This window comes from Peromyscus leucopus, chromosome 7 (assembly GCF_004664715.2).
Source record: "Peromyscus leucopus breed LL Stock chromosome 7, UCI_PerLeu_2.1, whole genome shotgun sequence".
NCBI lineage: Eukaryota > Metazoa > Chordata > Mammalia > Rodentia > Cricetidae > Peromyscus > Peromyscus leucopus.
This window is the reverse complement of record NC_051069.1, coordinates 86,733,627-87,021,984: the sequence shown is the minus strand read 5'-3', so window position 1 is coordinate 87,021,984 and position 288,358 is coordinate 86,733,627. Positions and strand designations below refer to the sequence as shown.

Genomic DNA, 288,358 nt, shown 5'->3' with positions numbered 1-288,358 from the left:
TTATTAACATAAAATTAAAATCACATTTCAGTACAAATAAAATATCACCATAGGAAAGGGTTTGTGTGGCTTGCACATCTGGATCAGGGGAGGAAGGGGTTTGTGTGGCTTGTGCATCTGGATCACACAGTCCATCTTTGAGGAAAGTCAGATCAGGAACCTAAACAGGAACTGAAACAGAGACCTTTGAGGAATGCTGCTTACTAGCTTGCTCTTCGTAACTTGCTCAGCCTGTCTTCTTTCTTTTCTCTTGCTTTGAGATAGAGTCTTACTGGGTAGCCCTGTCTGGCCTGGAACTTGCTATGTAAACCAGGCTGGCCTACTTGGTTTACCTGCCTCTGCCTTCTGAGTAATGGGATTAAAGGCATGTGTCCAGCTTCAGCCTACTTTTTTTTTTTCCTTTTTCTTTGTTTTTTTTGAGACAGGGTTTCTCTGTGTAGCCCTGGTTGTCCTGGAACTCACTCTGTAGCCCAGGCTGGCCTTGAACTCACAGAGATCCGCCTGCCTCTGCCTCCCAAGATTAAAGGCCTGCACCACCACTGCCCAGCTAGCCTACTTTCTTATGCAACCCAGGAGCACTTGCCCAGGGGTGGCACTGGTCACCATGAACTGGCCCTGCCCCCATATCATCAAAGAAGTGTTCCACAGAGTTGCCTACAGGCCGGTCTGATGGACACATCTTCTCAACTGAGGTTTTGTCTTCCCAGATGACCCCAGCTTGTGCCAGGTTGGAAAAACAAAAAACAAAAAACAAAAAACAAACAACAAAAAAACAAAAAAAACAAAAAAACAACAAAAAACTAAGTAGCACACTTAAGTTCTACAGCTCAAACTCAGGTCTCTAGGTTACAGGGCAAATGCTTCTACCTGCTGAGCCAATTCACTGCGCACCCCATCCCCATCTTAAGAAATCTGATAATCACAAAGGCACATAGTTTGCCCTAAGCAGCAATATGTGGTAGTGTTGAGTCACAAACCCAGGTGGGTGCTGTAAGATCACAGTCTTCCTGTTACGAGGACAATGCTGAGCTAAGTCAGCTCCTAAAGTGAGCTCACAGTAAATATCAGCCCCCTCTCTTCTTCCTGTACTGTCTTATAGCCCTGAGCTCAGCCCCAATGTCTAAAAGGGGCCAAGAAGCCAGCAACAACAGGATGCACGTGTGTGTGTGTGTGTGTGTGTGTGTGTGTGTGTGTGTGTGACAGGGTCTCTCACTGAATCTGGAGCTCACTGGTTGAGTAGACTTGCTGGCCAGTGAGCTCCAGGGATCCTTCTGTCTCCACCTCCCAAGCACCAGGATTACAGGTGCAGGCCATCATGTTTGGTTTTTCACCTGGGGGTTGGGGACCCAAAGTGAGGTCACCACACTTGCACAGCAGGTGCTTTACTGAGGAAGCCACCCCCCACCCAGAGCAGGCTTCTCAAGCTGTTAGGTTTGCAGTTCTTTTTTACCTGAGAGATGCTGATGGTATACAGCTATGTAAAATAGTATGCAAATCAAACATTTGTTGAATAATCAATCAGGAACACATTTATTTTAGATGGTTTTCTTTAAGTTTATTTTTTGTGTGCGTATGCTCTTTTAAAACAATCTTGCAATACATACCATTTATTAAAGACCGAAACAAATTTGCATACTAATGAGATGGGTATGCTTATTTTTTAATTAAGAATTAAATCTTGGCTGAATATTTGATACTGTGGGATGTAAAGAACCCTCGATGTTTTTCGGAGTTGATAGATGTTTTAGTTTTATAAATGTCAGTGCTGAGAATGCTCTTTGCATAAATGCACAGCACAAAGTGGCAAACGTATGTTCAGGCCATTTCAGAAACTGCTGGAAATCCTGTCCTAAGTCCAAGCCAAACTCCACTAAATGACTTTTTAAGAAACTCAAGTCATCAATGCAAACATCAGTTTTTAAAATCATCCTAATACAAAGATAGAGGGATTTGATACTTACTGGCCGAGGAATGATGGTGAGAAAAAACATATGGAAAGTCTTTGTTTTCTGTGATGAAGCCATTGTCATTCTGTAAGAGCGGAAGAGCTCAGAGAAATTCACAGCAGAATCTCGACCTGCACTGAGATGTCTCGGCTTACCCTGGGATTGCATGGCGTGATGGCATATACAAAGTGCGCATGCGGGGTACTCAGAACCAAGACTGCAGGGGCACTGTGAGAGGCAACATGACAGAGTGCTCCCAGGTTCATTCTGCATTTGACTAGGAAATAATCTGGGTGGTCGTGTGTTCAGAAACCTTTTACTGATATCAAATTTTTTTGTGATAGTTATATAAGCCCATGTGGTGTCACCACCTGCAGTGTAAGAAGTCAGGGAGGGGGTAAAGGGTGGCATTGTGGTGCTGGGGGCAGGAGGAGACTGATACCAACCACTGGGGCCTGGTGGTTGGCAAGGAGCCCCCATTGCAAAGACCATGCCCACATGTCTAGCTTATATTGTTGAGAAGTTGAAAATAAGTTCTTTACTGGGGACCCAGACTTCTTCATCATAAACATGACTACAAATGTTCATTGATCAACTTCCAGAAAGCACCAGTTTTTCTTAGACTGTATGTGTGCTTGTAATATATACAAATCAATAATTCTATCTGTAACATTAGATACTTAGCAATTTGCATATCACAGCGGGGCAGTGTTTCTGACTCGCTTCTAGCACGTACCATTAGTTCAGTTTCTCAGCATGCCATTCCTAGTTTGGAGACCTTGTCATCCCCTCATGGCCTGAGCTTGAGCATCCCTTGGTGGCCTCTGTGGGGGTGATTGACAGCCTGTCCAGAGATGTTCATAGAGATGTGGGAGTTGGCCCTCTTTGCTGAGTCTTGAGAGGCTGGTGCTAACTTTGTGGGGTCACAGCACAGGGGAACACACAGCAGTATCTTTGGAAAGGGGCTCCGCTCCCCATCTCCGCTGTACCAGGTGGAGCAACAGACCCCACCACAGGATTCTGGCATTTCTTGTTCCCCAGGCAGTACACTGTGAATTCATAGTGTTTAGGCTTAAGCTTTCCAGGGTCTGTGTCTGTTTTCAATCAGAAGTCTTCCAATAACATGACCCCACAGAAAGAGATGAGATGGCACTCTGGGCAGTGGTTTTGAAACTTGAAGGAAAGCCCAAAGGTTGTACTGACTGTAATAACAGTCACAGCAGGTGAGAATCGCAAGGAGCCATACCAAATTCACCTGGGTTTGGATGTCATATGGAAACAATGCTCGTTTCTCTCCTGATAAAGAAACAGCAAGAACACAGAATCAATCATCAAGCCAGGTCTGGCCCCTCGGCTCCTGGGGCTCAGTTGCTTTCTTGGCTCATTTCTTATTTTATCTAAAGCCGGGTCAGACTATCCAGGTGGAATGTTCATAAAAACCAAAGCCTTGGTGTGAACATTTTCTTTAAGGTCAGGGTAATTTACAGTCTGTCCAGAGAAGCTCTTAGAGACGCAGAATGTGACTATAATCCACAATGCACCCTGGTTGCCCTTCCCTTCTCTGAGAAATTGATCTTGGCATGCTTCCTTCAGGTGAAAAGTGACTCCGTCAGCAATTGCTGTTTCTTTTTTCAAGTGTTGGGGTCCCCCTCCCCAAAGCATTAAAGCCTCTTTAATGTTCCTTTAGGAGAGGTTAAATACACTTATCACCAGCATTTGGAGTGTCGAATCTGTCTGCTGCGTCCACTGTGCTCCTGGGCAGCAGGCATCACGTTGTGTCAGGTGACCCTGAAGGGAACAGCTGATTCGCAAGGCTGAGTGCCGCTGTGGATGACATTGTGTATTCTTTTTGTCTCTACCTGTGGCGGTCTCCTTGTACCTTCTGAACAAGAACACCAATGCTGTCACCAAACTGTTTGATGCCTTGCAACTCTAGACAGGCCCAGAGGACAACTACCTTCAGTAGAACAAATGAAGTTGGGAAAAGCAGGGTCAGCTCATTTTTGTACTGTTTTGTATTGTTTTGTGAGAGCCTTTCTCCCCCACGCCCCCTTCACTCCCTCTTATTTTCTTCCCTTCCTCTGATCCCTCCCCTCCATCCCTGCCCTGGCTCCCCAGAGTCTCACTGTGTAAGCCCAGGTTGGCCTTGAACACCTGATCCTCTTGCTGGAGCCTCTCAAGTGCTGGGATTGCAGGTGCATGCCGTCACAGCCAGCTCATCTAGCTCTCTCAGTGTTCATGGTGCTCTCTTCCCAATCAATGCCTTTCCACCTATTTAAATCCTGCCCCATACACCGAATAGCACAGCTCGCACAGATTCGGGTGTCAAGTGATTTTCCTTCCTCCCTTCCTTCCTTCCTTCCTTCCTTCCTTCCTTCCTTCCTTCCTTCCTTCCTTCCTTCCTTCTTCTTTCTTTCTTTCTTTCTTTTTGGCTTTTCAAGACAGACTTTCTCTATGTAGCTTTGGAGTCTGTCCTGGAACTCACTCTGTAGCCTAGGCTGGCCTCAAACTCACAGAGATCTGCCTGCCTCTGCCTCCCGAGTGCTGGGATTAAAGGCGTGCGCGACCACTGCCAGGCTCAAGTGATTTTCTTTAAACTTACTCATCTTTAAGGTTTTCATATGGAGGTATGTTGAGTATACCTTTAAAAAATGAAGCAGGCTCCCTGATGATTTGGTTGGCTGTATAGGAGAAGGCTCTCCTTAGTAGTAATGGGTTATAAATGTGCATGGTGGTTACTCACTGTGTTACTGGGTAGGCATGGATAGAAAAGGAAAGGACTCCATTTCGAGGCTAAGGAATTACCATTAATACAGGGTATTCTAGAATTTATAAAGCCAGTACCTGACTCACTTATAGGAATATGGAGTACTATAGAGTAGATATGCTTTCTCTAGTCTTCTCTATTCTTAAATATGGCCGACCAGCTAGGGACCCCAGGACACAAATAATGACATGGTGATGAGTTCCCTGTTCTTTCTCTTCACCGTATATCTCAGAGTTGGAAATACAAATGGTCACAAACAAAAAACAACCCTGTTTTCACCAACCAGTGGACCACATATAAAAGGGGCAGCCAATTAAGGCAGGAACTTTTATGATGGCCGATTGACTCCAGAAAATCGGCACACAAACAAAGCCATTCTACCCCACCCATACAAAGACCAGGCAGTGAGCTAGACTTCCACTTTCCCCAAACTATCATAAGATGTTCTAGTCTTCCTGCCAGGGTGGCATCAGAAACCAAGTAGAAATCTATGACCTAATACCCACTGGCTAGGAAGGAGGCCACTCTCCACAGCATCAGTGGAGACCAGTGAGAAGCCTGGGATCTCAACCCAGACATGAAGTCCTCTCCAATCTCATTGAGGTAAACTCTAAAAAGGTCTAAAAGCAAAAGGCCCCTCTTTTCCCTCCATGGTACCAGTGAAGTCGACACTGGGAACAGCAATGGTACACGCTTTGCCACCCCAGGCACTGTAAAAAGGCCTCAGTGAACAATGATGAATATACTAGAAATCCAAGCAAAAGAAAAGAAAAACTTAAAAAGTGAAAAGTATATGAGAGAAGAAATAAAAGCTGAAGAATCTAATGAAAAATTATAACAAAAATTCTATAACTGAAATTACAAGGTTCAGTAAGTAGAATATACAGCAATTTAATGGAGCAGAGAAATGACCAGATCTCAACAATACAGAGAAAATGGACTGAAAACAATGAACAGAGCTGCAGGGACCCCTGGGATTTGTGCTAACTCTAAAAGCAGTGTTTGTTTTCCCACCAAGGTCAAGGCTAGCTAGAAATAATTAACAGAAAAGCAACAGGAAAACCCACACATGCTTGAAGACTCAGTGCACACAGAACTAGTAAGCGACAGAGAAAGTCTGGGGAAAAAGTACATTGACTAACAAAGGCAAAAGAGCACACCAAAATCCCCGGCATGCGGCTAGCACAGCGTTGACAGGTGAACCGGCAGCCCTGAAGGAGCAAGTTAGCAAAGAAGAAACGCCTCAAGTGATAATCTAAACTCCGACCTCAGAAACCTGGAAGAGTGAACAAAATCCAAAATAAGCAGAAGAAAGAAATCCTAAGGGCAGACATAAGGGAATTAAGATCAGGAAATAGAAAAGATCAGGGAAACAAAGAGCCAGTGCTTGGGAAATCTCTAGCAAGAGCGACAAAACCCACAAACGATAGGATTGAGCAGCGGCTGTCACTGTAGACCACAGAGTTACCACATAAAATAACCAATTAGGTGTAATGGTGCAGTTCTTCAAACATTCTATCATTCTAACTCACCAAATATGAATTTGAAGCATTTTTATTATGAACTCATTTACCTTAATGTGAACCTTTTCAAATTCCAATATCAATATATTCAATACCAAGTGCTCAGCCCTGAAGCCATACACATACAAGTAACATATGAGCTGAGCAGGTTGTGTTTATATACCTGGTGATACACACACACACACACACACACACACACACACACACACACACACACGTAACAACAAAGAAATAGAGGCCGTAAATTTGAGAGAGAGCAAGGGGGTGCATGGGGAAGATTGGAGGGGAAGAAAGGGAAAGAGGAAAGTGACATAATTATATTTTAATTTCAAAATAAAAAATATTTTTAAAGCATAAACAGTAAGTTATATTTGCATACCACAATCCCCCAAAGGACTAGTAACTAGAATGTATGCAGGATGCTCCAAATTTAGTAATCATGCAAACAATCTGGTTATAAAAATGGGCAAAAGACATAAAGAGAATACGTACAAATGCAAATAAGCACAGGAAAAGATGTTCAACATTATTAGCCATTGGGGGACACGCCGCATACTGATCAGCACAGCTAATGCACTGCCAGGATCTGGAGCCACAGTTATTCATTTGTTGCTGGTAATGATGCAAATTGTGGAAATCAGTTTAACATTTCCTTTAAAAAAAAAAAAACAAAACTGAATATGAAGCTATTCTAAAACTCAGCAATCCTGCTTCTGGGTCTCCCTCCTAGATAAATGGAGCTGTGTGTAAAAACTCATAGTTCATGATTATAACATCTTTGTTCCTAACGGTGAAAAAGCCTGGAGACAGCCCCGCTGTCCTTCCACAGGTGAGCAGTTACACAGTCGGAAGACATCCATGCCACAGAACATGACTCAGCAATGAGAAACAATGACCAATGAGAAGCCGGTGACAGTCTGGAACCGCCAGACAACCATGCCCAGCAAAAAGGGTTCTGGGGTGTCACACACTGCAGGGCCTCCTATGCTTGATACGGCTGAAGTGACAAGATCGTAGAAACTGGCCTGGCTAGCTGCTGGGCGCTAAAGAGATGACAGTTAGATGGAGATGCTGCTGTAGGGGTCCCGAGGAACTACTTTCACACTTCGCAGAAAAAGCAAAATGATAGTCTCTGTGTAGCCTTCAGCTTTAACCTCTTGAATCAACAGCAATGTTAAGAACCAGGAAATAAACACTGGCATGATATTAGCAAGTTGGAAGCTCCATTCAAGCCAGTGTGTCCACTAAGGTTACATGTTCATGTTTTGTTTGTTTGTTTACTGTACTGGGGATTGAACCGAGAACCTCCCACATGCCAGGCAAGCACTCTACCATTGAGCTACGTCTCTAGTCCTAACCTTATTTCCTATTTTGAAATAGGATCCCACTAAGGCCTTGAACTCGTAACCTTTCTGCCTCAGCTTCCAGATTAATTGTGATTCGAGGCATACATAAAGGGGGATATCCTTTCTTTTTAAGTTGGGGGATCCCTCAATGTATTTAGCTGTCACCCTCCCTGTCTTCTGACAGACTCCAGTTGTTTCGCAGTGTTGTGTTTCATGCATGGCCTTGCCACAGCCACAGAGTGGATGTGTTCCTGACTGTCCCCTATCACAGCCCTGTCCAGGCAGTCTTAGGACTAGTCTGAGCATTTGCATAATCTGATGGATTCTGGCTCCCGAAGCTCTCCCTGCCCCGCTAGGAACGGGAAGGCAGGAAAGCCAGAGCTGTTGGTACAGCGAGGCTCTTACCCATGGAGCCAGCCCAAGCCCTGGGCCATTCTCGTCAGTATGCTTGGACAGTGAGAGAATGTCATCCATGCTTTATATTCAAAAGCTGCTCTGCCGGCTTAACTATGATTTCCAGTTATCTGCATTTTTAAAGACCTAGAAAGCGAAGTCTTTATGTATAATACTAGTAAGGCACCAATCAGGATTTTTTTTGTTTGTTTAATTTTTGCTTTGTTTTTTGAGACACAGTCTTATGATGTAGTCTCAACTGGCTTGGGACTCACTATGTAAACCAGGCTTGCCTTGAATTTGCAACAATCCTCCTGCCTCTGCTTTCTGAGCACTGGCATTGCCAACATGTACCACCACACCTAGCTTTAAAGAAAAACCTTCACAATCTTAGACTAGGCATCATGGTTTGTGTGTCTGTCTCCTGACAGTGCCAAGCATAATACCACAATCTAGCAGGTGGGTGATGGCCACCGGCTGATTTGACACGGCTAGGCAAGTTCACTCTGCGAATGTGACACAAGGCAGTGTAATAGGAAGACTAGCAAGATGGGTTCAGGGAGTCAGCACAGCTGGTGTTGACAAGCTATGTGAGCTCAGGCAAGACTCAGTTATCTTTATCCACAATATGGAATAAATAAACACTAATCTCTCACAGGACTGACAAGGTTAGATGGGACTTCCATTAGTCAGGGTCCTCTAGAGGAACAGAACCAGTGGGATGAATATGTATAAATGTACACACACACACACACACACACACACACACACACACACACACACACACATACACACACACATACACACACACATACACACACACAATACACACACACACACACACACACACACACACACACACACACACACACACAACAACTGCAGAATTACACCTGGGAGGCTGAGAACCTGGTAGTTGCTTGGTCCTGTAGGCTGGACACCTCAGCAGTCAAGATGTCCCACAGCAGCTATTTTTCACTGGAGAGGGTGCCAATCTGGTCATGCTCAGTCCACAAGACCGTGTGACTCAGAAGTTCCATAGAAAACCTAGGAAGTTCTTTGAGAGCCACTGATCCTTAGTCCGTGACGGAAGCATGGAAATGCTGGTTCTGATACCAGTGACAGAACCATCCTTGTCAGCAACGGGGCAAAATCAGCTCAAAAGAGGGAAGGCCGTGAGAGCGAAGGGTGAGAGAGCGTTCCTCTGCCTCGTCCTTTTTATCTGTGTTGCTACTGGATGGGTTCACAACCTGGGTTGGTCTTCCCACATCAATTGAGGCAGCTCAGCCAGCTCTTCAAATAAGACTTCTTAGGCAGCCGATTCTCATTTGTGGCAAGTTGCCATTGAAACCAACCATAATAGGATATGTATGTGCATATATCATGATATGTGCGCGTGTTCAGTTAATGGCAGCTATCACTACTACAACAAATACTATTTGTTGAAAATATCCCCCTCCAAAAAAATTCAGATTTAGTCATGATAACATCTCACAGAAGGGTTACTGGATCCAGGCAGCATCCTTCCAACATACCCGTGGTAATTCTCACCCACTTTTGTCCTCACCCACTCCCGAAGCAACCACACATACAAGGATGAGCATATTTAACAGACAAAATTTCATATTAAGCATGACTGTGTCTGTAGATATGTGAGTGTAGGTGTACGTGTGCATGTACACATTTGTAGGGCATACTTCTCCAAAATTAAAACAGTACCCGCTCAAGACTCCAACAAGTTGCATGCCGGTCCCTTAGTTGTTAGCATGTTCTCTCCTTGCACAGACACTATCAACCACTAGGCGGCGCCTTAACCCTTCTTTTCAGCAGCATATTTGCTAGTTAACACTGGGGAGTCATCGCTGAAGGTTTTTAAGTGAATCTTTCTGAACCCACTGTGGAGCCTGCAGATCATTCCCTCAGCTGATTCCAATGTATTATGATGTGCTGGGAAACCTGAGCATTCTTTCACCCTGTGGAGATTAATTACCTTGAAATATTCATTGGATTAAATGTATTTAAACACGCACTGTTTAAAGCTCAGTGCTGCAAAATGCCATCCTCAAGATATATATTACGGGCATTAAATAATTAACTTAGTGTGTGAGAGGGAGGCAGAGAAGGGGAAAAGGAGAAGGAGGGTGAGGGAAGGAGAGGGTAAGCGGGAGAAAGAGCCAGCGCATGCTCAGCTAGGGATGAGAACCAGAGCAGACGGCATCCACGCTGAAGGCTCTCCATAAACCAGAAAAATCCAGCCTCACCTGCTAATAGAACTGCACACTGTCTGACCTCTCTACGCATCCTCATCTCTAACATGAGAAGGAAGGCATATCAGAAGTGTGAATCCTAAGAGACAAGTCTGAGGAAAACAGAGTCGACAAGCCTAGAATGCCTGTTCATCTCTGTGTCACTTTTTAGATGGGGCTGTACCCTGGCTCTCTGTCTCCCTTCTTGCCCAGTGCCCACATGCCATCATTCAGCTCTGGAAGAGACATCAGAGAGCATAATGGGATGGGCACAGACTTTGGCACCAAACCGCCCAGACCTCAACTGTATCACGTGTCCCCAGCTCAACCCTAGGTGTGCTGCTTAAACTTGGTGCCTCAGTTTCCCCTGTTATAAAAGTACCTTCTCCGGATTGGGGGTTCCTGGTGAGTTATCACACATACAGAGCCACAGGGAGAACACCTGCCGCACAGCCAGGGCCTTCCAGATGCTGTCTCTTTTACTTCTAGCTCAGTTCACCTGCATACATAGTATCCTCTTAGTTAGTATACTGCCTTGCCTCCTCCTGTTGACCTCGGGGCCATGCTTCACGGAACTTCCAGAAGCTTCTATATAGACTGCCTGCCCCCAAACAGGCACTTTGAATTTTCTTCTCCTTTGCACCTTGATTTGTGGCTGCTGTAGGGAGTAGAGCTAAGAAACTGGTCTTATCATTATATTAAGACATGGATGGCTGATTCTGATCTCCAGGGAGACAGAAGTCTTGTCATCCTTATCCACTACCTAACCTGGGTACCCGGTGGGAGCCTGAAAAGTATCTGTGGCATGACCCATTGGACCTTTGGGTACAGAAAAGCTTAGGTAAAAGTCCGCGTGAGAAGGAGTATGGTTAACATACAATGTATATTCCTATGAAAATTTAAAGGCTGAAAATTCTAAAAAGTGAGGCATCTTGAGGATGAGTTTTCAGGCATCTTGGTAGACTGGAGAGGAGACGGTGAAGGCAGGCGACGCCTACCTTTCTCCCCCAGGTCTTCAGCTTCACTTACACCTAGAGCTGTATTTTTTTAAAACTTTTTATTTTGAGATGGTTTTTGACTCACAGAAAAGTTAGTGAATATTAATAAATCGTTAATTAATATTAACATCAATTAATATTCATAAACTCACAGCTGCCCTGAATGTTAATGTACTACCTACCACAGTCACAGCCCAGTGATCAGCATATCAATGTTACTGTTAATGCTATTAATCCGTTTAACTACACTACCGCCCTCATCTGAATTCTAGCAGGTCTCCTTGGCATGCTCTTGAGCTCTGTCAGCTGCCATGGCTCTCGAGGCTGCTCCCTCTGCGAACCAATTCTTCAATCTTCTCTTGGCTTTGGCACTTTTAAAGACCATCAGTCAATTTCATGGTGGAATAACTATAACTTGGGGTTTATTGGGTGTTTGTTTACTGTTTGATTGAGGTGCTGGGTTGGGTGGGAATGTCACAATGATGTCACCGGAATGGCTCTTGTTACTTGTACTAGTTAAATCTGATCACTTGATTAAGGAGATTTGTGAAGCTACAACTTTCCCTTCTTTCTTTCTCTCTTCTGGTCTTTTTTTTTTTTTAAATTATTTATTTTTATTTTATTTGCATTGGTGTTTGGCCCTCATGTATGACTGCATGAGGGGGTGTCAGATCTTGGAGTTACAGACAGCTGTAACTGTTAGCTGCCATCCAGGTGCTAGGGATTGAACCCAGGTCCTCTGGAAGAACAATCAGTGCTCTTAACCACTGAGCCATCTCTCCAGCCTACCCATTCTTTCTTTCCTTTTGATTAAGTTTTTAGATTTTTGAGAGAAGTTCTCACTATGTATCCTAGGCTGGTTTTGAACTCTAAATCCTCCTGCCTCATCCTCCTGAGAGCTGGAATGATAGGCATGCTCCATCATGCCTAGGTCACTATTTTGCCTTTTACAAATGATAACTATCTGGAAGGATATGCCTGAGAATACCCAGATATTCTGTTTCTCCCCAAACCTTTCCCACAGTCACTTAAACATCCCTTGGTGTATTTTATGTGTGGCCATTCCATGGTGTCTGGTGATGATTGAAACAATATTTCTCATTTCATATGTTTACTAACTGAAATTATTCTGTAAGAAAGTGCTATTCTTTCTTTCCATTTGTTTATATAATTTTAAAATGTTTATCAGTAAGGAATTGTGGATGCATATTTTGTTGTATGGGTTATAATGCAAGATGTAGTTAATATGCTTATTTCTCAGTTTCTTCCAGTTAAGGTCAATGGGATTGCCTTCCAGTGGATGCTTTTTCTGCCTGTGTCCTCATCCTGTTTGAGGGGCTCCCATAAAGCTATGTGTGCTAACCACATGGGATACCTGGTCATGTCCCTTTTACACTTGTAGGGAGAAGGTCCCAGAAGGTGGACAGCTGTTAGATACTGGCCAGGCTTAGAATCTAGGTCCCAAGATCTTCCCTGTTATAGCCACACATTCCAATCTTTGTTTACCACAGAATTCATGTATCCCCACACATCCTTCCATCTACTTCCCAGAATTTGGGAGGCTGGGAGATTAGGAAACAATGAGACATATTGATAAATAGAGTATCGACAAAATTGGCCTGTACTGTTTATAAAACCAATACCATAAAAACCTAAGACAAAAGTGGCCTAGGGAGAGCGGGAGAGATGGCTCAGAAGTTAAGAATGTGTGTTGTTCTTGTAGAGAGGACCCAAGTTCTCAGCACCCACATCAGGCAGCCTGTAATTCTAGCTCCAGGAGATATGATGCCCTCTTCTGGCCTCCGTGGGCATTGCACTCCTGCACACAAACCCTCATGTAGTTATAAACATGTAAATATTCCCCCCCCCCCCCGAGACAGGGTTTCTCTGTGTAGTTTTGGTATCTGTCCTGGATCTCTCTCTGTAGACCAGGCTGGCCTTGAATTCACATAGATCCGCCTGGCTCTGCCTCCCGAGTGCTGGGATGAAAAGTGTGTACCATCACTGCCTGGCTATAAATGTAATTTTTTAAAAAAGTGGTGGGGGTGTTATAAATTAAATGATGGTATAGATATGGATCAGACACTAGTTTCAAACTCTCGCACCATAAGAAAATCTTAAAGAACAGATATAAAGAAGCCAAACAGGATTTGACAAAATCTTTGACAAAGTCCTGATTTTTTTCCTAAGAGCTATAAAATCATTTTGAGGTTTGAATTTGGACTGAATATTATTTACAAGGGAGTTATTGACTTTGTAATCTGTTATTTTACAAATAATACATTATAAACTAAATTAGCAATCGTCAAATTGTTACTTTATAACTTCTTAAATTTCTCAGTTGTGATCATACTGTTACCGTCTTGTAGAAGAAACATGCTTGTTTTTGAAAGATCTGTGCTGAACTATTCAGGAGCAAAATGCTTTGATGTCTGAAATTTATTCTCAAATAATTTGGAAAGGATTGTAGTCTACACAGTTGAGCAACTATAGCAGAGCATTAGCTGTTAGCAGCTGCTCAATCTAGGAGTGTGATGTTTTCCTCTTTTGGCATTTTCCACACTCAAAATCTTAAAAGCCTGAGGGAAAACGACACCTATGATCCTGTTTTCTATTCTATACATATCTAGGAAACACGGTCTCAAAAGGTAAGGGATGCCACATTGTATCATAATATCCAGTTTGGGCTGCGGACGCATAGGCTGGCGTGGAAGGCAAAGCCCCGGTCTCTGCAAAGCTGAGCCCAAATCCCAGCTCCTTTGTTCTTTGATTTGTCAGCGCCTTCTGGGCCTCAGATAACCCAGCTATAACAGGAGGCTAGAGAGATGTTATTAATTGTGAGAATCACAGGATTAATTTATCCATATTGTATAAAATGCATATGTGGAACGCATACACATAAGACCACAGATCTGCCTGCGAGCAGTATGTCAAAGGCCAGACTGTGAGCCTGAGAAACCTTCAGTTCTCCTGGGAGTTGCAGAATCCACTTGGGGAAGAAGACCTGGGGATGGTGCAGGACAGGCTGGAGTAAGGTCTATCCCCAGGGGCCTTGAGACAATTTTAGCAAATTAGAGTATATTTCATCTTCTTGGCTAAAAGAATTAACGTGTTAAATGTGAACATTCAAAAATACTTTGCAGTGTTTCAATGTTCTGTTTTTTCATAACTGCATGTAAAAAAAAAAGGCACAAACTAAGAATTCTCCTAAAAGAGAAAGGTTGACGTTTGGATATCATTATTCAAAAGGATGACTCTTGGATCTTATATCATACCATATAAAATTTAAATAGTTAATAGACATAAATGTAAGGTTCAACCACAAAACTACAAAGAAAACACAAGAAAAAGGTTAGTGTTCTTCTACTTGGCACATAATTCTGTAGGACACAAAAGGCATGAATTTGAAAAATTGGTGAAGCTGGACTTCATTAGAAGACAGTGTCTTCTAGAGCATCATTAGGAAAAACACAAAGCACTTCTTAGACTGGTCAAAAAAAAATGTTTGCAAAAAAACTTGCCCGAGAAGAAATGCATATCTATATATAATCCGTGAAAGAGTTCTTACAACTTAAGAATAAGGAGGCCAGCAATGCAATTAAAACTGTGGGTGAACTGTTTGAATATGCACCTCTCTAAAGAAAAGAGACAGCTGTCAGACAAATGCACAGAAGGATGTTCTGCAGCATTAGTTGAAAACAACACATACCCATAGATGACTAAAACAATCTCATGTGTTGGCAAGAACACAGTGCAACCGGAACTTCGTCCACCGTGGGCAGGCTTGCAAAATAAGAAGGCCACTTCAGAAAGGAGTTGGGCAGTTTTCTATGAAATCAAGAACACCCTTCTCAAAGCACCCAGAGGTTCCATTTCTAAGTATTTACTCAAGAAAACCGAAAACATAGCTCCACGCAGAGACGGTATGTGTGAATGTTCATAGCCGCTTCATTCATAATAACCCGAAATCTTGAAGTGGCCTAAGTGTCCATCAGCTGGCGAGTGGATGAGCACACTCCGGTATGCTGGATAGATACAGAGCTCCATAGTAACAGAACAAAGGGTGAGCATGCGAACACATGAATGTGCTCAGAAGCATTGCCGCAAATGAAAGAAAGCCGACGCCAAGGTCCACACCTCACATCATCCCACCCATGTCAAAATGGAGCACCTTCAATAGTTTTCCCCGAGAAGTAATCTAGTGGTGGTGGGTGGTGGCCTGGCTTGTGGGGATTTCATGGGACAACTCCCACTAGGAGGGACAGCTCCACAGGGAGCTGGAGCTGGGAGGCATCAGAGGAGGAGCTATGGACTTTGAGGGGCGATACTTGTTTCTCATCCTGGCTCTGCTAGGGAAGAGCTGTCTGCTGTGGGCAGATCCTCTGTGGCTTGTAGAAGAGTGAGGGGTAAGCTGATGTTCCACATCAGGTGGTTTCTCACAGCCAGGACAGAAGTGGCCCTCAGAAAGGGGTAATTCCCTTCCCAGTGGCTTCTTCTGCTTCACTCCTGTTGATATATCTCGCTCCAGCTCCCTGCCTCAGCTTAGTCAATGAAAGCACAGACAGGCCAGCAGACTTCTTGCCAGCACTAACGTTCGACGGGATTTCATTCTGACTACTTAGCCACTCACATCCTGTTGGACCTTGTGCCTGTCAGCTGTTGTCTATAAAATGAAGACTGTGATGGGCCATTGAGATGACTTAGCAGGTAAAAGTGCTGGCTGCTAATGAAAGTATGATGGTCTTCATTCGTCTGCAAGACTCACATCCTGGACGGAGAGAACCAGCTCCTCAAAGTTGTTCTCTCATCTCCACATGCGTGTCGTGTCATATTCGCACCTACTTACTTCACACACTGCGCACACACACACACACACACACACACACACACACACACACACACACACTGAAGGGAGGGTATTTTATGTGAATGGGTGTTTTGCACATGCATGCAGGGCCCACAAAAGCCAGAAGAAGATGTTGGATCCCCTGGAACTGGAGTTACAGACAGTTGTTAGCCGCCATGGTGCTAACAACTGAACCTGGGTCCTCTGAAAGAGCGGACAGGGCACTTAACTGCTGAGCCATCTCTTCAGACTCCGTATGCATTATTATTATTATTATTATTATTATTTTAAAGAGTGTCGGCCAATCTGTGCCGTGGGAAGCAGTTTCAGCAGGTTCATTCTGGGTTTCCACCAAGGCATGAAGAGACAGCAGAGCTCAGCAAACAGCCACACATGGCTGTCTGGGGGGGGGGGGGGAGTCAGGCCAAGGCCAGGAGCCTGGGCTGTGGTCAGCCTTGAATGGAACGGTGGACTTGGTGTGAGTGTGGCAGGGGAACAATGAAGTCAGGATGTCCCCAGAAAAACCCTGTGGGGGTGTGTCTGAGCACTGTGCCTTTTCAAAGGAACATCATTTCCCAGGACACTGCCAGGGGTGCCAGGGGTGCCAGGGGTGCCAGCCCCACTCTCCTGCACACAAATCAGTCCTCAGTAGAGAACACCGACTTGGCTCTACCCAATCTTTCTGGATTCCTGGTTTTCAAAGAAAAGTGGTCCGTGACATTTATAAGCTTAGACAACAGAAACAAAAATCTAACTTCAGCTGCCTCTTTGGAGTGTCCAGTATTTTAGAAAGGTGTGCAACTGTGCCTCTCAGGATGAGTGGGTGACATTCATCCTGGAGTCAACTGCTGGCCCTAGAGCTTAGGCAACCTGAGCAGACAGGGCCTGCCTTCTGGATGCTCTCCTGTCTTCTCTGTCCACCCAGGGAAATACTGTCTGCTCTCTGCAATATGGAAGCAGACACCAGTGCATACAGTGTGCCAGGACCTGGCTAGGACGCAGGGGCATGGATGGCTGCCCAGGTCTCCTTGCTGTCTCTTGGCCTCCACTGGCCAGCAGCATCTACCATGGGTGAGGAAATGGCAGAGCACCACGGTCAACCCTGTGGCCTTGGCCTCCAAGACCAATCCCTCAGAACAGGGGCCTGAACAGCTTCCACTGGGCTCAGCCATTCACCTCTTCAGGCAGAGGGTGGCTAATTTCAGCCAGTCACCCTTTCACTTAAAACTGCGAGGCCTGTGCTTTTCAGATTGTCGTGCTGGGTACCCCTCAAGCTTGCAGCAGTGTTTTGTCTCTGGTAAACAGACTTTGGGAGCTTCTGTGTGCCTTAGTTTCCCTGCATATTGTGATTGATGAACTCACTTCAAAGGTTCCTTGTGAGAAGTGAATGCCAGGAAAACAGCTGTGGCTGTTCCATCAACGACAGGCTGGCTGCCCCCCACACAGAAAAGGATCGCATAGGGCAGGATGCTTCAGACATAGGTTTGTTTTGTGAGCCCAGCCGTTCTCGGTGTGGCATCCTTCAGATCCAAGTCAGGTGAGCTCAGCTAGCTGTTTTAATAAACCCTCTAGGTGATTCTGAGGCAAATTGGAGAACAAAAGAACTTTTGCTTTCAACTAAGAGAATGTGTACATTAATTGGTCTTCTGTGCCAAACTTGAAGAAGTGTAATTTTCCTTAAATATACCTATCATCACGATTGTATTATTTTCAAAAGCTGATGGGCTGAAGAAATACTGAACAATATTTCTAATCCTTCTGTTTTTTTTTTTTTTTTTTTTTTTTTTTGTTAGTATCAGTTAGAATGCTTTGAGAAGTAGCTGACAAAAAAATGCCTCCCTGAAACTGGCTGAAGAGACAGGAAAAGGTTATCAGTGCCTCTACTGAGAACACAAGGGATACAACAGTGAGCATCCATCAGGGTGTGGCTGCTCTGTGAGTTTCTCTCTTCTGTGTGCACCTGGTTGCAGGCTAGCCGCAGGGTGGCATGATGCCTACAGCAGTTCCAGATGTCATACCCACGCTTGACAGAGCTGTCAGGAAGAAGCCGGATCCTGTCTTTCTCTTTAGGAACCTGAGAGGCTCCCTGAAGTTTGTCTGGGTTAAATCACCATTCTGCCGATATAAAATGCTCCTGTCAGCTCATCTGGACACAGAACCATTGCGTGTGAGTATTTCCTAGGACATTCTGGAAGGATTTCTCTGATCTCATTGGCTAATTGTGACTTGCCCACCTCCAAACCAGGGACCCGAAAAACAGTAAGGGCACGATTGGATTATACCAATCTTTCTGGTGCTTTCAGCGGTTTTCACTGCCCCCAACCCACACAAAGCACACATGTTGAAGTTTGACTCCTCAGTATCTCAGAATATGACCTCTATTTGGAACTGGGAATTGTGTAGGATGAGGAGATATGAAAGCAGAGTGGACCCCCTAACCCACTATGAGTGGCAACCTCTTGAAAGAAGGCCTACACACATGCAGGAAGAACGGCCTGTGGGTATGAGGCAGATTTGGCCAAGGCAGCAGAAGCCAGGGAGCATCAAAGATGGGAAGAGTGACAGGGGGCAGGTTTTTCCTCAGAGCCTTTGAGGGAACTGTCCTGTAAGCAGCTTCCGCTTGGCCTTCTGGCTTCTAGGTCTGGAGACAGGAAGTGTCTGCTATTTAAAGTGCTCACTGGGTGTTACCTTGTCATCACAGCTCTAGGAAATCAAAAATGCAGACGTCAGCTAAGTACAGGACAGCCCACGGTTGTTAGCACCGTATCTCCCAGGTAATGAATGCTGTTCTCAGATGGGAGAGACAGACACCTGAGCTGGAGGGAGCCTCAGCCTAGGGATCCTGGGTGGTGATGGATTTCTGCATTGAGGGTGGAGAATGAGGGTTGGACCAAAACTCCTGGGATACCTAATGAAAGAATAAAATAAATTAAAAAAAATTAAAACCAATATCCTCCCCCAACCCCTAAGCCCAGCAAGAGTGTAGATTTGCAGACCCACGGCCATGTGCTGATGTTTGAAGAAATTATATTTGCTTATACATACATGTTCCACATTATATTTCGAATTGTTTTGCATTTCTTTGCACTGGACTTTTTAATCTGACATCAACTGTGTATTTTTAAAAATTTCTTGTGTACATATACGCATGTGTGCTTACAGGTATATTTGCCTGTACATGCGTATGTGAAGGCCAGAAATGGATTTTGAGTAGTCTTCCATCTTACCACTCTCCATATTATTTTTTAGACAAAGTCTCTCATTGGATGCAGCTGAAGCTCCCCATGTCAGCTACATGGACTGCCTATCAGGCTTCCAGGGCCTGCCTGTTCCCCTCCCCCATCCACTTTCTCTTCTTTCCCCATCCCAGCACTGGGATGACAGACACACAGGCCGCTGTGCTCACTTTTCTCTGAGTACTGGAGACCTGGACTCAGGTCCTCATGTTCGCACAGAGGCACACTACCCACTGCGCCATCTCCCCAGCCTCTAATGTTTAAAAACAGTTGTAGAAGTTCTTTGAGAATTTCATACAATGTATTTTGATCAAACTCATTCCCCACATCCTAGCCCTAGCCTCTTACTTTTGAAAACAAGAAACTCTGCCTTCTTGTAAACAAAACCAAAAGCTTCTGTCTGTGTCTGTCCCACTCGAGCCAGAGGCTTTGGAGGTGCCCAGAGCACTCAAGGATGAAAAAGGCCGGAGATGTGAGACTGAGCCGTTCTCGCTGTATAATGAGTATCAAGCGGCTTGCCTGGCCTCCGGACAGTCCCACAGCCTCGAGTGCTGGAGATGTTTCCACACAGTTGCTTTAGCCTGCTGTGACCGTGATCAGCTGTGTAGGTAGCCAAGGGGACGGCAGTGTTGTGGCAGTTGGATTGTTTTGAAAAGCAGGAAACAGCTGTGCAAGAGAAAGGACCCAGCACCTTACTGACTGGACATGCTGTGGTAATTGTCTCTCCTCTCTACCTCAGTGCCCCGTCCACAACATGGAATTAATGGAACATCATATATTATAGGCCACAGTAAGGGTCTGATAAAATAATTCGTGTGAAAGATACTTGATAAATGTCAGAGTCCTCCTCATTGTCTTTCCATTAAGCTCTTAAAACTAGCCTTGCATTTTATTGATGGCCAGGCTGTGGGCTGAGGACAAATTTATTTGGAGATGTGGCAGGTTGAAGGCCCCCTCTGCCCACACACCTAGGCTCCAACAGGCCTCATGACCTCACCGCCTGTGGGAGTCTAACAATTCAATTATTTGTTCCCAGAACCTGACTTCTCTGTGTATTATCTTATTTGATATGTGAGAAACAAGAAGATTCTGCTGTCATTTCTATGAATAGAACATGATTAAACAGTTGTCAGCAAAGCAGTACAAAGGAAGGGTTTTAGATTCAAAAAGGCTCACAATTGAGCTCTGAGAGGTCACAATGGCGTCTATCATCTGAGATGGAAATATGGCTTCCCTTCCCTCTCAGAGTGACAGGACCTCTTCCAGCCTTTCATCTCTGGGTTTCGGCTCAGTTCAGCAGCAGAATTAGCCATCTGCCCTGGGCTGAAACACAAGTTGAGCGCATCCATTGATGTCCAGTTTAAATTGGAGCAGCAATTTAGATTTTAAACAGTAATTAAGATGAGTGAACCAGTTTTCTCTGTTTTGTTTTTTTTTTAGGAGGAACAACCTGTCCCAGGGTTTGATAGAAACATTTTCTCTGGAGCACATTTAACACAGAAAGCCAGCAATGCACGGACTTTCCCAAGATTGGTGTTTTGGAAACAAAAATTAGGGCTGGAGAGGCAGGCTCTGCCAAACCTGAGGACCCATGTTCAATCTCAGGAACCCAGGGATTGGTAGGAGGAGAGGATTAACTTCTGAAAGTTGTCTTCTGCCTTCTACATGTGCTCTGAGGTACCTCCACATGAATGTACTGGCACATCTGCACCCACAAATACATTTAATAAATAGAGTTTTGTGCAACTAGTACAGCGACACAGGGAACTCGTCTCTCTGAGTTCCAGTTCAGGAGCCATGCATGTGGCCACAGGGTCCAGGATTAAATCCGAGCATCTCTTCACAGTCCAGGCCATTCTCCCTCAGACGATAACATTTGTGTTTTCTGTGAGGGGTAATGTTGAAAAAAAGATGGATACATATTCTGGCCACATGCTTCAGAGTTTAAAAATATAAGAAGAGCCATGTCAAACTTTCTCAGGTAAATAAGGGAGTCATACACTGATTCCCCTGCTGTTAGTGTGTGTGTGTGTGTGTGTGTGCGCGCGCGCGCGCGCGCGTATGCACAGGCTTTCTAATATCTTGACCCTCATGAGCATCCTTGGAATGAGAGGAGGGGATGTGGGAGCATCAAGGGCTGCCCATCACAGATGAGGATGCTGATGAATCAATAGCCACCAAATGGTCCAGCACTGAGGCCAAGCTCCTCTTGTGGCTAGTCATTGGTGTCCATAGAACTGTCAACTTGGCCCATCTTGTGGATGACTCTGTGTGGGTGCCTGTGCATGCATGTGGGACTGTCTGAGTGCTAGTGTGTACACTTTTGCATAGAAACATTAAGTGGAAAGAACAGAAATAAAAAATGGAGAACAATTGCCCAATTAGCTGTCTGTGCAATTACGGGAATGTGACATCCAGTTAAAAATGCAATGATCATTTAAAGCTAAATTGCCCGTTTTGAAAGTGTCCTTGTGGCTTAGTCGTCATGCCAACTGTTTCTGAGAGTGGCGGCTGCCTGTTGCTTTTGAGAGGCAGGGCACAATAGCTCCTTCACAGGGCCCAAATGGCTTCCTTAATTAACAAAGTAGAAGTGTGTGTATGGGGGGTGGATATGGAAGGGGAGGGAGGGCCCAATGAATTCCCTCTTCACTGATTTCATGGTCTACCAGGGTGGCCTCAGGGTGAGGCTGGGAATCCAGCCTGATCACGGGCACTGTGCATCAGGTGATGGTCTCTTTTCAAAGCAGGATGATGCAATGTAGGGAAAAAAATGAATGAAATCAGAATAGAGCCCAATTGGTAGGTCACAGAGATTCAACACCATTAGCTGAGGCCCAGCTGGTTTCTTATTAATATCCACTGGCATCAGAAAACCAGCGGAAAACCTGGCAGCAGAAAACCTGCAAGACTCTCCTCCTCTGTCTTTAGGAGCCTGGTCTCATGTACTGCCCTACTCGACCACCCAGGGCCCCTCCCCAGGACACACAGGAACCTTTGGCATTGTTCTCTCCTGGCATCATGCCCAACTCCTGTCCACCATAGAGAGCACAGGCTGGAATTTGAAGTGATCCACTGTTCCCATGTGTGTCAGTTTGGCTCCTCAGAACTCAGTCAGAGGGGGGCCAAGTGAAATCGGGATGTAGGTCCAGCTTCTGACAACCCTCTCTGCCTGGGGAGCAGCTCAGATCCAAGCTCTGTCTGTAGGGACTGCTTAACAGGCATACACACATGAGAGGATGTTTCAGAGAAACTTCCATCAGCCCGTGCTCCTGCCTCCCACGTTGCAAAGCACAGTGTTCATGGTGGTCACAGTGAAGAGCACGGATAAGCACCTCCTTAAGAGAGGCAGGTCTTTTGGGTCTGGACTTCCTGCAGTTTCTGCTGCTTTACAGCTGGGGGATTTGGCCATTTTCTTTGAGTTTTCTGAGCATTGGGGAGCCTTGCCTGTAAAATGGGAATTAGAATGGTGCCTACCCCATTAATTATTGGGAAGAGTAACTAAGCAAATGCATGAGATGGGCCTACTATGCCAGTGCAATTGAAGTACTAAAACAAAGGAGTGCATTTGCTACACTATAGATACATTATTCCTTTCAGAAGGTTGGCTCAGTGGGAAGGCTGGGCTTCCCAGACAGGATCCAGCAACCAATCAGCTTTGTATACAGACCCTGAGGCCTGGGTGCTGAGGGAAGCTGGCTGGCCTACTTTGTGACTCATCTTCACATGGTCTTTGTAGAATCTTCCTAAAAAGTATCTCTCTGTGTGGCAGGATCCTGTGTTGTTTTTCCCTTTGGGGGAGGGAGGCCAAGTAGGCACAGAGTCAATGACACAGACTCTAGGAGAATGTTGAAACAACAAGCTCAGTTTATTCAGGAAGAGGCAAGCCTTATATACCCTCCACCCTGCCCCAGGGGAAGGTCTGATGAATATGGATCTGCTGGTGTGGCATGGCTGCCTCTCATTGGTCCAGGTCATCTGCTAATCATGTCTTGGCTGCTGTTGCTAAGGCCCTTAGGCCAGGTTGGCTCTCAGAAAGTATCTTATTCCTGGTTTGGGCTGGCTGGCCCTCAAGCCTGTTAGGGATGAACCATCCCACATCTGTGGCTGATCTCTTCTACCTGGAGCCCTTCAGTGCAGCTGACGACCACAGGACACAGCTAATGGTTTTTGTACTATTAGAGAGTGCCTCACTGTCAACTCTGTGAGATGTAACCCATTCCAGCCTCTTCCCTTTCTGTGAGCGACATTTCAGCTTTACTAACTGCCCCACTTCCCATGATGACATTCCAGCAGAGCAGCCCCCATTTAGACCCAAATAGCTGCCTCTTCCTTGCAGTGAGTTGTTTCAATTCTCCAAAGCCCATTTCCTGAAGTCAACACTCCAGTACCATTCTCCCAGTAGTCTAACCATTAACATCGCATAGCTGAACTGTGACTCAGTCCCATTCCCAGCATGACAAGACCCCGACCTATACAAGAAGTTTCCCCTCTCTGTCCCTGACGAGAGCCCTTCTCAGGTTCATTCCAAAGTAAGCTGTCCCTGCTCTTCAGCCCCCTCCTGTCTTCCTTTGTTTCTGACAACCTGGGGCCTGGGTCAAGGCCTGGGTATAGCAAAGAGGAAATAAATGCCCATCTTAGGATACTAGCCATGAGGGAAAGGATGTAAGGACTGCTTGGGTCGGGGGCCATGATTTATCCCAGGTCTAGGGATGACTCAAGAACATACTACATACAGATATGGGACACACATTTTATGTCCTAATGGAGGAGGGGACAGTCTCTAAGATGGCTGGACCTCAGGTGACTGTGGATCTTGGGACCTCTCTTTATTCCCTTCCTGCCTCCTCCATCTTGTGGAGCCACCTTACCTGTCATGGTAATGTTAACCCCAAAGATGGGAGGAAAAAGACCACTGTCCCAAATCATCATGGCCAAATTAATTAAAGCAAGCTTTTTAAAATTGGTGTACACAGGCTGCCTCCTGCTAAAGTAGGGTTCAAGGGTCAACACTGGATGTGAGGAAGACAAAGCTTTTATAGCTCAGCTGTAGGGGCTTTCCAAATGGGAGATTTAGTGGGCAAAATAGGTGGTGTTATAGGAGCAGAACATAAACATAACACATTAGTCATAATGACCTCCTGAAACAAAGACTTGATTGTAAGGTGGCCATAAGGCAGTCCTAACAAGGTAGCCATAACAACCCTTTTGAAACAAAGGTGTGGTGGTATTCTAATTGTACTGAAATGTGAATTTGATTGTATGTTAATAAATAAAGTTGCTCAGGGGTCAGAGCTATTAGAGCCATAGACAGAGTGTGGCGGTGGTGGCGCACGCCTTTAATCCCATAGATCTCTGTGTGTTCAGGGATACAGCCAGCATTGGAGACATATGCCTTTAAGACCTGGGGGGCTGTACATACAGACAGTGACGAGGCAGTCATGTGTTTGGGTTTACAACCAATGAGAAGGCAGAATGACTATGAAACGACTTACACACAGGGAAATATCTCTCTTTCGGAGAGCTAGGACCACTGCAGAAGGAAGGGTGAGATTTTAGCTCTGAGCTCTGACCTCTTGACTTTCTCTTTTACATTGGTTCTGTGTTTCTTATTTAATAAGACAGTTGGTTACATCTACACAAAGGTAGGTTTGCAAGGTGGTTACTAACTTTTTGAAACAAAGACATGATTGCCATTGCTGGAACAGGCAATAGAGAACCATTTGTAGTTAAGGTTATAGGTGGGTCATAGCCCAATCCTTGGGAAGTTTAATCATAAACTAATTTGTCTTTACTATAAGATGGCTTTTAAGCATAAGATGGAGACAGGCTGGTTATTCAGTAAACATGGAGGAAGCACACAGGTTCTCTAGCACCTGTAACTGTCAGATCCAAAGGAAACGCCATTTCCCCAAATTCCAAAAGGAAGAAGGGACATATTTATCTGTGGTACCTATTATCATACCAAAGCACAAGCTGACCTCTGGGATTCCCCAGTATCACAAGTACCCGTTACACATCTCAAAGTCCATGCTAGCATTCTAGCTCTTCTCATCTCCTCCCCTGCCATGAATTCCCTCCAGTTCACTGGGTTGTTTCCCCCTAGCTACTCATTCTCATTATAACCTTATTATTTCATATATATATATATATATATATATATATATACATATATATATATACATACATATATATATATATTATTTTACAATACCATTCAGTTCTACATATCAGCCATGGGTTCCCCTATTCTCCCCCCTCCCACCCCCTCCCCTTACCCTCAGCCTACCCCCCATTCCCACCTCCTCCAGGACAAGTCCTCGCCCGAGGACTGCGATCAACCTGGTAGACTCAGTCCAGGCAGGTCCAGTCCCTTCCTCCCAGACTGAGCCAAGTGTCCCTGCATAAGCTCCAGGTTTCAAACAGCCAACTCATGCAATGAGCACAGGACTTGGTCCCACTGCCTAGTTGCCTCCCAAACTGATCAAGCCAATCAACTGTCTCACCTATTCAGAGGGCTTGATCCAGCTGGGAGCCCCTCAGCCTTTGGTTCATAGTTCATGTGTTTCCATTCATTTGGCTATTTTTTTTCAATAATTGAGTAAAACTGAAATTTATTATAAGTCACAGTCGTCCTAGGGACCTCCATGCTATATATATAGCCTCTATGGTTCTATGGGTTGTGGTCTGATTGTTCTTTATTTTATATCTAGAATCCACCTATGAGTGAGTACATACCATGACTGTCTTTCTGGGTTTGGGTTACCTCACTCAGGATGATTTTTTCTAGTTCCATCCATTTGCCTGCAAATTTCATGCTTTCATTGTTTTTCTCTGCTGAGTAGTACTCCATTGTGTATATGTACCACATTTTTTTTCATCTATTCTTCCGTTGATGGGCATCTAGGTTGTTTCCAGGTTCTGGCTATTACAAATAGTGATGTTATGAACATAGCTGAGCATGTATCTTTATGGTATGAATCAGCATTCCTTGGGTATATGCCCAAGAGTGGGATGGTTGGGTCTTGAGGTAGTTCGATTCCTAATTTTCTGAGAAACTGCCATACTGATTTCCACAGTGGTTGTACAAGTTTACATTCCCACCAACAGTGGAGGAGTGTTCCCTTTGCTCCACATCCTCTCCAACATTGGTTGTCATTGGTGTTTTTGATCTTAGCCATTCTAACAGGTGTAAGGTGGTATCTCAGAGTCGTTTTGATTTGCATTTCTCTGATGATTAAGGATGTTGAGCATTTCTTTAAATGTCTTTCAGCCATTTGTAGTTCTTGTTTTGTGAATTCTCTGTTTAGCTCTTTAGCCCATTTTTTAATTGGACTGTTCAGTACTTTGATGTCTAGTTTCTTGAGTTCTTTATATATTGTGGAGATCAATCCTCTGTCAGATGTGGGTTGGTGAAGATCTTTTCCCATTCTGTTGGCTGTCTTTTTGTCTTATTGACTGTGTCTTTTGCCCTGCAAAAGCTTCTCAGTTTCGAGAGGTCCCATTTATTAATTGTTGTGCTCAGGGTCTGTGCTGTTGGTGTTTTATTTAGGAAATGGTCTCCGGTGCCAATGTGTTCAAGAGTGCTTCCTATTTTCTTTTCTATTAAGTTTAGTGTAACTGGATTTATGTTTAGGTCTTTGATCCACTTGGACTTGAGTTTTGTGCATGGTGACAGATATGGATCTATTTGTAATCTTTTACATATTGACATCCAGTTATGCCAGCACCATTTGTTGAAGATAACCCTATTATTTCTTAATATGCTCTCTCTCTCTCTCTCTCTCTCTCTCTCTCTCTCTCTCTCTCTCTCCCTCCCTCCCTCCCTCCCTCCTTCCCTCCCTCCCTCTTTCCCTTTCTCTGCTCTTATTCTGCTTTCTCCTATTCTTGTCCAGTCTTCTGGCCATGTTCAATCTACTTTCTTCTCTGTTATGGACTCTTCCAGATGCCTCTGGTTATTCTCTCTCTCATTTCTACAATAAAAACCTTTCCCTTAGCCATACCATGAAGCATTCATATCAGGTATACAGAACAGTTCTCCATACCTTCTAATCCTTCTCAAACAGTACCACCAATTGGGGACCAAGTATTCAAACCTATGAGCCTATGGGGGCCATTCTCATCCAGACCGCCACAGCTGGGAAATCAGCTGAATGCTGATAGCAGAACTTCATGGGCCATCCTAGTAGGAGCTTGTAAGACAGTAGTGCTGACAGCCATGTGGATGGTAAAGGCATTGCTCAAGAGGTTTCTGGGAGAGAACAATATTAGCAACGGGGCTAGAGATCATTCTTGTGATAATTTGGCAAAGAGTGTGGCTGCTTTCTGCCCTTGTCCTAAGAATTTGCCTGGGGCTAAATTAAACATTAATGAGCTAATTTCTTTGGTAGAGGGGATCTCAAGATAGCTGAATCGACTCTCTTATGTGGTTATTTGTTATCATTCTTATGCTGGTCTACAATGAAAAAGAACAAATGGGACAAAAAAAGAAGAATCTCCTAAAACATGTAGTTTGAAGAGAAAAAGAACATCAAAAAATTTAAAGTTGGAGCCAAGGCTTGCACTTGTGTAAGAAGAGGCCTGATTCACATTGGAATAAAGAGAAGGGTATCTTCAGGTCAATATCCCACCCAGCTAAGCTCCCAACTTGGGAAAGGCAAAGGCCTAAGGAATTTTCTACTCCTAAAAACCAACAGCAAAGCAAATCTGCTGTAAATGTGACTCATGGTGGGCAGGGTCCATCCCAAGTTGGCAGCCAAGCTTGGCAGCATCATCCACATGGTTCTGACTTTAGAGTCATGAAGGACACAGGAGTAAAGAGGCTTTGCAATCTCCTTCCAAGGTTAAGGAGAGCCAATGAAGCCAGGCAATGTGGGTCAGGGCAGGCCTTGCATGGAAGCCCTGAGAGGACAGGAGGCCCTGAGGGGTCATTGTATGAAGCTGTGAAAGTGAAGCCTGGGTTGTGTTGGAGACACAAGATGTTGGATGCTGGAGCCATGAGGTATCTGCAAAGGGGATCTATAGATAGGGACTGGAATCAGCCCGAGAGAGAAGAGTGCTTTCTTCAGCAAAGCTTGGAGGGAAGAGCCATTTTAATTTTGTTATCAAACATGGAGTTACAAGATGCATGGTTTGCCCTGTGGGGTTTTGGTCTTGCTTTGGTTCAGTATTTCTTCACTTTGCCCCATCCCTCCTTTCTGGAAAGGCAGTGTATAATCTGTACCATTATATTTTGAAGTATGTAATTTTTATTTTGATTTTACAGGATGTTACAGTTATAAGATTACCCTGAGTTCCAGAAAAAAAACTTTGAACTTTTAAACATTGTTGAGATGGAAAGACAATGGAGACTTCTGAAGTTGAACTAAAACCATATTGCATTATGATATGGGCATGAGTCTATGGGGACCAGGAAGTGGAATGTGGTGATGTGAAAGAGAATGACCCTCATAGGTTCATATGCTTGACTACTTGGTCCCTAGTTGGTGGAAGGAACCATTTGGGAAGTATTAGGAAGTGTGCCCTTGTTGGAGTAAGTGTGTAACTGGGGGTAGGCTTTGTGGTTTCAAAAGACTCATGCTATTTCTAGTGTTTTCTCTGCTCCCACTTATAGATCAAGGTGTAAAGTCTCAGCTGTCTCGAAGTAACCATCTTATTAAATAAGAAACACAGAGCCAATGAATGCAAAGATGAAAGCTAAGAGGTCAGGGCTAAGAGTCTTACCCTTCACTGCTGCAGCTATCCTCTTTAGCCAAGAGACCTACTTCCTGTGTGTTTGTCTTTATATAGACTTTCTGTTCTGCCTTCTCATTGGTTGTAAACACAACCACATGACCGCCTCATCACTGCCTGTCTGTACAGACCTCCAGGTCTTCTATGGTTGGTATTGAGATTAAAGGCGTGTGTCTCCATGCTGGCTGTATCCTTGAACACACAGAGATCCTCCCAAGAGCTGGGATTAAAGGCATGCACCACAAAAGCTCTGCTATGGCTTGCTATTAGCTCTGACCCCCAGGCAACTTTATTTATTAACATACAAGTAAAATCACATTTCAGTACAAATAAAATATCACCATACAGCTATTCTTGCCACCGTGTCTTAGCTTTAACTCTTTGAAACCATAAGCCCAATTAAATGTTTTCTTAAATAAGGTGACTCTGATTAAAAAGTAATGCTGTTTTTAGAAAAGGAACTAGTACAAGAGGGAAGGTAGGCACTAGGAAACTGACAGTCAGTGCCCAACAGTGTCATCAAGAATGCAAGCCGCCCTATTTCTCAACTCAATGGATGCCCCTTACAGGCCCTTCTTCAGTCTCAGGATGACTGCTGTGTCTACACCCGTCTGAACTAGCACCCATCTCCTCATGAGGTGAGGCCAGAGAGTAAGAGCTCTCCCATGAAAGGTCACTATTTCTCTTCTGTTTGTTGGGCCATTTCTGGGTACCTTAGACCTTCAATGGTAATCTTGTTTGAATATATATCAGAAGAAGTCTGGGACTCTATTGGAAAGGAATCAGGGAGGAAGATTGTTTTGGAGGGCAAGCAGGTCCTAACATCTTCACACTGGCCCCAGGACTTAGGGCTGGGATTTCCTCTTGCTTCCTGAGGGTTCATGGCAACCTCGTCAGGGAAGCAAGGACTGGCTTAATCATTTGGCAAGAAGGGACACAGAGAGATTTAGAAACTGGTTCAAGCAGACACAGGTAGAAGAGCGTCAGGCCTTTCTTTTGCTTTCCTGCCTTCTTGGAGTTTGTTTATGGCTTAGTGTCCTTTGGAGACCCAGAGAGCAAGACAGGAACAGGGCTGATGAGATTGTTCACTCTGTATGCAGTCCATAAGTAACTGTTCACTCTAGAATAACCCTTAACATGAATATTCCAAAACTTTGGTGCCTGGCTGTCTTCTTCCCCTATGCAAGCTACTCTAGGACTCATTTTTCTCTGGGGTCACCTCTGCCACCCACCCACCCACCCACAGACTGCTCTTTGTCATGTTTTCCCTCCGCACCTTGGTGATACCTATGTCTCAAGATCTCCCGTGAATGTGGATTGGTGACAAAGCCTTTCTAGTGTGGGTTTGACAGGCAAGGTCCTCTTGGTGTAAGGGGAAGAAGAGAAGGACTTCCTGTGGAGAGAGGCCAGGGCAGCTCTTGGGAACAGCACATCCATGGAAACTCTCTGAGTACAGCTGAGAGGATGGGCCTGAGGGTGGGGGTGGGGTGTCTGCTTGGGTAACAACTCCATGAAGCAGGTGTGCTGGCTTGTTCATTAGGAGATGTGGACCTTTCTAGCCATTTTCCTTTTGGGGTTCAGTGTGAAGTTAGGGGTCGGAAACAGCCGTCAAGGAGCTGGCTTTAGAGCTGTAAGAGGCAGGAGTCTCCTTGGCTGGTGGGGTTTAACTTTTGCTCCTGGAGCCAGGCAAGGACACTCTCCTTTCTTCTATGCTCTTCACACTCTAGTGGAAGAGCCATATCAAAGAATATTCATTTTCCTTCTTTGCCCTTTGAGGGGGCTCCCTGCCCGGGTGCCATCAAGGCCAGTGAGAGTTGGAAGTGGCATCTGGGTCAGCCTGAGTCCTGCCTCTTTCCTAAGGCTCCTTCTTTCCCTTTCCAAAATGTCCCCTAATCATGAGTAGGGGACTTCCTCCCCGGACCCCAGCCCATGGTCACTTTACCCCTTAGCGGAAGCTTGCCTTTCTCTCCTGAGTCTCTTGTAATACAAGGTACCAAGCATAAAAGTGCAGTGAAGAGTGAAAATTTCCTAAGTGGAAGAGGGTCCCTCCAGAATCCCTGACACAGTGTCATGGAAGATGGCCCCTCTAGTATCCCTGATACAGTGTCATGGAGGATGGCCCCTCTATTACCCCTGATACAGTGTCATGGAAGATGGCCCCTCTAGTGTACCCAACACAATGCTGTGGAAGTCGGCCCCTCCCAAATCCCCAGCACAATGCTGTGCTCTGTAATTTCTTCCTGTCTGAAATTAAGACCATAGAAAGGTATTAGTAAAAGTATTAAGGCAACTCCACCTTAAAAGGGAGGTTTAGTGTGTGGGGGGGTAACTTACAAATAAAGAGATAGGTTACAGAGTCTGGGAAAGGTGAGGTGCAGTCCAGCGGTCTTCTCTGGAGAACTCTGCTCAGTCTACCATCCAGCATCCAGGATCCAGGAACCAAGAGAGCTGGCACATCTGGATCTCAGGTCTTAAGGGCTCTTGTCTTGGCCCTGCCTCATAGGCATGACAGTTACTGGAAGCCTCAATGGGGGTAGTACTTCCAGGTCAAAGCTGGAACAGCTACTCACTACAGAAAGGCATCATGGCCTTCAGTGAGGTGGCTCTCTTCTTCAGAAAGGAAGTCAGGAGAATCTGAATTTGAGTTCCAACTTTCTCAAATCCAAGACATCACTACAGGATCTCAGCAAGTCTCTTCTTTGTCTTCCCACAGGGAAGGCATGTCAGGTCCCCCATGGTTCCAGGTCTGAAAGTCTTATTGACCACCTTACCCCCATAACCAGAGGTAACCCCATTCTCAACATAGAGCCTCCACTTAACAAAACAGCTGTGAAAATGTTAGTGAGGTACAGACGTCACTCAAGAGACCAGTCACCCCCACTGCCACACAAGAGGAAGAGCCAGGGACTGAGCCTCAGTAACCTCATGTTTCAGAGCAAGCACAGCTGCGTACCAGTCTTTTTGGTCTCCCAGAGCCTCGCCCTGGTTAGGAAAACCACAGTTAGTCTCTAAGTCTCCTGATGTTTCTGACAAGGTCATTGTTCCTTAATCCTGAAGGATTTGAAAAAGCTCTTATCTGTTGGATTTGTATCACATGCCGCTGGCTTCCGGAGTTCTCATTAGCTAGAAGGACATTAGCATCCACCCGGAGATCACAAGAGAGCTAAGAGGGAGACTCCAGGCCCAGGACAAAGGAGAGAAAGGACTCACAGAGGACAATTATTGGAAATAGTGACTACATCATTGCAATCCTCACACTCGCTGAAGAACCAGTGAAACCCCGGGGGTCATGGAGTGACCCAGACAGTGGTATTATCCTAAAGGAAGCCTCCTAGGCCACCGACACTGTCCTAAATCTCTCAAGGTGAAGCAAAGATGAGGACTCCTAAACACAGGTAAGAAGAAAAATCTTCTAGCTTACTCCAGGAGGTCATCAGCAACACGACCCGCCACTATGCACCCACTAAAAATAACATAACAGGATGGTAAACACCCCAGGAAAAGTCCCCATTAGCTCAACTGCTTATCTTCTGTGCTTGAAATTTGGGGCCCTGTAATTCTTACTGGGGGGCAGTCCTGTGTAATGTAGGGTGTTTAGTGCCACCCCAGCCTCTGCCTCAATACCACTTCACCCCCAGTGATGACAAGAAGAAAATGACACTGCTAACTGTCTTCTGGGGACAAATTTGTCCCTGCCCGAGAAGTACTGCAATAGAGTAATATAGCCCATTTTAAAATAATTAATGTGATACCATACTATTTTTGTTTGAGCCACTCTTTATTATGTCAATGTTATATGTCAGGCATTATGTGAAAACATTACAGGTGGGATCTCATTTATCTGTGACTAGTGGATGACCAGATGCATTTATTTTCTTTTATTGGAAGACACAAAGCAGCAGAGTCTCCCAGTTTCTCTAGTTAATTTCCTGGTTCTTCAGCTGGCTCCTGCCTCACCCAGGAAGTGGAGAGACAGTGCTGGGCAATGTATTTGTCAGGTTCGTGCGGCTATAATAAAACACCGAAGGCAGACTAATTTTATAGAGGTTTGTTTAGATCCCAATCTGAAGGGCTGGAGTTCTAATAGCACAGTGCAGATTTTGCCATGTCACCTCAAGATGAATGGTAATTGTGGGGGCATTTATGGAAGGAAGAAGTCCCCTTGCTAATCAAGAAGACAGACAGACAGAGAGGGGTTGAGGGGAGAAGATTGGGGTCCTATAGTGCTTCCTGAGACCAACTCCCAATTGGCCTAAGGTTCTACCACTAGACCTCACACCTTAAAGATCTCACCTTCCAATATAATCACATTAAGGATCATGCTCCAAACATACAAACCTTTGGTGAACACATTTAAACTATACGGAAACCATCGCAAGCAAGGAGTCTGGACCTCGGCACCTCTCAGGGCATCTGCTCACCCTGTTTGAACCTGGGTCTTTCCATTTACAAGATGTGCACAATAGTTCCTGCCAGGCAAGGTTGTGAGTCTGAAAAGCCAGAACCTGGAATGAGAGGTGTGCTAGCTGGTTTTTGTCAACTCAACACCAACAGACATATCTGGCAAGAGGGAGTCTCTATCAGGAATTGCCTCTATCAGGTTGCCCTGTAAGTAAGTCTGTGGGGGAATTTTCCTGATTGATGACTGAGGTGAAGAATCCAGCCTACTGTGGGGGGGGTGCCATCCCTAGGTAAGTGGTCCTGGGGTGTATGAGAAAGCAAACTGGGCAAGCCAAGAGAAGCAAACCAGTAAGCAGCTTTGGTTCCTGCCTCCAGGTTCCTGCCTTGAGTTCCTGCCTTGCTCCCCATCCCCCCATGATGTATTACTATAATCTGTAACAAAATAAATCCTTTCCTCCCCAGGCTGTGCTTGGTCATGGTGTTTTATCATAGCAGCAGAAAGCCAACAAGGACCAGAGAGAATCCACCACCTTTGTTTACGGCCATCTACTCAATTCCTGCCGCTGGACCTGGTTCTTCATAGATGATAAATAAATATTCCTTGAGTGAATAGTTGATGAAGAAAGTGCTTGTTATCTGTCACGGCCACTGGTGTGAATACTGCACAGCAAAAGCCAGCAGCCAGCAGACCTCAGGGACAGCATCACCTGGAACACTGAAGGCAGATACCTCTGACCTGGGAGGATGAGAATGTCGCATGTCCTCTGAGTGACTGAAAGTGTGAAGAGCCCTGAGAGGTGAGGATGCAGAGACAGCCCTCTAGCAATGGTCAGGTGAGGCCTTCTGCCTGGAGCCATCTAGCCTGGATCTTGGGCTCTAGGGAAATTTTAAGATAGAACTTTTAGGCAAAATATTCATACACATAAAATATTTTTTTTTAAAATTGAAGTTTTAAATAATGAACTCTAGTAAAAGAAAACATTTCCATGCAGCTTTTAAGTACTTAATAGGAGTTAAAAGTAATTAGGTCGAACAAAAGTCTGTTTTGTTCCAATTCAATAAGTGCTTTTTTATTCACTTCATTGTCCTTTGTGATTTAGATTAAGGTTTGTATGCATTTGGAAAAGGTCACATTTACCATTTGCTCAAAGACTGATGGGTGACTTCAGAAGCGAGACAGCTATGGGATGCTAGCCAGACACTAGGCTCTGTGAAGTCACATTCCATCTCTGGCCCTGCCACATCTTGGCAGTCACTCTGGGTATGTGTGCCATAGCCAGCTTGGCCTCAGTTTCCTCATTTAATTGTTTTTAAATTGTATGTGTGGGTATTTTGCCTACATGTATGTCTTTCTGTCAAATATATACATGGTGCCCGTGAAGGCCAGAAGAGGGAATCAGATCCCCTGAAAGCAGAGTTACAGCAGTTGTGAGCCATTATATGGGTTCTGGGAACATGACTCGGGTCCTTTGGAAGAGCCTCAGCTTTCAAAACAGGGTCTAGCTGTGTATCTCAGGCTGGCCTGGAACTTGCTATGTAGCTCTGGATGGCTTCAAAGTCACAGTCCCATCGCCTCTTCCTTCCAAGTTTTGGAACTACACATGTGTGTGACCACACCCCATTCTGCATTTGTAAAGTGGGATTAACACCACTGTGTGGGGTGTGTTAAGGATCCCGGAAGCTAAAGGCTGTATATAAAGTACCTGGGGAGCCACGTGGGACAAGGAGGGCCGTGTCAGCTGATGAGGACCACCTGTCTTCTTCCTTTTACTTCAGAGACCCTCCCATCAAGTCACTCAGTGGCTTTGTTTTCAGTGCTGGAGATCAAACCCAGAGCCTGACACAAGCCGGGCACTGCCAGCCTCGTGTTCACTATAGCTCAACTCAAACAGTAATCACAGGAAGCAGGAGCCTCTACCTACCAGAGCCCTGCCCTTTCCTGGTCTGCTCTGCTCCGAAGGGAGCCCCATTGCCAGGACCCCTGGCAGCTGTAGGCTTCTGGTGTGTGCAGAGGGTCGGTCAAGGGGCTAATGACAGGAGGTTAGAACTCGGGAAGAGAGGAGAGGCTGGGTGGGTGTTCCTCTGGGTCCTCCTTTTGGCAGTGGCCGGGTGACAGTTCGTCTTAATTGTGGACTAGATGGAAAGATGTTTCGGGTGGTAGTAAGACACACTTCTGGATGTGTCTGTGAGGAGTTTCCAGAAACAAAGAACTAAGAGGAGATCTGCTCTGAATCTGGATATCGCCATCAGATGGGCTGGGGGAGAAAAGCAGAAAAGGCAGGAAGCCAGCCAGCATTCTCTCTCCTCTCCTCTCTCTCTCTCCTCTCTCTCCTCTCTCTCTCTCTCTCTCTCTCTCTCTCTCTCTTTCTCTCTCTCTCTCTCTCCCTCCACCCCCTTCCTGACCTCCTTGTTCTAGGTTTTGTCTCCTTGGTATCTGCCACAGCGCCAAACAGTGGCCAACACGCTATGCTTGCCAGACAGCCCCTCTTCACGGCCGGATCTGCTTGGCAGCCCTGGTGTCCCCGTTCTGGTAACACCGCTTTCTCCCTGTGTGCTTGGATTCCTAGTGGTGTTGGCATTGTCCTGGCTGCGGCTCTGACCCTTGTCACCACCTCTTGTTGGGCATCTCAGCATTTCCACTTTCCATATTAAACTCTCTCCATGTTAAATTCTTTCCCTGTATGAAACCCCTTCCAGGTGGAATACTTACAAAGTTTCCTTCCTCTCTTCAAAGACCTGAGCTGATGCGTCCCGCGGCCCCAGGCTCTGTTACAGCAGTTGACTGTGGTAGGATCTCAGGAAAATCTTTCTGACTTTTTCATTGTTGTAACATCACCCGCCCCTTGCAAATGGCGAGTTTTTGTTTATTTTTCCAGGCTTGCCCCTTGTGACCCCCACCCATTTTTTTTTTTATAACCATATCATTCCAAAACCATAAGGAGCAACTAATGTGAGGGCTAGCCTCAGAAAAATCCACGACTAAATATTTGAAGTTCTTAAAATTTTGGACTAGTTAATTTCTATTTTTTTCTCAAGCCCAAGGTTCTAAGAGTGTCGATCTACATAACAAATATAATCAAGGAGCCAAAATTAATGACCTCTGACCTCTATCCTTCTAGTCAAGCACAAATCATGAAGGAAAGGGCTAGTCTGGTGGAGAGTCCAGTGCAGAGTCAGCTCTGCAAGGCCAGCTTTGGCCATGTAATCTATTAGGCTCTGGGCAGAATCAGGACACAACACTCCACCTCTCCACCCTTACTCCCACTACCCCCCACCCCCAGCCAGAAAGGATGCAAAGGAATCACTTCTGGTGGTACTCCACGTGCTCCTGAGTTAGTCTCAAAAACTTTATTTATGAAAGATAAGTCTAATTTCAAACAACTGTGAAGAAGTGGCATCAGAGGTCTCTGAAGATGCCAAGGGTCTGTTCTTGTCAAAGCAGTTTTGGTGGTTTGAATGAGAATGGCTCCTATGGATTCATTTATTTGAATGCTTAGTCATCAGGGAATGGAGCTGTTTGGGAAGGATTAGAAGGTATGACCTTGTTGGGGGAGGTGTATCACTGGGAGTGGGCTTTGAGATTTAAAAACTCACACTGGGTCCAATCTCTCTCTCTCTCTCTCTCTCTCTCTCTCTCTCTCTCTCTCTCTCTCTCTCTCTTCTTGCTGCCAGTGAATCAGGATATAAAGTTCTCAGCTACTTCTCTAGTACCATGCCTGTCTGCTTTCTTCCATGACAATCACGTACTAACCCTCTAAAACTGTAAGCAAGACCCCAATTAAATGCTTTCTTTTAAAAGAGTTGCCTTTATCATGGTGTCTCTTTACAGCAATAGACCAGTAACTAATAGAACAGCCTTCTATGTATATTGACACTGGTTAACTAGTTTTACCCAACAATGAAGATGGTTTTTGGCTTGAGGAAGCTGTGTGAACTATTTCTTGGGAGATATGAACAAAAGTCTACTCACCAGAGATAGGGAACTGATGATAGACCAAAGAAACAATACCACCTAAGTTCAACTTGGTAAATTGGTGAGTTATTTGAGGATTATGGGTGAGGGGTTACTTACAGGAGACTGGATGACTCAAAGGCAACTGTATAATCAACTTCCCAGCTTATCATGGGTAACAACTAACAGATGCAGGAACTTGGAGTTCTGTGCCCTATTTTCAGGCAGGTTGACAGGTCAGAGAATCTCTTATCAGCAGACCTTACTGCTTACATAAATTTGAGGAGAGAGGGGCCTCATACATCTAGTAGGTTTCAGGGATTTCCTGAGACTTGTGAGTTGTTTACTTCCTGGGTTTTCATGATACCTCTCTCCCCACTACCTGCTTTAGAACTTCTGAATCCTACCAAGCTTCCCTCCTGGATGGAATGTTCCCATTCAGGAAATTGCTCTACAGCAGAGGATACGGTGAATCCCTCAGCACACCATGTTCTAAGTGAACAAAGCCAGAGCTGTCCGTGTGCCTGCCAAACTTCTACAGGGAGATGAAGTGGTACAGTCTAGATAAAGGTCCATTCCCCAAACCTGGAAAGGATGCACAGCAGGAATCCATGTTTTGAGTAAGACTTCCAGGTGAATGTCAAGTCTTAAAATGCCTGTTGTAGGGGGTCTTGGTGCTTAAGCTTTAGAAGAGAGTGTTTTTAACAAAGGGAATCATACCATCATATACACAGTACAAACACATGGGTTTGGGGAGGAGCATGTGTTCATGCGCAAGTGCGTGTGCATTGGTAATTGACTTGGGTAACTGACTGTGTCCCAGATACCACGCTAGTATCTTATTCATACCTCCTTTGGGTCATGTTCAATAGTCCTCACTTTACTGAGGAAGAAGTGGAGACTCAAGAGAGGAAGGAACAAGAGCAGCTGGAGAGGGGTGTGATCTGGGTTTGGACCAAGGGTGAGCCCAGAGTCCATGCTCTCCTCACTTGACTGAGCTCAGTTGTCAGGCTTGCACAGCAAGTGGTTTCACCCACGAAGCCATCTTGCTGGCCTCTCTTACTTTTGTATTAGTCACTTTCCTTGCATCTCTGATCAAACCTCTGACAAGCAGCAGCAACTTAAGGGTGGACATGTTTGCCATGGCTCCCAGTTTAGGTAGGGATGTGGCCTGTCACGGCAGGGAAGGCATGCTGGCAGGAGTGTGAGGCAGCTGGTCTCCTTACACTGGCAGCCAGGAAGAAGAGAGCGGACAGGAAGTAGAGAGTGGACAGGAAGTAGGGATGGGCCGTAAGACCTCAAGGTCCCATTGTCCCCTGGCCCAGTGACCCACTTTCTCTAGAGCCCTCAGTTCAGCCCCCATTGGCTGTCCAAATGTAACTCTTCACTCCATTCCAGTCAACATGGCTTGCGGGGCAGGGGTGAGGTCTTCATGTCGACGTTTGTTTTCAGACAGGGTTATAAGCAGGAAGCCAGTGGCTTGACGTATCCTATCTGCAGTGGGTACAGGAACACATGGGCAGCCCTGGTGCAGAGCACACGCCCTGGCTTTGAAATCGGCCTGCCAACATTACTCATTCAACTTCAGTCACATCTTCTTTGAAGAGAATTATCGGCCACTTTCACTCCTTCGCACCCTACTCGAACTGATTGTTCTGCTTCTTATCGCTTGTGAGGAACATGCTATCTGAGCTCGTTCCATTAGGAGACCAGAGTTTCAAGTTACGCTGCTTGCTATCTGTCATGGAAAATGGTTTGCCCATTAGAGGAGAGTGCACAGCGATTCCGCTCCTCTCAGGGGGGCAAAGCTGCTGTGTGGAAGGGGTCCTGTCATTCAAGGGCGAGCTCCACTGCTAGGAGACTTTTCAGAACTTTAAAATGCTCTAAACAACTTCTGAGGTCCATCCTTCCCATGGTTCACAGAGTCTTGGGGATATTCTCTTAAATACTTCTTGTGGAACCCAGGATAAAAAAACTACGAGATATTAAAGTTGTTTTGTACTCAGGATACTTCTACAGCTGGTCCTCAAACAGCTATGATTACCTCATTCAGTTGGGTTTTCTTGAGACAAACAGGGTCATCTGAGGCTACACTGAGCAAGGACAAGACTGAGGGCAGCTGTGGTTGGGGGAATGAGGCCCCGGGGAAAGTTCTGGGAAAAGCAGGGCAAGGGTACACCCCAGACCTTTCCCTCAGTCCTGGTCTGCACGGGAGATGGGGCCCAGTTCTCCTTAGGAGGCTCCGCTGCCTCCAAGGCACATCCCACTTTCTCACTAAATCAGTTCCCTTGGAAGTCCCTCTCTCCCCCCCCTCAGCCCCCCCCCCCAGCATGATGCTCCAGCCAGGCACTTCATTGGCTTTCTTGTCCCAAGGCACATGACATGGTTGCTGGGAAGCATAGAGTGCCAGGAGCCCCATTTCACAGGTTGCCGGGCCAGAGTGTGTGAGTTAGGCTGGCCCTGGGCCACATGGGTGGATGTCAGCCTTTCTACCTATCTCCCAGTTCCAGGATGCCAGCATTGTGAGATCCGATCACTGTGCTATAGGAAGGTGCCACCATGTTCTGCTCCTCTCAGGAGAAAGTATCTACCTGTTGGTGGGATGCCAGGCTTTTTGTAGAGGGATAAAGAAGATGGTTTGAGAGACTGGAGAGATGGTTCTGTAGTTAAGAGCACTGGCTGCTCTTCCAGAGGACTCAGATTCCCAGCACCCACATGGCTGCTCACAACTGTCTGTACTTCCAGTTCCAGGGGATCTGACACTCTCTCACAGACATACATGCAGGCAAATACCAGTGAACATGAAATAAAATTAAAAAAAAAAAAAGAAGATGGTTTTGACCTGCAGGACTGACTCAGTGAACCCCATAAATAAACCCCATAGATATATTACCATTAAGCACCCTGTCTTTCCAGGTGCACCCTTCTGTGTGTCCAGCAGGAAAGCACAGTCTGGCTTGGAGTATCAAGCTTAACATTCTGATAACACCGTGATGTGTTAGAGGTATTGACCTATCACTGTGGTGTCTCTGCTCATCTGTTGCTCCGAAGGGAGTAACTTAGAACAAACCCCCAATCCAGAATGGACCAAGTCTTCACTGGGACCAGGCCCCATGCCAAGCACTGAGGGTGCATTGACTTGCTTAGTTGTCCGAGTGACCTTGTAGCTTCTCCTCTTACAGAAGAGAGAACAATGTGTCTCTGGTCATTTAGCCACGCAGTAGAGCAGCAGAACTTGAACTCAGACTTCCTAGCACACAGCCTTTAGTATCCCGAGTGGGGGGGGGCAGCGGGAGAAGGTGTGAATGGGCAGGTGCTTCGTAACCCACTTCAAGGCGCAGGACTGAAGGGCTGAGAGCTAAGAGCGGCTGAAGTCGCAGACTTGCCGAAGCTCTAGGGCAGCTCTCTTGGGTCTGCTCAGGACAGGGTGCAGACCAGATGGCAGATGAATCTTTATATAGACTGTTAATAGAAGGGATGCGCATCTCTCCAAAGAACTGTCTTCCAGAGGTGTTCGTGAATTGGCAGTGTCTAGAAGAAGACATTTCTAACACCTCCAACAAACCCAACAGAGGAAAAGAAACAAAGAAAATGAAAGCCAAGAGCATGGCAAGCCTGGCAGACAGTGGTGCCCCCTCTGCCTGTAGGTGAAACGGACAACTAGGAATAAAGAATGGGAAGGGTTTCGCAGGCTGAGAGGCATTTTGTTTCTTCATTTAATAACAGGTTCCAAGGCGGGAGGTGGGGTGGGTTCCTTTACACACTCCAGTTTAAACATAGGCAGGTGACGTAAGTGGTCTCTGTCATAACAGGAGGGTCCCCACGCCGCTTTCCAAAACTGGCAGAGAACTCTGCATGTGTGCCAGGCTTCCCCCGCGGCCATCACTTCTTTTTGAACACTTGTCGGCACACCTGGTCACCACAGGTCAGCTCCTGAAAACCAGAAAGTGGGCGAGTGACTGACTAGTCCAGATTTCCTCCTGCCCACCTGGCCCTCTTAGTGTCTGGGGCAGGTGGGCGAGGCTGGAATAAAGAAGGCATTTAGTTGTTCTGGGCAAAGTGTCCCTCACAGACCCAATCGGCTGCCATGCCCTGCAGGTAGCAGTAATTTGATTTTGACACTCAAATTGAGCTTGAACAACTATAAAAATGAAAAATGCAAAGAAATGACCCTCTTGGGCAGGATTTCTCCTACTCCCATGATTAAAGCAACATTGCCTACTTTATTAAAAGGTGGCAGAGCCGAGAGGAAGGGAAGGGTAGCATGGAGAAGCACTAGGCAGGTGGTTGGTGGGGGCCCAACAACAGGGTAGGAGCTTCAGAAGGGCTCCCCCTGGCCTGCCAGCACAGCTGACAGGGTCCCACTTTTCATAGAGGTAGAGAGAACCTCAGGCCTGCATCTCGATGAACCCTGAGGCAGGAGGGTGAGTGAGCATGAGCAAGGCCACCATGCTCACTGCAGCCAGCCACGAATCTGTTGTCTTAGCCACAGGTACTGTTGGGGATGGCCCTACAATTAAAAAAATTCTATCACCCAAGCCGCAGCAAGCAGGGAGAGCTGCCAATGGGAAACACTGGGATGCCTCTCATGTCATCCGCTGACAATGCCCCCGAAATAAAGGTCTCAGGTGAGGTTAGCTCAGCTCTGAAGAGCGTCTTAGTGACATTCAGGTTGACCTTAGAGCTGGGTACCTGCCTGACTCCATAGGTGAATGAATGAATGAATGAATGAATGACTGATGAGGATGCATTTGCTGAAGGAGCTATTCATTCAGCAAATGAGTGGCTGGATGTTTGAAAGAATGAAACTGTTCTCACTACTCTGATGTGGGACCCATAAATTGCTGTGAAGATGAAAGAACAAAAACCAAAGCTGTCTAGGCAGTGACAGTTTATTGAAAGATGTCAGCCATTGTTCCTACTGTTCCGTTCTAGTAACCTCACAGGAGTTGGGATCAGGTCCACCATGCCTTAGGCTCCAAGGCTTAGGGTGAGAAGCCAATGCCCCCACCACACTCTCCACACCCCTCATGCTGTCAGCCTCCCCCACCCACCCATCACCTCCCAGTAACCAACAGGATGCCTGGTCTTCTTGTCTTCCTCCAGGCGGGTTAATTCCGTCCTCACCTTTCTCCCCAGCTGTTCTTTAGCTGGCTCTCTGCATTTCTCCTTGGATCCCAGTTTCCTAACTCAGCATTTTAAACTTTCTTTTTAATTGCAGCCGCTCACAGAAACAGCCATATAGATTTCTTCCTAAAGTCCCCGAGCCAGAGGGGAATGGCTTTCTGACTATATGACCAAATGCATTTGGCTGGAGCTCAGGGCCATTTTTCTTGTCAAAGCTCCCGGCCAGGTGAGTGTTGCAGAAGGTGCCGTACAGACCCCAGGACTTACCAGGTACAGCTTGTCTCCCTCCACCCACTGCTTCCAGCCACGGTTCTCCTTCTCCCCTTTCTGCACACACACGAGAGTGTTACCTTCCCAGGTGACCAGCGTCTGCAATGACAGATTGTCAGGTGAATTACACAGAGAACCTTGGGAAACTGAGCAAGCTTACATCTGCAGCTGTAATTCCTGCAATCTCTGCCAGGCTCCTGCATGCCCATGGGACAGAGTCCTGTCTCAGTGACCCCGGGGACCTTCCGGTCTCCATTCCACACACACATCCTCCATTCCAGCCAAGCTGGTTTCTCCCTGGGCTGTCTGCATTCTCTTTTAAGGAATTCTACTCAACCATTTTATTATCTGGTAAAAATAGCATTTCGAGCTAGTGAAGGAAAGATGATAAATTCAACTATTAACAATGTGAAATTTCTGGAAGGGAAAATACCTCAAAGTCAACAGACAAATAACCAACAGGGAAAAGGAGCTGTAGCATATCAGTAAAGACTTGATGTCCTTATATATAAAGGGCCTCTGTAAATCAATAAGAAGATCATTAACCTAACAGTCCACGCCAACCAAACATATGAACCGAGGGCTTACAGGGGAAGCTCATGCAGTCGATGGCTTTAAACATAACAAGAGATAGCCTACTTCACAAATAACAGGAGAAATGCTGATAAGACTCCTCCTCAGATCCAATTAATCATGTGGTCAAAGATCAAAGATATAGTAGCACTGAGGGGAGGGCTGCCCACCCTCGCTCAGGGCTGGTGGGAAGAGAAATGCTTTGCAAGGCCTGTTTTATATTAGCTTCCAAATGGTTTTATATTAGCTTTCAAATGGTTTTATATTAGCTTTCCAAAATATGGAACTGCACATAGTTTTGCTTATGGTTTTGCTTTTATTTACTTATTTACATGATTTCAACAATATCTAATTTATTATTTGAAATTTCCCTATTTCATATGCTTTTAATAGTTAAAAATAATAGCAAGACAGGGTCTCACCAAGTCCTGGCTGGCCATGAACTCACTGTGTAGCTGAGGATGACCTTGAACTCCTGACCTTCCTGCTTCCACCTCCCAAGTTCTGGGATTATCATCTCTGATGAAACTGTGTATATTCTTCGACCTAAAATTTCTACCCTGGGAATTTTCCTGCAAGAATCACATTTTGAGCCTTGTCCACCATAGGTGGAAATAAACGCAGGGAGGCTCCCTAACTGGGCAGCTGCTGCTCACGTGGTTCCATCACCTAGAACGAGGAGGGTGGACCTGCTTTTCTTCAGCTTTCCTCTGGGTAGCGATGCCAGCGGTATAATAGCAGCAGAACTCATGAAGGGCATCCTCCGTTGCAGCCAAGCTGAGCTGGCCAGTTGTCGGAGAAGCCGGAGGCCTGCCAGGACCCAGGAGGCTGCAAGCCCCGATGCACACACTTGCAAGGTGTGTGTTCTCTAGACACTCCTGCTTCTCTCTTAATACCGCTCTTGGTGCCCAGATCAGGCCCACTCACTGCGCCTGCTGAGCTGTTTATGCCATCCCCACTGTGTCTGTATCCTGGGGGGATGAGCTTGGTACAGCTGGGTTGTTTTTTTCCCCGATGTATGCATAAACCACCTGGTGCTTTTCTAAACAAAATTAGGCTAAGGACCTGTTTCTTCTACATCTTGTAAACCCTACTGATGATAAATGGACCTGTAGGTTTTTTATCTCTTTTCCTTGTGTATTATACAGACCTGGTTTCTACAGGCTGTTAAACCTATTTTTAAAACAATATTTGACCTTGACCATACTATATACTTTATGTACAGTGTCCCTCCTTTCCATTTTTACTCCTCAATGCATCACAGGATTGCACGTTACTACAACATAACTTCATAAATACTGTCAGTGGGGGGCTGGTTAAATGTGGTGTGATTCTTCCCTGCTTCACAGCCAATGGAAGAATACAGCCAGAGCCGGCTGTTTCAATGTTTAAAAATGCAACATGATAAGCAGTGTGCATGCGACAAGGGAGCCAGGTGAGGGGTCCAAATGTTTCCCTGTGCTTAGTCCCTGAGTAGTAATTATCCCTGTGAATGGACCGAGCTAGGGAGCCACGGTGGGAAGGAAATTTCACTGTTTAATCTGGGTGAGCCCACTCACCTCCTGCCTGAGAGGAGGTCCCAGCAGAGAGCGCACATGCCCATGCAAGGGGGATGTACAATAGACATTGTCCATTTAATTGTCTGTCTTCTGTATGAGGCCTGAGATCCCCGAGAGCAGGAAGTGGGGGGTGGGGGTGGCTAATTCATCATGTCACCTACCTCACTGACATAGACTTGGCAGGCTTATCAAAATTTTCAGAATGAAGAAAGGAGAAAAATGTTAGTGCAAAGAGGCCTGTCCTAATATTTCACTTTAATAACTCACATTGGGCAGCAAGATTCAAAATTATTCTGACCCAAAAGTAAATTGGTTACCAATGAATTGTGGTAACGCTTACAAGATTGTGGGCTCACTCCTACATGAGACAGCGAGAGGCAGAAAGAAGAGAACAGTTAGATGAACCAACTCCAAAGTTTAAACATCTTATTAATTAAATTATCTTCCTCCTCTTCCTTCTTCTTAAGTCTCACTATATGGTCCAGGCTGACCTCGAACTAGCCCCATTTCCTTGTCTCAACTTTTCAGAGTGCTGGAGTTATAGTTTTTGCTACCATGCCCAGCTTTTAGTTGATGACTTCATCCCTGTGTCTGAAGAGGTCTGAAACACAGACTTGGTTGTTTTGAAAGATCCTGCAGCTGAGGAAGCCATAACCTCTGAGTGAGGAGATGGACATGGAGAGGGCTCCAAAAAGGGCAAGGTTTGTGAGGAACAGAGGCAGGGGGTGGAGCCCCTCTGTGACTTTTCCTCTCACACTTCCAAAGTCAGCATCTCTCAAAAAGGTTCTTTAAGTCAAATTAGATACAGGTGGCCGCCCAGTGTTTAATCTGGGTGAGTCAATAGCTGAACCATGGACCTATGGAAGACTATCCTATTTCTTTAAAAAAATAATTTTTAAGATTTGGCCTGGTGGTGGTGGTGGTGGTGGCGGCGGCGGCGGCGGCGGCGGCGGCGGCGGCGGCGCACGCCTTTAATCCCAGCACTTGGGAGGTAGAGGCAGGTGGATCTCTGTGAGTTCAAGGCCAGCCTGGGCTACAGAGTGAGTTCCAGGACAGGCACCAAAACTACACAGAGAAACCCTGTCTTGGGAAAAATAATAATAATAATTTTAAGATTCTAATGATATCATTTCCCCTTCTCTTTCCTTCTTCCAAACCTTCCCATGTAAACTCCACGCCCACCCCACTTCAGATGCATGGTCTCTTTAACTGTTGTTACATATGCATGTGCATGTGTTCTTAAATCCATGAGTATAGCCTGTGCAGTCCATATAATGTTACTTGTATGTTTTCGGGGTTGACTATTGGATAGCCAGTTGGGGAATTTCTCCCAATTTCAGCGTTCCTTAGTTGCCTGGGCTGTCTTCCACGGTACTAGAAGGTGCAATGCAAGCTTTCAAAGGAGGGAAGCCACCAACAGCCTTACCCGGTTATGACACCTACAAACTACCACAACAACCATCATGGGATGACAACCCCAAGAGTGCAGTAGTGGTACACACACCTTGGAGGTCACCAACAGCCCTCTAGTTGGCTGTAAGGCCCACTCACCAAGGGGAGAATCATGCCTGGTACTGGAAAACAAGCCAGCTACACAGGGCTAGTGAAGTTGTGGGATCTGGGAAGAGAACCAACAGCTTAATTCTTCAGAGGTACAGTCATTTGAAGGTTGTGTCAGATTGTTCAGTACAAATGTGCGTGTATGAGAGAAAGAAAGAGGCACAGAGGAGAGAGAGACAGAGAGAATGTGAGACCATGATAAAAACACAAGGGACAAACATTAATAACATGCAACTCTTTTAAAGAAATATTATCATGTGTATATGCCTACACAAATTTACATGTGTTACATTACCAAATACATGCAGGTGCCTGTGGAGGTGGAGGGCACCCGATTCCTTGGAGGTGGAGCTACAGGTGGTTGTAGTCTACCTGATAGAGGTGCTGGGAACTTACAGAGGAGTTAGGGCTCTTCACTGCTGAGCCATCTCTCCTGCACCAACAACTGGTAACAGTGAAGGATGCAAAGTTGGTCTTTGGACTTGTGTGACTTTGCTATGAATCTGAATCACTTTCCCCAAGAATGGAAAGTAACAGCTATAAGTTCCAGGCATTGACCTGTGGAGATGCTCCTCCTTGAAACTTTCCTTGGAGAGTTTTTTTCCAACCACCTGCAGACAAGGACCCCCCCCCCCAATCATAGGGTGCAATTTGCCTTGTCACTCTCTGCTTTCTCTACCCCCTCACTGGCCCACTCCAATTTCAAATACTTTTTTAAAAAATGGATATATAATTATCGCAAACCATAAAATTCATTCTGCTAATGTCTCCAATTCTATAGAGCTCTATAGAGTGGTGGCAACTTTTTTTCTCATATATTCCCAAGATTGTGTGGTCGTCATCACTACTGTATCCAGAACAGCTTCATCGCCTTGCATCAGTATTCCATCTACTCGCATTCAGTATTGCTTCTTTTGCCCTCTATCCCTAGCCTTGTGCATTTACCTGTCATAGTTCTTCATATAACACATAGTCTTTGGTGTGTAGCTTCTGTGGCTTAGCATGTTTTCCAGGTTCATTCACACTATACCAGGAATCAGTATGTCATTCTTTCTTATGGCTGTGTATACTTGATTCCATTATATGGATATCAATTACTTCTCGTTTATTGGTGTATGTACAAACAATGTTAGTTTGTTTGTATGTGTCTGCTAGTGTGTGTGTGTGTGTGTGTGTGTGTGTGTGTGTGTGTGTGTGTGTAGGCTAGAGACAAATATTGACTGTCTTTCACAATTGCTCCCCACCTTACTTTTTGAGACAGGGTCCCGCAATAAATATGGGGCTCACTGATTTGGCTGGACTGCCTGGCCGGCAAGCCTCAGAGATCCTTTGGTCTCTACCTCCCAGCACTGGGGTAACAGATGTATGCTGCTGTGCCTGGCTTTTTTAAACATGGTTCTGGGGTTGCAAACTCAATTCTAGAACTCATGCTTATACAGCAAGAACTTTGTTGGCTGGGTACCTCCCAAACCCTCCAATTTTCTCTATATTTTACATGCAAATATATGTGTATCTTTTAAGCTTTGAAGATTTAACCTAAGACATTGTGCATGCTAAGCGAGTGTTGTACCAGCTAGCCACACCTCCATCCCTGCTGTTTATTTGAGAAGGGACTTTTAGCCTTCTTATAAACAAGTCGGGGTAAGAAGTGGGGAACAGATACAGTGCTCAGAAGAGAAAGGGAGGGTCAGTGAGTCCCTTGGAATCAGCCTTATCTTTGCTGTGTTTTTACACTTCTGCTTCTGATCCAGGCTGGCACAGAACTGGCTCCTTCAGGGCTCCTTCTCTAACCACTCCTTTCTCTAATGAACGTCAAGTTTTCTTGAAGGTTCTGAGTATGATCAGAGAGTTGAGAAGTGGAGCCCTAGGGAATGAGAGTGTGCCAAATGAGAGTTACAGCACACAAAACACACGCACCTGCACATCTGTGCAACACATGTGCACACACAGTGAGTGTACTGAGAGAGAGACAGAGACAGAGACAGAGAGACAGAGACAGAGAGACAGAGACAGAGAGACAGAGACAGAGACAGAGAGCACTATCCCTGGCTTTTTGCTGCAGGCAAAGAAGAGAGAAGCCATAGAAAAGAGACTAGTTTCTCCCTTCAGGGCAATGTGATGATCTGGATGAGAGGAAGGAGAATGGGAAATGGTGATGCCAGAGGCCAGGGGTGGTGACAGGTGGAATTCTTTCAGAATCAGGACAGGCCAGAAGGGCGTGACTTATTTCAGAAAGAAGAAATTTCCTGTCATCACCGGTGATAAAAACAAGTCAGAGAGGAGCAGCTTGCCTCTCAAGAACCCACACCTCACATTGAAGGAGCAGGGGAAGGAATCATTGTGAGCTGATTAGGCTGGAACAATGGAGAGAGGCAGAGCTTCGGCGACACATTTTCCCTTAAGTTCTGATGTCTGACGAATTTGGCCAAGGTTTGGAAAAGGCTTGTGGCTCTATCATCGCACAGACCCACAGGGAAGGGTCCTAAACTGGGACTTTCTTTTGTCAGGACAGCTCTGATGGAAGAGCTCCACAATGCTTTTTCACCCCTGTCATTTTTCAGCAAGAATCACTGAATCTAATTTTCCTTGATAGATGAGATTATGAGTGCCAGGTCACCTTGACTGGGAGCTGTGACCTGCTTCCCATGAGTCACCACTGTAGAATAACAGCGTTTCCTCCTGAGGCAGGAAAAAGCACCCACTACTCCTTGGGACACTGGGAAGGTGTCAAGCATTGTGAAAGTAGGTTTAAATCACTACTAGTTACAGACAGGTTCTTATGGTAAGCGCCCCTCCTGGTGTTTTCTTGAGAGTAAGATGTTGGGGCTAAGTGGATTCCCTAATTAGCAGATGTTGGACTCTCCCTCGCTGCCCTCACTCCTTTGGGCACATGCTCTGTCAGTCCAGCTGGACCACCCTTAGGATGGCATGAGCCATCTTGAAGACACCATGGATGCCTTGAGAAGGCTCCTTGATGATCACAGCTAATTGCTCTGGCTTCTGAAGGCTTGGCTTTAGCCAGGATTGCTGGAAACAGTTTGTACCAGACTTCGTACTACCCTAGGCCTTGGTGACCGCTAACCGGATCTGCCGCTTCTTCTACCTTCCCTGGTGGCCTTGCAGAGGAAGCTCTGTGACTGGCTTAAGAGGCAAGACTGTGACTGGTCCTGGCACCGCTTTCTCTGACTCTCTAAGCAGGCTCCTCAGAGAGCTGATACTTAAGAAAGATAAAAAGCTGGACAGAGCCACAGAAGAGATTTCTAGGTTACTAGGTTTCCAGAGAGCTGTCACGTGTTTAGAACCAAGGATCTCAGACACTCAGCCTAAGAGCTCTAGCAGTGGTCAGTGGGAAGGGTTAGGTCATCTGGACTTGTAATCTACAGAAGAGCTTTAACACCTGTTGGCTAAGGGTCCCCATTCCTGAGACTGGCGTAGGGTCAGACGTTAAAGGGTACCACCTCCTGCTACCCCCACCTGCCTATTGCTGCCATATGCTACAGCCAAACAGTAGGGGAAATAAAAGTGCCTAGGGAACAGCATTTGAAGAGCTTTTCTCCTTTGTGCTCCATGGTCTCTCTCTTAGTAGAGCTAAAAGATCCCAGCTAGCTGTGGTGATGTATTGTGTCCCCCAATATTGTGAACCCTAATAAAGTTTAACCGAGGATTAGAGGAAAAAGCCAGTCACTATATTAAACATAGAAGTCAGGCAATGGTAACACATGCCTTTAACCTTAGCATTCAGGAGGCAGAGATCCATCTGGATCTCTGTGAGTTCAGGGCCACACTGGGGAAGAGAGCCAGGCATTGTAACACAGGCCTTTAATCCCAGCATTAACCATAGAGGTCTGGAGGTCTGTGTGGACAGACCAGAAGTGATGTAACTGGGTGGAGAGAGGAAATGAGTTGGCAGAACAGAAAGGCATATAGGCATGGGTATATAGGAAGTAGGTCTCTTTGGAAGCTGCAGAGTTGGTGTGGTGAGGTGAGGTTAGCTGTGGCTTTTCCTATTCTTCTGATCTCTCAGGTTTTAACCCTGATATCTAGCTCTGGGTTTTTATTTAATAAGACCTTTTAAAATTCGTGTTACAGCTAGCCAATTACTAATATTCCCAGCCCAGAGAGGAACCAGAACTTGTGCCACTTGCTTTGGGAGAGATCTGAGACTTCAGAAGAGCTCCTGGAAGAACAAGGCATTCAGCGGCTTGCCTGGGAAAAGGGGGCTGTGGTGAATGGGCAGAGAAGGGTGGAGGATCCTGCATCACTGTGTCATCCCAAGGAGCTGGACCTTTGCTGGGGATGAGGGCTCATTTACTGGAGACGGCATATTCAGCTCAGTCTTTCTTTGGTTAGGAGCCTGGCAAAACCAAGTTGGCAGAGAGTGCTGTGAATATCTAAACTGGCAGCCTTGTATAAACTACATGGGCATGGACAGTACAGTCAATGGCCACTGGGACAAGTGGCAACCCAGTAGTAGCCCTTCCAGGTCTTGGGTACAATCTTCAGGGCTATGATGCTAAGGCTCAAGCAGGACAGTCTTTAAGTAGGACTGAGATCGAATCTCTCTTCTTCCTGTTTGGAGGGCACTGGCCAGGTGTAATGGTTTGGACAATGAAAGACTGGAACACAGTGTGAGGAGCAGACCCCTGGGCAGGGACCCCACACAGCAATGTAGGGGAGCTACTGTTGCCTCTACTTCTCTCTCCCCACATTTCCTTGCTGCTTAGCAGCCTCTGCTATATTTATGAGCAGCTGTTCTGGGTAAGGGCCAACCCTTTCTTAGAGCTGAGGTCTCGGGCTTGGAGATGATAACACTCCACCTTCTTGAGAGCTGTTTCCTGGGTGCTTTCAGGGTTGCTCAGGGCAAGTACAGTAGCTCTCTCTCATCAGTGAGGTCTAGGTCCCAAGAGCCTAGTGTGACCTCAGGTAGAATTGAACCCTATATATTCTATGGAACTAACATGGCTACCGAGTGACTGGTGGGTGGGTAATGTACACAGGGTAGATAGACTGGACAAAGAAATGACTAACATCCTGGGCAGGATGGAGTTGGCGAGGGAGACTGCACGGTGCTGCTCATAGGACGTAGTTTAAAACTTGGCATTGTTTATTCCTGGAATTTCCCATTCACTATTTTTGGATTGCAGTTGGCCATGGGTAATGGAAACTATGGGAGTGAGAACTTGGCTAATGGAGGATTGCTGCAGTTCAAATCCTGGAAGTACAGTCTTTGACTCAGGCGGGGCTTCCTAGAGTGTGTCCTAGGAGTTAAGTCTCTGCTAGGACAGAAGCCACAGCAAGTCACTGAAACTGGGTAACCCACTTGACTGAGTCTGAGTTCGTCATGGTTCATTTGCATCATGATTTTCTAAAAAGGAATTTGGCCAATTGGATCATTTTAAAGTGAGATGTTACATGCAAAAACACCTGAATTCTTGGTAATTCCTTACAAAAACAAAACAACATGAAGGCAGGTACCGTGAAACCTCATCCTTTCTTGGGCTGGGCAGGCTAGAGCTGAGCGTGGATGCTCTTTCCACCTAGGTAAACTGCTTGGTTGAACTCCACGGTTATCCATCTTAGGACGTTCCTTGTTGCCCTCTTTTCCCTGCCTGCTCAGCCATGTAGTCTAGAGGACAGGGCTCTGCCTTAATTTCTCACATGATCTAAAGCCTTTCCTCTCTCCTTTCCCTGCCTCTCTTTACTCAGCCTTCACTGATTACTCATTGCCAACAACAGGAAGTCCATTCTGGTCCTGCTTCCTGGAGCCTTCCTGGGGCTGTTTCTGTCACCTCATCACTGTGAAGCCAGAGCGCCATCCCCTGCATGAACAACCCCCATGGAAACCCTCCCACTCAGGAGTACCTTGACATGTCGGCTATCTAGGCCCTTTGTGTGTTCGTCAAACTCCACCCCGACAGTAAAATCCAGGTCGTAGTTCCTGAACGTGCTGTTGGTTTTCGTCTTGAAGTTATCACCATCTTGAGTGATGATCTTCGTCTGATTCAGACGTACTGCGATCTTGCGGGTGGCAAAATCAATATCTGTTGGCAGAGAGAGTAGCGGAGGTTATGATGTGTGCAGCCAGGCTCATTCATTTCTTTAACAAGGCAAAGTGCTCAGGACCAGAGACTCAGGCTGGGGACACGCCACATTTCTTTGCTGAAGTGAGAAGCAAGGGTTTATCATGGGCTTGATTATTCTGGCCTCCCTAGTTTGGCCCCATGTGCCCCCCACCAGAACTAGCCCTAAGGCTAGGCTCATAGTAGATGCTCAGATAACATGGGTTTGTTAATGGAGGAGCATGGTCCAGGGCAGTGGTATTAAAGCTGGGACCCCGGACTACCGTTGGCAGCAGCATCGGAACCTAGAAATCCTGTAGAAATCTGTTTCCACTCACTTGGTGCACACCACAGTTTAGAACCAACGGGACCGAAGAGTGAGAGGGAGGGGCAGGTTGGTCCCTATTTCTCAGCTATGTGACCTTACAGAAGTCACTTTTCCTTCCAGAGCCTCAGTTTTCTCCTGACAAAAATGAGGAGAGAAGGCTCATGTCATGTGGTTATTGTGGTGAGGACTCAGTGAACTCTATGGTGAAAGGCTGTTCATGGTCCCCAAGAGCTTACGTGTATTTATTCCCAGCACACAGGCCTCCATCGTTGTCCTTGTCTGTTTGGGTCACATAGGGACTGGATCAGCTTAGCACCAGAGCAAAAGTTTCAGACCATATTTCTGTATCCCTGTAGCTACTGGATCTACACCTCACTCTGTAGCTGCAGCTATCATGGGGCCCTTTGTCCAGCCGAATGGGAGACCTCCCAGGCTGCATCAGCTTCTCCTCTCTAGTTTGCCTGGTCCGTGGCTTTTGCTCAAACCCTCCATGCTGAAGTCTCTGTTATGTTAACCAGAGCTCCTGTAGCTATCATCAGGACGCAGGCAAAGGACGCTGTTAACCGAATGAAACGAAGGGGAACACTTCAGGCGAACTACTATGGAAGAATGGGAAATTGTGGGGGAATTTCGAACAGATTGTTCTTTAGCAAGCAAATCTATATTCGCTCTGTGGAAGTAGAAATCACTGCCCAGAGGATTGAAGTGGTGGGCTCAGCACCATCCAGCTCCGCGGTGCCCCTACAAAAGCAACCCGTCGTGCTAGGCTCCCTAAGCAAAAATTGTGGCTTGTCCCGGGCTGCCTAGAAAAGTGGATCCCAGTGAAATGACCAGTTGCCGAGAGAGCCGGCGTGTCCTGGAAACAGCACCCTAGTCAATCTTTCTGACTAGGGCCGGGAGAACGTTATTAGGGGCTCTATGCAAATGGAAGCAAACACTGCTTCGCCTCCAGATTGAAAAATGGCTTGGCCTCTTGGCCACCCTTTAGCATTTGCACAAGCCAGTTAATCATGTCATCTCGGCTCCACCCCGGGGACGGGAGCCAAATCCTCTGCTGGTGGATTTCCTGTTAGAGATTTCTAATCAAAAGGGTTTAACTGTAGCCATAGAGCACACACTTGTGTGCAGGTGCGCACACACGTGTACACATACACACATACACACACAAAGTACACAAGCACTTCCTCTTTGAACTTTGCAGAGGAAACTGTTTTCGTGATATGATATTTTAACACTAGTGTTATCAGGTTTGTTTTATCTGCTTTTCGGTATTAAAGGTACCTCTGAGCCTGATTTATAACCAGGCGAAGTACCTTGCTATCTCAGAAGGAAAGGTCCAAAGACATGCTATTTCTGAATAATATACGTGGCTTATGGCTGCTGCTGCTGCTGCTGCTGCTGCTGCTGCTGCTGCTGCGGAAAAACAAATCGACAACAGCAAAGTGACTTTATTAAGCATACTTTTCATAACTGCATTTTGAACAACGCGAGCCATAAAGCTGAAATATGAGCATGCTCCTCAACATTAAAATGCTTTGTAATGTGCTTGCGGAGAAAGCTAAAGTTGCAAGCTAAAAGGGCAGGTGCTCTTTGTAAATTAAAGAGCGGAGATGTGCAGGGATCCATCACCGGAAATCTGAGAACAGTTCAAAGTGCAGCTTCAGTGGGCTTGAACCTGGCCTCCTTAGCTCTCAAATCATCGACACTTCCAGGCAATAGGGAGAAGCCGAGTGGAAGAGCAATTTTCTCTTTTTTTTCCATACCATTTCCTCCTCCAGAGGACACATTTAGAAGGGAATTAGACTGGCCCCTGCCTCTCTTCCTCCACTCCTTCCTGGCTCTCTAGGCAGGTTGGTGACCCTGGGCTGCTTGGCACGTACTCTGCACTCTGCGCCCTCAGTCTAATGTTCTCCGCTGTGGTGGGGTCAGGGTAGAAGTGCTACCAGCACATGGACGTGGGACCAGAGGAGGGGCAAGCACCTATCATTGCCGTCTGGCCTTTTCTGCCTCTTGGCACAGTTTCCTTTGAAAGTCCAACTAGGGACCATGTGGTACAATTAAGACTCTGATGAACTGAATAGCTTGGTTGGCTTGTCAGTGCCAGCAGAGATCCAGAGTTTTGTACACTAACTTCATTCCCAGGCCATCAGACACGGGTTGATGGTCAGTTCGGAGATCCTGAGTGACCCTCTTAGTGCTTCTGAAGGTGCTGTCGCTCTACTTTGGATGTCTCCACCATCTAGCAAGCTCTGCTCAGAATGAAGTCCGTCCCACCACTTGGCACCCTCCTGTCCAGAGCAGGTCTTCGGAAGGACTGACTAGCATGTTGATAGAAGAGCTAGATTGGGTTCCTGTCTGGCCCTGCCATCTCCTAGTCACATGTGTCCCTAGGCAAGTCTCCTTCTCAGATTATTTATCTTATCACATGGAAAATATCCTTCTTGTCCTCAGACCTGACTACACTCCAAGCTCTAGCTCTTACTGCAGCATGTCCACGGCCATGCCCCACTTGGCTGTGTAGTGAGTGTCTGAGGCCAAAACAGGAAAAACAGAATTCTTGGTCTAACCTCTGCCTGTCTTTCCCCCTCAGCCTCCTTGCTTATCTTCCATCTGTTTGTACTCTCCCACACCCCAGCCTTCCTGTGGTGTACCTTCCTGGACACACTCACATCTTTTTTTTTTTTTTTTTGTTTTTTGAGACAGGGTTTCTCTGTGTAGCTTTGCGCCTTTCCTGGGACTCACTTGGTAGCTCAGGCTGGCCTCAAACTCACAGAGATCCGCCTGGCTCTGCCTCCGGAGTGCTGGGATTAAAGGCGTGTGCCACCACCGCCCGGCACACACTCACATCTTTTGCACTCACTGTTCCTTGCTTTGGGACACATCTCCTCTTCAGCTCCCAGCTTTGAGCACTGTCTCTCTTGACCTTCTGTCACTCTTCATACATTGTTCTCTTCTGTTGTCTTTAAAATGCTTTCATTACCTAAAGTCATCTTGCACGGTGTTCTGGTGTTTTCTCTCAGCACCCCTCCCCTCCTCCCAGCAGCCAGGAAGTCATCTCAGAGTGTGGGGACAGTCTTCTTATTCACCACTCCATCACCAGTGACCACAATACTCCCTCAAGAGCAGAGCCGCTTGGGTTCTGCTGCACGCGACTCACCCTCTGCTTCCATAAGCAGCTGCTGATGCTTCCTTGTGGCAGCTAGGTGAGTCTCTACCTTGGGCAGAGTTAATGGACTCTGCTCCTGTCTCCTTCACATGATCAGAACCTTCTTTCTACGGCTTGGCCTGCCCCTCCTTTAGAAATGGAGACATTTCTCCAACTCCTCATTTTCTGGTTGAAAGGATGGACATGGTAGGACATGACAGATTCCTTGGTCGATAGGACCTTCCTTCAAGCTGTTTTCTTTCTTTCTTTTTTTTTGTTTTTTTGTTTTTTTGAGACAGGGTTTCTCTGTGTAGCTTTGCACCTTTCTTGGAACTCACTTGGTAGCCCAGGCTGGCCTCGAACTCACAGAGATTCTCCTGCCTCTGCCTCCCGAGTGCTGGGATTAAAGGCGTGCGCCACCACCACCCGGCCCAAGCTGTTTTCTTTACGGTCAGAAAGAGTCTGCCAAAGCCTTGAAGTGCCCAAGGCAGGAGAGGAGGCACCACTGAATCATCGTGGACACTCACCCTTGTGCTCTTAATGACTTTGATCATCTCAGGCAAACTCCAAGGTTGCTGTGACACGTCACTCCGCTGAGGAGGGTGTGTGAGTAACATGTGGAGACGAGCATATCGAGTGAGTCACTGGGCTCTCGACAAAGCCCTGTGCTGCTCCCTTCCTTCTGCACAAAGAACAGCGAAAGCCAGTCCCCTCACTGATGGACAGAGTTCAAGTCCAGGAAAGTGATGGTTCTTAGGCAAAGAACCGTGTCACACCTGATGGCATTTACACATCTGGGGATTTGCAAAGATCTCTGCAATGCTCATCCCAAATGCCAAGTGCACGAAAGGGCACAGAAGGCAAGCTTCATTGATTTCCCAGGCTTGGGAAAACAACATTGCCTTTCAGTTGGGTGTGGCAGAAATCAAACACATCTGTGGCGAGGCTTTTGACAAGTGAGAATGACGGGGCAGCCGCTCCTCGTCTGCTTTCGGCTCAGTCCCCTGACATCAATCACTGTCAGCCTGCCCGGCCCATGGGCAAGGGAAGGAAATCAGGTGCCCTGTCTCAGAGGTGGGAAAGTGACTCTGGCTGAGGTGTTTCTGTGCAGGGCATCTGTGGTGACGAGGTGGGGGCCGGTCTTTAGGACCCTGAGACAGAATGCCATCAGCAGCTGGACAAAGCAAGCACAAGGACACCCACATTCTGTGCTTAGCTAGGGCTATCACCTGTGACTGCCATTTCAATCCTCAGTGTGCCAGCTGCCCTTCTACAAAGAGTTGACTCAGTCTGCTCATCAGAGTGAGATCAGTCTAACAAGTTAAATTGCACCCCCCCTTTTTTTTTTACTGAAACCCAAAGAGACAAGCAACTGACACTAAGGATTAGAAAAGTCAGCCCAGAAGTATCTCAACAGCACACTCATAACCTGTAAGCCTCTCATTCCCATTGAGCTAGAAGCTTGTACAAGAGTCAAAAGAGAGCCAGATGTAGATAGGAGAGTTCTTTCAATGAGCTAAGGGTATACCCTGAACATCCCTCTCAAGGGAAAAGAATCAAGGATGGTAATGTTTGCCTTCTATCTTCAAATTGAGGAGTGGGACTTTAGTGGTCTACCCAAGGGGTCATATACTAAACTGGAACTGGATTTTATCCCTAAAATCAACTAGGAATTGGTTTTGTGCAGTGTTATCACTATGTGTATGTACATACATGGTGTGTGCATAGGTCGGGGACATGCATGTGCCATGGCATGTGTGTGGAGGCCAGAAGACCACTTTTGAGAGTTGGTTCTTTCCTTCCATTATGGGTTCCAGGGATTAAACTCAGATCCTCAGGCTTGTGCACCAAGGGTTTTTACTCACTGGGCCATCTTGCTGGCCCTGGGACTCCCACCATTTAAGCAAATGCCGCAAAAGGCACATTGCTTTCTGATAACCATCTACGTGCCTGGCTTGTCTAGCACACTTATGAAACCAAGGTGCTTCCAAACAGTCCGTGTGATAAGACTTTCAGTTGTCCAAACCATGGCTGCACCTAGCAACATCCAGGGAAGCCACAATATGAGTGTCATCATTCCTATTTGGCAGATGGGGAAACCGATGTCACAAAAGGTCAAAAACCTGATTCCACATCACAGAGTAAGTCCTGGGGGAGCTTAGGCTGTACACACTCTGGGCTTGCCTACCTTATCTATATAATAACGTTCAAAATTATGATTCTGAACCTTGCTCTAAGCAGTTATATATGTGGGCTCAGAACCTCATTTCCATTGGCCACTTATGTTGCCAAACAAAAGTGTGACAGGACTATTCCCTTTTTGCCTGCACCATTCTACACTCAATTCCAAATAAATTAGGTATCCTAACTCTAGTGAGTGGAACCCCGGTAAGAGGATTTTTTGCCTTTCTTTAAATGCTGAGGAAAACCCCAAAATTTCCATTCTTAGAGATATGTCTTACCACCATATCCAAATTATTGGGGCTCTGAGGCCATGTGTAGCCATTTCTCTCATCCTTGTGTGGCTCCCTCACACACAGGGACGCAACTCCATATGTGGGGAATTTCAGGCTAGAAAAGGTTATAGCGATGCTGTTGTGAGGAAGAAGTCAGCTCGCAGCCAAGCTCCTTGCCCAGTGCCCGGTTGCTGCCATCATTTGGAGGTCCTCTGTGGAGACTCACTCCATCTCCTTCCAAGTACAGCTCAGAGGTGTCCAGGACCACATGTTTCTACCAACGCAGAGACCTACAGACCTAGCCTGTCACTAACTCGGGACGTAGACAGATTAGCAGCTGTTGGCCTGGAGCCCAGCGTAGAACTGGGACAAGCAATGGGTGGTTTGAACCATACGGCAGAAGCCTCCTTCAGTCTTCTGTGAGCCTGAATGTCTCCAGGCAGAGAAATTGGCTAGCTGGTCCTTTAGATTTTTTTCTATGACGAGGTTGAAGCAAAACTCTAACAGGAATCATTGATGATAATGTCTGATTCAAATGGTTATCTATGAGATGGTGATGGTAAAGCAGGAGAGTGATTGTGGTGTCCTCTAGGGCAGACTATACCTGGTGAGTGTGTGTGCGTGTGTGTGTACACATGTGTACGTACCCTCTATTGTGTGTTTTTTGTAAGCCAGGCACTGTGCTAAGGACACTCTAACCCCACCACATTTATTATTTCCAGGTAGGGAAACAACCTCAGAGAGTGCATGTGTCTCAGTTGACTTTGCACTGTTATGACTGAGGAGAGAGGATTTGCACAAAGCTCTGGTGAGTCCCACGCTAGCACCTCCTAGAGGACCAGTCTGCTGTGCTCATGTCTCTTCCCTCCCCATCCCCTTTCTCTCTTACCTAGGGCCTTCATATAGCCTTCGAAGTTCTCATTACTCTCCATTTCCCAGGTTCCACTCTGGTCCTTCGTCATGATGGCGGCCTCTGGTTTGGTGTAGGCGTCTGGTGACCGTGAAAGAACAGGCTGTGGGGAGACCGTGTTAAACTGAACTGCTTTTATAGCTCAGCGGGCCACGTGTATGAAGATAATGGAGTCAAAGGTCATAAGCCCGACTCAAAGGAATTGTCTTTGCCTTTGCAGAGTTCAGCAGGTCTGTGGGCAATCCAGGCACAAAGTCCTGCTGTTGCCAGGTGTGCATGCCCCAATGACCTCCACGACACACTGCCTCGGAGCAGCTCATTTTTGGCTGGAGGCCTCCCACAGAGACTCTGGCCCCACATGGAACATTCTATCCAGATCCTGAGGGAAGCAAACACCCGGTGTCTGCCCCACAGACTCCACAGCTCCGTAGTACACCAGTGCCCACCCACCCACCACATAACCAGCGCTTCTGCCCAAGTTGCTGAAGCTGAGATGGTGGATCTCACATCTGTGGAATTGTACTCCACACCAGGCAGCCCTTGAACTTCATTTTATCCTAGTTTACAAACGATCTGAGGGTTGTATTTAACAGCCCTCCCTCCACAAGTAAGCAAGGCTCCAGGAGGCTAAATGGCAAGCCTAATAGCGAGTGACTTGTAAAAGACAGAGCCTAGAGAATGAACTGGGGCATCAGAACAAGACAGAAGGGACCACTGGGGATTCATCATTTGAGGCCCAGCCAGAGCTTACAGTGCATGTGGTAGTGGTGGGGATTCCTGCCCCACATTCAGATTTAAGCACTTCAACACAGTCATTCCCTAGCCCGCCCCTCCCACCCCCTTTATCCCCCCCCCATCACCCCTCATCCCTCCCCCATCAAACTCCACAGGTCTTGTATGCAAGAATGGAAGGAGAGTTGGCCTGGTAAGGGGAAGGGCAGGAGACAAGAAGGGCTGTTAACTGGGATGAACTGGAAGTCTGGGTGTTATGGGCATAGGGAAAGGAGGCGTTGGTGCTGATGCAAGACAGGAAATCCAAACTCTTAAGGGCTGTTGCTTCAGTGAAGAGGTGCACTAGTCAAAATACACTGAGACAACAAGGAAGTCTGTGTCTTTTGCTTGGAGTCTGTAAAGGTTGAAAGGAGTTCTCGACTTTGACCTGAGTTTAGACTTTGAATTTATACTTCTAGGCTAACCAAAAGGACTCAGTAAGTGTAAAACTACCTGGAAGGATACATTTCAAAGCAGGCCAGAAAGAGTTCTCTGTGGTAAACACATGTCAAAATAGGTTCAAAACTGGAAAACATTGTGAAGTTTATTCCCAAGAGTAAGCATCCCCAGAAGTCCTCGGGTCTCCAGGAGTTTCAGATACCTATTAAAAAGTAGATTTAAAATCAATATGTAAATTTATGGAAATAGAAAATTTCCAAATTTAAATTTTGGAAAAAAATTATGGAAATCACTCCAAAACTTAAAAAGGCATAAAATGATATTTTTAAAAAATAAAATTGCTACCAGGGATAGTGGCACATGCCTTTAATCCCAGCACCCAGGAGGCAGAGGAAAGTGGATATCTGTGAGCTCTAAGCTGGTCTATGTAGCAAGTCTAGGTTAGCCAGAATTACACAGTGAGATTCTACCTCAAAAGTATGGTTAGTATTTTAGAAATTAAAAATATACTTGGTAGGGGCTGTACATACACACACTCAGACACATACATTCATATAAAATATATAAAGAGATATATAAAACATATAGTTGCTAAAATTAAAAAGACAATAGATAGTCTGAACAGATTATTAAATACAGGTAAAGAGAGTATCTATAAATGGAAGACTCAAAAACTTTACTCAGAGAGTACATATGCTGTTTAGTTTTTTATCAGCTTGATACAGCCCTGGACAGGAACCTCAACTGAGAAACTATGCTGTGGGCAAATCTCTGGGGCATTTTCCTGGTAAATTATTGACATGGGAGGGTCTAGTCTGCTGTAGGTGGTGTCACCTATGGCCAGGTGGTCCTGGGTTGAAGGCTGAGTAAGTCATGGAGAACAAGGCAGTAAACAGTGTTCCTCCATATTCTCTGTTTTGGTTTCTGCCTGGAGTTTTGCCCTGACTTCCCTCATTGATGGGCTGGGGTAGGGATGTGTAGGCCAAATCAATCTCCTCGAGTTGCTTTTGGTCAGTCTGTTTTATCACAGTAATAGAAAGCAAAGACGGTATCATCACAGAAGGTACTGTGGTGAAAACTCAGGAATAAAACAAATTCAAAATCCTCTAAGCAGATAAAAACAACGGATCATCTCTAAAGGTGCAGCAGTCAGATTGGTTTTGGGTTTTTCAATGGCTCTGATAGAATATAACGATGGACCACTCCTTCTCACAACGAGGGGAAACATTTTTAAACAAGAATTCTAGGGCTGGAGAGATGGCTCAGAGGTTAAGAGCACTGCTTGCTCTTCCAAAGATCCTGAGTTCAATTCCCAGCAACCACATGGTGGCTTACAACCATCTGTAATGAGATCTGGTTCCCTCTTCTGGCCTGCAGACATACAGGCAGACAAAACACTGTATACATTAATAAATAAATAAATAAATAAATAAATAAATAAATAAATAAACAAAAAAAAAAATAAATAAATAAATAAATAAATAAATCTTTAAAAAAAAATGCTTGAGCAGGAGGAAAACCACCCTTTGAAGCCACGCCCATTATTAATGGACTATTACCAAACTTTATCCAGTCCTAGAAAAATCAATAAAAGTTGTCATTTTTTGTTGTTGTTGAGGGAATTACCTGGTTACCTCTGGTCAGAGCTCCTTTCAGCTCAAGCTGGCCAACTTTAGTTGAGGTTTCAATAAAGGAGCCCTACCTACCTTGTTTGTAGTCTGTGGCTTTTCTTTATCTCTACTACTTCAATGACTTAAGATCCTGTTGTCTTGTATCAAATTCAGCTATGTGTGTCTAATCAGCTGTTCAGACGGTCACCTTTATAATTTTTGGCAACTAAGATCTCGTGTGACACAACATTAGCCAACACTGTCTACAAATCACTTACTTCTTACTAACGTCTATAGACAACTGATGGATGTCTAGGATGCCACAAAAGGCTTGGCATCCTTGTCTTTGTGTTGCGGTTTTCCCCTTGGTTAGCCCTGGATTCAGGGCTTAGTCAGCTGTTTCCCATTGGAACAGGTATGTGAGAAGTGAGCTGAGTGGTGTGAAGTGACCGAGTGTAGGAGGTTGCAATGAGCTGGCTAGATGCTTAAGTATTATCTTGAAAGTCACAAGACTGCTCTGGAGCCAGGGATCTTGAACTGTGGCCAGCCTCCGAGTCATCTGGAGGGCACAGCAGAACACAGGCTGCTGAGCTCCTTCGCTAATGAGTGCAGGGTGAGACCCAAGAATATGTATTTCTACAAAGTCCCCAGGTGCCAACGCCCCAGGACCACAAGTGAAAATTATTGTGTAACAGAATTGAAGAAAATGGCACTTCCTGACCTTGACCCCTGGACACTGACCTACCTTGAGTTCCACATTTATTCTCTAGTCATTTTAAGAGACAGGGACAGAAAGACAGAGACACAGATAAAAATAGAGAGACAGAGAGTGAGTACATGTTCATGAGTGTTTGCTATGTGTGTGAACATGTGTGTAGAGACCAGAAGATAATCTTGGACAGCATTCCTCCTCAGGCATCACTCTCCTTGCTTTTATTTATTTTTTAATTAGAATTTAATTTTATGTGCATGAGTATTTTGTCTGAATGTATGTCTGTGCATCATTGGCATGCTCAGTGCCTGTGGAGGCCAGAAAGGGTGTCAGACCCTCCGGAACTGGAGTTACAGGTGGTTGTGAGTCACCGAGTACTGCTTGGTATCAAAGCTGGATCCTCAGCAAGAGCAGCCAGAGCTCCTAATTGACAAGCCATCTTTCCAGCCCCACCCATCTTGGTTTCTGAGACAGGTCTCTCACTGGCCTAGGGTTTGCTGTTTGGGGCCAGGGGACTCACGTGGTCCCTGCTGATTACAAACGGTTATAACGCCTGGTTTTAAAATGTGGGTTCTGGAGATCCAACTCAGGTCCTCACACTGGTGTAGCCAACAGTTTAATCTACTGAACCATCTCCCCAGTCCCATCACTTTAAAAATTTAAATAGAGAAAAAGACCAGTAGCAGAACTCTTAGCAGGGTTCCTGGCGTCTAATTAGTGCCTGTTCAGGATGGCGGCAGTAATGTAGGGCTGCATACCAAGCCTCTGGAAAGGGCCTGATCTATAATCACCCTTCCAAAAACCATAGCTTCCACACACTACTGTCTCCGATCTGTGTATAGAGGACAGAGGTGAACTAGGAGGAAAAGTAAGGGATAGTGGGTGAGAAAAGCAGTGGTCCTTTAAGCACTCAGCCGTACAAGTTCAGGAAAGATTATGTCCCGTACAAGTGGTAGCAGAGCCCCAGTTTCCAAAGTTCTGCCCTAGCCAGTCTCCCTCCAACTCGGACCATACCCAAGTGCATCCCGTTTCGTATCTACTTACCTTTGTGGAGTCCCTGAGGTGACTCTTAAGCATGGAAAAAATGACCAGCTATAACTAACCTTCAAGGAACTTTCTGGAGAACAAGGAAGAGAGGCAGGCCAATCAGCTGAGAGTGAGCTCAACAGAGCTGCATCTGACAGCTGGCCTAGGGAGGCTCCCTTTACCAGGGCAGCCTCACCCAGACCTGCCCAGGTCCTCCCAAGTTTACTCTGCTCTCTTCTTCCTCCTTCCTTATCGTTTATTTTTATTTATTTATTTATTTATTTATTTATTTATTTATTTACTTATTTATTTATTTGTTTGTTTGTTTGTTGTTTTACTGTAGTGAGACTGAAACCCAGGGACTCAGGCATCCTAGGCACATGCTCCACCTCTGAGCTCTTCCCAGCCTCCTCCTTCCCTCAGTATGAAGATGGCTCTGTACTGGATGCTGCTCAGTGTCTCAGGGAAGACACCATCCCTGCCTGCCTCTCCTCTGGGGTGATGTCCCTGTGACTCTAGCCCAACTGAGTGTGCTCTCTGTGGAGATCAGAAAGTCCATTGCATTTGTCCGCAGGCCACAGGAGGAAGGGGAACTGGGATTCTTTGAGCCAGAGGCAGGGCTGGACCTTGTCTCAGCCTTTTATGGCCTGGTGCCTTATCCACCTGCATCCCAAAAAGCAGAGCAGGAGAGCAAGGGGAAGTCACAAACTCTCGTCCCACCCTACCTCCACCCCCCACCCCACCCCAGGACCCAGGGGTCACATTGCTCTGGCCCAGGAAGAGTCTCAGCAGTTTCTTCTCTTCCATTCCCCTGCAGTCAGAGAAGGCAGGAGCTGAAGGGTTCAGTCCAAACCATCCCTTTTCACAGGGATGCTCCTTATCTCTCCAGGGGTACTTGGCAATTCTACCCGGCAGAAACTTCTATTCCCGCCTTCAGCCCCTTCTACCAGACCCAAAGAATGTCTGACCAGGTAGAGTCGAGTTATCCATGGTCTCTGAGGGCTTAGGCACTACTTGACTTTTTCTCTTGCGTAGTGCCTGTAGTGTGGTCGCCGAGGAACCGGCAAATGCAGGCAGAACGAACACTGCTTGTTTCGGGTGTGAGCAGTGGGGGGACTTTCTGCGATGTTAAGCCCTAACTCTCGGCATCTCCTGGAGCTGGAAGGACAGAAGGACTTTGATAACAAGTGGTTCTGGGAACTATTAGCGATTCTTCTTTCCAAGCCTTCAAACTAAATAAAAGCATCGGTGAACTGATCGATAAGATATTGGTCCATGCACTCTCCCCTCCCCCATTTATCAAATGTGTTTGACGTCCTAAAATCAATAAAGATGCACCATTCAAAAACTTCTATACAGTGTTATGTTCCAGTAAGCGGTTTGACCTGTGATCAGAATGACAATTGTGGCCTTTTGTGTGCTGACTATTTGGCCTGTCTTAGTTCAATAAAGATGGGGTGTCATTGAATTCTCACTTCAAGGATGATGAATATGAGGTTCAGAGAGGTCAGGTGCTTTTGCAAAGACCACACAGGTAGTAAGTGAACATGGATTTGAACCCAGAACCTGTTCTGTCTGGTTTATCTAGCCTTGTTTCTCCAGGTCCTAGGCCCCTCTGTGTTCCATTAGCATCCATCACAATGATGCCCAGCCAAGCATGAGAACCCAGTGCATGTGTTTTATACACCAAAGCATGACAGAGCTAGGAAGAAATGAGCTAATTGCACATTCCCATAAGGACGTAGTATAAATAAGAACAGAGCATGAGTAAGATCAGGACAGGTGGAGCATCTGTCCTGGGACTCCACATTGCAGGGCCTACCCCCTGGACCTGGAAGAGCCAGGCCTCTGGAATAGTCAGAAGTGATGGCCATGACTGTGGCTGCCCTCCCACATGGCACATCATCCTCAGGACAGACACTGGGGGTGGGGTACAAGGACCTGCCGTGGAGCAGGCCTTTTCTACACTATGAATATATATCACTCTCGTTGGTTAATAAAAAGCTGACAGGCCAATAGCTAGGCAGAAAGTTAGGTGGGAAATCTAAGTGGAGCGTGATGGAAAGAAGGAGGGCGGAGTCAGAGGAGTTGCCAGTCAGACACAGAGGGAGCAGGAGATGAACGTGCCATGCTAATAAAGTCTCCGCCACATGGCAGAGCATAAATAAAGAATATGGGTTAACTTAAAATATAAGAGCTACTTGCTAATAAGCCTGAGCTATTGGCTGAGCATTTATAACTTATACTAAGCCTCTGAGTCAGCTATTCGGGAAGCTGCTGCGAGGTATTTGGGAACAGGTGGGCAGGAGAGAACGTCTGCCTGTGAGAACCTGTTTGGATCAAGGCTGGGCTGCCGTGCGGAGCCCCGGTGCTGGTCGCTCATTGTACTAGCTAATTTTCTTGTTACCTGTGGCCTAATAAATGCCTGACAGAAGCACTCAAGGGGAGAAAAGCTTATTTTGTCTCCTGCTTTGAGGGGTTCTAGTTTATTGTGGCGGGAGTCATGTGAGGAGCATGAGGCAGCCGCTCACACTGTGTCCACCGTCAGGAAGCAAGGAACTATGAGTGGTGGCCCTCAGTCAGCTGTCTCCTTTGTGTTTAGCCCATGCGGTGGTGCTACCAACACCCGGAATAGGTCTTTCCACCTCCGCTAACCCAAAGTAGAACGTTTCTCACTGACCTACCTAAAGGTTTGTCTCCTGGATGACTCTAAATCCTACCAAGTAGACAATCAATGTCCACCATCACACCAAATCTAGTCATGGACAGCCTTTTCTGAGACCACTAGAACCAAGGAAGTCCGCTCTTGCTGACAGGGTGGAACACCAGACACAGGGCTTCTGGGGGTCCCTAGGCAACCCTAGTGCCCACAGGCTGTGTCCTGGCTGGTTTTGTGTGTCAACTTGACACAAGCTAGAGTCATCAGAGGAAGAAGCCCTCAGTCAAGGAAATGCCTCCATGGGATCCAGTTGTAAGACATTTTCTCAATTAGTGATCAATGAGGGAGAGCCCAGCCCATGGTGGGTGGTTCCATCCTGGGGCTGCTGGTCCTGGGTTCTATAAGAAAGTGGGCTGAGCAAACCATGGGAAGCAAGCCAGTAAGCAGCTCCCCTCTGTGGCCTCTACATCAGGTCTTGCCTTCAGGATCCTGCCCTGTTTTGAGTTCCTGTCCTTGACTTCCTTCAGTGAAGAACAGCAATGTGGAAGTGTAAGCCTAATAAACCCTTTCCTCCCAACTTGCTTTTTGGTCATGGTGTTTTATCACAGCAATAGAAACCCTGATGAAGACAAGCTGGGTGTGAATTGGCAGACTTGAACTTCAGGCCTCAGTGGGAAGAAGGTGGAGGAGATCTACCAGGTCAGGTTTGTGCACCAGGGTCATGTCTTAGTTTTCACATGCACGTGTTCCTCTCCACTTTTACTCCAGATGTCAGGGGGAAAGAGTGGGACAGAAGCCCTCGATACTCTGTGGTCACAGTGACTGGAAGGATCCCCTTGCCTCTTTCCTCCCCTCTTAGCGAGAACAAGTGAGCATCAGAGCCAGGACCAACCCCAACTACCTCCCTCCCCTGGAGAGGGCTTGTCTTGCTGTTCCCTCCAGGACCTTTGGGATTCTGGTGGCTGTCTGTCATTACCATCTCCCTGGGATCTGCTTCTGTTATCTGTGCCTCATCAAAGGAATACCTAACATTTCACCAAAGAAACTGTGTAAATGTTTCCACATCAACCTATATGATCTGTTTCCTTCTTATTCATTCCTATTTTATTCACTTGAGCAGTAACATATTTACATAGCTCTGAATTCAAGCGCTACACAAAGAAAGAGGATGAAACGTGGCCCACCTGTGTCCATTTCCCACGGTGGCTGCCACCAGAGGAACCCAATCACACCGATTTCTTGTGCATGTTTCCAGAGTTTGCTTATGCACATACAATTAAATTCAAAGGCATGTTTTACCTCTTGCCTTTTAATCCAAAAAGTAAAGTACAACTGTCTTAGCTCATTTTCTGCTGCTAACACAGAAAATTATTAAAGGATAGAAATTCATTCCCTTGAATTTATTCCCTTGTGGTTTGGAGTCTTGGAGTCTTGTCAAGTCCAAGATCAAGGCACTGGCATATGGCGAAGTTGGTGGTCAGTAATGGGCTTTTGGTAAGTGATTGGGTCCTGACTTAATCAATCCATTGATCTCTTGATGGAGTCGTGATATGATGGCATTATTGGGAGATGGTGAAAAGTGAGAAGCGGGGTTTTGTTGGAAGAAGTAGGTCACTGGGGTCATAGCTTGCTCTGATTTCTTCTTATATCATTGCATCCACTCTGCTCCCATCTGCACAAGGTGAAACATTTCCTTCTCCCATGCTCTTGTAACCCCACTGTTGTGTCCAAGGGTCTGAGGCCAAGAGGCCACTCTTGAGATCTCTAATACTGCAAACCAAGAGACTCTCCCCTACCCGCATTGTTCTTTTAGGTGTCTTGCCACAGGGACTTGAATACTTGGGCCCAGGTTCATCATTTTACTTAACAGATCTTGACAAATTGTCCTTAGCACAGCAGAAAAAGTCCATGTTCTCTGATTATGCAGGGGAACCCACAGCTCGTAAGTACTGTAATTAAATTAGCCAGTTTGGAGCTGGAGGTCATTGGGCTGTTTTCTTTATTGCTCATAATTACAAACAGCACTGCTCTGATCTATTTTAACAAATATTTTGGGTACACCACAGCAAACGTCAAATAGTTTTCATGTAGGTTTTCCTGATATATGACTGTTATGACAGTTCTGATCACATTCTTGACAACTCTATGTCATCAATTTAAGTCATTTTGCCAATCAGATATATTTCTAAATGTTTTCTTTGCTAATTTAGTGTGACTTTCTTTGATTCTAAGTACTGAGTGTTTTCAAATAGCTGTGAATCTTTCACCTTTTTCTGTGAGTAGCTTATTTCCTTTATTTTAAAGTGGGTTGCTAGTCTTTTTATTGATTTAAAAGAATTTTTTAAATATTAAGGGAATATATATATATATTTTGAGACAGGGTTTCTCTATGTAGCTTGTATTCAGTAGATCAGGCTGGCCTCTAACTCAGAGACCTGTCTGCCTCTTCCTCGAAAGTGCTGCGATTAAAGGTGTGCACCACCACCACTGCCCAACTAAGGAAATCAATTTTAATGTATAACTTAGAAATATTTTCCTCAGTGTCTTGTTCACATGTGAGCTTTTAAAGACAATGCTGTCACCAGGCAGTGGTGGCTCACGCCTTTAATCCCAGCACTTGGGAGGCAAAGGCAAGCGTATCTCTGTGAATTTGAGGTGAGCCTGGTTTACAGAGTGAGTTCCAGAACAGCCAGGGCTACACAGTGAAATCCTGTCTCAAAAAACCAACCAACCAAAAAACAAACAACCCCCGAAAGAAAAACCAAAAACCAAAAAAAAAAAAAAAAACCAACCAACCAACCAAACAAACAAACAAAAAAAAACAATACTGTCCCCATATTTTCTTGAAACAGTGCATGTAGTTATTACATAAAAATCAAATTACTAAAGGACTTGTAATAACATGGAGGTGTTTGTCGTTGCTAGGCACTGAGTTCCTGCCTCTCTGAAGCATCTGTTTTCCATCTTTTAGTAGTTTCTCTAGAATATAAAGTCTACATTTTCAAATAATAAACTTCTATTACTTCACTATGCCAATTTTAGACATTTTTTTGTTGATACTGTCAGTGAATGTAAACAATTTAATACTTTTATTCTACCACCTCGTCTCCCATATATATGCATATATGTTATATATAATTTTAATTCAGTTTTGGCGATGCTGATAATCAGTGTTTATTATTTTGATGAATTTAAATATTTGTGATGGACCTGAATAATTCTTGTCGATTCTCTTTCCTGGTGTTAACAATTTTCATTCACAGACTTTCATACGCACAAAATTGCTGACATTTAAAATTCCATGTGTTGGGGCTGGGAGATAGTCCAGTGGTTAAAGAGTGTTGCTGCTCTTCCAGAGGACCCTGGTTCAGCTCCCAGCATTCATGTGGTGGTTCACAGCAGTCTGTAAATCCAGTTCCAGGGGGGTCTGACTCTCTCTTCCGGCTTCAGTGGGCACTGAATGCATGTGGTACACATACATACAGACAAATACTTATACACATAAGATAAAAATAAATAAGTAATAAATAAAAGGCTAAGGACCCAAGTTTTTTTTTTTTTTTTTTTTTTTTTTGGTTTTTTCGAGACAGGGTTTCTCTGTGTAGCTTTGCGCTGGGATTAAAGGCGTGCGCCACCACCACCCGGCCTAAGGACCCAAGTTTTAAAAAAAGTTCCAGGTGCTTCAGCCTAATGCACATCTTTGACTTTCTTTGCAAACTCTCTGTTGTGCCGGGATTGCCTTCCCACTGGAGCCAAGCATCTGAATCTGTTTCTTCGTCTTCCTTACACCATTTCTGCCTAGGCTGCTCCTCAAACTGAGCTGACAGTGTTATTGGTGTCCTTGAATCCAGAGTCCCTTGAAATGAGCTCCTGGAGAGTAAACTTGTGATTCTTGAAAGGAGTAGGTAGGCAGAGTTCATTTCTGCCTGAGCCAGTTTAAGAATCTGTGATCTTTGTTTTTGCTTTATAGACAATTTTTAAAATTATTATTATTATTATTTTGCTATCAGTCACCACACTTGCTGCTGGGGCGTCTGGCTGCAGCCCATCCTTCCTCTGGAGGGCTGGGGGTAAACTGGGTGGGCTCTTAGTATCAGCTTCCTTTGTCACCTCTGAGCCTTCACTATGTCAGTGGCCTCTTACTCAACCGCATTCCAATCTCCCCACCCTTCGCTTGCTGCTGCTTTTTCTTTCAGGGCTTGTGCTTCTGTGAATGAATGTCATCTTTAGTCTTTGTGAACTTTTTATTTTTGCTAGCATGTTAAAGTTAATGGGTGGTTAATCTCCTCACCGGCCATTCAGGTTATCTTTGCCCTGCCTGGTTTTGTTTGAATAGGATTATTTTCCAAGTCTGTTGCTGGGTGGCTTTGTTGTGCAGGGAAGTAAATGAATGTCTGTTTACCCCGCATGGGTACCAGTGATAGACCAAAGGAGTGGTCCTGCCGAAGTCTAGGTTGGTGACCAGTGAATTCACTGGTGTTAGTTATAGGAACCTAGGTGAGGGGCTGTTTACAGGAACATGAGTAACACAAAGATCACTGCTTTACTGGAAAGCTCCTCCCCTGTGTGGGTGACTCAAGAAAATTGCGTCATGAGACTTGTGCATCACCAGGGTTTCCTGCAGACCTGCAGGGAGCTCTATCAAGGATCTCTTCTCCACCAGCAGCTGTTTACTGGTTATGGAAAAAGAGCCTGATGAAGCAGTCGTGAAACTTTCTAATGTACCCAGCCAACTCTTGCAAACAGCTTTATGCACAGTATGAGCCTCCGTCTGCCCTCTAGGAGGGAATATTTCATTTTGGAGGAAGCAGCTTCATGACACTTTATCTTTGACTTTTTGTATTTTTGCCTCATTTTCATGATGTTTCTGAGCCTTGGATAGAGTGATGCAGATGTCTGATTTATTTTTGTTTATTTCTGTGCGCATGCGTGCATGCGTGCGTGCGTGTGTGTGTGTGTGTGTGTACAATCTCTACTTCCAGTATCCTTTCTTGCAGAGGAGAAATGCACATAGTCCTTCTGGTAGGGTGAGTGCCCACTCTATGTGAACTTAATCATTTTCGAGTCTGTTTATGTTTAACTCTTTCTTTTTACCCCTTTAGTGAACTGTTGTTTAGATTTTAAAGCCTTCTAGAAGCTGACTACCACAGCATTTGTCTTTCTGTCGAATTCCCCATAGGAACACAGGCTCCACATGAGGCTCTGTGAATGGCTTCAAGCAACCCAGACAACCTTCCTTTCTTCCTTTCTTCCTTCCCTCCCTCCCTCCTTCTCTCCCTCCCTCCCTCCTTCCTCCCTCCTTCTTCTCTTCCTTCCTTCCTTCCTCCTTCTTCCTTCCTTCCTTCCTTCCTCCTTCCTTCCTTCCTTCCTTCCTCTCTTCCCTCCCTTCCTCCTTCCCTCCTCCTTTGCTTCCTAGCTTCCTTTCATCTCCTTCACTTTATGAACCTATTTACAAATTGGTCTAAATTATTCAGATCCACCAACAAGGACCTCTCCTATCTCATAAAAATCATGTCCCACCACAGGGCTTAGCAAAACTACTGTGGTAGTTTGAAAGAAAATGGCCCCAAAAGGGAGTGGCACTATTAGGAGGTATGGTTTTGCTGGAATAGGTTTGGCCTTGTTAGAGGAAGTGTGTCACTTCGGGGTGTGTGTGTGTGTGTGTGTGTGTGTGTGTGTGTGTGTGTGTATGTGTGTGTGTGTGTGTAGGCTTTGAGGTCTCCTATGCTCAAGCTATTCCAACTGTCACAGACCGCTTCCTGTTGCCTTCAAGATATAGGACTCTCTGATACTTCTCCAGCACCATGTCTGCCTGCACGCTACCACGCCCCACCATGATAACAGACTGAACCTCTGAACAGTACACAAGCCACCCCAATGAAGTGTTTTGTAAGAATCGCTGTAGTCATGATGTCTCTTCACAGCAATAGAAACCCTAAGACAACCACTAAAGCCCCAAACCAGTCCTGAGGTTTTGTTGAACTAACTTTCTTAATTCTCCTGGGAACAAGCCCTAACCAGCTCAGTGTCTGCTTGTTTGCCTCCGTGGAGCCTACCCTTTCCTCTGTTGTCCGCTAGTCACTGCTATCTATAGTGACCCCAGCTAGCAATAACTAAGTGTCCCTGGAGCTCACGTGAGCCCATCCATCGTGGGCTGTTTCCCCTTGTGTTGCCTTAGGTGGTAGCAGCATCTGTCTCAAGGAGGGATGAGCAGTTTCATTACTCAGTTTCTCTCTTTTTCTAGCACCCAGGCTGATCCTATTGACTCACATGTCTCATAGCTTCGTGATCCTAGCCATGAGAGGCTTTGGTTTTGCTAATTCTTATTTGTTTTAAATTCTTTACCATTCAATAGTTACAGATATAAAATATTCCTTGACAATCATCATTTTCTGTACTGGGTCATTATTGAGGCCCTTGCAGGCATATTGAATCATGGATTTTCCTTTTTCCTGCATTAAGGTCAGACCTAATGGGTGTCTCTCATCACTCTTACCTTATTTTCTCCATCTTCTGTCTAGTTCTTCCCATGGGATTCAAGTCTTTGGATCATGGAAAGGCTCTTTAGTACATATCTAATTTGTTTTCTCTTTCCCATGTCTCTTGCCATCTGTGAGAAGTGTTCAGACTACATCTCATCCTCTCTCCACTTTCCACTTTCTTGCCAAGTCAGCGGATAGTGTGTGTGTGTGTGGGGGGGGATCTGAATGTCTCTTTCTCACTGCAGTTCTTCTCCTAATGACAAGGTCCTTCTGAGAAAACAGCTGAGCATCAGGTGGATGCCTTCTCTCCCACAGCCAAGGCCATGCAATTGCTATGATTGTTGTTCACAAACAAGTCCCCTGTGTGTGCTACTTTCAGTGACTGTAATATATTCTCCAGTCTGTCATCTGTTTGGGGGCATGCCCATACCCACATGCTAGACCTCATTCTTTAAGGAGGCAAGCCATATCATACTATGCAGAGGAAGATAGCCACTCTGGAATTACCTCCAAGAATGCATCACTCCCAGGCAGCTCAGTCTCAGTAGCATGTCTTATTCCTGGCAGCCAGGAGCATGCAACTGCCACTACAGCAAGGAGACATGCCATCTCATGGCACACCAGGAAAGGTAGCCATGTTGGAATTTCTCCAACAGATGCTCTACTCTCAGATGGATCAGCCCCAATTGTTTGTCTTATCACCCATTACAGGGGCCATGTAACCAGTCCTCTCCAACTCCTTTTGGTTCTGTTCATCTCTTTGGGATACAATTGCTTTGCATGACCTTTCTTGGGAATATGTTAACAAATGTCTATTTATTCCACATAGGGTCCCAACAACAGATGAAGAATGATTCCACCCAAGTCTAGCTTGGTGAACCAATGAGTTTGTTGGAGTTTACAGAAACATGGGTGACAGGTTACTTACAGAAGCATGTGTGACTCAAAGGTGGCTGTGAGAGCCCCACCCGTTGTGGGTGATGATTCAAGAAAGCTACATTACTGGACTTACCTGTACAACTTGGAGACAGCTCTGCCTGAGTTACCTCTTCCTCATCAGTTGCTCCTTGCTCATACAACCTTGGACAGTGGCCTTAGAGTCTTGCAGCTTTCTGAGGTTCTTGAATCTAGTAAGTTCTATGTAGTTCCAAAGTTTAAGATTCCTCAAGAGAATGTTCCAGTTTGGAGGAAATAGCTACCCAAAATCTGTGGAAATCTAGAACTGTTCATAATGTAGATATTTCTGGTTTATAGCTATGTAAATGGTTCCTTACCATGACAATGTCAACAGCTTTTTGGGTAAGGAATAGACATCTCTGTAAGTTAAGTCTTCCTTTAAATCACTTGGTGAGCACACTACAGGTTTCCTTATTAATGAATGAGCTAAGCTGAAATCTTCATCAAGCATTTACTTTATATTTGTATGCTTATGATTTTGCCTTGCAAACCGATAGATTCTGGGGAACTATGTACCCAGAGAGTACATCTCCTGAACAGCTTAAAAGACACCCTCCCCTATACCACCCCTCATTTGGCTTTGAGAGAATTCTGACTGGCACTAAATCTTTGCTTTTGCAGACTTAGAGTCAGTGGGACTTTCCTCCTCAGTTCATTCTTGTTTGGTTTTGGTTTTGACTCGGCTATATATTCAAGGCATTGTGTCTCCCCTAAGACAGAACTGAGTATTTAGCTTTATGATGTAGCCAGTTAGGCAGGAGCTGGCCTCTACCTGGTGAGACAGAGAATTTAGTAAAAGGTTTAAGTCTTTGTTTTGTTTTGTTTTGTTTTGTTACTTTGTGTAACTTACATGTTTGCCAGTTTTGAACACAAATCTATTAAAAATGCCATGTCCACTGTGAAAATGAGAACGACTCTTTCATAACTGCTATCCAAAGTATTTTGCTTTCATTTTTAATTCATGTCTCTTGTGTCACCCAGGTTGTGGCTGTCTTAGGGGAGATACAACGCCTTGAATATATAGCCAAGTCAAAACCAAAACCAAATAACGCCATTGGCTCTCTATCTGTAGTTAGGAAATGCTGTTTCTTCTCTACAAGTGTCTATGTATTCCTATTAAATTCTGAAGTATTTTAAAACTACAATTGCTCTTTTTGGTTGTTTATAAAACAAATAATTGCCTATATAAAATCCCTAATATTAAACATTGAATTCTTTAAGGTGTCACGACAATGTGTTATTTTTCTTTCTGGCTAACTCAGCAATTTTGTTTGCTTTTGAGACAGGGTCTCACTATGTAGCCTTGGCTGGGCTGGAACTTGCTGTGTAGACCAGGCTGATCTCAATTTTGCTGGAACCCTAGTGAGTGTAACCATTACAGGAATATGTGTCCCCAGACCTGGCTCAGACGCCGTTTATGAATCTGAATTCATGCAACTAAAGTAAATGCTTGACAACTGAGAATAGTTTACTAATACTATTTTAATGAAAACAAACTGCTTTTCTCTCATTTACCACATTACCACAATATAAGTAAGTAGCTTATTCCCCTTGGTGTGTTTTCTTATTTTTTTGCTTATCAAATAAGCTAATGTTGACATAATGTTTTAAATGAAGAAAAATATAAATTTCCGAATCAAATCATTTTTAAGATACTTTACTGCAACAGTCATTGTGTGTGTGTAGCATGTCAGCTTGAAGATGATTTCCAAGATCTTCATTTCGATCATCTTAATTGATGTTAAATTAGATCACCTATGGTGTGGTCAGTAGTCACACAGGGCCTCACTGGGCAGAGCAGAACACTGACCTAGTGCTTATCGAAAGTACTTTTACTTGTTTCTGTAGGAGAAAAAGTAAACACTACAAGAATGATCCAGGTTAGCAACCTCCTGTCTTTTTGCCACACGGCGGCCCATAGGACTGCAAGAGTCATGCCACAAGCTTTGTTAATCTGCTGAAAGAGATCTGAATTATCCCCTCTCCTTATTTTGTGAAATAAGAGTTCATTGCACCAGTTAAGAGTTGTAATTAGTTCCAGTGGTTGCAACTCCCCTGGGAGCCCCACTGGTAGGGAGACATCTGAGGGCGTGCAGCTGCTCTCCTGGGTTCTTGTCACTACTGACGTCTTCACAGACCTTTTAGACCTTTTGTTCCTGTGGTTACCCTTATTTGTGTCCCTACATTAGAACTCAAAGGATAGAATATTTTAAATCTTTTGTTTTGTTTGTTTGTTTTGGTTTTGGTTTTTCGAGACAGGGTTTCTCTGTGTAGCTTTGTGCCTTTCCTGGAACTCACTCTGTAGCCCAGGCTGGCCTCGAACTCACAAAGATCCACCTGGCTCTGCTTCCTGAGTGCTGGGATTAAAGGTGTGTGCCGCCGCCGCCGCCGCCGCCGCCGCCGCCGCCGCCGCCGCCGCCGCCGCCGCCGCCGCCACCACCACCTGGCAATATTTTATATCTTCATTGTCCAGTTCATATTTCCCTGACAGCACTCCCTAAATTTTTTTTTAGATTTTTTTTAAAAGAATTTTCTCTTTTGTCTTGGTGTTGGTGTGAAGATAATGTCTTTTACTTTTTTTTTATTCTGTTTTGTTTTTAAGACCATTTCTTTCTATATAGCCCTGGATGGCCCAGAACTCATTATGCACAGCAGGCCTGGATCTCACAAGGAGTTGCCTGCCTCTGCCTCCTAAGTGCTGGGATTTAAAGTGTGCACCACAACCTACTTCCTTAATGTCTTTTAAAGACTAAGGTTATTTTTTTTTCAATTCTATGTGTATTCTAAATAGAATTCAATTCCTGTTTTAGATGGGTCAGTTGCCTGTTATGAATCAGTCCTGTGGGTGTATCATCTCTTGAACAGAAATCATTAGTTATATGTAATAAATGCCATATTTTGTTTGATGGCTTGTGCTTCTGAAGTTTTAAGTCTTTTCCCTTCAGGCTTCAAATAGACACTGTTTTGCTTCAAACTTTTTTATTTTGCTATTTCTATTCAAGCCTTTAATTCACTCAGCATGCACCTTCTGTGTGGGGTATTATGAGGGTATCTGATTTTCTTTTCACTGGTTAGTGAACTGTTATTCTGAGCTCCAACCCTTCCCCTTTGCTTTGCGGAGTCACGTCTACTGTACGTTAACTTTCTATTTTTATTTATTTATTTATTTATTTTTTGGTTTTTCGAGACAGGGTTTCTCTGTGTAGCTTTGCGCCTTTCCTGAACTCATTGGTAGCCAGCTGGCTCGAACTCACAGATCCGCCTGCTCTGCCTCCCAGTGCTGGATTAAAGGCGTGCCCACCACCGCCCGCTGTACGTTAACTTTCTACATCCGCAAGGGTCTGTCTCTGGCTTCCCTGCCCAGCTCACTGCTCCACATGTCTGCGCCCATGTCAGTACCCGAGTATCAGAGTGTTTGTCCCTTTGCTTTAGCAGTGTATCTTAATCTCTAATAAGACAAATCTTCCTCCACACCACTCTTTACAAAGACGTATCTATTCACAGGTCATTATTATTTCATGTAAACTGTAGGCAGGCCATCGTTTGGAAGTAAATAATACAGTTTATAGATGAACAGGTAGAAATAGAAACCTTTACCATGTTACGTGATCACATCAAACATGGAATGCCTCCCCACTCCTCCCGTCCTCTTCCAACTTCTTTAATAAAGTGTTAAGATTTCTCCGTCAAATCAGATGTGGGTTTTGCTTCTGTTCCTTTCTTTGTAGATTTCTCACCCTTGTGAACAACGCCAGCTGTTCAGGTTACACTTCTGGTAGGCACAAGGCAATGATGTTGATGTAGTAGATTGTTCTTACAGCTGGAAAATGTTATAAACTCTCTCATCACTTCACACAGATAGGGGTTTGATTCTGATTTTTTTTTTTTAGGTAAATAAGTAATTATATAACCTCAACTGATAATTTAAATTCTTCAAACTTTTGCATTTCTTAGGTGAAATAATCTAGAAAACACACCAAAAGAATCAAAGTTTCCGGTCCCTGTGCAATCACTGAGGACTTGAAAGAGCTCTTGTTTATGTGGTAACAACTACTGTTTACTATATTAAAAGGAGAGATTCATCTGAAGATAGCAAGAATGACTATGTACCATGTTGCCTTAAATAATATCTTAAGTTAATTTAAAATTTAGTTTTGAACTTGTATCCTAGACCTGCATCAGAATTAAAATGTCATCAGAGGATAAAACAGAATCACAAAGGACAAAAAGTTACTTTAACTTACTATGGTTTAACAGTAAATTTGAAAATCCTAAAGCTTAGTATTATAAGCTCTTAAAGGTGCTGGAGGGTTAACAGGACATTTGCCTAGCATGAGCAAGGCTCTGGATTCTGTCCCCAACCAACATTACAAAAAAATAAAGTTAATGTTTTTGCTGAATTTACTTAGTTCTGATAGGCTACTTTCTTGCTTTACTAATTAATATCTTCACCTACTACTACCATATGAATGGTTTTGTGTTTGTTTGCTTACTTTTTAATTTAATTTTTTTTAGGCTAGCATACACGGTCATAGTGATCATTGTGGGATTTTTCTTTGTTTTTAAGATTTATTTATTTTCTTGTGCATTGGTGTTTTGTTTGCATGAATATCTATGTGAGGGCACCAGATCCCCTGGAACTGGAATTACAGACAGTTGTGAGCTGCCATGTAGGTGCTGGGAATTAAATCTAGGTCTTCTGGAAGAGCAGTCAGTGCTCTTAACCACTGAGCCATCTCTCCAGCCCTGTTTTTAACTGTTTTTAACATTTATTTATTTATATTTTATGTATGAATGCTCTGCATGCCAGAAGAGGGCATCAGATCTCATTACAGATGGTTGTGAGCCACCACGTGGTTGCTGGGAATTGAACTTAGGACCTCTGAAAGAGCAGCCAGTGCTCTTAACCACTAAGCCATCTTTCCAGCTCCCTTTTCTTTGTTCTTAATGGTGGTTATTTCTGTGGTGACCAGCTTTTCTGATTTGCCTGTGACAACAATTTTCCAGATCTAGGACATTCAGTGTGAGAACCAGCACTGTCCTGAGAAAGCCAGAGTAATTGGTCACCCTATCTACCTTGTATAATCTGCCTAGAAAACAAGGATCCTGCAGCTGACCTCAGTGATTTTACAGTCTGTGTTCTGATTTAATGCCTTTAATATAAAAAGGGAGAAGGGAGGGAGAAGAGGAAAAGAAATGATTAAGGGAGAGGGAAGTAGGAAGGAAGAGGAGGGAGGGGTTCCTCACACAAAAGAAGCAAAGCTCTTTCCAATCCCATTGCCTTGTTTATTTTTAAACATCTTCTTGTCACTTTGAGTCAATAGGCAACCAGACACTGCAGTCTCAGGCACCCATTACCTCTCTTAATCAAGGGTTCAAATCTTCTCTGACAACATCTGATTTTTGCCTTCCACAAATCAGGCGTGAGCTATAGAAAATTAAATAGAGCTTGCAGAGCATCTATTAAACCTAAAACAGGCTTTGAGATTTCCCAGAGGATTCCTGGAAAAATCATGAAGATTTATCTTTTACTTTATAAAAGGAGATGCTCAAAATAAATAGGTCTGGAAGGCTGAATGGAAGAAGCTGTCAGATCAGAAAACACTCTCTCTCTTCCCTAGAACCAAATGCGTGCCAGTGAGATGTTATTAGCATAAACACTAAAGAAACCTCACGCTTTATATGCAGTTCTTAGGTATTCATCAATGCCTCATTACTGCATGTATTTTACTTTTATGAAAAAAAAACCACTAATAGAGGTCTTACAAAATTGTTCTGTTAATCTTTCCTGCAGTTACGTGGGTCTTAACAGTGTTTTCATGATGATATTAATCAAAAGTGTTTTTAATTGTTGTTTGAAGGGTTAGTTGACAACAAACCTTTTCTTTAAAAGACAAAACTGAATCAAGTCATGTTTAGCCAGTGTTTTCCAGTGCATATCCATCTGGTCTTCTCTTGAACAGAAACATTTAGAGTTACTCCAGATTTCCTGAATCCCTTTGTGTCTGTGATACATGATATACTTGCTGTTTACAAGAACTAATAGTTTTCCTCTACAAAATATATTCATTCAGTTTTGTAAGGTGGACATTGTAGATGAATTGCTAAACGGACTTATTAATAAAACATGGACCAGAAATTGGGGTTAAAGCTGAGAGATCAGAGAAATAGGACAAGCCACAAGCCAACCTCACCTCACTGACACTGAGCTTCCAAAGAGAGAGCTAGTCAGTAATAAGCCTGAGCTAGTGGCCAAGCAGTTATAATTAATATAAGCCTCTGTGTTTACTTGGGGGATGCGAGTGGGAGAGATTTGTCCTGACCGCTGGCTGAGTGGAACACAGGAAAACTTCCCACTACAGGACATGCTATTTAGTGACTTCTTTGAAAATAGATAATTTTTTTTAACCATTTACAAAATGTTACTTTATTTTTCCAGATTACTTTATGTGTTATTAGAGTTTATTGAAGACTTAAAATCATCAGGATTCAATGTTACATGATCATTTATTTACCTAGGAAATAATCAGAATCTACCCTGAATCTGTGAAAACTGTATGGATAAGTTTGGTGGTTTGATGAGAAATGTCCCCCATAGATTCTGGTGTTAGAACACCTGGCTGCCAGTTGGTGGCACTGTTTGGGGTTTAGGAAGTGCAGCCTTGTGGGAGGAAGTAGGTCACTAGAGGTAGGGCATTGAGAATTTAAAGCCTCACGCCACTTCCAATTGTTCTCTCTGCTTCATGCTTTTTTTTTTTGGTTTGTTTGTTTTCAAGTCAGGGTTTCTCTGTGTAGCTTTGCGCCTTTCCTGGAACTCACTTGGTAGCCCAGGCTGGCCTCGAACTCACAGAGATCCACCTGCCTCTGCCTCCCAAGTGCTGGGATTAAAGGCGTGCTTCACCACCGCCCAGCTTGCTTTAAGCTTTTTGGTGGAGGATGTGAGCGTACATACAGTTTGCTGTTCTGGCCACTGTGCCTGCTGCTTGTTGCTCTCCTCCCTGCTGTGATGGACTCTCATCCCTCTGGAACTGTAAACCCAAATAAACCCTTTCCTTCTATAAGTTGCCTTGCTCATGAGGGGTTTTGTTTGTTTGTTTTGTTTTGTTTTTTAAATCATAGCAACAGGAAAGTAACAGATAAGAGAGCTGAGGGACCACCAAACCAACAGCCTTGCCCTGTGCCAGCTGTGACTTAAACTTTCCAAAGTGCAATCTAAACAGCTGGAATTGTTCACAAGGGCAAGAAACCTACAAAGGAATAAACAGAAGCGGAAACTACATGATCTTTATGGAGAAATCTTATCAGGATTACTAAAGATCACAAAAGAGGTCTAGGAATAATGTGGGAAGGAATAAACGAAATTAGAACATCGTAGGAATCACAACATTATAACGTGGTACCACTGTACAAATGAAGATGTGGCACCACCAACACGTGTTATACTGGCATTGGTGGGGTGGCTTAGCAGGTGAAAGCACTTCTTGAGAAGCTCATCAACCCAGCCCTACCTCCAGAACCCCTAAAGTCACCTTTGACCTCCACACATGCACTATGGCATGGAGAACCATCCTACCTCCCCCAACCACAGTAATTCTAAATAAAAAATAATTTTAAAATATGCTATATTAATCCTATTAAAACGGATTTTTATGGAAGGTGTTGGAAAATGAGAGTATAAAAATAAAAAGGATAAACTCATCATGTATGTGAGAGTCCTTTTTGGTCCTTGAAGATTTAATAAGAATATGCATTCAAAACCATTTGGCCTGCTGATTTTGTGAGAAACCTTTGTGCTTCCGCAGAGTTCTCTATTCCATGAAAGGGAACTGGTCTCCTTAGGTTTTATGAGTACTCTTCCCCATCCTAGTTTAAATTTTGTGTACTTCAGACGTTTTTGCTTTGCCTTGATTTGGTTAGCCAGTGGCTTGTCTTTATTTGTGAAGATCTAACTCTTGGGTTTATTATATAGTTGTATTTTCAACATTGCTCATTAGCATACCTGCTAATTACTTTTTGTATTAGCAATTTCTTTCTCCTATTATTCTTATGCTTCTTTTTCTTTTTCACTTTATAACTTTTCATTTCTTTATTGTTCATGTGGGCAAGGTGTATGTGTATGTGTACAGTTGTATGTGCATGCACATAGCGGGCAGAGGTCAACTTTGGGAGTCATTCCTCAGGAACTATCCACCTTATTTATTAAGACAAGATCTCTCACTGGGACCTGGCACTCACCTGTTAGACTAGACTGGCTGGAGAGTGGGTGGCAGGGCCCTGCCCATCTCCATCTCCCCAGCACTGGGGTTACAAGTTGCATTGCCACACCTGACTTTTTATGTTGGCACTAGGGATCAAACTCAGGACCTCATGCTTGTGTGGCAGGCACTTTGGACAGAGCCTTCTCTCCAGCTTCCCTGAGTCTTAATTTCTTAATACAATCATTCTCAAACTTTATCAAGTACTTACAATTATTTCATAAGATCCCCGTTTAACCATAGAAATTTATAGTGTTGTACATAAAACTTCTTACAATTTTGAAGTAATTATAGACATGAAAATTTACATAAAGAATTCCTAAAGTCCCCTTTTTTTCACAACTAGCTTCCCTGGAGGTGACATCTTCGATAAGTACACAGCATGATCAAAGCCAGGAAGCTGCTGGCTTCCTGCTTAGTACAGAGTACAGTGAACTGGATCACAGAGTTTAGATTTCATCGGTTTTCTGAATGCTCTCATTTTTACATCTTAGGTATAATTTTATACTATTTAATCAGATGCATAATCCCCACTATAACCGTGAGTTCTGTCCCCCTAGGGCCTTTTCTTATATCACTCCTCTGCTGCCCCTCCCCTATTTCAACTTCAGGTGTGTCCACTTTGACATTTGTTGTGGAGATGGTGCCATATAAATGTACCATATAAAACCTGACTTCTATAATTGGCTTTAAAGATACTGCATGTGTGCATGTGCATGTGCATGTATGTGCATGTGCACACACTCTTGTTCTCAGTGTGCCATGGCATAGATATGGAGGTCAAAGAATGACTTGCTGGCGTCATTTCTCTCTTGTCATGTGGGTCCAGTAGAAAGAATTCGGATTACGAGGCTTGGTGGCAAGGCCTACCAAGCTATCCCTCAGACCCCTGACACTGGCTTTTAAAAATCTGTAGAATGCCCTTAAGTCTATCCAAATTGTTTTTTTTTTTTAAATTTTATTTTACAATACTATTTAGTTCTACATAACAGCCACAGATTTCCTTGTTCTCCCCCTTCCTGCCCCCCTCCCCTTCCCCCCAGCTCACCCCTCTTTCCTACCACCTCCAGATCAAGGCCACCCCCAAGGACTGAGATCGACCTGATAGACTCAGTCCAGGCAGGTCCAGTCCCCTCCTCCCAGATTGAGCCAAGCATCCCTGCATAAGTCCCAGGTTTCAAATAGCTATCTCATGCAGCGAGCCCAGGACCTGGTACCACTGCCTAGATGCCTCCCAAACAGATCAAGCCAATCAACTGTCTCACCTATTCAGAGGGCCTGATCCAGTTGGGGGCCCCTCAGCCTTTGGTTCATAGTTCATGTGTTTCCATTCGTTTAGCTAATTAGTGAGAAAGAGAAAAAGGAGGGTTTATATGAGCGAGAATTGTTGAAACCAAGGTTGGATAAAGCACAGGGACAAATATCCAAATTGTTTTTAAGTAACAATCACATGTTGTTATTTTACTGCGGAGTGACAGGCCAGCGCACGAATGTACCACAGCTTGCTTAGCCTTTCATGTGTTAAAGGATATTTTGGTGTTAGTTTTTAGTTCATTATATATAAAGTGGTTATAAATAATTATACTTAACATATCCATCTATGTAGCTTATTCATGCATATGCCCGCTGTGTATATGTGCACCATGTGCATGTAGGTAGGTGCCCTTGCTGATTGATCAGAGGGGGTGTTGGAGCTCCTGGAGCTGGAGTGGTGGTTCTGAGTTACAGCTGCCTCATGTGGGTGCTGGGAACTGAACCCTGGTCCTCTGCAAGAGCAGCAAGTGCTCTCATCTGCTGAGCTAGCCCCATTAACTTTCCAAGAACGATTAAACTTATTTCCAGAGCACCTTACCATTTTCTACTCTATCTAGCAATTCGCAAATAACCTAAAAGTCTCTGAATCCCAGTCAGCATTTAATTTGATCAGCATTTAGAATTATAGCCCTTCTGAAAAGCACTGAATACTGCGTCACAGTGTTTTGGTTTGAATTCTCCAATGCCTGATGTTGTTGAACATCCTTTAATGTGGTTATTTGCTGCCCTGATACCCACATTGGTGGAATTTCCACTCAGGTCTTCTGGTTGTTTTCTAGCTGGATTATTTGTATTCCTACCATTGACCTTAGAGTAGTGTTCACTTATTTGGGGGATGAGTCCTTTGTTAGATATGTGATTTTCTCCCACGTTTGCCCGCTCCCATCAGTTTCTAATCACAGTGCTACTTTTAAATTATAATTTAGTTCAAAAAACTCTAAGGGACTTGATAGACCACAAAAAGAATGGGGTCTATTAATGACAGTGCCAGTTAGGGTAGGTCATCCAAGGCTAACAGAGACACGTTTTGCTTAGGTATGGCTTTTAGCAGAATCTTGAAGAAATCTGTGGTTGATTACAGGAGCCTTGAGGACTATCAATTAGGGGCTATAAAATGGTGAGAGTCCCAAAGTACAAAATAGCAAAGCGTTCTTAAGACCTCCCCAGGCATTATCTTGTTCCCCCTGTAGGTGAGGCAATGCCCACCCCACCTGAAGAGCAGCCACATTCTCAGAGGTGGCTCTTTCGGAGGCCAAAGGTCCCTGTCCATTGCTGCGTGGCAGGAAGATTTCTTAAGTTGATCTAGAGTTTCCTTTGAAGGATCATTAATGACGGGGTGGTAAAGGTTGGACTGATAGCCACAGTGCATGAAGTCCGAGGTATTAATTAACTTACTGAACAGTCTAGAGAACTGTACTCAGTGGGTGGGGGAGAGCAGGAAGGGAGTGGAGAGCAGCATTTGACCAGGTCCTTCTGGCTGGTAAAAGTCTGACGGAGGTAGTGAGGTGATAAGATGGGTCAGAAAGGGAGCTCCTGGCATGTATGGGCAGAATTGTGCCTTCCTCGCTAAGGTTTTCCCAGCACCATTGCAGTCAAAGCTGGCCAGAATTGAGAGTCATCCAAGGAGGACTTGAAGGACAGACTTTTTGAGCCGGTTCCTAAAACCAGAAGGAGCATTACTCAGGGGAATCGAGAGAAAGGAATGGAGTGTGGACCCCTTGAGTAACTTCAGGAGAGAAGCTTGAGTCCAGGAGCTTCCGGGGGACACTAGGGGACTCCAACACCTAATGAAGAGGGCATGTGAGGGCTGTGTGACCGGAGTGGAGGTGCTGCCATGGGCACAGGCAACTTCTGAAGTCTCTTCTCACTCCCTGCAGGGTCTGAGATGTCAAGGAGAGTCCCAGATCACAGTATTTTGGACTGAGGCGTTGCTTGCTTCAGGTTCTATTTTTTTAAATTTTAAATTTCTGGGACAGACTGCCTGACCTTGAACTCTTGACCCACATGTCTCCAACTCCTGAGGGCTGAGATCACAGTTGGTCTGCCGCCACACCTAGCTCTCACTTCAGGTTTTTTAAGGATCCACATTCTGAAGGTATTTCCTCCTGCTCTGATTCCCCTGGTGATGGACCCAAGTATGACTATGTGCCTGCTAGAAATGTCCCCCTTACCTTTCAAATCCCTTCCCCAGCTTGCAGGAGGTCCTCCAGAAGCCTGCATCCCATCTACTATCTGTAGCACTGGCTATCTGGCTGGAATGTCCACTTTGTATCTGGTCCTGATGCTGCATTTCCTGTGCAAAATGGCCTAACCCATCTCCTGGCACTGAGAAGGATATCACTGCACATGAGAAGACTCGGTGTGTGTGTGTGTGTGGGGGGTGCATCTCAGTTCCCTAAGGCTCTAATGAAAGGGCTTCTATCATGACATCTTTCCATGATCAATTTAGTTTCATTGGTGTGCTTTGTTGCTGCTGTTTGTTCGGCTGAACATAACAGAAAGCGGTTCTCAAGGTTTGGGAGCCAGAAATAAAAGATGATTGTTGATGTGGCTGACTCTTCTTACCTTTGAGCCTTCAGAGCCTCCTTCCTGGGTCCCAGAAGTGACAGTCTTTGATGTTCATTGATGTGTGAGTTTGTCTCTCCCATTTCTGCTTCTATCTTCACATCTCACTAGATCTAGGACTGACCCTCGTCTAGCATGACCTTATCTTGGTCCTTACCTTAATCACATTTCCATCGTTTGCTTGCTGTTTAGTTGATTATCACATTCATTCGTGGGGGTGGGGGGTGGGCACGTGTGGAAGTCAAAGGACAGCTTTGGGGTGTCAGTTCTCTCCTCGGCCATGTGGCTCCTGGGGATCAAACTCAGGTCACTGGGCTTGGTTGTGAGTACTTTACCCATTTGCGACGTCTTCCTGGCCCCATTTGTTTGTTTGAAGAAAGTGCATCACTAGCCTAGGCTGGCCTCTCACTGGCAATCCTCCTGCTTCAGCTTCCTGAGTGACGGAATTATAAGTGTGCACACCACCTGCTTTCTGAATGATAAAAATAAATAAATAAAAGGAGGACATGACTGTTCTTCAGGGGTGGAGGAGAAGATTTATTGCAGATATGGGAGAGAGCATAGCCAGAGACATCTGGAAGAGTCCAGACTGAACATGATCAGCCAACTGAGCCAGGCCAAGTGAGGAGAGGGAAGAGGGGAAATGGGAGAGGAAAAAAGAGAAGCCTGGAGGAGTAACAGTCAAGATGTCAACAGGCCAAAATGGTCAAAAAAAGGATCAGCACTGCCAAAATGGCTGGAATCGGAGCAGTTGGGGGACAGGCAGCCTAGCCCTTGGGCTGGAGAGTTCAGGGTAGGGGATGTGGTATGCCAGCCAGGAGGACATTGTAACCTGGCAGGGACTGAGGGATCTGAGAGAACCTGGTGACCATGTCAGCTTTGATATGTTAATAGGTACCTCAGTTAGCCATTTGTCCCGTGTTTGAGATCTAACACTTTCCATTGGGTTTAAAAAATTAAGTTAATAAGAAAATCACCATCTTCCCCAGTTTTGGGTCTGAGATTCAATGAAACAGGTTTGTTAGTCCTTATGTCCCCTTAGTGTCATCTTATTCTAGCATTGTTGGCGTCCAGTGATGTGGCCTCCAGCAGAGGGAAGAGTCCGTGGCATGAAAAGATTCAAGTGTGAGTCTCAGAGCTGCCTCTTGGCTCTGCCTGTGAAACCCTGTAGGGCAGAAAGGAAGTTGCCACCACCCTGCATGCCCTATACAAGGAGTCTGTGAGAGCAAGCAGTTCTTCACAGTCCCCATCAAGATACCTCAGACTGCACGGAAGCCACCATGTTTACGTATCTAGAAGTTTCTGAATTAGTGTTGGGAAAAAATTACCATAGAATTTGGTATTGTAAACAAAGCATATCATTTCACAGTTCTAAGGGTAGGAAATGAAAGCAGCTTGTGTAGATCTGGGCCTCAACTTTTAAAATGGCTCAGGGACTGTAGGAGAGACACCTCAGTTGTTTTAAATGTGGGCTTCCTCCCTACTCCCAATATGTCCTCATGACCCAGTGCCGCCTTCCTGAAGAACAGCATCTTTATAATCTAGCCTCAGGCATCGCATGGCACCCATGCTTCCAGTCCATAGTCTGTATTCAAGGGTCATCAGGCCTTTGAATTTGTCATAATATTTTAAAGATTGACTTTTACTTATGTGTTTGTATATGTCTTGTCATGTGTGTGCAGGGCACCATAGAAGCAGAAGAAGGCTTCAGACCGCTTGGAGCTGGAGTTAGAGGAGGAGGTTGTGAGCCATCCAAGGTAGGTGGCTGGGAATCCAACTCTGCTCTCTAGAAGAATGGCAAGCTCTCTGAACCAGGCAGTCATCTCTCCAGCCCAGAAGAATTTGGCGAAGTATTTTAAAGCTACTGGAGCTCCCTTCTCTATTTGTTCCTCACCCTCCTCCACATCCCTCCGCCTGGTACTAATGCTGCTTTGCTCCCCTCCCCCAACCTCGACCTCACATGTTCAGAGTCCATGTTAGAGTGTGTGGGGGGAGTGGGCGTGGTGAGTATCAAATTCAGTCCTAGAAGTCTTAGGCAGCGCGCGGTTGGGGTGGGAGTATATGATCCCTCCAGTGTTAAAGCTTGGGCATCCACTTGAGAAGTCTTTCTCTGGCTCGTGTGGAGACTGCCTGCTAAGGAAAGAGCTCAGTCCTCACAAAAGTTTTCTCACTGCTCCATATGACAAAGAATCCTTCCCCATGAAAGATGAGTGAAAAAAGAAAGAAAATGATTGGGGGCAGGGGAGACACAATTTTAACAATGTAACTGTATAATTTTAAACAGTTTAACCCTTCAGACGTTCCATTTCCTTAGCAGGAGGCCAGGAATAATAATATTCATCCTACAAAATCATTAATAATGAGGGCTGGAAGAGAAGCCCCTGTAACTGGGGTCAAAAGCAGTTGTGAGCTGCTCAGTGTAGGTGCTGGGAATCAGTCTTCTGCCAGAACAGCAAGTGCTGAGTCATCTCTCCGGCCCCCTTAACTAGGTCATCATTATCATCATCATCATCATCACCATCATCATTAGAGTGGGTCAAGTATCTGCTTCTACAAGCAGGATAGTTGGATGGATTCCATAGACCCTGCTTAAACACTCATGGCCTTGTTCATCGCAGTCTTGGCTTTTCTCTTTTCCTGTTATTCCTTTCTTGCCAAATAATCTTGTGTGTTGCTGCTGTTTTGGCTGTGCTGAGGACTGAACCCAGGGCCTTGTGCCTGAGAGGCAAGCACTCTACCACTGAGCCACATATCCCTAGCTACCCCTTCCTAGGGATCTTTAAACGAATCCTGTACAGCATGCTCTTTAATTGGTTACGTTTTGTCATTATCACACTAAAAACTTAGTAATATCTCCAGTGGTAGCAAATACCCAACTGGTTTATACCTTCCCCTAATTATATGATTTTGTTTGTTTTGATTTGATTTTGTTTCAATGGTCAGTTTGTTAGCTCTGGGACTCAATAAAGGCCGAATAGTATAGTTAGTTAATGCGTCTCCCGAGTCCCCTTTAGACTGTAGAATCCATCACAGCACCTTCTCTGTTTCCTACAACTTACCCACTGGAAGCAGCAGGTTACATGCTATAGGGAGTTTTCCATATGGTACTGATTGTGTCTCTGTATGTCCTTCAAAATGTCCCTCTGTCCTTGAATTTTCTGTTTATGTTTTGCTAGACCATTGGGTTCAGAGTTGATTTCTTGGTCGGACCCTTCCCTAGCTACACTATGTAGGACACACACACTTACTCATCTGTCCCTTTGCTTTGTGACATTAACAGCCATGGATGAGCAGTGCTTTAATCCATCAACTCATTAGGAGTCATTAGCTTTTCCTAGTCATAAAATGAGTATGTCTTCATCTTAAAATAATAAATAATATAACATGATAGAAAGTGCCAAGTAGAAATCAAATGTCATTTTCCCCCTGGCTCATTAACTTTTCTCTTTACAGGTAACCCTGTTGATGTTACCACCTTTGCCATGACTTAAAAATTTGATATAATCACTTCAGAAAGGTAAACAGGGATGTTTTATGGTGGTAAAGTCAGTGTGGCTGGTACACAGAGATTTATATGATTATGGATCAAGAAGACCTGTTACACATGTGCATATATATGAAACAAACAAAAATATAATTACATGTTTATTGTATGTTTTCTCTATATAAGTGTCATGAAAATAATAGCCATACCTGAGACAACTGTGTAAGGAAGTCTCAGGGTGCACATGATTAATTTCCAAGTGAGTAACTATTGTTCAGTAGATTCTTCTAGTTCAAAGTAACTAGCTTGGGAAGAGAAAGGTGTTGGGAGACCACAAGAATATCCTTGTGTCTTCAGCGGGAAGCATCCCTTAGCATGATCAAAGACTATCATGTGCAAAGTATGAGATGCCACCAGGTACCTAGCAGCTGCCTTCCCAGGCTCCTCTGCCCATATTTACATCATCACCCCTAACTCTACAGATCAGCTTTCTCTGCTTTTCCAAGCATGGCAGCAAAACACTTCTCTCCTCTGTCTCCTGATCTATACCCAGGCTCGGGATCTGCAGTTCAACAGCAAAAACTGGCCAGCAGCTTTGGATGCCAGTTCCCAGGATTTCACTCAGGAGGGGGTTCACCCAGCCCTTCCAGTCGGTTATGGCTGATGAACCAAGTGAGGAAGTACAGCCATGGCTACATTGTTTCTTCCTGTTCTGGAGGAACATGAAGGTATGTGTGAGGCTTGTCTCAAGAAGAAGTGGGTATGGGAACTGTGAGATGGTATTACCAAAAGATAAACATTCAATGTTTTTTGGGGGGCAGGGCGGTGGGAGTGGAGTGGAGTAGGCAGTGTCTTACTATGTAGCCCAAGCTAGCCTGGAACTTTCTATGTAGCCCAGGTTAGTCTCAAACTGCTGGCATCCTTCTAGCTTTGTCTTCAGAGTGCTTGGATGACAGGTGAGAGCCACAGAGTCCTACTCACATTCAAAGTTCTTCACTGCCAGGCTACATATGAGGAAGTAGTACAGTCTACACTGCAGTCCAACCCAGCATCCACCACCAGTGTAGACAGTATCCATGATCCCCACAAGGGTGCCATCCTAGCTACTTAGAATCTGAATTTTTGGTGATAGATACACTGATTACATTTGATCACCACATAACATCTTCCCATATTGAAATATCACACCATACTAGTAAATATGTATAATTATTAAATACAAGTAATGTTAAAAAGTGATGGAGCAGTTTTATAATCTCAGCTGCTCAGGAGACTGAGGCAGGCAGATTACAAATGCAAGACTTGCCTGGGAAACTCAATGAGACCCTGTCTCAAAATAAAAGGCTTTTAAGAGAAAGGGCTGGGGATGTAGCTTGGTAGAGTGAATGTTTGCTTAGCATAAGGCCGTAGACTCCATTCCCGGTACAGCCAAAATAAAAATGATGGAGAGTATGAGAGCGGAGCCTTGGGAGTTCACACGGGGCCTCCTGTGTGACATGTGGTATCAGAGAAGGAAGCCCTCTGGCCCAGACATTTACTCAAGACGTTTTAATTGTTGACATTGCCTCCAAATAAAGTTGAATAAGAGGGGTGCAGAAGCAGTGACAGGAGAGGGTGAGGCCATTCATCTTCTGTAATGTTGTGCACCACAGTGGAGCCAGACAGTCCCAGGACAGCATGAATCCGAATGTCTTATAACCCTATCATTATCTTGGACGAGCACTGCTTAATTCTATTACATCACCTCTCTCTGCGTTAAGCTATTTAATTTTCTACAGATAATTATTTGAATAATCCAGTGTTTTTAATTTTGGCAAAAACTAGTGGTTCTTTTTTTAGAGTTGCCCCAAACTGGGCAATGATCAGGTTTTACTGTGAGAAATTCAGAGCTTAAACAAGAGGCTGTTTGGGTGCTGATGGTGGGGGCGGGGCAGGGGGGGAGAGGACCTCTGAGCTCATCTCTGAAGGTTTGGTAGGGCCTGTTGCTGTCGCTGGAGTGGGAGGGGAATGCCATTTATCAGAGTGGAATGATCCCTTTCTTTACCATAGGATGACAAGAAAGGGATCCTTGTCTCAAGGCCTGGAGAGGGAAGGTCACTCCTGCAACCCATAGGTACACTCCGCCTCTACTCAGGCAGATCTGCAGGTCCCGAGGCCAGAAGGGATGTGAGACAGGGCTGAAGACATAGCAAAGCCCTTACAGGAGAAGGGTTGTGGAACATTGGGATGTTCCAGTGGGGTAGGATGGCTATTGTCACTGTTGGCATGGATAAGGGACATTCATATTGGGCTGTGTTTGATCACAGTTGGTGTTAGGCTGTCTATTTTTGTTAGAACAGTCTTGGTACCCTATTTGGTTCAGGCAATTTATAAATTAGGACTTCTAGAGAGATACTTGGGGTTCACCTTGTAAGACTATATTTATACGCTTGGAGGCTCCTTGGGAGTGACATTTGGGGGTTCCTGGGGTTTTAGAGTCTAAAGTTTATCTTCTAATTATCTCTGTGATTGGAGGGCACTTGTCTGCATCAGGAACTCCAGGGTTCCACCCCGCATCCCATGTGTATGCACATGTGTATGTATATAGTATGTAGCAGAGAGTCGGAGTCCCTGACCTTTTCTTCTATTGCTGTGGTGGAGTCAGGGACTTGCCTTCTGATTTCTGTGCTCACGGGGATTGCTCTGAGCTTTAGGTCCTCTTCACTCACATCTATGGGCAAACTGGTATGCTTACCTCAACCTGAGGGGCTTCTTTGGTCCTTTTTGTTTGTTTACATTCAATAAACTGGCTTTCTATGTGCCAGACACAAAGGCAAATACTAGCTTGCATATGTATGTATGTATGTATGTATGTATGTATGTATGTATGTATGTATGCATTTATGCATGTATGTATGCATGCATGTATGTGTGTATGTATGTATGTATCTATCTATCATTTCTCTATCTATTATCTATCTATCTGTCTATCTATCTATCTATCTACCTACCCACCTTTCATCTATCTGTCCTATCACCTGTCTGTCTACCTGCTTTCCTATCATCTTTCTGTCATTGTTATTAAACTCACAATTATCTCAAGCCATTGACAGGTGAGTCCAGACTGAAAGGCAAATAAACTGAGGCACAGAATATTTGCCTGAGTTCTTTCACCTCATAGAGCAAGGAAGGGACAGATCTGGGACCTAAGCCTTGGATAGAGAAATCCAGAGCTCAGCCACCACCACCTGTCTTTAGTGAGGTCTGTACAATTGAGGCCAGCCTCCTCAGCAGCACCATCTTCCTGGGATAGTGCACAAGGCAGACCTACTTCTTCTTTTTTCATTATTAATTTTTAAAATTTATTTTATATACCAACCACAGTTCCTCCTCCCTCCTCCCATTCCCTTCCCCTACCTCCTTTCTACCCTCCCCAGTCCACTCCTCAGAGAGGGTAAGGCCTCCCATGGGATTCAACAAAGCATGGCACATCAAGTTGAGGCAGGATGGAGCTCCTCCCCTTGTGTCAAGGCTGGGCAAGGTAATTCAGTATGGGGAACATGTTCCCCAAAGCCAGCTAAGTGCCAGGGACAGGTGCTGATCTCACTGCTAGGAATTTTATAAAGAGACCAAGCTACACAACTGTCACACACATGAAGAGGGCTTAGGTTGGTCCCATGCATGTTCCCTAGCTGTTAGTCCAGAGTTTCCGAGCTCCCACTAGCTCGGGTCAGCTGTCTCTGTGGGTTTCCCCATCATGATCTTGATCCCCACTTGTTTAATAATTCCTCCTCCCTCTCTTCAACTGGACTCCAGGAGCTCAGCCTAGTACTTGGCCGTGGATCTCTGCATCTGCTTCCATCAGCTACTAGATGAAGGTTCTATGATGACAATTAGGGTAGTCACCGACCTGATTACAGGAGAAGGCCAGTTCTGGCACCCTCTCCACTATTGATAGGAGTCTTATCTGGGGGTCATCCTTGTGGATTCCTGGAATTTCCCTGGCACCAGGTTTCTCCCTAACCCCATAATGGTCCCTCTATCAAGATATCTCTTTCTTATGTTTTTGGTTCTGAGCCTAGCCTTTAACAGCTGAGCCTGGGATCTGTGGTTGGTATGTAAAATGAATAGAAAACTTTTTTTTTTTCCATGGCACTGGAATTTGTTTTATTTCTTTAATTTTTTCATTTTACATACCAACCACAGCTCTCCCTCCTTCCCCTTCTCCCATTCTTTTTATCTCCCCTCACCCCACCCCCATCCACTCCTCATAGAGGGTAAGGCCTCCCTTGGGTAGTCAACACTGTCTCGCATACCAAGTTGGGGCAGAACCAAGACCCTCTGCCCTGCATCAAGACTGAGCAAGGTGCCCCACCATAGGGAATGGGCTCCAAAAATCCAATTCATGTACCCGGGATAAGTTCTTATCCCAGACCTACTTCTTAAGGTTGAATTACATGATGCCAGTATAGGATGGTCTCGCTTAGAGCATTCATGGAGAGATTGTAACCCTTGGTTCAAAAGCAGTCCCCAAATGACATACTTTCTGAGGTGTTTGTCCCAGGAACTTGTAAAATGTGGGGAACTCTCTCCACAACTCCATGGTACCAGTCCAATCAAGCCCCATCTTTTGTGAACCCTTGTGGGTGTCACAGTGCTGTGGCCATGCTTTGGAGATTTGAGGGTGACTCCACTATGGTGTCTGGTTATATTATTAGGCACCTCTGTGTGCCCCGTGACAATGGCATCCACATGTCGGCCAGGCAGCAGGGTTTGAAGTCGTGGTAACACCAGCAGCTTGGCACTGGAGGCGAGACAGGCTGATGTAACAAAGAAGGCTGAGCAGCCACCAAGATGCCAGCTGCTGCCAACTTGGGATCAGGGCTCTGCTGAGAGTCGGAGACAGAGCTGTGAACATGAAGAGCAGCATTAAAGCCAAGTCTGTTGCTGTGGTTACAGGTTTACAAACACCATGCAGTCCTCTGCTCAGCATGCACTCCTTTGGCAGCAGGTAAACTTTGAATTAATTGTGCCTGTCCTGTGCCAAACTCCTAAGTGCTGTTCTTCACTCGCTTTTATTACTACTGAGAGAATGGCCACCAGCGTAATTCCTTTCAAAGCCTGAGCAGGTCACTCTCTTGCTCTAAAGCCTCCTTGGCTCCCGACTGCCCAGTAGAATGGCCTGGTATTCAGGCCATTCAATGAGAATGACACTGAGTTTCATAGGCCCAGAGCTCCTGAAGTTAGGGCCACAATCTCTACATGTGCTTGTACCGGGGCCACGCCTTGGTCTGCCATCCAGACTTAACTGTTGAGTGTGGCATTTATGTATTCGAAGGGGAGGTCTCATGGGGGAGGCCTCAATACCTGAGGTAGTATGGGACAACTTGTGGTGTTTCCAACATTTCTGACTGCCCAATGGGTGTGACACTCGGTCATTAGCTGGTACATAACAGGCCTTCAGAAAGATCTGTGTGTGAATGGTCTTTTCAAGAACCCCCGTCTGAGTTCTCTACTGACCGGGTCAGAAACCAAGGCTGGTCAGAAAAGGGTTGTCCCACAGCATAAGCAAGTCTAGGCTTTCTGTTCCTTTGGTGACACTGATGATAAAAACAAAAACAAAACAAAAAACAAAACAAAACATTTCTAGTGCATGACTGTCTTAATTAGGGTTTCTATTGCTATGAAGAGACACAATGGTCACAACAACTCTTATAAAGGAAAATATTTAATTGGGGCTAGCTTAACAGTTTCAGAGGTTTAGTCCATTATCATCATGGCAGGACATGGTGACATGCGGGCAGACATGGTGCTGGAGAAGGAGCTGAGTGTGGTGGTAATCTAATTGTACTGAAATATTATTTTGATTGTGTGTTAATAAATAAAGTTGTCCGGGGGTCAGAGCTATTAGAGCCATAGCAAGAGTGTGGCGGTGGTGGCACACTCCTTTAATCCCATAGATCTCTGTGTGTTCAGGGATACAGCCAGCATTGGAGACATATACCTTTAAGACCTAGGGGGCTGTACATTCAGACAGTGACGAGGCAGTCACGTGTTTGGGTTTACAACCAATGAGAAGGCAGAACAAAATACTATAAATAGACGAACAGACAGGAAATAGGTCTCTTTCGGGAAGCTGGGACACCGCAGGCAGAAGGGTGAGATTTTAGCTCTGAGCTCTGACCTCTTGGCTTTCTCTTTTACATTGTTTCTGTGTTTCTTATTTAATAAGATGGTTGGTTACATCAATATCAGGCGCCCAACGTTCGTGTTACGAATTCATGAAAAAGCTGTTTGCCTGTGGCCTTGTGAGCCCCAGCTCAGGCCCACGTTACACTCAGCCGGTTGTGGTGGCGCACGCTGGTAGGATTTGCTGAAGGAGACAGAGGCAGTAGGATCCTGAGTTTGAGCCGGCCTAGGAGGCTTGGGAGAAGCTTTGGCCTGGACTGAGCCACAAACAGTGGTGGGACCATGGAAGCAGTGGCTACTGCTCCACGTTGCCAGCTCCTTCTCATCATGTTGGTGACTGCGGTGATGCTGCTACCTGGGACGAAGGGTTTACTGCTGCTGGTTCAGAGAAGAATTGCCAGGACCATCGTGTTACAAGAAAGCATCGGCAAAGGTCAGTTTGGAAAAGTTTGGCAAGACAAATGGTGGGGAAAAATTGCTGTGAAGATTTCCTGTACTAGGGAAGAATGTTCATGGTTCCGAGAGACAGACATTTATCAGACTATGATTGCTCCAAACCACAGAGGAGGCAAAAAAAAAAGCTGCAGGAAACCATGACTATGCCTAACAGTGACTTTGAAATCTTCAAAAAGATGACAGGATCCTACAATGATGATTCCACATGGACTATAATAAAGCCATTAAGCCGATTAACACCATGGAAAAATCGACTTTGGACTACAAACTGGTCAGGACAATTTCGAGATGGCTAGCTGAGATGACCCAGCCTGACAGACTACTTGAAAAAGGACTTGAAACAAGCCCTGAACTTTCCTTTTATGCAGAGACTGGACAAATGATACAGGACTTGAAAATTAACCCAAAAATTTTCTTTTCAAGATTCCCTAAAGATATCTTCACCCCTAGAAAGCAAAAAGAAAAAGAGAATAAGATATGAGATAGATCATTGAATCTACTCTGAGAAAAAAGATAAAGAAATAATAGGATAAATAGGTGGATCATTGAATCTACACTGAAGAAAAAGGGGAAGATATAAAAATGACAAAAGGTAGACTACTGAATCTATTATGAAAAGAAAAAAGAAAAAATATGGATATGATAAGATAAAAAGGGAGATTATAGAATCTACTTTTAAAAAGGAACTACTTGTTTTAAATAAGATAAGTAATGAAAATTTTTGGTCTGAGTTTATCAGATGTTACTGGACTGGACATTGTTAATATATATAATGGAGTTTTTATCTGAATCTGTCAAATGTTAATGGACTAGACATCATTAATGTAATTTTTGGCTGTATATATTGTATATAATTATTGGATAGTTTTTCTTGTATTAGTTATAAGCTTTTTTAATTTTAGACAAAAAGAGAGGAAATGTGGTGGTATTGTGTTCCCCAAAATATTGTGTACTCTAATAAATTTATCTGGGGTCAGAGAACAGACAGCCACTAGACACAAAGGCTAGAAAATGGTGGCACTCACACCTTTAATCCTAGCATTCCAGAGATAGAAATCCCTCTGGATCTCTGTGAGTTCAAGGCCACATTGGAAATAGTCAAGCATGGTGACTCACGCCTTTAATCCCAGAAAGCCAGCCTTTAATCCCAGGGAGTGGTGGTAGAAAGCAGAAAGATATATAAGGCGTGAGAACCAGAAACTAGAAGCTTTTGGCTGGTTAAGCTTTTGGCTGGTTAAGCATTCAGGCTTTTGAGCAGTAATTCAGCTGAGACCCATTCCGGATGAGGACTCAGAGGTCTCCAGTCTGAGGAGACAAGACCAGCTGAGGATCCAGCGAGGTGAGATAGCTGTGGCTTTTTCTGTCTCTCTGATCTACCAGCATGGACCCCAATAACTTGCCTCAGGTTTGATTTTATTAATAAGAACTTTTAAGATTCCTGCTACAGCTGAGAGTCCTACATCTTGATCCACTGGCAACAGGAAGTGAACTGTGTACCACACTGAGGGTAGCTTGAGCAGAGGAGATCTCAAAGCTCATCCCCCACAATGACACACTTCTTCCAACAAAGCCATACCTCCTAATAGTGCCACTCCCTTTGTGGGCCATTTTCTTTCAAACCACCACATTAACTAAGGCAGTTTCTCAACCTTGTTATTTTCATGTGGGTAAATTTTTGTCATGTGCCCTGCAGGATGCTTAGCACTGTTCCTGTCCACGTCCTAAAATCATATCACCAGACATTGCTGAGGCTGAATTACCCATCAGGAACCCCTGGCCCAGGGCAGCAGCTCTTAATTCTGGTAGCTTTCCCAATTACCTGGGAACTTAAAAACTAAAGATGCCTCTTGCTTTGATACAGCCCAAGTAGAACTGATTCTGGGAACAGCCTGGGTACAGGAGCCTATAAGGACTCCCCAGGGACCTCTCATCTTACTACAGAGATAATTGTTTGCCCATGTTTATTGGCGCTCTATTCATAATTGCCAGGAATTGGAAAAAGCCAAGATGTTCATCAACTGATGAATACATGAGGCACTATGGGAACCTGTGGTGTGAATGGATAACAAAAATGTCGTACATTTATACAAGGCAATATTATTCAGCTATTAGGAAAACTGAAATTATGAAATTTGCAGGTAAATGAATGGGGCTAGAAACAATTATTCCGAGTGAGGTAACACAGACCCAGAAAGACAAACATGGCATGTTTTCTTTTATATGTGTATGTTAGCTTTTACGCTTTAGATATGTGTATTTCATTCAGAATAACCCCAGAGGAGGTAGGTAGTGAGGGACCATAGTGGAAAGTGGGGACTACTGAGTAAAGGGAAATGGAATATAATGTTATAAAGGGATGGAAGGGAAACTAAAACAGGAAGATTAAAGGGGGTGGGGGGGGTTGGGGGCAGGGTAGAGGCCCTTTGAAAAGCCATATTAAAACCCACTACTGTAGAAGCTGCCTAAAATATATATACAGTGAAAGGAATTTAAATGGAGTTACCATAGGGAGACAATACCCCAACTAAACATCATATTCTACCAAATAAAGTCCCTGGTACCAAGAATGGGTTTCATCTCTTTGAATCATTGTCTAAAGGGGTCCCATTGACCCCCCAAACACTATAGGCTATTGCCAATGCTATTGGTTACTCTCCGCCATCTGACAGGAAGACCCTGTTGCTGAAGACACCTCATAATTATGGCACAGAACTCGGGGGAATCTGGCTGGAACTCAACTGAAAACCCTGCCTCTACTGGCTTGCATTCATAGTGCTAGACAGTGCTTTATACACTATCAGAGGGGAAAAATAATCACCAGTGTGACCCAGCTATCAACCCTGTGAGCTATAATAGTCACCTGTCTGCAAGGTGTGCCCAGTGGTACAACAGCGGCAGGAATGTGAGGGACTAACCACCCACCACTACTTCTTTGTTTTTAAACCTTGCTTTCTTTATTGAGACATTTTTATTCATTTTACATACCAACCACAGAGCCCCCCTCTTCCCTCCTCCCCACCCCAGTATTCACCCCAAACCCACCTCCATTCCCTCCTCCGAAAAGCCTCCCATGGGGAGTCAGCAGAGCCTGGTACATTCAGTTGAGGCAGGTCCAACCACCACTATTTCTTCTTTCCTTCTTTCTTTCTTTCTTTCTTTCTTTCTTTCTTTCTTTCTTTCTTTCTTTCTTTTTTCTTTTTTTTTTTTTTTTTTTTTTTTTTTTTTTTTTTTTTTTTTTTTTTTTTTCTTTCTTTTCTTTCTTTCTTTCTTTCTTTCTTTCTTTCTTTCTTTTCCTCCTCTTCTCCTCCTCTCTCCTCTTCCTCCTCTTCTCCTTCTCCTCCTTCTTTTCTTCCTTCTTTAGATCAGATTTAAGGCCCACTCCATGAGCTGAAACCTGTATTGTTAAAGAGTTAAGAACTTGAGACTGGAGAGGTCATGGGCCTAGGGAAAATCCTGCTGTTATTCTACTAAATGAATATAACAGTAAAGCAACCCCTAATGACATACTGCTATACCCATAGATCAGTTCATCACTTGCTCTCAGCAGAGAAGCTCCATCTTGCAGTAGATGGGAATTATCACAGAGACCCACAACTGGACAATGTGCAGAGAGTGAGAGACTTGGAGTGCTCAGTCCTGAATATGGACGTCTTTATCAAAGTCTTCTCTGAAAGGCTTGAGAGATATATGAGAAAACGGAAAGATTATAGGATCCAGATGACTTCAAGGAAGTAGCATTTTCCCGACACAACAGTGCAGAAGTATAAGCGAATGCCAGAGACTGTGACAATGCACAAGACCTGCACAAGTTCAAGTTAGACAAAAAACTCCAGCGCAAAGGAGGGGAAGTGGGCACCAAGTTCCACCAAGAGCCAAGAAACTATTCACAAGAGATGGCTGCTGGGAGAGAAAACAAACAAACAAACAAGTTTTCTTCAATAGAGTGGTAGTGGGGCAGGCTTTCTGAGTAGATGGCCAACACCAATCAGACTCCAGGGTTTTCAGTGTCTTTTTTTTTTTTCTTTTGTGTTAAGAGAAGAATTTGAACTTGGGTAGCTAGAGTGGTGATGGATCTAAAGAAGTTTGGGGATGGGAAAGAATATGGTAAAAATATACTGAACAAAATTCTCAAAGAATAAATAAAAAAAAAAATTCCAGAGTAATCAGGACTTGCTGAGCAAGGAGGAGGGGGAAGAGGACGAGAACCTGTAACTCCCCAGGTGACTATCTAATATGTAGCTGGGTGTGAGAATGTTCTGGCACTGGGCAGTCTGCAGCTTCACATCCCTCCTGTGTGGAGGGAAGGCAGATGCTCTGGCAGAGGCAAGGTCTAGGCTGGTGTGGAGCTGCCCTGTGAGTGGTGACTGTGAGTTGAACTTGAACTCTGCATGTGACTCCCAACCCAATACTATTTCCAAAGCATGGAGTTCAGCTGGGTTGATTGGTTGATTGTCAGGTTAATCGGGGAGGGGGGTTCTCCATATGAGTCTTCCCTTATTTCAGTTATTTTTACTCAGTTATTTTCTCTATCCTTCCTCCCCTTCCAGTGCTGGTGCTCTCTCTCTCTCTCTCTCTCTCTCTCTCTCTTCCTGGATTGAACCTAGGATCTTATGCATGCTGGTCAAGCACTCTATCACACAGCCACATCTCTCAGTTGCTTCCATTTCTTTCTTTTAAATATTTATTTTTTAATTTTAAATGTTTGTATGTGCCTGGATATATATTATATCACATAGTATATAATATATGCATATATGTAGGTATGCACCAGGTATGTGCAGGAGCCCGAGGTGGCCAGAATAGGGTATCAGATCACCTGGAGTCAGAGTTACAGGTGATAAGGAGCTGCCATGTATGTGAGGACATGACCTGGGTCCTCTGCAAGAGCAGGAAGCACTCTTAACTGCTGAGCTATCTTTCCAGCCCCTTCTTTGGGTTTCTTTACAGCAATGGTGGCAAAGGCAGCGATCACTTAGACTTGAGTGCAAATCTGCTCTCCCTTCCTAGATGGATTTGCATGTCTCGTGTGGAACAGTGAGAAAAATGACTTGGCATCAGTCTGCCAGGGGCTGGGGTGAAGTCAAATCCAATTCATATCTGCCTTTGATTAGGGTTCCCCCCATTCTAGCTTTGGGTGAAAATCCTGTCCATTTCCCTTTCATTCATAGATAACACTGAGACATCTCTGGGTGTATGGTGCACCCGTGAAGCCAGATTCTGCTGACCAGCCCTCTCAAGGCTCTCAGTGCCCAGGCTGAAGGTGACTCCTGCTTCTGTGGCTTCCCCACACTGTGGCTTGGGTCGGATGAGTGGTGTAGAAAGTACTTAACACCCAGATGATAGATACCAAATCAGGCACACTCCAGAGCTAAGCTCATGCCTCTGGGGAAAGATGCACAGCTGTACCCTCAGGACTAAATCCTCTGTGGCTTTGCAATTCTCCCTCTACCCAAGGGAAGCATCAGGAGAAACCAGCCTCAGAGACCCTGGAGAAAAAGCAAGCACAGGTCGATGTGAAATTTCTCCAAAACACATGTCTTAAACAGAGATGACCTTTATTGGGGGGTGGCTTCATCTTAAGAAAAGGAAGAGACAAGGCGATGAGATAGAGTTTGCTGGCAGATGCCTGGGTGGCTATGTGTTCCAGCCCCATGCTGGGGGGTGGGGGCTCCTGACCACGGGCCCATCCCACTTGTTCCTAAAGACCAAGGCTATCTTCTCAGGCTGCTCACTGCACTTTCTTGAATACTTGCTTGCAGATCACACCCTGGGCTCTCATCTCCTAGGGTAATAAAGACACTTGTTATTAGCTGAAGCAACGTTACCCTTGAGGCTCAGAGCATCTCAGGACAGAGACTTGAGACATATTGGATGGCTACTATCATTCCCCATGAGCTTAACTAATTCCTGAAGAAGTTGATGAAGTGGGAGCCACAGAGATCAGGTTCTCTGATTCCTACAGACAGAGCTGGCTGGGAGAAGGGTTGGTTCTGAGCTGACCAATAGGGGCCCTTGATGGCTCCATTCTCCCTACTCCCTTAAAAAGTCAAAGAGCTTTAGGAACCCAGGCCTGGGACAGTCTGCAGGCTCGAAGGGACTGGTTCGCTAGGTTGTTTCAGAGTAGGCAAGGATTTAAGCCTAGGCCGTCTACTGGAGTTTGGGAATGATGCTGAGTTGCCAATATCTCAGTGGGTGGAGGCTGGCCTTCCAGGTAATTCCAAGAGCAACCAAGATAGCCCAAGATCTTCCCACAGGGACAGCTCCTGCAGACTATGGCCAGGCAGTCATGGCACTCAAATTCTGTGTCTTCTGAGTTGTTGGGAAGTGGAACTGGAAAGTTGAATATTTATTTGTGTGACATTCACTGAAGTGTAAGTGCTGACTGAAGAAACCTGAAGCCCTTTAAGAGCCAAGTGAAATCACCTGACAACCTTCCACACACTGATTTGCAACCTTGGCATAGAGCTGCAGGGCTGAAGAGTTAGGGGACACCTAGATCATGTCTGCCCTTTTTTTTCTTTTTCTTTCTTTCTTTTTTCTTTTTCTTTCTTTCTTTTTTCTTTCTTTCTTTCTTTCTTTTTTCTTTCTTTCTTTCTTTTTTTTTTTTTTTTTGGTTTTTTGAGACAGGGTTTCTTCATGTAATTTTGGTATCTTTCTTGGATCTTGTTCTGTAGACCAGGCTGGCCTTGAACTCACAGAGATCTGCCTGGCTCTGCCTTCCGAGTGCTGGGGTTAAAGGCCTGTGCCATCGCTGCCCAGCTTATGTCTGCCCTTTTTGCAGCTAAGCAAACAGAGGCCCAGGGAAGAGCCCGAGTTGGGGATGGACCCCACAGCATAGGCCCCATGCAGCTGGTCTCTTCCCCTCACAGCTCACATCCTCACAGCTGCAGAGCTCATATGCAGCAGGATGGCATTATCAGACGAGAATAAGGACAGCTGGAGACCTACCCGAGGCACTCAGTGAGTGGCCCAGGATTAAGTTCCAGGTCATCTGGACCAGGTTCCTTCTGCAGAAGGGTACTTGGGGAGTTGCAAGGTAGAGGAGTGATAGGAGACTTCCCCCTCCGAGGATATGGGCCGTGTTAGCTCTCAGGGAGCCCAGGCCTCTATGCTTGCTTTTCCCAGGCTGAAGACAGAGTGGAAGTGGCTTTGACCTAAGGCTGAGGGTGGAGAACAGGACTGGACTGAGGAGAGCCTTACCTGGCCCCTGGCTTAAGCTGAGATCACATTCTCCTGGTGAATTCAGCTTGGCTCTGGCCTGGTTGTGCACAGGGCACATATACGTTATGTGCAATGAGCAAAGGTTCGCTCTGTGCTTTGTGGACATGCAACCGGACGTGCAAGCCAGACGTCCCACCTTTCAGAGTTCCAAATCTTCACCACCAAGATAGGAAGCTGATTCCCATTTCCAGAGAACAGAAGGGCCTCGCCAGCTGCTAATACTACCAAATGCCTCTCCACCTGCTCCCTCTGGCGGGACCTTGCGTCAGCCTAGACCTTGAAAACAAATCGTATGGTTTTCCAAGTCACTCGGGCACCTTCTCCAGACCCTTAGAGGAGAAGCGTCGTCAGAATAGAACCAATGCCTCGCCAAGGTATTATTTTCCAATGACCATTCACTCCTTCAGGGAATAAGGACCTCTGAAGACACAGCCTGGGTCCCCACTATGGAACTTACCAGGTGCAGCTCGTCACCCTCGATCCACTGGGTCCAGCCACGACCCTCCTTCTCACCCTTCTGCACACACTGCAGCTTGTCCCCGTCCCAGCTCACTGTGGTCTGCCAAGCAAAAGACCACAGTAGTCAGTTCTGGGGAAGCAGTCCCACCAGGGACTGGAGGAGAGGAAGGTGTCTGACCTCAATAATTCAAGATGCGCCTCTGGCAATTTTAGTGTAGAAAATTGGCAGCCTAATACTCCCTGCCCACCACATGCTTTTATTAAAGTGTGCAGATCAGTTTTAAAATTTATGAAAACCTTCATAAATTCCATTTAAAAGGGCAATTAGGAAGGGAAAATGTCATTGAGATAGGGCTGAGAATGGGGATTGGGAAGGAGGGGCTTCCGGGGCCGAGCACAGGCTGTGTATGGGTATGCCGGTCAGGGTCTTGTCCCTGTATCTTGCCTGTGAGAACCCTGCCTATCCCCAGACAGATCAGCCATTCAATCATTATTCAACTTTTGCTAGGTCTTATAATACCTACAAGGTCCCACCCATGGCCTCAAAGAGCCTCCATCTCAAGGGAGAATGACCTCAGATATCAACAGCCAGCTACAAGGTGTTGGCCGACAGCCACCTGCCTTTCTGAGCCAAGTCTCAATCTCCCTGTTTGTAGCTGGTCATGTGGACTGGAACCTCCCGTAGATGGCCCAGGTTAGGAGACTCGCTCTGCTCATCTGGGTGGTCAGGACATAGGTCAGTGGGGCTCTGAAGTCCCTCTCTTCCATTCTGCTACGTGGCTTCATTTTAAAGACCTTATGTCATTGATGTTTAGTGTCAGAGACTTTAAGAGATCAGCAGTAAGTTAAAGAAGGGGAAGCCAGGGATGATACTGGGATGGGCTCCAAGGAGGAAGGGTGGTCCCCCAGGAGAAAGGTTCTGGGTGGTCTGTCCTGAGATAAAGGCCGAGATGGGAAAGTATAAAGTACAAATATTCAAGACCTGAACTGTGTGCGAGCCCTCCTGTCCTGCATGAGACCAGCCTCCAGGCTGCACTCTACTGATGATACCTCAACCCCACACCCCACCCTTCAGTCTTCACATCTTCACAGAGCACAGTGTGCCCTTTGAGGTGCTGAGATGTGGAGACAGGCATCCCTGAGATGTTTCTGGTTCCTTGGAGCAGCTGGGACCCACCCAGGAACACGGGGGTGGGTAGGAGGCTCAAAAGAGGACCGAAGCTCAGTCTGGTCTCCCTGGCATGGCCAATGAATGAGCACCTGGTGGCAATAGGACCTCAGAATAGGACCTCAGTGAGTGAACAGACATGCCCAGGACCTCACCCACATACCATGCCCACCTTTGGGATACACACCCTTGCCAAAAGGGAAGGTCCTTACCATGAGTCCTGCCTCCCCCTGCAGTGGGAAGGGCTCTGTTCACTCTTGCTCACTGTGTGGCTCTGAATGAGTTTAACACTTCCTCTGAGTCCCCACATTCCCACCCGGTCATGAGGGCGCTGACTCAGAGGCTTTAGAGAGCTCACGTTCTGAGCTTCCTGTGTTCTCTGCCACACGCAGCTTAGCATCAGGACTGCCAGTAACAGCCTAATGCAGAAGGGAGAGAGGAGAAATCTGGGCAATGGGTGTGGAGTGAGAATTCTGGAGGATTTTCCCCTTTCTCCTTGCTGGCTTTTAAGGGGCACCAGGCCCATCTTTGGACTTGCTGATCACTACTGCCCCCTGCTGTTGAGATGAGCCTGCAATGTGACACACAGGAGGAGCCTGGGGAGATGGATCCATCCATCGCAAGTTGAAGGGTGTGATACCTAATTGCTAGGAGACAGATATCGGAAGATCCTTGGGACCCCAGCCTAACCTGTGAACCACAAGCTAATGGGAAACAAAACCAAACAAACAGAAAAACACAGAGGTAAAAGGCACTTCTGAGGAATGTCTCCACATGTACACATGTGTACACGCTCCTGCACATATAGATGGGTATGCATGCATGCACATGCATGTACACACACACACACACACACACACACACACACACACACACACACTGCTGGGTAGACATTTCAGGAGACAGAGTGCCTGCTGCACAAGCTGGTGACCTAAGTTTGGATCCTCAGAGCTCACACTTAAAAGCTGTGCACAGTAGTGCACATGTCTATAATCCCATGGTACCCCTCGAAGCAGATGGGAGGTGGACAGAATTGCCTGGAACCAGTGGACCAAATAGCCTAGCCTAGCAGCAGTGAACAGGAGACCATGTCTAAAACAAGGTGGACGGTGAGAACCAACACCTGAGGTTGTTCCCTGACCTCCACATGTGTGTCTTAGCATGTGTGCACCTGCACTCACTGGCATGAACACAGACACAAAGACATACAGAAGGGAGGCAGGTGCAGTCAGGTATGCACCACTTTGCACAGGAACAAATCTGGTCTCAGCTCCTGAAGGGGGTTCACAGTGAGTGAGGGGCACAGGAAGACTTGTGGGTGGCTCCTCTCCTTGAATCAGACACTCAATTGGGGCACATGTGTAGTCTTAAGATTGAGAAAGTCCATTCTCCTGGTCAGAATACAGTGTAGTCCATGTCCTGTGAGACTGCGATGGGTCAAGGCTGTTACCTGATGTCCCAAGTGTGGCAAAAAGCCACGCACTGGGTGTCACTCATGCCAGACCTGGGATGGTGGAGGGGTGGAGAAATGAGTCCTTGGCTTCAAAGAGCTCCTAAGAACACTTGGTTTCCCCAGCAACTGATCTGTGTTTATACAGAGACCTACTCTGCAGGTGAAGGGCTCCTGACCCCACGTAGGCATAGACAGACTGGCTGGATCTCAGCTGTGATCTACAGTTTTGCTTTTTCCAGAAAAGTTAGTCAATGGGCATACGGATGCCCTCTGTAATGGAAAAGAAGAAACAGAAATGAGTCTATGTGATCTTGCCTCTTCAGAGATAACTGCCTAACATTTTGGTGTACTTATGTCCAGCTATCTATCAACATACCTATATAATTGTGCTTTCAGAAAATTAGGATTGCAGTATTTATGCCTTTCTTTTATGCCTTATCGCTTCTTCATTTATTAGAGACAACTTCCACTTTGATAGATAGTCTCCATAAGCATTCTTTTCATTGTTATATACTATCCAGGAAATGGCCACATAATTTGTAAGGACCAAAGTAAAATGAAAATAAGGGACTCTCATTTAAAAATGATCACAACTTGAAGACAGCCACAGCAGATCATCTGGCCAAGCAAGGAGCCCCTCGGGGCCCGCCTTGCACTCAGGCCCTGGTGGTGTTTTAGGGAACATACACACCATTGTTCAACCGATTACCTATTCCTGGGCATTTGGGTGTTTTATAATTCTATACTAGCATAAAGAAGACTTGCTTGTACACACACTTTTCAACACATTTCCTCAGAACTTATGTCCTCAGGAGGAACTGTCTTATGGAATCGTGTATAGATGTTTAAAGCTTTTGATGACCATGCCGACCGGATCTCCAGACTCACACCCGTTTACCCTCCAGTGCCAGGGTCAGAGAAGGGCCGTGACTGGGATAGGACTTCAGTCAGGAGGACACTCCTGATGCTTTTCAAGTCTCACGGAGAGGAAAGGCCTGGGGTGTGTGTGTGACACGAACTGATACCCTAGACTCAGGAACCCCCTCTTAGACGTGAAGGCCACAAATGTCCAAGGACAAGGCAGAGGATTGCAACCCAGCTTCTCGGCAGCTCTTACCCAACATCACAGGAAAGCGCAAAGGGCTGGAGCCAGGGTGGCTGGTATAAGCAAATCCAGTCTAAGTTTTTCTTAAAAATGAACAATAATCCACATCTCTTTGGCTGTGTCAGCAGCTTCCTGAGAGAGACGTATGCCAAGAGATGAGTGAGGACAATTTTATACCACTCTGACAAGGGACTGTCATTTCAAAAGCCATTATCCACCTTCCAACCACTCAGAAATCTTAGCTGCTACTGCAGCCAGGAAGTCTGAATGACCCTGTCCCAGGGATGTCTTTATGCTCCTTTGTCCCCTTCAGGTGACTAGTACTGGTTGTGACAGACAGTGACCTGACATGACCTATAAACACTGAGACTCAATGTGGCTCTCAGGAAACTTTCGACATTTATTATTAAAGTTCCCATATACTGCCACTCACTCACTCCAAGGCAGGGATGACTGGTCACTTCTATACCTCCACGCGTGTCCACCTAGCCCTGCCAAGTTCTCTCTTGCTGGACCTGCTTCTGGATCAATCTTGTCTCTGTGGGTCCAGAGGCGGGTCATAAGAGGAGACACTTTGCCTGTGGCGACTTTTGTATGCAAACTCCCGAGCCAGACCTGACCCAACCCTGACCCCAACACCTACACTCTCTAGATTTGGGGGTAAAAGGCAAAGCCCAGCCAGTGAGTTGGCACTTCCTGTGTACATTCTGTGAATTGTTAAAAGATAGAAATTGGCCGTTCCTCCTGTGGTTTGATTTTAACGCATGCTTTTTTTTTCTCCGAGTGTCTTTTCTGTTCCTGGCGATTTGTTAAGACAGCCTTTGGCGCTGGTGTTAAATAAGCTGTTGCATGGGAGGGGGAGGAAAGACCTAAGCCCTAACACATGAGCGCCAGGTCCTGTCCTGAGAGCTTGCCACAGTGCTTCATTAATCTGCAAGCTTTAGAACTGAAAAACAAAAAAACAAAAACCCCAAGCTTCTGTAACGTCCAGCCTGCTGCCCCTGGGACTGAGCGCACTCAGTTTTCTCTGGCCGAGAAATGCAAAGGCTAGGTAGTGGCTTCTCTTTTTCTGGTCCACTCCCAGGGGGCTTGCAATTACCTAAAACAGCACATTTAAGGGAGAGGGGAGCTAACTCACTGTGAAAGCAGATGAAAACCAAATTAATAAGGCTTTAAAAATGTAAATGAGTAATTAGAGACATAAAGAGCACTAAAAACAGCTACTATGAATGAATATAGCCATAACAAGACCTTTGTGGGCACAAGAGAATGCAATTCCACCATGAGTCTTCAGTTCTGCCATGAAGATGTTAACAGGGAATGATAACAAACAAAACGGAATATGTTCAGATTAGTAAACCTGGATTAGTAATCTTAGTACATTATCCCCCCCACACACACACACACAATCATTTAAGAAAGGGCCTAGACTAACGTGCTAGGGCTACTACTGAGGCCAAGGTTCTGAAGAAGGGGGTGAGAGGCTGGACAGAAAAATGTTGGAGGCCTGTGCCACCCAACCCTGTGTAGGCATCTGGAAGACTTCCTGGTTGAAGTGACAGTATCATGTCGTGATCACCACCACCACCACCACGGTCACCATCGTGGCAAGCACCAGGCAGAGTACCGAGCAGGTTACGAAGCACATCACCATGACATCTCAGGACCTCTTGAAGCACCTATCCTCATTTTAGAAATGCCAGTGACTTGTGCTCAGCAGTCCCCTGGTTTCAGCTGAGCCTTTCATGAGAAGGAGGTCGCGTGGCCTGGCTCTGCAGGGAACAGCATTCTGCAGCCATGGACACGCCAGAGGTTTGAAAGCGGGAGGTTGTACTGTCAGCCTGGAGGACGTGTGACCATGGGTGACCCTAGAGCTGATGTCAGAAAGAGCCACAGGGTTCTGCTAAGAAGCAGGAGAGAGAAGATGAGGAACAAGAGAATCCCAGGCAGAGGACACAGCCTAGGAATGGTAGGCAGATCAAAAGAGAAGGGCTGCATGGAGGAAGCTCTAAGCAAGCCTTTCCAGGGTGGACTCGCCCGTTCTTTCATATGAGGCTGAACCTGGCACTTCCAAAGCAGAATTTGCTGAAACTGAAACGGCTTACAGTCCCCTTCTTCTTCATGTCTATGGGGCTCCAGCTGGCCAAAGGCGGTTCTATGGAAAGTCCAGGTGCTGGCATCTCTAGACCCTGCTCCCAGGCCAAACTGATACCAGCTCCTTTCACACGAGATGGTGGGGAGTGCTGGAGATTGGAGGAAGAGGGGTCCAGGAGCTGATGACCCACCCGAGTGCTCGGAGGGGCACAGAAGCCTTTTGTCTCCCACAGGAGCCCCTTGCCTCTGCCGATCTTTCCCAGCAAACAGAAAATAAGGAACCCCCAGAATATAAGATGTGTTCTTAGTAACTAGGGAAGCGTGGGCAGCTCAGAGTGTTCCCAAGGTCTGGGATCCTCTTACCATGTGGGATGCCAACCACCACTTTGCGGCAGAAAAGTGCACACAACCAATTTTTGAATGAATGGATGGATGAATGAATGATTGGCAAAAGCCATTCTAGGGCCATGCTGGTAGTTTTCAATGACTATCCCAGAAAAACTTCTGCCCACAAAACAAAACACCCCAGGCAATGCGGCTGCCAGCTCCTCCACAGATGAGCTTCACAGAATGGGCCAGTCACAGGAGTGATCTGGCTTCAGGTGCCTAAGAAGTGAGGGGTAAAGTGCAGGGACCCAGAGCACGGGTCATAGTTCTAATCTCCTCCAATCAGACTCTGAGGCCACAGCCTGTCCTCATTCCCAGGGGGCCATTTCCACAAGGATCTCCATCCAGCAGGCTGCAGGGCAGTCGGCTACAGCCGTGGGAATGTGGTTGTGCCATCCCTACTTCTTTCTGGTGAGGTGACCCTGAGCCGTTCACTCCGCTTCTGCAGCCTCCATTTCCTCATTGCCAATGGGCGATAGCTCTGCCAGGGGGCACAGCATCAGCTCAAACGCGGCTGTTTCCATGCAGGCCACAAACTCTCGGGTCAGCAGCAACCTGGCCCGTTGGCTGGTCTCACCCAGCCTGGCCTGTGGTATGGAGTGGCCTGTGGTAAAGCGTGTGCCGTTTTTAAACCCTCCACTCCTCCCAACCCTGTTACATCTCCCCAGATGGCCAGGTGTCCCTTCATACATGTGCCCGACCCTGAATTTATCTCCTGAGGTAACCGTGCTCAGGGTGAGAGGATGAACTCTAACAGCCCATCCTGATGGAGCAGCTGCCCTAAAGATTTTTCTCATACAGCATTCATTCACCACTTAACTTTCACCGAGAAGCAATTATCCCTGACTTTCTAATTACCCCTACTTCACAGATTAGTAGAGGCTCAGAGAGGGGGAAATAATTTTCCCCAGGGCAACAGTTCACACAGAGGTAAGATTTCAAAGGAGGTCAGGCGTCAGAATTGACAGGTCATGACTGACTTCTAGACTCCTCAGACAGAATGGGGCATGAATGAAAAACCGTGTCCAGGAAGATAAGAGGTAATTGCCTCCCTGGAATTTGGGCTTCTTAGCCAGCCCCTTGGCCTCCATGGTTGGAAAGAACAGATTTCAAAAGGGACCTCTCTCTCCAGCCACTGATGAGTCCATCCCGCAGCACTGCTTCATGAAGGGACACTTCAGGTTAGACCCAAAGCTCAAAGACATATCAACTCAGAGCTTTGATAATAGATAATGGCCCCTAAGATAATAGTCACGCATCTCTTTGCTAACCACCTGGAGTCACACTGCCTGGATACAAGTCCACTGGGTACCTATTTATACTGGCACCTTCTTCATAGGCAGAGAGAGAGAGAGAGAGAGAGAGAGAGAGAGAGAGAGAGAGAGAGAGAGAGAGAGAGAGAGGGGGAGTGACTAGAAGAATGTCTGGTAGAAGGAAAATACCTGGCAGACATAATCCGTTGTTGAATTGGATTAGAGCAGATCTTGTGGGATCCGGCCAATGGTAACCTTTTACATTGTTCTGCTGTTTTCACTTAACACTCATTGAACAAATCCACTGCGACCCCTCGTGCCAGGGCACGAGACGCACAAGTAAGGGTCTCTGCTGTCTGGACTCTCCGGTACATTAACAAGAGTCACGGGTGGCCCAAGACACCTGCAGAGAGGGAGCCTGGGGCAAAAGGAAGGATGGCGGCAAGAAGGGGACTCCAGACAAGGCCAACAGAGCAGGTAAGCCTGGGCTAGCTCTCCACCAACCGGTCACTATGCTTCCAAAGGGAGGCGAAAGAGATCATCCCAGAGGAGTGATGGAGAGAGCGAAGGAAGGCACACCCCACGCAGGATGGGGCCAGAAATAAAAGGTGTGCGGTGGGGGGTGGGTCTGAAGTGGTGAGTGGCTATCTCCTAAGGTCATAGGGTGGTCAGCTCTGAGGAGCTCCAGGCGGTGTCAAGCTGGGAAGCAGTGTGTGATCAGGCTCCCTTTTGAAGATGTGAAGGATGCGCTGGAGTGTTGAGGATGGGAAAAGGGGATGGCTGTGGAAGCAGAGCAGTAATGAAGTGAGACTGTCCATAGGAAGGGCTGCATTTGGCACACAGCAAGCTCAAGAGGTGTTAATTGGTATTACTGTTGTTATTGCAGGCAAGATATTCAGAGCAGTGCAGACAGAATGTGTGTGTGTGTGGGGGGGTGGTGGATGGATATTACAAAACAGAGTCCTTGGAACTGGTCAACAAATTGCCTATAAACACTTTTATCTTCGAGGCAATGGTTGATATGGCTGTGTAGTAGTGGTCTCTGGAATTAAAAAGTCAGTTGTCCTGGAGACCCGCGATGACTCGGTATTTAGGAAGCCAGCAGGAGACAGCTTGTTCTCTGAACCACACAAAATCAGAAGTTACAGATATCAAAGTTGAAGCCCCAGGCAACAGACAAGAAGTGTGTGTGATCCTGGAAAACCACCCCCACCCCTCACCCCCCCCCCCCCAGTGTGTAAAGTAGAGGCCAGAGCCTGCTCTCCATGGACCCCTGGAGAGCTCAACAGACACAAGGGCCCAGCAGCTCTCAGGGTTGAGTTTATGGGCGCTGTTGGGGATTTTTACTAAGAAACCTGCACACACACAGACACCTTTGTGCAAACTTAAGGGGAAAAACAGCTTTCCTGGAATACGAGACGTGCGGGGGCTGTCTGAGTCAGGAGTAAGATGATTTTCTGACTCACAGCCCATTGTCAGACAGATTTTTTTCCCCACTGGCTGCACGTAGGACCAGTTTCACTGTGAGGTGGGAAAGATGGTGGTGGGGGCCTGTGTTTCCTGCCATCCCTACGTGTACATCTACCTGGTTTACAGTTCTTCCCCAGAAGACCTCTGTGTTGTCCTTGTACTCCCAAATCAGAAAAGGAGAAGGAGAGCTGGTAGGGTACAGGGAAGGAAAGATGCAATGCCCTCCTTGTATGAAGCTGTCATCCTGGGCTGTCTGCCTATCAAAGGAAACTCCAAGAGAAGTCACAACCGGCAACATTATAAATGCACTTTCATGAAGGCTTTGGTCAGCAGAACAGGTATCTGGGTGAGCTAGCGGGGGCTGTGTGTGTGTGTGTGTGTGTGTGTGTGTGTGTGTGTGTGTGCTCTCACTAAGCACTCTAATACCATTTAATTTACACAACAGGGGTTCTAGACCAACAAGTGACTAATGCAACCAACAGGATTCCCAGAGCGGGACTGGTGGATTGGACACAACCCTTGTTCTCAGCAATGTTTCCAATCAACTCCAAGTCAAAACCACCGCTGAACTCCTGAGACCACAGAGAAAGGACAAAGGTTGACTGCAGGCTTGACTTCTAGAGGACAAATGGTCACAGAAGTGACCGTCAAAAGAAAGGCACAAACTCCTTGGGTCCCCCTGTGGGGACTCCAGCAGGAGGTCTATTCAGAGAGCGTTGGGCTGATGGTTAGACTTCTCAACACACGTGGTTTTCTCCAGAGGGCTGACTGTCCCCTTCTAGCCCACAAGATGGTCTCCAGAGCTGAGCCCTGGAGGTGAGAAAGCCCCACCCTAACTAGAAAGGACAGGCTCAGGCACACCTGCTGCGGCTCCTCTCCCACCCCCACAGAGTCAGAAACCCACTCACATTAGTCAGAAACGAAACAGCCCCATCTGGATAGACCTTCAAAGCTTAGGCAAAGAAACAAGCTCCAGACCCACTGGGCAGTCCACAGGGTGCCAGAGGCCCTGGTGACAGTTTGTCAAGCCAGCAATCCTAAAGCCTCAGTCGTGTTTGTTTAGAGCCCTGCCACACCCTGCTTGTTCAGATGTGGAGCCTGGATCCTCTCCTACAGAGGATGGGTGAGCCTTTCTGACTACCTCCACCAACAGAATATAGGAGAGTTGCCAGGAGATGTTACAGTTTGGATAGGTGTCCCTGAGCCCCATGTATTCAAGGTTTGGCCCTTAGCCTGTGTCCCTGCTGGGAGATGTTGCAACTGCATGCAACTTTTAAGAGTCGAGGCCTGTTTGGAAGCCTTCTGGTGATAGGAGGGTATACTCTTGAAGGGGATATTGGGACCCTGACTTCATTCTGGCCATTAGGGAATGGTAGGTCAATGGAGGAAGCTCACTGTGTGTCTGTGAACAGCCATCCCCTGTAAAGAGCTTCCTCCACGACCTTCCACCTTGACGCAGGCCCACAAGGAATAGCACCAACTAATCATCAATTAAAACTTGCAAGGCTGCAAGCCAAAGTAAACCCTGCCTCCTTTTATGTAAATTAGATCAGGTATTTTTTGTTACAGCAACAGAAAGCTGACTAATACAGTGCCTTCAGAGCTCACAAAAAAGTTATACACCATCTGCCTTCCTCTCATGAGACTCTCATTCTTGAAACCTTGCTGCCATGGCAAGTAAGTATAAGAGAGCCATCTGGAGAGAGAATCCTGGAGCTCCCAGCTGGGACAAGCCGTCCTCTCTGAACTTCGCTCAATTGCATATTTGTGAATGAAATAAATGACTTATTTTTAAGGCACTGTTTTCAAGATAGTTTACTACTCCGCAATAAAAAAATATATAATTTATCACCACATATAATTCTCACATGCCACAGGAGGGTACAGTTTCTAGTTCCTCTTTGAAAATTAGGACTTGGGGACTCATCTCTCCAGGGAAACAGCTGGAAGGTAGAGAAGCAGGATTCAAATGCCCAGCCTAACTTCCTAAACACTCTATCATTCTTCCCAGCACACACTCATCTTCCCGGCTCATCTGCACATGCAGTTGCATCACTGGGACCCTTAACTATCATGGGTTGTTGTAAGACCGGTGTCCACAGGCAGTCCCTGACCCTGTCCCCCAGTGGTACGGAGCTGTACCTCTCGTCACTCATTCATCCCCCTCAAAATGAGCAGTTTTAATGGAAGCAACAAAATTCTTACTCTGAATTTTAATGAGAATGCCATAGGAATCTGGACCTGGCCAGCTGAACCACCAACAGCAACATCTGGAGACATGTTGGAAAAACAAGCATTCAGGCCCCACCCCAGAGCTCTGAGTGAGAACCTTCAGGGTAAGATAGGCTCAAGTGTGTAGAAACTACTGTTCTAATGATTTGGATGGTTAGTTCAGGAGCTCTGGAGTCTGCATGTCTTAGGGACTTATCTAGACACAAGATAGAAAACCAGTTCACAGGGCTTAAGAAGAAAGATGTACCGCTAGCTTAACTATATGGGAAACTGTATTAATGTTGAGAACTCCCATAACACTCCAAGCTTTCTCCACCCCACCCCCCGCCTCTTCTCTCTCTCCCTCGAATGCCTGTGTCCCTGACCTTGTCTTGTTTTTCCCAGTAAGACTCAGGTCTAAACCAATATTTATCTGCCAGACACTTTTCTTTCCCTTGGCCTAGATGAATGTGCCATGCTCCTCATGGCCAGGGGTCAGCAGGGCTGCTGGTCCTATTCGGCACACAGTATGGTAGCACAGCAAAGGCAATGTGTACTATCTCTGTGGTCCTCAGAATTGACCCCGGGGAGTCAGGCACAGCAGCAACCAGGATGCCCTCTTTGCAAATGTGGCAGAAGGAGCAGGGTGTCTGATCAGCTGCTGTCAGGCTGCAGGCAGATGTGCAACAGTGCCCTGGGCTCTTCCCACTCGTCCCAGGCCCTCTGACCCTTGGGATGCTCACCGCTCACCTTACAGACATTGGGGCAGAGATCTTCAAAAACACGTTCTCTGTCTGAGCCCCAGATTTTCATCTACCACATGGGTAAAATGATCCCTTCTGAAGAGCATTTGCTGGGAAGGCCGACAGAAAAAAGTGGGGAGAGGGCTTGGTGCAGGCGCAGCGAGGATTTACTGCTGTTACGTTCCCTCACTCCTGCCTTGCAAAACCCAACCAGTCCTGAAAGCTACTTTGTAAATTTTGTTTGGTTGCTTTGTTTCTCCTTTTTGTAATCCTCAAAAGCACACTGCTGACACCGATTTCAAAGGTCGGGGAACTTTAGCTAGGACATGAAAGAGATCCTGTGTTGAAGACTTGGAAAAGACCCAGCTGAATGCAGGGGCCTGATCTGGTCAGGGGAGGCTCTCAGAAGGTTCCCAAATCCAACAGCATCTGAGCTCTGCAGCCTGAGGAGTTAATTTCACCACTGGCAAGATTTTTGTTAATGTAAGAACCCAAAGATCTCTCTAATGGGTCAAGAACAGGATCAGGAAGCTGGCAAGAGTTTAAACCGGAGTGCTAACAGGGGCTTGATGGATTTCATGTGTCGCCATACATAATTAGATGCCTGGCTGGATGAACGGATAAACGAGCATTTGCAAGAAAGTTATGGAGGGGAGCAAAGGAAAGAGAGAGAGAGAGAGAGAGAGAGAGAGAGAGAGAGAGAGAGAGAGAGATTTCAAAAATCTGAAAGTGCACATAAGGAGAGATGCCTAAAAAATATATAAAAAACCTATATGCAGGAAAACGGAATTTTCCCATCTCTCTTCTCCCCCTTTCTTCTCTCCCTTCCACTTCCCCCCTCCCCTCCCCTTCCCTTTTCTCCTCTTCCCTCTCTTCTTTCTAGCTGTAGGTAGCTATTTTGGCCAGTTGGCCATCTGGTAGATAGACACACAGGCAAGGCTTGCCCAGAGACCCACTGGAAACTGTAGCAGTAATAGGCTTTGAGAGGTAGGATATGGCTGAGTGGAGGAAGGGGCCCCTTGCTTTTCTTTTTGTTCTCTTCCGCTGCTATTGGGATTTTTCCCCTTCCCTTTTATAATAAAAACAAAGAAAGCGGCTGTGGGCCAAGTGCTGGGAGGGGAAGGCAGGTCCCGTGGAGGGGTCATCCTGAGTTCAAAGCTAGATGGGAAGGCGAGGCCAAGGCCGAGGGAGGCAGCGCCAGACCCGAGCGAACAAAGCGGCCTCTTCCAGGGAAACCCTGACCTGGTGTCCACTGTGGGATGACAAATGGCCCTTCTGCCACCAGCATGCAGAGCCAGGCTCACTGCTGGTTCCTAGCTGATGCTCAGTTTCGTCCCACAGGATCCACTCACTATGGAGGGCAGCTGAGGACAAAGAACTGAATGATTCTAGGGACTGTCCTGAGCAGATGTGGGAGACTCATATCTGAAGCTGCAGAGCACCTACCTGTCTGAGCCCCACCCTGAGAAATCCCTGTAGGTCGATTGCATCTGATACTCCTGGTTGGTGCCTTGTCTGATAGTGCACAGTGTGGACAAAGGAGACCACGGGCAGTGGGGAAATCCCTTGTGTCTGTTGGGTTCAAACCAGCCTTTCTACTAAGCCTTTACCAGAACTGAGGCCTTTGCTTGCCCTGTCGTCCTGAAGGATCTCTACTGACCAGACTGGAAATGGTGGGCTAGGAGCTTCAGGGTCACACAGACTGGAAATGGTGGGCTAGGAGCTTCAGGGTCACACAGACTGGAAATGGTGGGCTAGGAGCTTCGGGGTCACACAGACTGGAAATGGTGGGCTAGGAGCTTCAGGGTCACACAGACTGGAAATGGTGGGCTAAGAGCTTCAGGGCCACACAGACAGCTCATATGTTTCTAGAGCATGTCCGGGATGGCAGGGGAGGCCGACTACAGCCAGCGGCCCATGGTCCTTTGCACCTCATTGGTGCTTTTTATACAGGCACACGTAGGGAGACGCTGCCTTACTCCAAAGCAGGAGTTAGAGAGTAAACAAGACAAGTGGCTGTTGTTGACCCTCGGGTACCAGGGTGGGTAAGGATGGTGGCAAACTGCTCACGTAAGGGAGCACTGGAGTGTCCGAGAGACCTACACAGTGGGGAGAGAGAGAGGAGAGAGAGAGAGAAAGAGAGAGAGAGAGAGAGAGAGAGAGAGAGAGAGAGAGAGAGAGAGAGAGGGAGAGAGAGAGAGAGAGAGACGGGTGTTTTCAGCTCTTGATGTTTCGTAAGAACAGTCAGACATAGGATTTTTTTCTTCTCCCTATGAAATCTTAGACTCCTTGGCCCTCATTGGCAACTGGCTCAAACACTGCGCAGGCCAAACAAAATACGTCTGCAGGCTGGATTCCATCTTCTGGCTGGGCTCTGAATACAGATAAGATTCCCGTGGAAGAGGAAGAAACAGAGACATTGCGCCAGCAGCCTTCTGGCCCTTGGCAGAGGAATGTTAGCCCGGCCCCGCCTTGCTCGGTGAGAACAGGACTTGTCAGGTCCTGTTTAGGTCCTCTCTTAGGTCATCACCCCTTGTCCCTCTGTCACGTTTTGCACCCCAGCCGCATACAAGCTCTTGCGGAGTACCGGGTCTCTCATCGGCAGCCTCCTTTCACCCAGGCCTTTCCTAAGCGCCGGACTCACGGTGTATGTCTGTTCTGCTCCTCCCTTCTTCCCACCTTGTCCTTCAGGACCCTGCTCAGGTGGCTCCTCCTGGGACCTTCCCTAACCATAGCTCCCTGAAGCCCAGCTTTGGGCCTCTCAGTCCTCTGTGCTTTTACCATGTGTGAGTCTGCCATGGCCCACGGATGCATCTCCCTCCTCCACCTCCCTGGGCACCCAGGAACCCAGCTATCCCTTTCCTCAGGCTGAGCCCAGAACCCAGTAAGACTCAGGTCTGAACCAGTATTTATTTGCCAGACACTTTCCTTGCCCTTGGCCTTGCTTTCATTCCTTTCCTGTTTGGCTGGCCACAGCTACTTCCTGTCTATCCTACCCGCCCCAGTTCAGACTTATTGGGAGTGAGAACTGTCTCTGACCTCCCAGACCCAGAAGGGGCGTGTCTCTGTCCTGATTACACGGCAGCGGGACTTGTACCCCTCCCCCAGCCTTCCTGGGTCCCACTCCCACAATTCATCCCCTCCTACACTGCACTCCAGGACGGCAGGAGTCCTCACCGAGGCAGTGGGTGTAAATAGAGAGGAAGTGACACGAGATGCTCGCAGCACCCAAAGAGACGACTGTACGGAACCCACGAATGAATGAGCTAAGTTCAGTATGAGACTCTGGTACCCTACTGCAAACACGCACCTCAGAGGCTGGGGGTTTCTCAGATGCCATGATGCTTGGTAGCAGTAGCAACACTTGGGAATCTTGAAGAAGAGACATTGGGCAAGGTGGCCTCGGCGTTTAGCTGTCTCCTCGAGGCCTCCTGAAGCTGGTCTGATTGTTATCTCACACCTATCCCAGTCTTGTTCTTTACCTCTTCACTGGGGTCTACACCTACATACTACCCAGGGAGCAGTTCCCAAGGAAGGGCTTCCTTGCACTTCAAGGGGCCCAAGGACCACTCCAGCAGAGCAGAGGGCTAGATCTGTCCCGTGACAATCTTGTATGTTGGGGGGTGGGGAATAAAGGCATTTTAAAAAGACATTTGTGTCCCTTTTTTGCCTGTCAGACTATTGGAACAATGGACACCAAGAAACTGGAATTCCCTCTGAAATTTCATTCTGCCCCCCCAAAAAAGGGGGGGGGTGGCAAGCAATCCTAAAGGCCTGGCCAGCCAGAGTCAAAGAGGGACTAGATTAGCCGGTTGTTAGGTTGTTATACCACCTTACAGGAGAGACAGTGAGGGTCAGGGGTGAGCAGGAACACACCTTGACAGGACTACTTGACATGCATATCTCTGGCCCTCTATTTAAGCCTTAATTTCACTTCAGGACCCCAGGGTGGACTTGGGGGAGATAGGTCACTGGACCTCATGTCCTTTTCCCCAGTGTGGCCACTTCAAATTTCTTTTTTCTGCTCTTTAGTATTAAATTTGTCTTTTTAAATTGGCTTATTCAGGACAGGCAGCTGAACCTGGCTTTGTGGGGTACAGACTGTGACCCCAACTTTGACAACAATCCCACTTCCCAGAGAGTGATGCCAATGAATCTTGCAGCAGTGACGATAACAGGAACATCAGCCCAGCATCACCCAGCATCATCACCCAACATCATCACTCAACATCATCACCCAGCTACATCTGCCGCTAGGATCCCTTGATGGTTCACGTACCAGGAAGGTCTAAGAAAAGGTGGCCATTGCTCCTTCCTTTGTGTTCTAAGTGCTCCCCCACCTCCCATTCCTTTCCCACTAGTGCAGAAGGGACCCCCTCCAGAACCTCGGGATCCTCCAGCCTGCCCCACGGCTCACCTTGCCTCCCTTTGTCTTCATGGCACACACACACTGGCTGTTAGGACCTCTGAGTGTCTGTCTTACACAAAGATTGTGTGTTCCTGGATGTCAAGGACTGTGCTTTGCTCTGTGTGTGTGTGTGTGTGTGTGTGTGTGTGACGCCTGATGTCCTGACCTCATTCAAGGGAGGCAGATTGCTCATTCAGATCTTCCCTCTCTCTTGCAGGGAACTCTCACCCCAAGGTTAGCCCAGGAAGAAACCCTGTGTATAAAGTTGGTGAAGAGTCGGTGAATTAATGTACGCTATGACACCACCAGGCACACAGTAGACAACTAGTGAATACTCACTAGTATTACTAGGTGATCAGTAATAATCATCAACCAAGTACAAGCCAGCACATTCAGAACCGTAGTGACTCCAAATAAAGACACACCTGATGTGTCTAAGAGGGAACTGAATTATGGAGCGGAGTCCCATGTAGTGGCCGGGAAGAGTTCGTCTTGGGCAATGGAAAGAAGGCAGACCCTGTCTGAAGGTGTCCTTTCTGACTGTAAGTGTCTGGTGCCTGGCGATTTTAGAGCAGTGGTTCTCAACCTTCCTAATGCTGCGACCCTCATGTTGTGGTGACCGCTTGATCATAAAATTATTTTCATTGCTACTTCATAACTGCAATTTTGCTACTGTTACAAATCCTAATGCATATATCTGACACTCAGGATATCAAATATGTGACAACAGGGGTCGTGACCCACTGGTTGAGGACCGTGGCTTTAGAGTGTGACATTGTCCTACAACAGCAGTTTTCCCGCTCCCAAGGCGTCTCCAAGTACACTGCTCACTGCCTACTCTCTTCCCACCCTTCAGATATTGGTCCTGTGGCTTCTCAGAGAATAAAGCAGGTAAGGCTGAGTAGTCCTTCTGGGACTTCTTAACCCTCTTCAGCCATAGTCCTCGAGAAATTAGCTAGGTGGTTTCTGAAAGGTCGGTCTGTCTGTCCACAGAGGAGCCTGGCAGAGTGTAGGGTGGGGTGTGGCCTTCAGATAAGCGGGTTCAAATCCCCACTCTTGCAATTCTGTCCCTCAGTCACTGGCTTAGTACGGAGTTCCCAATGGCCCTTCACTGAGCTGTGGTGACAGTGTGCAGGGCAACAGCCATAAATGCTGTTGACGAGGGGAGGGTAGCAAGCTCCTCCTCTTTAAAAAGCAAGGCAGCTCCTGGGAGCAGGAACAAGGGAGTCTGGACCCAAGACCATGCAAGAGACCCTGGGAGCATCCTGGCCTCCCAGAAACCCCCAACATGCGATGGAGGCTTGAAGCTGACCTTCCGGAGTCTGCTGGGGCATTGCTAATTGGGGTCTGAGGGTCAGTAGTTTCCCGCTCGTGGCCCTGGACGCTGGGCACTGACCTATAGGTTTAGGAGCTGGGTGAAAGTTGAAAGGAAGTTCAGGGCTCAGTGGGTATCAGGCTGGGCCAGGGCCAAATCCCAGCTTTGCAGCAAGAGCGGCAGGCCAGGAGACCTCCAGCCCCCTACAGAGACTTCACACTAGACAGGAAATTGAACTTCAGAGGGCCCCCTGTGTTCTCTCCTCCTTTCTTCCCGTTCCCCACCGAATAATTCACGGCCTTGTTTGGAATTCCAGGCCCCCTCCCCACTTCTCTACCCGATTCACTAAGCCAGTTTTATCTGTAAAATGGATGCGCTCCTATCTCCTCACCGTTAAGGTGAGCCACGGTGAGGCCACGTGTGTCTGAGCTCCTGATAGAGAGAGAGCCTGGACACCGTGGAGGAGACACGGAACTGGAGCCTTCACAGTCGCCCAAACGGTTTTGTTCAGCCACCAACGCTTGCAGAGTGGGTTTTGCCTACCCAGGGGCTCTGGGGCTGGGAGGGAAGATCCGCAGTCCTTGCCAACACAGCATTTTTGCTCCCTCCAGATGAGCTAGCCCAGCCCTAGGACAGAGAACCAACCCCAGGGCAGAAGACACCAAAGGGCTCACGGGGGCCTCACCATGCACTTGCGGTCGTCAATGCCGGTCAGGTCCTCCTCAAACTCCTTCCCAACTTGGAAGTCCATAATGTAGTTCCGAAAAGTGCTCAGCGTGCGGATGATCATGTGGTCGCCGTCCTGTACGATTTCTTTGTCTGGCTTCAGCAAGTTGGCGATTTTGCGCAAGGCCACGTTGACATCTGCAAGGGAGGCAGGGTTGTCAAACTACGACAGCAAAAACAGAGAAGAGAAGGAAGGGTTCCCTAGGTGGAGGGCTTCGGGAGCGATCGCACGGAGGAACAAGGTTGAGGTTCCTCGCTCACTTCGCGCAGCCTCTGAGGGCCGTCTGTGCCTTTCCCCTCCTTTTTTTTTCTTTTGAAAATAAAGTTTTTTGTTTGTTTGTGAGTTTTTGCCCCTTTGCTCGCCCTTTACAAACAAAAACTAGCAAAGCTAGCCCAGCTCTACTAATTGAATTATCTATCACGAGGGACAGCTAGCAGACTCTTGCCACCAATTAACCCTAACAACTCAGGCTCTCTTGTTGGAAGCCGGCGGCTGAACTCTGGGCTCGGGATGGCGGGGTCTGCAGGGAGCCCGGGGTTGCGCACCTCGAGCCGCGCTTACCCAGCGCGCGCAGGTACTCCTCGAAATTCTCGTTGCTCAGCATCTTCCAGTACCCGTTGAAGTCCACAGGCATTTTGGGGACAGACTAGGGATGGTCGGACACCGAGAAGGCGGGAGCGGCTGTGGGCTCGGCCTGGACGCTGGCTGCCAATGCTCTCCGAGGGATGGGAGGCCCGGAAATGGGCGCCCTCGGGGGACACGGGGCTCCGCTGGCCGGCGACAGCTGGATTCCGAGCGTGCACAAAGCCCGCAGGAGGATCCATTGTAGCCGTCCCTCCTCCCAGTGTGCGAGGGCGGGGGCGGGGACAGGGGCGGGGACTGAGGCGGGTCGGGGGCGAGAAAGGTGCGGGGCTAGGTTTGTCTCTGTGTCCCCTCCTGGGAGTCCTTCAAACGCCTGGAATTCTCACGGTACCCGCTGGGAGTTCTTCAAACGCCAGGAACTCTCTCACCCACAGGCCTCTTGAATGTTGAGGACAGGTCTCCTCCGGGTTTACTACTAAGGAAGAGGCCATTTGTCTAAAGCTCCATGCCAGTGGCCTGGCCAGTTTGAAAAGCTAGTCTGTTTAACTCTGGGATGAAGTGCGGAGCAACTGCCCACAGCTCTCCCAGAAAACGAAGCAAAGTTGATGGTATTAAAGGTGCATTGGACAAGAACGCGCTCCAGGTGAATCCATGCACGGTGGTCAGAGACCCCAGGCTTCTTGCAGATGTGAACCTTCCTTCTTTTGCGGGCTATTGTGTTTTCCTCTCCTTCCTCAGAAGGACGACACAGCCCTCCCTTTGATTCTGCGCTTGGCCTTTTACACTTAATATATTCTGGGGCCTTTTCCATATCGGTGCATAGAATGCATTCCCATTGTTTTGTAGGCTTCCATTACTTACCCAGCTCAGCTCCTGATTGCCTGTGTCAGGGTTGGGGGTGGGGGTGGGGTGGGCGTGTTCTGTGGCTTCTGATCCTTGCTGCCATTGGCACCAGTAGCAGTGAAGACCTCACCACCTCTCACCTGCCACCTGTGTGCTACAAAGAGATGGCATATTCACACTGGCTGACTTTTTGACCTGCTAAAGACTAAATGTTTCTTTAAAAATTTTGTTTTTAGCACAGATCAGAGCCTAGGAGGCTGTGGAATGAGCTGTGGTATGCTTTCTTCTTCTTCCAGCTACAGAACCACACCTCCCCAACACCTCCCCCACCTCCACCCCCCCCCCCCGTGCTAAATGACTAAAGGGCACTTTCCCTCAGGGTGGGGGAAATGTCCTCTGGGAAAAAAGGTTGGGATTTTGACTAAAGGGCACCATCCCTCAGGGTGGGGGAAGTGTCCTCTGGGAGAAAGGGATTTTAGCTCTTCTGGCTCTTGCCATACACCAGGGATTCTCATCCTAAGCACTATTGAAATGGGTGATTGCAAGCTGTCCTGTATCTTGAAGGATTTTCAGTAACACTCCTGGTCCGGACTCCCTAAAGTTCCACAAAGAATGCGCTAGTTGTCAAGTTCTGAGGTTGGGAGAATCATCTGGGTTGAGTACCACAGCTGTATTCCCATCACAGCCCTGGTCTCCATCTGCCCTTTGTCGGGCTCTGGGTGGCTCAGGCTGTCGGTTATTATCCAGATCCTGGCCCTGTGTCCCCTCCCCAGTTAGTGCAGTGCTCAGCTAGGTTGGGCAGCCAAGACAGCCTGTCCCAGTTCTGCCTAACCTAAAGGTCAGTCGCGGGGATAGGTCCTGCCTTGATCCAGATCAGCTATGATACTGAGGGAGGGGAAGCCCCAGCACACTGCTTCTTTGTCATCCTGACTCACCGGGATGAAGGATGAATGATTCCTCAGCAATCCCCACCCCCAACAAGTCTAAAGTCCTTCTCTCGCCCCCTCACCACCTTCTCTCACCCCCTCACCACCCGGGGGGAATTTGCACCCTCCCACCCAGCCACTTCCCTTTGTGCCCTGAGATGAGTCTCCTGAGATTGTTTATGCCAAACCCCAGGGTAGTGCTTGGCACAGAGTAGGGCCAGTGAGTCCTGCTCTGCTGCTGTGCTCAGAGTGGCCCCTGTGTTCTGGACAGAGGCATGTTTCTCTACCCGCTGTCTTGCTCCAGGTCTCTGCTCCTCCTCAGGGAGGCAACGGATCTGGCCACTCCTTCCCCTGGCCACTTTGGCCATCTCCTGCTCTCTTGACCTTTGTGCTGAGCTAGTTTGTTGAGCACATAGCATGTTGTCAGTTAGTTTACTCTGTCTCTGCCTGTCTCTTTTTCTAGTGCTCTAAAATCCTGCCCCTTTGGACTCCCCAGGAGGTTCCCTGTGAGGCAGTGGTTCTCAACCCGGGGATCGAAGGACCCTTTCACAGGAGTTGCCTAAGACCATCGGAAAACACAGATATTTACATTATGATTTGTAACAATAGCAATTATGGAGTAGCAATGAAAATTATTTTATAGTTGGGGGTCACCACACCATGGAGTGTATTAAATGGTTCGGAAGGTTGAGAACCACTGAGTGAGGGTTTCTATTGTTGTGATAAAACCATGACAAAGGCAACTTAGAGAAGGAAGGGTTTATTATGGGCTTAAGGTTCCAGAGAGATAGGAGTCCATTGCCATCACGGTGGGAAGTGTGACAGCAGCAGGCAGGAGAGGTCCTGGGGAAGCTGCTGGAAAACTCATACCCACAATCCAGAGCAGAGTGAGTGGACTGGGGATGAAGGAAGGATGCGGAAACCTGAAGGCCTGCCTCCTGCACACCACACCCATACATATCCTTCCCAAACAGTTCCACCAACGGGGGAACAAGAATGTAAACATATGGGCCTATGGGGGTCCTAGCTGCTGACCAGTCTTGCAGCTGTGCCAGGCTGCATGTGTGGGCTTTAGGGCAGACCACCTGCTTTGATGTAGTCCAGGTCACTGTCTTACTGAGTGATCTTGGGTAAGTTAATTAGCCTCTTTATACCTCTGTCTCCACGGCTGTAAAATGGGCACACTGACTACTTACTTCTCCTTCAGGATGGTGGGGCCCAAAGGACAAAGAGATATAAAGGGTATGACACAGAGGGCAATTCCACACCCTCTGTGCTTGAGCCAGAGGAAACAGCAGTGAAGGAATGGGGAGAGGTATTGCTGGCCTTTGCCCCACTCTGGGGCCTTAAGATTCACCCACTAAACTGAAGTGTAAAGTGCTCCACCGGAAGCTGTGGGTACCACTGTGATCCTCCTTCTGCTGATGGCTGCCTCTGCTCGCTGGATTCTGTAGAGTTGGTTTCAAATGGCCTTCTGTGTGATGCAGTGTTACCCGGATGTGTAAGCAGGGGAGGAACAATGGAGGAGAGAATGTGGGATGTTAGAGATGTGGGACCTTTGGGGGCTAGTGATCAAGGAGGGCTCCTTAAAAGAGGCAGCTCTTGCTGGAGCTTCTGGACAGGCAGAACAAGGAGGTCCAGGGGAGGATCAGCATGCAGAAGGAAGGACAGGGCAGAGGAGGAGGGAGTCCAGGATGAGTCAGTGTGCAGAGGGAGGAAAAGGGCAAGCTTGTTCATGGTGGGGTGCAATACACTAGGATACCCCTAACTGGGCTTTCTTCATTAACTAATCCTAAGAATAGGAGTGGAGATTCACAACCAATTCTTGGAGACCCAAAGAGTGCCGAGGTCAAGAGCAGCCAAGCTGCATGTATACAGTGGGAAAAGAAGGAGCAAGGGGCACTCCTGGACTGTGGTGAGTAGGAAGGACAGAGAACCACTGGGGACTCTGGGGAGGGGCTCAGAGGAGCTGCAGGCCCTCCCTCTGAGGACCAGGAGGAAACACACTTTTCCATTCTGCAGCGGATCAGTTTTCTCCATGGGATCACATCAGAGGCAAGGGGGTATCTATCTCACATGCCTGCCTTCTGCCACTGCCACAGCAAGCAGCTGGCCTAGGGTCTTCTCCAGCTGTTGGAACTACAGAGTTCTCCAAGGGCAATGGGACAGACAGAGGCTCTGGCCCTCCTCAGAAAATACTCCTGCCAAGGTGTTATGGGGAGTGCCAACATCATCCCATCCTCTCTGCCAGATCTCCCACCCCAGGACCCTCACTTCATGCGGGGGACCAATGGCTTGGCCTTCTGTCTTGTGTGCTCACATCGTGTCTCTGCTTCTCTCCCAAGGGCTCAGCCTGCTTTGGAGACATGCAGCATGGTGAAATGTCTCTGGAGTCACACTCTGGAGAATTAGTCCACTCCAGGGTCAGCTGCCGCCACACTATCTTCAAAATTAACGTCTGAAAGAAAGAGGGGGTGGGCATCAAAAGTGCTCTCCTGAGTCCTGTGTTGGGGAGACAGGGCTTGCTTATCAAGAGGTCCTAAGGGCTGGGGGCACTGATCGGGGAGTGCACCGATATTCAGACAGGAATGGGAGGGCTCAGCAGGTAAGCACAGGGTGCACAAGCTAGACATAACCCAAATTCATCCTGGGCTCCCTCCTGGAAGGAAAGAAAGCTGTCCTCTGACCTCCACACGTGTGGCATGTGCACACACACACACACACACACACACAACCATGTTCAAATGTGCAAATTATACACCCATGTCTACAATTCCTAGAATCATCATAACTAAGGGGTGTGTGTGTGTGTATGTGTGTGTGTGTGTGTGTGTGTGTGTGTGTGTGTGTGTGTGTGTGTGTGTATTTCTGTGTAGAAGATGGCTCTACAGTGTGGGTCTGCTGCCTTCCGTGTGGCTTCTCAACCAATCACATTACATTTATTTCTGTGCTGTGACAGACCCCACAGGGCCTTTTCTCCCTCTTTCCTCCTTTCTCCTCCGTTCTCCTTCACCCCTTGTTTTTGCTTTATAAACTATGTCATTATGGAAAATTTCAAACCAGAAAAAGAAAAAATATTTAATCACTCAATATGGATTCATTCCCAGCTTTAACAATTATCAAAGCATGGCCAGCCTTGATTCTTTTCTGTCTCATCCCCCACTTCCCACAGCATTTCTATTAAATAGGATACATTGTATCATTTTAAGAAGCATCTCTCAAAGCCAAAGGCTCATGCTTTCAGGCATAAAGCAACATGAATTTATTATCTTCCACACTAAAGGTCAGAGTCTCACATGGTCTCATGGGTTAAAATGAAGACACATCACCTCCTGGCTCTATGGGAGACCCTGTTTCTGCCACTTTCCAGTTTCTAGATGCTGCCTACATCCTCTGGCTCATGATCACAACATTCTGACTGTTGCTCTCTTCCCCAGCTTCTTCATTTTCAACCTCTGCTAGTTTAGAATAATATTGTGTGATTCCGCTGTGCCCACCATCCCAGCTGCAGATCTCTGTCATAAACTGTTAGGCTGCTTTCCATCCTTGGAACAAAATACTCAAGACAATTAACTTAGAAAAGACCCATTTTGGCTCACAGGTTGGAGGTTCCAGTCTAAAAGCAGACCAACCAGTGGCTTTGAGCCTCTGGTGGGCATCCCAGGCATCAGTGGTGAGGAGCCTCTGGTGGGCATCCCAGGCGGCAATGGTGAGGAGCATGTGACAGAAGTTGGAGTCACAGAAATGAGGAATGATTTCTGTCAAGAGCAATGATCTAAGGGCCTCCCCACAAGGCCACCCTTCCTAAGGGTTCACTCCCTCCCCAATACACCACTCTGCAGACCAAGCTTTTGATATACATGCTTTTACTGGACATTAATCCAAACCATAGCAGTAACAGATTTGCAGGTCTCAAGGTTAGCCCTTGGGCCCCCTTTGAGAGGGCTGTGATTCTGTCTGTACATCTGGGAACGAGAAAAAATCTCTAGTGAGTATGATGGCGTATTCCTGTGACCACAGCATTCAGGAGGCTGAGAGGGGAAGATTCCCATGAGTTCAAGACCAGCCTGGGCTACAGTATGGGGTGGGGATGGGGGAGAAGAAGAAAAAGAAAACTCAAACCCTCATTCCAGTAATAAAAAAGAGGCCAGTAAATATAATAAGCAAGACTGTCATGGTGATGGGCTTTTTAAGCTAATGAAGGTTGTGGGGATGGGCTTCTTACGGCAGCTTGGAAGACACAGCAAAAGCAGGCAGTGACCTGTGGAAGACAAGGAGAAGTGGAGAAAGGTACGAGGCAAGGCAAGACCAAAGTCCTTGTGCAAAGTCAAGGAGGCTTTTCTTTTTTTTTTTTTTTTTTTTTTTTTTTTTTTTTTTTTTTTTTTTTTTTTTTTTTTTTTTTTTCAGATCCTAGTTTCTCTGAGCTCACTTTACAGCTGCCTAAGAATTCTCTGCTCCGATGCTGATTAAACTGGGCAAGACGAAACCTATTGGATCTTGGTCTTCAGAAGGGCATGAAGTTTGGAAAGTTATTATTATTATTATTATTATTATTATTATTATTATTATTATTATTATTACTTGTTCTAGGCAGGTCACAAGGGCAGAAAGTCAGCACTGACTGGAGTCTGGATATGTGTCTAGCTCTGGTTCCAAAGCCTCGATCTTAACCACCCATCGTTGTCTCTCCAGTGAGGTGAGGATCTATGGGGATCCTGACCTGGCAGATCTAATTAATAAATAAGCCTATAAAAGGGAGTCACAGAGAGGAAATAAGCCTTCCAAGTCATCATCAATATGGAAGTAGAAACTGAATCCCATGTGAAATGGAAACTCTGGGAATATATTCTAAGCAGAAAAAACAAAATCTATAAGCTGTTAAGAATTAATGCACCTTAGTAAGGCTCTGACCAGATTTAAAAAGAACAAATCTAGCCAGAGTGGTGTGTTTGTGATCTTGGGGTAGAGTTATACAGGGATGAAAGGGAGACATCTAGCCAGACACACATTGATTTCCAGGAAGCATGAGACTGGGTCCTCTGAGGCATTCCCTGGGAGTGAATAAAGATCTGCTCATGTTGACCATGGCCAGGAGGACCTGGCCTCAAAGGGATGGGCTGAGATCACGTGGGGTTAAGCTAAGGCCCCAGGCTGGATCCAATCTCCTCAGAAGCAGTAGAGGCCAAACATGGTTTTAGACATGCTGCAGGGCACCCAGGCATCTGAAAAGATGAGAAGCAGGCCAGGAGCTCACTGACTCAAGACAGTGGCCACCTCCCAAACAGCACATCATCATTTCTTGCCTATGACCTTCCTGCTCTGTCTGGTGACTGACAGAATCACATGCAATGGCCAGGGCTGGGTTTTAGAATTAGACTGGGTTTAAAGCCTAGACCCACTGTTGCCTGATCTCAGCCACTTGGTGTCTCAGAGTGTCACCTTCACAAGGAGGTTTAAGGAGTCTGGCTTGTATGTCCTCTACAAACTCTAGTCTGCTCCATTTCCTCGTCAGTGGTGGTCTACTGCCCCCACAACCGCAGCATGTTCTCCAAGCCCTGCATCTGTTTCCTATATCGAGTTGGTGACTTTCTCCTCTTTGCCTTCACAGCTAAGTCCTATTTTCTTATATCCTTTGTGCTGAACCTCCCTTCTCCTTCTCTTGCACCCATCAACATCTAAGTTATGTGTGTGTGTGTGTGTGTGTGTGTGTGTGTGTGTGTGTGGTGTGCATGCACATTGATATGTGGGTGTGCATGCCCGTGTATGTTCCTATGAAGACCAGAGGTCAATGTCAGGTGTCTTCTTCTATGACCCGACCCCACCTTGTTTTTGGAGACAGGGTCTCTGAACCTGGACCTCACTGATTGGCTAGACTGGCTGGCCACTCAGCCCCAGATCGTCCTGTCTCCATTTCCCTGTGCTAAGATTACAGGCATGTGTCGCCAAGCCCGGCTTTTTACATGGGTGCTGCGGATCAAGCTCAGGTCCTCACACACTTTACCCACTGAGCAATTTCCCTGCCCCCTCCCCTATTCCAGTTTCGCCATGGTTGCTTCTTTGAGTGCTCACAGTCATGTGACTTGCACTGCCCCAAGTGAACAGAGATCTTCCTCACATGGGTGTACTTGTACAGACCTGATTTGGCTCCCTTAGCAAGACTGTCTGTGCTTCGTGGCAGTAACTGTTTCTGTAAATTCTTCTCTTTTTTCTCACAGCATCCTGTTAAGAGCTGAGCACACAATAATGAGCTCAGTGTTGGAAGAGCGTGGGACTTGTCAATATGTACTTGCGGATCCTTTAGCAAACCCTGTGGACCACTCTCCTGGTGCCTGGAACAGGCTGGATGCAGAGGACATTGTCGTGAGATGCAGTGATAAGGAAGCTGATGTCTAGTGAGAGAAAGGTGTGACAGTGTGCTTCAAGCTCGTTGTTTGCACATGGGAACCGAGTTTTGAAGGAAGAATAGGCATGTGTCCCACGCAGAGCTGAGGTTGGTTGCTTCAAGATGGAATATCACTCGCTGTAGGAAGGTTGGAATAAATGTGGCTCAGAATGGCCAATGGGACAGCCTTAAAGTTGGTTCTAACAAGTTACCTGCATTTCATCCTAGAGGAAATGGAGGAGACACTAACATATTTAAGCACAGAAATTCCTGTAAGACAAAGATGAGAGGATCTTGAGTAATTATCTCCTCACAGAAACATGAACTCAAGCAGGTATTCGAACACAAAACAACTTTAATATGAGCTGAGAGCACAGTGGTCGGTTTTAGCTTTATAGGAAAAGACACACTGAAGGACACAGGAAGAAAAGCTGGCCCTGCTATTGCTTCCCAAACCAAGGATGGAAAGAGATGCTCTCCTCTTTGGAAAACAAGAGGGAATTAAGCCCAGACTTTTGATGTACAACCCAATACCAAGCAGAGCCCATAGCCTCTATCTCCAGCTGACTACCTCTACCTGACTGAGCCCTGGATCTTCAGCCCTGTGGCCATGAATCTGCTCCCAACTTAACTCCCTGTTCTCAGCAGCACTGCATAGAAAGATGTAGTCTGCCGGAGCAGGACAGAAGTAAGCACAGGACCAGGGCTCTGGATTGGAAATTAATGTGTGTGGGTGAGACCCAACACTGGGCAGATCTCAATAGGCCCTGTCTTCTGGCTAATGCCCATGGATAGAGCTTCAGGACCTATTCCACCAAGGGAGACCTATCGCTCCAGCCTGATGGACTTCTATTCTAGCTGAATCACCTGTGGATGATTGCAGTAATATGAGTCACGAGCACTGCCCAGTAGGAGGCAGTCACAGCAGTGTGAAGCTTGGTTTTGTCTCTGTATTGTGCTGTGCTTCATGACCTGTGGCTCTTGAGCATGAACACGCACTAAGTTTTCAGTAGCTATCAAACTGTGTAATCCATTTTGTATTTACCCTGGAATCCAGGCAGCACAACACAGAATAGTTGTCCATGTGTGCGGAAGAGAAAGTAGCACCACGTTGCATAGCCTGAGGCTGATCCTTCTGTGGTGAGGTCCAGAGTCAGACAAAGTCTCCTGGTTCCTGACCACAAGCCAGTGACTGTGAATGAGACTCAGCCCACGATGATCCCAAGGGGAGACCTGCATGGATGGGTAACCATTCTTACACATTCCTCTGGTGCATTCAGAACACCGCATCAATGCTAGATTGGGGGTCTCTGTTGGGCTTGGGATGCCCTCTAGTGCTGAAATACTGAACATCCCAACCTGGGCTAGGATGAGATCTGCTGCTGAAAGAGCAGAAATCACTCCTCCTGCAAAGAGAAGACAAGCAGCGTGCTTAGAAGTCTAGAAGAAATGGTACAAACGGAGCTGGAGCGAATGCCTTGCCCTTCAATTCACAGACAACGATGTGCTCCAACAAACAGTAACTTTCGGGAACCAACACCTTCGCCCAATCAACAAAATACGGCACCCCAAACTGATACTATAAAAATCAATATGAATCCCTCCCCAGGCAAGAGTTCAACATGGTTGTCTTAAGGAACTTGAAGAAAATACAGAGAAGAAATTCGATATTCTGTCATAGAAACTGAACAGAGATGGAAGGAATTTTAAAAAATGAATCTGAAATCCTTGAGCTGAAAAGTACACTAAATGAGATTTTTAAAAAAATGATAGATGGTATCAATAGCGGAGTAGATCATATTGAACAAAGAATCAGAAAGCTACAAGGCAGGCAGGCAGAGGAACAATGAGATGGCTCAGGGGGAAAAGATGCTTGCTGCCAAGTCTGAAGGGCCGACTTCCATCCCCAGGACAACCATGGTGGAAAGAGCCAACCAACCCCCGCAAATTAACCTCTGATCCCCATATACACACGTGCATATTTCACATGTGCCCCCCACGTTAAATACATCAATGCAATTTTGAATAGTTTTAGAAGATAGACAGGCATAATTAAAAATACATAGCCAGAGAACAAAAACAAAGGACCGAACCACTGCAACAATGAGCTCAAATCAGCCTCTGTCTTCATTAGATTTCTTAGGTATTTGTTATCTGGAAAGCCAACACAGTATTTGATTGAGTGGATTTAAGATACCTGTTTCTCGGTTCACCCAAATGGACACATGGGTTGTTTATCTTACTTTACCTAAACGAATAATGCTGCAGACATATGACATACAGGTCTGAGTGGATCGGCTTTAATTTCTCTAGGGGTAGATTCCTAGAAGTAGAATTGCTGGGCTGACTTTAGCCCTTCTAGTAGGTGTGACATGATGTCTCATTGCTGTGGATATCTGTATAGATTTTAGTTTATTGATACAAATTTAGAGTTGATTTTGTTCTACTCTCGTTTGAGGTATTATGTTTATGTAACTCATTTAGATCGTAATGGATAATTAAAAATACAGATTAATAATTAGTCTTCTATGATAGGCAAACTTATAGTCATGTTAAGTTTTCTAGGTATACTCAGATATAATTCAATTAGGTAGGTAATCTTCAAACACTTCAAAGACCTACAGAATATGGCATTTAAGATATTTAAAAAAATTTAGACTTTCTGAACAGTGAGACATGTCTGCTCCTGGCAGCACTGATTTGCTTCAGAGAGAAGGATGGGCATTCAAGACATTCCATATGGAGTCTATCTTCTTGGCAAAAATAGCCATTTGGGCAAGAAACTGAGACTGCTTGATCAACTGGACATGCAGGACCCATAGGAAGGTGACCACTGAACTTTGATTGGCAAAATGGTCCTTCAGGCTCCTGCTTCGCAGTGGAAACCGCCAGACATTCTACAGGATACAGAAAAAAGTGACTGAGAGACTCCAGGCCTGTGGGCTAAAGACAGATGCCCCAACTTTACAGAGGAACTTTAGATGACTGTCCAAGCTGCCAGCTGTCTCTGTCTACTCTCACAAGACTCCCCAAAGTTGCTTGCATCCTTCTCCCATTTCTCAGGTAATATTATATCCTTCTGAGGTCTTTGATGTAGTTGAAGACTAGTTATTTCCTTAGTTATGATAAAAGATAAGTTAGATATAAAACCTTAGACTCACAAATATAGGATAGATAGGATATCTTCTTTAGTTTTGCCAAATACAAAGACTAGATAATATAAATAGACTAGATATTTTTACTGTAATTCTTGCTTGATAATTGTTTTGTTATATGTAATTTTACTATGTTAAAGTTAAAACCTTCCTTTTTGAAAAAAAGAAAAGAAAAGGGGAAGTGCTGTGGATATCTGTATGCTGTGAATGTGTTGCTCTGATTGGTTAATAAATAAAGTGCTGATTGGTCAGTAACCAGGCAGGAAGTATAGGCAGGACAAAGAGCAAGGAGAATTCTGGGAACAGGAAGGCTGAGTGAGGAAACGCTGCCAGCCACCACCATGAGAAACAAGATGTAAGATACCAGTAAGCCACAAGCCACATGGCAAGGTATAGATTTACAGAAATGGGTTAATTTAAGATGTAAGAGCTAGTCAATAGTTAGCCTGAGCTAATGGCTGAGCAATTTTAACTAATATGAGCTTCTGAGTGATTATTTTATAAGTGGGCGGTGAAACTGTAGGGACCCGAGTGGGACTGGAGAAAACTCCAGCTATATCTAATTCTGGTTTAGGTTTGGATTTTTCCAATATTTAATGATGTTGAGCACCTTTTCATGTGACTACTTGTCATTGGTAAGGTGTCTTGTGGGTGTTCCACTTCAGATGACCTGTTTGAAGGAGTCAGGCTTCAGGGGTTGGTGATATAGGCACCTCTGGTACACAACCAGCCATGGCTACCGAAATTCCATAAATGGCATTGTATGAACATCCCAGGCAGGGTGGTATAACAGGGTTATCTTCAGTATCTCAAGAAGAGACAAAAGCCAACCAGTTAGAAACACAGGCAACATTGTGCAAGGTGAGTTTTTGAATGCAAAGCAAGATCAGCCTCACCAGCAGACCCTCTGACCAGCAACATTAGGGGTCTGGAAAGCTTTATCCTTTCCAGCACATAACTCTTTGGATCAGCTTTAATTTGTGCTATTGATTCTGCTATTTTGTTTTTAGAGTTCTTGACACACTTTGGAATTCATTTATTAGATACATACATCAGATACACACATCTGGCAATCTGGCAAATGTCTCCCCCTAGTCTGTGGTTTCTTTTTCTATTTTTCTTTTCTTTCTTTCTTTCTTTCTTTCTTTCTTTCTTTCTTTCTTTCTTTCTTTCTTTCTTTCTTTTTTTTTTTTTAAAAAAAACAATTTTTCAAGACAGGGTTTCTCTGTGTAGTTTTGGTGCCTGTCCTGGATCTCACTCTGTAGACCAGGCTGGCCTCAAACTCACAGAGATCTGGCTCTGCCTTCTGAGTGCTGGGATTAAAGGCGTGTGCCACCACTGCCCAGCTATCTTTCTGTTTTTCTTAATGGCTTCTTCCAGAAGGAACGCCAGTAGGGAATATGACTATATTTGAACACATATGCATGGATATGCATGTGCACTCACTCTCTAGGTGAAGAAGTGACTGCAGGAGCCAGGAGTAGGATGGGACACCCCATTAGGTCACTGCATTGGTCAAGGTAAGAGCTATGATGCTTTAGATGTCTTTAGGTATCTCGGTTGGCCTTGCCAACTTGACACAGCCTAGAGTTATCTGAGAAGCCTTAACAGAAGAACTGTGTAGCTGAGTATGGTCCGAGGGCATGTCTATGAAGGGTTATCTTATTGTCCTCGTTGATGAAGAAGGCCCAGCACACTGTGTGTGTGGGTGCTATTCCTCAGGCTGTATAAGACAGCTAGCTAAGTATGAGCATGACGGAAAGCCAGGCAGCGAGTCCCCATGGCTCCTGCAGTGTACTCTGTGGGCTGTGAGTTCATTCACTGGTCAGAATTAAAGCTGTAGAGAATAGCAGTCTTACCTCTGGGTTCTTGCCTTGAGTTCCTCCCTGACTCCATCATGATGGGCTGTAATTTGTAGGTAGAGGATGAAATAAACCTTTTGCTCCCCTCACTTGCTTTTGATCACAGTGTTTATCACAGCAACAGAAAAGAAACCAGAGCAGGGGGTGACATGAAGGATGCACCGAAGGTAGAATCGACAGGGCACGAGGCCCATTTCATTTCCAAAAGAGGTGAGGAAGGGCTTCCCAAGCCTGACCAAGAGCATACCATTGTTCCTGCTCCAACTCCCACTCCCTCAGCGTTTGCTAATTCGGAAACGTGAGTCCCAGGGAACTCTAGGGTCCCTCTCATAGTCCGTCCCTGCAGCCTGTGCTGTCAAGAGCAATGTTTGCTCAAGTTATTTAAACAATACTAAACTATTCAGAGGCATGTGCCTATGTGAATCACTACAGAGATATATTTATCAGTCACTCATATTTGCATCTATAATGTCAGGTTTGGGGCTAAGAAAATAACTTTATGACTGACACCGGGTACTATGATGTATGAAGACCTCTACAGCTGGCTGGGGCAGCAACACTGTCAGCACAGAATGTGAGGATAAGGCTAAGGAAATACATATTCATGTATTAACTCAATTACCAAACGTGCCTCCCAAAGCTCAAGCTCTATTGGTTTGAAATGGGATTTCACATCATTCTCTCCCAAGTGACACAGACAGTATTAGAAATGAGAATTTCTTTCCCCAGGCAAGGATACAGCCCTGTTCTCATTTGGGTGTCGAAGAGTGTCCTAGGAGATCCTTTATTTAAGGCTGGAAATTCTATTTACCCAGGAGCCTGAACCACTGTTTTTCTGTTCTTGCAAAGGAAACAAAATAGCCAGGTATCAAGATGCAGAGGACACCTGAGGGAGCAGAGAGGGATGTGCAATCCGTACACAGCGTGGTGCCAGGAAATGCATCAGGGGAAGAGCAGTGAGACATAGTTTCCCTTCTGCTACTAAGGGAGGTGACATGAATCAGTGAGATAAGCAGGTGACAGAAATTAAGATATATGTGAGCGTATGTGTACACATACATAATACATATGTACAAAGCATAGGTCTTGCTGTGCTTTCTTATGGAAACAGTTGATGTTTGCTGGGAACTGCATGACACAGACATGGAGCAGGAAGATGGAGGAATGCCCTCAAAGCCTATTAAACCTATGGAAAGGCTGGGAAGGGAGACTGGCATGCAGGGCACCCGCTGTCAGGTGCAGTGTAGTAATGGCACCTTGTGAAGGAGGTAATGATGACTCCAGCTCTCCATGGTGCCCCTCTGCCTCAGGGCCTTTGTATACGCCATTCGGCATCAAGGCCATTTGCCTCCATCCATCCCAAAGTCTCTGTAACACATCCATCAGAGTTTCTCTGCTGTCTACACCATCAGCGAAAAACACTATGAGAGTCTATACCTTGTACAAGTTCAAAGGACCCCTTTCAAAAACAGGACCAAGAATCAGGAACTCAGATCCCTATATAATTAGGATGTGGGAAAGAGGGAAGCCAACCGCAAGCTTCATTAGCTTTACAGAGAACCCGCTGCCTCTGGCCATCAGCTTGTCAGTGTCACCTTCAGAGCCCTCATCAGTGCTGGCTTCTTGTCTGCTCTTCACCGTGCTATGAGCTTTTATGGGTGGAGACCCTGTCTGTTCGCCATTACACCCCTGGCCCATGCAAGGACCTCAATAACTGTGATCTGAATAAATGAATCCTAAAGTTCAACAACAAGGAAATAACCAACTCCCAGCAGTGAGCCTCCGCCTGTCAGGCCCTGGATGCCCACGGAGAAGCCTGGGCTGTGAGGAGTCCTCAGCTGTAAACACTTAGTCCAGAAAGACACCGTGAGTCCCGAGAGGGAAGAACGGAATCGGGGTGCCTGGGAGTCAGGGGTGGGGTATTCCAATTCCTATGCAATGGCACTGTGTGCCCTAGAATGAACATGACTTCATGTGTGGTAGGGGACCTCCCACTGCTCTTCTCTGAAAGAAGCTCCTTTGGACACTGCAGCTTCTTGATGTCCTCAGGCCAAATTCTGATCTGGATAATCCTTCAACTGAGATGCTCTTCTGGTGACTCTAGGCTGTTAATCTGTCTAAGACATTCCTCTACTTCTAGTACTCAGGACACAAACTTGAATTCATACCACTTCGATTGGAACAGGAACAAATTTCAGAGTAGCTAAAAAGAAGAGCAACAGCTGGAACACCGGGCATTAATAAAATAACAAAGGAAAAAAGAGAAACTTTTCATTAGTACTTTTTGATGTCAATTTATTATTTATCCTTTTGCCAATATTCAAACAGTCAGGCAGTCATAAAACATTCAACAGATCTTCTAAAACAGCCAGGCATCTGTTTTACTTCAGTTCCTTTTTAGAAATCAGGATATCGGGAACCCTGGTGTTTAAGAGTATAGCAGTGTAAAAATACTTGCTGTATCAAAAATAGTGCTTGACGGGGCTGGAGAGATGGCTCAGTGGTTAAGAGCATTTGCTGCTCTTCCATCCATCAGGTGGCTCACAGCTGCCAATAACTCCAGTTTCAGGAACTCTGAGGTCCCTCTCTGATTTCCTCTCACATGCATTTGCCCATACACACACATACACACATACACACACACACACACACGCACGCACGCACGCACGCACACATACAATAAATCTTATACATATTTCTTGACTACAACATAGAAAGAGTGTGGTCAAAATTTTTATGCTACACCATAGGCAGGCAGGCAGGCAGGCAGGCAGCAGGCAGGCAGGCAGGCAATTGTTTGTAAGGGAGAATACACTGGAAATCATGATGTACTGTTTCCAGATTTCTGAATCCTCACATGGTATTATTCTGTTTGAAACAAGGACGTTGCAAAGGTCCCCTGTCCAGTAATTAGCACCCTGTCAAATCCTTCCAATCAAGACCAGTGTACTGCACCTGGTCTGAGTTTAAAAAAAAAAGGCACGAGGATAACTGATCTGACCCCTCGGGGCCTGCCATGTTCAGAATAACATCAGTGTACATCCTATCATTTCCATTTACACACAGTAAACAGGTCTCCTCGCCAGTGGCTCTGAGAGGTTTTGTCTAATCAGATGACCTGCCACGCCGTTTAAATTGCTCTGATACACAATTATCCCAGCCATAGGAACAGTCTGTCGGGGAAGGAAGTCACCAACGGCATTGCCACCACAGAACCAAAACAAACAGAAAGGGAAACACAGACCCCAAAACAAAACAAAGCCCAGAACTGCCCACACTCGGAGGCCTTCTAGCTACTCCTTCCTTTTCCTTTCCAGGAACTGTCACTGACGTAGAGGCTATGGTCCCTGATATAGCTGATGACAGTGTCGGGGAGGAGGTACTTCACACTCAGCCCTTGGCCCAAGGCTTTCCTGATGTAAGTGGCACTGATCTCATTTTGAATGGGTTCCCTGGCCAGGTGGATGTTGTGCTGGAACTGTCGGAGGATAGGTGAGTCCAAGATGTACCCTTTCGGGTCATGACCGCTCCGGCTCACACACACCAAGCCGAACGTCTCCACGATCTCCCGGATGTGCTCATCTTTCCAGAGGTTGGGGGTCTGGAAGGTCTTCAGGACATCTGCTCCACAGAGGAGTTTCAGCTCGGGCAGTGCTGCAAAACAAGGGAGGAATCCCAGCAAAGTTACAGGATTCTGAAGTGATGTGACTTACAATGGTAAGTCATGATTTCAGCAACATAGCTTTTCTTTAATACTGGCAAAGTGTCAAGCCAAGCAAAAAAAAATTTGCCTTTCAGTACTCAGCGCTACTACAAAAGTCCGTCTATGGTTGCTCTGGACCAGCGCAGAGAGAAGTCCATTATCTGATGAGAAGTGAGACTTTTATTTAAAGTCCCAAGATCAAGAAGCTGTGAGTGGTGTACAAGCCGCCACCCCAACATCCATTTCAGCCCCTGTTATTCTAAGTCTTGAGGACTTAGTATTTTCATATAAAACCTCACGACATTTCATCAGTTCATCATCAACAAGGTCTCCGGATGACTACAAGGTCTCTAAGATCCCAGCGGGTGGCCTTTTCATTTTCGTTTGCAACATGACAAAGCTCTAGGACAGCTGGTCAGTGTGGCAGTCCTGAAGAGTTTATTCTAGTAGAACACTTACTGTTACAAGTGTTTTGAGGTTCTTAGTATGGTACTGTTACTAGGCATAATGTGTGTAATAACATGTGACCCTCGGGACAAATTTATGAGGTCTGCCCACTTTGCAGGGGGAGAAACCAAGGCACAGAGAGGCTAGAGAGAGATTATGTCCTCAGTTGGGAAGCCTGAACACAAACCAGCAGCCAGCCTCCAGGTGGGGCATCTGTAGCGGCTAGGTTCTGCTGCCGCCTACTGGTGAGAATCTGCATGTGCGCCACGAACAGGAAGCCCGGGAGCACTAGAGAAGGCGGGTAATGGTTAGCTGACTTGCTGACACCATTCATCTGGAGTTGACTAATCTGAACAGGAAAGCCAGGCCATGCTAGAAGCACACTCTGTGTCCCTGGTACTTCTGGAAACTGATTTCAGAAGATGTAAAGGCTGGCCTTCCCTCTGTGTCACCCTGAAGACTTGGTAAGGAAGAGATTCTGGGCTGCCACACCGGGACACACACACACACACACACACACACACACACACACACACACACACACACACACGACACCATGGTGTATAAAGAATTCTCACCTTCAAGAGACGACAGGCCAGGGGACTGTTCACAGCAGCAGTATCATCATACAAAGAGATTTTTCCTTTTTTTCCAGTGCTGTAGCCTCAGAACACTGGTCTAATCAACGACACTGCGACATTCTTTGACTAGTACACACAAGGCTCTCAGTAACCACACAGACAGCCCCAGACGTCTCAGGCTCAGTTCCAGTTCTGCTATCTGGTGGCTCCTGTGACCTCAACTTCAAATGAGCATGTTATAGTGCTCACCTTGTGGGGTTATTTTAGCATGAATTAGTTTATCAAATAAGACAGTCAGAACCATGGTTGGCACAGAGTGTTACATGTTTTAGCTGCTTTTCATTCATCCACTAATCCATTTACTTATCCACTTATCTATCCTTCTACCCAGAAATATCCATCTAATAAGTATGAATTATCTCCTTATTTCTAAAGCAATAAAATTGTGCTACAAATTATTCAGTAACTCCCGCTTTACTAATTTGTTATGGATTTGTATTTTTCAGCAGCTGTTAGGATTTGCTCTAATTCTTATGTGTTGAATCACTGCAGGAAAGTAAGAGAACAGGGTTTGGTCTTTCAAACAACTGGTTCAATGATACTCATTTGATTTCAGCATCTCCTGGGGCCTGGGGCACATCCACTCTGTTTCTACAGGTCAGAACAGACGGGACACTGTCTCTCCTACTTTCCACCCTTTAGTGTGTGTGTGTGTGTGTGTGTGTGTGTGTGTGTGTGTGTGTGTGTGTGTGTGTGTGTGTGAGAGAGAGAGAGAGAGAGAGAGAGAGAGAGAGAGATTGAATTCTTCCTCTATTGCTCTCTTTACGTTATTCTATTGAGGCATGGCCTGGAGCACATCACTTTTGAGCTAGGCTTGAAGCCAGCCAGCCCTAGCAATATTCCTGTTTCTCACCCCCCATGGTCCGGGTTACAGGTACACATAGCCGCACCTGTCTTTTTACATAGGTGTTAGGATCTGAACAGGTATGTCCTCACACTGGCACAGCAAGCGTGTGGTCATCTCCCCAGATTCTCCTAGTGGGTTTTGGGGGGAATTTTTTTTGACATTTTGGTTTCCACATTAGACATGGATTCATTAATATTGACAGTAAGAAAAGATATTCACTTTGAGCTGTGACTAGAAAGGACTAGAAAGGATTTGATCTCTGCCTCTCAATCAAAGGCACATCTATGAGGTTGGAGGTACCTGCCATCCCCTGAGCCAAGACAATGAAGTGATGAACTCACATGATCACATGTGCCTCAGGCCACAACTCCGAGCTGCTGTGTCCAGGCCTCACAGAACCCCTTCAAACTCATTCATTTAAATGCCACTGAAGTTTTAGACCAAATAACTGTCCAGGTCCAAAGTGTGTAATTCAAGAATAAAGGCTGGAGGACGGAAAGATGCTTGGCAGTTAAGCGCACTTGCTGTTCTTCCAGAGGACCAGGGTTCAATTCCCAGCACCCACATGGTGGCTCACTACTGTCTATAATGCCAGTTCTAGGGTGATCCAAAGCCCTCCTCCAGCCTCTGTGTGCACAGCATGTGCGTGGTGTACAGACATACACGCAGGCACTACCCCCCACCATATAAATAATGAAAAGTGAATAAAGGCTGCCAGTGTGGCTCGTCTAACAATCACACAGTGGCATGAGTGGCAGGTCTGTGGGTGTCTGGTGAGTAGTCCACTCTGACGTGAATAGATGAAAAGCAGATGGGCCAAAATGTATGCAAGCTGCAAGGAAAATACCCCAGAACCTAGAAGCCTGGATGTTTGGTGGCCCTACGTTGATGACATTAAAGAGCATCAATTTCAAGGCTAGTCAGTGCTGGGTGTAAATTTCAGATTTCTTGGGACCCTGGGAAAGTGACTTGCCTGTGGGCCTATTTCTTCAGCTATAAGATGGGGACAGTAAAGGTTCCATGGAAGTTATAGGAAGGGACAGGTGGAGAGAAAGCCTGTCAACTGTGATGCATGAATACAGCCATGGATGATGACATCCAACCAGCACACCAGGCGAGCTCTACATATGAGGGCACCAGAGAGGAATCCAGGAATGAGATCCGATAGTCAGCACCCAAACTAACCATCCCTGGTGAAACAGGCACAAGGGTGGGTGCTTGCTGTCTTTACAGAAAGGGGTTGGTTCTCTGAACCAGACTCGGCCCTATCAGCCAAGGGCAGGACCACCCTTACCGACAGAAGACGGGCTGCGGGTAAAGGCCCTGGGGTGTCACCTATTCCAGTGTCCGTCGTCCGTCCGTCCGGCCCCCCCCGCCCCCCCCCCCCCACAGCAGCCAGCATCACAGCAATCCGCATGAGGACAAGTGAGTCCAAGGAGGTCTGCCAGTTACGGAAGTGACAGTGGGGCCCAGATCTGATGCCACGAGTGCTGAGCTCAGCATGTGATCTGCCATCCCAGACCGTGACAGTACACAATAAAATGCACAGATCCCAACGTGGCCCTTAGAAATAAACATGTCCCTGGTAACATATGTGCCATCCCATCAAAACCCAAGCTTCTGCTGAGAAAAGCCCACCGTCCTGTTTTAAAATGTTCATTTTTTTTTGTTTTTGTTTTTTGCCTTTTTCTGATGATGAACATGAAATGTGTGTTCACGATGGAACATATGGAAGCTGTAAATGTTGAAAACTGAAAACAACAACAGCAACCCATCAGGCTGATTCTGGGCTCTACAGCCATCAATATTTTGGTGCGTTTTCTTAGGTTTCCATATTGATTTAGACACACCAACAACAGGGAACCACACTCACTCTTATCCGAAGTTATACACGTATTATTATATGATGCTTCTCCTACTTCCTCAGCGTTTCCCCATCTCCTTGAAATTCCTGATGCGGATTCTTTTGATGCATACAGTGTCATTTACTCAGCGTCCCTTTACATTTAAATTCTTAGTTGCTTTTACTTTCTGCCCTTGTAAAAAAACTGCTGTGCTGGCTAGACCTGAAGGTTTAGGCCTGCAATCTGAGCTATTCAAGAGGCTGAGGCAGGGGGATTGCAAGTTCAAGGCCTGCCTTGGATACAAGAGTTTAAGGTCAGCTTGGGCAACTTAGTGAGACCCCATCTCAAGATAAAAAGTAAGAAAAAAAGAGGTGTGTGTGGCTAGGCAGTTACTGGGCCAGGAACCTGTGGTAGATAGGTCAGAAAGCCCTAGGAGAGAACCTATTACCATTACCCCGCTAATGGGACCCAGTATTATACCAATTCCTGATGATGTCTCATTACACCCATAGATTAGTGGATCTCTCAACCCTCATCAGAGGAGCTTCTTCCTGCAGAATATGGTGATTAACACAGAGACCCACAACTGGTCAAGATGCAGACAGTACAAGACTGTGGCTTGCACAGCCTTAAATGCAGTATCTATTACCGCACACCCCTCCTTCCAAGACTCAGGGATCATTTTGGAAGATAGAGCAGAAAGACTGTCAGAGCCAGAGGTAGTGGATGACTACAAACACGCAAGATTTTCCAGACAGAGCAGGGCAGTTGCACACATGAACTCTTAGGCATTGTGACGGTATGCACAAGTCCTGTGTAAGCTCAATCCAGACACATCTCAGCATGGAGGGGTGGATGGGCACGCAGTTTCACGCCTAATTGAGAAGCTACTGACAGGGAGAGTTGGTTGTCTATAAGGGTGTGGCCCCTGGTGGGTCTAAGATGCTCCAATGGACGGCTGCACACTGAAGAGTACATAGGCCTCACAGATGGACTTGATGTTTTGAAAAATATTTTATTTTATTTTATGTGCATGTATGTGCCTAGTGTATGTATATATACCATGTGTATGCAGGAGTCTACTGAGGTCAGAAGACGGATCACTTCCCCTGAAGCTGGAGTTACAGATGGCTGTGAGCAGCCATGTGGGTGCTGGGAACCAAACCCCAGTCTTCTCCAAGAACAGTGAGTGTTCTTAACTGCTCAGCCCCACTTCGTGGGTTTAAAAAAATGAGGACAAAAAGTTGGGTGGGTACAGAATGGGGGGGTGGTTCTGGGAGGAGATGGGTGAGGGGGATAAAAATGTTCAAAATACCAAGTATGGAATCCTTGAGAATTAACAAAAATAGTTTTTCAAAGGGGGTGGGGAGCAGGTATGTGAGCACACGCCTTTATTCTCGTCACTGGGAAGGCAGAGTCAGGCGGCTCTCTGTGAGGACAAGCCAGGGCTACATGGTGAGATCTGCTTTCATAGCACAAACAATAAAAGAGAGACACGATGGCACACACCTTCACTTCCGACATCTGGGAGCCTGAGGCATGTGCAGCTTGGAAAGAGCCCAAACATACGGTCATTAGAGATGGGAACCCCCAGAGAAATGAACAGAGAACAGATGTGGGGTGGGAGGTTCTGATAGAGGGTGAAGTCATATAAACTTAGCAGCTAGGGCTTCACTGGGAATATAGTTTCTGAATACCTCACAGGACATGCTCCCCTCTGAAGGGGAGGAGTAGGTACCAAGCAGAGGCAGAATGGGTTCTGTGAGCACCTGCAGAGAGGCAATACAAGAGCTATGGTTTAGCATGCCATCCCCAGTTGCCTCTGGCTGCCCTGCCTCTCTCTTGAGTCCCTAATGTATCCCAGGTCTACAGTGTCCCATGCTGACACATTTCTGCTCTTGCATCTCTGCATCTCTGCCTTGAAATGCTCTACCCTCCACAGCCCACTGGTCCTGTACACGTGGGTGTAGCTGTCTGCTGTCAGCAACCTTTCACATTAATGTCTATATTTCTCTCCACCCCACACCCTGTGTCAAGGCATCGACTGGGGGGCTGCTGGAGTGCCTACACTCCCCTGAGCTCAGAGCCTGGCTCTCATAGTGTCCACCAGCATTATGTAGGACTTTGTAGAAGGGGATGTCTAGGATGTGCAGAGGGCATCCTGTCCACGGTCTATATCTGGGGCTGGAAACGGAGCAGCCCGCCTGCACAGGTAAGGAGGACAGGCCAGAGGAGTATAGTAAATATTACATGTATGGATTACAATGGTAGCCCTGCAATTTCCTTTTAGACTCTCATTCGGCATACAGTCTCAAAGTGGTGGCATGACAGTTCTGAGTGATCACTAAACATCAGACTCCCAGCACCCTTCCCTCAGGTCTGGGGAGTGGTCTGGCAATTCTTGTTTCTAACAAGACTCATGGTACTTCTGCCATATGTAATCTCTGACCAGCATCTGAGGGCAATTTCAGGACCTGGAGACATTCTCAAGTACTTTCCAAGGTGTGTTTGGGAGTATTCTCAAAATTCTGATGACCGACAGACACCATAAGAGCACCGTGGTTAAAAAGTGATAGATAGGCTCTGTCCTTTTCTCATTAGGTCATAATACACGTGGACACGGTAAAGGTTCTGAAAAACCCTGCAGTGAAGAAACTGTTTTAGTTGCATTTAGCCTTGGTAGCCTTGGACCCTTTTGATATGAAAGTGTCCCACAAACTAGAGTTGGGCACCCTGTAGTAGAAGCCCATGCACATGGCCTGCTGGAATGTTGGCCAGTGGGGCCAGTGACTCCTAGCTTACGTTACATCCTCCTCTCCCGACACGTCCTACACTCCTGAGTATTTGTAGGAGAAAGCCACGCCTTTGCCCCTTGACACCAGGGCTTTGCATACTCTGAAACCACAGACTTGCCTCTACCCAGCAGGAGAAGAAAAAGTAGAGATGTGGGTTTCTGATTTAAGAAGCTAACCCAAGAGAACCTCAAGCTCCCCTAAAACTAAGTTTCTTCCTTTGAGGAACTCACTGAGTGGCTGCTAAGGAGTGTGAGTCTCTCACCCAAACTTTATCCTTTTAGACGCAGAAGGCTCAGGGTTTTAAAGGACCCCAATACCAGTCACCAGTTTGTCCCTGTGTGGCCTTCGCTGTAATTCATGTCACGAGCATAAGTCACAGGGTGGCTAAACTCCTTTGGAGAGCAAATCTCAAATTAGGACAATTAATGGGGTGAGGTGCAGTTTGTCCAATCTGACCTTTTGACCTTGGATATAAACAGTGCAGGCCGACCTGCACTACCAGGCGGGTCTCAAGTTCTTGTCCACGCTGAGGGCTGGACAAACCCCTTTGGCTCATCAGTCTTCACCTGAATCCCCCCTTTGGAACCAAGGGGTCAGCACCCACCTGCAGAGGCTGACGGGGTTTTGCTGGGGTCTGGACCTTCCGTGGAGGCTGAGGATTTGAGCAGCTCGTCATGATGGTGCCTGTGGTATAAACACAGGGGCTCAAGTGTGTTGTATTTTAGACCCCCAACATCATCCCAGCGCCTCAGAATTTAAGACTTGCTTCTTAGTATCGAGAATCCACCATGTGCCAGGCTCCAGGGTAGGACAGGAAGCATATGCCACAGAGAGTCCTGTTCCATTCACTGTACCACATTCCAGGCAAGCTGGGTGGCAGTGGGCAGGTAAGCCTGATGCCACCCTGTCCACCCATCTCAGCAATTCTCTGCTGGAAATATGGGCGTTAGTTAGGTGCTAAGGCATCAGCTCTTAACAACAGATAGAAAGATGTCAGCCATATGGTGGTGGCACACACCTTTAGTCCCAGCACTTGGAAGGCAGAGGCAGGCGGATCTCTGTGAGTCTGAGGCCGGCCTGGTCTACAAGTGAGTTCCAGGACAGCCAGGGCTGCACAGAGAAACCTTGTCTCAAGAAAACAAAAAAAAAACCAAACCAACCAACCAAACAACAACAACAAAACCCACCAACCACCACCACCACCAAAAAACAAAACAGACAGATGTAAGTGTAAACATGCATTTTCCTTTAGAAAGCCTAAGTGGCGATACCTGATTTCAGGATTCTGTGAAGGTAAATGAACTACATACAGTAAGCCCCAGCACAGTGTGGCCTCCCACTGGTTCCAGAATACAGTCTTATCATAAACTTGTGTTTTAAAATGCTATGAGGTGGTGGCTAAGAGCCTGGGCTTGGAGAGAGACAGCTTGGGCTGAATCCCGACCTCCACTGCCGGCTGTCACCCTAATGAATGATTTCAAGTCTCAGTCAGCATGGATGGTTCCTGAGTGCAAATGGGGAAGGATGGCAGTGGCCCCCACAACGGGTAGTTATGAAGATGAAGGGAGTTAATCCAAGCGAAGTCACAGAGCACGTTAAGTATGATCAGACGTATGCACATCTGACATGCTCAATTTTAAGTAATCTATCTTCGAATTGAGACTCCTGCATTTCTTGTCTCGCCAAACACTCTTGTAACTCCAGCACTCTTGTGTCCACCAATTTATCTTCCACCTTCCCCGGACTCAATGGAGCATCATTACAGCTGTGTTTGAGAGAGGCGGTTTACTTTCAAGACTCAGCACACTTCCCCTGTGGACTCTGTTCCTTGGGGTAGTGGTCCTTGCTGGCTTTTTGCTGCCTGCCTGAGTGGTACTCCAGTGTGCACAGTCCTAGGCCTCTGAACTGACCCCAAGAGCATGGTTTCTGCGTCTCCAGAAGCTTGCCCAGGGATGTCCCAGCAAGGGGTAACTATGGTAAAAGAAAAGTCAGCCACCTCACATTCCTGGCCAGCATCATTGTTTTAGAGCAGTAGTTCTAAGGTCACAACCCTTTAATACAGTTCCTCATGCTGTGCTGACCCCCAACCATCAAATTACTCGGTGGCTACTTTGTAACTGTAATTTTGCTACGGTTATGAATTCTAATGTAAAAATCTGTGTTTTCTGATGGTCTTAGGTGACCCTTGTGGGCCGTGACCCACAGGTTGAGAACTTCTGTTTAGAGGCTGGTTCTGGTATGGCTTCAGAGCCTAGTGGCTGGTGCTCTGCCTCTAGCATATTTACTGTGTAACTGTGATCACCTGAGCATCTCTGAGCCTCCGGCTTCTCATCTGTAAAATGAAGACATAAGGTCATGTTTGTAGTGGTTTATGAGGTGATGCAGGTGGAGGACAGACCACATGAAGTGGCACTTTGACTAAGGCCTTCCCCAAAACATGAGGAAAAGGTAAGTTACTGTTATGGTTGGTGACTGAGTGTACTCTCTAAGGCCTATGCGTTGAAGGCTTGGGTCCTAGCTATAGATCCAGTCATTGAAAGATGGGTTCTCACCAAATCAGTGATGGCTACTGGTGGGTTTGTGATTGGATGGCATTCCTAGGAGATGCCTGAAGCTTTGGGAGGCAAGGTCTAATTGGAGAAAGTAAGTCATTGGGGGGATGACTTGGGGGCCTTATTCTGGGTTCTTCTTGGTCTCTCTGCTTCTTGGCCACCAGGGAATGCTTAAGTTGGCTCTACCACACCCTTCCACCTTGATGCTCTACCTCACAATGGGCCAGAAATAGCAATGCTAGATGAGGGCTGAAACCTTTCAAAGTGTGAGCAAAAATAAGATTTCTTGTTAAATGGCTTCTTTTAGTTATTTCTCACTGGAAGGAAAAGGTGACAAGGCTCTCTCATTAAAGTTGGCCTAGACTTTATGGCATTTGCAAAAATGTAAACGTCATCAGAATAAAGAGTCTCCACTGAGTCCCTCAGTGAACGGATATTACAGTGACCTTTGTTATGCTGTGTTATAAATCCACTGTGACCATCATCAAGAGGACACTAAGTGCAGCAGACGTTGGGGCTGATTTCTACCATGATTCTAAAACCACTTGACTTTACAATTTTAGCCTGATTTTCAACCTTAAAAAAAAATCTTAATAAGAAATGGTTAACTCTGTTGGCTAAGTCTCAACCACAACAGTACACCATAAATCATCTGAGACCTTGAAAGAAATGCCTGTGGTTGGTGTCCATGCCAGGAAAAGCCCTGGCCTGGAAGAGAACCTTAAAGAATGTTTTCCAAGTGATTTTGGCTGCCAAGGTTGTGACCATGTGTCAATTGCTCTTTAAGTGGATCTCAACACTGATCAGAATCCTGATTCTCTCATCCAGTGACCGACGCTGTTGGACTCAAGCCTGGATACATATTAGAATCACCAGGAACAACTGAAATACTGGATCTCTTCCCTCCTCACCCAGACTGATGAGATCACAGCCTCTGGGGTGGGACATGGGTGGTGGACCTAGGAAGTTTGCTGTGTGTAAAGTGTCCAGAAGCACTTGAGCAAAGGGCACTGGGCAAAAGGAGAAAGAATGCATTTGGTAGTATGCAGCACGAATCCTGAGTGGTCGTAATAAAAACCTGGAGCCAGATATCAGGGTAAATGCTGAAAGATCAGAGAGACAAAGGAACAAGCCACAGCCACCTCTCACCTCACCAACTCCTCGGATGAATGTCCTGAGATCCTGTCTCCTCCGCCTTATAGTCCTCTCTCCACCCACCCATATTACTTCCTGTCTCCACCTCCCTAGTGTTGGGATTAAAGGCATGAGATCCCAAGGGCTGGGATCACAGGTGTGTGCCACCACTGCCAGGCTCTGTTTCCCTTTTAGACTGGATCAATATTGTGTAGCTCAGGGTGGCCTTGAATTCAAAGAGATCTGTCTGCCTCTGCTTCCTGAGTGCTAGGATTAAAGGTGTGTGCCACCACTGCCTGGCCTCTATGGCTAACTAGTGGCTTAGCTCTACACTCTGATCTTCAGGCAAGCTTTATCACAAACAAAAGTATCACCACAGTAGTACCTGTGCTCACACTGGCATTCTGCCGCAGAAGCAGTAGTAACATGAAATGACTATGCCATCACCTCTGTGTCCATGCATGGCTTTTTGGTTTTGTGGACAAACCACAGCCAGAATTATAGATGGAGGGAGGGCAGATGGCATTAGTTAGCACCTACCATCTACCAGCTGATTTGCCTGCACCATCTCATCAAAACCACCTGGTGTGCTAACCAGGGAAGTTAGGTGCTGAAATTCTCATTTTATTGGGTGAGGAACTGGGGCTTGGGGAGGCCAAATCACTTTCATCAAGTCATTCAGTTAAATCTGGCTTCAAAGCCTGCATCCCAGGCAACTGTGGCGCTCACAGGGATGGGGAGAAAGCCCTAGTCACTGAGTACTTATTAAAGCTAAATGATTTGCTAGATACTCTGCTTTCTTGCTTCTTGCTCCTTTCAATTAGCCTGGAGAATCGAGTGATGAGAAAGGCTCATTTAAAAAGGACGTTCTAGGTGCATGTTTGAGTGTGAGATTAGGGTTATGCCAAGGGATGGCTAAAAGGAAGAGATCGTGTATTCACACGGTTACTAAACCCGTGTCCTATCGGTTTGGCAGCAGGTTCTAAGGTGGCACCGGAGCTGCTGAATGCTCTGTGGTCCCTTCCCTAACAAAGGCACAGGTCACACCCCTACCGTGCCTTCTAGCCGAGCAGCCCGTTACCAGTGATGAAGCAGGCCAGCTTTACTCCCCTCCGGCAGCCTGGACAGTGACCGCTATCCTAATGTGCAGGGCTGGTTCAGGGCTTTCCAACAGCTGTGCTGACTATGCTGAATGCTACTAAGAATCCAAAAGACAAAAGACAATCTGGAGTAACTCTCTCTGCTCTTAAAATAACTCCTTCCCTTTTATATTAGAGTCTATGTTTAGCAAACAAGAAGGGAAGATGGAGTATTATATAGGTTCAGTTTTCAAACTTGTCAATGACAAGAAGCTAAAGGCCCCAGTTAATGAAGGCCATTTGTTGGTTCTAGGACAGGAAAGCTGTTTTTAAAATCTTCATTCAATTATATTGTCTTCATTTTGCAAGTGATAAAGAGGTCTCAGAGAGGTTAAGTCACATGTTCAAAGTCACAGAGCTGCTAAATGGTAACAGTGGGCCTGGTCCTCGGAATCAAGACAGTCCCAAATGCTAGCAGCTGCTCATTTACTTTTGCCCAGGGACCCCTCTGAAAAGGTGCATCTACAGGTCTCTCTCCCTATAAGCACAGGCATTACTCTGGTCTTAGCTAGGAAGTTCTGGCTGGGGCCACCTCAGCAATCTGTCCCATCCTTTCAATCTGCAAATGTTAATACAGAACATCATGACTCCTGTTACCTCAGCACCTTGACCGTTTCCATCCACTGTGGCTGCTCACTCTCCCAGGAGTCTACCCGAATCCAGTCAGATGTCTGCAGGGCCAGCCGGGCCATGGCTACTCGGTGATGGGAAGCCACTAGGTCTTTCTTCCCATAGCTGTCATTGACAGGTGAGATGATGCCCTCGATCACCTGGTACATTCCTAGGCAGGGGAGAATAGGGATGCTGTGCATGAGGAAAGACACGTGCCACCCGGCCATCCGCACAGTGCAGGCAGGTGCTCAATGTTTATACCTCACCCTGTGTGTGAGCAGACCTTGGAGGTCCCTCCTGGTGGGCTAGGGCTTGCCAGGGGTGACCTTGGTGACCTATGCCTCTCCTCTAGGGTCTTCGACAACTTAGAGTGGTACTTCATTGAGAGGAAGGTGTGAGGGTGGAGCTCAGGCAACAGATCACAGGGCAAACAGCATCAGGATGTGTTTGATGAACATTATGAGGTGCATTTCTCTAGTTCATTGTATTTGTATAGTTTCATCCCCAAAAGAGATTTTTTTTGTGGCTGGAAAACAAAGGGGGTGTGTGTGTGTTGCTGGCTAGTTTTGTAAATGTGATGCAAACCAGAGTCATCTGGGAGGAGGGACCCTCTGTTGTGGGATAATCTTTTTGTACACTGTGAAGATGTGTCACTGTGATTGGTTCAATAAGAACATCAGTGGACAGTAGCTAGGCAGGAGAGGATAGGCAGGATTTCAGGGGAGAGTGAGGAAGAAGAGGAGAAATCTAGGCGCTAGGATTTCACCAGCAGACTTGGAGCAAGTCGGACGTGCTGTACCGAGGTGAGGTAAAAGCCATGTGGTAGAACATGGATTAATAAAAATAGGCTAATTTAAGTTATAAGAGCTAGCTGGGAAAGGCTTAGACAAAGGCCCAGCTTTCATAATTAATAATAAGTCTCCATGTCATTATTTGTGGGCTGGCAGTCCAAGATAGTTAGACAAAAAAGCTTGCTATAAACCTCAGTTGTCCAAACTATCCCACTGGACCGAGGGCATGTCTGTGGGACATTTTCTTGATTAAATGTTTGATATGGGAAGGCCCAGTCCATTGTGGGCAGAGCTACTCCTGGGCAGGTGGTCCTAGGTGGTATAAAAAAGCAGGCTGAGTGAGAACAAGTCAGTAAGCAGTGTTCCTCCATGGTCTCTGTTTCAGGTTCCTGCCTTGAGTTCCTGCCCTGGTTTCCTCAGTGATGGACTAAATCTACAAAAAAACCCCAAACTGTTTCGTTATTCAAGTTGCTTCTGGTCATGGTGTTTATCACGGCAATAGGAAGCTAACTAGGACAGAGGGAGTTTGGAACGAAGCAGGGTTGGTTGGATGCGCCCTGACTGCACAGGCCCACTGTGACTCTGAGTGATGTGTGGCCAGCGAAAGGGAAGCCCGATAGAACGATAGAACGGGAGGCTGATGGGAAGGGAGTAGGCTGAGCTAGTTAGCAATGGATATTGCCTGAAGATTTTAGGAGCCTATGTGGGATTTATCTGATGAGACACTAACTGGTGTTTTAAGTTCTTGAAACAAGGGCAACTGACCAAACCTGTGCACCCCAACAATGATACTTTAAGAGACATTCCTTGTGATCTCCAGTTTAAGAGTTTTTGTCAGGTGTGTCTTAGTCAGGGTATCTATTGCTGTGAAGAAACACCATGACCAAAGCAACTTGGGGAGGGAAGGGTTGATTTGGTTCACACTTCCAGATCACTGTTCATTACTGAAGGAAGTCAGGCCAGGAATTCAAACAGGGCAGGAACCTGGAGGCAGGCGCTGATGCAGAGGCCATGGAGGAGTGCTGCTTACTGGTTTGTTTCTCATGGCTTGCCCAGCCTACTTTTTTTAGTAGAACCTGGGACCACCAGGCCAGGGATAGAACCACCCACAATGGGCTGAGTCCTCCCCATCAATCACCAATTAAGAAAATACCCTACAACCTTGCCTACAGCCTGGTTTTATGGAGGCGTTTTCTTAATTGAGTTTGTGTCAAGTTGACATAGAAGCAGCCAGCACAGTGAATGTACAAGTTTTTAAAATATTCTGCCACTCTTCACAAACTACAAACTACTGTGTGGTTTTCTCCCCTGGTCAGTTACGATAGGGGAAGAGCATTGATCAGTTTTCTAATCGTAAGCACTGCATTCCTGAAGCAATCTCAGTCAAGGCAAAATACCTAATTATTCTTTTAAGATGTATTTATTTGTGTGTGTGTGTGTGTGTGTGGTGTGTGTGTGGTGTGTGTGTGTGTGTGTGAGAGAGAGAGAGAGAGAGAGAGAGAGAGAGAGAGAGAGAGAGAGAGCCAGCCAGCCAGCCTATGGGAGAATATGAGAACCATGTGTGTGCAAGAGCCTGTGGAAGCCTTAAGAGGGCATTAGATGCCACGGAGGTAGAGTCACAGGCAGTTGTGGGTACTGGGAATGAAACCTGTGGTTCTGCAAGAACAGTTAGTGCTTTAAACCATTTAGCTATCTCTTTAGTCGCAAATGAAGTGCAATTTATTTGTGTATTTAAATATTTGTTTATTTATATAATTCTTTGAGATAGGGTTGACTAGCCTGGAACTTAACTATATACACCACGGTGGCCTGACACTTACTATGTAGATCAGGCTGGACTGGAACTCACAGATTCCCACCTGCCTCTGTTTTCTGAGTCCTGGGATTAAAGGTGTGTGCTACCATACTGACCTTGTCTTACCTCTTTGTGTATTGGTGGGTTCTGGTTGCTAGTTATTTTTAGAGATGAAGACATGTCTATAGTTCTCCCAATCAGGTTTCTCTATCAAGGCTATACACTCCTTAATATTCTAAAAGGACAGCATGAAGGACTGAACTGGCCAGTGAAACCCTTCCTCCTTCTCTCCGTCCTTTCTCCCCTTCCTCCCTTCCTGCTTCCTCCCCGACCCCCCCCTCTCTGTCCTGGGAATCATATTCAGGGCCAGCGCGCTGCCCTTAGGCTGTACCTGGCCAGCCATGTCTGAGGAGGCAGGAGTGTAATTTGTACGAGAAGTCTGCACTACTGATTTAATCTCCTTAATGGCTAGAAGATGGTTCAGATTTTTCATCTCTTCACTATGATTTTTGGTAACTTGCACTTTTTTTTTTCAGAATTTTTCCCATTACATTTAAAGTTTTCAATTTACTGGCATAAGGTTCACCACAACCTTCTCTTAAGTATTCAACATCTGCACCATCTGCAGTGTGGGTCCTTTTCATTCCCAACGCTCGGCCCCTTTTCTTTTCTTGCACAAGATTGCAAGGTTGTTATTTTGTTAGTCTTTTCAAAGAGCCAACACGTGCTGTGTTGATTTTTCTCTGCTAAATGTTTGTTTTCTGTCCCACCAATTTCTTTTCTTCTTTTTATGGACTCAACCCTGCTCCTCTCTTGCTGTTCATTTTCTAACTTTGTGTGGTATCTGCCGAGCTAATTAACTTGAAGTTTGTCTTATTTCCTAAAATAAACAACTCGGGCTGTAAAATCCCCCATCTTTCCTGACGCCCCACATGTTTTAGTATCCGTGCTTTCATGGTCTCTCAGTTCAAAGCATTTTTTAAATCTCCATTGTGATGTCTGTTTTGATCAGCTATTTAGGAACATTTTTCTTAATTTCCAGGCATATCATGATTTAAGGGAGTTATATTTTTGGTATTAATTCCTGGCTTAGTTCCACTCTAGTCAGAGAACACACTATAAGCAGATCCAATCTTCTGAGCTGCGCTGTGCCTTCCTTTATATGTAAGGGTATACGATCAGGGTTGAGGAACGCTGCACGTGTGCTTAGAAAGCACGTGTATTCATTCCGTGGGTGTTCAGTGTCCATTCAGGCAAGGGAAGTAGTGGCTTTGTTTAATCTTGTAGTGAATTTGTGTCTGCCTTACGGTATTAGCAGGAAATCTCCCACTAATGTTGTGGATTTTTCTACTTTTCCTTTTCTTTGTTTTTTTTAGACCTTCACTGGACATATTCTAATAATGCATGACTGGGTGAATACACATTACAACATGTGTCTTTATATGAGGCTTTTGGTTGCTAGTCAGACTGTGTTAAAATTTAGTCTGTCTGATAATAATATACACATGGCATATGCATCTTTACTTTTTTCTTTCTTGAAGACAGGGTCTCTCTACATAGCCCTGGCTGTCCTGGAACTCTCTCTGTTTAGCAAGGCTGGCTTCAAAGCCACAGAAATCCACTTGCCTCTACCTCCCTAGTACAGGGATTAAAAGTGTGCATCACCACAGCTGGTGAGTCTTCCACCTTTTACTTTTCAATATTTCTACACTTTTTTTTAAAGCCTTTGTATATAGCCCATTAAGACATTTTCAGTCAAGTTTGACAAGTTTTTCTTTAAACTGGAACACTGAATTCACTTACACTTACTGTGATGTATTTTCATTTAAAGGTATCATGTTATTTTGTGTTTTATTTTTCTTGCACACATTCTATTCTTCTGTTTCTTTTCTTGATTGTTTAGATTCTTATTATTTCCTTCTCCTTGTCTCTTAGAGTAGACACTATGTGCACAGTTTTACAGCCAATGGAGACCAAGCTCATTACCACCTTGTTAGAACTTCAGGGTGCTGGTGCTCTACTTGGCCCCCTCCTATCTTACAGGTTAGTGTTGTGGCCGCTTTAAATACACATTGCCCCTTACTCTGATAGACCTTGTGATTTTGTTTCATGTAGTCAATGCTCACTTAGACTCCACCTACAATTCCTATTTTCTTTATACCTTTTCTTCCTGCACACCAATCTTTCTATCTTGGGATTACCCTCCTTCTGGCAGAACAGTGGGATTTCCTTAAGTTGGTGACTTTAAGTTGTAATCTTGAAAGATACTTTTACTGGGTATAAAATAAATGGGTTGAAATATTGTTTTTATTCAATGCTCTCCAATTACTGTTCTACTGTCCTATATTGTTGCTGTTGAGAAGTGCTGTATAAGTCTGCCATCCCTGGGCAGGTAATCTGTATTCTTGTTGCTTCATATATAGTCTTTGTCTATAAGATTTTCTTTTATTTACATTTCCTCAGAATCTCTTTAACATGTGGATTTGTGTCTTTCATTAGATTTGAAAAATTCTTAGTTTTTATCTCTGTAGAAATTACCTGTGCCTCTTTATTTCTGTTTCTTCCAGCTTTCTTACTGGATCTACGGGACCTCCACATCTCATCCTCTTGTGGATAATTTCACCTGATTTACATTCCTATCCACTCAGTTTATCAAGCAGCATAATTCAAAATAATGCACTGAACTTTAGTGTTTTCTAGTCTACTAAAATGATAATACTCTGTTTAGGTCTCCTATGATTTCTTCATTGGCCTATTATAGTTTTAGACATAAATTATATACATTTTATTAGACTTAATCTAAGTAGTTAATTTTCTTCAACCGACTTTAAATGGTATGATGTGTTAAAGTTTGGTTTTCACATTTGTTATTGGGATATCTAAATGCACATATATAGGTGTTTACATGGTGATCTTTACCTTGCATCTTCTGTTAGGTACTTTTCCAGTGTTGTGATCAAATTAACTGACACAGACAGCTTCAGGGAGGAAGTGTTCATTTCCTCATCATTTCTGAGGGTTTCAGTCTATCATGATGAGGAAGAAATGGCTCAGTTCAGGATGGTCAAAGTGTGTGGTGGGAGCTATTTGCATCATAGCAGACCAAAGAACAGAGAGCAAGGCAGGAAATGAGCACCCCCCCCCCCACACACACACCAGTGACCTACTTGCTCCAGTTGGGGCCTGCCTCCCAAAGTTTACAGATTTCTCAAAATAGTCCCATCAACTGAGGAATAAATGTTCAAAACATGAGCCTGTGTGGAGCATTTTAGAGTCAAACCACAAACTTATACTATTGTCACCCAAAGGCTTATGATAATCTTATAATACAAGTGCATTTAGTCTATGTGCAAATGTCCCCATAGTCTTAACTGTTCCAGTACTGGTCAAAGGTCTAAGCCCAGAGCCTCCACTGAGACTCGAGGCCAACTCTTAGCTATGAGTCCCTGAACAAATAAAAAGAAAATCATGTTCTTCCAAGGAGGAATGGGGGCATAAAAGAAAGTTAGGCTCAAAGCGAGACTGAAACCTATTAGAGCAGGCAGCAAATCCTATAGATTCATGTCTGACATTAGAGGTATGTGGTGGCATGATGTGAACTCCAAGCTTACAGATATTCTACATGCCTGGAATCTTCAATATCTCAGGGTCTCTTCTACAACTTAGGTTTCACTCACCCAGTTTTATACATTGATCTCTTAGGAGCTTCCTTCATGTAATCTGACCCTCTGCATACTAACTAGCTTCGCAGATTTTCCCCTAGAATCTTGCTAGAAGCCTCTTGAAACTGTAACTTGCATTCTGTATGTCATCATGGAGATCCCATGCAATTCTGCTGCTGCTTAAGCACGAGTCAGGCCCCCTGGCTCTCGTGGGCCATGGCTGCAGTAGTCTGTGAGTACCTACGTGGCTTAACCTGGGAAAGACTTTCTAAGGAGGCTCTATGTGAGCAGGTGCATGGGAGACACTTCTATAAAGATAAGGTCTTTTAAATGAGTTTGTAGTTTTACACCCTGGAGCAGGATTCATTAGGTCATGATAAATCCTGAAATTACTTCAAGGCATCCTTCCTGTCATCCCAGACTAAGGTACTTGGTTTCTTTTTATTGGTTCCAATCACTTTAATTATGGTCTCCTTTGATTCAACTTCAAACAAGTTCTTTTTCTGGCTAATTCTCATGCCTTTCAAATCATCTGGCTCTGCTTTTTGCTCCCAATTTTCACTATAAACCTAGGTAAAGGCTTTCAGCAACAAGCATGCCACACATAAGCTGAATGTCATCCTATCTTCCAATTTCCTTTACCAACTTAATAGGTCATTACTTTTGAGTTTGGCCTTAATTAAAAATTTGGGACACCAAGAAGCTGTAGAGTGTCTTTGACACAATGTAACAAGAACAACCCCTGGTATAATTCCCCCCCCACCCCCCGGAAATTTCTTATCTACATCTGAAATCTCTATTGGCCTTTGGTATTTTGAACCCCACAAGAATCACTAATAAAGCTCTGCTTAAAGTATTCTAGGATAATTCGTTCCCCAAACCAAGTCCAAAAGGCCAAAGAATCACATAATCAGGTTTATTGCAACAACAATCCAACTCCTGGTACCAATTTTTGTATTGCTTATTATGGTTACTCTCTGTGACTAAACCTAACATAGTCAACTTAAAGAAAGAAGGATTCACTTTGGTTTAAGGTTTCAGAGGGATTTAGTGTAGCAGAGCTGGGACTTCATGGTGGAACAGCTTAGTTAAGGTGACAGGCACATGTGGGTAAGCTTGTACTTCATGGCAGACAAGGAAGCTTCAAGGATCCGTCCTTAGAGTCTTACTTCCTCCATCTCCCCAAGTTTCCAGAACCTCCCCAAAAAGTGCTACCAAGCTGGGCAGCAAACATTCAAACCACAAAAGCCTGGGGCAGGGAGCTGTATTTCAGATATAAACTATAATACAACTGAGGTGTGCTTATACAGGCAAGCATGCCACATGCAACCAGGTAAAGGTTCATGTTTCCTCCCTGGTGTGTAAGCCCCTCCCTCCTTCCACACAAATATAAGTATTTAGTGGTCATTCCCCACCCCTTCCAGTGTATTAACTCCACCCAACATTTTGATTGGCTATGATTTCATTTCCACACAGTTCCATATATTTAAAACTTTTCCAAATGTTTTAATATTTTGCATTGTCTCTTTTACTATCAGCTCGGCACACTTGGACCAAAGACCATATACTATATGATTTCAATAGTTTTAAATTCTTAAGCTATGCTTTCTAGTTCATGGTATTCTTCATTGGATCTTCCAATTGTGCTTGAAAAAATTTCATATTTTACCTGTACTGTCTGTTGATCTCTGTACAGTTCAGTTAGATACAGGAGAACAGTTCTCTCATAGCCTTCCTGAATTTCTTTCCATGTTGTATTCTGCCTAGTGGTAGTGAAGGCTGAGAGTTGAGTGCCGGGATCCACACTTACAATTGTGGATTTGGTAATTTTCTCTTAATTCTGTTTTCACATCAGTGTTTTGTGATTGTGTTCTTAGTGTGCACATATTTAGAGTTGTTATGTCATAGGGGGTCACCACTGAACTTTTAATTTTGTTGTAGTAATTGGCAGAAATCCTAGTCGGTTCTTCAACCAATCTGGCACTTCACTTTTCATAGTTTTCCTTTTCTTTAAATGTACGTGTTTCCGAATCTTCATTTGATCACACAATTGCAGCATGTGTACATGCTATGTTTACATCTCTGTTCTCATCCATGGTTTTGCTCTTTTTGTGCTTTGTTTAGATGCTTGCTGGCTCATGTCCCTGACAGCTATTTCTGTGGGCTCCTAAGACAGAACTAAGCTAGACATATTGAGGCCTGATGGTACCATGAAGTGAGAGGCCATTAAAAGGGGACCACCCTTCACATCAGAGTCAGCACGATTGGGCACTAATGGTAAAGATCCCCTTTAAGACTGGAGATGAGCTTCATTGAGAGAGACAGCTGAAAGAAAAAGAGAGATCGTCACCCTGGACATGATGGGGATGGAGTTCCTCAGTAGGATGAGAAAGACTGAGTATGAACAAAGGGGATGAGCAAAGGAGATGGTCTTGTTTTTACAAGCTTTCTGGGCCTGTGGTAAGTTCCACAGCATCTAATTTAGTTTGATTTAGTCTATTTAACTCTAAGTATGGAACCAGATGCCTGGTAGGGCCACAAAGCTCTCTTTCAGCTTAGAGAGGGAGGGCTGTGAGACCACATTACAGCACTTAACTTCTTAGTTCTCTGTCTGACAGAGAGAGAGAGAGAGAGACAGACAGACAGACAGACAGACAGACAGACAGACATAGAGAGAGAACTGTGGGGTGGAGCTGAGGGAGCACTGATTTTCCCACACTGTCAGGTCTCATCTAGAGTGGTCTCCTAGAGTGACTGACATTTGTAAGTGGCAGGCCCATGCTATCGCAGTAAGCCACTTATGTTGGTGGTTACACAAGTTTAATAGCTCATCATTTTAGCTTTAAAAGTGAAGCTTGAAAGATGTTCTTACTGTGCTAATGCATGCTCCAAAGAGCGTAGCTTTCCCTCCTGGAAACTGGAAGCTCTCAGATGCATTTTGTGTCTCTGGACAGCTTGGCTGCCTTAAGCCCTCTGTCCTGGACTCTGATGTTCCACAGTTTCAAGGGAGGAAGAAAACAGCTGAGAATAAGGATGCAGCATTCAGCTTCTGACTCCAGAAGTGGCTCCTAAAATCCTGTCAAAGGAAGCCCTTGTGACAGCGAGTGCCCTCGCTGCAAGAGAAATGCTTGTTGATAGACATCATGAACCAGCACTCAAGGACTCAGAGCACAGGGTCTTACTAAAGTCCAGAGAGTAGTAGGAATAGGAGAACACAGAAATAGGGATGAAAGGCCCTTTCTTAGCCTGGTGGGCTGGACAAGAGGAGCAGAGCAGAGCCTGGAAGTGCTTGTGGTTCATAGAGTATAGCCACAGCCTGAAGATGGCTCCTTAGACTGTTACCTTTCAGCAACGAGCTATGTTGGTGATGGGGTTGGGTGGTACGGTGGTTGACTTTTGTCAACACACACAAAGACGTATTTGGGAAGAGAAAATCTCATCTGAGGAACTACTTCCATCAGATTGGCCTGTAGGCAACTCTGTAGGGTGTTTTCTTGATTAATGATCAATATGGGACCCAGCCTACTGTGGGCAGTAACACTCCAGGGTCAGATGGTCCTGGGATGTATAAGAAAGCAAATTGGGTGAGCCAGGAGAAGCAGCCTGGAAAGCAGTGTGTCTCTATGGTCTCTGCTTCAATTCCTGCCTCCAGGTTCCTGCTCTGAGTTCCTGCCTTGGCTTCCCTTGATGGTGGTCTCTAATCTGTAAGCCAAATGAACCCTGTCCTTCCCAAGCTGCTTTTGGTCATAGTGTTTATCACAGAGAAAGAAACCTAACTAGGACAAACGGGTACAGCTAAGGAGCCCAGCTAAGTCTGGAAGCTGTAGAGCTGGTAGGCTCCTGTTTTGCCTTCCTCCTGGAATTCTGTGCGAGAGGCATCCACACTATCCCATGCCAGTGTGAACAGAACAGAACTGCAGGGTAGCATGTATAGGCAGAGTCCTTTTTTTTTTTTTTTTTTTTGAGACAAGGTTTCTCTATGTAGCCTTGGCTGTCCTGAAACTCACAGAGATCCACCTGCCTCTGCCTCCCGAGTGCTGGGATTAAAGGTGTGCACCACTATCACCTGGTGGCAGAGTCCTTCTTAAGATACCCCTCTCTCTAGCCGGGTGGTGGTGGCGGCGCGGCGGCGGCGGCGGCGGCGGCGGCGGCGGCGCGGCGCACGCCTTTAATCCCAGCACTCGGGAGGCAGAGCCAGGTAGATCTGTGAGTTCGAGGCCAGCCTGGGTTACCAAGTGAGTTCCAGGAAAGGCGCAAAGCTACACAAAGAAACCCTGTCTCGAGAAAAAAAAAAAAAAAAAAAAAAAGACACCCCTCTCTCAGCTTCAGTGGGCCTGGAAGAGAGCCACAAAGTCTCAAGGCTCCTCAAATGCAGTGGCAAAGGAGGTTAAGAATTAGCAGTCAGAGGGTACAGAGTACAGGGACTATGGTGAGCCCAGGATCATAGCCTGAGCCAAGGATGCCGAGGAAGCTTCAGTGGTGGAGGCAGAACGGACAGAAGCTCACACCTGTGATCTTGAGCAGTGAGGACTGGGTGCATCTTTTTAGAGGCAGAGTGCAAAGCTTCCCAGGATGCTTTAGCTGCACTTGGAGAGCTTGGCAGAGAAAGACAAACTTCATTAATAACTGACCTGTAATAGAATTGGCTTAAAATTCGATTTTTTTCTTCAACACTTGTGAAGCATTACAGAAAGCAAAGTATGTTACATCCCTGCACATCTGTGTCCCATTTTCTCCAAAGGACAGGTGTGTTTTCTCTTTTCCTGTTAAGAAGAAATGGGGCCTAGGAGGGCTGTCTGGGGGCAATTTACATACATTTGACCTTCATGTTCACCTCTCATTTATAGGAAAGCAAGATGGAAGGACAAAGTCCAACCTGCCACTCTGCTGGGTATCCTGGATAGTCAGGTGTCTCTCTGGTGGGTTAGCTCATTCTGACAGCAGATCATACATAGAGAAATCAATGCTCTTTTATAGCAGCCAGGAGAGGAGAGTCAATCAAAATAACACTTTGAGCTAAGACTCCTTCAGGCCTTCCAAATGGGTCATGAGTCTGAGCTATTTCCCTTCTGTGCTGTTCTTGGCTACAACCTCAGTGTTGCCTGTTATATGAACAGGGCCGTGCCCTCCCACTCCCTGCAAGTTCTTCTCTTGTGACCCCCTGATGCTGAGCCTCACCTCCATTACAGCTCATATATGACTGCATCTGTCCATCCTTGTCTTCCCCAAGAAACTGAGAGCTCCTAAAGGACACCGAATTGTCATTTCTTTCTGGGTAGCATCCGTGAGTATGAAGTTTTACCAGCTTCCTCTTGGGGTTATTAAAGCAATACAAGGTTGTGAATTTAGCATGGTACATAGGGTTCCTTTTTATTTCCACTCCCTCTGGAAATGAGTAAGATGGAAAAGATCACAGGGGTGATGGGACTGGGAAAGAGAAAGCAATAGTTAGCCAAGTCAACAAGATTTTGGAATCTGGAGAACTGAGGAATGCTAACAGACCGACCGGAGCCAGTAGGCAGCAGACGCAACAGAAGCCAAGTTATACACAGCCAAAGCCCAGGGTGACTTGGGAAATGGAGTAGCAGTGAACTCTATAGGTTGGGGTGCCAGACAGGCAGAAAGCAGGACTAGTTGAGAGTTTTTCTAAGGAAACTTAGGAATGTCCAACCTCCTGCTGTCTACCTTAAATCTCCCACCCTGGCAGGCAACATATGAGCTTCCTGACTAGCTTGGACCAGAGAGAATTTTGACTCCTGGATATAAGTACAGTTGAAGAGGGGGTGGGGGAGGGAGAGGGGCACATCTACACATGATCATTTAAGTTTGTCTTCCAGAATACAAGTAGAGATGTCTCTGTGGGAAGTTATCCAGATTCCTAGGGCATTTCCTCCTATTTGGGGCCCTTGCACCTACAGAACCATGATGCAATCGTGAGGCCAGCTTCACACAAGTGTCTGGAGTTTAGGTCAGCATTGGGACCTGATCTGCAGCTGTGCCTGGAAGGCTTCTACGGCTTAGATGCGGGTAAGTGCATCTTCCCACGGTTCACATGGTGGAAGCTTGGTCATCAGTGTGGCTCACACCAAGGGGAGGGGCCTATGAGGTAATCAGGTCCTGGCTTGAGGGACTGATGCTTCATGGAATGAGTCATCATGACAGCTGTTATAAGAGAGAGAGACCCACTCCTCCCAGTCTCCAGCGCTCCCTTTTGACATGTGATCTCTCATGTCATGTCAGATCCTGCACGAGGCCTTTAGTAGATGAACAACTTGATCTTGAGCTTCCATGCTCTAGAACTATAACAACTCAGCTCCAGGCAATTTTGTTATCACCACTGATAATGGATTAAACAGAAGAAATGATGAATTTTGGAAGGAGTCCTACCATAAAAGACGGAGACTAAAACAGCCACCAGGAGACAAGGTCTTTGGAAGTCACAGGGAGTGTAGAGACCAATTACAGGAAGAAAAAAAAAAAATCTTCCAGGAGAAACGAGACAGTTCAGAGGACAGTGATGAAGGCGCTTGCCACGAAGTGACAGCCTGAGGTCTACACTCAGGATGTTCATCATGGAAGAAAAGAACTGATTCTGGTAAGTTGTCCTCTCTCTCCCCCCCCCCCCCGTGTGTGTGTGTGTGTGTGTGTGTGTGTGTGTGTGTGTGTGTGTGTCTGTCTGTCTGTCTGTCTGTCACACACACACACACACACACACACACACACACACTGCCATTAGGGTGGCAGTGGAATGAATAAATGACAGGCACAGAGACCCGGGCACAGAAAGGCTGAGATCGGTAGTCTGGGCTTTCTGATGGAGAAGCAACAGTACCCTGGAAACTCGGTGTGTTTATGGTATACAGCTGGACAGGGAGGTGGGGCTTATGGTATACAGCTGGACAGGGAGGTGGGGCTTATGGTATACAGCTGGACATGGAGGTGGGGTTTATGGTACACAGCTGGACAGGGAGGCGGGGTTTATGGTATACAACTGGACAGAGAGGTGGGGTTTAGGGTATACAGCTGGACAGGGAGGCAGGGTTTAGGGTATACAGCTGGACAGGGAGGTGGGGCTTATGGTATACAGCTGGACAGGGAGGTGGGGCTTATGGTACACAGCTGGACAGGGAGGCAAGGTTTGTGGTATTAGAGGGATGCAAGTTTAGCTAATCGTGGTCTCTTGATAACTAGGGCAGTCTCTGGCTTATAAACATCTGGGAGTTGGGGGAAGCTATTTTCTATATACATTATCAACACTGGCACAAGAACCAGAGTAAGGCTTTGCCATGCCATGGGTCTGAAGCATTGGGGGCCTTGACATAACTATGCTCATGTCAGTAATACACATTCAACAGGACCTAACTAGCTCCCTACAACACACAAATTCAATAAATGTTAAACAAACAACAACAACAAAAAACCCATTATAGTAATATTGTCAAAAATACTTCAGGGACTACATCCCACCTATGAATGAAAATGAGAGCATTATAAAAAAACAATTATAAAACAAGACAGCTCTTAGAGATTAAAAGATATTCATTCAATCAACAATGTTCATCAATTGCCTAGTACATGCCAGGTGTGGTGCTGATGCTGGGGAAACAGGTGGTGATATCACAGCTAATTCCTGCACTCCTGGAACTTGTGTTCTGGTAGACGACAGTGGCAGTGGCATCAATTAGTAGAAGACTTAGAAGAAAAAATGTAAGAGAATCATATGCTAGAGAAAAGATAGCACCAGACCTTCAATCCAGGAGGTAGACTGATGTTAACAGAGATTCCAGAGAGAGCAGAAAAACCGAGAGGAAATCATCCAAGGAGAAAGCACTAGACTAGAAAACACATTTCAGGCTGATCACTAGCACTTTGAACAGAAGAAGGTCTGCACTGTGGCGGCGCCTTTGGAGATTCCAGACCATTAGTTTGGAAGTAAAGAATCTAGATGTTTCCAGAGAGGGAACTATAGGTCAAACACGCCTGGCTGGAAAGCAGGAGCGTTGTGCTTCTTCACAGCAGGGGGACCCAGAAGACAGTGGAGAGGAGTCTCCAAAGTGTTAAATGAAAACGACTTCCAAAGTACAGTTCTGTATTTGGCTGATTAAAAACAGGGGCTGGCAGTGGCTGGAGAGATGGCTCAGAGGTTAGGAGCACTGGCTGCACTTCCAAAAGTCCTGAGTTCAACTCCCAGCAACCACATGGTGGCTCACAACCATCTGTAATGAGATCTGATGCCTTCTTCTGGCCAGCAGGCAGAACACTGTATACACAATAAATAAATAAATAAATAATCTTTTTAAAAACACAAAATAGGGGCTGGTAGACATTTTCTACTACGAACAGATGAGAAACGCTTAGGTGTTTTAGACTATGTTCAATATTTCTTAATACTCTTTCTTTTGAAAAAAATGTAAATAGAAAGAAAACATAAGCATCCTCTTAATTCACTAAATGAATGAAATATAGCCATGGCCGGATTTGGCTCATGGGCTGTAGTTACTGCCCTCAGGACTACAGACTCAAACCTTGTTCACACATCTGCAAGGTCTTGGCAAATGCACCCACTATGCAGGTGTCCTCAGGAAGATGCCTGAGGATGCAACGCTTCGAAAATTAGAACTAAATCAATAAAAGCAGAAAACATAGGATTCAAGAAGCAGCTTCTGGGACCAGGAGCCAGGCAAGGGAATCCCTTGGAAAACTGAAGGAAATCCCAGGAAGACAGTGTGTGTTTTTGACAGCGCTGGGGGCTGGCTGTTGGAACCCAAGCTGAGCAGCGGCTCTGGGCGTGGGGGCGTGGGGCGTGGGTTGTGGGTGGGGGATCCAGGCAGACACAAGAAAACTTTCAGAGATCTTCTTGAGAAGCTGGGATTGAATTAGGGACAGGTGTAAGGAACCCAGGTAAACAAACAAACGAAGCAGTCACTAACTCTAGAAAAAAAGAAAGCTTCTATGAGAGGCAATGGAGTCCTAGGGAACTGTGTGCTCTATTAACACTGTTTACACTAACCCAAACGTCTGCAGTAAAACTATCAGCCACCATGTGAGCCAATCCATTTGGGAGCTTGTAGTGGGGGTGAAATGTCGCTGAATATGAGGATGGAGGCATGAGAGACCCAAATCCTCTTTTTCATAACTGGAAGCAGATAGTATAGTATAGATGGTATAGATGGTATCTAAATCTGAAAAGTGAATGGATCAGAACAAAGGACATGTAGTTATACTGCTTATGGGTTCAGTTTGTCCTTAATGCTTTCCTTCGTGTTATCTAAGTCTATTATTATACACTTACTATTTAGGTCTATTTTACAACTTCACTCTATGATCAACATTTTTTCTTGGGTAATAGCTCTCTTGAAAATACCATCTTTATATGTCTTCATAATAATGGAAATTTAAAAAAAATAAACAAAATTGTGCTAGGATCAGTGTGTGCTGACCATCTTTGCAGACCATGCCCCCAACTTTTAGATAATTTGAGAGAGAAAAAGCAAAAGCAAAAAACCAAGGAGCTGCTTCTTCCTACATCTCTTAGAAATTCTGAACAAATGTGAGCCTTGTAGACAGACCTATAATTCCAACTACCTGGGGGGCCAAAGCAGTAGGATCGGAAGTTCAAGGCCAGCCTGGGAAACCTCATGAGACCCTATCTCAAAAATAAATGAATGAATGAATGAATGAATGAACGAACAAAGATGTAGCTTTCTGTAGTGTTTGTTTAGCATATGTGAGGCCCCGGGTTCAACTTCTAATCTCTCTCTCTCTGTCTCTCTCTCTGTCTCTCTCTGTCTGTCTGTCTGTCTCTCTCTCTCTCTCTCTCACACACACCACACACACACTGTGAACAAGGAGAGTTATCAGCAGCTATCAAGATCCCATGTCACAGTATAATGGGACTATTCACTAAAAAACACCATTGATTTTTCCTGGTTTAAATTGGTATTTAAAATCATGCCATTTTAGAGTTATTCAACTCTTCGATGAAGAACTGCAGTTGCTTCTTGAGTCCACTGGTGACCACACAGAGAAGATTCTCTGCCACCACAGAGCTTTAACCAGCCCGTCTGGCTAGGGTGAGTAAGTCCACGTCTCGGATTGCAGAGTCTCCCATCTCCGTGCCGAGCACATCTGTGGCTCTGCCTTTGGTGCTGCCTTGGATTATCTCTGTCCCCCTGCTCTACTGCCTGCATCATTCTCTACCTTAGCTTCTCATCTCCTGTCTTTCTTGAGTTCTGGAGGTGATGCTGGGATGGATGCTGTATTGCTGGCAATGGCCTCCCTGATGCCCGCTGGGCAGTGGTGTCTTCATTGGTAAAGCCACCCTGACTTCTGACTCCTTCTCAATGACAGGCTCTCTGCTATGAGCAGCATTTCTTCTCGAGTCTCAAAAGGAAGCAGGGGCTGACATGTTGCAGTTTCTTAAACAGAAGTCTTCTGTCCTGAGTTGGTGGTGGCTTTGCCACCTTCCCTGGAGCTGTGGCCTTTCTCATACCATCTGCCATCTTTTTTTTTGGACAGCTCTGGCTGCTGGGCAGTCCTGCCAGAGCCAGGGGTGGGGGTTATTTAATTATTCTGTCCAGAGAATAGGATAAAGGCTGCATTCGGCTTATTGTCATTTTTCTTTGACCTCAAGACAGATACTTGAATAGTCCCAGGAGGCTGCTGCGGGTCAAAGCAAACAGCCATTGGCAGGGGGTTCTCCACTTGTGGTTTTCTCTTTAGTATTTTACTGAGGGAAATATATGAAATACAAAATAGAATTTCTTTTTCTCTCTAAACACATGATTATGCCAACTACTTTATTAAATAACCATTTCCCATCTATACTGAAATTTTCTCCTTTCATATATTACCTTGTAAACTTTTTTTTTTTTTGGTTTGGTTTTTGCCCTGTAGCCCTGGCTATTCTGGAACTTGCTCTGTAGACCAGACTGGCCTCGAACTCAAAGAGATCCACCTGCCTCTGCCTCCCAAGTGCTGGGATTATAGGTGTGCTCCATTTTCTGGGTGTATGTGTGTGTATGTTTGTGAGTATGCATGTGTGTTCATGCATGTGGAAGGCAGAGGTCGACGCCAGGTGTCTTCTTCAGTTGCTCTCCACCTCAGTTTTTGAGGCGGGATCTCTCACTAAACCTGGAGCTCACCGTTTGACTAGACTGGCTGGCCAACAAGCTCTAAGAATGAATTACCTTGTCTCTGCCTCCGCCGAGCTGGGAGCACAGGGGGTGAGACCCTGTCTGGTTTTTGGCACGGGTGAAGACTCCGAATGCATGTCACCATGCTTGCGTCTCACTCCCACCCCATTCATCATTCTTTAGCACAGACTTCATGCTCTGCTTTGCTGCCTGGAGTCAGTGCCGTATTTGTTCAGTCCTCTCTGAAAAATGACATTTGACTTTCTGTGAGCACTCCCCAAGCACCTGCTTAGCTCTCCAGGAGAAAGTTAGATAAACACACCCATGGGTATTTTCATCAGAAAGCCATCTCTACGGAGATTAGGCCACATTTCCACTTTGCCAAGTGTCTCAAAGGCAGACTGTTCCACTTGGCAAGTTCTTCACCTGTCTAGCTCAAATTACCTCCAGGGACGTGTATCTCGGGCGTTCACTCTGTGGCTGACTTTTATTCTTGTTACTGTTTGTCATATCTTTTTCATTCAGTTGCATTATAACCATTACATAGTAACCCCCAGGCTTTCTTATTAGTTCTAATGGTTTTTCAAATGCTTCCGGGTTTCCAAGGGATGGAGTGATGTCACCTGCAAGCAATGAAGACTGTGCCTCTGTTGCATTTTTCTGACTTTGGACTCATACTCTTGGAAAAGCATGGTGGTGGGAGGGCAGTCCTCTCTTTTTCCTTGTTTCAGTGGTGAAGCTCCTGAAGCAAGGCTCCACTGAACATCAGCTAGAGAAGTATTTTTATGGATCTCATTTACTAAGAGTATGAAAAAAAACCCACCTGAGTAGGTATTGCATATTACATAATGACTTTCAAGTATGTATTGAGATGACGATTTAGGTTTCATAAAAATATATTGTCTTAGTAATGTGATACATGAATAAGGATCTTTATAGGAAACTGTCCTTTAATACTGGGGGTAAATGCTACCTGGTCTTGCTGAATTATTCTTTTATTAGCAATTTGATAAGCTTCTACTTTATATGGGTATTTTGTATCCATGATTATGCTGTTAAACACTAGCTGTAATGCACAATATCCTTATCCAATTTTCTCTGTGCTAGAAAATGGCGATGGTAGATTGAATCATTGGCCCCCATGCCTTATGCTCCCATTATACCATTATACCGAGACAGAATATACTTCTCCACCCTTTGACTTTGGGGCGTGATGTGAAACCTGCTTCCTTGGTAGCACTTCTACCCTATCTCTCTGCTGTCTCCATTGGAAAACATGAATGTCAGCCAAGCCCTTCCTATTTTCTTAGATTTCAGAACAAGAGAGGAGGGATTCATCGTTCCGTTGACCCACAGATCTGTGATCAAGAAACAAACTATCACTTTGGTGAGATGTGCAGGCCTGTAATTCTAACTGTAATTGGAGGCTGAGGCAGGAGAAGCACAAATTTGAGGCCTGAGCTATAAAACAAGACAGTGTCTCAAAAAGAAAAAAATAAACTGCTTACTGTCATGTCACTGAGACTTGTGACTTGGATGTAACTAACGTTCTATCTGGTAACAAAAAGCATGAGAACGCTACTTAAAAACCTCCATAACTGGCTTAGTATGGGCTTCTCCTTCTCTTTCTTGGCCCAGTGGGCTTGGCAGGGGAGGGAACTGTGGCAACTGCCTGGGTCAAACATGCCCCCATATGAGAACCTGGCTATTCCTCTATGTTACAACATGGGCAGTGATAATGATTGATAACTGGACACTTCCATTTTAGAGTCTGGAGACACTTCATCTTTTCAATACAGGTATCATGCTGTAGAATCCTAAACTAGCCTACCTGGAGAGAGCTGAGTGGCCACATGTCCGTGTTATGGTCTCGACACCCAGCATCATCTGTCAGGCATGACGGAAACAATGTCTTGTCTTTAGGTTGTCTTGGCTGAGAAACTGCTCAAGAGATGAGTGCATTGCCCACTGTGTTCTATCCAAATTCCTGACTCAATGAATTGGTGAACATTACAAAGTGGTCAATTTGTACCACTGAGTTTGGTGTGGTTTTTCATATGGTAGCGGTGCTGGCTAGTTTTATGTCAACTTGACACAAGCTAGAGTCATTGGAGCTGAGGGAGCTTCAATTGAGAAAATGCCTCCATAACATCTGGTTGTAGGCACTACCAGAAAATATGAGATTTATATTAGAACCCAGGTCTGTTTCTCAATGCACTGTGCTGGTGGGAGCCGTGAAGTCTAGACAGAGGATGGCTAAGCTAGCCAAGGCTAAGAAGGATACCCCTAGACTGGTCACCTGTCGGGGTGTAGTCCCCACACCATGCTACTTTGTTTGGGGAATGTGATAGAGACACAGTCCTTTTTGGAACTGCCCTGAAAAATGTGATTATCTTTGCCAGCAAGACCGGGCTTTAACAAAATGTTATTGCTACTTAAAACACTGGCTGCCTCACAAACTATGAAGCAAAGCCTTAATGGAATTCCAAACAGAAAACTGCATTATTTCCACAGAGAATGCCTTGGCACATTTATCAACATTTTATTAAGACCCACCATACAAGTTTTAAACAAAACTACACATACGAAAACAATTGAGATAAGGGGTGGGTAATGTTAGGATGTGGCTGTCTGGGAGCGAGGGCTAATTCCTTTTCTCTTTCAGACTTAGTCCTGGGCTCAGCAGGAATACAGAAGCCCAGGGTCCCAGTGAGCTCCCAGCAGCCAGTCCCGCCCACAACAGCTCCCTCTTCTTGCTCATTTTTCTCTTTCTTTGGCTGTGCTGGCTGAAAAGCACCCTGGAAATAAGGCCTTGAAAGGGAAATATCTAAGACATATCAACAGTAACTGTTGCAAATGCTTTGGGGAGTTGAGGAAACAGGGGAAGAGAGCTGGAGGATAGCAGGTTTTTAAAAAGCCAGGATTTCAACCACACAGGATAAGCCTGCTTTTAAAAAGAGATTATTGTGATTAAACCTGGCTTCCAAGTGAAGCCTGGAGAGCATGCTGTAGCTGAGGCTGCTGAGGCTAGGGGGCCATTTGGGCACTCTTTTCTTTAATTTCCTTATCAGATTCCAAGCACATTTAACACGCTTTGCATGTTTGTTTCTTCAGCCAAAATTTTCAGCCCTTTGCAGCCCAATGCTCTAGCTAGCGAATCAGCAGCTCTCATCCCTTCCCGAGGCCACGGCGGCATACCTGGATTCGGGAGGCCTGGGGTGCAGAGAAAAGCAGATCTAGGTAGCCTGCAGCCCCAAAGTGGAGTCTGCAGCTTCAAGTGTGTGCACCACCCTCCCTCCTTGGTGCCCTAGGTGCTTGCTTGCTGCTCTTCTGTCTGCTCTTGATCTGTCTGTGCAGTGTCTTCCTTTCAACAGGCAACCTCGTCCTGCACGCTCGAAAGCCCCCGCCAGAACCTTTCAATGCCCAAGCTTACCAGTGGGCCTTTTCTCTTTCATTCTTTTCCAAATGTCCTGCTTTCTTTGTGTACAGCTTTGTAACCGTTGGGAAAAGTAAACAAGAAAGCAGCAGTATTTCCTGTGGTCTATTTCCTTCTTGGCTGGCGTGTGTAGAAAGGATTAAAAATTTTTTTAAAAGTTTGTGCTTATTTGGAGTGTGTGTGCTCACATCAATGCACTGGTGTGGAGGTCAGAGGGCAAAGCTCACGAGTCCATTCTCTGCTTACACCATGAGGTCTAGGGATCAAACTTTGGCCGCTGGGTTTGGTGGAAGGCACCTTTACCTTTACCTGCCAAGCCATTTCTTTGCTCCTTTTAAAATATTTTTCTATACAGAAAGGCTTTTTGGTCCTCTCTCCATCCCCATCTTCTATAATCATTTACAGGCACTTGGCATTGGCTGGATGACAGTGCTTCTGTTTGAATGAGTGGTTACAAAGCCCCTGGTAGGGTGGTTGCTTGCTTGGGGTCCCGAATATGTGCAGATTATTAGAAACTATTAATCTGCATGAATGCCTGAATGCCCCCCACTCCCCGTGCCATGTGCATCTAGTGATGGTGTGCATCTAAAGTGCCTGATGAATCTAGTGTCTGTCCTTTAAGAATGCCACACATGCCTGGCAGTTCTGTTATTCTATCTAGACATAATGCTGATAGGCACAGTGGCAGCCCCTCACACTGATGTCCCTGAGCTCTAGGGGCTCAGATACTGGGCTCCCACATCTAGAGGCTTTATGTCTCTAAGCCTTGAGAACCAGAGGCTTTAGCTCCGAGCTTTCAAAGCTGGAGGCTTATTGCTGTAGGTGCCCAAGGTAGAGGTTAGGGCACGCAGCACCGAGTTACACTGCAGAGCTTTGATTGGGGTCTTTAACCCTTGGCAGCACTCTTGAATTCTTCCAGTGACTGGGGCTTGAAGTCCTCATAGCATTGCCTCTGTTTAGCCCTTCACCTTCCACAATTTCAGCTTCTCCAGCGCTCCTTGCCTCTGTCAGCCTTTGCAGCTTAGCATCTTCCAGATCCTGCCCTGGGGTGGGAGCTCTTCCGCTGCTTTAGTGCTATGAAGCTTTGGGAATCATGGCTCTTACCTGTAGTACCTCTCTACAGTGCTGAGCTTTGGACAGGGCTCTCAGCTGAGAGCTTCCTATGAGGCACATGGGCATAAGGGGAAGTTCTACCAGTTGTTATTCCAGGGGTCATATGCCTATTCCCCCAGTTTTGTTCACCTGAGGAAAAAAGTTAAAGGGACTTGTAGTAAAGAGTTAGGAAACTTAACATTCTTTGCCGTTTTTAACAGTGCTAAACTCTTAGACAAATACAAGACATGGGGGTTAGGTCCTCTGTCTCAAGAGTAGATGGGTGCTTTTTAAGTTTTTTGTTTTTTTGTTTGTTTGTTTTATTTATTTATTTTCAGACAGGTCCATGTAGCCCAGGCTAGCCTTGACCTTACTATTTAGCCTGCAATGGAGTTCAAACTCCTGATCCTCCTGCCTCTACCTTCTAAGTGCTGGGAATATAGGTGTGTGCCTGTGGGTTTTTTAAGAACTTGGAAAATGCCTGAGTCTGTGGCTTCTCAGAAACTGACTACCCTCTCCTTGAGGACCTTAGATCTGCAAGGACTTTTCCATGGAAAGAAAGCAGGTGTGAGGGGGCTATCGGGATGGGTTGTCAGCAGGCGTTTTTGGTTGGGTATGTGGCCCTTTAAGCCATGGGAAAGAAGCTCAACTCTGCCTTGTTCTCCTCCATTTGTGGAACCCATGCAAAGTGGCTCTGCTCCTTGTGAATGGTGGGGAATCTGCCACCTCATCTGCTCCTGAAAATCAGGTTTTTCAGAGAATTCAAAAAAAATCATGTTAATGCTATTTACCTACACAATGAGAATAAATGATAGCACATATTTCAAAAGCCTTGGTGTAGCATTCAAGTGCATTAGTATAGGGAACAGAAACTGTCACGGGCAGACATGGTGGAGGGCATGCAGGAAATGCTACCCAACCTGAATTTTAACCCCGCCCCTTTTGTCACCTCAAGCACCATTTCCTCTTGGGCATTCGTAAATAAACATGGAGGTCGTCCATAGGTCTGGGTCCTCAGCCTCAGGGAGGCAGCCAGCCACCGCAAGGTACTTAGTGCTGGGCAGTGCACACAGGCTAGCCTCCGGATCTCAGAAGAGGCTCCGAGAAGAGAGGAGTGTCTGTTCTGGAGGCTGGAGAGATGAGTGGGACACCCTCAGTGCAGATGGTGTAAAGAAGGTGGAGGCTTGTGAAGCCGATCAATTCTTTCTACCTTAATTATACTGAAAGGGGAATTTTTAAAACATTTCCAGAACAACCGAAGCTTGATGACGCCCCGACTCTGCACGAGCATCCTTGCCCATTTCTCGATACATTTTCAATTTACCTTCATGGTAATTTACACTTAAGGAAACTATCCAAGATCTGCCAGGGGATTCAATAAAATAGGTCATGGAGTTAAATGCTGTGTCGGAACATGGGGCTTAATTTTATGGATAAAATTTAAACTGCTTAGCTGTCCCCCTACCCCCTTATTCGTGCTAAGACTAATGATTACCCAGTATACAGAAGCCAGGGCACCATTTTCTTAATTCTTTAAGACTGTCTGGTAGGGTTGTGGACTCTGCCCTCAAGGTTAACAGACATTGAATTAGGGAAGAGACCTGAGTGGCCCTGTGGTCAACCTCTCCCACCTGGCTGTTCCTGAAACTGGGCAGGAACAAAAGCCCGGAGCAGGGATTTTCCCTGAGACTGACCCTGTGGAGAAGGACCAGAGGAGGGCGAGGCAGTTAGTTCTGCACTGACATCAGTTGCTCAAAGGGGGCCTGCTAAGAGCGGGTGCCTTGCTGTGCACCCAAGTCATTCCCTGACGGTGAGCCGCAGAGTTTTACTTTTCCCCAGGTGAGCAGGGAATCACTTGAGTCTTCACCATGGAGACAGATTGCTTCTTTTCAGCCACCCAAGGTTATTTTACTCACCCAGGCTGGAGCTCCAAAGTAAACAAGGACCACTTTGTATAATGCTCAGATTAACAATTTTATGAGTGCAGAATGAAAGGACCTGGGTTTTCAGGTTGTAAATGCTTCCCCGAGTTAATGCGATTTCACTGTTGAGTTTTGTTTCTAATAATACCCTTGAATTTACATGCCTAATATAGACCTCGGCCAATTCTGCTCATGTAAATTTAGGATGATCCTTCCACTCATAATATATGACATAATTTAAACTAACTGAAACAAACCATTCTCAACAAATACTTAAAACAACTGGTCCCTGTAGGGAGATTTTTTTTTTTTAAGTTGTATTTTTATATTTCCTCATTTCAAGTGCTGTTTGCTGTGTCTGTCTGCTCGGTAGGGTCTCCTCTAAGGAGAGTGTTCAGGGAGGGAATGTGCTGGGCAAACACTGGAGTAGGCAAGGTGAGTCAGGATTTTCCTGTAGATTGCAGATTATCTGAGAGTCTTGACCATGAGGATGTGCACAGTAACTCCAAGGAGGTGACAGAAACCTCAGGGTTTCCTTAGCTCATTCAGTGTTCATGGATTGTTCTGTTGGATGAATATTTACAGGTCTCCACGGATAGATCACACTAAGAGGCCAGCCTGCTTCTGTTTGTATGCAATGCTTAAGAGGTGACAACGAATTCTTATTTTTTTTTTTTTAAAGAATTTGTGTGTGTGTGTGTGTGTGTGTGTGTGTGTGTGTGTGTGTGTGTGAGAGAGAGAGAGAGAGAGATGAGGGGGTGGGGTGGGGTAGGAGGGACATGTGCTTGCCACAGCACATGTGTGGAGGTCAAAGGGCAACTTCAGGTGTCAGTCCTGTTGGTTGTTTGTCTATGCATAGGCCAGGTTAGCTGGCCTGGGAGCTTCTAGGGTTTTTTTTTTTTTGTCTCTACTTCGAACCTCGACACAGGAGTGCTGAGTTTACAGATACATGCTGCTCCATTAGCTTTGCCTAGGTTCTAGAGATTTGAACTCAGGTCCTCACATCTGTACGACAAGGGTCATCCGATGAGTCATCTCCCTAGCCCAGGTCATTATTTTATAACTGTGGGTATATATAAGACCATTTGGAGGACTCTCATAGAACATAAACATCCCAGCTCTGGATTTCAGATTTAAATGCTGATTTACATTATAGGAAACACCATGCACTTGACCACCAAACTGTTAACATCATCAACTCATGATCAGTATCGCTGGCCAACACCATGGCCCTCACTGTAACTACCACACTGGTAGCACCCCCAGCATCAGACCATGGCTAACAAGATCACTGCTAACACCATCCCACGACCTACGGCATGCACTGCTGCTATCCCACACCCTCCCAATGCAAGCCCCTCTCAGCATTAACAGTGTCAGTGAAGTGGGTCACCACTCCGGGACCAACTAGCACCGCCCCTCCCCAGCAAGGCTTCTTCACATTTTTCTACTCAGAACCTCTTTTGCTTAAGAAAATCTCACTTGACCTCAGTGCCTAGCTTTACAAGCAGACACACAAATCAAACATTTGCTGATAACAGGTCATAAAAAAGACTTACTTTAAAACAATTCTTTAGTATAGATATAATTTTGCTGTTAAGGTGAAAACAAGTTTTGCATACTAATGAAATGGAGGTGTTTATTTGTCTTTACAGAAATAATTAAATCTTGGCTGAACATTTGATACTGCAGGACACAACAACTTAATTTTTTCATAGTTAATCACACTATTTTTTTTTTTTTTTTTTTTTTTTTTTGGTTTTTCAAGACAGGGTTTCTCTGTGTAGCTTTGCGCCTTTCCTGGAACTCACTCTGTAGACCAGGCTGGCCTCAAACTCACAGAGATCCGCCTGGCTCTGCCTCCCGAGTGCTGGGATTAAAGGCGTGCACCACCATCGCCCGGCTAATCACACTATTTTGATTTTAAAATAATCAATGCAGAGAATGCTGCTCCATATATAACTACATATGCCAGAAGTATGTTTAAGGTCATTTCATAAATTGTTAGAAATTATTTACTAATTCCAACTCAAAACTCCCTGAGTAATTTTTAATTTTTTAAAACTTAAATTTTATTTTATGTGCATGGGTGTACTGCCTGCATGTACGTCTGTGCACCATGTGAGTGCAGTGCCTGTGGAAGCCAGAAGAGGGCGTCAGAGCCCCTGGAACTGGAGTTACAGATGGTTGTTTGCAACAAGGTGGGTGTTGGGAATTGAACCCAGGAAGTCTGATAGAGCAGCAAGTGCTCTTGACTGCTAAACATCTCTCCATCTCTTAAATGACTCTTTTTTTGTTTCTTGGTTTGTTTTTGTTTTTTTGAGACAGGGTTTCTCTGTGTAGCTTTGGAGCCTGTCCTGGAACTCACTCTGTAGCCCAGGCTGACCTCGAGCTCACAGAGATCCACCTGCCTTTGCCTCCTGAGTGCTGGGATTAAAGGCGTGTGGCGCCACTGCCCGGCTTGAATGGCTCTTATGAAACTTTTTTCTTTTTTTTTAGTTTTTTGAGACAGGGTTTCTCTGTGTAGCTTTGGGCCTTTCCTGGAACTTGCTTTGTAGACCAAAATGAAACTTGTCAACATCATGAACAGCAATTAAAATAACTGATTTTGTTTTACATTTGTTTATTTATTTATTTTCATTTATATGTATGTGTGTGGGTATACATGTGGAGGTTAGAGGACAACTTTTGGGAGTAAATTCTCTCCTTTGATCATATAGGCTCTAGGGACTGAACTCAGGGCTTCTGGCTTGGCAGCAAATACTTTTACCAACTGAGCCATTTTGATGGTCCTCAAATAGGAATTTTGAAAATCAACCATTTCAAAATCCAAAGACAGAATAATTTCATATACATTGTGGTAGGAAAATACTAAGTCTTTGCTTTCCATTTTTACCTCCTCAGTGCTGGGATTACAAGTCTGAGCCACCACATCTGGCTTTTTCCTAAGTGGTTACTGGGGATCAAACTCCAGTCCTGCTGCTTTTGAGGCAGACACTTTATTGAGTGCAGCCCTCTGTTTACTATCTTCTTAATCCTTACAAGTCCTCTGGAAGAACTGACAGTCACGTCTATTTCCTCATGGACAAGTCATCATACAGAAAGTTTAATTATTCCAGCATTACAGAGCTGACTGATTGCTGGACAAAGAGCTGGATCCATGTAGTCTTAACAAAACTGCTGTACCACACTGCTGCAGTGTATAAACACCAGCTGTATACAGACCCTCCCCTGCATGTTGCCAACCTAGGGATGGTCAGTCAGATTATTGATCTATGAGATTTCCTGCTGATTTGTGAGCACAGCACCTTTTTCTAAGGGGAAAGGGAATGCCAAGCACAGCACTGTGATGTAGGATACCACTGTAGAGAGATGCCTATCTGTAGATGAGTCCTTGTTACTTTACATTAATTCCATGCAGTGAGAGGCCACACGGTGCAAGGCAATGTCAACCCTCCTGCCCATGTGTTGATATCTAGAAGGGGGTCTCCAGAAAAACATCTCAGGGCCAAAGTTGATATCTAGGAGGGGGTCTCCAGAAAAATATCTCAGGGTCAAAGTTGATATCTAGGAGGGGGTCTCCAGAAAAACATCTCAGGGTCAAAGCTGATATCTAGAAGGGGGTCTCCAGAAAAACATCTCAGGGTCGAAGAGTTCTACGCATTTCAAGCATTTGCACAACAGCGAGAGCCAGTGGCGATACCACACTGAGGGCAAGTCTAAGGGGGATGCTAAGGTGCCAACAAGTGCTCACTAATCCTTCTTTCTCATCCCTGTTCATTTCTTCCACAGGTTGGCATAAATTTTTATGTTGCAGATAATATTAAAATAACATTTTAACTCTTTGATATACACCAAGCTCTGTCACGATATGTACACTCTCTTACATACACTGACCTGAATAAGTACATTTTTTAAAGGAGACAGATATCCTCATGCGATGTTAAGATGTGGCCCATGCTAAGAATCCGCAGATGGTTCCGACCACTGTCAGGGCTGCTCTGACCCTGTGCTGGAAGAAGCTTCAGGGCTGAACTCAAAGATGCCCAGGGCTCAGAGCTCCCATCCTTGCTGTCAGTGCCCAGGTCAGATCATGGTCTGTCCTTCAGGGTTTGCAGGTTTACACCCCAACAAAAGTTCAAATGGCAACTGTCCAAGCACTCCTCTGCATTTCCTGACCCAGGAGGTCAAGGAGGCCATTTCCAGTTTGGAGATGGTAGCAATGGGATTGAAAGCAGCCCCTCTGTCTGGCTTTGGAAGTTTTGCATGTTTATGTATTCTGTGCTTATTTTAACTACCCAACCTCTTAGATTAAGATCCCTAGGAGTTTACAGCCCTAAAATGAGGTGGGGGAGGGGGAAGATGGGAGCCAGAAATTGAGAAAAAGGAGGAAGGGGGCAGGGAGAATGGGGAGGGGAAAGGAAGAGGGGTGGGAGGAGGGAAACGCCAACATCATGGGTTATTTTGGATATTTAGAGGGTAAAAAATATTTTGAAAAATGTAAGAAATGATTCTCATTACTATTACTATTATGTTGGTTTCACATGATAAAATTATTTTAGTCTAACACATTTGCTTAAATACCTAGATAATGAATTCAACATAATGCACGTCCTTTGCAATCCTACTTACTTCAACTTTGTCTAATTTTAGACTTAATAAAGTTGCAAAGGTAATAAGTATAATGAGCTCTCATATACTCTTCACTCAGGTACTGCTAATTTTAACATTTTAAATAGCCAAGCTACAGATTTCCTAAAGTAGAAAATGAACAAGAATCCAACATTACCTACTGATGATTCGTACCTCTCACAATGCCCTCTGTCTGGTTTACAGCTGAATTTGGGATCCAGTTGCATGTAGTCATCCTGGATCTTTAGTTTCCTTCAAACAGCTTCTTGTTTTTCAGAATCTGGATTCTAGCAAAGCTCTGGCCAGTTACTGTGTGGAGCATCTCTGTGTTGACAGATACTGTGTTGACGGGGTTCTATGGAGCTTACACACTTTAGGAAAGAATCCCTGAAAAGCCAGGCTGAGCCCTTTTCAACTCATCCCATCAGAGGGCTCAGGATGCTGAAGTCTCTTGCTTCCGGCCGTATTAACCTTGATAGGTAGCTAAGTTGATATCTGCCAGATCCCAGCAATGAAGCCATTGTTTTCTCATGTGAATCTGTAATTAGTAAGTTCTTGTAGAAAAACACTACAGGACTGTGCAAAATACCCTACTTCCTATTGTGTCTCTGCCTACTAATGTTAGTATCCACTAGTGCTAGGGATGTCTTTTTGTATGCTGTGAATGTGCGTTGCTCTGATTTGGTTGATAAATAAAACACTGATTGGCCAGTAGCCAGGCAGGAAGTATAGTATAGGCAGGGTCAGCCGAGAGGAGAATTCTGGGAACAGGAAGGCTGAGTCAGGAGTCGCTAGCCAGACACAGAGGAAGCAAGATGTGAAGGCAGAACTGAGAAAAGGTACCAAGCCACATGGCTAAACATAAATAAGAATTAAGGGTTAGTTTAAATGTAAGAGCTAGTCAGTGGTAGGCCTGAGCTAATGGCCAAGCAGTTTTAATTAATATAAGCCTCTGTGTGTTTACTTGGGTCCAAGTGACTGCAGGACTGGTGGGTGAGAGAGATTTGTCCTGACCATGGCCCAGGTGGGACACAGAAGACCTTCAGCTACACACTGGTGATTCTGGTCCATGACAATCATTACTGTGATGTTTTGTGAAGGGCGATTTTCTTTTTCCAAGATTCTTTCCACAGTATTAATTATAATTCTACTGTAAGAAAACACTGTCCTTTCACCTGCATTTTTTTTTTCATTTATTTTTATCAACATGGACTCAGGGTATTTATTTTATTCTATGAGGGTGCAATCTGGTATTCTTACTTATTATGTTTCTTAAACTATCCTAGATGGGCCTAATAGAAATTCCTTTGGTTTGGCTCTGCATCTTTTTTTTTTAAGGCATGTGCTCATCACTTATTAAGCATGTCCTTGTTTTCTGGAACCTTCATATGCCCAGGTTTAGCTCATCATTTCCCTGCTCCAGTCTCTTCCCTGTCCCTCTTCCTTCCTCCCTTTTTTTGTGGTATTAGGCATGAACTCAGAGCTGTTGGCATTCGATGCAAATGCTCTGCCATGAAGGCACACCCCCAGCCTTCTCTTTATGTGTTAAGATGGCTCTCACTAAGCTGCTCAGGCTGACCTTGACCTTTTGATCTTCCTGCTTCCTGTTGTTTGAGCAACAGGGTGTATAGGCCCTAAGCCACCAGGCCTGGGAGCAGCTCAAACATTCTAAAGCTTTCATCTTCTACAGAAGAATGGCATTTAGAAGCCAAGAGGCCTAATAACTACACTCACTGCTACTTAAGTTTTATTGTTTCTAGACTTGGGATGTCCATCCTCCCATCCTCCCTCCCTCCCCCCCACTGTGTGTGTGTGTGTGTGTGTGTGTGTGTGTGTGTGTGTGTGTGTGTGTGTGTGTGTGTGTTCAGTTAAACTGGCTAGCTAGTGAACTCCAGAGGTGGGATCCTCTTGTCTCTGCCTCTTCAGAACTTGTATGTCTGGTGTTTACAGCTGTACTTGACTTTTTAGGTAGGTCCTAGGGATTAAGTCAGGTCCTCATGCTTGTGTGGCAAGCACTTTACCAACTGAGCCGTCTTCCCAGTCTTAGGCTTAGGGATGTGTGTGTGTGTGTGTGTGTGTGTGTGTGTGTGTGTGCATTTGAATTATGTGTTCATATTGAAACCTCAACTTTTAAGTTAGACTCCCTTTACTGGAATGCCTTTCTTCAGTAGTAACAAACCTGGCTCTTACCCACAATCATGTACTCCGTTGCGTGACCCTAATATTTATATATGGATGTTGCAAAATTGCTCAGTCACTCCCTGTGGGGAGGAGAATGAACCTGCACATGTTTGTCCTGAGCTTTGCAGGATCCATCCTGGTGCTGTTTTCAAAGAGCCAAGGCTAGGTTCTTCCTTTCTCTTCCTCCGGGCACTTAAATATTCATTTGTGACATAGTGAGGCTCATTTGCTACTGTTTGTGTTTCATCTTGAGGTCTCCCAGGGTGTCCTGGGAGACTTTAAATATGGATTTAGCCTTTCTGGCATGTGATTCCATGTTCTGAAAGTTAGAGCTGGGAAACACAGGGCCCAGAGTCCCTGCTCATCACTCCTACCTGGCTCATCCCCATCCTTCCAACCTCTTCCTATCCATCCTCTAACTAACCAATCTCATTAGCTTATAAAATCTATTCTTAAATGATTTTGTCCTTTTAAATTTATTTTCTCTATAATTATCAGTAACTCATAAATTTCCCCAAGGTCTAACTCTATCCTGACAACCTCATCTTTCGGAATATTTATACAGACACATCTATTCAGTTTGTTTTAATTAATGCCCTTTGTGCTGCTGGGAATTCCGCTTCGCCAACGGTCTGATCTGATGCTGCCCTGGCTTGGCTGAATGCTCTTTGCATGGGCTGTCGTGATGGTCTGCTTAGCAAAGATGCCAAACGCTGGCCCCTGACTCTGAGTGATGTCACTTCCTGTTTGGGAGGCAGCGATGGTTACCAGCCCTGGCACTTGAAGCCTGGAGCTCTCTCCTCAGGGATCTGAGAGTTTGGCCTGATGGGATGGTATAGCAGCAGCTCCAGCTCTGCATCCCTGAGACCCAGGCTTTGCTAAACACTCACAAACTCCAGCTCCTTTATCTGTAAAACCAGGTCCTTAATACCTGACTTCCGGGACAGTGTGCAGCATGGAGTGGCTACCTGAAAGGCACTGGCAGAGAGCGAAGTGATGCTGGAGGACACCCGATGCATTCTTGTCGTTCCTTGTGTGTTCCTTGTTAAACTTTTTGGGATGATTATGGATTTGCATGTTTTAAAGAACCAACAGAGTGATCTCATGTAACTTCACACTGTTACTCTCAATGGTAACAACCTACAATGTTATACTACAATATTTTAACCAGGATCTCGAGACTGGCATAATCCAGTGACCTTCCTCAGACTTCTCTTGTTTTACATGCACTCATTCAAGGGTATGCAGATAGCAGGTGTGAGTGCGGAATAGTTCTGCTGAGATTATCGCATTACAATTTCCATGTAACCATCAATCAAAACATGAACACTTCTGTCACTACAAGGACAAGACCTTGCTGTCTTGTCTTGGTCTCATGTTGTGTTATCTTGGTCTTATGTTGTTTGTTAATAACCGTGCCCGCTCCCATTTCTGAGCCACCACCCCTCATCCCTGGCAGCCATTAATCTATTCTTATACAATGTTGTCCCTACAAGAGCATTATATAAGTGGAACCATGTAATACATGACCTTTTAGGACCCGCATTTTTGACTCAGTCCTATTCCCTGGAGATTCAGCTGAGGTGCTGGCTGAGTAGTTCATCTCTTTTGACTGCTGAGAATTCTGCCGTGTGGATATAGCCACTGCTTGAAGGACAGCTGGGTGCTTTCTGGGTTTTGGCTACGTGAGTAGAGCTATAATGAACATTCGTGTCCCAGTTTGTATGTGAACATCTTCCCACTCCTCTGGGATAAATGCCCAAAAGTACAACTGCTGGGTCATATGGTAGCTGCATGTTTAGTTCCATAAGAAGCTGTGAGACATGCTTTCCTGAGAGCTGGGCCAGCCATGTTACCCTCCTACCATTGGTTAGGAGGGCTCCACTTCCCAGTGTTCCTCCTGGCATCTGCTGATGCCAAGAGTTTGCATTTTTGCTATTTTGGAAGGTAAGTAGTAATATCATTTGTGGTTCTAAAGCTGCATTTTCTTTCAGGTGGATGCTAACTAACTATCCTTCCACGTACTATTTACTATCTGGGTATGCTCATTGATGAAATGTCTCCTCTTGCCTTCGGCTCATTTCCTGGATGGGTGGAATGCTTTGCTGGATGAGTTTGGAGAGTTCCTTATCTATTCCGGAAACTAGTATCTTGTTAGATGCAGCTTACAAGAACTCTTTTTGAGGATAAACAAGGACACTGATATACCTTAGTTTTGTAGTTGTTTGGGAGAAAGGAGACGATGAGAAGGCAGGAGGAGTTGAGGCATCTTAGTTAACGAAGAATGGGTTCCCCATTTTTACAGCACTGGACAGGAAAGGTCATGCAGGGCCCTGTGAAGAGCTGAGGGCATGAACCCCACACGCCAGTGCAATGCTGGTCACACCCTGAACTGGAGTGGCAGTCTGACGCTGTGACACCTGCCACAGAAACGGCCTCCTCAGAGACACCTTTAGAATTTGTTTCCCTTCAGCCACATCTCAAGGAAGAAATGGAAGGACAAGGAAAATGTTGATGTATCATCAAATCAGAAAAACACCTCCCTTTGAAAGAATACAATACATACAATCTCAAATCCTTGCAGCCTTACGTGACAGGGAAAAATTATCTTGGTTCCAAACAATTGCTAGAGTAATTCAACATTCTTAAACCTATCTTCTCCAGAAAATTCTTTTAAATTAGAAACGTGAAAATGAATTTTTTTTTCTCCAGACCAAGCTGGAACACTGCCCGTGAATATATATTCAAATCACTCTGTTTGATTAATACACATCCGTGTGAGCCCAAGATTAAAGTAACATGCTGGGCCGATACAGCTATTTGCTTGTGCTCTCGTGGTATCTCTGAAAGCCCAGAAGACCCAGAACTGGGGCTGTCACTGGCTTAAGTGGAATTATTATAGCTTAATTTCCCCCTTATCTCAGATTGTACTGCACAGCCTTATCATGATGCATTTAATTCTCTCCATATGCACTGGGCAACAGAGAATTAAAATGAAAATCAAAAGGAGAGCAAAGGGGCCGTGCATCATATTGAACACTGATCAGACACTTTTACTTAACATGGAGAACGGTGAGTATAAATGATGTCATGATAAATATGCTTCCGTTTAAAATGCAAGTCACTGTGAGGAAAAACTGGGAGCCATAAAATACCTTTCCCCTCCTCAAGGTTGTCCAAAGGGGAACAAAAAAGGACAAGGCTTTGGGCTGCGTTGTTATCTTTACGATGCAATTTAATCTGGGATGCCACAAGCATGTGGGGCAAGATCGTTAGGAAATAACACCATAAAGTATCAAGAAAGGACTAAGAGAAAACAGGAGAGACCATTCTGTGGCTTCTCACTCTTCCATGCATAGATATGAGAAGATTATGCTAACCCCTCTGGTCATGGCCAGCCCTGAGCTGGAGCTTATCCACAATGCAAGAAAGGTCACATCGGCACTGGATATACAGTGTGAGCCTTTTATTTCAGCCTTAAAATAAATAGCACTGTAAGGGTGGGAGGTGCTATTCACATGGGACAACTGAGGATAAATAACACTGTAAGGGTGGGAGGTGCTATTCTCATGGGACAGCTGAAGATAAATAACACTGTAAGGGTGGGAGGTGCTATTCTCATGGGACAGCTGAAGAAATGAACTCTGGCGGCAGGAAACTGCTCAAGGTCAAGTGGCTACTGAGTGGGCTCGACACCAAGGCTGACTGCAAAGTCAGTGGCCTTTCTGTGACCCAGGATCACAATGAGGGTGCAGTATCGGCTCTGGATTTCACCACCATATTTTATTCTATAAGTTTGGCATCTAAGAGATATTGGAAAGATCTTGGTATCCAGAGGCAACCAAGTTTCAGCTGAGCTCTGCTAGGCAGCATTCAGGGCTGAAGAGGCATCTTTTTTGGAGACTGAGGACTCCGGTATCATGGCAGATTCCTTCCAGTGGGTACTTGATTAAATATTCTCCTTTAGTCCCCTCACTAAGATCCATCTTTACTTGGCACTTTGGGCTCCAAAAATAACACGTGACCACTTCCAGCTCTCATTACTTGACTCAGATTCTGCCCTGTCCACATGTCTGTCCCTGGCATTCCACACTTGGAGACCTCACAACAACCCGTTGTTGCCTCTCTGCAGCATGGGGTGGGGCATGAAAAGAACATGGGCCTTGGGGACAGAGAGCTGAGGACAGGCCTCAGTGCCCCCATATTAGCTGGGTAACTTCTTTGTGCCTCAGTTTCCCTGTCATAGAGTAGGGGTAGTAATCCTACCTGCTGACTACTGCACATCCTTGTATACATCCTCCTCTTGTGATTTCCCATGTGATGCTGTCCAGGACATTCCTGTTATCTCGTCTCATGATCCCATCTCAGTCTCCTCTGTGGCCCATTTGATTCAAACATTCCTGGGACGCAAGTGTGCTTAGAGCACCATCTGCGAACACTCTCCCACCCAGGCCACAGTCATTTCTAAGGTTCTGTGTTCCTCTGCCTGGACTGAGTTACCTTGGCCTCAGGTCTTCCACACTCCCTTCCATCATGGCCCATTTCTTTGTCCTTAGGGATCACGTATTGGCCTTAAACTCTGGCATGTTTCTCTTCACCCCTAATCTGACCACTACCCAGTTTATTTTCAAGTCTGCCCAGAAGAAGCCACCTTGGAGTCTCACGTTCTTGTCTCTAAAAGTCCCTTCTCTACATCTGGAGACCCAGAGACCCTTCATGCACTGGACCTCCACAGCATCAGCTCTTCCCCAGTCACTATTTATCATCTGGTTCTGCCTCTCTAGGGGTTCAGCTTGTCCAGCTCTCCCCAGCCATCCACTCCGTCTTCACTTTTGATCTTCCCAGGACCCCAAGAGCAGTCCTTCTAAGGAGACTCCCAGCCACAATGTCCCACTACCTCCGCCCCTCACCACACCTCAGTAGCACACTTCTTTTGCTCAACTGTTAGCATCTCTTTCCTGAAGTTACCCCAGAGCAGCCACTTGGTCAAGCCATCTCCCAGGGTTGCTGAGAAATGTCCTCAGATGGACTGGCCACACTGTCCCTGAGTGCATTAGAGGTTCTGGTTCCCATGGTCTCACACAGCATGTCCAACACTCTCCCTTCTCTGCAGGCCTCACTCTCAGGACTGTGCTACCCAGCTTGGAAACAGTGGAAGAGCCTCCCTCCCCTGCTCCAAGCACCACTTTCCAATGCCCATCCTGGCCCTGCTCATCCATTCCAGGTTTTTTGAGCTGCAGTCCCATCTCCTGGTGCTCCACAGGGAGCTTCATGGAGAGAGGCTGAAAGCCTACAGCTGATGAGCTGGGAGACACAGTGACTCCGGAACAGACCCCTGTCTGGTGGCAGGGGCTTGTGCGGCAACTTGTTCTCATCAGGGCAGATCAGGAAATGGAGGCTTGGGTCAGCACTCAAAGTGAGTTTACCTTCTGTTAGTTAGCCATAGTCCCCAAAGTCCCAAAACAGCACCACTAGCCGGGGACCAAGTTCTCAAATACATGAGTCTATGAGGGACGGTTTATAGTCAAACTATGACAATAACTATGCTACAAACACTGCTTCACTGTCTCCAAACGGCTTCCTGTCGTCATCCACTGTTCAGCGTGTAGGCTCACATGCACAACAGAGAGAAGAGAGATGTGCAGCTGATTCTCTTCTCATACTCTAAGAGCCACATTGTCATCTGCTGCAGGACCTTCACACATGCAACTCCCCAGGCAGAAACAGCCCTTGTACGTCTTGGCTAACTAACCTCATTTTCAACCTAAGTAATGCCTCACAGTTCTACTCCAGCTCAGTCACTCCTAACCTTAGAAATGAACTCCCTGGATTCTCTATGCAGACCAAATCACCACACTGTTCACAGTGATAGTGGCGTATGTCACCTTGGTAATTTTTACTTCTCTGAGATTTGATTTCTGTCTGTCCCCACCATGAGGAAGGATTACTTCTTTCCTTGTGTGTCCTTCAATCTAGCACAGCACCCAGCACAGTCAGTCAGAAAGGTGCTTGTTAAGTCACTGGGAAGCACATAGGGTGGTTATGGGCAATGGGGGAGAATGCTTCTACCACTGGCTAAATGTGTGACTTTAGTCAAGACATGACATCTCTCTGAGTTTTGCCCAAGCTTCCTCATCTGTAAAATCAGTAACATCACATTGTAGGGTTGTTCTCAAGAGTGAGTGAGTTCTCACAGGGTACCTAGGACTACCAGACCATACAAACGTAGTTAAAGACAAACGATGAAGAGGCGCTAACTCGTTGCTAAAGGAATTAATTAAGCTGACAAGGTTTGATGCTGAAAAGGAAACACAAGTGGACTTGTTGGAACACAGGCCCATGGGCCAAACATATTGATCAGAAACACCAAACCATCCCCGTGGCAGACAACAGCATCTAGATTTTATTCAGCCTCCATTTGTAAGTTTGTGACTGCATGTTGGGAAACAACCACTCACAACTGGGAATACATCCAACATCTTCAGAGAAACAGTCTTGAATTCTTAATAGATTCAGTGAATGCTTTAGGTACGTCTGAAGTGATTGACGAGCCATGTGTTTGGCTGAATAATTTCTTTAGAAATCAGAAAACAAGAATAAAAATTCCAAACAAACTTGTAAGAACCACTGAGATCCACTATGCAAATTCATCCATGAAGCCTTTGAGAGTCTCTGGGGTGCTCCAGAGCACACAGTGAAAGGCCAGGGTGTGCCCAAGATGAATAGCACAGGAAACCCATGGGCACTTCTCATTCTTCTGACCTATAACTTATACCCTAATAGCCTTCCAGGTTAAGGATCTTGAACGCTGGGTGTAGCATTTATCCACGAGAGGGGACTCTGGAGGGGATGACTGATCTTGCAAATCTACAGACTCTGTTTCTACTTCCTCTCATCCATTGCACCCACTGTCCATCATCAAGGGATGCACTATGATCGGGCCAAGGGGCAAACACTTTTGATGTCTTACAATGCTCCTGTCAGTTTTTAAGGTTCTGGTCAGGAAAAAAGGAAAAAGTAAGTAAAGGAAGGACAGTTCCAACTGGCAGGAGGGCTAGCTGTGAAAAGGGAACGGATTTAGAGCAAAAGGTTGAGCTACAGCAGGAGAGTACAGTGTCTCCTTAATGGTGGTAAGCAAATGGTGTCAGGCTGTTTAATTCAATTTGTATGTATGCAATACCACATAGAACGTTGTTTTTGGTGAATACACCAATAGAAAAGAGATTTTGTTTTTGTCATGAAAAAAAAAAAAAAAAAAAAAAAAAGTCAGCTGTGCGGCCAGATTTTCACTCAGCCTTAATGGTGATCTGTTTCAGATGGAGAGAAAATGTGCCATTTAAATGTCTGTTCCTGGAGAGGCTGTGTAGGGTCATGCTTGGTGCACAAATCTGGCTGTGGGAAGTGGTAGCAGGCATCTGGGCCTATGGTTAGGAGGAGATGATGCCTGACTGTTTGGAGAAGGGAAATTCAGAGGGCACCACCTCATGGTGGCAACACAGACTCTCTCTGCCTGGGACTCATTTCCCACGTGCAGGAATGTGATTCTCCCGTGTCTAGGTTTTTATCCATCTGTATGCCCTCCCCCCACCCCAAACTGAGCCCTGAGCTCAGTCTTCTATCTGTGGGTTTCATCCTCTTGCCATTTAGGTTGCACACTTCTGTCTGGCAGCAGCTGAGGTTTTGCCAACAACGTGCAGTGTGTGCCTGGTCTGGAGAAGATGAAGTAAGTGTCTGTGGGATGTTGAAAGCCATGCAGACTGCATTCTCAGGACAGGTAGGAGAGTCCACCGTACACTTGCAGAAATGGCCAGCTGCTTTCCAAAGAGAATAGTGAATAAAGGCAATGCAGTGGCCGAGGCATCTGATGCAGGTAATATTGCCTTTTTTATCTAATACTACCAAGAGACAGAAACCAAACCTAGTATAAACACGTGATGCAGCCATAGGACTGATTGTCTATGCATTTGATGGTTAATATGATTTTGGGGAAAGCAGAGCTCTCTGAAACTGCACTGGGCCATGGCAAAGCCTTCCCACAAGGCTGAAGGAGAGCCTGCAGGTCTAACAGGAAGTACTTCCACTATCCACATTGTTTTTAGATGGAGCTGTCTGTGAGGTGGCCTGTTCTACATAGAACAAGCCCTGCCCTGAGAACCTCACAATACAGCACCCTTAAAGCCAGAGGCCTTTCTTACGAGTCATGTTTGGCAGGAAAGCTACGCAGTGGCCAGGTCTTACAGTTGGGCAGATGTTTATAGCACACTTAGAGCACACCAATAGTGGTAGCGGAGAAGTTCTATCTCCTGATGATAACTAACAGTATTCTACATTCCCTTTAAGGTGTGCAGGGAATACTGGCCCACACTGTGGACATTTCTTTCTGCACAATAAAGGGCACATGTTATTGGAATGTAAGTATAGCTCTTTTTGAGAAAAGTAATTCTTTAATAACATCTAATATCCAGATGATTTAAATTTCTCCATGAATACTATTTTACAGTTGATTTGTTTGAATCAGGATTGAAATTAGATACATACACAATATTTTACTTATGTTTTTGAGTCTCTGTTAAATTATAGTTTCTTATTCCTCTTTCTTGTTATTTATTTGTTAAATAAATTGGGCCTCCATTTGTCCTAAAGAACTTATAGAATTTTATATGAAACTGAGCCAACTCTGTGGAGTCAAGTTTTTTAAGTCTGGTAAGTGTGTGTGTGTGTGTGTGTGTGGTTTGCACACACAGAAATGTGATGGTGTGCATGCTCACGTATGTGCATATCAAAGTCAGAGCAGGATTTGGGGTCTCTGTATCACTCTCTGCCTTACGCCTTGAGACAGAGTGAACCAGCTCACTGTTCTGGTTCGGCCAGTTGGCCAGCAAGCCCAGGATCCATGTGTCTCCGTCCCCAAATGCTGGGTGGGGTTGCAGGCAGGTGCAGCCATGCTCAGCTTTTTACATGTGGGCTGGGGATTAGAACTTGGGTCCTTATACTTGCCGAGCCAGTGCTCTTACCCACTGAGCCATCTCCCCAACCCTGTTTGGTAATTTACATATAACTGATATACAATAAGTTATACATATTTAAACAGTCTAATTTGAGAAGTTGTGTGTGCCTGTGTGTATGTGTGGTGGGGGGCACACGTGTGTGCATGCACAGAAGTGTGGCGACCAGAGGTTGATGTCAGGTGTTTTCCTCGAGTTTCTACCTTATTTTTCAGAAAGCCTCTCACTGAACCTGTGGCTTACTGGTTTAGCTAGACTGCTGGGACAGAGAGATGCAGGACCTGCCTTTGTCTCCTGTCCAGTGCTCCCTTCAACCAGCACTGGTCACACATGCTGGCTGCCGTGCCTGACTTTACAAGGTGCTACGGACCTGGCTGAGGTCCTCGTGTTCCCAAAGCAGACACTCGCCTTCCCGAGCCATAGGAGCCTCCAATTTGATAAATTTTCACACCACACGTGCACGCATACACACACACACACACCCCTGAACACAGGAACCTAAATCTCGACTTATCTCTTGCCCTAGGCTACTCCCCTCCCTCAGCCCCAACTGTATTTGCTGCCACTGTAGATTACACACTAGAAAACTTGTATTTCCTAACATTTTCTAGAAATGGGATATAAAATAGGCTCTTCTGAAGCTGACTTTATTCATTCAGCATAACTATTCTGAGATTCATCTCTAGTGCTGGTTTGGTCTGTTTTCTGTCGAGTATAATTTGGCACAGTCACAATCTGCTTATGTATTCACAATCTGGTCCATTTGACAGCTCACCCTGCTGGGAGCATTTACGCACAGATTTGGGCATGCACACAGTAGGTATTGGGTTAACTTTCAGGAAACTGCAATGCCATTTCACACAGCATTGCTCCATTTACATTCCTCAGAAGGGGCTATGAGAGCTCTCCCGTCAGCTTGACCTCAGCCATCTTCCTCACAGGTGTGGTGGTGTCACACTGTGCTCTTAACTGCATGCCCTTTGTTCATCTTGTCATGTGAAAACTTGCTATCTACATATCTTTTGGGTGAATTTTTAAAATTTTAATTTATATTAAATTTAATATAAATATATTAATTTATATTGAGTGAATATCTCTTTAATCACTGAGTTGAGAGGTCGCTTTACATTCTGAACACCAGTCCTTTATCAAATACATAAACAAGCCTGTGACTTGTCCTCTCTTTCTCTTTACTGTGTCTCTGGAGCATCTTGTAGTTTTGATCAACTCCAACTGACCATTGTTTTTCATTATGAATCACACTTTGGGTGTTTTATATAAGAAATCTCCACCTTAAGTCACCAAAATTGTTTCCTATGCTTTTGTGGGTTTGGGTTTTTATGTTAAGACTTATGATCCATTTGAATTAGAGTGCACGGGTGACCTATGGATTAAATGTTTTGCATATGGGTACCCAATTATTTAGTACCATTTATGGAACAAACTTCCCTTCTCTACCATTTTGCCTGTTGTGCTTCCACAGAAAGCAGCTGTCTATGTGCACAGGCTCAGCTCTGGCCCTCGGTCCCATTGATCTGTTTACCTACAGCAATGTGATGCTGTCAGAGTGTGCAGCTTGATAGTCTACAGTCACTCCAAAGCTGCGCTTCTTTCAGTTAGGTTACTCTCCGACAATTCTAATTCTATTAAGATAGTAGAATCAGCTCACTACTACCAAAAACCTACTGCAATTGGGATGAATCTATAGAAAAATTTGGAGATTTTCCTGAGAAAGAAGATGGTGGAGGGATATGGGAGATATGTTGAGTATATTATATACTTTGCATTAAAATGTCCTTATAAAACCCAGTACCATGAACAGTGAATATATACTAATAAAAATTATCAATAAAGCCTACAAAAAAGCCTAGAAGTTTTTATTGCTGTGAAGAGACACCATGATTCCAGTAACTCTTATAAAGGAAAACATTTAATTGGGGCTGGCTTACAGTTTCAGAGGTTTAGTCCGTTATCCTCATAGTGGGAAGCATTGCGGGGTGCAGACAGAGAAGGAGAAGGAATTGAGAGGTCTACATCTGGATCAGCAGGCAGCAGGAAGAGAATGGGACACACTAGACCTGGCTTGAGCTTCTGAGAACTCAAAGCCTGTGCTCAGTGACATACTTCCTCCAACAAGGCCACACCTACTCCAACAAGGCCACATCTCCCAATAGTTCAGTCCCTATGAGCCCATGGGTCCATTTTCATTCAAACTACCACATACACATAAAATACAATTTAAAAAATGAGAATTAAAAAGCAATGACATGACATTATGAGACAATGAACTTTCTAAGATGCTGCTGAGTTCATTTTCTGCTGGCTGTCTATTGCTGGGCCATGGCAGTAGTTTGTTTTCCTAGTGAGACTCCCTTGGAGAAAACTAAATTTTCATTTGCAAGTGGTTCTCAATTAGAGATGGCTTCTAGGTTAGGGATGGGGACATGTGTCCATTTCTTTCAGCTCCAGGATCCTATCTGGTGCACATCCGTGGAGGCCCTGTGTATGCAGCCTCAGTCTCTTGTGAGTTCCTCTGTGCTCACATTGATCTTGGAGATTTAAAGGGCCTCGTTTCCTTGGTGTCCCCCATCCCTTCTGGCTCTTAACCTCTTTCCCACCTCCTCTTCTACAGGGTTCCCTGGACCCTGAGGAGAGGGATTTGATGGAGACAACCATTTAGGGCTGGGTGTTGCAAAGGTCTCTTACTCTCTGCATATTGTCTGGCTGTGGGTCTCTGTATTTTGGAACTGGAATTAAGTTTGTAATTAGGGAAAAACTATCTTATCCTTGGTAATAGTCCTTTCTCTGAAATGTCTGTCCTCTGATATTACAGCAACTCCAGCTTTTCTTTAATTAGTGTTCATGTGGGATAATTTTCAATTCCTTTTCCCTTAACATATCTATATTTTTATATGTGAAGTGTGGTTTTTATACATAACCCTTTCCTATTTGCAATTTTTCTTTCCACTATTTCAGTTACCCATGGTCAACTATTCTCTGAAAATATTAAATGGAAATTACCAGAAATAGCTCACATGTCTTAAATAACTTTTATTACAGTGCACTGTTATACAGTCATTCCATTTTATTAGCTACTGCTGTTAATATCTTCCTTTGCTTAATATATAAATCCAACTTTACTATAGATAAGCCTGTGTAGGAAGAAACCCAGTATATCACGTTTGATGTGATCTTCAGCTTTAGGCATCCACTGGTGGTCTTGGAACACATCTCCCTAAAGAGGAGGGGGCAGGGTGACTGTAGACAGCAGAGACCAGCTTATTTTACTGGGTGGTAATCTGAAAAGTATGAGATGCCACTAGTCTGTATTTAAACTGATTACTGATATCGTCAGGTTCTGAGGTCTCATCTTGTTTTCTGTCTGTCCCACCTGCTTCTGTGCCCTCTTTAATCTTTTGAATTACCTGAGCATATCTGGCTGTATACTACTTCCTTTGTTCTTACCAACCACGGCTGTCTGTTCTGATCTTTTGGGGCTCAGGGCAGGGAAAATGGCTCAGTCTACAAAGTGCTTCTCTTCAAGCTCGAGGACCTGAGTTTAATCCTCAGACCCCATGCAAAACAAAACAAACAACAAACAAAAGACTGGGCATGGTTTTATGTGGACTCAATCTAGTGCTGGGGTGGCAAAGACAGGTAAAACCCTGGGTGTTGTAGAATATTATTTTAAGATGCGCTACATTTGTTTATGCTGTGGAACATTTGTTTTAATGATGCAAAGATGTGTTATATTCTTTTATGTTGTATTTGTTTAACTCTGTGAAGCTGTGTTACTTTGCCTGTCTAAAACACCTACCTAATTGGTCTAATAAAGAAATGAACTTCCAATAGCCTGGCAGGAAAGAATAGATGGGGCTGCCAGGCAGAGAATAAATGGGAGGAAAAATCTGGGAGGAGAAGAAGGAGCAAGAGAAGAAGGAGAGGGGGATGCTAGGGGCCAGCCACCCAGCCAGCCATGGAGTAAGAGTGAAACTAAGTCGGGCGGGCGGTGGTGGCACACGCCTTTAATCCCAGCACTCGGGGAGGCAGAGACAGGCAGATCTCTGTGAGGCCAGCCTGGTCTACAAAGCAAGTTCCAGGAAAGGCGCAAAGCTACACAGAGAAACCCTGTCTCGAAAAACCAAAAAAAAAAAAAAAAAAAGAGTGAAACTAAGATATATAGAAGTAAGAAAAGTTAAAAGCCCAGAGGCAAAAGGTAGATGGGATAATTTAAGTTAAGCTGGCTAGAAATAAGCCAAGCTAAGGCCGGGCATTCATAAGTAAGAATAAGCCTGCATGTGTGATTTACTTGGGAGCTGGGTGGTGGGCCCCACAAGAGTAACAGCAAAGAGTAAAGACAACCAACAACACCTGGGGTTTATTAACCATTTAAGGTAGCCAGGTTGCTTACCAAGCTCCAGGCTGGTGACTGAGCCTGTCTCAAAAACATGGGGGGAGGACCTAAGGAACACCATCTGAGGTTGTCTTATCTCCATAGATGCACACATGTGCACACAAGAACATGTACGCACACACAAATATTTGGGGGTTTAAATGCTTATCTTTAAGGTATCAGAGTCTATCTTTGAGTACCACTGAAGTATTTCACAGGCAGAATACGTGTATTTTGCACCTCTCCACCAGTGCATTAATGCTGTCCTAAACTTCTCCCGGCTAGAATCCCACAATATTGAATTTTCACTTAAACTGCCAACCTCCCTTTAAAGACATTTAAATGTTAAAAAGCTTTTATCTCACCCCATCTTACTGCATGATGCTCATGTGGTCACTTTCTAACTCTCTGCAGTCCCTCAGGGGAGCCCCTGTTCTAGCTGTCAGTCCCCTGCCCAGGGGAATTAGGAGCATGGCTTTTGAAGTACAGGTTTGCTGGGAGCGAGGCCTCCCAGCCTTTGGGTTTGTGCAAACACCCTCGCTTTGGTTTTATTTTCCAAAGGTATTTCTGCTGGGTATAGAGTTGGCTACAGAACTCTGGACCAGATGGCCTTTCTTTTTGTTCTTTAAGGAAGTCATTGTACTGAAGTCTTCCAGTGAATTCAGGAACAAGGCAGCTGCTGTCACCCTTATTTCTGTTCTTTTTGTGGCTACTTTTAAGATTTTTGTCTTCCTTCTGGTTTTGAGAAATCTCATGGTCACATCCCTTGGGCTGTTTCCTTCCTGCCTGGTAAGCTCGGCTTTGCTGGGCTCCTTGGACCTGTGGGCTGTTTCCATCAAATCTGGACACATTTCAGCTGCAACTTCTGCAAACATTTTTCCTCCTCTCTTTTTGAATTTTCCTTTTGAGAGTCCAGTGACAGGTGTAAGCTTGAAGTTGTCACGCGGATCACGGTTACTCCTGCTTTGAAATGATTTTTTCCTCTCTGCATTTTCTTTTGGCTGGTCCCCCTGCTTCTCTCCCTGCCCTTTGTCTTTTCTGCGGTGTTTGATGTGTTACTAACACTAACAGGTGTCTTTTCACCTCACACATTTTCCTCATCTCTAGGAGTTTGATTTGGGCCCTTTTTAACGCTTCCTATGCTTTTATTTAAACACTGAACATATGGCACATAACTATCGATTATCATCATCTCTGTTAATTCTAACATCTGCTTCAGCCTTTGCTGCTTCTGGTTTGGTTTTAATGACTGATTTATCTACTTTTTATGATTATGGATGTTGGTTCTACACCTTTTGGTCACAGAATTCCAAACGGCCCTTCAAAGTTGTTTCATGGTTGATTGGATCACTACCAGACACAAGGGTCCACTTCCTCCCTTGGCTGCTAGTGCTGGGTTCCGCTAGTCTTTAACCTTTAACCTTTGCCAATCTCATAGGCTGAAGACTACTGACATCTACAACTGATGTTTACTGGGAAGCAACCACCAGTCCAGTGACAGGTGGTGGTCATTTGGTGGCACTGCTGTAGCCACGGTTACTGCCCTCGTGATACCTATAACCTGATCATGTTCCTCATGTTTTTATTCGAATTTTCATTGTTTCCTAGTGATCTGGAGTATCTAGCCTCAAGTTTATTGGGCATTTACAGTTCTTTGGTATACTGCCTACTAATGCCTACAATGCAATTTTAAAGGCATTGTTTGTATTTCAAAAAAATCCTTTGTAAAAACCATTTATTTGTATGAGTAGACATAAACAATCATTTGTTCAGTAATAAAAGTATGTTTTGTAAACAAAGTCATTTTCTACAAAAAAAATAAGCCAACATTTGTGTATGATTTCTGTGAAGAAATGACTGACATGTTATTCAAATACCTTTTTTCTATATTAAAAATAAATAGGAATTGATTCTGGTGTAAAAATGCCTTTAAAGGCAAAATTTTGGACAACACAATAATAGAAAACACATTTATGAAAACATAAAGCAGACATAAAATAAATTTATGAATACAGAAAACAGTTTGTTATAGGGAAAGACCTATTCTTCAGAAAGAGAAATGTCAATTCCCATTATTGAACATTGGTTTACTTGCTGTAGGTAGCAGAACCTTTCAAAAGCACATTTACCTGTTCTTGGCTGTATAGGTAAATGTGGGGAGCATCCAGGGGGCCCTGGGTGGGGCACAGCTTCCCTAACTGTCCCTTCCCCGTGTCTTCACAGTATTCATGGACAAAGTTAGGTGGGCGAGGAGGAGGGACTCTGAGACATATCAACTCTGCGGCCAGGGATGGACTTGCACACGCCACACAGCTAAGGGATGTGAGTCCTCTGCTCAGGTTGGAGGAGATGTAGCCTCCAACTTAAGTGGAGAATGAACCAACCAAGCAGTCTTACTCTCGGTGACAACGACATCATCAAACAGGCCCCCACCCGTCAGTTCTGCTGCACTCGCTTCTCTGACTCACCCGTTTGGTGGAGGTGGTCTCGGGCCACCTCAAACAAGCGCAGGTGCATGTTCGTGATGGGGTTGAAGGACCCACAGGCCAGCAGCACCACAGGGATTCGGCTCTTCATGCTGTCACACACATCCACACCCACTGCAGTGGCCACCCTGCCTTTATAGGGACAAAAAATCAAGTCAGGAAGTCAGCATGGAGACAACTGTCTAGATCCGCAGCTAAACCACACACAGCCATGACCAATCTCTGCAAGATATACAAGGAGGCAGCAACAGTAACATTTATTGTGGGGCGTTTACCCACCAACCCCACAGTTCCCCAGAGTTTTCTTGAGTGTGAGCAGCAGGAAATATTAGATAGAAGGATTTACTGTGGAGAAGCTTGCGGACATAAACAGATAGAAAATAAAGGATAGCCTCGAGAGGGCCTGGAACCTTTTCCAACGGCCCCACTGTCTCTGCCCCAGGGTTTTTATAGAGACACCAAGGGGTGGAGCAAAAGACCTCCCGACAGCACATCCAAGTGCAGACCATCTCAGACACTTGCACTCAGGCCCGTGGTCCTGATCATCCTCTATTCGGACATGCTGGGTAAAGCCACGAGGACCCCGAAAACAGGCTCCCACAATTTATGAAGAGCTCACCACAGTCCAGGGACTGTGTCTAGTGTTACAAACCACAGTGTGACAAAAACCTTTTCTCCAAACCCTTCTGTCAGTCTCAAATGTGTGGCTCGGAGACCTTAGGAACTGCTGGGCCAGGCCTGGCACCTAGGCAGCCCAAACTCAGAGTCTATATTTGCTCTTCCTGACTTCCTCCCCAGGTTCTCTTGGTCTGAAGAAGATCTGCAAGATTCCCATGAAGTCATCTGTGACAGATTCCAGGGTGGCACTTTTGAAAACTTGTATTTTGAAATAATTTTAGACTTATAAAATGGTTGCAAAAAACTTTTGGGTAGACATTATGATATACTCTTTACCCGTATTTCCCCAGTACTAACATTTTGCCACACATTTGAACATTCCTTCCTTCCCTGTTCACACACACACTACAAGAAGTAAGTTTTTCCCTAAAATGTGTGCAGGGAGGTTGTAGACAGAGTATCTTTTTAGACATGCAAACACATCAGCATGATTTCTGAGCCATCGCACCTTATCTGGGACCTAAGGACTCTGAAAGGCCCAGGCCAGCCTCTAGCCTCCTACTCTGTGACTTCGGGCACTGAGGTGTGGTTAAAAGAGAGAAGAATGATCCTGGCCATGGGCTAGCGGCTGGTGGCTCTCTCGACTCCGCTATGCGGCCCTGGAGGTAGTAGTGAAGCATCACTTAAGGTAGGCTGGGCTTTGACTAGCATTGTGCCTCTCTGTGAGACCAAAGACAAATCACAGTTCCTCTCTGAGCCTCAGTCTCCTCCCTTCCTCAACCACAGGAGCAGAGAATGAAGATAGCCATGCACCTGTGGCAGGCAGCTTTTCGAAGGTTCCCAACGATCTTTGTGCCTGGCATTTGTAATCCTTTCTCTTTGAGCATGGGCTGGAGCTAATAACTTGCTTCTAACAGACTACAGCTAACAGGCAGGGAGGTCCCTCTGAGATAAGGTTACAGAAGGCCTCTCTAGCTTCCCTCTTGTTCATCTCTCTTACTCGTTTGCTCTCTGATGAAGCTGCCACACGCTGTGAGCTGCCCAGGAGGGGCTGACTGGGCCAGGGACTGAGGGAGAGCTGTGGTCACCGAAGACCACAAGAAACCGTGTCTGTCAGTAACAACTGTGTACGTGCGTGCGATGCAGAGCTGCCCGTGGTCAAGCTTCAGGTGAGACTACAGCCCTGTGAACACCTCCAAAATGAACTGTTTTTATGTTTTATGTCAACTTGACACAAGCTAGAGTCCCTGGAGAGGAAGGAGCCTCAACTGAGAAAATACCTCAATAAAATCAGTTATAGGCAGGCCTGTGGGGCATTTTTTAAATTAGTGATTGATGTGAAAGGGCTCAGGCCATTGTGGGTGGTGCCACCCTGGGCTGGTGGTCCTGGGTTCTATAAGAAAGCAGGGTGGGCAAGCCATGAGGAGTAAGCCAGTAAGCGGCACCCATCCATGATCTCTATATCAGCTCCTGCCTCCAGGTTCCTGCCCTGTTTGATTTCCTGCCCTGACTTCCTTCAAGGATGAACAGTGATGTGGAAGTGTAGCCAAATGAACTCTTTCCTCCCCAACTTGCTTTGGTCCTGGTATTTCATCACAGCAATAGAAACCCAAACTGACACTCCGAGTCAGAAGATGTGATCAAACTGTATCTAGACACCTGACCCACAGACGCTGTGGGGCCATCAGCCATGATAATGAATAAATGAATAAATGCCTCCTCGCATGTTGTTTGAAGCTGCTGCGTTTGGGAGTGATGTGCTCGGCAGCAATAGTAACCGACAGTGGCCCGGCCCCAGGAGGCAGGCATTCATTCCTGTTTTGCTCCTCTTCCCATGGTGCCTTGACCACACTTACTGCAGTCCACAGGGAACAGAAAGGGTTCCTGGGACCTGAGGCCTGTGTGTAACCTGGGCCCTCCTGTCCACATTTCCAGGCCTGTATCCAAGCACAGCTTACCTGCTACTTTTTAAAATCTTAGCAACAGTGAACTTGGCATCCCTGGGTTCTTTGTAAGATCCCCATGACACCTTCTTTAAAGTTTCAAGTTTCCAGATGGAAGCTATTTCAGTTCCCCCATCAGAACAGCCCCCAGGACACCTGTTAATGTTCAGCCCCCAGGACTCTCCTCTCTGTTCAGTGAGAGTCTCCTAGAGAGCCGGAGGTGCAGCTGACTCCTAACCTTGGAGGCTGAAACAAATGGAGGGCTCTTTGCTTCTCTCCGGGGAGAAGGCCTAGAAGAAAGCACACATCTGGGTGATGGCGCTGCCTCAAGGGCTCAATGAGGACCTGCAGTTCTCTGGGCTTCTCCCTCAAGGTCACAAGCTTGCTGCTGCAGCTACTGATGTGGCCTGGGGTTGATGTAACCTATTCAGAACACAGGCTTTGTTTTTTTCTTTTAATTTCCTCATAGATGTTTGCTTCTGTGTCCTTGGTCAGAACTAGGTCTCTAGATCTAGAACAGCCGCTCTAGCCACGAGGGAGGCTGGACAGGTATGAATTTAGCCTCACAGCCTTTCCAGTAGGAATCAGCAAGGGGTGGTGGTGGGATGGGGTGAGCTAATCCACAGGGCTGAGACAGAGCTGGGGTACAGCTGCCCGGTTGCTCAGAGGGCAGAAAGCTAAGATGGCTTTTCTGCCTGGAGCGTGGGCAGCTGGTCTGGGATGTATCTTTAAGTCACAAGCCACATTACTGAAGAAAAAAAAAAGGCTCCCTGTGCTTCCTGCTCCATGGATAGTATGCCCTATGTGAACAGGAGCAGCCTTTTCATCTGTGGATCTCAGCTCCAAGCAGTGTGGCCTGCCATAGGGCTTGGTGGACGCTGAAGAGGGGGCTCTGCCAGCTAGCCAGGGACCTGCCTCTGGCCCTGAGAAGGCCTAGTGTGCACTGCAATGCAGGGAAGTTGTTCCGGATGTATCCTGAGCTACCAGTGAGGATGCAGCCTCACAGCCCAGATGTAGCACAGCTGGGTCCTCCAAGCTTCCTTTAAGCAACAGGAACACCCCCTACTGTGTGCAAAGAACGCTGGCTACAGGCTGCTGCAGGCTTCTTCCCCTAGGGGTGGGGGCGTGAAGTGGTTTAATGAGATATATGCAAAGTGTGCCAGCTACCACAAGAGCAGCCTCAAGATGAGGGTGTCTGGAAAAGAAAGCTTGTTTGTTTGTTATCACAGCTATCTTGAAGCCTTTCTTTCAATATCTTACTTCATTTTGACAGAATATAAATATTTAGAACCACCAAAATGTAACCACAACATCTCAGGTATCCTGGGGTTTCGGTTCATTTTTCCAAAGGTAAATTAGAACAGCTGGTTTGAAAGGCGGCATGGTGGAAGCCTGTCATGCTGAGAAGAACAAATGGCTTTGACTAAGGGCCTCTCTTCTTCTTTTTCCCCTGCCATGGGCATAATTGCTTCAAAAGCGACTCTGCTCTGCCCCATCTTGGGTAGGAGGAAACAGCTAATACATGGCCAGCTGCACCTGACCCTGGCCGCCCGGCTGGCTTAAGGTCAGTGCGCACCCTTTTGGTGTGTGCCCCCTGGCTTCAGCTAAGCTCTCCCAAGCAAACCCTGAGAAAAGAAAAGCATCAAGTCAAAATGACTCACTCCAGGGCTCAGACGAGAGGGCACACCTGGCTCTGGTTTGAGAGCAAGCCTCTCGGCAGGTGCATGTGACAAATCTACCTGCCCTCACTTCTGATGGTGTCTCGTAGGGTGAGGAGGCATGGGAGATCTCTCCGATTGGGAAAGACTGCTCATCAATAAGCACTCAGCGAAGGCCTGCAGAGTGAGCAATAATTGCTGCTGGAGGATTTAACACCTGAGGGTGCCTTCCTGGAATTCATCATTAACTGGAGACAGAGTGGATTCCACCTCTGCCCCCCTTTCCCTCTCCAGTTATGGCCTCCCACCTCATAGTCAGCTCCAGAGTGATTCATCTGCCTGTCAATTAGAACCTGCTGCTTCTGTAATGAGGGTAAGGCCCCCTGAAACGCTCTCCTCACCCCATCATGCTGTGGGTCCCCCTTAAAGGTGCTCTTGGAATGTTTACCTACGGCCCCTCCTCCACCTAGCAAATGTGCACCTGCAGGCGTTTCCCCTTTTTATCAGCCACAGAATCACGGAGGCATGGCTGCCTTTTCTTCTGGGGTTCTTCCCCAGTGGAAGGCAGGTCCTAGAGTGTGGTTTCTACCAGGCTCCACCCTCTTACCTTCAATTCCTGTACCCAGCACATCACAGGGACTCAGGAAATGCCTGTAACATCGGTGAGGGCCACTGTCTGCCCCGACCAAGTCATTTTGTTACATGGTTAATTCTTTTTTGTTGTTTGATTTTGCAAACTGTTACTGGACTGGGCCTTCTGTAGACAGAAACAGAGGACCTAGAGCAGATGTTCTCAACCTTCCGGACGCTGCGACCCTTTAATACAGTTCCTCATGTTGTGGTGACCCCCAAGCATAAATTATTTTCATTGCTACTTCATAACTGTAATTTTGCTACTGTTACGACTCGTAATGTAAAACCTGTGTTTTCTAATGGTCTTAGGTGATCCCTGTGAGAAGGTCACTCCACCCCAAAGGGGTTACAACCCATAGGTTAAAAACCGCTGACCTAGAGATTACTGAAGGCATCCCAACATGCACCAGTCCCATCCAACCAGTTTAGACTTAATCAAGCAAATCCACCCTGCTGTGCCATTTTCAACACAATGATCCTGTCAACAGGGATATTGCTTCCCCCAACACACTAACCCCAGAGTCACTCCTCTGCTTTGATGAAGTGAAAACTGATGGTGGTCATTCTGCCCCAACAGTCCCAGAGTCCGGCCATTTTTGTTCCAGATCACTCTCCCCAAGTACTGCCCTGACACTCTGAAAGGATGTCACTGCAAGTTTTAGACACTATCCGGTTTTTGTACCACGGCCAGGCCTCTGGCACTGCCCATCTTCTATGCACCCACCAGATAACTGTATTTAGCATCTGCTAGTGTCTGGACCTCTGGGCATCAGGTACAGCAGAAGGCAAATCAGATATGGTCCTTGTCCTCACATAGCTTTGGGTCATGGATGGGAGGAACAATTCAACATCATTAGGGAGGGCTTATAGCTTAACAGCTCTCCACAAGAGACAGACTAACAGTCCCCTGATGCTCACATCCCAATCCTTGGAACCTGGACTTATATTGGGTTGCATGGTATGGGACTTTGCAGAAGTGGATAAACACATGGCCACCGTGTTAGTTAGGGTTTTTATCACTGTGAAGAGACACCACGACAATGGTATATCTTACAAAGGAAAACATTTAATCAGGGCTGGCTAACAGTTCAGAGGTTTAGTCCATTATTGTCATGGCAGGAAGCATGGCAGCATGCAGGCAGACATGGTGCTGGAGAGGTAGCTGAGAGTTCTACATCCAGACTGGCAGGAAGAGAGAGTGAGTCACTGGCCCTGGCTTGAGCCTCAAAGCCCATCCCCAGTGACACATTTCCTCCAATAAGGCCACATATCCTAATCCTTTAAACAATGCCACTCTCTGTGAGCCTATGGAGGCCATCTTCATTCAAACTACTACAGTCATGAAACAAGGTAGATATCTTAATTATCCAGTTTCATCAAGGCAGGCCCTATAGGAGGTGAGAGATGATATATGGATGAACAGTGGCCAAGAAGTGGGGAGTCTTTAGGAAGGCGCCCACACCAAACAATGTAAGTGGCCTCCAGAGGAGATGTAGGTGTCTCAGGCCTGCTCCCACTTTCCTGGCACACTTTGGACTTCCATAATTACTGTTTGTGGTGGTTTGTCACAGCAGTAATAAGAAACCCACCCACTTGCTGTCTAGGGGCAGCTTGTCAGAGCTTCCAGGCGGTAGTGGGGAGCAGGAGCCCAGGGGGCGATGAGGAGGATGTAGCCTGGGTGAGGCAGAGGCATCCTACTCCAGAAACCACAGGGCAACAGGAGGCAGGAAGGAGCAAGGTGTGTCAGCATGGACCCCACGTAGGTGTAAGCTGATGTGAGGGCTCAACATGACAGTGCAGAGGCAGGAGGATCCTGTAGGCTGGGGACATGGGAAATATAGATTTTATCTTATTGGCAAGGAGAAAACTCTAAGGTTTTTTAAACCAGGAATGACCTTCTCAGATTCCAGTTTCATGTGTTCCAGAAAGGAGGGTCAGGTGACCCCCACATCCAGGATGCTAAGCCTTTTATGTTACACACATCTGACCTCACTTGCCAGGTAATTCAAAGTTGGCCACTATCCCACACATACTTCATTCTAGCCCAGCACACATCCTGTGACCATTTTTCTCAGGTCCTCACTGAGACCTGGGAAGGAAAGAGCCAGGCAGGTTAAGCGCCATCACTGCGGATGTAATGTGTTAATGCTCATGGCTTGGGAGGCTGTCAATTTTCCTTTCCACACAGTGAGTGCCTCTGACAGCCAACCTGGGCTGCAAACATCCTGTTTATTATAGACATAAAGCAGATGGCTTCGGGCAGAATGGAAATGGATTCAACAAGCATCTTCCATGTCTTTCATTATACGCAGACCTCTTGACCAGGCTCCTCATCTTAAAGAAAACAAGAGACATAGTTTGTATTTGGGGGTGGAGAGAGGCTGGCAACCACATTTTGCAGGACCCCAGGTGATCATTTTTATCTGTGTGGATGTGTCAACCTCTCCGGGGCAATCAACCTTCATAAGAACTAAGACACTTTTTCTTTTTAACTTTGTTGGCTCTGCCCATTGTTGCTATGGGCACTCAGTGCTGCTAAGAACAAAAGCAGCACGGGCCTTCCATGTCGCTGTGAAGGTCCTGCGCCAGCCTCCCCTTGGAGGAAGCCAACGTGCCAATTAAGCACTCGTCCTAATCAGGAGACTCCCAGGGAAGCAGGCAGCTTCAGCTTTGAGAACGTTCCAAAGATTTGAAGGAGCCCGAGGAAGAGAAGGAGGCCCCTTGCCATGCCACACTTGTGTGAGTCTGGACTGATTTCAGCTGCCGCTGTAAGCAGAGCTGAGTAATAGCTACCGCGCTTATTGAGCAATAGGCTCCACACTGCTCGAAAGATGCTGCATATACTGAGGCTAATTCTTCAACACACCTGGAAGAGAGAGGTTAGTGCCTACATTCTGGTAAACAGCCTAATTCATTTCTCCAAGCCTCAGTGAGCCCCGTGGAAAGTAGAGATGACTACAGAGACCCCTCAGTACTCTCATGAGGACTAGAACTAACTCCTGCACAGTACCTGGGCCATATAGGGGATGCCATCTAGAGGTCTGTCTTAGTCACTGTTATATTGCTATAAAGAGATGTCAGGACTATGACAACTCTTATATAAGAAAGCTTTAGATTGGGACTTACAGCTTCAGAGGGTTGGTCCATTGTCATTATGGTGGGAAGCAGACAGGCATGGTGTTGGAGCGGTAGCTGAGAGTTTGAGGTCCTGATCCACGGGCAGCAGGCAGAGAGGAGACCTGGTGTGGGCTTTTGAAACCTCAAAGCCCACTCCCAGCAACACAACAAGGCCACACCTCCTAATCCTTCCCAACAGTTCATCTATGGAGGTCAGTCTCATTGAAACCACCACAGGCTCCTTTTTCATGTTCTTTTCTTACCAGAGTAAAGAAAAACAAGATCTAGGGATTAGTAACCAATGAGGGGCGGGGGGCATGGCCTCATTACCTAACCAGAGGTCTGGGCTTAATCTCCATTTGTTGAGACTCTTTGGATGCCTAAGATTGGAGTGTTATATATAGGGGCTATAACATTCAATTAATAGTCCTTGCTTCTTAGGTCTTATGATGGGTATTAATCCTTCCCTTGATTTGAATCTGAATGGGGTTTGATGGGGGAAATAGGAATCTTTAAGACAGGGGTGGCTGCTTATGGTGGCCCCATTTGTTCACACTGATGGGGAAAATGTTGCTCTCTACTAGGCACAGCTCTATCCTGGGGTGGGAGGAAGAAACAGCTTAACCTTAAGTTGGGACAGTAAACCCCTTCCCAGCACAGAGCAGGTGTATCAGGCAGTATCAGGAAGGAAAGACAGAAATGGGTATCCCCTGTGAGCAAACAAGTAGCTGGGTAGAGTAACATTTGATGGCCTTGCCGGGTATGTTTGGCAGAATGGCTGTAGAGTGAGAGATTGGAGTCCAGGGGAGAAGAGCAGGTCTGGGATGGTGCTTCTGTGTCTGTGAGGAAGTGGTTCTGTCAATCTTCCTCAGCCAACTTCCTGGGATCCTCTGGGTGGACAGGTGTCACAGAAACCAGGACCCAGTGTGGTGCTGAGGGAAGCTTTCTGGAACCCAGTTGGTTCTCAGAGCACTGAATCCTGCAACTATCTCCTTGAAATTTTACACGTGTGTGTGTGTGTGTGTGTGTATGTGTGTGTATTTATACGTGTATATACATGCATATTTATATACGTATATATACATACATATACACACACACACATATTTATATCTATGGGGGGCAGAGTCTTGGCAGGGACCCATGTCTTCATGGGCATCCCTTTTTGTCCACAGAGGAAGCACATCTCCAGGCCAGGCTGGGTGGGTTCCTGGGGAGGGGTGACCCTCTGTCAGGCTGACTCAGAGCAGCTATGGACTCTCCAGCTGCTCATCTCCTCCCCTGCCTGCCCCCCAACCTCTGCCCCATTGTAACCCTCTGTTATCAGCCTGGCTGAAGTCAGCTTAGGAAGTCTGGGGCTGACTGGATGAGAGACTTGTCTCTTAGGAGGATCTCCTCTTCCTGTGATCCTGTCTCTGAAGTCTGTTCAGGAAGGCAGTGGGGGAATCCTTATCATCCTGATAGATGAGGGAAAGCTAGAGTAGTTTAGAGGTTTTACTCAGCTCTTCTATGATACAAGACAAAAAGGGGCTCCTGAGCCATTCATCTCTTTCACTTCCCAAGCTCCATTCAGGTTTCTGAGTGGGGACTGCTTGGTTATGCCTGCCTTTAACTTGGTTATGCCCTTCTTTGACTTGGTTATGCCCGCCTCTGACTCATTCCCCACCCGGACAGCCTGGTCTTGGACCCTTTTCCTATCTAGAGGGGTTATGGGGTTTGTGCCAGCAGTGGCAGGTGTCGCTCCAGTCTGATTCACATAGCTGGTTTAATTGGTGGAAGAGCTGTACATATCAGTATAGGTTCCTAGCACACCCCTGCCTCCCATATATATATATAAAATCTCCTTAACCTTGGTCAAGGAGAAACGGACACATGGCTTCCTGCCTGGGTGATTTGCAGGGGACAAAGTCCACTGGGTGGAGGCTATTGGGAGTTTTCAGAAGCATGTTTGGCTGGTGGTCGGGGGAACATTCAAGAGGATTTCTCCTCCTGGTCAGGGAGTGGGTCTTCTGGATGAAAACATAGTAGTCCGAGGGTCTGAAAGCGTGGTCTGTATTCTTTGTTAATTCAGGGTGGTTCTGGAGTGGAAGAAAAGCTTAACAGAGGGAATGCAGATTACTCTCCTTCCGACAAACAGGTCTCAGTGGAGACCAGTGTTTTAATTCTTGGGCCATTCTGGTGGCCATTTTCTCTGTCCTTTAAGGGATATTCAGGCCAAGTGCAGGTAGAGAGGAAGGTCACAACCTTTATGAGAACTGGGTATCTAATTTCTTCTAGTCAGGAGGCAGGCTAGTAAAAGATGTCTCTGAGGCTGTTCCCCGTCTGAAAGGTTAAAAACTGAATGGAAGAGGTAGATGGAAGGTCACCTCTTCTTCCCTGCACCAAGGGACTATCAGCATGGCCAAAATATATGCTCCTGCAACCCCACATGTTTGTCCCCAAAGTAGGACTGATTCATGCTCACCCACCATCGTGGACCTGGACCCTGATCATTTTGCTTGTGTCCTAGCTATCTTTGATGCCTCCATTCTTGGAAAAATAATAGTTGTAGGCTTATTTTCTCTAGGAAGGGATGACTTCAGGCCAGTATTATGAAAAGCTCCAGAGAAGGGATTTTCCTTTTCGGTGACCTTAGATGTCTCTAGAGAGTTGGATTATGAGGAGTAATAAACCTTAGAACTATGCTCATTACAGTGGGGAATATATGCCCAGATCAGCTCATATGCTAATCTAAAGAGGTGGCAGGCCAGTCAATAGAGGCCATATTCTCAAGGGTTTATATAACGTGTGAGGTCTCAGTGGGCCTGGGGAGATGTGGGGTGCAGGAGTAGAGTGTGATGACCCAGATGGTAAAGGAAGGATAGGAAGTCCCGTCTGGGGGATTTTCTGGAGGCTTATCCAGGCTCCATCTGGGTCACAGAAGGGATGGGGAAGTTGGCATATAGAAACATCCCCAGGGATATTCAAACTGTGAACGAACCGTGGCCACCCAGGTGTCTTTAAAGAACGTTGCCCATTTATTTCAGGGGCAACATATTTCTCTGCAATTTCCTTAGAGTTGTAATCTCTCTGGTTCTTAGGATGAGGAAATGTGGTAAGAGCACAGAGGGGAAGGAGGGAGAGAGAAAGGGAGTTAAAGAGAAGGAAAAGGGCATTCTTTATTTGTTCTTCTCTAGTTGTATTTTAAGTATGGGGCTGTAGTTTTCAGCATTACTAGCAGCACCTTCTTGGCATGAGGTTGCCAGACTGGTTCCTAGATTAGACCCTGCAGACCACCTGAAAATGTGCCCTGGGGGAGACTCCTGGGGTGGGGATGGGGATGGGGATGGGGCTCCCTACCAATGAGAAACACTGGCCTGTAAGCTCAGCTTTGCTAACAGAGGCAGCCTTCTCCACTCATGCTTTTAGGGCGAGAAAGTCACCAGACAACCATGGCCATGTTCTCAGCTCCTTTTGCAGTTTGAACTGGTTGTGACTGACCTTAATTGGAAGATGGGCTTCCTGCAAGTCCTGAGTGAGGTCTCAAATTATGCTGTCCAGGGGGTCTTTCTTTGGGCTCATTTCTTTTTCGAGTAAAGAATTACAAACTGAGAAGTCTGAAGACACAGCACTCTGTCAAGACTTATTAAAGCAAAAGTCACACTATCCACAGCCCAGCATGCAGGAGACAGACTCTGAGAGGAGGGATGTAGAGCTGGAGTCCTCCACTAGGCTTGAGAACCTGTGCTTTTCTGTCTTAGGTAGGGGGCCAGAGAAGGCTGGGCTCTCCTCTTTCTTTTGCGTGGACTAGCAGGATGCAGTTGCTGACTGGGGCTTGCAGAGGTGGGAAGTTTAAAATCTCCACCTTCCAGGGCCCTCCTGGTGGGAAAAGGATGCAAAAGGATGGGCTGAGGATGAGAACATGGAAGTAAGACATCTTGTAGAAGAGGAAGTGACTCCATTCCTAATTTGAGTTTGGTTACCCCTGGCTCCCCTTTGCAGGGTTCTCCAGAGCCCTCCCCCGTTTCCCTTCATGACGTTTTAACACCTAATTCCCCATTTCAGCACCTGCCTCCAGATTCTTGCTTATTCTGCTTGGGAAAGATCCCATCAATTTTCCGGTTGCCTGTGTGTAAAACCTGGCAGCCCCTGGGCACACAACCTGCATCCCCCTGCTGTCACACAGGCTACTTGGGCTTGCATGCCTGGTGACTGACACCAGGTAGCAGGGAGCTGGATATGGAGTAACTGAGGAAGGAACACTGCAGTCGGTAGCCCTATTTCCTGGTTCTTTTCATCCTTACACATCCTTGAAGCTTCAGATAGGTCCTTTCTGCTATATCTAACACGAAGGTGCCAGGGCACTTGCCCAATTACCTCACATGTGCACTAATGAAGGGTCTGCATCCTCAGAGGACCCCGACTTCATTACAGTATCATTTGACTGTGCTTTGTCCCCTTACCATGGGTTGCCCTAGAGGATCATGGGAAAAAATACCTCAAAGGGAGCTCTAATCCACAGTGCTCTGGAAGGAAAGAAATCACCTTATTTCATGCCTATGCCACTCACCTCATAGTCATAAACACCTGTAAAATCCGCCCTGCAGACCCCACTGAGCTGTTCCCACTTTCAGGATGCCCACTCCAATCCCACTTTAGAACATCTGTTTTGATTGCTAAGTAAACCCCTGCTTAAACTGTCTCTGCCTCACCAGGCATGGTGGCATGCTCCTTTAATCCCAGCACTTGGGAGACAGAGGCAAGTAGATCTCTGTGAGTTTGAGGCCAACTTGGTTTACATAGCAAGTTCCAGGACAGGCAGAACTACATAGTAAGACCCTGTCTTGAAAAGAACAAAACAAAACAAACAAAAAAGCCCCAAACAAACAACCCAAACTGTCTATGCCTCTTTGGACTGAACCCAGGACCTTGTTCTTGCTAGGCAAGTGTTCTACCACTGAGCTACATCCTTAACTTAGACTGTGTCTCTAAACTGATTTTTTTTTTTCCTTCAAGAAGACAAGAAGCAAGAGGCCCCCATAGACTCATTCCTTTTTCTGTTAGGAATCCCTGCCTCTAACTGAGCAACCACTACTTTTCCCAGTCCTCTGGGCAGCGGGGGGAGATGGATGACTGACTAGTGCACCTCCAGGAACACTCTTTGGGAGAGGAGATTTACTGTGATTTGCTGGGCATGGTGGCTCATGCCTATAATCCTAGCAGCACTTGGGAGGCTGCGGCAGTGGGATGAGGAGTTCGAGGCTGCCTGGACCATATCACAATTTCCAGACTGACTTTGGTTATATAGTGAGACCTTGTCACAAAACAAAGCAAAGCAAAACAAAGCCAACAAAAGCATGTCTCTTATAATCCCCATTCCTTCTGCCTGCAATGTGATGGCTAGAGTATGGCATTGGATGCTGAGGACAAGGGCCAACTCTAGTTGGACAGAAAACAAACTAGGAAAAAAACAAGAGTCTAATGACCACACTAGCCTGAGGCTGTTTACTTCTTGGTATCTTCCAACTGGAGAAGAAATAATCTTTTTAAAAATTTTTTATTTTATTTAATTAATATTTTTCACTTATTTTACCTACCAACCACAGTTTGCCCTCCCTCTTCTCCTCCCGCTCCCTTCCCCTCCCCATCCAATCCTCCTGTCTCCATTCAGAAACAGATGGGCCTCCCATGGGGCTTGAACTAAGCATGGCACATCAAGTTGAGATAGGACCCAGCTCCTCCGCTGCATCAAGGCTGGGCAAAGTAATCCTGCCTGAGAAACAGGTTCACAAAAGCCAACTAAATGCCAGGGACAGGTCTTGATCTCACTACTAGGACCCTTACAAATAGACCAATCTACACAACTGTCACATGCAGGCTCCCTAACTGTTAGTTCAGAGTCCATGAGCTCCCACAAGCTCAGGTCAGCTGTCTCTGTGGGTTCCTCTGTCATGACCTTGACTCACTCTGGCTCATACAATCCCTCCCTTTCTTCAGGAGGACTCCACCCAGTGCTTGGCTGTGGATCTCTGCATCTGCTTCCATCAGTTCTGGATGAAGGCTCTCTGATGACAATTAGGGTAGTCACCAATCTGATTACAGGAGAAGGCCAGCTCAGGCACCCTCTCCACTATTGCTAGGAGTCTTAGCTGGGGTCATCTTTATGGATCATAATCTTCTATGCCACCACTGTTTTCTTTCTTTTCCTGTTATGTGCAATTGAACATGATTCTAACGGAGAGAGTGATAGCTACAGAATGTTGATCTAAGTAGCATAAAAAAATGAAAACGTAAAATTTTTACAAGTTTCTGTGACCTCAGTTAAATTCATTTTATATGCAGTAATTCAAGTGCATATCATTTAAAAAGAAAAATACACCTAAGGGAAAAAAAAGTCTGATTTAACTTAATTTTTTATATGAATTTTTCATGGATGGAAAAGTCCTTACTCAGGACTGTGGAAACCTGAAATGTGCAGAGGCAAGTCTGTGCCTGTGTACATCACAGGAACCAGACGCTGCCCCATCGACTCCCCCAAAGCAGACTCATTACACAGTGCCATTGCACTCTGTTTTGAGTGGGCATTTGCCATATGGCTTGGTGGTTTAATCATTTCCTGGTACTTGACAAAAATGAAGCACAATCATTTTGCAAGGAGCTTGTGCTCCTAGATGGGTCTTTTCCAAATAACAGCTGTGCCTCAGAATTGGGTTACTCAATGTGCAATTTGTGGACACGATATTCAAACATTTACAAGTGAACAAACCTCAAGTTACTTGGGCTATTTCCAGACATCAGAGTCTATGAAGTTTTTAGCAATGTTCTGAGGGTTCAGCTGTCCACAAGCTCTAGGCAAAAATCTCAGAACCACCAGAGCCTGTGGGCAGCAGTCATGTCTGATAGGGGGCCATGCAGAGGTTACCATCAACTGGGGGAGAGAGAAATCTGGTTCCAAAGCTCACTGAATAAATCCATATGCCTTTCTACCTGCTCTTCACCACATCTGTGCAGATGACACCAGGTTAGACCACTCTGGTCTTGATTCTGTTTACAGGTCCCTACAGGTGCATAGCAACTTGATAACAAGACAGACAGACATGGACTCAGATGAAGAACTTCCCAGTTGAGTTACTTTGAATGATTGTCCATAGAGAAGACAGGTAAGCAGCATTAACATCTCCAAATTTTAAGATAAAGTTTGCTGCTTATTTATACACTCATTCCATGAAGCTTAGAACGCTACTGTAATGGGTAGTTGTGTGTCAACTTGACACAAACTAGAGTCATCACAGGAAGGAACTTCATTGAGAAAATGCCTCCATGAGATCCAGCCATAAGGTATTTTCCTAATTAATGACCAATGGGGGAGGGCCAGCCCATGGTGAGTGGTGCCATCCCTGGGCTGGTGGTCTTGGGTTCTATAAGAAAGCAGGTTGTGCAAGCCATGGGGAGCAAGCCAGTAAGCAGCACCCCTCCATGGCCTCTGCATCAGCTCCTGCCTCCAGGATCTTACCTTGTTTGAGTTCCTGTCCTGACTTTCTTCAATGATGAACAGCAATATTAAAATGTAAGCCAAAAAACCCTTTCCTCCCCAACTTGCATGTTTTGTCACAGCAATAGAAACCCTAACTAAGACATCCACCCTGCATATTTATTCCTCAAATCAGGACTCAAGACAGGAGATCAACTACCACCTTGAATAGAGCCAGCCACTAGGAGACAAAGAGGACTCTAGGAGGTCCCTTACCAGGAAATGTACCTTGGTCACAAATTGGCACATGTCACTTCTGTGGACTCCATGCTACTAAAATGAACTAGAAAATACATTCTAGTAGAGGGCTGGAAATATCTGACTACTCTGTACTTACTACAGTGGGCTCATCAGCCATCTCAAGCCTCAGTGACCCACAGGCAGAGATAATCACAGAGCTGAAATCACCTCCAGGGTTGCCAGCAATGACCATGATGAACACTTAGAAGAAAGTCTGTCTCACACAAGGTTCTCCAGAAAGTAAGTTCTTTCCCTTTCCTTGTGCTTAAAACTTCCAAATCTGTTCTGGCCGTTTGTCCCTTTGCCTGAAGAAGACTCAACCACTCCGTTAGTTATGTAAGATCAAACCTACCAGTTTGCTATGGTATCTCCTCTTCTCTCTCTCTCTCTCTCTCTCTCTCTCTCTCTCTCTGTGTGTGTGTGTGTTGGTGCACATTTGTGTGCATGCATGTGGAGGCCAGAGAACAATCTCAGGTGTCATTTCTTAGCATCTTACTTTTCTGTTGCTGTGAAGAGTCCCTGGGACCAAGGCAACTTACTAAAGAAAATATTTAATTGGGGACTTGCTTATAGTTCCAGAGTGTGAGTCCGTGACCATCATGGCGGGAAGCATGACAGCAGGCAGGCAGACATGGCACTGGAGCAATGGCTAAGGCTTTTACATCTGATCCACAGCTGGAGGCAGAGAAAGAGTGACCAGGAAAGGCATGGCTAAAAGCCCACCCCCAGTGACACACCTGCTCCAACAAGGCCACACTTCCCAATCCTTTCCCAAACAGTTTCACCAACTAGGGACCAAGCATTCAATTATATGAGCCTATGGGAGCTATTCTCATCCAGACCACCGCACTCGGGTACAATCTACCTTTGTTTATTTGAGGTATGTTCTCTGACTGGCCTGAAGCTTGACAAGCAGGCTAGGCCGGCTAGCCAGTCAGTCCAGAGATCTGTCTGTCTCTATTTACCAGAACTGGCACGACACGTGTATGCCTCCAAACCTGGCTTCTTATGTAAGTTTTGGAAAGCAAACTTTCCTTGCCTGGGAACACTTTGCTGCCTGAGCCATCCCCTAGCCCCACTTCCCCCCATCTTTCACTGGTGTTCACCCTGATGCAGCCAGCCTTCAGGGACGGCCAGCCATCCTTACAGAAACCTTCCCTTTTGCCACTTCAGGAGCTCATCACCTTACTCTAGCAAAGGGTTGGTTTGTTTATTGGTTTTCAGGACAGGGTTTCTCTGTGTAGATTTGGAGCCTATCCTGGCCTTGCTCTGTAGATCTGCAGACCCTTCACAGAAGGGTCTAGGCTGGAGCAGGTAGGAGCCACCAAGGAAGAAATGTCCCTCAGTCAAAACGGCAGAGCCAGGCTTAGCTACCACCCTCCCGTCTCTGTTCTCACTTTCAGCCCAGGGAACACCCTGCCTTGCCCCGTTTGCGTTACCCTGTAGTGCTCCTCCCTCCTATGCGGGGGTGTGGGGGGGGAGCACCCGTCTGAACCTACACTTTGTTCTAATTTTATAAATGGGTCACTGCTTGGGTGACCCCATCCAAGACCTTGACTCTGAGTCACAACCAAGGGCTTCGCAGAGTCTCTGTCCTTCTCCTGCCTATACCCATGTCTAACTTGGAGTCTGTGCACAGAGCCTCTGCTCTGCTCTGGCAGTGGGCACAAAGCCATACTTACTATTAGGAAAGAAGTCCCACACTGCTATAGCTCTGAGGTTTTCTGTGTCTGGCAGAAAAATGCAGTCGCCATTTCACGACAGCAGGGGATGACACTGTGGTCCAGCTAGTACCCAGACTGGAACTGGTAGTCATCTGACCTCTTCCCTTGCCTTGACATCCTATCTGCTTACTTACTACCCACCCTGAGCACTGGGCTCACTCTCACATGTTCAGACCAGGATAACAGCCACAACATTGAGGGCCCATCTCCTCTGAGGCTCCTAAGGCCTGCCCCTTCCAGGCTGAGGTAGGGGAGGAGGGCTCCTCTGGTCTTCAGCCCTTTGAATCCTTCCTCTTATATCTAGCCTCATAATACTTGACTCTCTCTCCATTGTCTGGACAGTATACTCCTTGAGGGCAGTGTTTTATTCTTATCCCCCAGCACTAAACAGAGGGCATGCTTGGAGGAGGTGTAAGACATGTCCTAGTTAGCTTCAGCTGTCAACTTGACACAGCCTAGAGTTATCTGAGGAAGCATCAGCTGAAAGATTGACTGCTCAGATCAGCCCGGCCCATAGCCATGTCTGTGAGGGATTATCTTGACTGATGACCCAGTCCATCATGGGTCATCCCTAGGCAGGGGGTTCTGGGCTGAATAAGAAACCTATGAGCCAGGGAGTGAGCCAGTAAGCAGATTTCTTCTGGTTTCCGTTCCAGTCCCTGCTTGAGTTCCTCAAGGGGCTAAGAGTTCACCTTCCTTACAAATTACTAAGCTGGCATCTGACAGCCTCATGAATACTGGAAGAAGACACAGAAATCCTGGCCAGAGACTGAAGACATTGCAGCTGTAGCAACAGCTGGGTAACAGGATTTTCTTGTGCCCAACTTCCCTCAAAGACAGGTTATTACCTAGAAGTGTAAGCCAAGCACTCTTTCCTCCCCAAGTTGCTTTTGGTCAGTGTCTTAACACAGCAGCAGAGAGGCGAGGGAGAACAGCATGTATCAACTAAGACTACGGATGAGTTCAGACAGGACAGCATTGAGGGCCAATCATCCATGGATCACTTGAACTTCTGCTTATCTTATAAGGAAAGCATCAAATGCTCATTGTTCAGGACTAATGTCTCAAGGACATTGTGAAGTGAACAGCAGCCTTAGAAGGTGGAGATATTATCATCTTCTGGGACAGAAACGGGTGTGGCTGCTGAATGGTATAATAAAGGTGATGTCTATCTTTGGAACAAAGGACACGCAAGTGTGTCACTCAAAATATTTGGACTCCCTAAGCATAGGGCTTGTCTTAGGGTTACTATTGCTGTAATGAACACCATGACAAAAACAACTTAGGGAGGAAAGGGTTTATTTGACTTACACATTTGACTTACAACAGTCCATCACTGAGAGAAAGTGAGGAGACAGGAGCTGATACAGAGGCCATGGAGGGGTGCTGCTTACTGGCTTGCTCCTCATGGCTTACTCAGCCTGCTTTCTTATAGAATCCAGATTTACCAAACAATGGATAGCACCACCCACAATGGGCTGAGCCCTCCCACATCAATCACCAATTAAGAAAACGTCCTACAGGCTTGCCTACAGCCTGGTCTTATTGGAGGCATTTTCTTAATTCAGGTTCCATCTCAGATGACTTTAGCTTGTGTCATGTTAAAACTAGCCAGCACAGGGCTCCTCTCTTGTAACCAAATCCACTGCTTAAGAAGATGTCACCTGACCTTGCCTTCACCCTGATGAACTGCAGCCAAGGGTAGTGGTACAAGAAAATCCTGTTACCCAGCTGTTGCTACAGCTGCAATGTCTTCAGTCTCTGGCCAGGATTTCTGTGTCTTCTTCCAGTATTCATGAGGCTGTCGGATGCCAGCTCAGTAATTTGTAAGGAAGGTGAACTCTTAACCCCTTTACCATTCTTGAGAAACACAAAAATAAATCCGGGACTGCCCTGATGACCCATGAAGGACAACTGAGGAGGACTGTCAGGAAAGACTTCTGAGGCCGTGACCACACTTGCTCCATATGCCACACAATTATTTTACTTCTGACAGAAAGAGAGAGACTGTGTACACAAGTGTGGCCCAGCTGTCCTTGTATGGAAGGTGATTAGGGAATCTTGAGCCTAGAAAGGAGACAGGGCACCCTGAGCTGTGCTTGATTATAGGACCTCAAACACTTGTAGGAGTTATAGCAATGGGTGGCTAGCGGGTTCCAGGCCACAGCATGGGGCCAAACAGAAGGCATTGGTGGCCATGTCTGTCCCATAAACTCACAGGTCATCTAGGCTTTTTTTTGTTTTAAGCTAGGAGGATTCTGGCAATGAAGAAACAAAGATTGCCAAGGAATATGGCGTGACGGCTGTCTTTCCTACAAGATCTCAAATCCTCTTAGACTAGTTATTTTCAGACAAGCTTTAAAATGAAATGTAAGAATTCTAAGTAAGAGGGGCTGTAGAGATTGTTCAGTGAGCAAAGTGCTTTCCACACCAGTATTGGGACCCACGTTCAAATCTGCAGAAACCACCTAAAAGCCAGACCTGAAGGTGGGTCTATGATCCCAGTACTCCTACAAAGGGATGGGATGGAGAAAACAGGAGAATCCATAGAAACCTACAGGTCAACTAGCCTGGTGTACACAGCTGTACAAGACACACTATCTCAAACAAAGTGGACGATGAGGTCCAAGGTTCAACATCCAAGACTGTCCTCTAACCTCCACATGTGTTCTGTGACATGAGAACACCCCCCATATACATTATATACACTTATACATAATACAAAACATACATCATATACTCATACACACTATACATAACCCACACATTATATACAGATAAACGCTATACATAGCACACAAATACACATACATACTATACATAACACACATCACATACAAATACACATTATACATAACACATATCATATATACATATACACTATACATATTATACACATCATGTACACATACCGTACATCACACACATCATATACACATTATACATAACACACACACATCATATATGCATATATACTATACATAACACACACACACACACACACACACACACACACACACACACACACACACATGGGTTCTCAAAAGAACATCTCTGTTTTAGATTTTTCATTCTTTTACTTTCCCCAATATAAAACAAGCTGTCATTGCTGCCAAACTTTTCAAGGCCACAAGAGGACACTATGAGGACCTCAAAATACCAGGGAGGTAGAAACTCAGCCAGACTCTCCACAAAGGCAGAACAGAGCATCACACGCAGTGGCGAAGAAGCAAGCAAAGGCCAGACACTCAACCACAGGTGTTCGCTAAAGGCTTTGCTGGGGACGACATAACCAAGTATAGTTCTCTCCAGCCTTCTGCAACAGCACCTCCTCTAGAAATCAGAAGCCCAGCAGCCTACCTTCTCTTCATGCAGCTATGAACAGACTGCCATGGTGATGAGCAGACAGCTGCAAATCCAAGCGATGACCTATGAAATCAGAGACCTGAGCCAGGTTTGGGGCTGTGATTAACAATTTCAACTGTGTTTACCCAACATTTAGTTAATGGTATGTGTCACTGCTGTGTTGTGTGGAAATGAGACCTGACTGGTGGGCAGTTCAGTCACGACTGCTGCCTGAGCCCGAAGCAGACCAGCTTAGCTTCTTCCTCAGTCTTTGGGACTCACTAGCAATACTTGCAGAGCAGGCACTGACCTCTCTGAGATTACAAACCTACGCTTGATACCAACAGGCCCTAGGCGGAGGCTCATGTTTCTCGTGAGCACAATGGTGTGTGCCCTTTGACAGGCAGATGTAGTCATTCTCAAGACCCATGTCTTTGAGCAAGTCCCCCAGCCCTTTACAACCTTCTTGCAGATGATATAGTATCTCTGAAGATCAGCCTATAATCAAGGCTCTTTACAAATACGGGGGCTCCGGCACATGAGCCCCCTCTTCTGGTTTAGGGGTCCCTCTGTGTTGCAGCCTCTGAACTGACATGACCAGTAATCTCTCTCCCTCTATTCCTCAGATGACTTCTATCTGGCTAGGAAGCTCTTTGGGGAAACATGTTCTGCACCTGCCTGTACATACTCCCGAATTGCTGTCCTGATGTCTCTATAATGTATTAACAAGCCATGGCCAAAGGGAGTTCTGCTGAACTAGGCAGTAGTTCAAGCCATTTGGACCAAATCCTAGAATGCACGCAGTATGCTGAGCTGCACAGTTTAGGAGCATGTGAGTCTGCTGTGAAATTGAGAAATGGAAGCATAAGACATTAGCTTTCACGTGATCAGGGCAGGTCCAATTCCAAAACTGTAACGCTGAGCACTGTCAGATCAATGTGTGCTCACAGGCTCATCCTGTGTTTGAATGGTACATCCTGCCTGACAGGCATGCACTCCTCCTGGCCTTCTGCCCTCACTTTTGTCCAGAACCCTCCACTATTTTTTAACAACAGTGGAGCACCCGGGTGTCCATCTGGATAGTCTGAAAACTACCTCATTGTTAGAGTGCAGTTTGTTCTATAAGAAAAAAAAAGGCAGGCAGCTTCTCAGCTTCCTTTCAGCCTGTACACACAGGGCAAAGAGCTAAGCAGCCCTAATTAAAGAGCAGACAGGCTATGTGCTGAGGTGTGCACGCTGTTCGTGCCAGCACTCTCTGGTTCAAGGAGCATGTCAGCCAGAAATTTTGTCTGACCCTGACTCTGCCACCTCATCTCTGAGGCCAATTTTTCAGTGCACAAAACAGAACAGCTGGCTTTTCTGTGAATGCACATGCATTCTTCCAAAGGGCTCAAAGATGTCCCTGTCATAACTTAACGTACATGGGAAACTGAGACACACAGAATAACGTCCCCCCAAAGATATCATAGTCTAGACCCCAGACTAAATGTTATATTATTTAAAAAGTCTTTGCAGGTGTCATTGAGGCTATTGAGGCGGGAGTGCTATGTGTCCTTATAAGAGGGACAGAAAAGGGGATTTGACACATACAAAGAGGAGGCTGTGTAAAGAAACAGCAGGGGAAACTGGGGAAGGCTGGTTCTGAAGTCAGCAGTGACAAGGTCACAAACTAAGGGACGTGTGACAGTTAATCTTGACTGACAACTTGATGGAATGTGGGATCAGCTAAGAGACACCTCTGCATGTCTGTGAGAATGCTTCCAGTGATGATTTGCTGATAGGGCAAGCTCTTCTTCCCTCAGAATAGGCAGTGCCATCTAACTTGGGGGCTGGATATAAGGAGGTCTGAGGAAAAAACGGTGTGAGCCTGTTTGCCTTGGCTTCTCACTGGTGAGAGCATCTATCACTGCCGCCACCGTCTACTGACACCAGGCTCCACTTGGTTAGCCTTGCAGTGTGTACTGAAGACTAGCCTCTCTGGAAATCTTCCAGGTCTCTGGGTCAGACTGCGACTGCAGAGGCATCCAGCTGCATGGACTGAGCAGTTATGGGTTCTCTCCTTCCCAGTGTGCAGTGTGCAGCTGCTGAACTCTCCAGCCTGTACTATATAAGATAAGCCAATCTAACAAATCCCCTCTTACAATACACATCCATTCTATGGTACTGTCCCTCCAGACAACCCTGATCAAGACAGAATGTTGGAAGCCACCATGGCCGGAACAAAGAACAGACTTTCCTGGTCCTTCCCATGAGAATGTGTCTGCTAACACTGTGATTTTTGTTGTGTGGGACTTGACTTTAGACTTCTGGCCTCCAGAACTGTGAGTAAATATGTACATTTCTATTGTTTTAAACTACCAAGTTTATGGTCATTTGTTGTAGTAGCTATCAGAAACTGGTATATCACAGAGGTTGTTAGTAGGAAGGATGTCACTTTGTACAATAGCTATCCTAAACACTCTTGTGATTCCTCAGCGATTGTGTATGTGCACACGTGTTGATGCTGTATGACTAAGTGCTCTAGGAAGTTATAAACAAACATCTCTTCCCTCCAGATAAGGCACTGCTGAAAGAACAAAGTAACCATCCCACCAAAGTCCAACTTGGTGAACCCATGAGTTTTATTGGGGTCACTTACAGAAGTATGGGTAAGAGGTCACCTACAGGAGTCTGAATGACTCAGAGGTAGCAGGATCACTGAAAAGCACATTCCAACATGGGTGACTTCTCAGGGATGCTGCTACCAGGGAGCTTTCTGCAAAACTTCCAGGAACTAGACATGTTAGAGTCTCCTTTTCCAGTAATGGTTACACTTTTATAGGCTTGGGCAGGGGCTTTGTGAACCTTGTTTCAGGAACTTACTGAGACTTGTGAATTGTTTACTTTCTGAGTTTCATGACCCTTCATCCACCTGCCCATCAGGACATGTTGTCATTTGAAGGAAACTTACACATGCCTGTGGGTGCATGTGGAGCCTGAGATCATGCCAGGACTCTCCTTTGGTGGCTTTCTATTTATCTTCTGAGACAGGGTCTTTCACTGGACCTAGTACTTACTGATTACATGGCTAGCAAGCTTTAGGGGGCTCCTATCTCCACCCTAAACTTTAGGGGTCTCCTATCTCCACCCTAAACTTTAGGGGTCTCCTATCTCCCCCCCACACCTTTACGGGTCTGCCTACTGCTGCCCTTCCTGGGCTAGCATTAGAATGCATGGTCATGCCTGGCTTTTTCATACGGGTGCTGAGGGTCCGAACTCAGAGCCTCATGCTTGTGTCACAAGTGTTTTGCAAGCTGAGCCAACTCCTCGGGCCCTCTTAGGTAATTTAACAGACGTCAACTTCAGCCTCTAGTATGTGGGCTACAAGAGAGCTAAACATCAGGGACCAACTCCTAGCTCTGGGTGTGCTCGCTCCTGAAGCAGGAAGTAGAGAGCATGGAGAACAAGTGTTCGGTTCTTAAAACAAACATCTGAACAGGTAAATATGCAGTGGGCAGAGGACATTAAGGAGTTAAGAAACTTCCCACAAATTTACCTCATAGTGCAACTACATCTGTGTATGTGTGTGGGCATAGGTGTCTATGTAGGAAGAACATCTTCAAACAAATGAAGTGTAATTACTAATAAACATGGCCAGCTGGCTATAAGACTATGTCAGCAGGCTGTTCTCTCAAGGCTTGTCTGCAATAACAAAAAGTCAGAAACCTGCATGTCTGCCAGGAGAGGACTGGTTAAACTCCACAGAGTTTTATATAGCCATGAAAAACAGTGGCATGTTTCTATATATATATATTGATACGGCAGATTATTAGTGAGTAAATATTAGATGAAGAAATGCAAGTTAAAGGCAGAATTATGCATTGTCTCACGTTAAACAAAGTGATCTATGTTAGTATAATACATAGGAATGGTACACAGTGTATATACGTCTACACACATTTATAAATTCACTGGGTAGGAATATATCCAGTGTCCAGTAAGCCACTAACTCTACAGAAGGAACAGGCATTGGGAGAAGGCAAGAGTAGTGGACTCACTTGGGCTACAGCCATGCCATTTCAAACTGAAGTGAGTTTTCTTTACACACTTTTAAAGGTTTTGATGCTGTTCTGTGGAGCACGGTGAAATGTGCCATTCTGTACCAGTCTGCTTCACTCTACCCAAAACATGAACCATCTCCTAGTTCAGATTAGCCATGTACATGCTACCTTCCCACTAATCACTCAGTAGCCATCTGCTTTGTAGGTCTGATTTTTGTAGCATCACAATGCTTGTGCTCAAGTAACCTGCATTTTACTTGGAAATGGCTCCCATGTACAATCGAAGTGATGCTGGCTGGCAGTTTGGGTATGCTAACGCTGCAAAGTACTTCCTTTTACAGATAAAGTGAAAGTTCCCAACAAAGAAAGGAAAAACAAAGCGAAACAACAACAACCATCCTGCGCTGGGGAGACAGCCTGGTGGATAGAGTACCTGTGGTGTGCACCTGTAATCCCAGCATGCCTATGGCAAGATGAGAGATAGAGACAGGAGAATGCCTAGAAGTTATGTGCCAGCTAGCCTGGCACCAAGAGGTGAACCACAGACCCTGCTTTAAACAATGTGGACAGTGAGGACTGACACTTGAGGTTCTTCTCTGACCTCCATACGCACGCCATGACATGTGCACCCTCACTCACATGAACATTTTATACACATGAACATGTATGTGCTCCCCTCAGCACACACACCCAAAAAATTCCTGGGAAAAGATGGTTAAGAGCCTTTGCTCACCCAGTGGCAGTGGTGGCGTATGCCTTTAATCCCAGCACTCAAGAGGCAGAGCCAGGTGGATCTCTCTGAGTTGGAGGCCAGCCTGGTCTACAGAGCAAGATCCAGGACAGGCACCAAAATTACACAGAGAAACCCTGTCTTGAAAAAAAAAAAAAAAAAAAAAAAAGATCCTCTTTCAGATCCCATTCTAAGCATCTTACAATTGCATGTAACTGCAGCTCTAAGGGATCCAATGCCCTCTTCTGGCCTCTGTGGGTACCTGCACACAATGTGGAATATACTCACAAACACACATACATATACATACATAAAAATAAACCTTAAAACAATCCCATGTGGAGATCTACAGTGAGAACAAATATCTTCCATGAAACTGTGAAGTAGGAGTAAGAAACCCATGATAACTTTTGCTGTTTGTAGACGAATTTCTAAACAGTCTTATTAAATAAGAAACACAGAGCCAAATACAGAGGTAATAGCCAAAGAGATCAAAGAACTAGCAAAGACTACCTTATCTTACCACCTCATCACTGTGGCTTCCCCAGAGAGTGTCTTCCTGCCTGACTTGTGTTTTTATTGCCTTTCTGTTTGCCTTCTCATTGGATCTAAGCCCAGCCACATGACTTCCTCGTCACTGCCTGTCTATACAGACCTCCAGGTCTCTATGGTTGGTACTGGGATTAAAGGTATGTGTCATCACGATTGGCTGTGTCCTTGACCACACAGAGATTCTGTCTGCCATGTGAATGGAATTAAGAGTGTGGGCTACCCACCGCCTGACTTCTGTTTATGGCTCACTATGTGACCTCTGATCTCCAGGAAAACTTTATTAACATCCAAATCAAATCACATTTCAGCACAAATAAAATATCACCACAGCTGTTGTTCCTTAAAGAACAACAGTTCTGGCTACAGCATCCAGGATGTGCTTGGTTAAGAAGGAAGCCGAATCCCATTCTAGAGGGCAGCACAATGTGCCATGTACTGTTTAAAGTGGCTGCTGGGTATCTTTGAACACATCACCTCAGAAGGGGATGGGGGTTGCCATAGTCTTTCTATATATTTGAAGAAACAGAGATAAAAATGGCATCAACATAAACCTTTTGGTTGTGTGGCATGAAGCCTGGGGAACAATGGAGATCTCTCAGTGACAGTATCCCAGCACCCTATTTACTGACTCAGCAATTTCCCAGGAGAGCTGAAGCGAGGTATACATAATCCTGACGTAGAAAGAACTCTCTGACAGTCCCTTCACCCCCAGGAAGGAAGACATTTTTTCCTAGTAAGCCGACAGTCCCTGCAGGGTTTGTCACTGATGGCTACATCTTGGTTTCCATCGCTGTTGCCAGGTAAAGGACACTGAGCTCTATCATGGCAGAGGCATGTGGATCTCTGTGAGTTCAAGGCTAGCCTGGTCTACACAGCGAGTTCTAGGCCAACTAGGACTAAGTAATAGAAAGACCTTGCCTCGAAACAAACAAACAAAACTATGATTCTAGTCCCTTTAGGACACCTACGGACATGGTCACTTCTGTCTGCAACACACGCTATGGAGCTGCTTGACAGTCACAAGTCCCCGACTGCTTGAGATGGCATCTGTGAAATCACTGGGGTTTGCCTACTGAAGGAAACCAAGCCCCTCTTCCTCCCACACAATATGAACTGTTTATTCTTCCAAGTAGATTTTGCCAAGATTTGCTGCCAATCTTAAAAGCAGTGACACTTTAAGATTCCTTAATAGAAATTTCAAGACTTTCATCTCCTGAACTTAAAACAAACTGTCACACAGACACCCAGGATCTGGAGCGGGCTTTTCTACGGTAGAGCGACTCCGTCTTAAAGCATGAATCACAATGAATTGAAATTTTCAGTCCCGTTTACTCTGTGCTTCCCATTCACAGTGTTAATGTCTGAGTCACACCCCACCTGTCTTGTTGCTGAGAAACTGACATGATGTTCCTTGGTCTGGGTTGTCTGAGAGCAAGTGAGCTCAGGGCTCCAGGCTCAGACTTGTAGCTCAGCACCGGGATTTCTAGCACAGGGGGACACGGCCTTCCAGAAAGCAAGCTCTCCAGTTCCAGTCTGGGGGGTGGGGGGGTGTATCTGAGGGCTGTGCCATTGCAGAGACAGGCACCTGGGAAGACACAGACGAGCCTCTCCCTGGAGGGAGGACACTGAGAGAAGTACAAGGTTAAAGAGGACCCAGGGCAACGCTTTCCTTTCCCCTTCCTCCTGGGAGCACAAAGCGCTGACATCACTCTAAGTGAGACAGATCCATCTAAAACCCTTCAGCGATTTCACAACCACTTGCAGATGGGAAGGTCTGACTTCCTCTCAACAGTGGGATTCAAGATATAACCAGAGAAAACTGCTACACTGCTTTAAAAGAAATCCCTCTCACTTTGCTAACTCAGAAATGATTATTTAAAATAACTTTCTGCTTTAATCTAACATGAGCATTTTAGCCACAAAAGGAAGACATTTTGGGAACTAAGAAAATTTAGTACCTTCATCTCAAGTGTTCTGAAGACTTAACTGGGTTTTTATAGGAAACAGTAAGGACGTAGGACACTCGGGTCACTGTATAAGAACTTGGACGGAAGGCATGATATACAAATACCGGCTAAGCAAAAATACTTCAGGTGAGAAACTTACATCTAAAAAACTGAATGATGGCACTCACCACATAGCTTCCATTTTGGCTCTAAGAAGGCCCTGCTTTTCCTAGGGTAGAGTCTGTGTTAAGTAAAAACAACACAGATGATTCCACATCCATTGATGCCAATAATTAAAAAGCCAGAGGATGTTCTGAGAGGAGGTCAGCCTAACGTCTGTGAGGTTAAGAGGGCAGATGCTATGACGTGTGGCACTTTGCAGCTGACCCTCTGGTTTTGAACTGCTTTCCATCCGAAATGACGAGATCTAGTTCCTAAGGACCCTAGGTACATCTCCAGGCCAATGTCAGAATGAGGGTGGCCCACATTTGCTGGTATGGCCTACCGGTCAGTGTCGAAGGGCAGAGTAATTCTGAGTCCTGGAGAAAAACTGGAGTTCCTGTGCAATCTGGGCAAAGGCTTTACCAACCACATCAAAGGCACTCTGCCCTTGCTTTACACACACCATTTCAACTAGATGCTGCTACTCCACCTTGGACCCACACTGGACCGCAGTTGTGAGCTAATTTGCTTAAGGTTGCATGATAAGATGAGCTAGGATTGGACACTGCCTGGCTGGGTTTCCAGGTGTCTTCTGGGTGGGAGTGAACAAAGGAACTAGGATGGCAACTGCTCTCTTAGCTACCTCCCAGGTTCCCATGTTTAAGTGAAATGGCAAAGCTCTCCAAAACCAATTAAATCCATTTTAATTTCAAAAGCAAGAGCAGCCTCTTTCCCTAGGAGAGGGGATGGAGATCAATAAGCACCGCCCATGTCCACCCACCCACCCCTGCCCCTGCCCCCCCACCCCAAGAGGCTGGGGTTGCTGTAGAACTAAGTGTAGCTTTGCTGTCCCCAGAGCAGAAACTTTAGCTGGAACTCTACAAGTTCAAAGGTGAATGTGACAGAGAGAGAGTGGACAGAATGCACTTCACAGAGGGGCAGCAGCAGGCCCTTAGGACCTAAAAGGTTTCAAAGTACAGAATGGGTGTTGTGGAAAGGACCTTCCTCCTATTTTACCGAAATGGTGGAGTTCAAATGTTAGAGGAAAAGACAGAAACCAGGAACATCAGACGTTCAAGGACTTGCTTTTTCACAAATGTCACAAATGATTGGTGTTACCCTGTCCCTTTCTGTTCCCACTGCATCCTATAAAAATGCATGTTGGGATGAACTGGTCCTTAAGAAGTCATCTTGCAGATGAAATGGGACTCGGGAATACTTTATTTTTAAATTCAAGTGCAAAACAACCTCACACTTCTCTGTGGGTCACAGAACAGCAGAAGAAAAAAAGGGGGGTGTTGTTAAAAACATCATCATTTTAAAAACTGTTCAGCTAAAAAATAATTGAAAGCAGAAGTCATAAAATGGTTGTGTGAACTGAAGCCATTATTCTCTAAGTACCTAACAGATCACTTACCAGCAGGTGGGTGGCCACCATCTTCCTGAATCAGCTTCAAGCATAAAAACATCTGCAGTATGAGACACCAACATTTCTCATTCTGTGTCTAGTCCTTGTGAATCCTCCTTCAGGCCGCACTTCCCTGCCCCCTCCCTGCCCTGCCCAGGCCCTAACGCTGGCCATCCCTCACTCATCACTTCCCAAAGCTCAATCTCCCAGGATGCACCTTTCACTGTGATGGCTTTGTCCTTCATCAACTCTGCTCGTGGCATGGTGAGTGGACACCCGGTCTCTTGCTGTCCTCCTGCAACTACGACAAATCTATTTTTGCATCCATGGCCTTCAAGGTGGTACACAGAGGTGTTTAATAAATGCTTGCTGAATAAATGACACTATCATCTTGGTCCCCTTTTATGATATACCTGGCCTGGAGCTGCTGGCTTCCGTCCTTTCCCTGGGGCTCATCCCTCACCTGGAAGGCCCTCTGTCCCTTAGTGTAGTTACACTGCCTCCAATTCCCCACAAATGATAGCACCATTACCCAGTCAGTCCTCTCAGAGCCTACTTGTCTTAAGATTACTATTGCTGTGATGAAATACCATGACCAAAAAGCAAGCTGGGGAGGAAAGGGTTTATTTGGCTTATACTTCTACACTGCAGTCCATCATTGAAGGGGACCAGGACAGAAACTCAAACAAGGCAGGAACCTGGAGGCAGGAACTGATGCAGAGGCCATGGAGGGGTCCTGCTTACTGGCTAGCTCCTCATGGCTTGCTCAGCCCGCTTTCTTATAAAAACAAGGACTACCGGCCCAGGGTGGTGCTACCCACAATGGGCTGGGGCCTTCCCTATCAATCCTAATTAAGAATGTCATTCAGCTGAATCTATGCAGGCATTTTTTTTTTTCCGGTTGAGACTCCTTTCTTTTGGATAACTCTACTTATATCAAGTTGACATGAAACTAACCAATACAATTGACCCCTTGTCAACTTGACACACAAACACATCACTGTTAAGCCACAACCTTTACTTTTCTTGTTCATCCCCAAGATCCCATATTAATAAAGACATTACAATATAAAACATTTTACAAACCTAAAAAGTCCCACAGCCTTCTAAATCCAAAAGTTGTCTTTAAAAAAAAATCCAATTTCTTTTAGTATCCAAATTCTCTGTAAAACCCCCAAATAGCTCTAGCGCTCTCTCTCTCTCTCTGTCTCTCTCTCTCTCTCTCTCTCTCTCTCCCCCTCTACCTCTCCTCCAACCCTCTCTCTCTTTAAGTTTTCAACTGTGGGTTCCTATAAAATCAAAATTAAATTAAGTACTTTCTTACTTCAAGAGGGAAGAACCAGAGGACAACCTGAACAAAGCAAAACCAAACCCCAACAGTGTAAATAACTCAATGACCAATTATCTGGGATTCATTTATGCTCTTCTGGGCTCCTCCAAAGGGTTTGGGTCAGTTCTCCAGCTCTACCCTCCGCAGTACACACAGCTTGTCTTCTAGGTTCTGGCTGGCTCCACTCTACAGCTGCTGCTGTCCTTGGTGGTCATCCCATGGTACTGGCATCTCCAAAACTGCTGGGGTCCCTTGCTGCAACTGGGGGGCACTTTCACCAACAGCCTCTTCCTGGGCTCTCTTCAGGGACTCTGTAACACAGCACTGAGCCTCAGCTGCTGTCCATGACTCCTTCATGCCTTCAAAACCAGTACTACCTGGTGATTCTTACACTACCAAATTTGGCTGCCAGCACAAGGTACAACCTCAGCCACTTCTGGAATATAGCTTCTGTGTGCTTACCCCAAGGAAATACCTCCCAGAAGATTTCACCTTGATGATGCTGGCCTTTTCTTAATCACCGATAATTGCTTAGCTCCAGCTAACCAGCATCATCTGTCCCAGTGACACAAAGGTTTCACTTCAACGGTGCTGGTATCTTGTTAATCGCAGCTGACTCTTCAGGCCCAACTGACCAGAATGACAGACTTTTAATTCAAAATAGCAAATGCTCTTGATAGAATCTTCAAACTTCCCCCTGAAACTTCACAAGCTAGGCATCCATCTTCTGCACTGTTCTCAACATTCTTATCTCCCAAGCTCCTTACAGAACAGTCTACTGAGCTCTCAACACTCAATGGCTTTTCTAGTCCAAAGTTTCAAAGTCCTTCCATAGGCCTCCCAAAAGCACGATCAGGCGTGTAACAGCAATACCCCACTCCTGGTACCAATTTGTCTTAGTTAGGATTGCTATTGCTGCAATGAAGCACCATCATAAAACTATCCAGCATATGACTCTTGCCTTTTCTCAGTGCATCCATACCAAGTCACATATTCCCCTTTGGGACATCTGCCTGCCTCCTTTTCTCTACTCCCTCCCAATGCCAGGCCAGGCCCTTTTCCTTCTGGGGCTCGGGCTTTCCACTCCCTTGTGCAGCCTTTCAACACCGTTCATCATCACTTGTTCCTAGCCTAGAAGGGCCGTGAGCTGGCTCTGGTGACTCTGTGTAAGTCTCAGCTTCAGCAGTTAGCCCCTCAGTCCCACCCCACTCATGACTGCCCCTCCTCACTGAATGGGACAGCAGAAAGAAATGGCAAAACAGAATTCTTTAAAAAGTCTTAAGTGGACTCCAGATTAAAATTAAAATGGGCACAAGAAGGTCACTGGATCCAGGGCCAGGTATTGAGTTAGACCAGGATAGAGATTCCACAAACCCTATCCATCAGCAACAATTTCCCACTTCCGGTTATTTGAGATAGAGAAGTGACCTACAAAAATGTAAGCGATAGTAGGCCAGAATCCACAAGAGGCTTTCTATCTATTCCCTTCCTCTACCTCCAACCATCTTTCTGGACTAGATCCCTCACTAGCCCCTGGAGGGGAGAATGTGCGTGAGCGGGCAGCCACTCCCAGCTTGACTCTTTCCATAGTATTCAATTCAGTACTCAAAACTCCTTCCGTCCATACTCACAGTCCTTCAGCTTCTCTACTATTTAATAAGGTCCTATGACTGCATTAACTAAGTACACCTGGCTCCAATACATTAGAACCACACGTTTGCCTGGTAAGTATTAGCCCACATGATAGGAGCAGCAGGGTGTGGGCAGAGGGCTCAGCTTGTTGCCTTCCCATTTCTGTGCCCTGAACACAACTGAACTGGCACAGAACCTTGGCTTGGAAATGCTGAGTAATCAGCGGGCCACAGTCCAGTCTGTCCCTCCCTAGAACTCCTACTGAAGATCCAGACTGGCTACCCAGCCTTCCCACATCTTACTTCCATTCACTCACTACCTGCATCATGAGGGCAACATGTTCCGACTCAGACCTAGAGCTCTGCGACATTCCTGGGCTGGGGGGTAGCAACCAGACCACAGCTAGTCTGTATGTCAGCACACTGGAGACAAGGTAAGGTATCTGACGAAGGGTACCTGTTACCTGACGCCCAGCTCTTCTCTCCCTTCTTGTGGTCCAGATTAAAATTTCTGATAGCTAACACAGCAGGGTTCTGCATTGGGACAGTGAACAAGTGTGCAGGCCAGATTTACATCAACTTGGCATAAGCAAGGGTCATTTTAGAAGAGTAAACTTCAGTTAAGAAAATGCCCCCACCAGATTGGCCTATAAACATTTTCTTGATTGAGGATTGATATGGGAGGGCCCAGATGACAGTGGGCGATTACACCCTTGGGCTGGTGGTTCTGGGTACTATAAGAAAGCAGGCTGAGCAAGCCACAAGAAGCAAGCCGGCAAGAAGCTCCTGACTTCCTACATGATGGACTGATCTGGACATGTGTGATGAAATTAACCCTTTCCTTCCCGGGTTGCTTTTGATGATGGTATTTCATCGCAGCAATAGAAATTCTTACCAAGAACTCCAACAAGAATGACTCTGGAATGTCCCCCACTAGAGGTCTTATGGGTGAGATGCTCAGAACAGGGTCATGGTTGACCACTCGTCTTCTCCATGGCTCAGGGCAACAGAAGGAGTGAGGAACAAACCACGTGGCAATGAACTGCTGACAAAAATAAAGCCCAGTGCAAACCAGGGGCTGACTGAGAAGTAAACGTGTGGCTCCCTCATCCACAGACCGGAAACTGTAATAGGGTAGGGATGAGAAGCCGGGGCACAGAAACTGTGATAGGGTAGGGATGAGAAGCCGGGGCACGGACAGACGTGCCTCTTACAGACAGAAACTGAGTCTGGCGACCCATCCAGGAGAGTGAGCTAGGCACTGGGCAAGAGCACAAATAGGATAAAAAAAAATTCAGGCTTGCAACCAATTCAGTATTAGGGCTGACCTCCTTCAGATGCTGAAAGCGTTTGTAAGTCCTTCAGGCTTCTAATAATATCACAAGAAGAGGCGAGCGACAGTGATTACAGCCGAGTGGTGGGAGGCGTTTACCACCCAATTTTCTATTTGGCTCATAGACTGAGCAGGTGTACCTCATGATCCATCTCTTGCCCAACACAAAGGTGAGGATGGATGTAGGGATTCTGAACCGCTCACCTGGTTGTGGAATGCATTGTGGGCTACTTTATCAACGACACTAAGTCCCAGCAGCTCTTTCTCAAAGAAGGACTTTAAACTCATTTCAAAGCCCTTAGCTGCCATGAATTAGCTTTTCATATCACAAACTTCACATGGCACCTGCTGGGCATCAGGAGCCAGAGGGCAAGATGCATCCCTGCCCAGCGGCTTGTCTGGGATAGTAATAGGTAGAAAGGCCAGCTGCAGAGGGTCACAGCTCAGGGGAAGAGCTGGTACAATAAAAGCAGAGAGTCTGGATGTAGGGAAGAGGCCCAGCCAGTTTGAGGGAGAAGGGCAAGGAGGAAGGAACAGGTGCTTTGAGGAGGAATAGGATTGAGGCAGATAAGTAAGAGACATGCTGTTTGAAAAATCTGGGAAAGCGGGACGCTCTGGGGCACGTTGGGACAGTGAGAGGGCAGGCGGAGTAGGCAGGTGGAAAGGGTTCTGGCTTACCACAGTTAAACTTTGATCCTGGGGGCAGTGGCTGGTGAGCTGTTACCTAAGGGAGTGGGCAATCCAGGAGTCATTACCTGAGGGTCCCCTGAACACCTGGGCCTCTCCTGGGACGCCTTCCTTATTCACTGCTCCTGAAGCAAAGGCAGCTTAAAAGCCTCATTAGCAGGCAGGTCTCCAGCTAACAACTACACCTGCCTTCCCTCCCATAATGCCCTCTCTCAGAGGCCACAGCTCCGTTCAATTGCATTCTAATTTCAAGAAGTGATAAACATATGCTCATGTTTCATTTACAAGTTTTTGATTATCAGCCTGGCATCGCAGCTGCAAATTACCGGTTTTCTATTATAATTATTTTTACTTCTTAGGATGAAGGAGGAGGAATGCATTTTTAAATTACTAAAGCGCTTGAGCCACAGAGGGGGGGAAGAAGTAAGCGCCGCCACATCCTTTTGCCCAGGGCAATAAAATAGCACGAGTTCAAAAAATGCCATGCAAGCTGTGGGCTGCATTGGCTCGGTCTTCCAGAAGAATGCATCTGCTCACAGCGATCTCTACCTTAAACCCGGTGGAGACTGCAGCGAGCTAAGGGCTTGGCTGGTGCCAGGAACGGCAACTCCAAGAGCCGTTCACTGGAAGCTGGACTGCCCTGGGTGGCAAGCAAGCCCTCTATCTGCTGGCACTCTAGCGTTTGTGTTGTCTGCCTCTAGGGGGACATTGAAGATGACAATGTCTATAACTCAGATGCACACTCGTCGCTCCAATGCTTGGTCATACTATGATTGGAACCAGCGGTGTTAACTGCTATGGGGCCTCTTCCCAACAGGTCTGGGGCAGGGCCACGTGTGGTGGTGCGAGGGTGGCTGGGAATGGGCTTGAGGACAAGCCTTGGTAATGGATAGGAAGCAATGAGATCAGGTCCCCGGCTGAAAGTGAAAAGATTGTACCACATGGAGTTGCAGACCTATTGGCATCTTAATGACCCATTTAATTAGCATGTGACATTAACTGGCAGAGTAGATGTAAATGAGAATGTGCTCCGATGACAGCTGGTTTTGAAAGTGCAGCTCAGATAAGCTAAATGATGCTGTTCCTGGCATGGCTTACTCACCAAGAAATTGTGCCACTGCACACACCAACCAGATCCCTAAGGTCTGTGTGCAACTACTTGGTCCTGGAGGATGGAGATGAGTAGGGTACATACAGTCCCTGATCTCAGGATGTCTTTTAGAAGAGAAATGGGATGCAGGAAAAAAAAAAAAAAAAGCTACTCCTATGGTAACAAAGAGAAATCATGGCCATATAAACAACAGTAAACATAGCTAAATAGTATGTTAAGAGATACTTTTTATGGTTTTGAACTCATATTCTGTACCTATGCCTAGACTGCCCTGCATATTAACCTCGCTCTGTGCTAACTCTATCTATGCAGACAAAATGGTCAGATTATCTTGTTTCTGGTGGAAACTCAGAGGCTGAAGGCCTGGTTCAAAGACTCATTTCTACAGAGCATGTGCAGCTCCTGTGGACCTGAGGGACCACTTACTCCTGGTATCTCTGGAGGTGAGAGGAGCCCTGAAGAGCCCAGATTGCCCACCCTAGCCTTCAGCTCTTTGGTATTCACGATGGGCTCATTCATTTTGGTCGGAAACAATAGATGTAATCAGCATGTTAGCAGTCCTTTAGACATCAATCATAAATTCTTCCCTGAGGAGTATCTCATGCTCTGCAAGAGTAAGTAAGGACGGCAAAAGCAGGCAAGTTCTTACTGCAGCTCGATCCCAGGATGCGCCTTCTCCAAGGGCACAGGCAGGGGCCTCTCCTGCTTCCTGTGGGATGTGCCATGGGGAGTGTACTGTGACCTGTTGGAAGCATGAGTCTCAAGAGGTGCCACACAGGAGTCTGTGGTGTAGAGGGATGTTGTAGGAGTCTGACATGGAGGACAGTGATGAAGGATGGGTCTTTGGGGTGTGCCACAGAAGGTGTTCTGTGAATGTGGTGTGCAGTGGGGGCAGAGGATAGAGAGAAACTTGTGCTATGAACTGTGGGCATTATGTGTGCACAGTAAGTGGGATACGCTGTGAGAGAGCAGCAAGGACACGGGAGGATCTGACACAAGCGAGTCTGACCGTATACGGCAGGCATGTGGTAGGTGTACTGAGGGTATGCTGTGAGCATGCTATGGTGGGCTGTGAAGGTGGACTGTGGTATGCTGTGGAGTTCTGTGGAAGTACGCTGCAGAGTGCCACAGGTGTGCTGTGAGTGCCGCAGGTGTCCTGTGGGTGAGTTGTGATTTGCTGGAGGTTAGGCAGCTGCTGGGATTCAGTGTGGTCTCTAGGTAGTATCATATTGTAAGCTCCCAACTTTCCTAATAAACCTTTCTGATCCCAGGTGAGGAAGCTTCTACCCTTCTATTGCTAACCTTAGCGTACCCTGGGTTTAGGAGAGGCAATGGGGACCAATCCCAATGGGGACAAAGTCCTAGTGCAGTGGTCCTCAACCTTCCTAATGTGTGGTCCTTTAATACAGTTCCTCATGCTGTGCTGACGCCCAACCATAAAACTTGTTTTGTTGCTACTTCATAACTGTAGTTTTGCTACTGTTATGAATCATAATGTAAATATTTTTGAAGATAGAGGTTTGTCAAAAGGCTTTCAACCCACAAGTTGAGAACTACTACCCTAGAGGCTTGTGTAGCTCACATCTGGCATGGCTTCTTCTATTGGTGAAATTATTAAGGCCCCTCCACATAGTTAAAAGGGAGGTTTATTTTGTGGGTAACTTACAAGTGAAGGCATAGGTTACAGGGTCTGGGAAAGGTGTAGCGCACTCCGGCGGAGTTCTCTGGAGAACTCTGCTCGATCTACCTCCAGCGTCCAGGGTCCAGGAACCAAAGCGCCGGTGCATCTCGGGTCTTCAGGGTCCTCCCTTGGTCCCGCCTTGTAGGCATGACAGTTACCAAGCCTCAATGGGGGTTGGAACTTCCAGATCAAAGCTGGAATGTCTACCTACTACATTCTTCTCTGATCCTCCTCCAGGGTTGGCCGTCCATGTGACCCTCCCGAGGAACCCCCAGGACCTAACACAGGTGACAGAAGGAAATACCCTTGACATTTTCTCTGCAGAGGGGCCTAGAAGCAGGAAGTTTGGACTCAGGGTTCCCCTGCTGTGGTAGTTTGATGTAATTGGTCCCCATCATTTCACAGGGAGTGGCACTATTAGGAAGTGCGACTTTTTTGGAGTGGGTATGGCCTTGTTGGAGGAAGTGTGTCACTGTGGGGGCAGGCTTTGAGGTTCCTATGCTTGGAATACCACCCAGTGTTTCAGTTGATTTCCTGTTGCCTGCAAGATGTAGGAACTCTCAGCTACTTCTCCAGTACTGTGTCTGCCTGCATGCCACCATGCTCCCCACCATGATAATAACTGATTGAAACTCTGAAACTGTAAAGCCACCCATGTAGCATGAATCTTAAAGAGTCTTATTAATAAGAACGAACCTGGGGCCGGTTATTGGGGTGAATGCTGGAAGGTCAGAGACAGAACAAGCCACAGCTACCTCACCTGGCCAACTTCTCAGCTGATCCTGTTTCCTCAGACTGGATGCTTCTGTGTCCTCATCCCAATGGCTCTCAGCTGAGCTGCTGCTCAAAACCTAAATGCTTAACCAGTCAAAAGCTTAATCAGCTAAAAGCTTCTAGTTTCTGGTCCTCACACCTTATATACCTTTCTGCTTTCTACCACCACTCCCTGGGATTAAAGGTTTCCTTTCTGGGATTAAAGGCGTGATTCATCATGCTTGGCTGTATCCTTGAACAGATGGATTTCTGCCTCTGGAATGCTAGGATTAAAGGCGTGTGCTACCACTGCCTATCCTAAGTATCTAGTGGCTTTTCTATTCTCTGACCCCAGATAAGTTTATTAGGGTACACAATATTTTGGGGAACACAATACCACCACACACCCCAACTAAATGTTTTCTTTATAAGAGTTGCCATGGTCATGGTGTCTCTTCACAGCAATAGAAACCCTAAGTAAGGCAACTGCCCTCCACCACATAGCAGCTCTCCATGAATGACCCTGCTCTGCACTCCAGGCTCAGCCCTGGGTCTTTGGCCCACCTAATGCCTGTATATACAGCCACTGTTAGCATGACTTATGGGGCGGCAAACACAGAAGAGATGAGGCAGGTGGGGGAAGGACTTGTTTTGAATATATGTGCCAATTTCCACTAACCTGATGACAAGATGTTCAAACACAAAGCAAAGTTCAAAGACTTGGAAAGTGAACACCGGCCTGCCCACATCCCAAAGTGCATAATTCTTATTTTATTGCAAATCTGCCTCTTATCCATATTTGGATCCAGCTTACTTCTTTGACACTCAACAAAGTTAGATGCTGACAAGGGTGCTCTTAGCCCTACAACCTGCATGCTCCCATCAGCCACACGCTGCATTCTCTCTCCTGCCCTCTCCACATACCACGGAATGCAGAAAGCTGGAAGGTGCCCATCTATGAATTTTGACAAATACACCCATGTCAGCCCACCTTCTCCATCAGCATACAAAACATTCCTTCACTCCAGAGACCCCACGTCAGTCCCATTCAATCTCACTGTCCCTCCCAGAAGCCAGTGCTACTCTGCTTTCCCGCCAAGGGTTTGTCATTTAGAACCTTAAGCAAATGTACAGTTGCACACACAGTCCTGCTTGTCTGATTTCATGTGGCACAATCCACATGGCGTTTGAATCCACAGTTTGCTCTTTTATTGCTGAGTGCTATCCCATTGTTTGGCTATAGTACGATTATGCTCTTACTGGGCTGTTAGTTCCATTTTTAAACAGTAAGGGTTTTGACCTATTGGACACAGTCATTCTTACTTGTCTAGTCTGAGGTAGACCAGGTGTCTGTTAGTACAGCCCTTCCTGGACAAAGAACACAAATGGTGTATGTCACACCTTTGTGTTAGAAAAGGGACTGAAAAGCAGAGCTCTAGAGCAGAGACTCCCAAAGTGTGATGAGGTGCAGGGTAGTTCCAAATTAGACCTCACATGTCAACAGGTAGTTACTTGTACTTACAGTTATCTCCCATTTATGACCCATGGCAAGGGAAAAAAGATGTGGTATGAGTGTCTGAGGCACAGATCTCTGGGCCTGAGGTATGGATGTCTAAAGTGTAGGCAGCAATCTGTGGAGCAATGGCTGTCAATGTCTGCTGCACAATAGAAACCCAGGGGAGTGCTAACATTGGTCCTGCCTGGGTCTCACATCAGGAGCCTTTCATAGAGCTGGCCAAGTGCATCAGCTAACAATAGCGATTAAAAGCTCCTGAGGGATGCTAATGCACAACCTGCATGGAAAGCATGTGTTAGGAAGCAGCAGCTTTCAAAGTCCAGCAGCATCACCTGGGTACTTGTTAGGCCCATGAATCCCAAGATCCCATTCTACATCTACTCAGTCAGGAAGCAGGGCTGGGATCCAGCAGTCTGGAACTTCACAAAGCGCTTTGGTAATTCTGATGGCTGGCAATGGGAGTCACTGCTCAAGTGGCTGGTGGGACAAGCCCTAACTGCCATCTCTTCCTCACACCCCAACCATTATCTCTGTCACTATTGTCCAGTCCAGCCAAGACCTGCTGTTCCACTTGACCCCACCATGGTTTCCCCAAGGGAAACCTTCTTCTCCCTGGGATAGAGGCCGTGGGTGGGTGTCAGGTGCTGAGCAGCTGCTGGCCAATTAGCAAAAAGATGGCATCCTAAGGTCCATTGTGTCTTAACCACAGTTAACCTGAAAACCAGTTAACAGCCCCCAGAAAACGGAGTGTTGACTATAATCTTCTATTCACTGTGATTTTTGATTATCAGTGACCTCCTTCCACTCCATTACCCTTGTTAATTGAGAATTGACTATGCAGTTAAAGTGAATGTCTCTTCCACTAAGAGAGCTGTACCAGATTCCTTTTACAGCCCCTCACAGCTCAAAAAGTGTGGTGCATCTGTGGATATATTAGTCTGATACAGTTCATTTCCCCCAAGAACTTAGGAAATCACCACTGAGGTTGCTGGGTGCATGTTCCTATGCCAATGACTCAGAAGAAAAAATGGAATTCCACTGAAGGCTAACAGGGAATTCAGAGAGCTAAACCGATGCTTATGAAGCTTCTTGGTTAGCAGTGATCTCTCTATTCAAAGATGCCCAACAGTGAGTTCTTCGATTTGCTCGAGTCCTTGGCATTGTTCTTAGCTTAGTTAGAGAAGATAACAGAAGTGGAACACTCACACGGCTGTGCCTCTTCATGCTGGCTTTTTTCGATAAGGGAAAACACAAAAGAAGAAGTTACTGGGAGATGGGAGGATCTGATTAGCAGTTCCAGGCTATGTCTGAAAAATGAACGTTCATGTAAAACTGATGAGATTACAGAATCTTTCCCCTCCCAAAAAGAAAGCAGGGGGAATCCAAGAGGACAAATGCAATGTCTGTTCACTAGTGCACACCCTAAGAAGATGTCTGACGAGCTACCATGGTGGTGTTTTCCTAATATCATCCAGCAGCACATGAACAAATGTCGCTGCAGAGGAGCAAGGAGTCTGTCCTCCTGGAAGGACAATGGTCCAGCATTAAACCATCAACTGCTTTTTCTTTGTAAGAGTCAGGACTGCCTAGAAACTGCTCCACACCATGCCTGAGCACCTGAGATCTGGAATTGGACCCCTCTGGCCTCTCACGTTCTCCTAGCCTATTCTCCCAGGCCACGTCCTACCTCTGCTCCCAGCCACCATCCAACCACAGTCCCTCAAGGGGCCTCTTCCACTACAGCAAAGTGACTTATTTGTGTTTTCTCCTAGATTATGGAGCTGTGTCCATTTCAGACTAGGTATATTCTAAGGGACAGAAAATGCCTTTTACAGTGATTCATTATGAAAAATTACCAGCATACAAAGAGTAAACAGTATAATGAATGGCACACATACGTCCCTAGTTAATCACAAGTGTATTTCCATGTGAACTTCACTGTTTGCTCCTGATTAAAGCCCGTTAAAAATAGTGTAATATTTTTGTCTCTAAATACTTCAAAAACAGAGATATTTCCTAAAATAATGAAACTTTCTTATATCTCTGCATTATTCTCACACCTAACAAAATTAGTAATTCACAGACATTTCCAGTATTATCTAACATGAGTGACTGTATTACTGTATGTCTTATGTAAAATAAAATGTAGATACAGTTGTCATTGAGTACCCAGTGAGTGAGTGGCAGATATGACTTATCTCCATAAAGTCCCTAAAAAGAAAGTGTATCACATCTTGTCTTATCTAGGCTCCAACATTCCCAAATGTAGGAAAACGGGAGGGCCTCTACTGAGGAAAGGGATATTGGCACTCCCTGGCACAGGCCACAACATCTGAACACAAGCTCACAGGATCCTGCAGTTGATAGTGAAAGATGTGACCCTTGTCTCCCTCCACCAGTGCCCAGTTCTGTCTAAAAGACAAATCTAGAGGCAGGCATACCTAGTTGGTGACCCCAGTGTGACTTTGAGCTTGCTGCCTGAACTATTGGAGCCTCTGGCCATGTGTTTCAATGTGAATAAAAAGGACTTGCTTTGGAGCACTGCCATGAAGGTTAAGGGAGAGAGCACCCATCATTGGCATTGGCAGAAGTCACAGAGCACTGAGCATCTGGGCTCATTCATGTCTGCACCAGAAAGTCCAGGGCACACCTAAGCACTCGCCTGTGTGTCCTTCCACACTGACCTTGCTCAGACGGGGGCACCCTGGCTCACTTTCTCTCCAGTTTCAAGGCTTTTGTCCCAGAATCTGTGGAGGCTGCCTCCTCTACCCCTCCAAGCATGCAGCACAGATCTGAAGTCAAGTGCTGTGTGTTTTTCTCCCAATCCTCAGCCGAGAGGGAAGGAAGGATTAAGGTTTCTTTGCACAATCAAAAGGAAACCAGAAAATCGGGACAGTAAGCGATCTGGGCCGGGAAGGCTGCTTTGTTGAGAATTCTCATATCAAGGTAGAAAAGGTTCCCTTTCTTGCTAAGGTCCTTTAAGAAAGAACTTTTCTAAGAGACACCAAAGCTAAAAGATTAACATAATAAGCCTTTCCTTGAACCCCCACTCCCACCCCCATCTGCAATCCAGGCATTTTCTGGTCGGCATTCGAGTTTTGCAACACCATCCAGGACACGTGCCTCCTGTGCGTGGAGCGCCACCTCTCTGCTCTCAAGTGCTAGGCTAGCAGATCTGGAGGGTCTGACAATCAAAATGCCTGAAGACTTCCACACCTCTAACACTTGGGCCAGGAGCGGATGCATGAACCCAGCAGGACAAATGAGAGTTCCGTTTTGATCTGGGCACTGGACAAAAGCTTACCAAGAAGCCAGGAGCTGCCTAGTCCCCACCTCAGAGAACCGAACTACAGTAGTAAGAACTGACAGGCGGGGAAGGCCTCAAGTCCTCTGAGCTCCTGGAGCCAGCAGTGCCTGAGGGCCAGCGAGGAGCAGAGGTCAAGTCCCTGCTTCTGCTATCTGATGCAGGCCAAGTGAAGGTTTTACCTCTGAGGACAGAAGACGCCGGCCCACAGCTTTCCCAGAAAGCATTAGGAAGCAGTGAGCTCAGCTGTCAAGTCAATCTTCCTTGTGGTTATTGGAGTCTGCTCTCCTCACTTAACCAAAACAATGCGTGTTTTTCATGAATACATTTCCTAACAGAAACAGCACAAGCTTCCGCGAGAAGCAGAAACTCCATTTTGTTGGATTTTTAGAGGATAGCAATTCATCAATATTTTAGGTCTACCATTTCCACTGTCAAGTACCACAAAGTTCAGTGTGGTGCTGTTTTGAACTAGACAAGCTGCCAGGGAGGCATCTGGGCTGACAAAGGAGTCTGTCTGCATCAACACCGGTCTTAGGGCTAGAGCCTCCTCCACCCTGTGCGTGAGAACCAGGCAGTTTCAGGAACACGCAGAGGAAGGAGCCACATGGGCCCAAAGTGTTAACTGCCGCTGAGACGCGGTGAAAAACACAATCAGAGGAGCGAACCAGAGTGGCTGTCTCTGTTAGGGTCTCCCCTGCTGTGTTAAAACACCATAACCAAAAGCAACCGGGGAAGGAAAGGGTTATTTCGATTACACTTCCACATCACAGTCCATTCTGGAAGGAAGTCAGGGCAGGAATCTGGAAGGAGGAGTACCACTTACTGGCTTGCTCACCATAGCCTGCACAGCCTGCTTTCTTATAGTACTCAGGACTGCCAGACCAGGGGTGGCACCACCACGGTGAGCTGGGCCCTCCCACATCACTCATTAATTAAGAAAATGCACCCCGGGCTTACCCACAGGCTGATCTGGTGGTGGCATATTGTCAACTGAAGTTCCCTCTTCAACAACTCCAGCTGTGTTAAGTTGACATAAAAACTAGACAGCATGGTCACCCAGTTACCTGTATCCAGTTACTCCTCCCTGGGCCTCCTCTGTTCAGTGTAAACACCCAGCCCCCGTGTTGTACAGCATGGACATGGACTAAGGTGGACATATTGCATGACCTCTGGGAGCCCATAACCAGTGAGTGGAGGCATGGCGTGATGGTTAACATTTATGTCAACTTGACTGGATCTAGAGTCATTACAGAAACACACCTCCGGGCATGTCTACAAGGGGTTTCCAAAAGGCTTAACTGAGGAGGGAGGATCTACCACGGGCTGGAGACCAGATGGGTGAAAAGGATGAAGTGACCTGAACACAAGCAGTCACCTGCTTCCTTCCGGGGGTGCACTGTGACTGCCACGTCACACTCCTGCCACCATCCCCTGAGCTGGCAGCCACAGGAAACCCTCCTCCTGTAAGTTGCTTCCTTTTGGGTATCTGATAATAGAAAAGTCACTAATAGTCACAGGAATGTGTGATGGGATCAGATGTAAGGTGGGGCGTGAAGAGATGCCCATGTCTAGGGGCCCTTGAGGGAAGCGTCCGGATTTATTCTTCCTCAGGGAAGAGGGCATATATATGTGATTCCCTGCAGTGTTGTCTGCAATAACGAAGGACTGGAAGCAGCTGAGAACCCACCCACAGAAAACTGATGAAATAAGCTAAGGCAGAATACTATTCATTAGAGAATAGAGTGCACCTGTAATTGAGAGGGGGCGATGGGGAGGGAGATCCTCTGCATACTGATAAGACAAGGCATCCCAGATATACTGTTAGAGGGGGGCGGGATGCTGAGTGCTTAATTACAAAGTGACATATGAGAACACAAACTCCAAAAGATTATAAAAATAAACAGCGATTGTCTATGAAGAGGCAGGGGTAGGAAAACACTTTCACTGTATCTGTTTGTATGTTTCTCTGTTTCTAAAGATTTATTTGTGTGTGTGTGTGTGTGTGTGTGTGTGTGTGTGTGTGTGTGTGTGTAGGTGCCTGCAGATGCCAGAAGAGGGCATCACATACCCTGGATCTGGAGTTACAAGTGGTTGTAGGCTGTCCAACCTGAGTGATAGAAACCAATTCAAGTCCTCTGCAAGAACAGTAGGCACTCTTAACCACTGTGCCATCTCTCTAGCTCCCATCTGTATGCCAGTGACAAAAACCAACCAAACAAAAAACAAACCAACCTAGAAACCTTCTCTGGTGTTTCTTAGCTATGGAGGCAAGGGGCTATATGGCAAGATGTATTTTTCTGCTATCCCAATGACATCATTTCCCATGCACAAACTTTTCTTACAATGTAATGGTGACACATTTCCCATTAAGGGATGGGTCTATAGTCTATGCTCTTGAAATCAGGTAGGCCAGTAAATATGGCAGAGGTGATGCTATGAGATTTCCAAGGACAGATGGAGAAGATGATCCAGCTTCTACCTGGAATTCTTGGGATTTCTTTGTCCCCGTACCCCAGCTGGCATGCTGTGGGGAAAACCAGGTCATACCACAAGGTTCCATATGGAAGCCACTGTCATCTGTGAGCCACTAAGTAAGAAAGCCTTTGAGGTGGCTCTAGCCTCAGGCAGCCATTACCTAATTGTAACTGAATGAGAGGCCCGGAGCAAAAACTCCCTAACCAAGCCCAGCCTACCTCACCTCCCTAGACTGCGACATAATAGTAAAATGCTTGCTTTCATTTCTAAGTTGTGACTTACTCTTGATTTCCTAGGGCAGGAGCTTTCTAACAAGTCTACCTCTGACTACCTCACTTGGTGGTAGCAGAAACACCCTGGTGGGCAGGTGCTTGGTTGGCCCCGAGGAGGAAGGAATGCACTAGAACAAACAAAACACGCTGACTGTGCATGCTCATGGGTGTCTTGAGGGGAAGCACACAACAGGCTGCTGGACACAGAGGCTCAGACTCGGAGGCGGAGATGTGATGGCTATAAGGATGCAGAAGGTACTCCCGGAAAGGTGACTGTTAATATCCAGGTGGTAGATGAAGTCACCCAGATGGAGTGGATAAAGGAGGGGGACGTGAGAATGTCCCCACTGAAAACACCAATGGGAAGGGAGCAGGCCGGGGAGGCAAACAAGGAATGGCCAGGGAGAATGGGAACGGCTCCAAAGACAAGACTAGCTTAAGGGTCCAAATGCTGCTGGAAGACACAGATCGGGGAATGCCTGTAAGACCTGGCAACATGGAGGTCACCCGTGACCCACAGCAGATGTACCGCCCTGAACCGGAACACTCAGTACCTCAGTGCATTCCCAGCAACACTAATCTGCATGAGACAAGAGCACATAATATTGGGCTGTCTGTTTAATCTTTTGGTTAAACAAGAAGCAAAGAGAGAAAAATAAAAAGATTCATGATAGAAGAAAAAAATGAAGGGATACAAACAATGGTAAATGAAAAAATATCTCCATGACACAAAGGGAAAGGTGAAAACAAATATATACTCACATAGCACAGCACACCTATACTTTATAGAGATATATATGTAATCACATATACATATATGTGTGTACAGTAACTATTTTTAAATTATTTTATTTTTTAAACATAATTACATGATTTTCCCTTCTTTTTTCCCCTCCAAACCCTCCCACATACCCTCTTTGCTCTTTTTCAAATTCATAGCCTCTTTCCCATGCACAGAAACACAATCTGCTCGGTCTGCATAATGCTAGTTGTATATATGTTTCCAGGCCAGTCCTGTACTAACTATTTTAACCAATAGTTGGGATGGGTACAGAGTAGAGAGGAAGCATCCCCAGGCCGGAGCTTGTGAGCCAGTTATGATTTACTAAGTGGCTGCTGGAGGCCTCTGCAGAGCAGGGTTTGGGCCCTGGCATCAGTCAGTGCTGTCTGCACGGGCACAGGGCATAGCAATAGGGCATGAAATAGAGTATTTGTCATCTTGGTCTCTGTGGAATGCACCCAGAACACAATTTAAAGGGAAATGGCTACATTTTTCTAAAACAGTGGAATCTTGAAGCCTTCCTCTATAAATTCTAAAGTACTCATAACCCAAAGCATACGAACTTTAGCTACTAGCCTCACTGAGCAAGGTCCTTGTTGTGGTAATAAATATTCCACTAGATTCAATTATAATAAGCATATGTAGTGTTCCTAGGATCTTTATTATGTCCCAAATTGCCACTGACATTCCTCCTCTGTGCTCAGGAAAACGGAACAGATGGGGTGGTTAAAGACACACAACTACCTGGTGACTAAGTCAAAATGTTAGTGCTACCATAGCCCACACCTCAATTGTGCACAGCCATTTTGCCATAAAGAGCTGACTAAACCTTTAATTGGAGATGGAGTGTTTCAGTGGAGAGGCAGCGACTACAAATCATTTATTAGGGCACCAAAAGCCATAACTACAGAAATTCCCTGACACGCTGGCATCAGCACCAGTGTAGTAAATCCAGTAAACAGTAAAACATGGCATGGGAGATTTAGCCGTGAGTGGATACAAAGGAGGTTAAATGTTTCCTCCCAGTGAATTTTTCTTTTGAATGCATCTCAATGTACTAGAGAAATAGCAGGAGTAATCAACAGATGGGAAAACACTGCCACGAAACAGATAAATCTGATTACACCATCAGGCCTGCTTTTGAAGTGTTGGGTCTCAAACTGTACAGCTGCACAACACTAGCATTCTGCCTCTTAAGTCAGTATTGGAACTCCAGCCCTATTCACGAGAGAAGATCATAGTCTTCTTTTCTTTTTCTTTTTCATTGACTTTTATTCCTTTCTTTTTCAAAGTTATGTTTTATTATTATTTTTTTACTAAGGAATTTTTTATTCATTTTACATACCAACACAGAGTTGGTATGTAATCCTCTCTTCTCTCATCCTGCCCCTCTAGCCTCCCCACTCCAACCCACCCCTATTCCTTCCCATGGAAGGCCTCCCATGGGGAGTCAGCAGAGCCTGGTCCATTCAGTAAAGGCAGGTCCAAGCCCTTCCCCCTGCATCAAGGCTGTGCGAGGTGTCCCACCATAGGTAATGGGCTCTAAAGAGCCAGCTCATGCACTAGGGATGGATCCTGATCCTACTGCCAGGTGGATCAAACAGATCAAGCTATACAACTGTCTCGTTTATGCAGAGGGCCTAGTCCAGCCCCATGGAGGCTTCACTGCTGTTGGTCTAAAGTTCATGAGTTCCCACTAGTTTGGTTCAGTTGTCTCTGTAGGTTTCCCTGTCATGATCTTGATGATCATAGAATCCTCTTCTCTCTCTTTGACTGGACTCCTGGAGCTCTTGTGGTGCTTGGCTGTGGATCTCTGCATCTGCTTCCATCAGTTACTAGATGAAGGCTCTATGATGACAGTTAGGGTATTCACCAATCTGATTACTGGGGTAAGCCAGTTCAGGTACCCTCTCTACTACTGGTAGTAGTCTAAGCTGGAGTCATCCTTGTGGATTCCTGGGAACTTCCCTAGCACTCAGTTTCTCCCTATTCCCATGATGTCTCTCTCTATCACACTATCTCTTTCATTGCTTTCCCACTCTGTCCCTGTTCCAGCTCGACCATCCTGATCCCTTATGTTCTCATCCCAAATCCTCTACCCTCCACTGCCCTCCTCACCCCCAGTTTACTCATGGAAATCTCATCTATTTCCCATTCCCAGAGCAATCCATGCATCCCTCTTAGGGTCCTCCTTGTTAGCTAGCTTCTCTGGAGCTGTGGGTTGTAGTCTAGTTATCCTTTGCTTTACATGTAGTATCTACTTATGAATGAGTACATATCAAGTTTATCCTTCTGAGTCTGGGTTACCTCACTCAGGATGATATTTTCTAGTTCCATCCATTTGCCTGAAATATTTCATGATGTCATTGTTTTTTACTGAGTAGTACTCCACTGTGTATATGTACCACATTTTCTTTATCCATTCTTCAGTTGAGGGACATCTAGGTTATTTCCAGGTTCTGGATATTACAAAAAATGCTGCTATGAACATAGCTGAGCATGTGTCCTTGTGGTCTGATTGAGCATTCCTTGGGTATATTCCCAAGAGTGTTATAGCTGGGTCTTGAGGAAGATTGATTACCAATTTTCTGAGAAACTGCCATACTGATTTCCAAAGTGGCTGTACAAATTTACACTCCCACCAATAGTGGAGTGTTCCCCTTGCTCCACATCCTCTCCAACACAAGCTGTTATCAGTATTTTTGATCCTAGCCATTCTGACAGTTGTAAGATGGTATCTCAGAGTCAGAGTCATTTTGATTTGCATTTCCCTGATGACTAAGGGTGTTAAGCATTTCTTAAATGTCTTTCGGCCATCTGAGATTCTTCTATTGAGAATTCTCTGTTTAGCTCAGTAGCCCATTTTTTAATTAGATTGTTCAGTGTTTTGATGTCTAGTTTCTTGATTTTTTGCTTGTTTGTTTTTTTGAGACAGGGGTTCTCTGTGTAGTTTTGGTGCCTGTCCTGGATCTTGCTCTGTAGACCAGGCTGGCCTCTAACTCATAGAGATCTGCCTGGCTCTGCCTCCTGAGTGCTGGGAGTAAAGGCATGTGCCACCACCGCCCGGCTTGAATTTTTTATACATTTTGGAGATCAGCTCTCTGTCTCTGGGGTTGGTGAAGATCTTTTCCCATTCTGTAGGCTGTAGTTTTATCTTATTGACTATGTCCTTTGCCTTACAGAAGCTTTTCAGTTTCAGGAGGTTCCATTTATTAATTGCTGCTTTCAGTGTCTGTGCTACTGGTGTTATATTTAGAAAGTGGTCTCCTGTACCAATGCATTCAAGACTACTTCCTATTTTCTCTTCTATCAGGTTCAGTGTAACTGGATTTATGTTGAAGTCTTTGATCTTCTTGGACTTAGTTTTGTGCATGGAGATAGATATGGATCTATTTGCAATCTTCTACATGTTGACATCCAGTTATGCCAGCACCATTTGTGAAGATGATTTCTTTTTTCCATTGTACATTTTGTCAAAAATCCTATGTTCATAGGTGTGTAGATTAATGTCAGGGTCTTCAATTTGATTCCATTGGTCCACATGTCAGTTTTTATGCCAATACCAAGCTGTTTTTATTACTATAGCTCTATAGTGGAGCTTGAGGTCAGGGATGGTGATGTCTCCAGAGGCTGCTTTATTGTACAGGATTGTTTTAGCTATCCTGGGATTTTTGTTTTGTTTTTCCATATGAAGTTGTTCTTTCCAGGTCTGTGAAGAATTGAGTTGGTATTTTGATGGGGATTGCATTGAGTCTATAGATTGCTTTTGGTAAGCTTGCCATTTTTACTATGTTATTCCTACCTATCCATGAGCATGGGAGATCTTTCCATTTTCTGATATCTTCTTCAATTTCTTTCTTCAGAGACTTAAACTTCTTGTCATACAGGGCTTTCACTTGCTTAATTAGAGCTACCCCCAAGGTATTTTGTATTATTTGTGGCTATTGTAAAGGGTGATATTTCTCTGATTTCTTTCTCAGTCCGTTTATCATTTGTATATAGGAGAGCTACTGATTTTTTTGAGTTAATCTTGTATCCTGACACATTACTGAAGGTAGTAATGTGTGTATGAGTTCCCTGGTAGAATTTTTTTGGTCACTTATGTATACTATCATATCATCTGCAAAAACATTGACAGATTTTCATATGTTGAACCATTCTTGCATCTCTGGGATAAAGCCTACTTGGTCATGGTGGATAATTTTTTTGATGTGTTCTTGGATTCAGTTTGCCAGTATTTTATTGAGTATTTTTGCATCAATGTTCATGAGGGAGATTAGTCTATAATTCTCTTTCTTTGTTGCATCTTTGTGTGGTTTGAGTATCAGGGTAATATCATGTTTGGTAATGTTCCTTTTGTTTCTATTTTGTAGAACAATTTGAAGAGTATTGGTATTAGAAGATCATATTCTTCTTAAAGTTGTCTTTCTCATACCTCTTATGTTGGCTACTTAATGTGGTCTTCAACCTGGTGTGACTGGCTGGGACTTAGTATAGAATGATGAACTGGATTATCTTCAGCCCCTTACACGGGTGATGCTGTTGGCCTAAAGCACAACATCAGGCATTGCCTGTGATACATCCTTTGCTTCAGGCTTTGCCATTTTGGGGCAAGCCAGCTTGACTTCCAAACACCAAGATCTACAGCTCCTGGCCCAGGAGCTTTGCCTGTTGCCTAGAATCTCACCACTATCTCACCCCTAAGAAATGATGCCCAATCAGTGACTGATAGGACTGGTGTGTGTATGCTCAGACCCCGGTCTTCCTGAAAGGACAACTCCAGGACAGATAATCTGTAGTCTCTGGTTAAATTCTAGTTGCCCAGGTTGGGCTCCTGCTCAACAGAGCACATCTGTGACTCAGTACCCTGTTTCATGCTAGTACTTCCTGGACTCTCTCCCAAACAAACCACTGGGACTCAAATCCATGTCTCAAAAAAGACATATCAGAACTCCCCAATATCTGCATGATTGAATGCACTTCACTCAGGACATATGGTTGGCTGTGCACTGGACTATGGCCAACAAAGGCAGCAAAGGTATGTGGATACATGGAAGACTGCAGAACACAGAATTCAGTTCCTGAGGCATCAAAGCCCACACAATAAGACAGAATTGTACAGGGCTGGTCCAGGGCTGCTGCTGCTGCTGTGGTGTGTGTGTGTGTGTGTGTGTGTGTGTGTGTGTGTGTGTGTGAGATGTATGCTCTTGCAGAGGACCTAGCCTTGAGCCCCAGCACCCACATGGCAGCTCACAACTGTCTGTAACTCCAACCCAACCCCAGGGGATCTGACATCCTCTTCTGACCTCCACAGGAACCAGGCATGTGGGTGTTGCACATACATATATGCAAGCAAAACGCCCATACACCTAAAATAATGGTTGCTAGCAAGGTTTTAAAAGTAATAGACTGATTAATTTGACAGGGGAAATTTCAAGAAAGGATGCATTTAGGATTTGGCATGGTTATTGCTGACTTATATCCAGATTTACAATGAAAATTGAGATGAAAATGTAGAGCAGAGGACTTGAAAACCCTGCAGTTTGGCTAGGAAAGGGGCATGTTTACAGTCGCAGACAATGAGGCTGGAAGTGTTTAAAAGATTAGCACCATTCAAGAGAGGCCAAACACTTTGTATTCTGTACTGGAACCACAGGAAATGTGCCTTGAGAATGGCTTGAGAATTGATGGCATCTCCCTCATCTATCACAGACTCCAGAAATCTCAAAAACTTTCCTTTGGTAAGAGGCACCCTCCAGGGTACCCTGCTCACTCAGAGATGCTTAGGGATGTGCTTTTCCTGGCTCAGCAGCTGAAGGACACAGAGACCACTGCGTGGTCCAAAGGGGCCCAGCTGATGTCAGAATTTGGCATTGTCCATATGGTCTTAGTTTTGTAAGCAAGTGGAATATAAGTTACAAAGTCATGTAGGCTTGCATTCACATTTTTAAGAAAAGCCTAATGGGTCAGGCTATATAGAGAGGGGTCAGATTCCTTACGGGGGGCTCTCGATAATGTGATGTAGAATGCTTTGAAGGAAATGCCTAAGTTTCTAGGGAAACCCAAGGGATCTTAGAGGTGCCAGGGATGTAGGGCATCTGTTGAGGAAAAGTTGCAGACACCAACTGGAGTCAGCCCAAGAGAGAGGCCATGTAGGTGTGGGGCCCATCAGGGTGGGGCTGCACAAGCATGTTGGAGCTCAGAGGATGCTACCACATGCCCCAGATGCTAGATGTGGAGATGCAGTATTTCAAGTTTGTCCTGCTGCATTTCAGCCTTCTTAGGGGCGAGCACTCCTCTCTACAGCATCATTCCTTTGGTTTCCAGCCAGTAGCAGGACCTTGGAAAGCGGTGGAACCTTGAAAAAGTAGGAACAAACTGGCAAAAGTAGGTTAAAGGGGAAAAGCTCTGAAGGCTACAACCAGGCTCTGGTTTCTTCCCTTCCCTCTCAGCTCATTGGTCCACCATGAAGGAACTCTGGTGGTTTCTCTTTCCTGATTGGCTGTCACATGAACAGCCACTACTGCATGCTCCCACTGCCATGAGCCCTTCCGGTCCACCTTTCCCACAATGATGGACTGAGACCCACAAAACCAAAAGCCAAAGTAAACTCTCCCTCCCTTAAGTTGTTGTCAGAATCTGTGGTCATAGTGAGGCAAGAGAAACTAATGGAACTCATACAGCAACACAGAAAATGTGACGTCACAGAAATGAAGTATCCATTATCCCACTGCTCACACGCTACCATAGGAAACCCTGGCAGACTGTTTTTCTGAACATGAACAACCTAATGGCCTTCTGCTGCTCTCTCTGCAGGTGGGGGCTCAGCTTCATGCTTTGGCACTGCATACGGTCCCACCAGTGTGGTATCTTGTAATTTCACTGTCACCCTATATAGTTCATTCAGGTCATGCCCAAGTTTTCACCGTCAAAAGTGATGATGGGCAGAGCATCATTATGCAGTACTCTTTCCACTTTCCAGATGTTTTCTTAAGGCAGAATCCCAGACGAAGCTGAGAGGTGGTCACATTTCAATAACAGCCCCCGTCCTTCCACCATCTACAGCTCTTCAGATTCTTAACAAAACAAGTAATGGGGAGCAGACATTAGCATCCTTCCTCTCCCACACACACAAAAAAGCAGTAAGACAAAAAGCGGCCAATAATAGTCTCATAAAAAAGGCCAGATGGGAATTAGAAGCTAAGCAGGCTTGGCTCCTAAGGATAGGTTTCTTGTGACAAACACCTACCCCTGATCTTTAAAATGAGCACTGAGAAGTCCATAATAATTTCTAGCTAGACTCCTCCATACCAGGTACTTGGTGCTCATGCTCACCTGCTCACAGACTCCTAGCCTTGCGCAGCCTTCTCTTCAGTTACAACAAGGATGCTCTCTCTCTCTCTCCCACCTGCCCCTCACTGAGCTCACACTGAGGCTGTTTGCCTCACGTGTTTCCCCCACCTCCCTCTGCACCCTCAGGAGCAGACACCCTGGCCGACGGTGGAGTGCAGATGGCGAATCAGGCAGAACCCTGTTTGCCAGCCCTGTCCCACACTCTGCCGCTCTCCAGAGCGCTGAGATGGTGAAGAGTCACCATGCACCCGCTCACTCTCTTCTGCAAGGGAGCTCCAACCTCCTGGCTGGCCTGGGCCCTGCCCTGGCACCTGGTTTTTACAAGAGGAGCAGGGTAGGGGGAGCTGATGGAGGTGGAAGGCAGGGGAAGATTGGCTCTAATTTAAAAGCATCTTAGGAGCTCTAAAGAGTTCCAGGTTGACTGATGGACACATTTACTCCTCGGCACCCCTTTCATAAATATCTACCACTTAACATGCACTTTCAGGAGGCATAAATACCTCCTGCGTGTCAGCCTTTATGGAAGGGAGATTGCTAGAGCTATTTCTTTGCTCTATGGCCACGAGCCACACAATTACAATCCTATTAAAACTGTGCCCTGGGAATCCAGCCCTTCCCCACTGGCCTGGGTGGCAGTCAAATACTCCCCACCAGGAGGTGCCAGGGGCCTCCCATGCCTCTGTCCTTTGCTCTGGGGAGACAAGAAGCTCAGCTCTTTAAATACAGTTTCCACTTGTCAACATTCCTGGACAAGCAAATTATGTTAGTCTAATAACATTCGCGCACATAGAGATAATGTTTTCCACAGGCATTTGCGTCACGGCTTACCAGTTGAAGTAAGCTGTCCCTTACGAGTGACCACTCTAGGAAGGCCAGGCTCACCCTGACACCACTAGCTTAGCCAGCTCACACAGGTGCAGACAGACAAGGCCCACCCTGGGGGTCAGCAGCAGGTACTGTTGCCCTTACCTCCTCTGAGATGACAGGCCACTGGCCGCCATATGCTAACATCTATGTGGACCTTTAGCCCGGTAGGCCTGGGCCTAAGATAAAAAGAGCTCTCTGCATTCTGTCTCAAAGACTCAGACCATACAATATGCTTAGGAGCAGTGCCTTGACGGAGCCTGAGATGGAGAGTAATGACACCTGGGGTTTATGAGGAGACGACATGCAACCAGGAACTGTGTAAACACCAGCAGTGAACATGAGACCTATTCTTTTACTTGGAAGCTGGAGGCCCACCATTTTAAAAGCGTACATACATTCTCGGTAAGTTCATAAATCACTGCTCACCAGAATTTATACAAAAAAAGTCCTGCAGTAGTCTTGGAAGGTGTGTGACGATGTGAGTATAAGCCTCCAACCAACAGTGTTTGCAGGTCCACTTTGACATGCTGTCTTGGGATGCCAGGCCTCTCGTGCTCCACTGATAACCACCTTTGAAGATTCGCTGCGGCATGTCTGCTTACCTGCCCGTGTCGTCTTTACTAAACCTGACTCCTGTGTTCAGGCTTCGTGAGAGTCAAGAGCGCCATTTCTGAGTCCCCACTCAAATCTCTAGGACACTGGCTGAGGCTTCAGTGTAAGGAAAGGATAGAGGGGGGCAGGACAACGGGCCAGGTGCAGCGCTGGGACCCGGGAACATTTGGTCCCACGGCTGTGGAAGAACTCCAGCCAGCAGAGGCAGCCCTGGGGCCAGCAGACAGGTGTCCATTACCATGAAGTCAGACATGACTGAGGAAGGCTCACCTGCCACAGCTGTGCCTCTACAGCTGCCTAGGAATCAAGATTTCAGGGGGAGCTGTGGCCAGAGGCAGGGCAGCAGAGAGCAGGATAGACTTCCCTCAGCAAGAGGCCAGGCAGGCCAGATACGGCACACCTGGATGGCAAGATCAGACAGTTATGGCTTCCAGAAGATGCAAGCACCTTCAAGCTGGGCACATTTACCCTCAAACCCATCACCCTAAAGAACTTAAGATTTCCTCACAGTGTGTTCCCACATTCACACAAGACATGGAATGCCTGGCGATCTGAGGCTGGAGATGCAGCTCAGTGGAAGAGCCCTGGCCTAGGATGAATGAGATCATGGGTGCAGTCCCCACAGAGGAAAAAAGAAAGAAAAATCCCCACCTAGGAGGGAAGGTGGAGTCCACTGTGACTTGTTAAACACCATTCCACTCAGGGGCTGCACGGCTAATATATGGGGTAGGAGCTGCTGGCCCGAGGCCTGCCCTGTGAAATGGGATCTGTCCATCTTTACTACGGAGCAATGATAAATGATCACAGACAGACACTGGTCAGGACAAGGCACTTTATTTAAGAGCTCTGACAGCCCAAAGTGCTTTAACATAGATGCATGGAAGATTTATCTAGATGATAAAACACCTGCACTCAAAAGGCACATAAATTATGATTTTGTAGGTTTTATTTTTCCTTTATGAGTAACATTATACAGACTGAGCAGGTTATATTTAGGAATATATGTATATACATATATGCATGTAACTGCAATTAATGAAAAAAGAGGCCATGAATTTGAAAAAGAGCAAGGAGGGGAATATGGGAGGGCTTGGAGGGAGGGAAGGGAAGGGAGAGATGATGGAATTATATTATAATCTTAAAAAGAAAAGAAAAAAAAAGCCCATATTCAAGTGTTTCAAGTAATAAGAAAAATACACATGAGGCTGATTGCACTTCATACACATGGCCTGGTTGTCTAAAGTGCCTCTGCTACCAGACAGGCCTAATTCTGAACTGGGGCCACTTATCTGTGACCTTCATTAGTTATAAAGATAACAGAGGTCACTTAGGGCAACAGTAGCCCCCTGCATGGGACTCATCTGGTCATGAGTTAAAGACAAGCCCTGAAGGGCAATTTTAGCCCCTTTGACTAATTTCTCCTTTTTTTTTTTTTTCTTCCGTTTTCTCTGGCCCAAGTTTTCTCAGACTCTTGGGCCTTTTGAAAGTGGGGCTGGATAGAGGTCCACTATCGCGTAAAACATTCCTCTCATTTGGAAGCTGGTGCTTTCTGGGGAAACCACTACCACAGATAACTCACCCCCCCCTCCACTAATCACCCTGCCCAGCTCCTCATCTCCACACCACACTTCCCTCCCCCACTTCACCAGTGTCTGCCAAGATAAGGAATGGGCAATACCAGTAGCACAGTAACTTCCTACATGCTGGATACGATGCCAAGTATTCTGGGTACTCAAGATCCCAGTGGCCTCTAGAGCAGGCACTATTACTCTTGTTTTAGTTTATTTGGAGAAGGAACGGGGAGGGGATGGGTATTTCTTCAGAGCAGAACTATATGCCAAGAGCCTGCACAACCCTCACCACGCAGAGGACAAGTGACCTCTTCAGATCAGCTGCAAAGCTGGCAAGTCAGAGGTCTACGGCCACCACATTGAAGCCTCTCTTCCCCTCTTGGCCATCATACTGCCATGGCTTGTGAGGGGAACAGAGGGGATGCACCATAGCTGCTCTTTCTCCTCTCCCTCCAACACCCTATTAACAATCCTCTATTGACCACAGCCCTACAATACTGCCAGGCTCCTCCCTTAACTGTGCTCCCCATTCTGTTCTCTTGGAGAAAATCCCAAGTCTATATCAATAGTGTGGACAAGACCACAGAAGACATCAGAATCATTCAAGGCATAAAATATACCAAGCCCCATGCACAAAACTCAAGTCCAAGTGGATCAAAGACCTGAACATAAATCAGTTACACTAAACTTAATAGAAAAGAAAGTAGGAAGCACTCTTGAACACATTGGCACCGAGACCATTTCTAAATAAAACACAACAGCACAGACCTGAGCACAACAATTAATAAATGGGACTCTCAAAATTGAGAAGCTTTTGCAGGGCAAAAGACACAGTCAATAAGACAAAAAGACAACAACAGAATGGAAAAGATCTTCACCAACCCACATCTGACAGAGGATTGATCTCCACAGTATATAAAGAACTCAAGAAACTAGACATCAAAATACTGAACAGTCCAATTAAAAAATGGCTAAAGAGCTAAACAGAGAATTCACAAACAAGAACTACAAATGCTGAAAGACATTTAAAGAATGCTCAACATCTTAATCATCAGAGAAATGCAAATCAAAACGACTCTGAGATACACTACACTGTCAGAATGACTATGATCAAAACACAATGTCAGTCAATGTTGGAGAGGATGTGGAGCAAAGGGAACACTCCTCCACTGTTGGTGGGAATGTAAACTTGCACAACCACTGTGGAAATCAGTATGGCGGTTTCTCAGAAAATTAGGAATCGAACTACCTCAAGACCCAACCATCCCATTCTTGGGCATATACCAAGGAATGCTGATTCATACCATAAAGATACATGCTCAGCTATGTTCATAGCAGCACTATTTGTAATAGCCAGAACCTGGAAACAACCTAGATGCCCATCAACGGAAGAATGGATGAAAAAAATGTGGTACATATACACAATGGAGTACTACTCAGCAGAGAAAAACAATGAAAGCATGAATTTGCAGGCAAATGGATGGAACTAGAAAAAATCATCCTGAGTGAGGTAACCCAAACCCAGAAAGACAGTCATGGTATGTACTCACTCATAAGTGGATTCTAGATATAAAATAAAGAACAATCAGACCACAACCCATAGAACCATGGAGGCTATATATATAGCATGGAGGTCCCTAGGACGACTGTGGCTTATAATAAATTTCGGTTTTACTCAATTATTGAAAAAAAAAAAGCCAACTGAATGAAAACACATGAACTATGAACCAAGTACAGCTGATCAGCTTGAATATGACAGTTGATTGCTTGATATTTTGAGATAGCAGTACAAGTCTGTCTTTTATGATTGTGTTTAACTGACTATGCAGGACTTGTAGTTGAGGGGTGGACTGTGGACTGAGTCTACAGGTTGATGCAGTTCGGGGAGGATTGCCTGGAGGAGGTGGGAGGGGAGGGTGGGGGGGGGGGGGGGGGGGGGGAGTAGGGGGGTGATATGTAGAACTAAATGATATTGTAAAATAAAAAAAAAAATTAAAAAAATATATATATATACCAAGCCTAAGCTCTTTTTTATTATTGTTAATATATGTGTATGTATTATATATGGATTATTGTTGTTAATAAATATAATATATACATACATATATGTATGTAACAACAATTAATAAAGAGAGAGGCCATGAATTTGAAAGATAGCAAGGAGAGGTATAGGGGAGGGTTTGGAGGGGAAAAAAGGAAGGGGGAAATGATGTAATTATATTATAACCTAAAAAAAGGGAAATATAAATACACACATATGTAAATACCAAGTGGCTGACAGGTGTTTCTGGAAGTGCAGAGTACTCCCTGTACTGGTCTGAAGTTCTGAGGGGTCCTCAGCCAGAGACCAGCAGAGATGCTGCTGCTGGGGAGTCTTCTGGCTGATTTTGGAGAGCGACACCAAGAGCTGAGAGCCACCTGGGAAAGAGTGGGAGCATGTATTCTGGGACTCTTGGGGCTAGCAGGACCAGGCAGAGCTTGCAGAAAACCTGTTCCAGACAGAAACAAGACAGCTTTCCTCACGTGGCTCAGGGTCAGCATGGCCACATGGCCAAGCTTGCACAGCTCCAGGAGAGCAGGTCTTACGTTTTTTTTTTTGGCTTTTCTTGGCACTAAGCCAAGGAAAAGGCATGAGGCAAGTGTTTCAGAAAGAAAAGACTGAACCAGTCCTCAACTTAGAGAACAGGCTGTGTGAGTTTACTTACACGCCAGAGGAAATCGGACTAAGGGGGAGGGGGCATGCTTGCTCAGAAACAGACATCCAAGTTCAGTCCTGAGGAGCCTCGCCTTTTTGCAAGACATCTTCCCCTCTTTGCAAGACATCTTCCCCGCTGGTCCACCTGCTGCTGTCCTTAACAGCTCTGGTGGCTGCATTCCACAAACCCATTCAGGAAATCCCAGTTTAGAACAGCGGCAAGGTTAAGGAACCACTGTGTCAAGCGCCATGACCAAAGCAACTCGGAGGGAAGCTTTTACGTGGGTTATGCTTCCACACTGCATTCCATTCATGATGGAAATCCAGGCAGGAGCTGAAGCAGAGGGCATGGAGGACTGCAGCTTCCTGGCTTGTTCTCCAGGGCTTGCTCAGCTTATACAACCCAGGACCACCTAACAGGTAGGGGAAGTTAGAAGGGGCGTGGTGGAACCGCCCACAATGGGCTGGGCTTTCCCACATCAATCTTAAACAAGTAAACGCCCTCACACCCTGGTCGCCAGGTTAGTCTGATGGGGGCATTTTTACCATCGAGGTTCCCTCTTTCCAGATGAGTTTCACTTATGTTATGTTGACAAAAACAATCACAGGAACTTGCAGGCCCCAGCTCTCAGCAGGCCAGTCCTATTGACCCTTCCTCCCCAGCCCACATTTTTCTCTTGAGAGAATGCGTTCCTGCGTTTTCCACCCTGGAATTCAGTGGCAGCTTTAATTCAACAGGTCTTGCAGGCGGGGAACTTGATAAAACCTCTCTAGCACTCTTGGCTTTTCATTTCCACATCTCCTACTAACTTGAACTTTCATACTTTAACGTGTGTGGTTTATCTTTGCTGTAGGTCTCCCCACTAGTCTGAGCTCCTCGAGGTGGCACGCTCCACGTTATGACCAATGCCTGGGACGCCGGTACTTAGGCCCATGGAAGGCGAATACCGCATAACACAACGTAATTGTTACACGCTTATTTTTTAGCCGACTGTCCCACACGCTGCAGTAGGGATCCGAACCCGTGTCAGCCCGATCCTGTGGGTCGGAAACGGGACCCTGGGGCTGCGCTCCGCAGCTACCTGACGCCCTTGTGCGCGCGCGCGCCCGAGTCGCCGCCGCCGCCGCCGCCGCCGCCGCCGTCGCGAGTCACGTGAGCCCGGGAGGAACGCGGGATCCAGGGCCTTGTGGGCACTCACGCGGGCAGAAGCAGGCAGCCAAGGCCGCTGGCTGTGCTTACCTGCGCGTCGCTCGGCTCCACAGCGGCACCCGAACCTCGGGGGTCCAACAGGGACCGCGGACCTGCTGCTCAACCAGGGTGGGGACCAGGTTACTCGCCTTGACCCGGGCTGGGGGCGGGGCCTAGAGTGAACTTGACCTTGAGCTCCCCGCTTCCCGCTGTGGGCGGAGCCCGAGGGAGTAGGTAGCCTTGCCCCCTCCCCGGGGCGGGTCCAGTGGAGCCCCGCCCCTCTCCCAGGTCTAAAGCCACGCCCAGTGCCCCGCCCCCGCTCTTCAGGTATCCAGTCGGGTTGCAACCATTGGCCTTACTGCTTCGTGCTTGTTTTTATTTTTCGGTTTTGTGTTCCGTTTATTTCTTTTAGATACCTTTACATTCTTTTTAAAACGTCTGAATTAAAAATATATCAAGCCATGTATGAACAGTTCTTAAAGTGTAAAATAACTACTTACAATGAAAGCAACAGGCCCCTCTTGCTCAGCTCCACCCACAGCCCCTTTTCATCAGTCCCTTCTTTTCTTTTGATGGTCACTTCTTGTCGCAAAAAGAAAAAAAAAGAAAGAAAGAAAAGAAAAAGAAAAAAGAGCTTACATAGCGATTTCTTGATTTATCTATTGACTTTCTGCCGTGTTGGTTGAGGATTTACTCTCTTCCGGCGCCCCTGCGTCCCTCCTGACACATTTACACCTCTATTCTCCAGCTCTGCCCTGGTGAGGGTGAAGGCTGGGGGGATGGGGTCCTTAAGCTGACACAGTTTGGGGGATGGGAAAATGAGAGCTACTTTAGAAAAGAAATACAATTGGGCCTTTCTAGTGAGTATATTCATTCATACTAAGAAATTACAACCAAATCCTTAGAGATCAGGTCTTACTCCCTGAGGTCTTTGTATAATTTAGGACCTTAATTTGCTTTGCTAATACAGTGTAGCTTTTCAACTTCCCCATAACACCCTCTATACCTGCCCAAAACTCACAAGGATATTGGAGGGAGGAGTCTTTAAGATCATGCTCACTGGCATCTGTCAATCCTCAAGGAGGGAGAGTGTGAAAAAAAATATATATAATAAATAATGCCATCTAGATGATGTCAGGCTTTGTAACTGCTGAACATTTAATCTCATCCTTTTCCTAACCACAGTGACAAATCAACTCCTGAGTGTGAGGAGTGCTTTATGAAGCTGGCTCTGGACCCTCTTTCTGTCCCCAGCCCCTGACAATCCTCCCAGGCTCTTAGGAAGGGCCACACCTTTGTCTTTAATCAGTAGATGGGCATACAGGTGGCCCCCACTAAGTACCCAGAAAAAGGGTACCTCCACTCAGGTAGTCGACACCATGCCCTCTAGGTCTCATCTCAGGACTTGGGGTACAATGTGTCTCTAGAAGGTGACCTTAAGAAAGCAGCTTTATCTACTGAGGTTTCAGTTTTCTTGCCTTGTAACACACTCGATTTGGATGGTTAAGGAGCATCATAGCTGAGTGTACAGTGTCCTTTGGATATTCTCTTACTGAGGTCAGCCTGTGTGCAGCAGAGTGGGTGCGCTCTATCACAAGTTTATCACAAAGATGTTTGTGACTCTATGCAGCATATGCTACTACAGGTTGGTTCCTGCCATAAATTAATCAAGGGCCATGTCTTTCTGAGTCAGGACCTGAAGCTGGGGAGGCAGAGACTAAACAGAGCCAGCCAGAGGAGAGCTTGAGCAATGTAGACTCCTGCAGAGCAGGCATTCTACCCTGTGCCAGGGGAGACGAGGGCCTGCCTGAGGAGGACACTGGCTTCCTGGACAAGAAGTGGTGTGTGCTTTTGGAAGACGGTAAGACTCTCACATAACAGCCAGGCTTTAGCAAACATACTGGGGAGAGGCAGGCAGGCCTGAGAAATCCAGTCTGGGCATTCTGAAGGGGAATAACTGGGTCCCTTGACTATGGTCACAGCTGGCTACTAGATCATAAGTGTAATGGGAGCTTATGGGCAAATTTAGTTTCTCTACCACTCTATTCACTAAAGGAAGATGTCTAGGAACTGAATCCCAGAGAGGACAGGGATTTGATGTAGAAGGTGTGTCTGTCTGAGTCTCTCATAAGCAGACCACAGTACGAGCAGCTGCGTGAACGTGGTTTACTCACGAGGTTTAAGACTACAACTAAGAAGGATAGCATAGAGGGCAGGCAGGAAGTGCTCAGTGAGGAGGCAGTGCAAGGCCAGCACGCCTGTGTAACAGGTGATTAGAATTAGAGTGTCATCTTGAAGGAACATTCTAGAAAGCAGTAGGCAGACCATGGCTTAGGTTATCCCACCCAAGGGAATCTGCAGGAGGCAGGTCCCCACGGAGCAGAATCCAGCTGACAGTTCGGAAATGATTTCTAGGCATACAATTCTGGTTACCAACACGAGAACAGCAGTTGTAACAATTGTATAACTCTGCCCCAATCTTGTCTTCTGTCACCCAAAGGTTCTGAGGCTGTGTCCCTCTGTTGGAGTTCTTTGGGCGGCCATCGTTGTATAGCTAGCTGAGAGTGACGGTCTTAGGCTGTGTTCTGAGGACCTTCTGAAGAACTGATCCTCAGAAGAACTGTCTGTGGGACCACTGCACTTGGATGAGGCCCTTCTTAACTTGTCTTCTAAGCCCTCATTCAGAAAGAGCAAGCTTTGGTTAGATAAAAAATAGAATGTGTGAAAGGAGATTGGTGGACTTTTTAAAATGACCAAAGATGGCAGCCTTTTCAACCACTGCAAGTACTTCAGAAGGTGGGTGCTGTCTTAGAACCAAAGACCAGACAGATGACATTCAAGCCAAGTCATTCTTTTATGGCTATTGAAGCAGGCCTCCACTAGAAAGCCTCTCTGTGAGCGAGACTGATCCTTTCAAACCCTGAATCAGTCCACACCACACAGAAGTCCTTACTGGCTTCCATCACAATTAGGCCCAAAATCACAAGTCTTCCTCATGGGCCACAAGGCACTCATAAATTCTGTCATGTACATTGGCCCTTCCCAATCTTCAGTCTCCTTGGTTTTGCTGTTCTTCCTCGGATGCTGTGTGTGTGTGTGGGGGGGGGGGAAGTTAATGCTAAATGTCCCCCATGCACTTGTGTTTTGGGTACTTGATCCCTACTTTGTATCTTTTTGGTAGGCTATGGAAATTTTAGAACATGGAGTTTAGCTGACGGACACACCATGAGGGGCAGGCATTGACTACTATAGTCACCAGCTTTCTGAGCCTCCCTGTTTTTTGATCTGACAAGCTATGAACAAAGCCATACCACAAGTCCTCACCATGATCTGCTTCGACCACCATGCCTCCCCCACCACACACACTCACTGGCCTTGACCCTTTGAACCATGAACCAAAGTAGATCTTTTCTCCCTTCAATTGTCGGTCAGTCACATCGTAAAGAGTGACATTAACAGGCACTCTGGCTCTGTCCACACCAGCACAGCACTTCTCACTCACTGCTGGGATATGCTCCTCCCACTGATGGGATATGCTCCTCACATTCTCAAGGTTACCACCCAACTCCTTAGCTTCCCATTCGACCAAGCTGCCCTCAAAACAGGGAATACTCCTATACACCATTTCTTTCACAGTATTTTTTTTTTTTTTGCTCACCCTTGGAGTACATTTCTCCCTTTTAATCTGTCTCTCTCACTTTAGTACACAGTCAAGAGGTACTGACTCTCCCGATGTATTCTCACCATCTAGGACAGTGCCTAGGACCCAGCAAGTATTCGAAAAGTATGTGTTGAATCAATGAAGGGCTGAATGAGTTGAACTGAGTAAATGAAATTAAAAAACTATATCGTGGATAAGCACAAACATAAAAGTCATTCTAAAATTCAGACTTTCAACTAATGTGAACCAGGTTTTTCCCACACTAGAAGAATTTGTTGGCGCACAAAGGGGAAGGCGAAGAGGCCGAGCTACATTCTATAGTCTGATTCATAATTACAGCTGGAGTTTTTGAGTGAGAAATGTTGCTATTTTATATTTGACCCAGTGTCTGTGTTAAATATTTAAGTAAAGGTTAGCTTGGAAGGCTGCATACTCATTTAAAGGTGGTAAAGAGAAATAAAAAGGTTCCCCCGGCCATTTGAATAATTCAGCATGGTGTTCTGTGGCTTCTGTTGGTGAACTGGTTACCTGGAAATAGAGGCCTTGATCAAATATTTAGGATCTCACTTATTTTTATTTTTTATTTTTTGCATATTTTGTATTTCTGCTTCTCACTTTGTTTTTACTCCAGCAATCGCACAGTTCACACCAAAGCTAATAGAAATGTTTCATGGATTATTAAATGCAGCCGAGAAATGAACTTTTTTCTAGAATGTAAGGCCAGACTGAGGCTGCTCTGCTGTCCTAACAAAATAATTTTTCCTTGAAGGTGCAGACTCTGAGTTTACAGAGGCGGCTCTCTCCTTCCACGCTGAGCTTTTCTAAGGCTTTATAACGTAAGTCAGCTGAGGAGGAAGTCCTTCCATGGACAGCGCATGCTCTCTCATGAGTGTAATCAGGCGCTTCAACCAAACACAGCTTAAACAACTGTATTGCAAGTAAGGCAGGAAGACACCAACTAGTGCATGGTTATCCCTGGAAGCCTTGGACTCTGGTACTACTCAAAGTTAAGAAGTCTCCCTAGACTTAACTGTCCCAAAGAATTGTTCCAGTCTCAGCAGCACCACATTTCTGAATTAGCTTTCCTAATGGAGCCTCTGCTGAAACCCGCATCCAGACTTTGATGTTCCTTTGGACCTCCTTGGTACCAAAACAGTCACCTGTAAGTGATCAAAACCACAGTCATCACTGAGAAAAGACGACACTTTGTGACAAACCTATCATTTGGAGATAAACACCACTGCCCTATGACAGAAGGTGATTTTCTCAAGGTCATACACAGATGGCCAGGGATGGCATTCGTGTGTCAGTTGGATTTTTGCTTGTGTGTTATATGCAGCAGAAATACTCTCTTCTGTATTGGGACCATATTGGTGTGAATGGCCCTTCAGAACTTACAGGCAGACTGGCAATCTGGACTGAGAAAGAGGTGGGAGGAAGCAGCTCTGAAAAGCTGGAATTACGAACCTTTAGAAAATGAGCCCTAAGTGGGAAAGGCCTAATTGGGATGTGCCGCCAGGATAGAGGATAAAACTCCAGATGCTTCTTCTGGCCTGGTTGCATTCACACATGGGAGCAAATCCTGAGAGAGGCCCTCTGATTGGCTGATGTTGGGATCCACTCCATCGTCTGGGGAAGGTGTTTGGCTTTGGATGTTGAGTGAAAGGTGTCTACTTTACTCTCCTTCTGAGGCCCATGTGGCAGAGGCGGGGGTGGGGGTGGGAAGGTGTATCCCCAATGGAAGCCCGGATGCTGTTAGAGGAAGGCAAGAACTAGAGAAGCCAGATGCAATGACAACCTCCGTCAGTTTAGAGTGGCAGCCCTCGTGTAGCTGAAAGTGGCCAGGAGAGGCAAACTGGACTTGGCTTGGGTCAATTAGGAAGGCTTTGCTGGCCAAATACAGGATGCCTAACTATTTCTTTCTTGGCCATGGAATGTGGATATGATCCTGGAGGCCAGACATCCATCTTAAATCTACGTGATGATGAACAGAACATCTAAAGCTCTCTGCTAAGGATGGAGGAGTGGGCCAACGAAGTCATCATGAGCAGCGCACCAACTCTCAACTTCCTGCCTTGGGACGTCTTGCAAGAGAACTGAACCCTAAGTTGACTAATTCACTGAACTTGGTAACTGCCAGTCTGGAACAATCCCACAGTACAAATCCAAGTGAGAATTCTGGTCTTTTGACTCCCTATGCAGTTGTGGTAGTTTGAATGTAATTGGCCCCCAATAAGCTCATAGGGAATGACATTATTAGGAGGTGTGGCCTTGTTGAAGTAGGCCTTGTTGGAGGAAGTGTGTCACTGTGAGGGTGGGCTTTGAGATCTCTTATACTCAAGATATTGCCCAGCGTCTCAGTTCACTTTCTGTTGTCTTCAGATCAAGATGTAGGACTCTCAGCTCCTTCCGCAGTACCATGTCTGCCTGTATGCCACCATGTCCTGCCATGGTGATAATGGACTAAAGCTCTGAACTGTAACCACCCCAGTTAAATGTTTTTCCCTTATAAGAGTTGCTGTGGTCATGGTGTCTCTTCATCTTTTGTACTTACAAAGTCACGGTTCTTGACTTTAAGGTCAAGTTGGATTACACAAAGTTCTCTAGCGGATCAGACCCAATCTGATTTCTGGAGCTATAGAAGAGGGATCTATTATGGGAACTGGCTCCCGTGACTATGGAAGCTGTGAAGTCTTACAATCTGTCGATCTTCCGCTAGTTGGAGAGACAGGAAAACTAGTGGAATTTAGTCTGAGTTTGAAAGCCTGAGAGCCAGAGAGGATGTAGATAACAGGTGGGGGTGGGGAGCAGATGGGGGTGGGGAGCAGATGGGGGTGGGGAGCAGATGATGGGGGTGGGCAGCAGATGGGGGAGGGGCAGCAAGAATACTAGGATGAGCTTCAGAGTCTGAAGGCAGGAGAAGAAGAAAACGTGGATGTCCCAGCTCAATTCCAGGAAGGAGAGAGGCAGTGAGGGAGGGAGCAGGGAGGAAGGGAAGAAGGTCGCTGATTCAAATGCCAGTCTCCTCTGAAAGCAGCCTCACCCTCATTTCACTCACAAAGAATGTTTTACCTACTCTCTGGCTATCCTTTATTCAAGTAAACTTGACCTGCAAAGTTAACCACCACAGAAGTTAAAGTAAAAGAGACTAGAAAGCAAGAAATTAACTCACAATCCATCTTCTAAAAATGTGCACCTATGAACACATGAGTGCAGGTGCCCTCGTAGCTCAGAAGGAAGTGTTGGGTCTCGCTGTGAGCTGGAGTCATAGGTGGTTGTGAGCCACCTATCATGGGTGCTAGGAATCCCACCAGATGAACAGCAGGTATGCTAATCTGCTCAGTCATTCCCCTTGCCCCTGCAATCCATCCCTAGCAGCTAGGATACACTAGAAGGGCAAAGACTGAGTTCAAAGGACAGCACTGGCCCAGGCCTTCTGCCTTCCTCTCGGCCCTGTCCTCTGTCTGCTGTGACCATTTCTGGTATATCTTCATCTTTCCTGTTCTCTCAGCTCATAAAGAGGCTCAAGTCTCTCCTATCTGAGGGGGGACAATCTTCCCTTTACCAGAGACCTCTTTAAGCACATCCTCACCTCCTCTTCTAATCTATGCTTTTCAAAGGAGGGCTCTGCCCACATCTTCTCTCCTCCATTTGATCATCAGCTCCCAGCATCTAGCTTCTGTCCTTGTCTGCACCCAGAACTGCCTGTTGTCTATCCTCTCTTCCCTGAACCTGTGTGCCAGACGGGATGATGGTTCCTGGCTTCATAGGTGACAAGTCCTCCTTTAGCTGGGATCTTGCATTCTATTACTCCTTTTTTTTTTTTTTTTTTTAAATCTTGAGATGCACTTTGCCTTGTCAAATTATACATGAGTTGGGTAAGTTATCATGTGTTGATTTAGTTCACCGGGAGGTTGGCTCCGGAAGCAGGGTCACTTCAGACCCAAGTATGTTTGTCTCAAAGTATCATCCTTGTCTGAGCACGCTCTGGGCCCCGTCCCCCCATGACAGGGAAGGAACAAAACAAAACAAAACTATCCCAAAGGGTAAAAACATCACAGCCATGAATACAGGTAGAAGGCAAACCACAGAGGTTGCAATTGTTTACCCCATGAAATAAAAGAGCCTCCAGTGCTGGGCGGCAGTGGCACATGTCTTTAACCCCAGCACTCAGAAGGCAGAGCCAGGAGGATCTCTGTGAGTTCAAGACCAGCCTGGCCTACAGAGCTAGATCCAGGACCAGGCAACAAAACTACACAGAGAAACCCTGTCTGGGGGAGGGGGGGAGGCGGGGAGAGCCTCCAGTGGGAAAGAGAATCTGGGAGTTCAGCCATGAGAAGCTCATCTACCGAGAGAAAGCTCCACTGAGAACTCCAGTTGACTGCCTCAACTTCCCCAGTCAGTCTCTGTTGGGTATTGTGTGCACCCAATTTGATAACATTGTCTCTCTGTGGTGCTATTTGTCATTTTACATGGAAGCCTCACCAGGACATTCTGCTCTTCTACCTTGATTGGGCCCTCTATCTGGCTGCCTTAATTGGGCTTTCCTGGTCGGTTTCTGACGGATGCTTGCAAGCCCCTGATTTGATGATATTTTTCTATCTATTTATCACTGACTATTTATTTTATTTTATTTACTTTTGTTTGCTATGTAGTTAATAAACTCACTCATTCAAATGGGAAGTCTGGCAGTTGTAGATCATCCTCTGGCCCCTACAGAGCACCAGGACTGTCCATCAAGGCACTACACCTACCCTGCCTGGCAAGATACTGTATCCCTCTTTAGAAACTGAACCATGAACACAGAAACGAAGACACTAGAAATGGTACACTCATTTCCACACCCATGTCCTGGTGGGACTGTGGAAGGGCTCTTACCACATGGGAGCCCATGGCTGCTGGTTTTCTTCTGCCTGCATCTGCCTCAGCTTCTCAAGGGCCTCCCATTAAGAAACTCTCTTTTCCTATTACTTTATCCAGAACCTGATTCTTTTGTTGATGTCCTAAAGAAGCCTTGGTGATAGCTTGATCTATGTCTAAACATGCGTGTAGAAGGCAGGCCACAGGCTCTGGTTTGTATTATGTCCTGAAGCTCCTTATCAAAGCACAGATTACATATCAACACCTCTGTTTACTGCTCTAGAGGCAGTGAAACCTGGGAGAATGGACCCTAAAAATGAGGTGAGCCTAAAAATGAGGGGAGCTAAAGTCTCATGCAATAAGGGTTAAGAAGAGTCACCTGAGTAAAGTGTACAATTACAAGGACAAGTCACACATGGCAAAAACATGGTTTTCCATAGAGGCATATAGACAAATAACAATAGCCAGTTTTAATGAATAATCTCAAGTAAACTCACTCCTATCCACTACACTCAGGAGGAGCATGAAAGCAAAATCCAAGAACAATTCCATGTTTTTGAAGAAACTGAGTTCATAAGACTCCATTCTTGGACCATGTTCCAACACATCTCCCCCCCACCCCATTCCTCCATACAGCCCTCCAAGATCCACATGCTTGTGGTCAAGCCACGTTTGCTCTCTACTGCCTCAGCAAGGTCCCAGTCACCAATAATCCTTTAGGACCTGGAACTCTCGGGAACCATTTTCATGTTGATACTAATTCTCACAGAGCAGTGTGACCCTGTCCACTCTGTCCAGATCTTGAAGCGTCACAAGACTCGTGCTGATCTTTCCTACCAGCCTAGAGTCCTTGGTACTGTCCTGCTTCAGGCCAGAGGTATAAAAAGATGACAGGACTGTTCCTTCAGTGACGTCATCACATCCCTGACCAACAAAAAACACTTCATGGCAAGCAACAGCACCCACTCCCGAACTCTAGAGCTCTTGGCAAAAAAGAGCCTCTTGTTTCTTCCTTCCTCCTCTCACCTCCTCCTGGGCCGGCTTGGCTCTCCAGGAGGCAGGTGCTGAGGTGGACAAAGGGGCCCGAAAGGTCTACAAGGGGGTGACTCATTTGGGAAGCAAGGGAAGAGAGCAGGACTGGGAAGGGGAGCCCTCAGATCTGGATGCAGACCCCCAAGAGAGGAGACTTGGGCAGCAGTGGCCAGGCCATGGCCTCCTCTGGCCTTGGTCACAGCTGCCCAGTAACACAATGGCCTAGATATGAAAGCAAAGGAGGTATGAAGACCTTCACAGCTGGAGACCACTCCCCTCTCAAGCCAAACCTTTCAGCCAGGTCTGAGCAGTACATGTCCCTGTGGGCTACACCTCCTACCAAACAGGATGTGCTCACAGGAGCTCACAGAGGGAGGGGCCTTGGTCCCTCCCTACCTATACAGGGCTCTAAGCCAGGGTTTCTGTCAAAATGGGGTAGGTTGGGGTTATATCTGCTGTGGAAACATGTTTTGTTTTGTTTTGTTTTCCCTTCCAAATCCTGGATTCTAGAACAGTAGACTTTGCCACCTAGCAAGAGGCTCAGCTGGGAACCCTAGCTCCATCCTCTCCCACAGCTCCTCCCTCCATCCTCCTGGATGGAGTGCCCAGACCTCCTGCTGGATGAGTAAGCCCGGGAATGAATGTATTGCGAAATAAATGAAGCAAAGAGTGATGGCCCAGATGAAAGATGGGAAGAATGATGAAAAAAGAGCAAATAGAATAAAGACACTTCGGCAACTGACCCACCACCCAGTCACTGCAGGTGAGGTGACCATGTCCCCCCTGACTTCCTCCTTTGATGACAGAACAGAGTCAGCTTTCTCTCCGGCCTATTCCTCTGTGCAGAGGGCTCTTGTACTCAGTCTGAAGCACGCAGCTCCTGCCCTAAGTCACCATTCTTCCCCAGAAGACAGTGTTGGCTAGCGGCACAGAGAGCACAGATTGCTTAGGAGGGCCGCTTGGCTTCCATGGTCTCAGGCAGAAAGGTGGTAATTGGCTGCACTGCTCAGAGCTTCCTTTTGTTGGTCTTTATTGCTTCACACTGTGCCCAGATGGCACCTGAGGCCACAGTCTCCAGTTGTGGCTGCAGCTGGTGGGAACTCATGCCCCTGGAGGGGAGGAGAGAGGCCAAGCACTCCTTCCCCACAGATTGGGGGATGACTCAGGGCCATATGTTAATTGGCATGCCTTTCCTTGGGCATTTCCAAAGCTTGTGATGGGATGACATTGGCAGGCAGGAAGCCGGCGGGGCCAGCATATCAGAGATAAGTTAGTTGTCCTGAGATCATTTTCAAAAAGCACAAGTGGAATTTTACTCTAATGGTTTGATGAGGATGTCCCTGCTTTTTCCTTCTAAGAGGAGGATGTATGAGAAACACAAGCCACCTCCCTTGTTTACACACTGCCTTTCTTGGGGACACTGCTTTATGGAAGCAGAAGAAGAGGGGCATAGAGAAGCATAAGCTGAGCTGCGCCCCCCCCCCCAACACTTGGCATAGATGTGACAAGTCATTTTCCTTTACATTTTGTTAACCAAGTCCCTTGCCATTTATAGGTCCCACAGGTCAAGGTACCCAGCCACCTACCTACCCACCCACCCACTCACCCATAGGGCTGAGTCCGATTTGGATGAGATAGGAACACAGAATTGTCCCTAGAGGGAGCCATCTTGTGAGTCACATTGTATAGACTTGTTTACACTTACAAGGAGTGTCAGGTGATCTGGTGAGGCCTGTGTGAGAATGCTGCGTGCAGGTGAAGGAGATGATAGGCCTCTGCACATACACTGCTGTCATTTAGTGGCTGAGAGGCCAAAGGTCTAGTCTGACACCTACTTCTGCTTATGTGACCTTGAACAAGTTGCCTAGCCTTTCTGAACTTCTAAATGAGAGTATAAATGCCTCTGATTAGGGCTGTTGTGAAGATTAAATCAGATATTGGGCAGATGCATACTACATTGGAGATTTTATTATGATAAAGCAGTTCATGCTAGCTAGGAACAATTTGGAAAACTCAGAAAATAGGAAGAAATAAATAATGTTAAACCATTCCTTGTCACTTAAAGAGAGCTGGTATTGAAAACTTGGCATATTTCTTTCAAAGGATGAAAGGATGCTATTTTTAAAACTGCAGCTGTTTCTGTTTCGGGGTGGAAGGACAAGGAAAACATTTGTTTGGGAAGACACCTTAATGGGCTCATTAGCTCCCCTCTCTTCTTCTTCTTGGCTAGTCTGCATGGGAAGCATTGGATAAAAGTGTTTTCTGAGTTCTTCAAATATTAATCGAACAAGTTTTTCAGTTCTTGGTTAAGAGCAGAGATATTCCATAGCTGGGGCTCTGGAAACTGGAAAAGACAGGTTTGAGCATGCCGGGCTGCCTAAAAGATGACCCAAGACAGAGATACACCGGGAGAAGGTGAGGGATGCAGAGAAGGGTGGGAGACTGGCAGAGATAAAGATAGACTGGGGATGCACAGGGGACTTTGCTGCTAGTGTTGCACCAACTTGACACAAGCTAGAGTCATTTTAGAAGAAGGAACCTCAATCGAGAAGTGCCCCCCCACCCCAGCAGACAGGTTTGTGGGTGAGTTTGCAGTGCATTTTCTTGATTGATGATTGATGTAGGAGGGCCCAGCTCACTGTGGGCGGTGCCATCTGTGTGCTGATGGTCCTGGGTGCAATAAAAAAGCAGGCTGAACAAGCCAGTACACAGCACTCTTCCACCGCCTCTCCTGCCTTGAGTTCCTGCCCTAATGTCTCTGGGTGATAGACTACAAGCTGTACAATGAAATACACCCTTCTCTCTGCAAGTTGCTTTTGGTCATGGTGTTTTATCTCAGCGCAGAAATCTTAAGACAGGGACAGAAAAGAGCTTTACTTCTCTGCCCCGGGTCACAGCCCTAGCCATTGCTAGTTTAAAAACTTTTCACAAAGCCTATTCCACTCAGCAACCTGGTGTGGAGGGTGCCCTGGGGAATTCAGAGAGGGACACTTATCCTGAGAGGGATGCAGTGCTTAGGAAGAGGGGCAGGATACACACCGGGTGGGTGTTGAGTCCTCTCACTGGCGACTAGGAACCCAGACAAGCAGAGGATTTGGAAGATGTGGTCAGAGGTAACTACTAGAAAAAGCGATTCTCTTTTCTGAGGGTGTCCTTGAAATCTCAAGGAAGAGGCTTTGGCTGCTGTCTTTCCTATGAGACTGGGGTTTGAGTTAGTAGAAGATAATGAGGAATTCTGTTCATTGACATGAGTGAGCACAAAGCGTTATAATAACCTGTAATGACGTGTGTGTGTAATCAACATAGTTGGAACCACACTGTCCACATACTGTGCAATCTGCTTCTTCTAATGTGTTGCTTCTGAGATTCTCCTATATCATTAAAAGCTCTCCATGAACATTATGTTATCTTTTAGGGTTTAAGAAATATCACCTCACCCTCCCCATACCTCCTCTGGCTACTGCCACCCACTGGCTTTGTTTTATGAATTTCTTTTGGTTGAGCTGGAGGAGGGGCCATTGACACGGTCTTTGGGGAGCCCAATTATGGAAAACACAGACTGAGTCACAAGTGAGTGATTGCCACGTTCTCTCCCTGTTCCGGAGCTGGCACGAAGACGCTTCTAGAGTGCAGGTACAATTTTGTTATTTGCTGGCGTGGTTAATGAAAAGATGAAATTGGAGCCTATGAACACAACATGTAGGCAGTCCCGTAATTAGCCCTTTGGAAGGTGAAGGATCCACTTTAAAATAAAAGAGAATAGCTTTGCTCCCACGATGAAATGGCTGCAATTTTCCAGCTAATGCAGAACCTGCAGTGTTCCTGTAATTATGTCCCCCAGGTCTTTTGTTCGCTGTAATTTCTTCCTTTCTTTTCCTCTTTTCCCCTCTTTCTTCCCTTTTTACTCCTAAGTAAATTCCCTTTGGTACAAGAAGGCTGAGTAATACTATTTGCAAACAGAAGGAAAAAGCCCTTTCTCTCTCTCTCTCTCTCTCTCTCTCTCTCTCTCTCTCTCTCTCTCTCTCTCTCTCTCTCTCTCTCTCTCACACACACACACACACACACACACACACACACACACACACACAGAATGCATTTATCTTGAACTATAAAAAGAAAAAGGTGGGTATTTAAGTTCTTAACTTACCGGAGCCGTGCTGTTTAGAATTTAGCAAAACTTGGCCAGGGAAGATTTTCTGTTAGTAAGAGGGCAAGTGTACTGAGCAAGGAAAGGGCGAGTTTGGGGGCGTGGGGGAGGTGGTGACTGACATTTGATGTGGCAAATTGCAGGCAAAGTGGGCAGCCAAGGGGGTGGGCTCTGCCCAGACAAGACATAAGACTAGCATCTCACTTCTCTCTGCCTCATCTTCCCCATCTGTGCATAAATATACCACCTTGCATGCTGCTCTCAAACCCATGAAAGTGCCCCAGTACAGTAGTTGAAGCACGGCCAGGCCTCAAACAGCATTGTTTATTTCTTTTGTCTTGTGATCATTGGATGAGCGGAGTTTAGTGAAGGAGTATGAGCTGACAGGGACTCATTGACTCAAAGGGACTTTTGGACTCCCCAGACCTAGAAGACATCAGAATGGGAGTCTTGAATTTCTAAGAACAGCTCTTTTCAAAGGTTTCGAGGTAAATAATCTTGCACAAACTATTGTCCCAGTCTTACAGAGGCATAACAACTTGGCCAAGGCCACAAGTCCTTGTCAGTGGCTGAACATAGATTTAAATTCCATAACATCTGGTCTCAGTCTCCATGCTCATCTCTCTGCATATTTGCTCAAATCCCTTACTGACTACCAGGTACGAACTTTTCATCTGTGAAATGGGCATGTAGCTTGTCAAAGCGGTCAAGCGCAGGGCCCTTATTATCAGACAGACCAGACTTGAAGCCTCAGACTTCCCTTCAGGCTGTGCAATTTCAGACAAAGAACTTAGCATCACCAAAGGACCAGCTATAAAACAAAATACACCTGTCTCCAAAATGCCATGTTCATAAAAGAGACAACATTCTAAAGGAAGTGTGCATGGTGCCTGGCATAGGTTTGTGTGTGTGTGTGTGTGTGTGTGTTGTTGTGTGTGTGTGTGTGTGTGTGTGTGTATGTGTGTGTGTGTGTGTGTGTGTGTTTGTGTGTGTGTGTGTGTGTTGTGTGTGTATATGTGTGTGACTTACAGGACTTAGTTTTCTCCTGCCACCATGAGGGTCTTGGGAGTCGAACTCAAATTGCCAGGCTAGGCAGGAAGTGCCCTTCCCTACTGAGCCATCTTGCTGTCCCACCCGGCATCTTTTAAACATCCAGGGAGGCAGTAACTTTTGCGATATTATCCCTCATGTTGCTGTTATAAGGATTCGCTGAGGTCACAGACACACAAGTCTTTATAGTCCAGGAAGCCCTAGATCCAGATTGGCTCCTGTCATAATGTCATCTATTTTCATGCCCCTCTGGTGATAATAGCCACTTTCCTTAGTAGTCCAGAATGAGAAAACCCTCCCCACACTCTCCACACTGCGCTATCCCAGGGCGGAGGGAACAGTTATCATGGGGAAATGTTTGTACAAGGCTTCAGCAGCCAGCGTGGAGGCTTAAGCAACAATCCCCTGCCTGACTAGTTTCTCTGCAGGTCCTAGTCAAACAGAACCATGGTCCCTCAGCACACAGCAGCACTGAGACCTGTCAGGGCGGCAGGAGGGGGGAGCGGCTGATCTGTGATTACAAATTCACTGCGGATCACCGGTTAGCAAACTGTGCCCGTTGGAAGGCTAAAAATTGAGTGCAGTGTCAATTTACTGCCCCAGTCTGGGAATCTGGGCCCTATGTGGGGATGGGGACCTCATTGTCTTTGTCAGGGCTGAGAGCCAGGTGGTGGTTGTAGGGGAAGTCAGATGGCACAGGACACCAGTGCCTGAGGATAGGTTTGCTTCTTCTTCCTTCCTTCCTTCCTTCCTTCCTTCCTTCTTCCTTCTTCCTTCCTTCCTTCCTTCCCCCTTCTTCCCCTCTCTCCTACAAAGAATTATGGAGTCTCAGTTTAGCCAGGTCCTGGTCTGGGTCCTGAGTCAAGGATGAATTTCACTTGGCTGTGGTCTCAAGAGAAGTCAAGGACCATGGTTTGCATTTATCAGTCATGACAGTGGTCCTTGATGGTGGGTAATGTCAATGAGACAAAACATTTCAGAAGAAATGTCATCCTGATCAAGCTCTTAAGAGTACTGGCTAGTCAGAGGGAGAGATTTAGAAGAACCTGAGCAATGGCCTGGTGACGAGAGGGAGACAGGAACCATCCAGCATGAATGAAGGGTAGCAACTCAGCATGGAATAGATGAGGCAGAGGAAGAATAATCCATAGTCAGGTCAAGGGAAGTGTGAGTGTGAGTCAGCCTTGTCTGGCAATCACAGGCCTCAAGGCCCAGTGCTGTAGCTTGGTAGTTGGATGTGTGAGTATGTGATGTGGAGACCGTTTCCCGACCTATACAAATGGCAAGACTAACGTCTGCTTGATAAGACACCTGGGATGGCGGCTCTTCATGGTCGGCATGGCCGGATTTGGAATCTCTGCAGACACACCTCAGGCCATCCCTTTAAGGGCATTTCCAAAGAAGTTTAGCTGAGGAAGGAAGACCTTCCGGGATGTGAATGTCACGATCCTAGGACCTAGGACCTTATTTGAAGGAAAAGGGGAGGAAAGGGGGCCGGGGAGATGGTTCAGTGGGGGACGTGGTTGCTGTGTAAGCACAAGGGCTAGAGTTCGAATCCCCAGCACCTATGTGAATGCCAGGCAGGCATGGCAGCTCACCTGTAACCACAGCTTTGGGGAGGCAGGCATGGCAGCTCACCTGTAACCACAGCTTGGGGAGGCAGGCATGGCAGTTCACCTGTAACCACAGCTTGGGGGAGGCAGGCATGGCAGCTCACCTGTAACCACAGCTTTGGGGAGGCAGGCATAGGATGCCCAGAGCAAACTGTCTAATGAGGCTGGCCAAACTGGTAAGTTCTCACCTCAAGTGAGAGACTCCACCTCAAGGTATAAGGTGGGGAGTCATCAAGGGAATTCCTAACGTCAGCCTCAGCTCACCACAAGCACAAGCACATGCCTGTACTTATGCAAGCATGAATACATTCTTGTGCACACCACACATATACGCACATGCCAAAAACAAGGAAAAAAGAGAAAATGAGCTGCACACGAGCATTTATCTCTCTGTTCACTGTGGGTATAGTGTGACCTTCTTTTGGACTGTATCCCCTCAAAGCATAAACCAAACACCTCTGCCCTGATTTTGTCAGGCATACAGTACCCCTTCAAGCCAGCGTGTGGCTCACACAGGCAATGATAGATGGTACCTCTTTCTCTTCCCCAGGCATGGTTAGTGGACCACTGTGGGATGGGAAACCAAGGCAGAAGGGTGGTTGACCAGTACTCTTCTCTCTAGAACTGTCAAATCCTTTGAAATCCACACTACCCTAGAACCAGAGAACTCACCAAGAACTGGTAGTCTCTAACTTCTAACCTCTCTGTTGGGGTAAAGTTGAAGTTTGCATTTGCGCAGTTTAGAGTAAGCTCAACCACCAGGCAGAATGCTGTGTGACCATCTTAGGGAATGTGGGCATGCTCACAGGCTCACTGAGTCAGTGCATGTAAGTGCTGGCTATATCTATATAGTCCTATTAGAACAGACGTTCTTTTGAGAGGGGACCTGGTTACACTCCAGCATCTTTCAGAGTCTGACTCAGAGCTGAGAAGTAGGTGACTGAATCAGCACATGTCCCATCTGCTCCTCTTACTTCATCCATCCCATTTTCTGTTTCTTCCCAGTAATCTTTCCCCACTCCAGTCTGTAGGAAGCCTTAAATCGTAGGACTGGGGCACAGTAATCCTAAACTATGTCTGTCTATTGCCTTTTCAATTTTTTTTTTTGCCATTGCATCCAGTGAAATGGTGATAGGTGTGGTCAGGTGTGTGTCACACCTACCTTTCTAGGACTTCTTTCAATGCTTTGGATAGAATGGCGCCATTTTGTTAGGTCCCTGAGACCTGGGATAGATGGGGGCTTGAGTTTCCAGAGCTCCTACCACAGGACAGTTTTGTTTCCACATATTCTGAAAGTCACATACATTACTCTCTGCTTCCAGACAATTTCTCCTCTTCTGAGGAGCCTATCTTGAATTCTCCCAGTGTCCTTTCTTCCTTCTGTTGCATGGGCTTCCAGACACTTATGCTGATACCTGGTGTGATCTCAGACACTTGCACTGATGCCTGGTGTGACCTCAGACACTTGCACTGATGCCCAGTGTGATCTCAGACACTTATGCTGATACCAGTGTGATCTCAGACATTATGTATACATGTATTCAACATTATGCTGATACTGTTGATCTCAGACATTTGCACTGATGCCTGGTGTGATCTCAGACATTTGCACTGATGCCTGGTGACTCAGACACTGCACTGATCCCAGTGATCTCAGACACTTATTTCTGTATCTGACTTTGCACTGATGCTGGTGTGATCTCAGACATTTGCACTGATGCCTGGTGTGATCTTAAACACTTGCACTGATGCCTGGTGTGATCTTAAACACTTGCATTGATGCCTGGTGTGATCTTAGACACTTGCATTGATGCCCGGTGTGATCTCAGACACTTGCACTGATGCCCGGTGTGACCTCAGACACTTGCACTGATGCCCCGGTGACTCCCCGCCTGCCCGGTGTGATCTCACACACTTGCACTGATGCCCCGGTGTGATCTCACACACTTGCACTGGTGCTCGGTGTGATCTCAGATACACTGATACCTGGTGTGACTGGGCAGTCAGCTAGAGATATTGGGCTCTCTGGTTTTGCTATTTCGACAAAGTTAGTAAAGACAAAAAGTAGCTGTGTCTTGTTCATTCAAGAGACCTTCAGGGCGAAGCATTTGAGAAGTTTTTATAAAAAAAAAATCAAAATGGGGTCATCAGGCCAAATCTTTCCAGTCTTGGTTCAGGCACAGCTTTGGTTGTAATCATGTTTGAGTCTCCAAGTTCCTGGTCACTCAGGAACTCCAGCCTTCCTCAGGTGAACTGAGGCTGGGCCTCTGGATTTCTCTGCTTTTGCTGAAAGGTCAAGTTTACTTTGTTTCTACTCTTGCTGTTACCCATTGCAAATCCCTCCCCTAGTCTAATCTAAAAAGCACCGACAAGTGGCATGTTTTTCCCCAATGGTCTCAGGAATATGGAGGGGGCAGTTGTACCACATGTCTGCTACAAACTTTTCTAAGTAGCCCTTTAAAACATTCTGTGAACGTCCTTCCCACCTCCCTCTCCCTAGATCCTCCCTTTTCAGCCTCTCCAAGTGCGCCTTTCTTTCTTATAGGAAAGCCTCCATGTTGTAAAACTCCGGGGATTCTGTTTAAATCATAATCCCCCCCCCCGCCCCGTGAAAGGCTCTGCAATACCTTCTCAAGAAACTCAATGCCAGCATACCAGAGCCAGACCACGAGGTACTAACTATCTCAGACCTGGACCTTCTGTCATACCAGCTCAAGCACGCACTAGCAGAGACTACCTACTGCAGGTCTTTCGCAGAGCAGCCCTGATACCAGGGAGAGGGATGCCTTGGGGCCACACTCAACACCTTCCTTTTACAAATGGGAGCTCTGCAAGGTAAGGTACGCTGCCAAGTTCACCCAGGTGCCAAGAGGCATGGCTGGCAACAAGCCCTTCAGAATGCCATGGTGCTCCTCTTTATTTGAAGCTCATAGAGGAAGATCATACTCTATCTTTCATTGTTTTTAAGACTTGTCACAATGTAGTGCACTTAACGAGAGACTGAATAAAGGAATTTCTAGCCCAAGGACGAAAGCCTTTCAGATCACTAGTGATGCTGCATGATTTTCTCCCCATGTCGAGGCAGCAGCATGTTGGTGCAGACTATGGCTACAGATGGCTTGGGTGCCAAGCTGTTCTACCACTGGCTGCATAGCCTAGAGCAAGTTGCTTAACCTTTCTGCGCCCCAGTTTCCATATCTGTAATTTTAAGGGAGTTACAATGTATAATTATTATGATTAAATAATAGATACACACACTTAACAACAGAGCATCCTCTTTAGAAAGTACCATACAAATTGAGTTTATTTATTTATTTATTTATTTATTTATTTATTTATTTATTGACATTGTCAGTGTAGTCTGGCTGGAGGAGAGGTGTCTTGAATTCATTATATAGCTGTGTTGCCCAGCAGCCCATGATCAAATTCATGGTTATCCTCCTGCTTCAGTTTTCCAAGTGCCATGATTACAAACATGTACCATCACAGCCAGCTTAAGTTATTTCTATAGCTGAAGATATTGGACTCTCTGGTTTTGCTATTTCGACAAAGTTAGTAAAGACAAAAAGTAGCTGTGTCTTGTTCATTCAAGAGACCTTCAGGGCGAAGCATTTGAGAAGTTTTTTAAAAAAAAAAATAATCAAAATGGGGTCATCAGGCCAAATCTTTCCAGTCTTGGTTCAGGCACAGCTTTGGTTGTAATCATGTTTGAGTCTCCAAGTTCCTGGTCACTCAGGAACTCCAGCCTTCCTCAGCCCTGGCCCGAGGGTGTGTTCTGACTTTCCACCTAGACTGGAGTCAAGTGAACACAACAGGTCAGAGCTGGGAGAGAAATGCACTCCCTTCCCTCTCCAGAACTTAACAGGGGCGTAGAATCCATTGGTGGGACAAAGATGTTCTGTCATTCATTACTTTACGGCACTTGGTAAATAATAAAACAGGTCCCACATCCCAAGCAATGGAAATTTCATCAGAAAACTCAAGCTGAAAGAAGGAGGAATTCTAGACGGCTAAGTCGGCACTGGAATTTGGAAGCAAATAAATAATTTTATAAAATAATACACAAGCTATCAAATTATATACCTAGCTTCCACGAACGTCTCAATAGAGGAGTGAGGACCCCAGTAGTCCCTTTGTCATTTGTATCCACATGTTTCACAGCTGGCTGTAAGCCAGGCCACGATCCTCTTCTCTTGTACTTTGCCCACTCCTTCTCCATCACGGGCTGCGTTCCCACGAGTCCCTGCTTCTGCTGCAGACAGCCAAGTGGCTGCCATGGAGCATGTTCTTCCTGCCCCTTTACAAATCTGAGATATCCATGCCACACCAGCCTTGCTCAGACTCCGAGTCCATGCACAAGCACCCTTCAGGATGGAGCACTTGGTCCATCTCAAAGCTATGAACTATTGGACTGTTTGCTATGCTGTTCAAATCCATAAAGTCAACAGAGAAAGGCAAGAAAATTCTTCAGGGGGTGAGGGATTTTCCTTTCACCACAGAGAAGTTAAGACACACGCTTTGTCTAATTCTCCTTCTCCAATCAACCCATCATAGCCCCATTTCCATCTGGGTAGCTCCAGGGCTGTAACGGGCTCTAAGGATGTCCATTTTTGTTAATTTTATAGCTGACAATTTCTTTGTCAGTTTAAGCTGCCTGCAGACCAAGATTGGTTAAATTCTCATTAGAAGGGAAAAGGTGTAGTCCCACTTTCCACGCCGTCCATAAATCACATCTTTAGGTGTTTTTAGCATGCTAGAACATTCTGAGCACAGGGCCTGATGTGAATAATCCCCAGGATGTGGGCCTGTGTCGGGCAGCCAGAGCTAGAACACTTCCACGGTCCCATCTGTGATTCACTGAACATCCGTGCTGAGGCACAGACAAAGGTGAATTAGTTCCAGACAAAAATGCATCAATGCTCTATTGAATAGTCAATTATTAAACACATAATGGAATCCGTGGTTAGCAAGGCATGCCAGAGATGTGCTGTGCTTGCTCAATTTCTAAAAGAAGAGGAAGCCGGCTGGTAATTTTTGAAAAATGAAACAATTCGGTGATATTTATGATAAACTTGAAAACACATTTTTCCCCCAAAGATTTGTGCATGGAATTTCTAATCCTTATTCACATTTTCTTCTAGTTCTTTCCTTAATTGGGCCTTGGGATAGTCGAATCTTAAAATTCAATACTCAGTGGGTGATTGTCCAAAGTGGTAAAGTATCAAAACACTTTCACAATTTGGGGTTTGTTTTGGCCCTTAGCCAAGACAACAGAAACTCTGTATGGATGAGGATGTAAATATTCTGAAACTCCTGGGCTCTGTGCACAAAAGCAGCATGGCTGAGCTCATCTGCCCACCCTGGATCCTCAAGTCTCAGATGGATGAAAAGCACCATCTACATCTCTGAAGTCTGGGTTTGTGTTATGCTTGGCAAACTAACCCAGGATGAGAGAAGCTGCTGGATGGTTTGGATATGAAGTGCTACCCTGGCACGCCCAGCTCATTGACCAGGTTTGATGTCAGGCACAGCTACCTTTGCTGATCCTGTCTGGCACCAATGGGTGAGAGCTATTCAGAGTCCTCACTGACACGTCTTTGGCTAAGTCATATTCTCTCTCTGGTTCTACTCAACTATAAAATGAATGGGCTGACTTTTAAAAACAAGGTATGTTATTGAAATGGCTTGTTTATAAAGACATTGAAATCAGATGGCAAATTTTAGAGGTATGTGTGATTTGTTGAACAGTCTAAATTCGCCCGGAGTGAGTTAAAGACAATCACGGTTTCTTTTCCCTGCCATTACCAATATCCCACTACTTTGTCACTTACAGCTGTTATTAGATGCTGACTCCAGGTTCAAGTTTCTGGAACCATGGCCTGTCCTCCCTAGGGAAGTCCTTAGCCTAATCCAAAGGAGGGAAGGAGGCAGGTGCTCCTTTTTTCTGATCCTAGGAGTTGAGGATGTGGGTTGCCTTTCAGACAAGCATATCCTTGGTCAGAGGGTACAATTTCTAGAGATCCATGCCTTCTGCCTAAATAGGTAAGCCAGCAAAGGACCTTTGAGGACAGGTTTAGAGAGGGCACTAGAGGCCCTGTCACACAAGAGGGACCATGAGATGGGGCACTACCTCTGCCTGGGACTCTGCACTGAAGCTGAGGAGGCAATGTTCTAAGATGAACTATCTCTAGACTTCTTACTCCTTGTTTAGCTATCCAGGTTTAAGAAGCCCAAACCCTCGAGTCCCTTCCTGTTCTCACCACTGTCCCCAGGGAAAGAGAAGAGCTTTGCACTCAGAGCCCTCATAGCCTCCTCCTATCATACCCCTCCCCTGAACACCAGGGCCTTGCTGCAGGGGGGCCTGCTCCAGGCTCCTCGGTTGGAGAAGAATAGGCCATGCTGTGACAAACCTACCCAAGTCCCCGTGGCTTAGCCCCACGTGAGTTCATTTCTCACTCTGACAAAGTCTAATGTGGGTCAGTAAGGGACCTGGAGTCCATCATTCTAAGATGTCATCATCTTCACGAATGTCTTCTGAGAGCTCCACACAGGTAGGTAAGGGTTGGGGCAGATCTCTTCCTGAGTCTCAGATGACATGGGCTTTAATTTCTGTCATGAATGCCACATTTCTTCACAAACACTTCCAGAGACTTGTCCCGTCTATTTCCACAACTGCTTATTGTAGCATACTTGCTTGATAATGCTACAAGTTAGGACTGGACTTGTCTGGGTTGCCCTGGGTCTGATAATAACCTTGTCTATTATCTAGCTCCTTTATTTTCCAAGAGCAGTTAGATTTACCAGCGCACTACAGTCTTCCAGCATCTGTGAACTGATGGACCACTTTCTTTCTGGAGACACAGAGTCCAGACACAGCTGGACTCAGCACCTCCACTCTTCCCTTACAGATGTGGTTGGCCCATCCGCTGATGGGCAAGTGAGTGTGACAGAGATAGACTGAAATGTTACATCTCTGCTACATCCTCCTCCTTTTTCCTTATGACCCATCCAGACTCCCATCAGGTATCTCCTTGAAACAGCCTGAAACCCATCATCCCATATTCACCACACCACCTGAGATCTTGCCGAGTCCCAGAGTCTAGTTTCATGATGAAGTGACAATTCTGTTGGCTCCTATCACACATTTGATGGCTGCATCCTCTGTGGAACACATCGGGTTTCGATTGGGGGCGGGGAGAACTGAATGTATCTGTGAAATTCCCAGAAAAGACTTTTTGAAAAGCTCTTTAAAATGTGCTAGAACTGTCAAAAGTAAGAGATCTGGCATTTTAAATTGTTAAACACAAATCACAACTCTGTTTGGTATGAAGCAACATAAAATTGCAATTTTTTAAACAAGAGACGTACAAATAAAGATTTGAGTTGAGCAGGGTGATTTGCACACATGCATATTTCTTACTTTCTTCTGGGATAACAATAAAATGGCAGAAAAGGGAAATTCAAATAATATAAATCCAAGCAGACTAGAGAACAGAAACAAAGATGACCGCAAAGGAGAAAGGTCACATGACCGGGAGTGTGGGAATGTGGGTGGTAGAGATAGTGGGAATGTTCTGTTTACTGCAAAGGAACTAGTAAGACTTGATACCTCTTCACTTAGAGGTAAGGGGTTCAGAATGAGGAGGCTCAGAAGCCCCCACGGCCAGGTCGCAAGCAGACAGACCCCAAGTATGTACAGAGAGCAGGTGGACTCTGTACTTCTTCTTTAGCTAATCATGGGAGATCAGTGTGTAGAAACTGTACCAGGGAGGTCCTGATAAGAACATTCAAAACTGAGTAGGGGCTCTAAGGGTGACACCGGAGACAGAGCAATCGAGTCAAAGCTCACAACAGATTGCAGAGAACAGCCCCTCTCCTTGTCCAGGTCCCCAGGATGCTGACAGCTTAGCTTTCATGGCTCTAAATATTTTCACTTCCTGTCTAGGTATATTCCAGAACATAGAATAAGAGCAGACACAAGACTCTCACTAAAACATCAACATCAACAACAAAACAAAGAAAAGAGGGAAGGAAAGAGAAGGAAGCTATGGGCTCAGTATATGATGTATAAACTTTGAGATATAAACTCAGCTAATTGGGAGAGCAGAGAAGGGGGCCAGGGAGAATGAAAGAGAGAGTAAGAGAGCAAAGGATTGGTGGGAAGAAGTCATTGAAGAGTCATCAATATAAATACATTTTACATAATTTACGTAACGGCAGGCAATGAGACGCAGAGTCATATAAAAATAAGTGGGAATCAAAATGGCATCAGACAACGGCAAAGCCCGGAATGCTGACAGACAAGGTACAATACTTCAAGATCCTTAGAGGAACTTCTTACTCTCTAGAATTCTCCACATGACCCAACTGTCAAGAATAAAACAGGCGTCCCCTGATTTTTTAAGAAGGGTGTAAAAACATGACAATAAATAGATAAAAATAATAATAATAATAAAACAGGATGTAGAGGAGCCAGAGAGGAGGGAGGGGATTTATAAGTTGGTGACAAGTGTGCCCTGGGATGACAGCTGTGCAGGAGAGCAAGGAGCCACTTTTACAGACCCGAGCAGCAGGTAGAGCGATCCGGGAGAAACATGGCCAGACAGATACTGAAACTTAGTGATTTGTCTCCTGTACCTGACTCAAATGAGAGTTGTTTTACATCTGGGATGTGCTGGGCTTGAGCTAGTGATTGACACCCAGAAAAACAAACAAACAAAAAACAACAACAACAACAACAACAAAAAAAAAACCAAAATCCAAGCAAATCAAAAGGGAAGGCAATTTCAACTTCATCGAGAATGAAAGTCACAAGAAAATAACATAATTACAATAGGTTCTTTGTCTCAGTCATGAACAACACGCACATGGTATAAGATATGTAAATAACAATGATATACCCAAACATTTATGATGTGATTATATTGAGAGGATGGGAGGAAAAGCCGTGTGTGTGTGTGTGTGTGTGTGTGTGTGTGTGTGTGTGTGTGTGTGTGTGTGTGTGTGTGTTAGGGGTAAGAATGGGAGAGGACCTAATCCACCACCTTTCTAAGTAGAAGCTGATGTGATAAGGCTTAAAATAGGCTCAGCTTTTAAGCATCTTGCTTAGCAAGATGTAAATGCTAACAAGGAAAATGTTCAAGAGTTGGATTCATTTCACTCTGAGGTGCTGGACTGGAGTGTGGGCAGCATAAGGCAGTAAAAATAGGCAGAGCTGGATTTTAAACAATTATTTCTTTTATTTTTTGATATAATTATATTGTTTCCTCTTTCCCTTTCTTCTCTCCAAACTCTCCTGTGTACTTGCTCTCTTTCTGATTCAGGGCCTCTTTTTTCAATAAGTGTTTAAATATAAAACATATGCATACAAATAATATTATACACACTGATCAGACTGTATTTAGATATTTAGAGCTAGATTTAAGCTTGCATAATGTGGGGCCATTCAAGAAAGAGAATTACAAAAAGAATGTTAGGGACAAGGCTTTGGAGGGGTTTGTCCAAATGTGGGGCTCAGAAGCCTAACACCAATGGTTTTTGGTGCAGCCACTACTAACGTCAGGGGCCACTTGGCCACAGGAAACTCTGTGTTGCTCATCGCCATGTGCTAGCCTCCCATATGCTACCACATACACATCTTTCAAAAGGAAACAGTGAGCATGTTGCTGAAATCCAGCTGACACAGCATTTCAATAACCCTTTCTTGGTTGTCTGTCTTCCAAGGGGACAAAAGATTTGGACTATGTATCACTGGTCCTCCTTTGATGGATATTGTGGTCTGGATGTGAATTGTTTCTACACAGGCCCATGGGTAGTACTGCTTTGGAGGTTGTAGAACTTTTAGGAGGAGAAGGGACCTTGAGTAAGTGGGTGCCTGGAAGATGGATTATATCAGGTTTCACTTCTGCCTCCCCCCTCCCCCACCGCCGGCCCAGTCTTCCGTTTCCTGTTCTCCTGGATGTGAGCAAGCAGCCTCACACCCTTGCTGCCACACCTGGGAGCCACTCCTGCTGCCATGACTTCTTCACTGTGATGCTGGACTGTATCCTCAGGTGGTGAGTCAAAACCGGCAAGCTGCTCCTCATTGGGAGTTTGCTCACAGCAAAGAGAAAAGTACCCTAAAGCACATGGTTGTTCTTTACCCACTTTAAGAGGGCTGCAGTGAATTTCCTTGTTTATGGCTGCTTCACCAAGAGTTCCAGTAATTGCAATGTTAAACAAACTCCGCCTCCCTTCTGTTGCTCTGCCCTGTTCTCAGGGTTCAGTCATTTGAGGTTCCTTGACGCAATGACAACTCCCCATAACTCCTGCAGCCTCAGCTGTGGGCAGTGCGCCCTGTGAAGAGGAAGCTCCGGGGTCAGGGGGCAGCTTAGTGGGCGCATTAGAGGTCCCATGCCGGGGACAGGGCTCACACTGGAGTAAGGCAAGGAATGGGAGATACCAGGGACGGCCGCTGATCTTGGTGAGGGGGAGCCTCTTCTACAGTTGGCCCTGCCCCAAGTGCTCCAAGTCACCTGCACTGCACGGAAGGCTTACATAGAAGACTTGGTCAGAAATGATTCATCTGTCTTTGATGTTCAAAATGTTCCAACCACATTCCTCAGCCACACAACAAGTGAGTACCACTGTGTTCTGTACACTGAGCACTGGACAAGGCCCTGCACTGGAGGGAGGGGCCACGGAGGGATTTCAAATGAATAACACCTGCCTGCGCCCTGAAGCATCCATGATGGGGCTCAGGCTTGCCAGGTTCAGCTCAGTCTCATAGCTGCCCCTCATCTTCAGGCGCTACCCAGGCCTTCAGCATCCCACGGTCTATTTTTCAAGTTAGGGGTGCTACCATTCATCAGGCATGGTCCCATGCCTTCTGAGAGGCCACTCTCTTGGTGCGGGGCATGGGAAGTAGGGAAGAGGTCTAAGTTGTCCTTGCTTCTAAAGAAGCTCCAGTCTGCCTGTGAACACAAGGATCACTGTCTAAATTCTGAGCTGGGTGGAAAGGAATTCTGGGCAGGCGAATAAAGCAATCATACCTGGGGAATTTCTTGTAGAATGGGGTTTGGTTCTTTTTCTTTGCTGTAGATTTTATTAAATTTACACACAAATAAAAAATCTAAAGTACAGATGTTCTGTTATTATCAGCATTATTGATCAAATAAACTTGAACTTGCAGTCACTGCAGTTTTCCCCCCTTCCTGTGGTTTGTATACACACACTGCTCTGTACTGGGAAGGCCTAACTAACTTCCATTATATTATGGAGAGCCAGCCTGGGCTCCTTCCTGGGAAAACTTTGAGGGCATCCAGGCTGAGTGAGTCCTCCCTCGTTGGTCCTAACTACTCCAAAAGTCCTTCCATCAGTTCATAGATTGCACAGGAGATGAAGAGGCTGCTTCCCCACTGGACCATAACTAATAGAAGTCAGGGGATGTTTTGCTGAATATAATAGTCCCTGGTCCAGAATCTGACACATAGCAGGTACTCAGAGCATGCCGCCTATACCAAATGGGGCACCTGCTCTCCCCTGCAAGCTAGCTGGGTTAGTGTGAGAGTGGGGATGAGGAAACAGGCGAGTGGGTACAGACTTGGAAGCATGGGTACTTCCCACAGGTGTGAGTCATTTCCAAATTCATGGCCTCTAAGACAGATGGGGCCAGGAGCCCCAGAGACAGGCACCCGTTTTGTTCTTTCTTTAGTTGGTTCCTGCTTGCGTAATTCTTGAAAAGACAGCCACTACTGGTCCTGTAGGGGTTGGGGACCCCTTGGAGTTGACTCAGAACACATTCAGACACCAAATTTTCAGCACAAAGATTTATTATCTGGAGGGACAAGTGTGGAAGGTTGTGTGTGTATCTGGATCAGACAAAGGTAGATCGGGCAAAGGCAGATTGCAAGCAGCAGGTCTTTATTTTTATTTTATTATTTTTCCCTCCAGGAATTGTTTTCTAAGGAGAAAAGGAGAAGTCTGTGCTTGGGGGGTGGTAAGTCCTTATTGGGCAGGTTAGCCAGTGTAGCCAAATAATGGTTACTGGACGTTGAGGTGTTTAGTAGCAGGAATGAATCCGTGACCAAATAAGGGAATAGACCTGGGAGGCAAGCTAGGGAAGTGCCATGGGCAGGACGTGGCTGGAGTGCTTGGTCCTTCTAGAGAGTCCTTCATGTCCCCTTATGTGGTCAGTGTAGGAAGGAGGGTGTGGTGGGATGCTGTCCTTGGGTACCATCTGAGCATCATCCACTTTAACTGTCTGCAGCTGTGATTATCTGGAGGTGATCTGTGCAAGGTTGGAACTGTTAAAATTCCAACATGCAGGTGGAAGGGGTCCATGAAGCTCTTCGCCTCCCTGAGCCTGGATGAGCGGTTTACGGCATCTGGACAGGAGAGAATTTTCTTCACCTCAGGATTGCATATGCTCCGAGAAGCAGCCCCAGCTAAACACATTAGCTTGTTTTTGGCCTGTCGCTGGTTCCCTACATGGAGTGAACAGATATTTATCCATCTCCCCAGAAAGAGTTCACACAACATAGAACGCTTAATCTCACCTGCCTAGAAGTTCACTTCTGTTCCTTTGGCTGTTTTTTATTTTTGCTTCAATCTTAAAACTTTGAATTGCTGTGAAAAATATGATACAGCTTGGGGCATGGAAACCTATAAATATTTTTAAGTGACTAGTTGTAGACTTGATTAGACTAAAGACTAAAATATTTACAAAACTTAATATCAATCATAGTCACTTTATTTCATACTGAAAGGGGCTAAGGTCCAAGCACACAAATAACACAGTTTAAAAATTGGAAGGGAATCAGAATTGTTACCCAAAGAAGATATAAAAACAGCCAATAGCTGCAGGAGCTGATGCTCAGCACAACCAGTTAGTAGGAAAACAGAAAAGCCACAGCCATATTTAAGGACTTCACCCCGCCCCACCCCCACTCTGCATACTTATAATCAGATGGATAACAAGCTTTGGCAATG

General features: G+C 45.9%; 3 protein-coding genes across 7 annotated transcripts; all 3 read right to left on the bottom strand.

The window, feature by feature from the left end:
* Nucleotides 1–41,071: 41,071 nt before the first annotated feature.
* Nucleotides 41,072–63,968, bottom strand: Rbp2 (retinol binding protein 2). The gene is made up of 5 exons (XM_028866069.2): nt 63,907–63,968; nt 59,350–59,473; nt 52,335–52,513; nt 42,778–42,879; nt 41,072–41,316 (listed from the first exon to the last, which is right to left on the bottom strand). Exons 1-5 carry the CDS (start codon nt 63,937–63,939, stop codon nt 41,266–41,268), a joined length of 489 nt encoding a protein of 162 aa, XP_028721902.2. The 5' UTR covers nt 63,940–63,968; the 3' UTR covers nt 41,072–41,265.
* Nucleotides 63,969–101,764: 37,796 nt separating this feature from the next.
* On the bottom strand, nt 101,765–123,087 carry Rbp1 (retinol binding protein 1). The gene is given in 5 exon segments (XM_028866052.2): nt 101,765–102,010; nt 103,907–104,008; nt 122,201–122,379; nt 122,804–122,906; nt 122,908–123,087. Coding segments are annotated over 5 exon segments (597 nt in total). The 5' UTR covers nt 123,067–123,087; the 3' UTR covers nt 101,765–101,956.
* Nucleotides 123,088–129,373: 6,286 nt separating this feature from the next.
* Nmnat3 (nicotinamide nucleotide adenylyltransferase 3) lies at nt 129,374–259,264 on the bottom strand. 5 transcript variants are annotated; one of them, XM_028866051.2, is made up of 6 exons: nt 249,994–250,005; nt 240,618–240,620; nt 198,219–198,368; nt 151,692–151,875; nt 146,874–146,953; nt 129,374–129,815 (listed from the first exon to the last, which is right to left on the bottom strand). In XM_028866051.2, the coding sequence occupies exons 3-6, from the start codon at nt 198,325–198,327 to the stop codon at nt 129,760–129,762; spliced, it is 429 nt and encodes a 142-aa protein (XP_028721884.1). In that variant the 5' UTR covers nt 198,328–198,368; nt 240,618–240,620; nt 249,994–250,005; the 3' UTR covers nt 129,374–129,759. The 5 variants fall into 5 exon arrangements, with proteins under 5 accessions (XP_028721884.1, XP_037063753.1, XP_028721882.1 ...); XM_037207858.1 differs by lacking the exons at nt 129,374–129,815; nt 240,618–240,620; nt 249,994–250,005 and adding exons at nt 138,267–139,646; nt 228,080–228,163; nt 259,078–259,264; XM_028866049.2 differs by lacking the exons at nt 129,374–129,815; nt 240,618–240,620; nt 249,994–250,005 and adding exons at nt 138,267–139,646; nt 259,078–259,264.
* Between the last annotated feature and the right edge of the window lie 29,094 nt (nt 259,265–288,358).

Coding starts and splice junctions, on each gene's coding strand:
- Rbp2 (XM_028866069.2), bottom strand. CDS start 63,939: ATGCTTAAGAGTCACCTCAGGGACTCCACAAAG. Junction 59,474..63,906: donor ACCTCAGGGACTCCACAAAG/GTAAGTAGATAC, acceptor GTCTCCCCACAG/CCTGTTCTTTCACGGTCACC. Junction 52,514..59,349: donor AGGCTATATGAAGGCCCTAG/GTAAGAGAGAAA, acceptor CTCTGCCAACAG/ATATTGATTTTGCCACCCGC.
- Nmnat3 (XM_037207857.1), bottom strand. CDS start 258,016: ATGCAGCCACCAGAGCTGTTAAGGACAGCAGCAGGTGGACCAGCGGGG. Junction 198,369..257,847: donor AGTCCGATTTCCTCTGGCGT/GTAAGTAAACTC, acceptor GTCCCTATAAAG/GCAGGGTGGCCACTGCAGTG. Junction 139,647..146,873: donor AACCCCGTCAGCCTCTGCAG/GTGGGTGCTGAC, acceptor CTTGTTTTGCAG/CACTGCCCGAGCTGAAACTC.